The 288,358-nt window shown below is 45.4% G+C and overlaps 1 protein-coding gene across 1 annotated transcript; it reads right to left on the reverse strand.

Annotated features, from left to right (window-relative positions):
- Positions 1-94,805: 94,805 nt before the first annotated feature.
- CAPN1 (calpain 1) lies at positions 94,806-223,866 on the reverse strand. Its single transcript, XM_077458751.1, has 22 exons — positions 223,712-223,866; positions 218,379-218,663; positions 172,897-172,966; positions 155,260-155,378; positions 150,109-150,242; positions 149,835-150,003; positions 149,318-149,401; positions 146,640-146,725; positions 146,451-146,522; positions 142,923-143,083; positions 138,352-138,524; positions 136,118-136,129; positions 132,949-133,160; positions 131,598-131,637; positions 129,481-129,546; positions 125,770-125,827; positions 120,078-120,142; positions 106,231-106,299; positions 104,947-105,025; positions 104,742-104,858; positions 100,740-100,798; positions 94,806-95,341 (listed from the first exon to the last, which is right to left on the reverse strand). Exons 2-22 carry the CDS (start codon positions 218,643-218,645, stop codon positions 95,315-95,317), a joined length of 2,139 nt encoding a protein of 712 aa, XP_077314877.1. The 5' UTR covers positions 218,646-218,663; positions 223,712-223,866; the 3' UTR covers positions 94,806-95,314.
- Between the last annotated feature and the right edge of the window lie 64,492 nt (positions 223,867-288,358).

Consider the following 288,358-nt stretch of genomic DNA (forward strand, 5'->3'; position numbering starts at 1 on the left):
GCCCTGCCAATACAAATTGTTTACTGGCTGCCCTGACTTACTACTACATACTGCTCACCACCCTACCACTACAAAGTGCCCTGTTACTACATAGTGCTGAATGACTGCCCTGCCACTGCATACTGCTCACTGTCTGCCCTGTCATTGCATGCTGACCTGTCCTGCCACTACATACTGTTTACTGCCATGCCAATACATACCATTCACTGCCCCGCCCTGCCACTATATACTGCTCACTGCCTTTTTGCATGGCCCTGGGCATTGACCTTTGTATGTACTGCTCTGCACTGACATTACATACTGTATCCACCAGAAGTCAGACCAAGTGGGGGAAGATGAGAGGGGTCCTGTCAGGTAGGCAGAGGGGCTCATGATTTCTAAACTCAGTCCTGGTTAACTACTTCAGCCCCGGAAGATTTGCCTGCTTAATAATCAGGCCATTTTTTGTGTTATGACACTGCATCGTTTTAACTGACAATTGCGTGGTCATGCAATGCTGTACCCAAACAAAACCGACATCCTATTATTCCCACAAATAGAGCTTATTTTTGGTGGTATTTGATCACCTCTGCGGTTTTTATTTTTTGCACTATAAACAAAAAAACACAATATTTTGTACTTTTTGCTATAAACAAACTATTCTATTGGCAAGAAACTTTCTGTTACTACAGACAAACCTTGTGTCACAACTAAAACAAGCATCTCCAGTTACAGTGCCTTGTGAAAGTATTCGGCCCCCTTGAACTTTTCAACCTTTTACCACATTTCAGGCTTCAAACATAAAGATATAAAAATTTTATTTTTTGTGAAGAATCACCAACAAGTGGGACACAATTGTGAAGTGGAACGAAATCTATTGGATTTTTGAAACTTTTTTAACTAATAAAAAAATGAAAAGTGGGGCGTGCAAAATTATTCAGCCCCCTTGCGTTAATACTTTGTAGAGCCACCTTTTGCTGCGATTACAGCTGCAAGTCGCTTGGGGCATGTCTCTATCAGTTTTGCACATCAAGAGACTGAAATTCTTGCCCATTCTTCCTTGCAAAACAGCTCGAGCTCAGTGAGGTTGGATGGAGAGTGTTTGTGAACAGCAGTTTTCAGCTCTTTCCACAGATTCTCGATTGGATTCAGGTCTGGACTTTGACTTGGCCATTCTAACACCTGGATACGTTTATTTGTGAACCATTCCTTTGTAGATTTTGCTGTATGTTTGGGATCATTGTCTTGTTGGAAGATAAATCTCCGTCCCAGTTTCAGGTCTTTTGCAGACTCCAACAGGTTTTCATCCAGAATGGTCCTGTATTTGGCTGCATCCATCTTCCCCTCAATTTTAACCATCTTCCCTGTCCCTGCTAAAGAAAAGCAGGCCCAAACCATGATGCTGCCACCACCATGTTTGACAGTGGGGATGGTGTGTTGAGGGGGATGAGCTGTATTGCTTTTATGCCAAACATATCGTTTTGCATTGTGGACAAAAAGTTCGATTTTGGTTTCATCTGACCAGAGCACCTTCTTCCACATGTTTGGTGTGTCTCCCAGGTGGCTTGTGGCAAACTTTAGACGAGACTTTTTATGGATATCTTTTTGAGAAATGGCTTTCTTCTTGCCACTCTTCCATAAAGGCCAGATTTGTGCAGTGTACGACTGATTGTTGTCCTATGGACAGACTCTCTCACCTCAGCTGTAGTTCTCTGCAGTTCATCCAGAGTGATTATGGGCCTCTTGGCTGCATCTCTGATCAGTCTTCTCCTTGTCTGAGCTGAAAGTTTAGAGGGACGGCCAGGTCTTGGTAGATTTGCAGTGGTCTGATACTCCTTCCATTTCAAAATGTTCGCTTGCACAGTGCTCCTTGGGATGTTTAAAGCTTGGGAAATCTTTTTGTATCCAAATCCGGCTTTAAACTTCTCCACAACAGTATTTCGGACCTGCCTGGTGTGTTCCTTGGTCTTCATGATGCTCTCTGCGCTTTCAACAGAACCCTGAGACTATCACTATCACATTTATACAGAGACTTGATTACACACAGGTGGATTCTATTTATCACCATCAGTCATTTAGGACAACATTGGATCATTCAGAGATCCTCGCTGAACTTCTGGAGTGAGTTTGCTGCACTGAAAGTAAAGGGGCCGAATAATTTTGCACGCACCACTTTTCAGTTTTTTATTTGCTAAAAAAGTTTAAAATATCCAATAGATTTCGTTCCACTTCACAATTGTGTCCCACTTGTTGGTGATTCTTCACAAAAATTTAAATTTTATATCTTTATGTTTGAAGCCTGAAATGTGGCAAAAGGTTGAAAAGTTCAAGGGGGCTGAATACTTTCGCAAGGCACTGTACCTCTGCTCCCACCAGGGATACCCTTCAGGCAAGGGATGGTCTTCTTTGGAAGGGGGACAGAGTTTTTGTTCCGGAAGGAATTCAGAAGCCGTTGTTGGGTTTCTGCCATGATCATCCTTTAGCAGGGCACTTCGGGATTCACAAGACAACAGAACTGGTGCAACGCACATTCTGGTGGCCTAATCTGCAAAAAGACTGTAAAAACTACGTAAGTGCATGCACCACCTGTATCCAATATAAAAGCACCCGAAACAAGGCCTGGGGCTTGCTCAGACCTCAGCCTGTGCCTGACAAGCCTTGGCCCATGATTTCTACATCCTGGAGGTCAGGGGCGGACTGAACATTTGGCCACTCGGGCATTGCCCGAGGGCCCCGGGCAACTAGGGGGCCCCATCAGGGTTGCCAGCCTCAGTAAAACCAGGGACAGTATGTAAAAATCTGTGTTTTTTTTACATCTGTCTCTGAAATTTCCCTTTCCGACATCCTTTTGGTATAACAATCCCAAGATTTTAGCTGCCCCACCTCTCCAGTATTTTCTCAACCAATAGAAACATGTCTGTGTATACTGTGTGATTGTATACTGTGTGTGTGTGTGTTTGTGTATACTGTGTGCCCCCATAATCTCTGATTGCCTGGGGGCCCCATAATCTCCTATTGCCCGGGGGCCCCATGAGTTGTCAGTCCTCCCCTGCTGGAGGTAGATGCTTCTGAGAGTGCTGTCAGAGGGGTTCTGTCCCAACACCAAGGTCTCAAGAATCTGATTCACCCGGTAGCCTTTTTCTCTCAGAAGCTCACCCCTGCTGAGAGAAACTACAATGTCGGGGACCGTGAGCTTCTTGCCACCCTTGAGGAATGGAGGTATTTGCTAGAGGGAGCAGCACATCCAATATTGATATACACAGATCATAAGAACCTCGAGTATTTAAGGATGCTAAACGGCTGAAACCTCGCCAGGCCCGTTGGGCAGTTTTCTTCTTGAGGTTGCTATTCCATATAACAACAATGTCTGGGGAATGCCCACAAAAAAAACAAAGCCTACTTACCACCAGCGCGCAGACAACCAAATTAACCTAACAGTATGCGTTAAAAATAGGGGTTTAGTACGCACGCATTTGCAAATGAATGCGTGAGCCACAGAGCCATGTCAAGGCACCCTGGTATCTGTTGTCCTAACACTAAAATATAGTCCCTGCAGTGAAGGCACATACATTCTGATGGATAGATGAGAGCAGGTGGACTGAAGGGGAGCCACCCCTCCTTAAAGGTACAGGAGCACACCAAACACCCAGCGAGAGCACAATGGCAGCAAAGGTGTTGGTGCGCTGCTGGACCAATACAAACACACACGTGATAACAAAAACTTGCCACCACCCTCATCTATAGCTGGCTATCCCATATAACCTACAGACCTGGGTCTAAGAATGACTTAATAACAATAACAAAGTAGAGCAGTGGGTGGCATGATGGGCTCCGACAGACAGTGACCTGACAGTAAGATGACTGGTTCTTGATGCTGCCAGAGCTCCAATCAATCAACAGATTATGGGCCTGAAGCCATGGTAGGCCCAGGATGATAGGAAACAGCGGTGAGGAAATTGCGTCTAGACGTAAAGGTTCCTTGTGATTGGTAAGGGTCGTAGTCAGCAATGGAGGGGTCTCCTTCGTCACCAGTCCAGACTTAACACAGGAGCCGTTGGCCAGAAATCCAGTAAGCCCTTGCTTCTTGGGTAGGAGAAGAATGTGTTGTTGATTTGCGAATGCCAAATTGATGAAGCAACTGCATGCCCCAGAGTCCACAATTGCTGTTGTAGACACGCTTCTTCCTGGAAGCTGGAAAGTGATAGGGAGCGCCAGATGAGCAGAAGTTGCAGCCAGGACCGCCTGGGTAACTGAGGAGGCGGTGAGACATCTTTTAGCTGGGAAAATGAGAGTGACGGGCGGATCAAGCCAAGTCGTGTGGATGTCTCTGTTACCAGTTCAGAGGAAGACAACTTAACAGGTCTTGGCTGGGCACGAACTTGAACTTTAGGCATCATCCACACAGGCTGAGATGGACCCGTTGACTTTTATCTCCTGCGTTCTCAAAGACAAAGGTTGATCTAGATGGATAAGGAAATTAAGTCCTCCAGTGAACTCGGCACCCCTACACGAGCCAACTCATCCTTCAGGACCTCCGCTAACTCTAGGTGGAACTGATGTTGCAATGCTGCGTTGTTTCAACCTGTGTCTGCACTCCAGCATCTGAAGTCCGTAACATAGTCCTCGACCACTCGGCAGCCTTGCTGGAGTGCATTGAGAGAGGACACAGCAGTAGCAGTCCGTTGGGGGTCCTCATACAATCGAGCCTGGAAGAAGGAGGACATGGTATCAAGTTGTGCGTCCTTTACTTCCAACAGAAGATGAGACCAGGTTTGGGGTTCACCCTGGAGCAAGGATATGATGAACCCCATCTTGGTAGTCTCGGCAGAGAAAGTCTGTGGTTGAAGTGAAAAATAGAGCTGACAGGTGTTGCGGAATGCTCTAAATCTGGAGCAGCCTCCAGAGAACCTTACGGGACAAGGCACTCGTGGCTCAGGAGATGTCATCACTGTGGGGCCAGTACTGGACACTGTCTGGGTTGACACAATTGCAGAAGATGCAGCTGCAGGAGTGGCAGGAGGAGGCAGAACCTGCACACGTTCCTCGAGTTGAATAAACTTCTCCTGCTGGGTCTTGTTTACTTGTGTCAGGCCTGCGATGCTCTGGCAGACTCCAGGTATGAGAGAGGTTCCTCCTGCAGGCTCAGTCATGGCTGCTTGGTACTGTCACATACCTGCTTGGTGAGCCTGACGTGTCGAGGAAGGCCTCTCGTACAGCTCCGGCTCGTGAGCCACTGATGAGACAGCAGGCTCTGGAGCACAGTGGGGTAAGAGTGCCTATGATCAGTCCAGAAGTCTGTACCAGTAGAAGCCAGGAACTCACAACAGGAAGCCGGATCACAGCAGATAGCAGGCAAGTGAGAAGGCAGATGGTTGGCAGACTTGGCAGCAAATAGGCAGAGGCACACCACAGGAAGCAGGATCTTGTAGCAGGCTGGATGGCTAGGAGCAGGGTCAGACGAGCCGGGTAGACAGCAGACAGGCAGATCAAGCAAAGGCAGCAGGCAAAAGTGTAGTCAGGTCACAGGCCGGTTTTGGCAACAGATGCTCAGTAACAGAACTGTAGACAGAGAGATCAGTCCGTGGAAAGCCAGAGGTCAGGGCAGGAAGCAGGCAGGAGTAGTTGGGAGCAAGCCGGATCGGTAACAGAAGTCAAACACACAGGAATCAGGATTCAGGTAAACGCTGTAGACCAAGCAGCAACCAGTTCAGTGGTGAAGCTCCATTTAAATAGCCCGACTGGCGCCCATTCTGGTGACAGGTGCACACATGCTTTTCTACAGAGATGTCTGTGGTTGTTCTGGTCATTCTTGGTTGGCACCTGCACACAGGTATGCGCGCGGAAACAGCAGCTGTGCTCCACAGACGTCTTTCCTGACAGTGGGACTCATCCACTGTGAAAATACACTAATCAGCGGGTGTAACCGCTGATTGATAAAAAGATTTTGATCATTATATTAACTTCTGTTGAGTGGTAAGGGCCATACATGGTTTGGAATTTGGCCAGTCCCTGCTGAACCAGATGAATTTTCAATCCACCTATGGCCAGTGTAAATATATTAAAATAGTGGCAGTGATGACTCAAGCAAAGTGGCCTGTTACCATAGTGATGAGCGAAAGCATGACCTTTTCTGCAGGTCCTGGAACTGTTAGTAGGGGACAGGGCCGAACTGGCCTACCAGGATAGCGGGAAATTTCCCAGTAGGCTGGGAAATTGAGCTGGCAGGTGTTGCGGACAGGTGGGGCTGCTGTCAGCTAGGAGCTGTGAACAGGAGACAGGGCTGGCTGAGGAAATTAATTCTAGCAGAGGAGGGCTGGAGGAGCACGTGGCTATCGTGCGGTAGGCAGGTCTGTGGTGTGCAGAAGGATAATGCAGGTGGGTGGGAGCATGGACACTTACTGTGTGTTCTGTGGGCAGTGGACTAATCATTTCTTGAACCCACAGCCAATAGCGCTGCTTAGGGGAGTACAAGGGAGGACTTTCTCCTGCTCCCGTCCATCCACAGCCAATCAGCAGGCAGTGTAGCCCTCCCCACACACATTTGATGGTAAATGCTGGAGTGGGGCAGAATGGGGACACCAGGAGGGAGATACAAGGAGGTATGACTACAACAATGCAAGCTCTGCAGGACCCACAACTCTGGCTGAATGGAAAAAACAGTATCGGCTGGAGCACAGTAACATGTTGCTGGCCAGCTGCAGTATCCTCCAGATATCTACAGTATGTGATCAGGCAGTGTGTAGGTTACCTATCAGCCTCCCCTCCCTCTTTTCTCCCTGGATACTTTTTTATCTGCCTAACCTGACCTGCAAATTGTCTGATCACACTGATAAGATCTCTGGAAGAGCTGCAACAGCATTCTATGAGACCAGGGACACATGGCTGTTAACCATTTCAGCTTATAATCAGCTATTTAGCCTGTACTGCACAGATTGTTTGATGGGGTTTTTTGTTTTTTTTTGGAAGATTTACTGCTGGATCAGGCTAAAAGCTTCACATACTCATTAAATGGTAACTGTCCTCCACTAAGCTTGAGCAGTTCAGTGTTTGCAAGAAAATTTGTATTTTGAAAATTGGATGTGATGCTCTCTTCTGTCCCTTGGTTGTACTTTCAAAGGAAAATTACTGACTTGATCTTGCAGAAATGGTTTAAATAGAGTGGAGCAACCCTGCAAAACTATATACCTGTACAATGAGTTCAGCTTTAAATGCAGTCTCTGACCATCTCCTGGATCAATCATGTCTGCAATCCCTAACCATCCCCTGTACTATGTCTGCAGTCTCTGACCATCTCCTATGCTATATCTGCAGTCTCTGACCATCTCCTGTACTATATCTGCAGTCACTGAGCATCCCTTGTAATATGGCTGCAGTCTCTGACCATCTCCTGTACTATGTCTGCAGTCTCTGACCATCTCCTCTTGTATATCTGCAGTCTCTGACCATCTCCTGTACCATGTCTGCAGTCTCTGACAATCTCCTTTAGTATGTCTGCAGTCTCTAAATATCTCCTTTAGTATGTCTGCAGTCTCTGATCATCTCCTCTAGTATGTCTGCAGTCTCTGGCCATCTCCTCTAGTATATCTGCAGTCTCTGATCATCTCCTTTAGTATGTCTGCAGTCTCTGACCATTTTATGTACTATATTTGCAGTCTCTGACCATATCATGTATTATATTTGCAGTCTCTGACCATCTCCTGTACTATATCTGCAGTCTCTGACCATCTCCTGTAATATGGCTGCAGTCTCTGACCTTCTCCTGTAATATATCTGCAGCCTCCGACCATCTTCTGTAATATGGCTGCACTCTCTGACCATCTCCTGTAATGTGTCTGAAATCCCAGCAGGAGAGGACACATACATGATACACACACACACACTGTACACACTTCCCCATCTGCCACAGCAGAAGTATATTACAGCCCCTGGACCAGTACAGAGGGAGGATTCTTTATGGTGGGCCAAGGCACATTTCACATTGGAATCCACTCTCACCCAAAAGAAAATCATTAATTGGGTGCAATATACATATAGGTGTAAATACATACATTGTATGTGTGTGTATAGATATAGAGGTGGGAGAGAGAAAAAAAACAAAGAGGAGGAGAAGGAATAAAGAGAGGGGGAGAAACAAAGAAAGCGGGTGAGAAAGAACATGACAGATGGATAGAGAGTGATATATGGGGAAAAAAGGAAGACATTAGGATAGAGAGAGATAAAATGGAAAGAAAGGAGAACAAAGAGAAAGAGTGGTACATCCTAAGGCCGCGTACACACGCGCGGACTGTTTGCCCAACCTTGTTCGTCAAACAGTTTCGGCAAACAGTCCGCTCAAAATTTGCATGAGCGGACTTGCCCACACACGAGCGGACTGTTTGACGAACAAGGTTGGGCAAACAGTTCGCTCAACTTTTGAAATGAACGGACTCGCCCACGTAAGGAGGAGGCAAATCCGCCCATTTCGAGCGCGTGTACAGGTAGGCGGGGCCCGCGAAGGAGACGTCGCGGGCTCCGCCGCCTGGAATGGGCTTAAAGGGGAACCCCAACGCCGAAAAAAAATCGGCGTGGGGGTTCCCCCAAAGTCCACACCAGACCCTTGTCCGAGCACGCTACCCGGCCAGCCAGGAAAGGGGGGCGAGCGAGCGCGCCCCCCCTCCTGAGCCGTACCAGGCCGCGTGCCCTCAACATGGGGGGTGCCTTGGGGAAGGGGGGGCCGCGCGGCCCCCCCACCCCAAAGCACCTTGTCCCCATGTTGATGAGGACAAGGGCCTCTTCCCGACAACCCTGGCCGTTGGTTGTCGGGGTCTGCGGGCGGGGGGCTTATCGGAATCCGGGAGCCCCCTTTAAGAAGGGGGCCCCCGGATACCGGCCCCCCACCCTATGTGAATGAGTATGGGGTACAATGTACCCCTACCCATTCACCTGTGAAATAAAGTACAAAAAAAAACACAACACAGGGAAAAAATATTTTATTGCACAGCTCCGGGGGTCTTCCGTCTTCGGGGGTCTTCTCGCCGGACTCCTCCGCTATCTGTGTGTAGCTCTTTTACTAGCGGAGGAGTCCGGCTTTCTTCCTCCCCGCCGCCGGCCTCTTCTCCCGACTTCGGGGGTCTTGTCCCCCTCTTCGGTTCTTCTGCCGGGCCACCGCGCCTTCTTGTAGCTCTTTTGCAGGCGGTGGCCCGGTCTTCTGTCGCCGCTGCCTTCCGTTCTTCTGTCGCCGCCTTCGGTTCTTCTGCCGGGCCACCGCGCCTTCTTGTAGCTCTTTTACAGGCGGTGGCCCGGTCTTCTGTCGCCGCTGTCGTCGCCGCCGCCGCCGCCGCCTTCCGTTCTTGTTCTTCTTCTTGTTCTTCTTCTTGTTCTTCTTCTTCTTCTCCTGGAGATGTTGACTCGACGATCTCTCCGGCCGGAATGCCAGAGCCGCGCTGTGCGGTCACTTATATAGTGACAATGGGGCGGTGTCACATGGTATATGTCACATGGGTTGGTCACATGGTGACCCCGCCCCCTTACGATGTCATAGTCCCCATGTGACATCAACCCATGTGACCAACCCATGTGACATATACCATGTGACACCGCCCCATTGTCACTATATAAGTGACCGCAGAGCGCGGCTCTGGCATTCCGGCCGGAGAGATCGTCGAGTCAACATCTCCAGGAGAAGAAGAAGAAGAACAAGAAGAAGAACAAGAAGAAGAACAAGAACGGAAGGCGGCGGCGGCGGCGGCGACGACAGCGGCGACAGAAGACCGGGCCACCGCCTGTAAAAGAGCTACAAGAAGGCGCGGTGGCCCGGCAGAAGAACCGAAGGCGGCGACAGAAGAACGGAAGGCAGCGGCGACAGAAGACCGGGCCACCGCCTGCAAAAGAGCTACAAGAAGGCGCGGTGGCCCGGCAGAAGAACCGAAGAGGGGGACAAGACCCCCGAAGTCGGGAGAAGAGGCCGGCGGCGGGGAGGAAGAAAGCCGGACTCCTCCGCTAGTAAAAGAGCTACACACAGATAGCGGAGGAGTCCGGCGAGAAGGCCCCCGAAGACGGAAGACCCCCGGAGCTGTGCAATAAAATATTTTTTCCCTGTGTTGTGTTTTTTTTTGTACTTTATTTCACAGGTGAATGGGTAGGGGTACATTGTACCCCATACTCATTCACATAGGGTGGGGGGCCGGTATCCGGGGGCCCCCTTCTTAAAGGGGGCTCCCGGATTCCGATAAGCCCCCCGCCCGCAGACCCCGACAACCAACGGCCAGGGTTGTCGGGAAGAGGCCCTTGTCCTCATCGACATGGGGACAAGGTGCTTTGGGGTGGGGGGGCCGCGCGGCCCCCCCTTCCCCAAGGCACCCCCCATGTTGAGGGCATGCGGCCTGGTACGGCTCAGGAGGGGGGGCGCGCTCGCTCGCCCCCCTTTCCTGGCCGGCCGGGTAGCGTGCTCGGACAAGGGTCTGGTGTGGACTTTGGGGGAACCCCCACGCCGATTTTTTTCGCCGTTGGGGTTCCCCTTTAAGCCCATTCCAAGCGGCGGAGCCCGCGACGTCTCCTTCGCGGGCCCCGCCTACCTGTACACGCGCTCGAAATGGGCGGACTTTCCGAGCGGGAACAGTCCGCTTATTTCGAAAGTACAGCGGACAGGCCCACACACGGGCGGACTGTTCGCTCAAACACAGTTTCAGCGGACAGTTTTTCGGAATTTCCGAAAGACTTTGTCCGTCCAACTGTCCGCTGAAACTGTCCGCTGAAAGCCCACACACGAGCGGACTGTCCGCCCAAACACTGTTCAGCGGACAAGGTTGGGCGAACAGTCCGCCCGTGTGTACGCGGCCTTAGAGGTACCATAAGGGTACCTTATGCTAAATATACTGTACGAGTGGAAGGGACTCAGAGTCTAAATGTCCGCGGGTTAGTGGCGCAAATGACTTGCCTTGGGTGCTCACAACCCACGCTACACCACTGGGGATGCTATGAAATTATTTCCAGGGCTGGTTTTTATGCCCAGTCTGGCCCTGGTAAGGGAGTCAGAATTCTGAATCACAGTTGTGATGTAATCATGTGCTTCCAATAGGAATGGGAATAGTTAACAACACATCAAGCTTTCGTACTTTGTAATCTGCTCAAATCAATCTTCAGGGAAACCATTTGTTTAGAAGAGGCTGCAGAAACAGATATTATTATAAGACCCTTGTAGGCTTTTTTGTATATTGAGGACCTTATACTAACAGTATCATTCTCTGTGTGGTGGGTAAAAAAATCTTATTTTTGTATGGGTCATTCTTGAGAACTGACACTGACAACGGCATTATGTTTCTCTCTAGTCATCATTAGCAAGTATCACATACTGTATCTACAAACATCAGCTCTGGTATTATTTTTTGTTATCATAACCGATTCTACAATGCAATAAACATAGTATTTTCACCCAAAATTACATAAAGTGCCACATGCTGTTGAGGCATACCTGCAATAGACTATGCAAAAAGTTTCTTACTATGTTATATTAAAGAGGAAGTAAACCCTGGTGGGTTTACTTCCTCTTTGATTCCCTGCAAAGGTAAAGCATAATGGACCAAAGACATGCAGGTAGGTTAATTGACTTCTGGCTTCTGTCCAAAATTGGCCCTAGTATATGAATGGGGACCTTGGATTGTGGGCTCTTTGAGAGTAGGGACCGATGTGAGTGTGTAATGTACAGGGGCAATTGTAGACACTCACTCAGGTTGAACTGGATGGACTGGTGTCTTTATTCAACCTAACAAACTATGAAACTATGAAACTATGAGACTACTATGCATTGCATAGTAGTCCATTATGTGTCACTTACCTGACACAAGAGCCAGCGAAGTCACCGCTGTCCCCTTGTGTACGGAGCCTCCATCTTCTCGGTGGGTCTCGCTGCTCCGGCGCTGTCATTCGGCGAAGCCGCAATGACGTCACTCCCGCGCATGCACACGGGAGCCGCCACTCGCGGCATATTGCCGTTGACAGCGGCGCGCTCAGTGCGCCTGTGCGCCGCTGTCTACGGCACATGCGCCGTAGATAGCGGTGCCTGTGTTTTGCCAAATATCTCCTAAACCGTGTAGGTTTAGGAGATATTTCTTGGACCTACAGGTAAGCCTTAATCTAGGCTTACCTGTAGGTCAAAGTGGTTTGTAAGGGTTTACAACCACTTTAATCAATGTATATTGAATAAACACTTTATGCATAGCCTCACAGCAACCAGTTTTGTATCTGCAATTAAAAATTAACACAGATGAATGACATTCTAGTTCTGACTAGAGTTGCTTATTGGTAACAATAAACAGTGGGTATAGAAAATAATCACCCCCTTTAAAATAATTACATTTTGTTTCTTTTCAGTTGTACAAAAAGAGCTTGTCACTGTCAGTCACCGATGTCTGCTCCCCTCCCCCCACGTGCTCACTGGAGCGCTGGGCTGGGGAGGGGGCGGGAGCGGCTGGCCCAGGCTCTCAGCAGCTTGCTGAGGATGAGCCACGTATTGCTGGTCCAGGGTTCTGGGCAGATCCCAACCATATGGTCATCAGCTGACAGCGGGCTTCAGCTGAAAACGGGTCACAGGAACGCAGAAGAACTGCCCTCCTGTGATCCACAGGAGAAGTACAGTCAAACAAGCTTTGGCTGTACTTCTCCTTTAGGCTCCTTTAGGATCAGACAATATACTGTACATCCCCACCAATACTCAGGCCAGACAATACACATTCCCTCTATACTTTCATGCGCAACACAGTGAAGACAGGGGGAGCTTAGAGAACCGAATGCATGGCTAAAGACCTGGTGTAAGGGAGAAGGATTTGGCTTTCTAGAGCACTGGGCTGACCTTTCATTGGAGTGTAACCTACATGCTCAAAAATGGTTTGCACCTAAATGGAAGGAGATCTGGGAGAGGTTTATGGGAAGGCTGGAAGAGCATTTAAACTAGGATTAAGGGGGAGGGTAAATTAGAGTATAATGGGGCAGACAGGTCAGACAGGCATCAGTCCCTTAGGCCCTGTTCACACCTATGCGAATTAGATGAGGCTTACACCGCATCCAATTTGCAGGTCATTTTAAACTAAGTTCATTTGAATGAGGCTGGTTCACATATGTGTGTTGCATTTGCACTGCGCATTGCCCAAAAATGTGTGCATTTTCTGGTCATTGCGGTGCGAATTTCAAGCACATTATCTTCTGTGGGCATGCATCTGATTTGCATATGTGTTGCAGTGTGATCAGAAATTATCTCCCCTCCTCCTACACCTCCCCCCCAGTTCCTTCCCTGGGAGGAGGGAGAAAAGTGGCATCAAAGGTCAAGGAATCCGTGGATTGTGAGGAGCTGATCAGACTTTTTCAGGGACAAACCTATGATTTACGACACCCGGCATCCTAAATATAAGGACAATGTGCTGAAAAAACATGCTTGGCTTGAAATTTCCAGAATCATCTTGCCAGAGTGGAGCATGTGCTCATCCCAAGTTCAGGCTGACAAATGTAAGTTGTTTATTCTCTTTCACTACCTGTAGATGCTGTCCTATTGTTTCTTCATGTTGTCCATTTTTATTATTTCAAAGATTTAAAAAAACAACAGTGTGCAGTTGCCCACAAATCCATCCAGGCCACCAGACGCAGAGCTTTACAACATGAGGGCAGACAGTACACTTACAATACAAATCAATACAGGAGGGACTAGAGGGCCCTGCTCATTAGAGGCAAACCAATACACCCTTTTTATAATTATATAGAATCCATCTGCCAAGGCACATCCCCAGATGATGACATAAGGAAGTTTTGGAATCCACCCTGAATATGTGTACCACTAGTGGTGCCCCTAGTAACTTTCCACTCTGCCACCTCCATGTAATGGCTCAGGGAATCCTCAAATACACATCCGTCACATTCACGCACATAGTTGTGCAGTGCACAGGCTGCTTTAACAGCACTGATAGGATGGTTAATACTTAGATTTATTGAAGTATGCAGGAATCTCCACTTATTGCAGAGTATACCAAATGCACATTCCACTACTTTGGCTTCTTCATCACCAAATTCTTCAGCTGTTCCCATATGACTTAGGCACATTTCATGAATAATGCCACTAATAGTTGATTTCCCAACTTTAAATTCAAAGTGCAGACTTCCAAAAGAATTTCCTGTAGCTAGGTACCTAAAAACAAACATAAATAACATTAATTACATTTTTTTTTGTTTTTCAATACGCTACTTACAGACAAGGGGGCGAAGCATGCGTGATGCTTACCAAAAATATATACACCACCTCAAAGTGAGGAGTAGCTCGGAGGCAGTGCCTAGGGTATGTCAAGTCTGCCAGGAAATTCCACCGCCTCTCCAGTTTCCTGACCGGTAGTCTTGTTATCCCTGTATCAGGTGGAGAGACGGTTGAGATCCTGCAGCCAGAATAAAGGGACCGCAATAGATGGTGCAAACAGCCTAACAGGGAACCACCAATAAATAACTCATGGTTATTAGAGGCCGAAGACAGGAACCCGGTCAGTGAAAGGACAATCCAAGACAGCCGACCAAGGCAGAAGTACACAAGGGTCTACCAGAAGGCAGTGTCAGAAACAGGCAGGGTCGGCAACGAGATCAGTGTAAATCCAAGGGGTAATCCAATAATCAGAGTCAGGAACAAGCAGCAACCAGAAACAAATAGCATCCACCAAATTAGCACTAACAGGCACCTATACTAGGGCAAGGACAGGAAGGGGAAGTGAGGATTTATAGGGTCACTGATCAGGTCACTACCAACAGCTGGTCCCATGGTGGAGCCAACATCCAAACTCATGCAGTAGAATAAAACTGATATTCTACCAAAAAGCATGTTCCTTGTGGTCCAGGTAATAGGAAACCAGGTCCCAGGATCAAATCCTGGACACGGTGTGACAGGGTACCCTATATGTTTGCCGGGGACTTAGAATTTCTACAATCTATTGTGGAGATGAGGGAGTAAGCTCTCATCTATATCATCTATGTATCTGCAAACCTTTTAACTTTTATTATGCCTAGTTAAGTTACACTCTTTTTTTTGGAAACAGGACAGAAGCTAGTTGGGAGGAACAAGATGTTCTGGATGACCAACCAGAGGCCCAAGCCCAGATTGGTTTTCAGGAAGGCACAGAGGATTTAGCACAAATCCAAATCTCCTCTAATCTGTGGGAAACAAACCCAGAAGAGCAATCTGCAGTGGCAGAGGCTATCCCTGGGCCCTCCTCCGCTCCTGCAGACATTGTTCAGCCAGCCAAAGTGCCACAGAGGCGAGTACATGTATAGCAACCTGACATAAGTGAGCACCTACTTAAAATGTTGAAAACTATGTCTGAAAAAGTGTATGCTTTTTTTATGTCCGGATACTATACTGGCGCTCAGTTTTGTCCCTCTTATCAAAAATGTAAAACCTGAGCGCTATTTTGAAATGCGAAGCACTATCGAACAACTGCTGCACTCCTTCTCACAGCCGCGTGAGGAAGCTTCATTTCAAGTGCCATATGTGCCACCATCAAGACCTACCCCAGGTACCTCCACTACCCTGAACAACAACACAAACCTTACCCCTATATTCCCCCATCCTATCCTTCTAGCTGGTTCAAGTGCTTTTTCTAATGGGTTCCAAGCAAATGCTACTACACCTCTCTCTGAGTCAAAGTTTGGATGGAAAGATTTTATCCTTGACATCCTGAATGGACGTATCGCTGAACGCTGCCTGATGTTCCATCATTCTGACTGGAGGAGCGGTATTGCTGAACATTGTTTGATGTTACATCACTCTGACTGGAGGAGCGGTCGCTGTTGATTATATTCACGCTTGATTGACTTACCACTACGGTGTGTGAGTCCACATCTTGTGGTAAGAGTACCCATAATCTTTTTTTGAGGTCATTGTGTATATCTCCAATTTCTCTTCTGCTGTAGGTTAGATGAGAAGTTATATGCGACTTTAGTCATTTCCACACACTTGAATCTCCCTGTAGGAATTTTTGCGATCTTCTTGTGGAGGAATTTATTTATTGTCTAATGAACGCTGTTGAGCTATACAGTTTACTATCCATGTCACCTTAATATGGACTTTTCGATTTTTCACTTTACTGGTGATTGTTATGTTACATTCATTATTTATTTTATTTGCTTGACTTTATAGTGCATTCCTGATATTTGCACATATTTTCTGTGATCTTACTTTGTTTCAAAGCTTGGTCAGGTCACATGTTAAGTCTATATCACCTACATATTTTGTTTTTACTCACTTGCACAGTAGATACATTTATTATATATATCCTGTTTTGGAAATCTATTCCCATTAGCATATTCATTTTTTACTAGCGCTGCATTTTTTAGTTTTTATCCTTCTAGCTACCTATATAAGTTATGGATGGCCTCACAATATAATATTAGGTTACAATTGGAACGTTACAACAAGCACCTTCATCCCAAATAAGTATGAGATAAGTTGTTGAAAAGATCTGGTCCCCAACCAGAAATATCAACCAGAGAGAAAGAGCGAGGGGACTATTACGGTGCGTATCACAAGGTATAAAACATTAACTTATATAGAATTAATAGGTGGATAACACACCTGGTACTTAGTGTGGATATCGATTCACGAACAGTGATGAAGCTTTGGCCTGCCCTCTTCGTGTCTCGATCTCCACACACCATTAAGTCCTGAGCACGCCCTGTCTTCCCTATTCTGGCATAAATAGGGAAGGGCCTCCCCTCCCCTCTCCCTCTCATTGTATTTATTCCTTTTTATGGTAATACCTGTGACACTATTGTGTCTTGATACTTTCTTACAGCTTGTATCTGTTGTATGCCATTTTCTATCTAGTTTATTTATGCCTTTATACTATGTACTATTGTACTGTTACAGGTTCTTCCTCCTTCACCTGGCCCCCTATAGACCTGGGTCGTGGGTCCTTCCCCCGGCGATTGGTGGGGTTCTTGGGGGTGGGATGGGTGGGGCACCATGGTTTGTGGTGCTCCGGCCCCCCCCGTTTCCCCTTGCGTGTGTCCTGGCTAACTTAGATTGGCTGTGTGGACGCAAGCACAGACGTGCGCGCGACTTTTCCGCGCGTGCGCACCTTGGACCGGGTGCTGCACAGGCCTGCATGAGACAATGTTGCTCATGGCGGGTGCTGGGCGCATAGAGTGTGGCGGGCGCGTGCGCGCTGATTGTTGCCGCGCGCGCTGTAGAACCCCTGACCCCGTGAGGCTGTGCGCCGGCGACGCGGTGCCGGGGTCAATTAGCGGGGTTGAGAGGTATTTATGGCGGTGTTCCACCGGTACCCTGACACGCCAAGCTGACCCGGAGAACCTCCAGGGGTCACACTGCGGGTGGTGAGTGAGCACGTTCCAGACAGGGAATCACACTTACATATTGAAATACTTATACATTAATGCATTACCATGCTTTTGTTTTACGTAGATACTATTTATACCCTAAGTGCCCTAATAATTTCTGGACGTTCCTCCATCTTGCATACTGACCCCATTAATGAGGATGAGTTCTTCGTCCATCCGAGGATGGACAGCCTCATGTCCTTCTGCGGGTCTTAAAGACATGAAACTACCTAACTCACTGGTAACTCAATTAAATTATATTGACTTTTTGTTCCTGACACCCCGGCTTCACCAACTTTCCACTCATCACTAATGTGCTTTTACTATCATTCTTGGGTATTTCTTTTGATTTTCTAAACTCCACTTTGCGCACTGTCACATTACAGCGAGTAACACACTCTTTGCACAATTTAATTAAACTAACACCATATATCTCTTGACATACATAATTTATACTTGTTATTGGGTCTCACTTTTTCATTCGTTTTCATTTCCCACCATTAGCATTGAACCCGCACAATTTTCACCTGTGGGATATTGAATTCACTTGTTTTTGTCCTCACCACCCTCATAACTTCACATTCGTTTCGTATTTCCCTCTTCCATTGTTCATCTTTTTTCTTTTCTTTCCCCCTCCTGGGGGGTTTATTCTAGTCCCTCCCTACAGCACATTTTTTTTTTTTTTTTTTTTACAATTTTTACTATTTTTACAATTTTTTCTAATTACACTGTTTCACCCCTGGTGATGGAGATAAATCTCACGGATGGATGTCACCCAAGAAAAGTCTTATGACAAGTATAAAGCATGATTCAATATAAATATCTCTATATATAGATCTCGGCTTGTGTCGGGTACAATACCTCTCCCAGTCGCCGGGAAAGACTCTCCCTGGTTGCCTGGGCTGTTTCGGGGGCACGGGTGTTTGGGTAAGTCCCTGTGCAATGTTCCTTCCATATTGTAACTTTGTACTTTTCCCCATTGTATCTTTTGATAACATATTACCGTTAACCGTATACCTAACTGTGATTTCCACATATATTTTTAGACATATGTATTTCCTGAGGAAGCTGAAAAGCGAAACTAGTCGAAATACGTCATTCCTTACACCATTTGTGGACCATCTGTATTGTCAAATGTTTTTTTTACTTAAATAAATTGTTATACATTTTTACGTCTGCTTCCTTAATGTTTTATACCTTGTGATACGCACCGTAATAGTCCCCTCGCTCTTTCTCTCTGGTTGATATTTCTGGTTGGGGATCAGATCTTTTCAACAACTTATGTCATTCTAGCTACCTAGGCAACCTCCAGATATGAAGTGCCACACAGTAACATTTCCTATCCTATCCCCAATTCCTTCAATCAGCCCCCCCCCCAAAAAAAAAATCCTGGTATGCATGTGCCAAGTCAACATGCAAGGCTAACCCTGCTCCCAGCACTGCCAGTGATGAACCAACTTCTGCCAGTCACTACTCCAATGAGGCCCCTTTCCAAAGAACATATCACAATCTGTGATGTATGAGGTCTGTCCAATGTTGAGGACCACAAGGACACCTTTTTTGTTAAGTATGTTCAAGAGGCCTACATGAGAAACATGTTTATTTTTTAGTTTGGTTCAATATTAATTTATGTTTGCTACATGAGCAAATGTTTTATTTTTTTCACAATCTGATGATACTTGAAAAAAATCATTATTATGCCTACTTTTGTGGGGTTATATATTTACAATTACACATGTCTGAACAGTTCAAAAACGATTATATTGCATGCTCCAAATTTTACCTGACAAAGGACATGGTGTTCCCTGGGTTACATACAAGATGGAGACTGTAGATTGGTTCTTAAATTGAATCTGTTTGTAAGCCAGAACAGGTACATTTTGTAAGTGTAGCTCCAGCCCAAAAAAATTATTTTTAAGCTTTTTGGATAGCATAAGGAGGGATTAACACCCCTGTAACATTTGTTTTGCTGTCTGTGACCCTGTTCTGAAGATTTCACCTCACTTTCTGTCCCAATGACAACTGGATTTTGAAAATTGTGGGTTGTGGTGGAAGCAAGCCTTGGTGACAAAGCATCAGTGGAGATACCTTTTTCCCATGATAACTCTTATGCCCCGTACACACGATCAGTCTATTCGGCGGACAATTCAACTGTGTGTGGGCTCCAGCGGACTTTTTCTTCCCAAAAGTCCGGCGGACTTTGAAAGAAGACTTGACTCGTATTTCGAACAGACAATCCACTCGTATGTTTGCTAGTCCGTGGGACTTTTCAAATGAACGGACTTGCCCACACACAGACTAAAGTCTGTTCATTTTGCTTTCAATATGTTTTTATTTATAATGCAAGGTGAGACAGTAAGAAAATATCACAAGTAATACGGTCAATGAACAAGTAAAATCTGAAAAATATGACCCTTACCCTACACATTAGCCGGGTCAATCAACAGTAAAACATGAGAGTGTAGTTCCTTAAAACCATAAGTCAAATAGACTAAACGTAATCAGTATAATGATAGACTACACATTACAGAGTAGCCCAAAAGAGTATGGTGCTTCACCAATCAAATTCACAAGCATGCCCCACACTCTGTTAGACCCATTTGGATCTTGTCCAGAGAACCCTTTTATGTCTATATTGTCAGGAATAATAACAGAGCAGAAAACAGAGCAGGGCAGAGGGGGGAAAAAAAAAAAGAAAAAGAAAAACAGGGAGGGGGGGAGAACTCCCCTACACCCAAGTCCGTTCATTTTGAACGCGACTTCAGGTACGACGGGACTAGAGAAGGAAGTCAATCTCGCCACCTCCATCAGCGAGATTGACACCTTGCTAGCCCCATCGCCTGGTATGGATTTTAAGGGGAAGCCCCCTACGCCGAAAAAATGGCGTGGGGATCCCCCCGAAATTGATAACAGATCCTTATCCGAGCACGCAGCCCGGCCAGTCAGGAAAGGGGGTGGGGATGAGCGAGCCCCCCCCCTGAGCCATACCAGGCCGCATGCCCTCAACATGGGGGGTGGGTTCTTTGGGGAAGGGGGCCCCAAAGCACCTTGTCCTCATGTTGATGAGGACAAGGGCTTCTTCCCAACAACCCTGGCCGTTGGTTGTCAGGGTCTGCGGGCGGGGGGTTTATCAGAATCCGGGAGCCCCCTTTATTAAGGGGGCCCCCAGATCCTGGCCCCCCACCCTATGTGAATAAGTATGGGGTACATCGTATCCCTACCCATTCACCTGGGGAAAAGTGTCAACAAGAAAAACACACTACGCAGGTTTTGAAAATAGTTTATTAGGCAGCTCTGGGGTTCTTCTTCTGACTTCGGGGGTCTTCTTGCCAGGCTCCTCCGCTATCTTCTGCTCTTTTGCTGCTCTTTTGCTACCGGAGGAGCCCGGCTTTCTCCTTCGTCCCCATCATCGCGGACCGGGGTCTTCTTCCGGCTTCAGGGGTCTTCTTCTGACTTCTCCACACTTGCCAGTTCTTCTCGCCTGGCTCCTCCGATATCTTCTGCTCTTTTGCCGCTCTTTTACTAGCTCTTCTTCTTCCTTCTTCTGTTCTTCCGATGTTGACACAACGATCTCTCCCACTGTAATGCCATGGACATGATACGCGGCGACTTATATAAGCATAAGGGGCAGGATCACTGAGTGATGTCACAGGATGACCCCGCCCCTTATGACATCATAGTCTCCGAATCCCCCAGGAAAGCACCTACCCCTCCATGTTGAGGGCATGCAGCCTGGTACGGCTCAGGAGGGGGGGGGGGGCGTTCGCTCGTTCCCACTCCCTTTCCTGACCGGCCGGGCTGCATGCTCGGATAAGAGTCTGGTATCGATTTTGAGGGGACCCCCATGCCGTTTTTTTGGCGTAGGGGCTTCCCCTTCAAATCCATACCAGGCGACAGGGCTAGCAAGGTGTCAATCTCACCGATGGAGGCGGCGAGATTGACTTCCTTCTCTAGTCCCGTCCTACCTGAAGTCACGTTCAAAATAAACGGACTTTAGTCCGTGTGTGGGCAAGTCCGTTCATTTGGAAAGTCTGGCAGACCTCCACAAAAAGTCCGGCGGATCGTGTGTACGGGGCATTACAAGAGTGAATTTCCCTTCCTAGGGGGAGATTTCCTCTCACTTCCTGTTGTCTCCCTCCGTTTGTAAGTAGGAGTTGTTTGTAAGTTGGATGTTTATAACTAGGGGACCACCTGTAATCTTTCAGCATGCTGGATACTTGGTCTGTAGCATGTGTTATGACGCTGCAAGCGAGGGGAGTTTAGTCCAAGCAATTCGTCAAAACTAATTCAAAAAATAATCTTTTATTAGATGCAAGTCTGAAACACATTTTGACATACAGTCTGAAAAATAGTAAGGTAAGTGCTTAAGAACATTATTATTTATAAGAAGGCCTTCATCCTTAAGCAAAATAAAAATGTCTGTTAACCACTTCAGCCCCGGAAGAATTTTCCCCCCCTTCCTGACCAGAGAACTTTTTGCGATTTGGCACTGTGTTGCTTTAACTGACAATTGTGTGGTCGTGTGGCATGGCTCCTAAACAAAATTGACGCCCTTCTTTCCCACAAATAGAGCATTCTTTTGGTGGTATTTGATCACCCCTGCGGTTTTTATTTTTTGCACTATAAACTAAAAAAGAGCACCAATTTTGAAAAAAACGCATTCATTTTTACAAAAAAACATTTAGGCCGATACGTATTTTTCTACATATTTTTGGTAAAAAAATCGCAATAAGCGTTTATTGATTGGTTTGTGCAAAAGTTATAGCATTTACAAAATAGGGGATAGTTTTATGGCATTTTTATTAATATTTTTTTTTTTAGTAGTAATGGCAGCGATCAGCAATTTTTATCATGACTGCGACATTATCGGACATTTTTGACACATTTTTGGGGCCATTGTCATTTATACAGCAATCAGTACTGTACAAATGCTCTGATTCCTGTGTAAATGACACTGGCAGTGAAGGGGTTAATCACTAGGGGGCAGTTAAGTGTGTCCTGGGGAGTGTTTCTAACTGTGGTGGGTGTGGCTACGTGTGACACATCACTAATCTCTGCTCCTGATCACAGGGAGCAGAGATCAGTGACACACTAGGCAGAACGGGGAGATGCTTGTTTACATTAGCATCTCCCCATTCTTCCTCTCCGTGAGACGATCGTGGGTATCCCTGCGGCTATCAAGTCCTCGAGATCCGCGACCCGATTCTTGGAGCTTGCCGCGCACGCGCCCGCAGGCCGCCTCTTAACCACTTGCCGACCGCCGCACGACGATATACGTCGGCAGAATGGCACGGGCAGGCATATGGGCGTATATATAAGTCCCTGCCTGCCCGCGGGTGGGGGGCCCGATCGGGCCCCCCCCCCGGTGCCTGCAGCGGTCGGCATTCCTTCGAGAGCGATCCAGGATGAGGGTGCGGCCATTCATTCATGGCCACCCCCTCGCGATCGCTCTCGACGAATGGAAATCCCCGGTGACATCACTTCCTCTCCTGTAATGTAAACACAGGAGAGGAAGTGATGTATTCTCTCCTCCGTGTCGGTATTTTTCGTTCCGACACGGAGGAGAGCGGATCGGTGAGTTGCACCAACACTCTACACACACAGTAGAACATGCCAGGCACACTCACCTCCCCAATTACCCCTGCCCCCCAGTCACAGTGACACCAATGTCATTTTTTTTTTTTTTTTTTTTTTTTTGCATTGGTGTCATTTGTGACTGTAATAACTGTTAGGGCAGTTAGAGTTAGCCCCCTTTAGTTCTAATGTGCCCCCCTAACCCCCCCCAATAAAGGTTTAACCCCGTGATCACCCCCCGTCGCCAGTGTCACTAAGGCTGGGTTCACATTGCAGCGGTTTATGAGAACGAATGTGATTCGCACCGCACTGCAGTGCAAATCACATCCGATCTCTGTGCGATTCGAGTTCAGCCATTCGCCGCACCCGCCGCACCCGCCGCAAATTCGCACGGGACCCTTTTTTTGGCCCGCAGCAGAATCGGATCGCATGGGTGTTCACACCATGCGATCCGAGTTTGCAGATCGCACTGCGATATGCGAACTGATCTGGGGGTGTCAGTAACATTTCACTGACACTCCCAGCAGTTCGCATAGGGCAGTGTGAACTGCCGCCGGGAGGCATGCGATGCGGGAACCCGCCGCGGATTCGCGGCGTTTCCGCATCGCTCCAGTGTGAACCCAGCCTAATAAGCGATCATTTTTCTGATCGCCGTATTAGTGTCACAGGTGACGCTAGTTAGGCAGGTAGGTATTTAGGTTCGCCGCAGCTTTTTATAGCGCCAGGGACCCCCATATACTACCGCATAAAGCCCCCTGATTGCCCCCTAGTTAACCCTTTCACCTGTGATCACCATATAACTGTTACAGGTGACGCTGGTTGGTTAGTTATTTTTTTATAGTTTCAGGGCACCCGCCATTTATTACCTAATAAAGGTTTAACCCCCTGATCACCCGGCGGGTGTCATTTGTGACTAATAACTGTTAGGGCAGTTAGGGTTAGCCCCCTTTAGTTCTAAGGTACCCCCCTAACCCCCCCAATAAAGGTTTAACCCCGTGATCACCCCCCGTCGCCAGTGTCACTAAGGCTGGGTTCACATTGCAGCGGTTTGAGAACGGATGTGATTCGCACCGCACTGCAGTGCAAATCACATCCGATCTCTGTGCGATTCGAGTTCAGCCATTCGCCGCACCCGCCACACCCGCCGCACCCGCCGCAAATTCGCACGGGACCCTTTTTTTGGCCCGCAGCAGAATCGGATCGCATGGGTGTTCACACCATGCGATCCGAGTTTGCAGATCGCACTGCGATATGCGAACTGATCTGGGGGTGTCAGTAACATTTCACTGACACTCCCAGCAGTTCGCATAGGGCAGTGTGAACTGCCGCCGGGAGGCATGCGATGCGGGAACCCGCCGCGCATTCGTGGCGTTCCCGCATCGCTCCAGTGTGAACCCAGCCTAATAAGCGATCGTTTTTCTGATCGCTGTATTAGTGTCACAGGTGACGCTAGTTAGGCAGGTAGGTATTTAGGTTCGCCGCAGCTTTTTATAGCGCCAGGGACCCCCATATACTACCGCATAAAGCCCCCTGATTGCCCCCTAGTTAACCCTTTCACCAGTGATCACCATATAACTGTTATGCCCCGTACACACGAGCGGACTTTTCGACATCCAAACTCCGACGGACTGAGTCCGGCGGACTATCCGATCGTGTGTGGGCTGCAACGGACTTTAGCGAAGCTAAAGTCTGACGGACTTTAGAAATGAAGCATGCTTTAAATTTTCCCGACGGAACTCCGCCGGACCCGGTCCCCTTTGAAAAATCCGCTCGTGTGTGTGCTACTCCGACGGACTAAAACCGACGCTAGGGCAGCTATTGGCTACTGTCTAGGAACTTCCTACGTCGAATCCAGTCGTACGTCATCACGTTCGACTCCGTCGGAGTTTGGTGTGATGGTGTGTGGTCAAGTCCGTTCGGTCGAAAAGTCCGCCAGAACTCCGTCGAAACTCCGGCGGAACTCCTTTGGAGGTCTGTCAGACTTAATCCCTCTCGTGTGTACGGGGCATTACAGGTGACGCTGGTTGGTTAGTTATTTTTTTATAGTTTCAGGGCACCCGCCATTTATTACCTAGTCTCACTAGTGTACCCCTAAATTTAGGGGTGTCTACTTTCCAAAATGGGGTCATTTGGGGGGGGTTTGTGCCATCTTGGCATTTTATGGCCTTCAAAACTGTAACGCCCTTAGAAAGCCTGAAGGCGGTGCTTGGTTTTCGGGGCCCCGTACGCGGCTAGGCTCCCAAAAAGTCCCACATATGTGGTATCCCCGTACTCAGGAGAAGCAGCAGAATTTATTTTGGGGTGTCATTTCACATATGCCCATGGCATGCGTGAGCAATATATCATTTAGTGACAACTTTGTGGAAAAAAAAAAAAAAGTTTGTAATTTTCCCGCAACTTGTGGCAAAATATAAAATATTCCATGGACTCAATATGCCTCTCAGCAAATAGCTTGGGGTGTCTACTTTCTAAAATGGGGTCATTTGTGGGGGTTTTGTGCCATCTTGGCATTTTATGGCCTTCAAAACTGTAATAGGTAGTGAGAAGTGAACTCAAAAATTTACGCCCTTAGAAAGCCTGAAGGCGGTGCTTGGTTTTCGGGGCCCCGTACGTGGCTAGGCTCCCAAAAAGTCCCACATATGTGGTATCCCCGTACTCAGGAGAAGCAGCAGAATTTATTTTGGGGTGTCATTTCACATATGCCCATGGCATGTGTGAGCAATATATCATTTAGTGACAACTTTGTGAAAAAAAAAAAAAAAAAAAAAAAGTTTGTAATTTTCCCGCAACTTGCGGCAAAATATAAAATATTCCATGAACTCAACATGCCTCTCAGCAAATAGCTTGGGGTGTCTACTTTCTAAAATGGGGTCATTTGTGGGGGTTTTGTGCCATCTTGGCATTTTATGGCCTTCAAAACTGTAATAGGTAGTGAGAAGTGAACTCAAAAATTTACGCCCTTAGAAAGCCTGAAGGCGGTGCTTGGTTTTCGGGGCCCCGTACGCGGCTAGGCTCCCAAAAAGTCCCACATATGTGGTATCCCCGTACTCAGGAGAAGCAGCAGAATTTATTTTGGGGTGTCATTTCACATACGCCCATAGCATGTGTGAGCAATATATCATTTAGTGACAACTTTGTGTAAAAAAAAAAAAAAAATTTTTTTTTTGTCATTATTCAATCGCTTGAGGCAAAAAAATAAAATATTCAATGGGCTCAACATGCCTCTTATCAATTTCCTTAGGGGGTCTACTTTCCAAAATGGGGTCATTTGGGGGGGTTTTGTACTGCCCTGCCATTTTAGCACCTCAAGAAATGAGATAGGCAGTCGTAAACTAAAAGCTGCGTAAATTCCAGAAAACGTACCTTAGTTTGTAGATGTGACAACTTTTGCGCAAACCAATAAATATACAATTATTGACTTTTTTTTTACCAAAGACATGTGGCTGAATACATTTTGGCCTAAATGTATGACTAAAATTGAGTTTATTGGATTTTTCTAATAACAAAAAGTAGAAAATATCATTTTTTTTCAAAATTTGCGGTCTTTTTACGTTTATATCGCAAAAAATAAAAATCGCAGAGGCAATCAAATACCATCAAAAGAAAGCTCTATTTGTGGGAAGAAAAGGACGCAAATTTTGTTTGGGTACAACATTGCATGACCGCGCAATTACCAGTTAAAGCAGCGCAGTGCCAAAGTGTAAAAAGACCTCTGGTCATTTACCAGCAAAATGGTCCGGTCTGAAAGTGGTTAAAGGGCAATATACAGGTATGTTAGTTTGCCTGTACGAGCCCTTCTGCCGACGTATATCGCCATGAGGCAGTCGGCAAGCGGTTAAAGAAGTGCCATCAAAAAGAAGATGTAACGTCATTTGCAGTTGTGTCATCATTTGGACATAGATTTAGCCACTGGCAGCTGAATTTAACAATAACAATTGTCTGGTCCCAAACTGGTCAACCAAACGGCGTGGGATCCCCCCCCACAAAGCACCTTGTCCCAATCAAGGTGTTTTGGAGGGGGGGGGGACACAAAACACACTACCCATGTTAAGGGCATATGACCTGGTTTGGTCCAGGAGGGGGGTGCTTGCCCCCCCTTTCATGGCCTTTTAGGCTGCATACTCATATAATGTTCTGGTATGGATTTTAGGGGGGGGGGGGGGGGAACACCACGCTGTTTATACTGACATACAGTCAGGTCCATAAATATTGGGACATCGACACAATTCTAATCTTTTTGGCACCACACACCACTACAATGAATTTGAAATGAAATGGACAAGATGTGCTTTAACTGCAGACTTTCAGCTTTAATTTGAGGGTATTTACATCCAAATCAGGTGGATGGTGTAGGAATTTTCAACAGTTTGTATATGTGCCTCCCACTTTTTAAGGGACCAAAAGTAATGGGACAATTGGCTGCTCAGCTGTTCCATGGCCAGGTGTGTGTTATTCCTTCATTATCCCATTTAAAAGGCGCAGATAAAAGGTCCAGAGTTCATTTCAAGTGTGTTATTTGCATTTGGAATCTGTTGCTGTCAACTGTCAATATGAGATCCAAATAGCTGTCACTATCAGGGAAGCAAGCCATAATTAGGCTGAAAAAACAAAACAAACCCATCAGAGAAATAGCAAAACCATTAGGTGTGGCCAAATTAACTGTTTGGAGGATCCTTAAAAAGAAAGAACACACCGGTGAGCTCAGCAACACCAAAAGAGCCGGAAGACCACGGAAAACAACTGTGGTGGATGACCGAAGAATTATTTCCCTGATGAAGAAAACACCCTTCACAACAGTTGGCCAGATCAAGAACACTCTTCAGGAGGTAGGTGTATGTGTGTCAGAGTCAAAAATCAAGAGAAGACTTCATCAGAGTGAATACAGAGGGTTCACCACAAGATGTAAACCATTGGTGAGCCTCAAAAACAGCAAGGCCAGATTAGAGTTTGCCAAACAACATCTAAAAAATCCTTTACAGTTCTGGAACATCATCCTATGGACAGATGAGACCAAGATCAACTTGTACCAGAGTGATGGGAAGATAAGAGTATGTAGAAGGAAAGGAACTGCTCATGATCCAAAGCATACCACCTCATCAGTGAAGCATGGTGGTGGTAGTGTCATGGCGTGGGCATGTATGGCTGCCAATGCAACTGGTTCTCTTGTATTTATTGATGATGTGGCTGCTGACAAAAGCAGCAGGGTGAATTCTGAAATGTTTCAGCCAATATTATCTGCTCATATTCAACAAAATGCTTCAGAACTCATTGGACGGCGCATCACAGTGCAGATGGACAATGACCCGAAGCATACTGAGAAAGCAACCAAAGCGTTTTTTAAGGGAAAGAATTGTAATGTTATGCAATGGCCAATTCAATTGCCTGACCTGAATCCGATTGAGCATGTATTTCACTTGCTGATGACAAAACCGTAGGGAAAATGCCCCAAGAACAAGCAGGAACTGAAGACAGCTGCAGTAGAGGCCTGGCAGAGCATTACCAGGGATGAAACCCAGCGTCTGCTGATTTCAATGCGTTCCAGACTTCAGGCTGTAATTGACTGCAAAGGATTTGCAACCAAGTATTAAAAAGTGAAAAATTGATGGGTGATTGTTAATCTGTCCCATTACTTTTGGTCCCTTAAAAAGTGGGAGTCACATATACAAACTGTTGTACTTCCTACACCGTTCACCTGATTTGGATGTAAATACCCTCAAATTAAAGCTGAAAGTCTGCAGTTAAAGCACATATTGTTTGTTTCATTTCAAATCCATTGTGGTAGTGTATAGAGCCAAAAAGATTAGAATTGTGTTTATGTCCCAGTATTTATGAACCTGACTGTATAATCACACACATAAGTTAGACTTAATGGACTTGTGTCTTTTTAAAACCTCCCCTACTACGGAAATATGGATAAAAAAATGGATTGCTTGGCAGATAAATGACTCACCTGTTTATTGACATGCACTTGTAGTTAAAAAACGTATCATCATGCCCACGGAGGTCTTCATACGGGATCATTAACTGGCCTCTTCCCTCCCTATTTGCAATTATGGGATGGATGAACCCAGTAGCTTCTTCTTCTCCTCCTCCATCCCAATGATACCCAGAAAAGATAATACACATCCCACTGATAACCAGAAGAGATAGAACACATCCCACTGATACCCAGAAGAGATAATACACATCCCACTGATACCCAGAATAGATAATACCCATCCCACTGATAACCAGAAGAGATAATACACATCCCACCGATAACCAGAAGAGATAATACACATCCCACCGATACCCAGAAGAGATAATACACATCTCACCGATGCCCAGAAGAGATAATACACATCCCACTGATGCCCAGAAGAGATAATACACATCCCACTGATAACCATAAGAGATAATACACATCCCACTGATAACCAGAAGAATTAATACACATCCCACTGATAACCAGAAGAGATAATACACATTCTACCAATACCCAGAACAGACAATACACATCTCACCGATACCAGGGACAGACTATTTACATCCCCTTAGTACCCAGGATAGATAATTCACATCCTACCTATACCAGTACAGACAATTCACATCCCTCCAATAACCAGAAAAGACAATACACAGAACAGACAATATGCAGATGTGTCATACACACCTCCTCTTCGATATCTTACAATAGGGTATGATTTTACTGTGGAAATTTAAAGATATAGAGCCCCCAATATCAACCCTTTGGTTACATATTGACATTTTTGCACTAATTCTAAATGAGTTTTAAACAAAATCTCCCATTGGACCAATACGTTTACAATACAGATGTTTCATACATACCCCCTCTATGATATCTTAGAATACGGTATAAATTTAATGTGGAAATGTAAAGATACAGAGCCCCAAAGACCAACCGTTGGTTACACAGTGACATCTTTGCACTAAATGGGTTTTAAACAAAATCTCCCATTGGACCAATACGTTTACGATACAGATGATGTCTTACAATATGGTATGATTTCATTGTTGAAATTAAAAGATACAGAGCCCCAAATATCAACCCATTGGTTACATAGTGACATTTTTGCACTATTAAATGGGTTAAAAACAAAATCTCCCACTGGACCTATATGTTTACAATGCACATGTGCCATACACACCCCCCTCTATGAGATCGTACAATATGGTATGATTTTACTGTGGACATTTAAAGTGGATGCAAACCCTTTACAACCACTTTAAACTACAGGCAAGCCTATAATTAGGCTTTCCTGTAGCTGCACTGGATATCTCCTAAATCTGCATGGTTTAGGAGCTATCCCTGTATTTGCATGTGTCGATGTCATGCGGCACATGCGCACTTTTTTTTTTTTGCCATCTCACAAAGTTCCATTGTACCAACGGACTCAAATCAGCTTGACGCTCAGAATCCCTCTTATCAAACTTCACATCATTATGGCAATAGATCTTTTTCCTTTTTCTTTTTTCTTTTGTTTTTTCTTTCATTAATTAGTCCAAGTTTTATTACATATCAAAAGCAAAAATAAAAATAACATCTCCTTCAATGCAATTACATTTATATATACGATACCTTATCTTATTTACTTTACTATTTTCGTTTTTTATCCCTTCCCCCATCCCTCTTCTCAATAATCTGTTGGCCCTCCCTGAATCCATTTCACTTTATTCTGCTAGTGCTTGTATATAGTATTTCGTCTTTTTAAATATTCTCCACTTTTCCCAAATTACCCAATATCTTTTCATTTTGCTTTCTTCAATTTTAGTTAAATATTCCATATTGTTGATATATTCCACTCTTTTTTTGGGAGTTTTTTTTTACCTGTAACCAATTTTTAGGTATTAAGGCTTTTGCTGTATTGAGCAAAATGGGTACTAGCGTATTTTTTTTTTTTTTTTATTGGTTACTAGTTTTTTCTTCTGCCCCTAGAAACAGACACTCCCCAGGACCAAAAGGTATTCTTTCACCTGTTATTATTTCTATATAGGCAATTATATTGCGCCAGTATTGTTTTATCTCTGGGCATTCCCGCCAAAAATGAAATGTTGTTCCGGGTAATTTACATTCTCTCCAACATTGTATAGGTTTGGAGGGATCTATTCTGTGTAATTTATCTGGTGTTAAATGTCATCTTATCAGGCATTTATAATTGGCCTCAATTGATCTTGTATCCGATACATAGCTGTGCACTGCATTGATCATCAAAGTCTCATCTACTTTGATACCCAAATCTTGTTCCCATTTGACTATAGATGGTATGGTCCCTTGGCCCTCTATTTCTGAAAGGATATCATATACCTGTGAAACACTGTGTTTTACTGCTATTTTCACCATACACAGTTTTTCCATTGGTGTTAACATATTTTCGTCTCTTATTGGTTTTGGGATAGAGTTAATGAAATGTTGAATCTGTAAGTATTCCCAGTCCCTTAAAGTTTGCCAACTATGCTTCTTTATTAAATCTTGTTTTGACATTAGCTTCCCGTCCCTCGTGATATCTTTTATTTGTAAATCCTTCATTTGTTTTCCTAGTTGTGTGCCATTTCCTGGAATAAAAAAAGTTGTACCCTCTAAAGGTATTAGTGGTGAGTTATATACCCATTTGTTCCTCAGGTGGAGCAAAATGCAGGGGGAGTGGAGAGTACAGGGGTGGGGAGTGGAGAGTGCTGGGGGGAGCCAAAAAGAACAGGGGTGGAGAGCACGGAGGGTAGAGAGCACTGTGGGGGCTCGAGAGCACCGGGGGGGGCAGAAAGAACAGGGGTGGGGAGAATGGGGGGCTGGAGAGCACTGGGGTGGGGGCTGGAGAGTAATGGGGAGAGCTGAAGAGCACTGGGGGGGAGAAAGAACAGGGGGGAGAGCACTGGGGGTGTGGAGAGCACAGGGGGGAAAGAACCGGGGGAGAGCACTGGGGGGAGAGGAGAGCACTGGGGGGGAGCACTGGGGGGAGAAAGAACAGTGGGGGAGAGCACTGGGGGAGAGCACTGGGGGGAGTGGAGGGTACTGGGGGGGAGAACAGGGGGGAGAGCACTGGAGGGAGTGGAGAGCACTGGGGGGGGAAAGAACATGGGGGAGAGCACTGGGGGGAGAACAGGGGGGAGAGCACTGGTGAGGAGAACGGGGGGAGAGCACGGAGGGGGGAGGACTGGGGGGAGTGGAGATCACTGTGGTGGGGAGAACAGGGGGGGAGCACTGGGCAGAGTGGAGAGCACTGGGGGGGAACAGGGGGGGAGAGCACTGGGGGGCGAACAGGGGGGAGAGCACTGGGATGGTGGCTAGAGAAGGATGGGGAGAGCTGGAGAGCAGGGGGGGCAGCAAGAATAGGGGAGGAGAAAACTGTGGGGGTAGGGGGGCAGGAGAGTGTGGTGGAGGAGAGCACTGGGTGGGAACAAGGGGAGAGCACTTGGGGGGAGTGGAGAGCACCGTGGGGGGAGAACAAGGGGAGAGCACTGGGGGAAGAACGGGGGAGTGGAGAGCACTGGGATCATGCTAACTGATGTTACCTGTTGTTTCTTGCTGTTCTTGTTGCCTAGGCAAGCACAGCACAGCAGGTAGCAGAATATACAGTAACTGGACTGGGCGGCTCACAGACTGCCAGTGTCAGGCCAGCATATCACTCGGCTCATCAGCAGCTTGAGTGGGCGGATCCACAACAACACGATGTGAGTGAGAGTGACACACCTACACTACACAGGCAGCCAATCAATGAAGAGGAGGAGTGGAAAGGCTTACCTGCGGAGCAGTGTACACTGCACAGTGAAAACAGCAGAGAGCAGCCAGCAGAGAAACAGTTACAGATGTAGGTAAAAAGTCTGTGGCGGCCGCGATTGCAGAGCGCCCGCGGCGGACATTAAACACAACACACAGCCAGGTGACACAGCCAAGTAGCCAACAACACCTAATGATTCCAGGGGGGGCAACTGCCCCACCTTACCCTTATTTGCGGACGCCCATGATCACATCCTTCAGCACCCCCGTGTCCTTGAATGCTAGGTCTGTGTGCTGGGAAACCTGCAAGAATGCAGCATCTACCCTTGGTTTCTTATGCCATACCTCTGACTACTTATCTTTGAAGAGAAGCTTCCTCCTAAGGGTCTTGAAAAAGGAGGGCCCTCTTTCAAGGTCCTTCCATTTCTTTACCATGTCCAAGAGGATTCTATGGACTGGGAACACTCTATGTTTAGTGTCATCTAGTCCTTGGTAAATTTTATTGTGAACCAAAAATTGCACATTTTCCTCCTGGATCTCAAGGGTAGTGTAGATCGCTTTCAGAAGGTCGTCCACTTCCTCCAAAGATAGTTTGTACCTAGAGGCTCGGCTATTATCTTCCTCTTCCTCCTTATCTGAATCCCTGAGGGTGGGGAGAGTACTTGCCCCTCATCCCCTGAGTCCATGACCTCTACTGCTCTAGAGGTGGATGCTTTCGGACTGGATGGTGGATGCTGGGTCTCAACCTGGCCTGCAGGGCTCTGTACCAGCATGGACATGACCGGACTCGGGCGAGTTCGTAAATTCCCGTAATGAAGAGAACAAGTCCTTGTATTACTGGTATGTTTCCTCATCAACCAATTGCTTAATACAGGACCTGCACATTGCCTTCTGCCATGAATATCTAAGGGTTTTTTTGCAGGAAGGACATTATCTCTTACTTGGTGTGTTTGAATGCTTGGATTTTCCTAAAGCTTTTTCCTGCAATTAGATAAAATTAAACTCATCTAAGGGCCCCTGACACAACTTACCAACCCTTAGTGCACAACTAAACCACCACCAGACAGAAGGAAACAGTGCCCGAGCAGTGCAATCCCCCCAGCAACTACTCAGTCCAAACTGTAGGGTCGGAGTGGAGTAACCTCTGACTGTGCAGCCACAGGCTCCCTGCAGGGAGGATCCCAAAAACAACCACAAACATAGGCCCACACAGAGAAGAATAAAGGCACCACTGTACCCCTCTTACCTGGGCCTGACCAGTGCCTGGGGCACCTGCTTCTGCCATAGCTGTTGGTCTCTCCTCCATCCTAACAGAGAGCAGAAAGGGATACTGAGAAAACCCATCTGGTTTTTAAATCACGAGGTCCCAGCGACATTAATAAGGGCCGGAACTGGAAGCGCTGGTTGATGGACCTGCCCCCTAGTCTCTGCGTTCCAGGTGCTTGGAACCACTTGCGCCACACCCCCACAGGAAGCCGTATCACTGCACATAACGTCACCCCCGCCGGCCGGTACCATCATGCGGGGCATGCCGCTGACCTGCAGTGGCACCAGCCAGGCCACCAGGGCCATGCCAGCAGAGCCCGGGGCGCACAATGGTGACTGCAGGCCCTTGCATCCCTTGAACTGGAGAGACCGGGACTCCGGAACACCCCCCGCTCATACTGGGGGGGTGCGGGTAGGGTCACTGCACAAACAAAGGTAAACCTTATTCATCCACCTTGGAGAGAGCGCAGCTCCCTGGTTCCAGCATGCGCTTCCACCATGGTGGAGAAAACACAATAACTGAAGCCATTATGGAAGAGGAGGGATTTAAAGGCTGCATGTGTTTCCTGGAAAATGGGCAGAGCTGCGCTCTCTCCAAGGTTGTCCTGAAAGGTGATTTGAGAAATTAGAGCATTTCATTTCAGACACAATACCTACATATATTGTGCAGTGACTGGATAGTATGCAAACACCTTGATTAGGCAGGAATGTTTGAGGGTGGGATGAAGCAGGTTTTTATTCTTAATTGTAAAAACAATTGTAAGGCTATCTAATACTCTAATAAAGGTAAGTATCCATGAGTGGTGGTGGGGGTTGCACATACAAGAGAATCTTTCACTGTCGCGGATGGGGAATTGACAGTTGCTCTTTAAATATGACATTTCTTCTGCACTTTTGTTTTCAGCCAAAAGAATCTACCAGCCATTACAGCTGATTAAAGAATTAATTTATCACATAGAATACAGCACCAGAGTGGATTCCTTACCAATACTGATGTCATTAACTTTTAAACAAAGTCCTCTTTTCTGTTAAGCCGTGTACACACGGGCGGACTGTCTGGCCAACTTAGTCCGTCAGACAATCCGACGGACAGTCCGTCATACTTTCGAATGAACAGACTTGACCACACACACCACTTTTTGAGCGGACTAATACGGCGTACTAAGTCCGCCATACTATCCGCCCTACTTTTGAAATGAACGGACTCGCCCACACACGCGGAGGAAAGTCCGCTCATTTTGAGCGCGTCTCCAGGTAGGCGGGGCCCGCGAAGGAGACGTTGCTGACCCCGCCGCCTGGTATGGGCTTAAAGGGGAACCCCAACGCCGAAAAAAAATCGGCGTGGGGTCCCCCCAAGTCCACAACAGACCCTTGTCCGAGCACGCTACCTGGCCGGCCAGGAAAGGGGGGCGAGCGAGCGCCCCCCCTCCTGAGCCGTACCAGGCCGCGTGCCCTCAACATGGGGGGGTGCCTTGGGGAAGGGGGGGCGCGCGGCCCCCCCACCCCAAAGCACCTTGTCCCCATGTTGATGAGGACAAGGGCCTCTTCCCGACAACCCTGGCCGTTGGTTGTCGGGGTCTGCGGGCGGGGGGCTTATCGGAATCCGGGAGCCCCCTTTAATAAGGGGGCCCCCGGATACCGGCCCCCCACCCTATGTGAATGAGTATGGGGTACAATGTACCCCTACCCATTCATCTGTAAAATAAAAGTACCAAAAAAAACACAACACACGAGATAAAATACTTTATTGCACAGCTCCGGGAGTCTTCCGTCTTCAGGGGTCTTCTCGCCGGACTCCTCCGCTATCTTCTTATAGCTCTTTTGCTAGCGGAGGAGTCCGGCTTTCTTCCTCGCCGCCGGCCTCTTCTCCCGACTTCGGGGGTCTTGTTCCCCTCTTCGGTTCTTCTGCCGGGCCACCGCGCCTTCTTATAGCTCTTTTACAGGCGGTGGCCCGGTCTTCTGTCGCCGCCGCCTTCCGTTCTTCTTCTTCTTCTTCTTCTTCTTCTTCTTCTTCTCCAGGAGATGTTGCCTCGACGATCTCTCCGGCCGGAATGCCAGGGACGCACTGCGCGGCCACTTATATAGGGACAAGGGGCGGTGTCACATGGCTTTATGTCACATGGGTTGGTGTCACATGGTGACCCCGCCCCCTTACGATGTCATAGTCCCCATGTGACATCAACCCATGTGACCAACCCATGTGACATAAAGCCATGTGACACCGCCCCTTGTCCCTATATAAGTGGCCGCGCAGCGCGGCCCTGGCATTCTGGCCGGAGAGATCGTCGAGGCAACATCTCCTGGAGAAGAAGAAGAAAAAGAAGAAAGGAAGGCGGCGGCGGCGGCGGCGACAGAAGACCGGGCCACCGCCTGTAAAAGAGCTATAAGAAGGCGCGGTGGCCCGGCAGAAGAACCGAAGAGGGGGACAAGCCCCCCCGAAGTCGAGAGAAGAGGCCGGCGGCGAGGAAGAAAGCCGGACTCCTCTGCTAGCAAATGAGCTACAAGAAGATAGCGGAGGAGTCCGGCGAGAAGACCCCCGAAGACGGAAGACCCCCGGAGCTGTGCAATAAAGTATTTTATCTCGTGTGTTGTGTTTTTTTTGGTACTTTTATTTTACAGGTGAATGGGTAGGGGTACATTGTACCCCATACTCATTCACATAGGGTGGGGGGCCGGTATCCGGGGGCCCCCTTATTAAAGGGGGCTCCCGGATTCCGATAAGCCCTCGCCCGCAGACCCCGACAACCAACGGCCAGGGTTGTCGGGAAGAGGCCCTTGTCCTCATCAACATGGGGACAAGGTGCTTTGGGGTGGGGGGGCCGCGCGGCCCCCCCCTTCCCCAAGGCACCCCCCCATGTTGAGGGCACGCGGCCTGGTACGGCTCAGGAGGGGGGGGCGCTCGCTCGCCCCCCTTTCCTGGCCGGCCGGGTAGCGTGCTCGGACAAGGGTTTGTTGTGGACTTGGGGGGACCCCCACGCCGATTTTTTTCGGCGTTGGGGTTCCCCTTTAAGTCCATACCAGGCGGCGGGGCCAGCGACGTCTCCTTCGTGGGCCCCGCCTACCTGGATACCCGCTCGAAATGAGCGGACTTTTCTCCGGGCGGGAAAAGTCCGCTCATTTCAAAAGTACGGCGGACTGGCATACACACGGGCGGATTGTCCGCCGAAATGCGAGTCCGACGGACAGTATTACGGAAATTCCGAAATACTTAGTCCGCCAGACTGCACGCTGAAAAAGTCAGCTGAAGCCCACACACGAGCGGACTGTCCGCTGAAATGTGTTTCGGCGGACTAAGTTGGCCAGACAGTCCGCCCGTGTGTACGCGGCTTTAGAGTGTAAGCTGGAACAATGCAGGGCTCACGTATCTTACATTGTGTCATTTGTTTTTACATACTCTAGAAAAAAAAAGTTCTCTCCAGAAAAATTGCATTTTTAGTAGGCAGTATATGGAAGACAACATGTGCAGGAGAGAAAAATGAAGGTGAAGATGATAGGGAATATGTGCAGGAAGAAGCTGCAGACAGTATGACAGAGGTCAGTCTGTGCTGAAAAGAAGTGTGGAGGTATGATGGCGGCCATTATGTGTAGGAAAAGAGTGTGGCAGCTGGCCTTTATTCTTCTCCGTATGGGCCTATGTTTGTGGTTGTTTTTGGGATCCTCCCTGCAGGGAGCCTGTGGCTGCACGGTCAGAGGTTACTCCACTCTGATCCTACAGTGTGGACTTCCTGGGGGGATTGCACTGCTCGGGCACTGTTTCCTTCTGTCTGGTGGTGATCTAGTTGTGCACTAAGGGTTGGTAAGTTGTGTCAGGGGCCCTTAGGTGAGTTTCACTGAACTAATCCCATTAGCCATATTATCGGTAAAAGGGCAAATGCTAGGACAAATAATGTTTACAGTATAGTGGGCTTAATAGTGCACATGCAAAAGGCTTGGGAAAGGGCTGGGGGAGGGTATAGGAGATTTCTTGAGGCCCAGCCTATAGCATTGTCCATCTAGCTATGTTAATTATAGTGAGAGGAGGGAACTACCTAGGTACAAGTGCCCATTATAATCTAGCCATGGGCTCCAAATCTTCAGATATTGTGCATGGGGGTCAGAACAATTCCCTCGGGCGGGGGAGTGGTCTGAGCATGGCTGAGTGAGGGCGTGCAGAGTTTGTGCTCCCAGCTGAACCGCCAGTCATAGGTGATGTGCACCTGAGGATCCCGGAATGAGCGCTCCTAGACAGAGAGAAACGAAAACCTCGCGCAGAGCTGCAGGGTGCAGTGCCCCACAACCCGCTATACAACAGTATTTCTCCCCGAGGCGGATGTCAGCTGCCGGGCATATCGCGGAGACTACGGACGTAGCTAAACCCCGCGAGGTGGCGAGCGCTCGGACAAACAGGGGGGAGACGAAAAGCTCAACCGAGGTCGGGAGCGGCAGAGAGGAAAACGAAGGAGCTACCCCTCGCACTAAACGATCGGAAGCGGAGGTGAGCGGGCGAGTGAATAAGGGGGAGACGAAAAGCTCAACCGAGGCAGTGAACGGCCGAGAGGAAAACGAAGGAGCTACCCTTCGTGTTAAGCGATCGGAAGCGGAGGCGAGGGGGTGGATGAATAGGGGAGAGATGGAAAGCCTAACCGGGGCCGGGAACGGCAAAGAGGAAAGCGGAGGAGTCACCCCTCGTAGTATACGATCGGAAGCGGAGGATCTGAAGAGCTTAATCCAGGCTCTACCAACGAAAGCCGATATAGAGGCTCTCATTAAGAGAGTGGAGGAGACACACCGTGCTGAGATTCAGCAAGTACACACTGAGATCCAGGTCATTTCCGACCGCTTGATAGCGGGGGAGGTAAGAGTATCCTCATTTGAAGGAAAAATGGAGAGAGTGGAAAGGGAGAGCAAAGAGCAAGGTGAGATGTTGGAGGAGATGCAGCTCCAGATCGAAGAACTTGAGGATCGCAGTCGCCGCTGCAACTTGAGGCTCCGAGGCGTCCCAGAAGTCGCTGAGCAGGAGGACTTACAGGAGAAGGTAATGAGCATTTTTCACATGATTTTAGAGGGGAATGTCCCGCCCAACATGGACTTGGACAGAGTACACAGGGCGCTAGGGCCTAAACCAGCAGACCCGCAAAGGCCCAGGGATATAATTTGCCGCCTCCATAGATATGCGCACAAGGAGACTCTGCTGAGGAAGGCATGGGTGGCTGGTAATATTGAGATAGAGGGCTCAGTAGTGAAGCTCCTACCTGACTTATCCCGGGCCACATTACAGCGCAGAGCACAGTTGCGCACTGTCTTGGACTGTGTACGGCGGGAGGGACATACATATAGATGGAAATACCCTCTTGCTGCGGTAATAAGAAAAGGAACATCTACATGCACACTGAGACTATACAGCGATCTTCCAAAATTATTTGCCTTTATAGGTGTGGAGCCGTTTATGGTGCCGAACTGGAGACTTCCACTCTCTCAGCTGCAGAGAAAAAACCCAGAAAGTACAGGAGGGAAAGAGAGGGAGTGAGAAAGATGAGAAAGACATATTACAGTATAATGAGACTTGTGTCAGAATCTGTGCTAAATTAACTCATATCCCTGAATCTGAATTTTTTTTTTTTTTTTTAGCCTCACCCCATAGGTTTTCAACTTGTTTAAATACTCTTGAGTCCTCTTTTTTTTGGGATGAATGGAGATAATGGGGGGTGAGGTGGGGGTGGCGGGTGGGGGGGGGGGGAGGGGGGGGAGAGTCTAAGATAAAATATACAAATAAGATTAGATAATTATTATAAAGGGGGGAGGGTTCGGGTCCCTTGGGGTCCTTGGGGGGGATTTACATGACCTAGGTTCCTAGGACCTAGGTTCCTAGAAGAGGTGGTCACTTAAGAGAGTATTATAATTCACTAGGGATAAAGAGAGATAAAGAAAGAGGGAATGGGATGATAGAGGTTGCAGTGGTCTTTCCTTTTTTTTTTTTTTTTTTTTTCACTAGATGTGCAGGGAGGAGGAGGGGATTTAATATAATACATAAATGTTTGTTTAATACATGTTTGTTTTTCTCGGGGGGGGAGGGGCAATGGACGTGGAGGGTCAGTAAATGTAAATGTGAATGATGGTGCACAGGGGATGGTTTAGACTTATGAGGGATGAGAGGGCGGGATAAGGAGGGACAATGAGTAGGGGGTGAGAGAACATAGAACTAGCACACTAGTACACAAGAAACTGGGTTTTTTTTTTTTTTTTTTTTTATTTAATACGGTGAATCACTAAACACTAATATTAGTAACCTTTAATATTATCACTAATAAAATAAAGCACAGAGCTAGGGACCCGGGGGAAACAGAGGGCTTATGGATTGGGACCAGACCCCCCTACCTGAACCTAAGGATGAATAAAATAACTTTTTAGGATTTGACCTCCGGCTCCATCCCCCCCCCCCCCCCCCCTTTTCCTTTATTTTTTTTTCTTTTGGGATGAGGAATGTAAGGCATTATATTGTATTGTTGTTTTATTGTATTAATGTATCTTTTTGGAACAATGTCAATACACAACATGGCTCTTTGGGGAAAGGGGAGAGAAACGGAGAGGAGATATGGAAAATGGGAAGGGAGGAGACCGATATAAATTATATATAAATTATATATGCAGGGGAGGCTTAAACTTTGGATAAATATAGAGGGGGGAACATGTTTGAATTTGCAAACACAGGCGCAGCTGTGGATGTGTGTGCCCATATACGTATATGCAAGGGTATAGGAGTATACATGTAAAAGTATGTACGTAGATGGGAATGGACAGACATAATTAACTTTGCCTGTGTTATGGCTTTTGTCTCCTTCCCTTTCCGTTTTTTTTTTTTTTTTTTTACCCCCCCTCTCTCAAAGAGCCATGTTGGAGTAGACACAATCTGTGTAGAGAAGTAACAGGTGATAGTAGAAAACATGATATTATAAAAGACTGGTGGGGGAGGGCACGGGGGAAGCTCACCCAGGAGCAGCCAAGCACAACCACAAAACCCCATTAGGTAAACACCCATAATCCGGAGGGTCTGGAAATTGAGTGGATAAAAGCAGTAGAGCTTTGGAATTCGTGGGGAGACCGTTGGTAAACGGTCGACCCAGGGATTGGTAGTGGGGGAGGGAGGGAGGGAGTAGTAGACTAGACGGGAGGGAGGGGGGTGGGAGGGAGGGGGGTGGGAGGGGGTGGGGCTAGAGGGGGCCCTTTTTTTTTATTATTATTTTTTTTTTTTTGCACCTTTATTGGTCTCTGCCTATTTCCCCCGAGGAGATATGGAGACTTTAAAAATAATGTCCCTGAATGTAAAGGGACTGAACGTCCCGGAAAAAAGACGAAGGTTATTCCACGATTTAAAGAGACTGAAAATAGATGTAGCGTTTATCCAAGAAACACATTTCAGAGAAAATAATCTTTCTCTGTTGAGGTCTACGGGATATCCAACGATTTACCATGCACTTAACCCGATTTCCAAAACTAAGGGAGTTACCATCATGATATCAAAAACAGTAGCATGGAATCATAAGGATTCCATGATAGATGCAAAGGGAAGGTATCTCTTTGTAAAGGGGACGATGGGAGGGGTAGGAGTTACATTAGCAACATATTATGCCCCCAATATACAACAAGACCTCTTTGTTAAAGAGATACTTGATAAATTTATGGATTTTGAAGAAGGACAGTTGATTATGGGGGGAGACCTTAATATCCCATTAATCCCCAGTGAAGACACCTCATCAGGGACATCGTCAGTGACACCAAAAATAAGAAAGAGGATAGCTCAGGCATTAACAGAAACAAAACTAGCAGATATATGGCGAATATTACACCCCAAGGAAAGAGATTACTCTTTTTTTCTCCAATCCGCATAGAGTGTACTCACGAATAGATATGTTTTTTATTCCGCATAAACAATTACCCTCAGTTAAGGACGCCACTATTGGCCTAATTACTTGGTCAGATCATGCTCCAATTTTCTTAAAATATAACTTAACGGGGAAAAAACATCTAATCTCTAGGATGTGGAAACTTAACGAGAGCCTCCTTCAGGATTCTTTAGTCCTGGAGGATATTAGAAAGGAGATAAAATTCTTCTTTCAGGAGAACGAAGGCCCAGAAAGTTCCTCGGGTACAATCTGGGAAACGCACAAGGCAGTAATCAGAGGAGTATTAATTAAGCATGGAGCAAGGATTAAGAAGGAAAGAGAAACAAAGTTAACAGAATTATTAGTAAAAATGCAACATCTAGAAGCACAACATAAACATGCCCAGAACTTAGAAGTTGAACAAGAATTAATAAGTATACGTAGGCAAGTTACAGATTTATTACAGTACAGAGCTAAAATGGCAATTCAGATAGGACGTAAGTGTAGCTATGAATCCGGCAATAAATGCGGAAAACAATTAGCGAGAGCATTACGGGAAATACAAACCAAGACACATATACCTATAATTAGAAAAAAAGATGGGGAGGAAGAACGGATGCCAGAACAGATCGCTGGTGTGTTTGGCGATTTCTACTCCTCACTGTATAACCTGAACTTGAGGGCGGCAGATCAAGCTAAGATAAATGAATACATAAGTTCAAGTGAAATGCCGACTCTGACGGGTGATGCACGGGAGGAGATGGAATCCCCAATCACACTAGTAGAAGTACAAAACACGATAAAACAGATAAAAAGTGGGAAAGCACCTGGTCCAGATGGACTAACAGCCCAATATTATAAGACGTTTATGCCGGAATTAGGTCCACATATGGTTAAATTGTTCAATGAAATAGGAGACATATCGACTTTCCATTCAGATACACTTAAAGCTACAATCACAGTGATACAGAAGGAAGGTAAAGACCCGAAACAATGTGGAAGCTATAGGCCAATATCCTTACTGAACGCAGATTTGAAAATATTTAGCAAACTACTAGCCTTGAGGATACAACAGTATTTGCCCTCTCTGATTCATCAAGACCAAGTGGGATTTGTCCCAACAAGAGAATCAAGGGACAATACTATTAAGGCCCTAAACCTAATACATACAGTTAACTCTACCGAGACTCCCTTTCTGGGAACAGATGCAGAAAAAGCTTTTGATCGGGTGGGGTGGGGGTTTATGTTCTCGGTACTTCGACATATAAAGCTAGGAGGGAAAATGTTGGGCTGGATAATAAGCTTGTACGGAAAACCGACAGCTCAAGTAAGAGTAAATGGAGTGGTATCTACACCTTTCCCAATAACAAATGGGACCAGACAGGGATGTCCATTGTCCCCTTTGTTATTTGCGTTGACCCTCGAACCACTTTTATGCAGAGTAAGGCTCAACAGGGATATCCAAGGAATAATTATAGGAGACATCCATAATAAAGTTGCAGCATATGCAGATGATATGCTTTTCACAGTGACGAACCCGATAATCTCGCTCCCAAATCTATGTAAGGAAATCGAGACATACAGTATACTATCCTACTTTAAAATAAACCGCTCCAAGTCAGAAGCCTTAATGATAGCAGTCCCAGAGAAAATGATGAGACTAATAAAATTAGATTATAAATTTAATTGGACGGACTATGGTTTGAAATACTTGGGAATAACGATCGCAACAGACCTCAATAAGATATATGAATTAAATTTTGCACCAGCATTGAAGATGGTACGAGGATGCCTGGAGAGATGGCACAGGGGAATATATTCCTGGTTTGGAAGAAATAATATAATTAAGATGAATATTTTGCCAAAACTCCTGTACCTCCTCCAGGCAATCCCAATGTTAATACCAAGAAAATTCTTCAGAACTATACAAACATTATTTATGAAATTTATCTGGGCAGATAAACAACCAAGGATACGGAGGACATTATTAACATTACCAAAGCAATACGGGGGATTAGCAACACCAGACATATATAAATACTATCAGGCAATACATCTAGGTAGACTACTAGACTGGTGTCGACATGGAGATCAGAAAATATGGGTAAAATTAGAGCAAGCACAATGTAGGGAGCTACTACATAGAGCACCTTGGTGCTACAGAAATTTGACCTTAGATACGAAGCTTCACCCTACAATAGGACCTACACTACAGATATGCTACCATCTCCTAGCTAAGAATAAGATATCGACACAGAACTCCCCTCTAGTTCCTATATTGGGCAATCCCCGATTTATACCAGGCATACAGAAAGGACCTTTTGATAAGCTGATTAAAAAAGGAATATATCAAGCCTCGCATTTCGTGAAAAAAGGTAAATGGCCAACAAGGCAGGAGATGACAGATAGAAAAGGCCCCTTTCAATTAGATTTCTGGCAGGTGGCACAATTAGGACACTTTTTAAGAACAGAGATAGAGCCAGAGTTACTAGACCGAGACTATATGCCATTTGAGAAACTTTGTACGGAAAAGGAACCAATTACGCATGTAATCTCGAAAATGTATGCGTTACTGATTAAACCCGTAGAAAATTTTCAGTTACCCTTCTTTCGGAAGTGGGAAATAGACCTAGGAAGGATTTTCTCTGAGGAGCAGAAGAAAAAGATGATACAATCAATTTTTAAAACAGCAACATGCACAAAAGTGCAGGAAACTAATTATAAAATTATTGCACAGTGGTACAGAACACCAGAAAAACTTCAAAAATATTTCCCTCATATATCAAATAAGTGTTGGAGGTGCCAGAAAGAAGTGGGACATTTTTTACACATATTTTGGTCATGTCCAAAAATTAAGAAATATTGGAAAGATGTACGAGAGATCGTTCAAAAATTCAGCGAAGTAGAGATACAGGAGGATCCAGCAGTATTCCTCTTGAATTTGTCAGAGACCTCAGGGAACATAGGAGGGAACTCCATCATGTGTCACTTGGTAAATACAGCCAAGTCATGTATAACACTTATAGGGGGGAAAATAGTAAGAGGGGTAGATGAGTAAAAAGGAGATAACAATACAACTCTAATCTAATTGGGAACAGTACCAATCTAGGATCAGACATGGTGTATGTGGGACTGAGAGAGAAGTTTCCATGTTACTGTCCCGATATGTTATATATATTACCATTAACCTTGCGTGTTTTCTTTGTGGTTTTATATATTATACTATAAGGGGAGTAAGAAGCGAACGGAATGGAATGAACTGTTATGCTATTTCTGTTGATTATGCATGAACATGGAAACTAGATGTATGACTCTTAGATTGTTTATGTAAAACTCTGTTTTTGCTTACTTATGGAAAGGGGAAAAAATAAATAAATAAAGAAATTGGACAGATATTGTGCATGAGTATCAGTGAGTATGGAGGTTAGCTTTTCATGTATCATGGCGCCCATAAGTCTTTGCCTAACCTTAGCAAAGTTTATTGACTGGCTTCTCCAAGCTGTGGCTAGAGTTTACTGGGCTGCCAGAAACACAAACCCATCATCTTTGTCCGATGTTCGTGTGACAACAGGTATTATATGTGCAAGAGAGAACAGTATGACAGGCAGTATGTGCATGAGGGAATGGCAGTGAGCAGTATGTGTAGGAGAGAAGTGCAAGAGATTTTGATTGCTGTCAGGCCATGCCAGAATTTAAGATGCAAAGTAGTATGTAAAGGAGAGGAAAGAGAAGCCCAGAGCAAAAAAAATGGTGCAGGGCTTGCATAACAGTGTAAATAGGGGACAGAGTGGAAGGAATAAGAGTTCACCGGATTTGGGCAGCTGGAGGAGGAGGAGGGGTCATAGGCAGTGAAATAAGAGATGGTCCCTTCCCAGCCTTTAGGGCCTCCTGCTAAGCTCCCGGCTATGCCTGTGGCAGGCGATCCTGGGAGGAATCCCCCTCAAAGATGGAGCTCAGCTTGGCGGGCGAGGCCCCTGGTGATGAGTCAATGGGGGCGGGCTTTGGCACGGGAATTGCACAGCAACAGCCGCTGGGTCTTCCCATGCAGCAGCTGGCAGCTATCCGGTATCCAGATGCCAACAGCTGAGGTCGTAAGTAGGGGGTGATACTGGACAGCAGAGAGGGAGTGCAGAACAGGCCAGGGGAAGGTGACCAGGAAATCTGTGGATGGATCTAGAGCAAGGAGGCGGGGCCAGCAACAGAGCAATCCTCAGCATCCAGGGACGGATCCCCTGGAGGGCTGTCTGTAAGGGAGGAAGAAGTGGCAGTCGAACGTTCGGTGGGTGAGCGGTCCTTGTCAGAAGAGGAGGAGCCTCGGGGACGACCTGCAGCGAGGGAGACGGGAACTTCGGCTGGTGGAACCCTTCCTAGGCAGCCTGGTAAGTCCAATCTTAATTCTTTTTGTGCCATTAGAGCTGAGGGGGATGAGGGGGTGAACCTTGGTCCAGTAGGAAATTGCCATATATTCAGGCAGATTTGTATCCCCATGCCACATCTGTCCGCGACCACGCCTTGGTGGATATGGGGTTGCAGGTGTTCCTGGCGGGGTTTAAAGGAACTAGTCCAGAGGTTTAAACCTGGGACGAGCAGGCAAGCCACCTGCGGGGAGGTGGCTGGGTCGGGGGTTCCTGGGTCCGGGGTTGCATCCACACCCCCCTACTGCGGCGGTGGCTTCCACATTGGTGGACACTGCGGTGGTGGGTCAGGCTACAGCTAGTAAGGAGGCAGTGGGGGACAAGGTGGAGATGGCGGGGGAGGCCGCTAAAAAACAGGATGCTGTTAGGCTGGCTGACCCTGCAAAATGTGAAGTCTATGTGTGCTTTGAGGGGCCCCTGGGAGCGCACCTTAAACCAGAGGTTCGGGAAAAAGTTTGGAAAGGTGAGTATGTGGAGATATTCTTGCTGCTACCATTGGAGAAATTCAATCTGGATAGTGTCAAGCCAGAGGAGCACAAGAAGGAGAATGGCGAAAAGAGAACCCCACTATTCACAGAAAGCACAAGTGTTTTCAGTCACCACATCCCAAATATATTATATATAAGAAGAAAAGGACACTCGCCCTAAGGAGCGGGACTTTAAAAGTGACTGAGAGCACAAATTTATCAAAAAGTTTTATAGAATTTATTCAGTATTGCAAAAATTATATCAAATATATCACACATAACATACAAAACAGGTATAATATAGCATATAAAATAGATGGCTTATAAGTCCAAATCAATGATTGTTTCAGGCTTTCTGCAGGGGATTTCTAGACATATAACAAGCCCAATTTCTAATAAAAAAGCACATATTACGTTAGTATTTAATTCATTATTATATACATTTTCAAAAATGGTTCTGTATGTGGCCCCACACGACCACAGATGATTATGGTATTAGTATACAGTCTCCCCAAGCCACGGACATCAATGAAGCCCAAACAGGGGTCACATGCTCAATCCAAAACAACGATTTTTAAAGTCGATAGTTCTATCAAAAATGAAAAATGTATAGAAAAGTGGATCAAGGTCAAAATTTGCAACCAAAAACACAACATGAAATTGATTTGGACAATCTTTTGGAATTATGTGAGGATCAGGATGGTCTGGACCTGATAGACAGAGTAGATTTGGAAGCTTTATTGACAGAAAACACTTCTATTGCCAAGGACATAACACCAACCACTCAATCAGCCCTTAAGAAAAAATCGGATAAATTCCTGGCTAGGGATGAGCCGAACACCCCCCGGTTCGGTTCGCATCAGAACTTTCGAACGGCTGAAAAATTCGGCCTTAGGCACTGGTGCTGGTGCCACGACATTGAAACCTCTCCCATATACTCTAGTTGTGGTGCAGGAATGAGCCCTGCTGCAAAGCATTGCATCAAAAATTGTAATTAAACGCCCCTGTTAAACAGGGGCTTAAAAATTGGGCTGGTGGCATCACCCAGAACCATAAATGTTCTTCCAACATATCAGCGGAGGAGGATGAGGACAGACAATCAACATAACAGGACAGTCACTCAGCATCAGCATAGGCAGTCTTGAAGGGATGTGATATTTAAAAAAAAAAATTATTCGGTTACATCAGCTTCAGGTGCTTGGTAGCTGGTGGTGATCCAAGACTGATTCATCTTTATGAAGGCCAGTAGCTCAATTGCATACTGTGCAAGCTCTGGCCAGTGATCCATCCTCAAGACCCAGTAAGCCAGAGGATTTTCGGTGGGAAAGGTGTCTAAGTCTAACCTTGCCCCTTGGTATTCCTGCACCATGTAAATCAGACCCTGGCGATGGTTGCTGGAACCGATCATACCGCGCGGCTGCGGACTAAAAAATTGTCTGAACGCATCGGTCAGACGGCCACCTTCTCCACCGCTCCTTCTGACCGATGCCTCAGCAACACGTTGTCCAGGACCAGGAGTTTGTAACCTCCCAGTCTCTGGGAACGCGTTGCACAGACCTTTCTGCAAGGCCTCCTGGAGATGTCTTATCCTCTGCTCCCTCTGCAATGGCAAGATAATATCAGGGAAGTAATTTGAATCAAACTCACCACCTACCTGCGCATAGACGCACACAAATTTGCCATGGATCGGCGCTCCGGCGCACGCACATTCGCAGCCCTACTGAGAGGCGTGCGCGAGTGCGCTCAAGCACACGCATAACGTGAACTCCCTGACCAGCCTATAAAAGGATCCTTAGCACACAGACAAGTTGCTGGTTTGTCTCAGCTCACCTGTGTTTCCCTGCTTCCTGTTCCTGTTTGCCGCTTCCTGTTCCTGTTTGACACTTCCTGCTTTGACCCGGATTGCCTGAAGACTTTGCTGATTCTCTCCTGACCTGACCCCTGGCTTGTTTAAACGGACTTCCTACTCTTAACCTTGCTGCGCACTGGACGGATACTTGTGTTTGACCCTCGGCCTGCCTCTGGATTATTCTCTGTCTGCTGCACTTAGCCTTGCTGGCTCCAGGACTGATCACCTGTGTTTGACCCTCGGCCTGCCTCCGGATTATCCTCTGCACTCAGCCTTGCTGGCTCCAGGACTGATTACTGGTGTTTGACCCTCGGCCTGTTCCTGCACTTTCTTTACTTGTTTTACAGACCTGCTGGCTGCTTACCTTCTGGTCCGGTCCATCCTGCACAAGCCTTCCTCCAGACCTTCACTCAAGTCAGGTATCCCGCTGGAGGCTTGTGCCTCTTGGTGCAACCCATTCCCTGTATCACCTCCAGGGGTGGTGTGCGCTGAGTCGCAACAGCCACCGCTCTCTGCATCTTGGCCTCGGTGAGTACCTCATTGCTGATAGTACAAACCAGCCATGACAGAGGCCAACAGAGCGGGTTCACCTTTGGAGATGTTGTGCCAGCAAGTTACAGCCCTTGCAGACGCTGTGCAGAAATTGCAAGATGGGTACACCCAAATCGACAGCCGTCTTCAGCAATTAGCAGGGACACCTTCACCAGTTAACGCAGCACCAGCGCCCCCTGGCGGGGCCTCCCTACCACAGGCCCATTCACCGCCTGCCCTGGTGATGGCGACTCCTGAACCAAGGGTACCTATGCCTGAGCGATTTTCGGGCGACCGAAAAAAATTCAGGGCATTTAAAAATGCCTGCTCCTTATATCTGGCCCTGCAACCAAGGACTTTTGAATTCTGAAATAGTGAAAGTTGGATTTATCATCTCCTTACTATCTGAAGAACCCCAGGCATGGGCACATAGCCTTATGGAACAAAGAAGTCCTCTCCTGAACTCAGTGGAAACCTTCTTTAACTCTATGGGTCAGTTATATGATGACCCACAACGTACTGCTACGGCTGAAGCCACTCTGCACACCTTAACACAAGGAAAGAGACCAGTGGAGGACTATACCGTCGAGTTCCGTAAGTGGTCAGCTGACACCGGCTGGAATGAGGCCGCCCTCAGGTACCAATACCGACAAGGCCTTTCCGAAACTTTGAAGGACGAATTAGCTAGAGTGGAGACCCCCGCCTCTTTGGAGGACCTGATTCAATTAGCCACCAAGTTGGACAGGCGCATGCGGGAGCGTCGCTCTGAGCGCCTTCAGACCCCTCGGCCCAGCTGGATGCTCCCTAAGTCGACCACTCCTTACCCTCCAATTCCAGTCCCTGCTGGCCCCATGGCCACGGAAGGGGAACCCATGCAGCTAGGACTTGTTCGCCCTCGTCTCACCCCAGATGAAAGGCAACGAAGACGACAGGCCAACCTATGTCTGTACTGCGGAGGGGTTGGCCATTACCTTCGCAACTGCCCAGTGAGACCTTGTAAGCCACCTCCGCAATTTGTTATGAACTATCAAGCCACAAACCTCACCCAGTCTTATGTTACTCTTTCTGTTTCTCTGCAGCTGGCGGAAGAGAGGATTCAACTACCGGCCGTAATTGACTCCGGAGCGTGCAGTTGTTTCCTGGACATCTCTGTGGCTCAAAAACTTCACCTTCCTCTCCAAGACAAAAAACAAAATCTTCTTGTCCACTTGGCTGATGGGTCTTTACCTCGCTCCGGACCAGTTACACAAGAGACCCAGCCGATTCTCACCATCACGGACTCAGGCCACAAGGAGCTCCTACGCTTTGATTTGATTTCTTCTCCCATGTTCCCTATTATTTTAGGACTCCCTTGGTTGCAGGCCCACGACCCCCACGTTAACTGGAGCAAAAAGAAGGTCTCTTTTACATCCTCTTACTGTTCTCAACACTGTTTTCCTCCAGTTCCAGCTACCTGTATGGCAGTCGTTCCTGCATCCGACAGTCTTCAGCATGTCCCTCCAGTATACCTCGAGTTTAAGGATGTTTTTGATAAGAAGAAGGCCGATTGTCTACCACCTCATCGGTCTTATGACTGCCCCATCGAATTGTTACCTGGATCTGAAATTCCGTTCGGGCGCATATTCCCTCTATCCGAGACTGAGCTAAAGGCTCTCAAAGCCTACATCGATGAGAACTTGGAAAAAGGCTTCATTCGGCCCTCTTCATCTCCAGCCGGGGCGGGTATTTTCTTCGTTGAGAAAAAAGATGGCTCCCTCAGACCCTGTATTGATTATAGGGAACTCAATAAAATAACTGTTAAAAACCGATACCCACTCCCGCTCATCCCAGAACTATTTCAGCGCTTTCGGGCTGCCAAGATCTTCTCCAAACTTGACCTACGAGGCGCTTATAACCTTGTTCGGATTCGTACCAATGACGAATGGAAAACAGCCTTCAGGTCCAGGTTTGGGCATTTTGAGTATTTAGTGATGCCCTTCGGCCTGTGCAACGCCCCGGCCACCTTTCAACACCTGGTGAATGACATTTTCAGAGAATACCTTGACGACTTTGTAGTCGTATATTTAGACGACATTCTCATTTTTTCTGCCACCATTGAACTACACCGAGACCATGTAAGAAAGGTCCTTACCATTCTGAGGAAACATAAACTATACCTTAAGGCAGAAAAATGCGAATTCGAGAAGACCGTTGTCCAATTTCTTGGATTCATCATTTCCACTCAGGGGATCGCCATGGACCCCCAAAAGGTCAAGGCGATTCTTGATTGGCCCGCTCCAGGGGACAAAAAAGCTGTGCAAAGATTCATAGGCTTTGCTAACTTCTATCGAAGATTCATTGCCGGCTTCTCATCCATTGTTTCTCCGATTACGCAGCTGACCCGTCAACATGGTCGCTTCCAGTGGTCCCAGGAAGCTCAGGAAGCCTTCATTAAACTGAAATCTTTGTTCACTTCAGCACCCATTCTACAGCATCCAGACCCACTTTTGCCATTTGTGTTGGAAGTTGACGCTTCTGAAACCGCCACTGGAGCCATTCTTTCACAAAGACGGGGCCCCAAGGCCCTTTTGCATCCAGTAGCTTTTGCCTCCCGAAAGCTAAATCCTCCGGAAAAGAATTATGATGTCGGTGACCGAGAGCTATTGGCCATTAAGTTTGCCTTAGAAGAATGGAGGTATCTCTTAGAGGGTGCAACTCATCCTATTACAATTTTTACGGACCATAAGAACCTGGAATATCTCAGAACAGCCAAGCGCTTAAGACCACGACAAGCCCGTTGGGCACTTTTTTTTTCTAGGTTCAACTTCCACATTTCCTACCGTCCCGGGTCCAAAAATGGCAAAGCGGATGCACTCTCCCGGATGTTCCCTGAATCCCCCCAGTTTACTGAACCCAGCACCATTCTGTCACCGCAAAATTTTCTCCTGCTTACACAATCCGACCTGGTAACCGCCATTAAAACAGCCTCAAGCCACTGTACTGATCCCGTAGTGTCTTCCTTGAAGAAACGCAATGATCTACTTTGGGCACATGATAAGATCTTTGTCCCTCAGGAAGTAAGGCCAGCAATCTTAAAGACTTTTCATGACCACAAGTTGGCCGGCCACTTCGGAATACGGAAGACGTCAGAATTGATTTCCCGTTCCTTCTGGTGGCCTGGTTGGAGGCGGGACTGTCAGAAATTTGTCTCCTCATGCATTCCGTGCCAACGTAACAAAGGATTTAAAGCCAAACCCTGGGGATTACTGAGACCCCTACCTATCCCTGAACGACCATGGGCAGACATTTCTATGGACTTTATTGTGGATCTGCCACCCTCAGAAGGGTTTACCACCATCTTGGTCGTGGTTGACCGTCTTTCAAAAATGGCCCACTTCTTGCCCATGATTGGTGCTCCCTCTGCCTTGGACACTGCCAATACTTTTATTAAGGAAATAGTCAGACTCCATGGAGTACCTAACAGCATCGTCTCAGATAGGGGCGCTCAGTTTACTTCTAAATTCTGGAAAGAACTCTGTAAGGCCTTGGAAATCAAGGTCTGTCTCTCGTCCGCTTACCATCCTCAGAGCAACGGTCAGACAGAAAGGACAAACCAATCTCTAGAACAATATCTCCGCTGTTTCTGTTCCGGCTCCCAGGATGACTGGTCTTCCCTTCTGTCTTATGCAGAATTTGCATACAACAATTCTGTACACACGGCTACTAACCAAACACCGTTTTGGTCGAATTTTGGATTCCATCCCTCCTTCCTCCCCAACTCCATCCCTGAAACGTCAGTCCCTGCTGTTCAGGATCGGATAGTCTCTATCCAATCAAATTTTCAAAAGATTCGAGCAACCATGCAAAGAGCTCAAGACGACTACAGGAAGGGAGAAAGGAGAATCCAGCTTTTGGAATTGGCGAGAAGGTCTGGCTAGCCTCTACTCATCTCAAACTACCCTGCCCTTCACGTAAGTTAGGTCCTAGGTTCATAGGCCCATTCACAATCAAGAGAATGGTGAATCCTGTGGCCTTTGAGTTAGACTTACCCAGATCATACAGAATACATCCAGTTTTTCATGTATCTCTCTTAAAGCCAGTAGTTCCTAGTCCATTTCCCGGAAGAGAGGAGCCTCCCCCGCCTCCAGTTGTAATAGATGGGGAGGACGAATTTGAAGTGGAAGCCATACTTAGCTGCAGAAAGTCGGGCAGACAACTTCAGTACCTAGTAAAATGGAAAGGGTACCCATCAGAAGACAACTCCTGGGAACCTTCTGGTAATCTTCATGCTCCAAGATTGATTAGAGCTTTTCATCAGGAACATCCGGAGTTGATGGCCAGCTTGGGCGTCCGGAGGCCGCCCCTTGGGGGGGGCACTATCAGGGAAGTAATTTGAATCAAACTCACCACCTACCTGCGCATAGACGCACACAAATTTGCCATGGATCGGCGCTCCGGCGCACGCACATTCGCAGCCCTACTGAGAGGCGTGCGCGAGTGCGCTCAAGCACACGCATAACGTGAACTCCCTGACCAGCCTATAAAAGGATCCTTAGCACACAGACAAGTTGCTGGTTTGTCTCAGCTCACCTGTGTTTCCCTGCTTCCTGTTCCTGTTTGCCGCTTCCTGTTCCTGTTTGCCGCTTCCTGTTCCTGTTTGACACTTCCTGCTTTGACCCGGATTGCCTGAAGACTTTGCTGATTCTCTCCTGACCTGACCCCTGGCTTGTTTAAACGGACTTCCTACTCTTAACCTTGCTGCGCACTGGACGGATACTTGTGTTTGACCCTCGGCCTGCCTCTGGATTATTCTCTGTCTGCTGCACTTAGCCTTGCTGGCTCCAGGACTGATCACCTGTGTTTGACCCTCGGCCTGCCTCCGGATTATCCTCTGCACTCAGCCTTGCTGGCTCCAGGACTGATTACTGGTGTTTGACCCTCGGCCTGTTCCTGCACTTTCTTTACTTGTTTTACAGACCTGCTGGCTGCTTACCTTCTGGTCCGGTCCATCCTGCACAAGCCTTCCTCCAGACCTTCACTCAAGTCAGGTATCCCGCTGGAGGCTTGTGCCTCTTGGTGCAACCCATTCCCTGTATCACCTCCAGGGGTGGTGTGCGCTGAGTCGCAACAGCCACCGCTCTCTGCATCTTGGCCTCGGTGAGTACCTCATTGCTGATAGATAAGGTCAGCAACCTTACCTTTGTACCATGGATCAAGGAGAGTGGCCAGCCAGTAATGGTCCCTCTCCTTGATCCGAAGAATACAAGGATCCTTCCGCAGGCTTTGCAGGATCAGGGAGGCCATGCAGCGTAGGTTAGCTGAGGCATTCGGTCCGGAGTCCTCTGGGTCACTCAGGATAACATGATCCGCAGCTACCTCCTCCCAGCCACGTACAAGTCCACAGGGTTCTTGGGACTGTAACTCATCCCTACAAGACTGCTGCTGCTGATGCTGAGTGCCAGCCTCCACCTCCATGCTGACACAATCATCCTCCTCCTCCTCCTCCTCTTTCTGTGTGATGGGTGGGACAGCAGGAACACTGTCTGGATAAAGGGGGCCTTGAGAGGCAAGGAAGCCCTCCTCTTCCTGCCTCTGTTCTGCCTCAAGTGCCCTGTCCAATATTCCACGCAGCGTATGCTCCAACAGGTGGACAAGAGGTACAGTGTCACTGATGCATGCCCTGTCACTGTTCACCATCCTTGTGGCCTCCTCAAACGGTGACAGGACAGTGCATGCATCCCTGATCATGCCCCACTGGCGTGGTGAGAAAAAACGGAGCCCCCCTGACCCTGTCCTGGTGCCGTAGTCACACAGGTACTCATTGATGGCCCTCTGCTGCTTGTGCAGCCACTGCAGCATGGCCAATGTTGAGTTCCACCTGGTGGGCATGTCACATATAAGGCGGTTCTTGGGCAGGTTCAACTCCTTTTGGAGCTCAGCCAGCCGAGCACAGGCCTTAAATGATCGGCGGAAATGCACACAGACTTTCCTGGCCTGCTTCAGGACATCCTGTAAGCCCTGGTACCTGCCCAAGAACCGCTTCACCACCAGGTTAAGGACGTGAGCCACACAGTGCACATGGGTCAGTTGTCCCTGATGGAGGGCGGAGAGGAGGTTGGTGCCATTGTCGCAAACCACTATTCCTGGCTTAAGCTGGCGTGGCGTCAGCGCAAGCACGGCGTGGCATTGTTTTGCCTATGTACTTGCGTAGCCCCTTGAACGCCTACGGAGCACCGCTGGTTCTGAGGACAGAGCACTGGAAGAGGCCATGGAGGAAGAAGAAGAGGAGGGGGTGGAGGAGAGAGGTGTGTCACAACTAGGGATGAGCTTCATGTTCGAGTCGAACGTACGTTCGACTCGAACATTGGCTGTTCGTCCGTTCGGCGAAATCCGAACACTTGGTCCGTTCGCCTCAAAATTCGCGTGGCGCTCACGGCCCACAATGCACTGCGATGGCGCAGTGCATTGCTGGCTCATGATTGGCCAAGCATGCACTGTGACCCTGCATGCTTGGCCAATCGCAGCGCCAGCAGCGAGGAGAGCCATGATTGGCCACAGGCAGGATGCCTGTGGCCAATCATAGCTCAGGCTGTGTAGTGCACGCCCCACACTATATAAGGCCGCCATTGAGGCGGCCTCGTGTAGTATGTTGGCATCTGAAGCAGTGGGTGTTCTGTGTACCTTCATCACAGTACACACCGATCGTTTTTGGCTGATTTCCTATCTTGCTGTTGTGTAGTGGTTATTGTCTGTGCCCTGACCGCAGTATACACCACTATATTCACGTCACCTATATAGCTAGTGATCTATCTTTAATAATAGAGCTTGCAGTCAGTAGTGTTAGGAGATAGTGCGTGCTGTCTGCGTGCTCTGTACCCAGTACATACCGCTATAATCCACCTACATAGCTGTTCTCTATTTGAGCCCAATTGCCATCTGCAGGAGTTATTGGAAGTTGTGTGTGCCTCCAGCACAGCACAGTATACATCTGTATATACCCCTTTATCTCTGCTGTTTTCTGGTTATTGTCTGCGTGCCCTGACCGCAGTATACACCGCGATATTCACCTCACCTATATAGCTAGTGATCTATCTTTAATAATAGAGCTTGCAGTCAGTAGTGTTAGGAGATAGTGCGTGCTGTCTGCGTGCTCTGTACCCAGTACATACCGCTATAATCCACCTACATAGCTGTTCTCTATTTGAGCCCAATTGCCATCTGCAGGAATTATTGGAAGTTGTGTGTGCCTCCAGCACAGCACAGTATACATCTGTATATACCCCTTTATCTCTGCTGTTTTCTGGTTATTGTCTGCGTGCCCTGACCGCAGTATACACCGCGATGTTCACCTCACCTATATAGCTAGTGATCTATCTTTAATAATAGAGCTTGCAGTCAGTAGTGTTAGGAGATAGTGCGTGCTGTCTGCGTGCTCTGTACCCAGTACATACCGCTATAATCCACCTACATAGCTGTTCTCTATTTGAGCCCAATTGGGGTTATTTCCTGCAAATTCCTGCAATAAAACAGAGCTAATTCCTGCAATAAAACTAGAGTATATGGCAGAGGTTGCAGTGTGGTGGCACCAGCACCAGTGCCTAAGGCCCAATTTTTCTGCCCCTGTTTAACAGGGGCGTTTAAGTACAATTTTTGATGTAATGCTTTGCAGCAGGGCTAATTCCAGCAAAAAAACTAGAGTATATGGAAGAGGTTGCAGTGTGGTGGCACCAGCAGCAGTGCCTAAGGCCAAATTTTTCTGCCCCTGTTTAACAGGGACATGTAATTACAATTCTTGATATAATATTTCACAGGAGGGCCCCTTCCTGTGCCCACCCAGAGTAACGGTGAGGACTTACAGTGGTGTGAAAAAGTGTTTGCCCCCTTCCTCATTTCCTGTTCCTTTGCATGTTTGTCACACTTAAGTGTTTCGGAACATCAAACCAATTTAAACAATAGTCAAGGACAACACAAGTAAACACAAAATGCAATTTGTAAATGAAGGTGTTTATTATTAAAGGTGAAAAAAAATCCAAACCATCATGGCCCTGTGTGAAAAAGTGATTGCCCCCCTTGTTAAAACATACTATAACTGTGGTTGTCCACACCTGAGTTCAATTTCTATAGCCACACCCAGGCCTGATTATTGCCACACCTGTTCACAATCAAGGCATCACTTAAATAGGAGCTGCTTGACACAGTAAGGTCCACCAGAAGATCCTTAAAAGCTACACATCATGCCGAGACCCAAAGAAATTCAGGAACAATTGAGAAAGAAAGTAATTGAGATCTATCAGTCTGGAAAGGGTTATAAAGCCATTTCCAAAGCTTTGGGAATCCAGCGAACCACAGTGAGAGCCATTATCCACAAATGGCGAAGACATGGAACAGTGGTGAACCTTCCCAGGAGTGGCCGGCCGCCCAAAATTACCCCAAGAGCGCAGCGACGACTCATCCAAGAGGTCACAAAAGACCCCACAACAACGTCCAAGGAACTGCAGGCCTCACTTGCCTCAGTTAAGGTCAGCGTTCATGCCTCCACCATCAGGAAAAGACTGGGCAAAAATGGCCTGCATGGCAGAGTTCCAAGGAGAAAACCACTGCTGAGCAAAAAGAACATCAAAGCTCGTCTCAATTTCTCCACAACACATCTTGATGATCCCCAAGACTTTTGGGACAACATTCTGTGGACCGATGAGACAAAAGTGGAACTCTTTGGAAGGTGTGTGTCCAAGTATATCTGGCGTAGAAGGAACACTGCATTTCATAAAAAGAACATTATACCAACAGTAAAATATGGTGGTGGTAGTGTGATGATCTGGGGCTGTTTTGCTGCTTCAGGACCTGGAAGACTTGCCGTGATAAAAGGAACTATGAACTCTGCTGTTTACCAAGAGATCCTGAAGGAGAATGTCCGACCATCTGTTCGTGTACTCAAGCTAAAACGAACTTGGGTTCTGCAGCAGGACAATGATCCTAAACACACCAGCAAGTCCACCACCGAATGGCTGAAGAAAAACAAAATGAAGACTTTGGAGTGGCCTAGCCAAAGTCCTGACCTGAATCCTATTGAGATGTTGTGGTATGACCTTAAAAAGGCCGTTCATGCTCGAAAACCCTCTAATGTAACTGAATTAGGACAATTCTGCAAAGATGAGTGGGCCAAAATTCCTCCAGGACGCTGTAAAAGCCTCATTGCACGTTATCGCAAACGCTTGGTTGCAGTTGTTGCTGCTAAGGGTGGCCCAACCAGTTATTAGGTTTAGGGGCAATCACTTTTTCACACAGGGCCATGATGGTTTGGATTTTTTTTCACCTTTAATAATAAACACCTTCATTTACAAATTGCATTTTGTGTTTACTTGTGTTGCCCTTGACTATTGTTTAAATTGGTTTGATGTTCCGAAACACTTAAGTGTGACAAACATGCAAAGGAACAGGAAATGAGGAAGGGGGCAAACACTTTTTCACACCACTGTATAGTGTTGTGGCACCAGCACCACAACCACCAAAGGTCAATTTTTCCACCACTGTTCAACAATGGCATGTAATTACAATTCTTGATATAATCGTTCACAGCCGGGCGCTCCAGCGCCCACCAAGAGTCACTTTGAAGGCTTACAATGTTGTGGCAAAACCAACACCTTGTTCCGCCATTTCTGCAGAGCATATAGGGCAGGCCCCTACTTTCAAACATCCAACTTACAAACATCTCCTACTTGCAAACGGAAGGAGACAACAGCAAGTGAGATGAAGATGGATGACAAAACAAATTATACAGGGGTGATAACCCTTCCCTATGTTTTCCAAAAAGCTTAAAAATTGTTTTTTTGACTGGAACTACACTTTAAAAATGTACCAGTTGAAAATTACAAACAGATTCAACTTAACACAACAAACCTACACAGTCCCTGTCTTGTTTTCACCGCCTGTATACTGCTGTTCTGAGTATATAGGGCCTGGGGGCCACACGCATTTTCTTTTTTAAATATGGGTACAGGGTTCCCCTTAATATGCGTACAAGACCCAAATAGGCTGGTAATGGGCAGGGAGGGCTACCTATGCCATTTTTCTCAATGATTTTCAACCATATTGCAGGAACCAGATATAACATTAAAACCGCAAGCAGTTTTAAATGGTGTTATTTCCGTTTAATGTCATTTTGTGCAGGGACTGTTCTAAACACGGGAAACACGTGGCACTTCACAGGCATACTACAGACACCCCCCAGGCACCATATTTAAAGGAATATTTCACTTTTTTTTTCACTTTAATCGTCATTAAAATCAGTGCTCCCGCCAAAACGGCCATTTTTAAAAACATTTTAGGCATTGACCCATGTCCCCTGGGGCAGGAGCCAGGTCCCCAAACCCTTTTTAGGACAGTATCTTACATATTAGCCGTTAAAATTAGCACTTTTAATTTCGAACGTTCGAGTCCCATAGACTTCAATGGGGTTCTAACGTTCGTAACGAACGTGGGGTCCGTTCGAAAGTTCTGGTGCGAACCGAACCGGGGGGTGTTCGGCTCATCCCTAGTCACAACCTGTAGTAGCATTTTGGAGGCGTGGTGGCGGAACAACCTCCAACACTACTGCACCTTGTCCTGCATCCTTCCCAGCTGCCAGAAGAGTGACCCAATGGGCCGTGAAAGACAGGTAACGTCCCTGTGCATGCCTGCTGGACCATGAGTCAGCGGTAATATGCACCTTACCGCTGACTGCCCTGTCCTGCGAGGCAAGGACATTGCCTTCCACATGCCGGTAGAGAGCCGGAATCGCCTTCCGTGAGAAAAAGTGGCGTTTGGGGACCTGCCACTGAGGAACCGCACATTGTACAAACTCACGGAAGGGGGCCGAGTCTACCAACTGAAAAGGCAGCAGTTGAAGTGCTAGCAATTTAGCCAAGCTAGCATTCAACCGCTGGGCATGTGAATGGCTGGGAGTGAACTTCTTTCGACGGTCCAGCAGCTGGGGCAGGGAAATTTGCCTGCTATAATCAGACGTGGGTGTACTGCTAGCAGAGTGCCCGGAAGCACTTGGCTGTGACACACCTAATTCTACACCTTCATTCCTCTCAGAGCAGGTTTCAGAGAGGACTGAAGGTCTAGTGGGGTTGGAGATCCCAGCTGATGAGGAGCAAAGAGAGGTCCGCTTTGTTCTTTGGTGTGGGTCTTTGAGGTACGCTTGCCAACGAGCTGCTTGGCAGGTCAACATATGTCTGGTCAAGCATGTGGTGCCCAAGCGGCTGATGTTTTGGCCACGCGAGATACGCTTGAGACATATGTTGCAAATAGCAGTGGTGCGATCTGATGCACTCATCTCAAAAAAGGCCCACACCAAAGAACTTTTAGAATAACGCGCAGAGGCAGCGCCCTGCACAGGCGGAGCTCTGCGGGGGGTGATTCAGTCTGTGTGCTGCCCCTAAGCTGGCCCCCGGAGGGCATCCTGCCTCGTTGGACATGTGCCTCCTCCACCTCCTCCTCTCTCCTACCAGGCACCCACGTGGAGTCAGTGCCCTCATCATCCCCTCCCTCTTCATCGCTGGAGCAAACCTGGCAGTATGCTGCAGCTTGTGGAACATGACTGCCAGATTGCTGTCCTTCTTGAGCATCCCCTCTCTCTGTACTCACGCTACTGCCTTCCTCTAGCTGAGTATCATCATCAGAGCCTACAAAACACTGGGCATCCTCCTGGAGCATGTACCCAACACTGTGCTCAAAGAGTTCAGGGGACTCCTCAGGAGGACGTGATGGGTCTAGGGAAGGAGTCACTGATGATGACATTGAGACGAGGGAAGACGATGCATTGGCAGCTGCTTTGCTAGTACCCTGAGCCTGGGTGAGATAGGATGAGGAGGATGAAGAGGGCTTGGTAATCCACTCTACCAAGTCTTCGGCATGATGCGGCTCAACGCGTCCAGCTGCCGAAAAGAAGGACAAGCGTGTCCCATGGCCACGTGCTGATGATGACGATGCACCGCGTCCACGACCAGCACTGTTGTCTCTAGACACAGAGCCTGCTTGCCCTCTTTTATCGGCTCGCGCCTGTCTGCCTCTCCTTGTTGGCCTTCCAGACATGGTAATGGCCTGAAGGGAGATGGGAAAACCAGCAATTGGGTAGTGTATATTGTGCTGGAGGCACACAACACCCACTAACTCCTGCAGATGGCAGATGGCTCAATTAGAGAAGAGCTATATAGGTGGATATAATGGTGTATAGTGCGCTCAGGGCACGCAGACAACATGCACAATCTCCTACAACTGACTGCAAGCTCTATTACTGAAGAGCAATATAGCTAGCTATATAGGTGGATATAATGGTGTATAGTGCGGTCAGGGCACGCAGACAACACGCAGAATCTCCTACAACTGACTGCAAGCTCTATTACAGAAGAGCAATATAGCTAGCTATATAGGTGGATATAATGGTGTATAGTGCGGTCAGGGCACGCAGAAAACACGCACAATCTCCTACAACTGACTGCAAGTTCTGTTACAGAAGAGCAATATAGATAGCTATATAGGTGGATATAATGGTGTATAGTGCGCTCAGGGCATGCAGACAACACGCACAATCTCCTACAACTGACTGCAAGCTCTATTACAGAAGACCAACATAGCTAGCTATATAGGTGGATATAATGGTGTATAGTGCGCTCAGCGCATGCAGACTACACGCACAATCTCCTACAACTGACTGCAAGCTCTATTACAGAAGACCAATATAGCTAGCTATATAGGTGGATATAATGGTGTATAGTGCGCTCAGGGCACGCAGACAACACGCACAATCTCCTACAACTGACTACAAGCTCTGTTACAGTAGAGCAATATAGCTCGCTATATAGGTGGATATAATGGTGTATAGTGCGATCAGGGCACGCAGACAACACGCACAATCTCCTACAACTGACTGCAAGCTCTATTACAGAAGAGCAATATAGCTAGCTATATAGGTGGATATAATGGTGTATACTGCGGTCAGGGCACGCAGACAACACTCACAATCTCCTACAACTGACTGCAAGCTCTATTACAGAAGAGAAATATAGCTAGCTATATAGGTGGATATAATGGTGTATACTGCTGTCAGGGCACACAGACAACACCCACAAACTCCTGCAGATTGCTAACAGCTCAATTACAGAAGAGCAAGAATGCAAAATCGGCCAATAACGAACGGTGTATACTGTGTTGAAGGTACACAGAGAACACCCACTAACTCCTACAGACGCCAACACACTACACAAGGCCGCCGCGCTGTACTACACAGCCTGAGCTATGATTGGCCACAGGCATCATGGCTCTCCTCGCTGCCAGTGCTGTGATTGGCCAAGCATGCGGGGTCACAGTGCATGATTGGCCAATCATGAGCCAGCAATGCACTGCGATGGTGCAGTGCCACACGAATTTGGTGTGAACGGCCCATAACGTTCGGTATTCGCCGAACGTGTGAACAGCTGATGTTCGAGTCGAACGTATGTTCGACTCGAACACGAAGCTCATCCCTATTCCCGGCTATTAGCTCCAATATCAACTTGGCAGCATTTTTGAATATGACCGATTCAGCAAATCTGTCAAGGGAAGAGAAGAATGCTTTGGATAACTTATAAACACAAACACAACTATCAAATCTGCAGACAAGGGAGTCCACATTGTTGTGATGAGTAATTCCCAATGTAATTCCCAATATAAGGATATGTGCCTCTGTATTCAAAATACCGAGCTTGGTATAGATTGATTCCTAGGTCCCTGATCGAAAAATTCAATAAGGAGTTTTACCTATTGGTTGACAATGCAATTTCTAAGGCCGCGTACACACGGGCGGATTGTATGGCCTACTTAGTCCGTCATACAATCCGACGGACAGTCCGTCATACTTTCGAATGAACGGACTTGACCACACACGGATGCACAAACAGTCAGTCGAAAGCTTGCGCGATGACGTGTACAGCACGTACAACGGGACTAGAAATAGGAAGTCCAATACACAGCAATGCACCCTTCGGCCGTGTAAATCCTTTCTGCGCATGCGCCATTCTTAGTCCGTCGAACTAGCCTACTCACGAGCGGATTGTCCGCTGAAACCAAAGTATGACGGACAGAATTACGGAAATTCCGAAATACTTAGTACGCCAGACTGCACGTTGAAAAAGTCAGTTGAAGCCCACACACGAGCGGACTGTCCGCTGAAATGTGTTTCGGCGGACTAAGTAGGCCATACAGTCCGCCCGTGTGTACGCGGCCTAAGAGAATCATCACTCAACAGACTTGGAGGTTTATCAAGACATCACACCCTAAAATACCAACATTTTACAGCCTCCCAAAAGTACATAAAAATCAAACCCCTCTACCTGGACGTCCTATAGTATCCGGGTGTGGTTCCCTTACAGAAAGTTTGAGTAAACTCATTGACGAACAAATCCGTCCCCTGGTCAATAACTTACCGTCCTTTATTAAGGAAACCATTCATTTAATACAATTGCTACAAGAGATGAACGTGCCTCTTGATGCCCTGCTGGTGGCAGTAGATGTTGAGGCTCTATATAGCTCCATCCCCCACCAGCAGGGCATCAAGGCAATAAGTCGCGTCATCCCTCAGGCATATGGAAAAATTCGTCCACTTGATGAGTTTCTTCTATCTGCACTTGAATACATACTTACACGAAATGTGTTTTCATTTGATGGTTCCCACTACCTCCAGGTACAGGGCATAGCGATGGGGACATGTTGTGCCCATCCTACGCCAATCTGTACCTGGAGGAGTGGGAACAACTTTTCCTGTCTGACATAGATTTACAACCCCTGACAAAGGCAATTTTGAGCTGCAATCGTTATATCGACGATATTCTAATTGTGTGGGCCGGTTCTTCTGATTTGCCCTGTAAGTCTCTGAATGCGATTAATAATAACTGATACAATTTGAAATTTACTATAATCTATGATTGCTCTTCCATCAATTTTCTTGATATAACTATATCAAAGGAAAAAGATGGTAGATTAACCAGTGCTTTATTTCGCAAAGACACGGCATGTAATAGCAATTTACACGCCGAAAGCGCTCATCCAGCCCCACTAATCAGGTCGATCCCATTCAGCCAATACTTACGCCTACGCTGGAATTGTACGCATGATTTGACTTTTAAAAAAGAAGCTGATGCTCTAAGAGAGAGGTTATTATTGAGGAGATACGCTCATAATTCCCTTACGAAGGTCTACAAAAAAGCCTTACTCAGACCAAGACAAGATCTTTTAAAAAAACAACATTCTGTGGCCAGAGAGGTTGAGCATGATTATCTCAAAGTATTGCCATCTTTCGCAAATAGATATGATATTGAATCCCTTTGTGCCTAAAAAAAGTCTAGTACCTATCGTAGAACGAAATCCATTAAAGATACTCTAATACAGAGTGAATTTACAGGGGAATTTCGAACCGACCCCTGTAAACGTCTAGGTACGTTCCGCTGTGGCGGATGTACACTTTTTCAGTACATGCATATCAGTGAGAATGTACTCTTACCAAATGGGAAGGTTTTCAAACCTGTCCATTTCGCAAATTGCAAGACCATAGGAGTGGTGTATATGTTGATGTGCCAATGTGGCACATTCTACATAGGAAAAACAAAACAACCATTTCATAAGAGAGCGTTAAGACACATTAACAGTATGAAGAAATCCTCTCCAGATCTCCCCTTGGGCCGCCACGTTAGGGATGTGTATACTGGTCTGATCCCTAAAATTAGTTTTCTTATACTAGATAGAATACATCCCAATAATCGGGGAGGGGATTGGAACAGAATTTTGCTCCAGCGAGAAACTTGATAGATAGCAAATTTAAATGCAACATCAGCCCCAGGCCTTAATGATGTAATTAGTTTCCGCCCCTTCCTTGACGGTTTCATTTCAGGTGGATGGGAATCATTCTTCCCATCCACCTGAAATTAAACCGTCAAGGAAGGGGAGGAAACTAATCACATCATTCTCTCTATAGTTCTCTGGTCTAATTTTTACAATTTTTTTGTGCTTGTTTTTGTCTCCATTTTTGCTCTGTATTGGTTATGGTTGGTCCTACACAACGTTACAATAGAATACAGTACAACATAGTATACTATGTATATGTGTACAGTCTCTTACTCTCCTGGTTATTGATGACTTCCACCCGGCGTACCCAGGGGCCGCATGCCCATACACATGGGTTTTATAGGCTTTGACGGCCCCTCTATATGTTCATGGCATGTCCAAGCACTGAGTCGGCGCGCACTTAGCGCGGAGCACTGCTCCCTTTTCCCCTTTTTGTTTTTTTTAGAGGGCTGCGCTGCAGCGCTTCTCTGTGCGGGGGGTCCCCTTTTCTCTGCTCTGCCTCCATCTGACATCTTTAGCCACTTATAATTCTTATTTGTTTTACGTTCTGTGATTGCTAGCAAGCCATGTTGTTACAGACTCTGCTATATGTTATTGTTTCATTTTGCAGCGTGGTTGTTGTACTGTTGCCCTGGTAACGCTATGCCGCCACGGGTCTCCGAATGTTAGGGAGTAAATGCGCTCGTTTCCATATATTGTGATGACATCATTACGTTTTGGGATAGAATGCGCATGCACGAATGCATGTATGTATGTCAATACAGATCAGCTGTTATCGGCGTGCTACGCTGCAGACATTTCCTCTATCCACCTGGCATATCTGCATGGACACAGCCAGAGGTATACCGCCTTTGCTGCGAATACCATGATTTGCACTATTGTTTTTTTTCTGTTGCAATTTTTATAGGACTTCACTAGCTCTAACCAGCTGTACTTTATCTTATGGTTATAGCTGTTTAAGCGATCAAATACTATCTAGCCAGTAGCGGTGTGTCTTGTCAGAATATACTATCTCCTACTTCTCTGCATATGTGGAAAGATACACCTTTGCAGGTACATACAAAAATGTTCCTGTCCTTCGCGATAGAAGTGTTTTCTGTCAATAAAGCTTCCAAATCTACTCTGTCTATCAGGTCCAGACCATCCTGGTCCTCACATAATTCCAAAAGATTGTCCAAATCAATTTCATGTTGTGTTTTTGGTTGCAAATTTTGACCTTGATCGCCTTTTCTATACATTTTTCATTTTTGATAGAACAACTGTTGGCTTTAAAAATTGTTGTTTTGGATTGAGCATGTGACCCCTGTTTGTACTTCATTGATGTCTGTGGCTTCGGGAGACTGTATACTAATACCATAATCATCTGTGGTCGTGTGGGGCCCCATACAGAACCATTTTTATTGTTAATGTAAGTTCTTCTGTCTTGGCATCCCTGGCTTATATTCCTTTCTATGAATTATTCTGCTAATACTTTAAAAATGTATATAATAATGAATTAAATAGTAATGTAATATGTGCTTTTTTATTAGAAATTGGGCTTTTTATATGGCCAAAAAACCCCCTGAAGAAGGGCAGAAAGCCTGAAACGATCCTTGGGTTGGACTTATAAGCCATCTTTTTTATATGCCATATTATACCTGTTTTGTATGTTATGTGTGATATATTTGATATAATTTTTTCTATACTCAATAAAATCTATAAAACTTTTTGATAAATGTGTGCTCTCAGTCACTTTTAAAGTCCTGCTCCTTAGGGGGAGTGTCCTTTTCTTCTTATGCAAGAAGGAGAATGAGGAGAAGCGAATATACAGACTCATCCCGTGGACTTTCCCTAACTAGCAGCGGGCTTTCATTATGGCTAGTGTGATTGGTTAGAAGAACCCTGAACACTGTTTGGTGCTCTTATGCTATCTGGATGCTGCTGGGGAGGCATACAAAGTCTAGGGGAACTGCATGGTTAAGATATAATGAATAGTTCAGTGGGACCACAAGGATATTAGCCTGTGGATGCGACTGATGACATCGGCGAGAGCCCTGAGCCAGTTTTTTCAAAGGGGGCCGGTGGCTCATCCACCCCCAGGCAATCGGCCGCAAAGAAGAAGGGGGTCTGTTGGCAGTATACCGAGGGTTAATGCAAGTTTGGGGAGTCTTGCCAGCACAAGCACGAATGCTCTGGTTGTGGAGGTGCCCATCCCTTGTCCCATTGCTTTAAGTAGGGAAAAGGTTGTGCCAGTGAGTCTGTTAGCAAAAGAGATGACACCAGTGAAGGTGGAAAGGATGCAGCCTTTCCTCGATGGGTACCTGGACAGGGAGGAGGCGTGGTTGGTAGGCCTGGGTTTCTCCGAGGGATTTCATATACTACACTGGCAAAAATGCTACCGGTGTCTCGGAACTTGTGCTCAGTCTCCTTCATTGCCTTTAGCGGATTTGGTTATCACGCCTTTGGGGGTCATGCTGAAGAATACATTTAGGCTAACTTACCACCTTTACTTCCCAAAGGGAGGGTCAGTCAATGACGCGATTGACTCAGAGATGTGCACTGTATCGTATACTTACTTTGATGCAGCTGTTTTCTGGGTACGACGTTACGGGCAAGGGGCTATGATGGCCTGATCTGATATTGAGTCTGCATTCAGATTTCTTCCTGTTCATCTGGATAGTTTCTGTATGCTAGGTTGTCACTGGCAGGAGGAATTCTACGTGGATCGCTGCCTGCCCATGGGCTGTTCTATTTCATGTGCACTGGTTGAGAAGTTCAGTTCCTTCGTGGAGTGGGTAGTTTGAGGCGAACTCCATCATCCATTACTTGGATGATTTTCTTTGTGTGGACCCATCCTCCTCTGGGATCTGTCCAGTGCTTCTGGCTATGTTGGAATGCATTGCTGCTCGTTTTGGCATCAGAGGAGCCGACTACAGTGATTTGTTTCCTGGGCATTCTCTTGGACTCGGACACCATGGTGTGTCGCAAGATAAGCTAGTGGCACTTAAGAAAGAGATTTGGGGGCTCTTGGGATTACGCAAGGTGCAATTTTGAAAACTACAGTCACTGTTGGGTAAGTTGAAGTTTGCGTGTCGCATCCTACCAATGGGGAGGGTATTTTGCCAGAGCTGTCGGCAAGTACGACGGGGGTCAAGTCTTCCACTCATTTTGTGTGCCTGGTACGGGAGCACAGGTAGGATTTGCAAGTGTGGCACTCATTCCTGGACTCTTTTAACAGGAGGGCATTGTGGATGTCAGGGCCGGTTAGTAACTTTGACCTGGAGCTTTACAAGGATGTGGCCGGATTGACTGGTTTTGGGGCCTTTTTTCAAGGAAAGTGTAGTGTAGGGCCTTGACCGAATTTGTGAAAAGAAGCAGGTTTTCTCCGTAACATGGTATTGCTGGAATTGTTTTTGGTGGTGCTGGCTGTGGAGCTGTGGGGAGAGTCTATCAATTATGATAAGACACATTATAAACTATAAATTATATATGAAGTTTTAAAGAGATCAGCGTACTATGATATGAAGTAAAGAGACTAGTGCACAGAAATTAACTGAACCTGAATGCAGATGCAGTAGATGTTTGAGATTAGGTGATGATTAATTAATTGTTTGATTAATTTGTGTTTGTTTACACATTAGGTATAATCAGCTATTGAGCTAGCAGTTTTATGCACACAAGGCACTTTATATATTTACTGTTTTAGAGGGTATAACTCTAGGGATCTGAATCCTCTTTTGCATTTATTACATTTAGATAATTTTATGAATTATTTTAGTTTACACATACCACTTCTAATTATTTATTATTATTAATTAATTTATACGCACAGGGATTTATTAATATACTGTGAATACTCATATATGTACTGGGTATTTATATTGGGTATTTTTACATTATCATGTGATTTGATTTGAGTACTTAGGATTGATTTTAGCGCACTAATATATTTTATATAATTGTTCTATTGCACAAGTGAGGGATCACTGTTTTTTTGGTGCAGCTTTTTTCAGCAAGTATTTTTGGTATATATAATTTGTTTGGGAATTTTTTTCTGCATCAGCGCTTGAGTAATTTGTATATATGTTTTTATTTATGCTGTGCACCTCCCGGGAGTTGAGAATGTTATTGCTGATGCTTTGTCTTCCTTTCAGTGGGACAGGTTCCCTGAATTGCCGGGGACGGCAGAGCGATGCGGGGTTCCTTGTCCCAAATGGATGTGGAAGATTGCCTTGGGATCATCTCCAGATGCATCAGATGGTCTGTAAGTGCCGCAACGTGGGCTGCATATAGCAGGGTATGGTGTGAATGGTTGTCTTTTTTGCAACAGGTTGAGAGTGAGAAGGAGGGACAGGAATTGTGGTTCTTTCATTACTATGTCGGGGTTGGAGAAAAAAAATAGGATTTTTGTAGTCCCCGTAAAATCCTTTTCTCTGAAGTTCATTGACGGACATAGCATCTTTAATCTTGACCTTAGGGTTATATCACCACCTTCAGGAGAGGACTAGGCAGAACATATAAAAACAGCAAAACTGCAAAGTACCACCCAGGGGGTGGTCCTACTGGCTATAACCCCTCACTCCAGCAGCTCAGTTCGTCAAAAAGCAGTACAAACATACCGTAAACAGGAGGGGTGGGTGCTGTGTCCGTCAATGAACTTCAGAGAATAGGATTTTACGGTGAGTACAAAAATCCTATTTTCTCTTTCGTTCATTGACGGACACAACACCTTTAATTTTGACCTAAGGGAAGTCCCCAAGCATTGTCAAAAAATGAGTGGTTGGAACAGCAAGAAAATAAACTCCACCCATAACAACCAGAACTCCTCTACAGAGGAGTTGCAACTTTAAACAGCCGCTTGCAAAACCTTGCGGCCAAAGCAAGCATCCGAAGATGCGCTCACATCAACCTTGTAAAATTTTGTGAAAGTGTGAACGGAAGCCCAGGTTGCCCCCTTAGACACCTGGGAAACAGACGCTTGATGTCGAAAGCCCAGGAGGCAGCGATTGCCCTGGTCGAATGTGCCGTGACATAAAAGGGGGAGCCTGCCCCCTTATGGCATAAGCCTGAACCACCATCTGTCTGATCCACGAGACTTGGTGGCCGACGAGACCGCCAGGCCCTTCTTCGGACCAGTCACCGATACAAAGAGCGAGTCCAACCTCCAGAAAGGAGCTGTAGCAGACAGATACATTCGCAGAGCCTGGACTACCTCCCAATAATGCAAAGCTACCTCTTTGGGGTATGACCGCCGAGGATATAAGGACAGAAGCACAATGTCCTCATTTAGCTGAAAGGCCGAAAATAACCTTTGGAAGAAATAAAGGCTGCGGACGCAGCACCGCCTTATCCTTGTAGAGGATAAAGTAGGGAGACTTGCATGACAAGGCTGTCAACTCAGAAACCCTCCTGGCAGATGTAATAGCCACTAAAAAGATTACTTTCTGAGAGAGTGTCAATAAGGGGATCTCCCTAATGTTTTCAAATGGCGGTTTCTGAAGCACCGTGAGCACCAGATTCAAATCACACGGAGGCAATGGTGGTCGAACCGGAGGGGCCACATGTCAAACCCCCTGAACAAACGTACTCACCAATGAATGAGTCACCAAAGGTTGCTGAAAAAAGACAGCCAAAGCTGATACCTGCCCCTTAATGGTGCGTAATGCAAGTTTCTGATCCACTCCTCGCTGCAAAAACAGCAGGATCCTGGAAACTGAATATGTACGCGGACGCCACCCCATCTCCTCACACATGGAGATGTAGATGACTTCTGTGCCCTCAGGATAGTGGAGATTACCGAGTCTGAAAGATCTTGGTCCCTTAGCACCTGGCTTTCAACAGCCATGTTATTAAAACCAGCGACAGTAAAGCAGGATGAAGTATTGGACCTTGCGACAGAAGGTCCTCTTGCATCGGCAGCCACCAAGGAACATCCGCCACAATTTGTACTATGTCGGCATACCAAGGACGTTGAGGCCAATCTGGTGCAATCAGAATCACCAGAATCCCCTCGGCCTCCACTCTGCGTAGCAGACGTGGTAGAAGTCTGAGTGGGGGGAAGGCATAAATCAGCTGATAATGTCGCCATGGAGCCACCAATGTGTCTGCCGCGTCCGCCCAGGGATCTTTTTACCTGGCCCCAAATCTCTGTACTTTCCGATTGAGTCGAGAGGCCAAGAGATCCACATCTGGTGTGCCCCACCTTAGGCAAAGGAGCTGAAATTGATCCGGATGCAGTGACCATTCCCCCTGGTTCCCCCTGGTTCAGCAGCTGGCGACTTAGGTAGTCCACCTGCCAGTTTTCTACGCCCGGAATGTACATGGCCGACAGAGCCAGCATGTGCCACTCTGCCCACTGCAGGATGTGAGTGACCTCCAGTGCTGCAGCCAAGCTCCTTGTTCCTCCTTGATGGTTGACATACGCCATATGACCCGATGCCCTTGCAGCCTCTGTGACCATGTGGAGAGGCACTGCCTGATCGCAAGAAGCTCCAGCACATTGATCGGCAGGCGGGATTCTTCTTGCGTCCAGCGACCCTGGGCCAACTGTATGCCCCAAACTCCCCCCTAGCCGGTCAGGCTGGCATCCGTTGTGATTACCGTCCAATGAAGAGCAAGGAATGACTTCCCGGAGCGAAGGACCGGAGACCTCAGACGCCAGAGAAGGGAATCCCTGAGTAGCTGGCTCACCCGAATTTGACAATATACGGATGTCGGAGATTTGTCCCATATGGACATGATCTCATTCTGCAAGACTCGAATGTGGAATTGAGCATATGGTACCGCCTCTGAGGAGTCCAGAATCACGCCCAGGTACTCCAGGTGTTGAGTGGGCACCAACACCAACTTCTGGATGTTCAACACCCAACTAAACTCCCGAAGAGTCTGTATGGTGATCACCACATCATTAATTCTGACCCTTGGTGCCTTCGCTAGGCCAAAAGGAAGGGCTACCAATTGATAGTGCTCGTTCCACAAATCTTAGAAACCTCTGATGCCTGGCGCATATGGGGACATGCAATACGAGTCCTCGATGTCCAAGGACAGCAAGGAATCCCCCTGATGGAGTGCAGTGACCATGGAGAGAACTGATTCCATCCTGAACCTTTGTAATTTCAAGAAGCCATTGAGGCCCTTGAGATCTAGGACCGGACGAACCCCTTGCTTGTTTGGGACTACAAACATATTGGAGTAGAGTCCCTGATCCGGCATCGGCACAGGTACTATCACCCCACACAGCAGCAGGTCCTGTACTGCCCCGAACAGGGCCTCTGACAAGCCGGAAGAAGATAAAGGTTGGAGGGAAAAAATCTGTTTGACGGACAAGAAAGAAACTCTATCTTGTAACCTGATGAAACCAGTTTGCAATACCCACTGGTCGGAAAGGAGGGAGGTCCACTGGGCTGCAAACTCCCGAAGGTGAACCTGCGCTGACCCAGACACTGAGTCATCCTCACTGTCTGAAAGGCCCTGGTCTGCATCCTCTGAAACGTCAGAGCAGGGGCCGCTTGCCACAGCGGGACCCAAGTCTGAATTAGAGCTTTCGCCAGAAAATGGTGGGGAAGGGGGCGTTTTTTTACCCCCCTTGCACTCACACGCCACTTCCATCCTGGCAACAAAGGACTCCAGGACTGCCGACAGAGCATCCATAGGCACTGCAGGTGCAGGGGAACCAGTTGCAATAGAAGGGATGTCTGGGGAAGAAGTGCCAGCTTCTGACATCATGCTTACCCACTCTCACCGGTCACCACTAGGGCCCTAAGGCAAGCCACACAAAATGCCCACCCTCCTAGCTGCCACAGACTGAGGGGCCCCCCACAGGACTCACCACCCTGACCTAGGTACTGCGCTGTGCTGCCACCGTTCGCTCTCCCCTGTGCCAGCCACTCTGTGTCAGTTTCGCGCTGTTCCAGAATGAACCAGCCACCAAGTGCTAGGGTAAAACAAAACTGAGGCTACTAAAAAATGGCCACCAGCCGCCTCAGCAAAAAATGTCTGAGAGCGAGGTTTGACAGTGAAAATGGCACCGGACTTCAAGAAAATGGCCGCAGTTAAGAAACTGGCCATGGCTACAAGAAAATGGCCGCAGCTACAAGAAAATGGCCACGGCCACTGGAAAATGGCCACAGTTTCTGCAGCAGCCAGTCCCCCACATGGCACAACACAGATACCACAAAAAATGACCTAAAACCAGGCAAAAAGATGAGCAGACTACAAACCGCCCAGTGCAGCCCCCTGCCAGGACCCAGAGCCCCCCGGCCAGGTACGTGCACCGCACCCCCTGTGTCTAGTCACACAGCGGCCCATCTGCATGGGGAGGAGTGAAAGGGACAGGGAGAGAAGAAAGGGACAGGGAGAGACCCTGTCATAAACTAGATGTGACCAGTACTGTGTGACTGCGACAGAGTGAACCAGACATAAATAGGTGAAAGTAAGTTTATTAAAGTCAATGCATATAAATGTGAACACACCACCAATACAAACTGAGTGAACAAACCAAACAACCAAACAGTGATGATAAACAAACTAACCAGCATATGTAGCAAAAGGGAGTACCAGAATTGTAGTCAAGCCAGGCCAGGGTCATAAACAGGAGGTCAGCAGATGGGGGGACAAGGAGAAAGGAATCAGGTTGCAGAACAAGGTTCCAGGGATTCAGGAATAGACAGGATCAGGTACAACAGGTTCAGGAGGCAGGATGCAGTATCCCCCCTCGAAGGAGCGACCTCCGGTTGCTGGGGAAAGTCCATGACGTCAAGCCGGGCCGTGGGCACAGTCACATCAGGTTGGGCAATAAGTACATCAAGCTGGATAGCAGGCACAGGAACCTCAAGCTAAGTAGCAGGCACATTGAGCTGGTCGGCAGGCACATCGAACTGGGAAACAGGCACATTAAGCTGGGCAGCCGGCATGTGCACATCAAGCTGGGCAGCAGGCACGGGCGCTTTAAGCTGGGCAGCAGGCACATCAAGCGGGGCAGCATGCATGGGCACATCAAGCTGGGCAGCAGGCACATCAAGCTGGGTAGCAGGTACAGGCACTTCAAGCTGGGCAGCAGGCACATCAAGCGGGCCAGCAGGCATGGGCACTTCAAGCTGGGCAGCAGGCACATCAAGCAGAGCAGCAGGCACGGGCACATCAAGCAGAGCAGCAGGCACATCAAGCTGGGCAGCATGCATGGGCACTTCAAGCTGGGCAGCAGGCACGGGCACATCAAGCAGAGCAGCAGGCACATCAAGCAGGGCAACAGGCATAGGCAGATCAGGCAGGGCAGCAGGCACATCAAGCTGGGCAGCAGGCATGGACACATCAGGCTGGGCAGCAGGCACGGGCACATCAAGCTGGGCAGCAGGCACATCATGCTGGGCAGCAGGCACATCATGCTGGGCAGCAGGCACGGGCACTTCAAGTGGAGCAACAGGCACATCAAGCGGTGCAGCGAGCACGGGCACATCAAGCTGGGCAGCAGGCACATCAAACTGGGCAGCAGGCTTGGGCACTTCAGGCCAGGAAATGGGCAACGCACCTTCAGACCAGGAAACTAGCTCTGGTTCTTTGGGCTGGAATGCTGGCTCTTCAGACTAGAACGCTCTGGCTCTCCAGACTGGAATGCTCGCTCTGGCTCTCCAGGCTGGAACACTGGCTCTGGCTCTCCGGGCTGGAACACTGGCTCTGCTCTTTCCGGGCTGGAACACTGGCTCTGGCTCTTTCCAGGCTGGAACACTGGCTCTGTCTCTCCGGGCTGGAACACTTGCTCTGGCTCTCTGGGCTCTAGGTCTCCGGGCTGGAATACTGGCTCTGGCTCTCCAGGCTGGAACGCTGGCTCTGGTTCTCCAGGCTCCGGCTCTCCAAGCTGGAATGCTGGCTCTGGCTCTCCAGGCTGGAACGCTGGCTCTGGTTCTCCAGGCTCTGGCTCTCGGGGCTGGAACGCTGGCTCTGGCTCTCCAGGCTGGGATGCTGGCTCTGGCTCTCCAGGCTGGGATGCTGGCTCTGGTTCTCCAGGCTCTGGCTCTTCGGGGCTGGAACGCTGGCTCTGGCTCTCCAAGCTAGAACGCTGGCACTGGTTCTCCAGGCTCTGGCTCTCCAGGGCTGGAACTCTGGCTCTCCGGGCTGGAATTCTGGCACCTCGGCTGGAACTCTGGCACCAGAACTTCAAGCTGGGACAGATTGGTGGGTGTGGAGGCAGGTTGGGTTAATGGCAGGATCATTTTGGTTGGGAAAAACTTTTGTTTTTTCTTTGGCTTAGCCACTGAAGCTCTGTAGGTGACTGCAGGACTGTATGTAAGGGGTGCAGCAGACTGGAAAGGAGGACTGGGATATGACAGAGAAGAGGTAACAGTAGCTGGGGAAAGATCTTGTGGGTTTGTAGGCAGCAGAGAAGAGGCAGGTGGGTTGAATGCAGGATAAGTACAGGGAGCAGAGACCGGATATGAGTATTTGGTTGGGAGCAGGGTGTACTGGGCTGCAACTGAGGTTGACATGGCTGATGGGGAAACATACATTTGGGTAGGCTGGTGTCTGATGGCAGAGGTGGTTTGCTTGGCTGGGGCTGATTGCACCATGTCAGACCATGCTGAAAGTATAGGTTGTACAAACTGTAGTTTTAAAGCGGAGGTCCACCCTAAAGTGGACCTTCCGCTCAACGGAACCCTCCCCCCCTCCGGTGCCACAATCGGCACCTTTCAGGGGGGAGGGGGGTGCAGTTACCTGGATAATCCAGGTAACTGCACCCACTTCCGGGATAGCTCTCTGCGGAAAGGGGCGTAACTTACGCCCCTTTCCGCAAGTGCCCGCCCCTTCCCGCAAGTGCCCCGCTGCCTGCTGGGAAACACACAGATCCCAGAGGCAGCGGGGAGCGTCCTTATTGCGCAGCGCGATTCGCGCATGCGCAGTAGGGAACCGGGAAATGAAGCCGAAAGGCTCCATTTCCTGATTCCCATACCCAAGATGGCGACGGCAGGACCCGACAGGCGACGTAGAGATCGGATTCGGGTGCCGACATCGCGGGCGCGCTGGACAGGTAAGTGTCACTATTTTAAAAGTCAGCAGCTGCAGTATTTGTAGCTGCTGGCTTTTAAAAAAAAAAAAAAACGCGGAGTCCCGGTGGACTCCCGCTTTAAGTCTCCCTGTCTAACAAAAGACTGAGCAGACACAATGCACTCAGCAATCATCTGTGGGGAACAGGCTGAGTAGTGTTCACAAAAATCAGTAGGATCATCTTCAAAAAGCCATACTAAGGATACAACCTGATTCATATTAAAAGGAGGAGTGAAATCATCATGGCCCTCTGGAATACCGGGCAAGAAAGCCCGGAGCAAAGAAATAAAATGAAATCAGCGCAGGGTGTGCATGACAGGGTTAACAGGGTGCTGTGTAATGGGAGAAGAAGGTGAGAGAAGGGTGTTGATTGGTGGGGAGAAGCAGAGTTCACTGAGCAGGGGGAGTGGTTCTTCCCTAGCTCAGTCTGTGTGGAGGAAGAAAGCTTCCCACCCTTCCTCCCTTATTTTAGGGGGGTTTTCTGTGTGTATTAATCTCATGTGATTATTGTTTCAGAACATTGGATGTCGTGGCAGCGGCATTATGTTGGTCTTTGCTGGTGAAGGATTAACCCCAGGTTTTGGAAAAGTTCGGGACCCATCGGTGATATGGTACCTGAGGGTGTTATGCCAGCTAATGTGGTTTAGCTGGCAGTTTGGTTATCGGGTGCTCTGCGGGCAGTATTTGTTGTTTCTGACCTAGAATGTCAGCTTGAGGCCTATTCTAGTTTTAAAGTACCGCAGTGCCGGAGTGGATCTGGTGTTAAGATTGGGTTTTTTTTCCTGCAAAGACCAACGGGTGGAATTTAATGGAGGAGGTGGTTTAATACAGGTTTACATGGTTATGCTAATTTATGTTAATGTTTATTTGAATATTTCATAAAAAAGATAATTGGCTGCTATGGCCACGTTTTCTCCAGATTGGTGGGGTCTTATTTTCTGGGGTTTGAGGGTTGGGGTACGTAGCAGTCGTAAGTGTGGGTGATGGTAATTGGTGTTAACATGACACCTCTGTTATACAATAGTCAGGGCAAGCTTAGTACAGATCTTCATCAAAGGCTGCACCTCCCCAAACAATATATAACCTTGACCGATCAGGGAGATAGCTGCAAACAACTGGTCACTAGACCATCCTTTCAATGCCTGGCGGCAATAATCACTACTACTCTGCCAGCAGAGAAAAATAAATAACCTCATCAGCATTCATGTTTGCAACCAAACTGAAGCAAATGGTTCCCCTGTGCAGCCACTTCTGGTCATGGATGGCCCTGGTATTCTGTCATAAACTAGATGTGACCAGAACTGTGTGACTGCGACAGAGTGAACCAGACATAAATAGGTGAAAGTAACACAGATACCCCAAAAAATGGCCTAAAACCAGGCAAAAAGATGAGCAGACCACAAACCACCCAGTGCAGCCCTCTGCCAGGACCCAGAGCCCCCCGGCCAGGTACGTGCACCTCACCCCCTGTGTTTAGTCACACAGCAGCCCATCTGCATGGGGAGGAGTGAAAGGGACAGGGAGAGAAGAAAGGGAGAGACCCTGTCATAAACTAGATGTGACCAGTACTGTGTGACTGTGACAGAGTGAACCAGGCATAAATAGGTGAAAGTAAGTTTATTAAAGTCAATGCATATAAATGTGAACACACCACCAATACAAACTGAGTGATCAAACGAAACAACCAAACAGTGATGATAAACAAACTAACCAGCATATGTAGCAAAAGGGAGTACCAGAATTGTAGTCAAGCCAGGCCAGGGTCATAAACAGGAGGTCAGCAGATGGGGGGACAAGGAGAAAGGAATCAGGTTGCAGAACAAGGTTCCAGGGATTCAGGAATAGACAGGATCAGGTACAACAGGTTCAGGAGGCAGGATGCAGTATCCCCCCTCGAAGGAGCGACCTCCGGTTGCTGGGGAAAGTCCATGACGTCAAGCCGGGCCGTGGGCACAGTCACATCAGGTTGGGCAATAAGTACATCAAGCTGGATAGCAGGCACAGGAACCTCAAGCTAAGTAGCAGGCACATTGAGCTGGTCGGCAGGCACATCGAACTGGGAAACAGGCACATTAAGCTGGGCAGCCGGCATGTGCACATCAAGCTGGGCAGCAGGCACGGGCGCTTTAAGCTGGGCAGCAGGCACATCAAGCGGGGCAGCATGCATGGGCACATCAAGCTGGGCAGCAGGCACATCAAGCTGGGTAGCAGGTACAGGCACTTCAAGCTGGGCAGCAGGCACATCAAGCGGGCCAGCAGGCATGGGCACTTCAAGCTGGGCAGCAGGCACATCAAGCAGAGCAGCAGGCACGGGCACATCAAGCAGAGCAGCAGGCACATCAAGCTGGGCAGCATGCATGGGCACTTCAAGCTGGGCAGCAGGCACGGGCACATCAAGCAGAGCAGCAGGCACATCAAGCAGGGCAACAGGCATAGGCAGATCAGGCAGGGCAGCAGGCACATCAAGCTGGGCAGCAGGCATGGACACATCAGGCTGGGCAGCAGGCACGGGCACATCAAGCTGGGCAGCAGGCACATCATGCTGGGCAGCAGGCACATCATGCTGGGCAGCAGGCACGGGCACTTCAAGTGGAGCAACAGGCACATCAAGCGGTGCAGCGAGCACGGGCACATCAAGCTGGGCAGCAGGCACATCAAACTGGGCAGCAGGCTTGGGCACTTCAGGCCAGGAAATGGGCAACGCACCTTCAGACCAGGAAACTAGCTCTGGTTCTTTGGGCTGGAATGCTGGCTCTTCAGACTAGAACGCTCTGGCTCTCCAGACTGGAATGCTCGCTCTGGCTCTCCAGGCTGGAACACTGGCTCTGGCTCTCCGGGCTGGAACACTGGCTCTGCTCTTTCCGGGCTGGAACACTGGCTCTGGCTCTTTCCAGGCTGGAACACTGGCTCTGTCTCTCCGGGCTGGAACACTTGCTCTGGCTCTCTGGGCTCTAGGTCTCCGGGCTGGAATACTGGCTCTGGCTCTCCAGGCTGGAACGCTGGCTCTGGTTCTCCAGGCTCCGGCTCTCCAAGCTGGAATGCTGGCTCTGGCTCTCCAGGCTGGAACGCTGGCTCTGGTTCTCCAGGCTCTGGCTCTCGGGGCTGGAACGCTGGCTCTGGCTCTCCAGGCTGGGATGCTGGCTCTGGCTCTCCAGGCTGGGATGCTGGCTCTGGTTCTCCAGGCTCTGGCTCTTCGGGGCTGGAACGCTGGCTCTGGCTCTCCAAGCTAGAACGCTGGCACTGGTTCTCCAGGCTCTGGCTCTCCAGGGCTGGAACTCTGGCTCTCCGGGCTGGAATTCTGGCACCTCGGCTGGAACTCTGGCACCAGAACTTCAAGCTGGGACAGATTGGTGGGTGTGGAGGCAGGTTGGGTTAATGGCAGGATCATTTTGGTTGGGAAAAACTTTTGTTTTTTCTTTGGCTTAGCCACTGAAGCTCTGTAGGTGACTGCAGGACTGTATGTAAGGGGTGCAGCAGACTGGAAAGGAGGACTGGGATATGACAGAGAAGAGGTAACAGTAGCTGGGGAAAGATCTTGTGGGTTTGTAGGCAGCAGAGAAGAGGCAGGTGGGTTGAATGCAGGATAAGTACAGGGAGCAGAGACCGGATATGAGTATTTGGTTGGGAGCAGGGTGTACTGGGCTGCAACTGAGGTTGACATGGCTGATGGGGAAACATACATTTGGGTAGGCTGGTGTCTGATGGCAGAGGTGGTTTGCTTGGCTGGGGCTGATTGCACCATGTCAGACCATGCTGAAAGTATAGGTTGTACAAACTGTAGTTTTAAAGCGGAGGTCCACCCTAAAGTGGACCTTCCGCTCAACGGAACCCTCCCCCCCTCCGGTGCCACAATCGGCACCTTTCAGGGGGGAGGGGGGTGCAGTTACCTGGATAATCCAGGTAACTGCACCCACTTCCGGGATAGCTCTCTGCGGAAAGGCGACGTAGAGATCGGATTCGGGTGCCGACATCGCGGGCGCGCTGGACAGGTAAGTGTCACTATTTTAAAAGTCAGCAGCTGCAGTATTTGTAGCTGCTGGCTTTTAAAAAAAAAAAAAAACGCGGAGTCCCGGTGGACTCCCGCTTTAAGTCTCCCTGTCTAACAAAAGACTGAGCAGACACAATGCACTCAGCAATCAACTGTGGGGAACAGGCTGAGTAGTGTTCACAAAAATCAGTAGGATCATCTTCAAAAAGCCATACTAAGGATACAACCTGATTCATATTAAAAGGAGGAGTGAAATCATCATGGCCCTCTGGAATACCGGGCAAGAAAGCCCGGAGCAAAGAAATAAAATGAAATCAGCGCAGGGTGTGCATGACAGGGTTAACAGGGTGCTGTGTAATGGGAGAAGAAGGTGAGAGAAGGGTGTTGATTGGTGGGGAGAAGCAGAGTTCACTGAGCAGGGGGAGTGGTTCTTCCCTAGCTCAGTCTGTGTGGAGGAAGAAAGCTTCCCACCCTTCCTCCCTTATTTTAGGGGGGTTTTCTGTGTGTATTAATCTCATGTGATTATTGTTTCAGAACATTGGATGTCGTGGCAGCGGCATTATGTTGGTCTTTGCTGGTGAAGGATTAACCCCAGGTTTTGGAAAAGTTCGGGACCCATCGGTGATATGGTACCTGAGGGTGTTATGCCAGCTAATGTGGTTTAGCTGGCAGTTTGGTTATCGGGTGCTCTGCGGGCAGTATTTGTTGTTTCTGACCTAGAATGTCAGCTTGAGGCCTATTCTAGTTTTAAAGTACCGCAGTGCCGGAGTGGATCTGGTGTTAAGATTGGGTTTTTTTTCCTGCAAAGACCAACGGGTGGAATTTAATGGAGGAGGTGGTTTAATACAGGTTTACATGGTTATGCTAATTTATGTTAATGTTTATTTGAATATTTCATAAAAAAGATAATTGGCTGCTATGGCCACGTTTTCTCCAGATTGGTGGGGTCTTATTTTCTGGGGTTTGAGGGTTGGGGTACGTAGCAGTCGTAAGTGTGGGTGATGGTAATTGGTGTTAACATGACACCTCTGTTATACAATAGTCAGGGCAAGCTTAGTACAGATCTTCATCAAAGGCTGCACCTCCCCAAACAATATATAACCTTGACCGATCAGGGAGATAGCTGCAAACAACTGGTCACTAGACCATCCTTTCAATGCCTGGCGGCAATAATCACTACTACTCTGCCAGCAGAGAAAAATAAATAACCTCATCAGCATTCATGTTTGCAACCAAACTGAAGCAAATGGTTCCCCTGTGCAGCCACTTCTGGTCATGGATGGCCCTGGTATTCTGTCATAAACTAGATGTGACCAGAACTGTGTGACTGCGACAGAGTGAACCAGACATAAATAGGTGAAAGTAACACAGATACCCCAAAAAATGGCCTAAAACCAGGCAAAAAGATGAGCAGACCACAAACCACCCAGTGCAGCCCTCTGCCAGGACCCAGAGCCCCCCGGCCAGGTACGTGCACCTCACCCCCTGTGTTTAGTCACACAGCAGCCCATCTGCATGGGGAGGAGTGAAAGGGACAGGGAGAGAAGAAAGGGAGAGACCCTGTCATAAACTAGATGTGACCAGTACTGTGTGACTGTGACAGAGTGAACCAGGCATAAATAGGTGAAAGTAAGTTTATTAAAGTCAATGCATATAAATGTGAACACACCACCAATACAAACTGAGTGATCAAACGAAACAACCAAACAGTGATGATAAACAAACTAACCAGCATATGTAACAAAAGGAGTACCAGAATCGTAGTCAAGCCAGGCCAGATTCATAAACAGGAGGTCAGCAGATGGGGGGACAATGAGAAAGGGATCAGGTTGCAGGACAAGGTTCCAGGGATGCAGGAATAGACAGGATGAGGTACAACGGGTTCAGAAGGCAGAGTGCAGGAATCAAGGTTTCAGGATCAGGAAACAGATAAACAGGCTGCAGGTCAGGGCACAAGGACAATACCAGGGCCAGGTGTGTGTGTGCACTTGCCGGGTATTTATACTAAGGCTGCTATCAGTCAGGTGACGCCTGATTGCAGAAGGTAATACCTGCTCCCCACTGCCAGGATCCCTCTGCTGGTGGATGCCAGTACTGCGGGCCAAAGATGACATAATTCCAGCAGGGAAAAACTCTTCTGACAGCTCCAAACTGCCAGGAGACACCTGCTGGTGGATCTCAGTACTGCACTTTCCTGACAGATCCCCTATTCGACCTTCCAGGGAATGCCCCTCCTGCAGGGACTGTTGGACACATTCCACAGACAGAGCAGTATGGTGTGGCTGTCGGCCACTGTGAAACGGCCAGCAGTAACCCGGTCATATGTGTGCCCCAGAGCATATAGCTCGCCGGCCGCCCCTGGATCAAACGGGGCATGTCATGGCCGACCCAGCGTGTAGCTAAGGTCTGCACACACTCGATGGCCAGGCTGGGGAGACTACCAGGATCTATATTATCCAGCCTGTCAGCCAGCCCGGCTGTTGATTGTAGATCACAGGAATCAAAAATCATAAAAAAGAAAACATTCCCAGGACCAATGGTCCCCACAGGGAACCAGGCCCTTCTCCTACACCAAGCAGAAAAAAACTGAGCTACTGGAAGCAGAGTGAGGGGTTATAGCCAGTAGGACCGCCCCCTGGGCGGTACTGTGCAGTTTTGCTGTTTTTACATGTTCTTTCTAGTCCTCTCCTGAAGGTGGCGATATAACCCTAAGGTCAAGATTAAAAGTGCGGTGTCCGTCAAAGAACGAAAGAGAAATTGGCGGGGTTGGCATTTTTGTTCAAGTTGCAGGGTTGGCAGGACTTTACGAAAGATTTTTGGGTACGACAAGTGATGAAGGGGTGTCAGCACTCGCAGAAGCGCAGGGACTCGTTTGAGCTTTTGGGTAGGGTTTTAGCCCAGTTGGTTTTTATTTGTTCTTTGGCCTATGAGTTCTCTGTTTATAACGGCATTCTCCATGGCGTTCTTTGGGGCTTTTCGGATCGGCAAGCTAGTCGGCCCTTCTATGAAGGTAGAGGGGGGGTATGTGGGCTACGAAGGTCATCTGTGGGGAGGATAGGTTGTCCCTGGTGTTGCGCAAATCTAAAACGGATCAGGTTGGCAGGGGCAGGAAAGTTTAGGTATTTTCGGTACCGGGTTTGCCCTTATGTCCGGTGGAGGCAGTAAAGGGATTCTTCGCAGTACGCCCAGATTTGGCTGGGTCCTTTTCGGTGCATGCTACTGGTACCCTGTTGTCAAGATTCCAATTAATTTCTGTTCTCCAGGAATTAATTTCTGTTCTCCAGGAATAATCTCATGTGATTTCTGTTTCAGAACATTGGATGTCATGGCAGCGGCATGATGTTGGTCTTTGCTGGTGAGGGATTAACCCAAGGTTTTGGAAAAGTTCGAGACCCATCTGTGAATTTTCCTTGCATTCTTTTCTAATTGGGGCGGCTACAGAGGCTGCCAAATGGGGGTTAGATGAGGAGGTGGTTAAGCGCATTAGTAGGTGGGAATCATGTCGGTTCAAGTTATATGTTCGTCCTCACCTGTTGTCAGAGTAACAGGGTAGGGGAGCTCATTCGACAGGTTGGTATGGGTATGCATGTTTATGGGTGCATATTGGTTGTTATGTTGGTTGTTTTTCTTCTCTTTCAGTTGGCGTGCAGGGACTGGTCTGGATATTGGGCCACTCCTATGTTTTTTGGGGGGCAAAAAGAGCAGATGTGAGGCCTGATGGGAGGCAATTGGGCATTTCTAGATGGGAAGCCTTTGTCCGGTGGTTGGGCGTACCAGGTATGCTCTGGAGCAGGACAGTTCCAGAAATGCATCGCTTTGCACGTCTGGATAGGCCGCCGGACGTTTTGGTATTACATGTAGGTGGTAATGATTTGGCTTAAGGTCCATGTTGGACATCACGCCGGATATCAAATTTGATTTCCCGCGGCTCTGCATGGCCTTTCTGGAAATGCTGATTGTATGGTCCGACATCATTGCTCGGACTTCTTGATGATTGGCTAGATCATTGGAGTGGATTAATAAGGCTTGGAAAAAGGTTAACAGGGATGGTAGCAGATTGCTGGTTATCAGACATTTAGAGCTGGAAGTGGATACCTGGCGATACCTTTGGGGTAATGGGGTACACCTCAATGCGGAAGGGATATAACATGTGGGCTATAGGGTTACAGGACGGTATGCAGAGAGCATTGAGGGTGTGGAGGGGCACACAAGGGTAAGGTTTTCACTTTTGGTGCAGTGGCGGGTGTTGGTCTTTGGGGGTGAAGGAAGAAACCTTGGATAAGGAAGAGTTCGGGACCCATCGGTGGTATGGGTCCTGCTGGTAGTATTCCAGCTAACAGTAGTTTATCTGGAATTAGGTTAAAAGGTGCACTGTGGTCAGTGGTTTTATCTCCGAGCTAGTATGTCAGCTGGAGGCCTATATAGGATAAAAGGTACAACAGTGCATTATTAAAAGCATATGGTAGTTTGGGGTTTCCTGCAAAGACTAACGCAAGCATGGACTGATGTTTTTTTTGGTTTAACAGATGTTTTTTATGCAGTTATGTTAATTTAAGTTGAGTTGGTTAATAAAGAGGCTGCTACGGCCAATATTTACTTCAACTTGGTGTGGTCTCCATTAATTAGGTTAATGGTAAAGGGGAGATTGGAGTAGGGATTGGTTGGGCAGGTATGGGGAAGTATGGATCATCTGTTATACAATGGTCACGTGTAGGGACAGAGGGTAGTTTGTGTAGGAGAAACATCCTGCATGGGCAGGATGCTGGTTAATGTGTGCAGAAATGTGAAGGCTGTAACAACAGCCCATATGAGGAGAGGAATATGCTTGATATATTTACCAAGCTGGCCCAAAATGCAGTAAGACCAACGTCGGGACACTGGCTGCGAGGACCTTTTTCTGTCCACATTCACCCTGTTATTTGGTATTGCTATATTAATCTTTTTTTGTTACATTTTTGAGAGACTGTTTTCTTGGACTTGCCCAAAGACTAATCTTGGTTGTTAATTCAACAATTAACAATACATGATCCTTGAAAGAGCTGATCACATTGACCTGCGGAGAAGGACTGTCTGGTCACCTAGGCTGCCTTAAGTGCTGTGTTAATTAACATCTTAATTATATAATTTAATGTTATTGCTGGGAGGGTATCCATGAGCCAGCCCTACCTGATTATCTAAACCTTTGTGTTAAATGTGTATAAAAAGGCTGTATTCTGTCCAATAAATCATTCAAGATTCTACAAGCTATTTTCGGCTAGACTTGTATTCAATGCAGCTATAATAATATATCTTTCTGATGGTCAGACTGGAGGAAGCAGTATTACTGACAGAAGCACTCAGTGGAGTGTGCTATAAGATCCGTCACAATTGGTGGCAAGCTGTGGGATGCTTCCTCTTGCCTAGTCACACCCAAACCACCACCGGGACCCCCTGCTCCTAACAGCAGATGGAACATCACTATGCCAAACTCAAGTGCAGCACCTTGAAGGATCTTTTGGAAGCCCGTGGAAATTTCTCCAGCAACAAATCCAAAGCGTCTCTTATCACCAAACTAATGGAGATCAACCAGGCCAGCAACCCACCAGCAGATAGCTCAGAGGCGACAGAGTTCCAGCGTGACATCCGGTGACGACTGGCCTTGTATGGTATTAGTCCCCCGCAGGAGGTTATCAGTCAAGTGTTACGAAAGGTGTCCCAGCTGCGAATGGCTGAACTCCAGCGGGACCAAGGAGTGTCAGTTATGTTCAACGGGGAAGCTCCAGCGGCCCGCAAAAAGCTACCCTATTCCGCCTTCTGAATGTTTCAAGACAGGGAAGATGAGATGGATGATAACCTGCAAATGTTTGAGCGGCAATGCGGTCTCCAAGATGTCAATGAAGCAGATTGGGTCATGCTCCTGGTCAGCCGTCTCACAGGAAGAGCTGCAGAGGCATACAATAATGCCCCAGACGAGATCAGCCAGGACTATGACCGGGTAAAAGAAAGACTATTGGCTTGCTTCGGCATTACTCCAGAGGCACACCATTTGAGTTTTTGCAACCTCCTCTGAAAGGAGAGAGCCTTACACAGAATGGGCTCATAAAATGACCCGAGCAGTGGAGAGTTGGATGACCGGGCGCCAAGCTGTTACCATGGCAGATGCGCTCCAGCTAATCCTACTAGAACAATTCTATGATCATACCCCACTTGAAGTTAGAGACTGGGTAAAGGATTGGCGGCCAGTCACAGTAGATGAAGCTGCCACCCTAGCTGACCAATACGTGCATTCAACGCAGACTGTACAACCAGAGCCTAAGACCCCAGCCGGCCTGTCCCCAACATTCCATGGAGCGTTACCCCCCCACACCAGCCGTCGATCTCCGGTCCCACTCAGCTACCATCTTCACTAGGGAAAGGGTCCTCTGCTACAGATGCAACTGAGCAGGGCACATTAGGAGGTATTGTCCGCAGAATGTTTCCCAGGATGCGCAGAACAGGCCCCTTGGACCTGCCCGGGCTGCTGCACACTGTCTGGAGTGAGATGATGTGACTTACCCAAGTGAGGAGAATATTGGAATTCTACATGAGGCAGACCCTGTGCAAGCTGTCGCTATGGATAATCATTTGCACCATCGATAAGCCTTGTGGATTAATGGTCGGGCTGCCCAGGGACTGCGGGACACGGGAGCTACTATTACCCTGATACAGTCCTGGATGATAAACCCGGCAGAGCAGACAGGACGGTCTGTGGTTGTGCGGGTGGCCGGGGGAAATGTTATGCGGGTCCCCACTGCCAGGGTTCACCTTGATTGGGTTTTGAGGGCCAAAGAAGTGGAAGTTGGAATGATGCAGAACTTACCTGTAGAGGTTTTTTTTTTGGGCAATGATTTGGGATGTTTAAATTCAGCCTTCTTCCTGGATGTATCCCCGGAAGCCTGCCCTGTTACCACCTGCCAGCAAGCCCAGATGGAGATGCGCTCCCTGGAGGTAAGACCTGTCACCTAGACTGTACTACCCCAGCTATTCCTACCCCTACTTGGGATTCTCCCCAAGACTTTGCTCAGGATTGGACCCTGGGGGGTTGGAGGGGGAGCGGGTAGAGTGGGTCCAGGGATTACTCTATTGGGCTACTAAGGGAAAGACAGCCTCCCATTCACCCAAGCGGAATCTGGTTGTGCCGCAGAAATATCGGCATGACCTGCTGCACATTGGGCATAACATACCGTTAGCTGGACACCTGGGGATGTCCCAGACCCTCCACTGTCTGACTTACAGGGGTTGTCCAACAGTATTGATGGACCTGTGACACATGCCAGCAGGTGGGTAAGCATGGGGGCCCACTGAAAGCTACCCTACATCCTCTACCGATCATGGATGAATCCCTGCCGTAGACCTGGTTGGACCAGTGCCCAAACCTAGTCCTTCTGGGAACAGATATATCCTTACTGTGGTGGATTATGCCACCTGGGACCCAGAGGCCATTCCCTTGGCAAATATCCATGCAGAAACTGTGGCTGATGCCTTGCTCCGGATCTTTGCCAGGGTGGGTTTCCCTCGGGAAATCATCTCCGACCAGGGGACCCAGTTCACTGCTGAGCTCACTTGTCAGTTATGGAGGCTCTCCTTATCACCCCCAGACCAAAAAGTTCAATGGAACACTGAAACAGCTGATTAGGACATTTGCAACCTCACAGGGTGTCAAGGTACTACTTACAGTGAGCCCACTGGAGTCTAAGGGTGGCGACATCAATAGCTGCAGAGTGCACAGAGCTGAACACCAGCTAGAGGAACAACAGGTGCCAGTCGACCTACAGCAGTAAAGGGGAAACACAGATCAGCTCCACAGCTGATCTGTGACAGTAACTCCCCTTACGAAGTCCCCCTAACCATCTGGGGGCTGGCTTGGAGGGAAATTTCTGAAATTTTTTGATGGAATCTGGTCACTAAATGTGGCGCTGAGACATCGGTGGCAGAAACCCAAGACCTCTCCTCCAGACCATAGCCCTTCCAATCAATGAGATAGAATAGCCTCTCCCAGGAGTACTTGGAGTCCAATATTTCTTTAATCTCATACTGATCCAAGGTATCAGCCACAGGTGCGGGGTGAGAAGAAGGGGGCGAGAGAAGTGATTGAGGACCAGTGGCCTGAGCAGGGAGACATGGAAGGCATTGCATAGCCTGAGATGAGAGGGCAGATGGAGCTTGAAAGCAACTGGATTGATCTGACGGAGAATAGGAAATGGACCAATGAATCGAGGGGCAAATTTCATTGAGGGCACCTGGAGTCGGATGTGCTTGGTAGAGAGCCAAACTCTATCGCCACGCAGGAACTTAGGAGCCGGACGGCGATGACGATCTGTGGCCGTTTTATGACTGGAAGCAGCTAGATGAAGATTCTCCGATTCCAGTTTGAGTTGAAGGACCTTTGGGTCTCAGCTGCTGCTGGTACAAGAGGAGAAATGGGAACAGGAAAGAGAACAGAGGGATGCTGCTCGTAAACAGTGAAGAAAGGAGATTTTCCAGAACTGGCATTGGAGTAATGGTTTAAGGCAAACTCTGCCCAGGGCAAAACATCCACCCAGTCATCTTGGGCTGAGATGAAGGCAGGGAGAAAACGTTCTACATTTTGATTGACACGTTCCGTTTGCCCATTGGACTGGGGATGAAAGACAGATGAAAAATCCAATTTAATCCCAAAGGAGCTGGCCAAGGCTCTCCAAAACTGAGCAGTAAATTGAACTCCTCTGCCAGAGACGATATGTGAAGGCATCCCATGAAGACTAAAGATCTCCTTAATGAAAGTTGTGGCAAGACTGGGAGCAGAAAGTAGGCCCGGGAGAGGAAATAAGCGACACATTTTGGAGAACCGATCCACCACTACCCAGATGACTGTAGAACCTGTTGTGGGAGGTAGATCTGAGATAAAATCCATGGAAATACAACACCAAGGTATATCGGGCACTGGTAAGGGCAAAAGCAACCCAGCAGGGGCAGACGTGGAAGATTTGGATAGTACACAAACCGTACAAGCTTGACATATTCCTTGACATCCTTACGAAGAGAAGACCACCAATAATGACACTGAAGAAGATCACAAGTACGAGGTATGCCAGGATGTCCAGAGAACTTGGAGTCATGTACCCAAGTAAGGAGTTTGGGACAAAATGCAGGAACTACAAAAGTTTTACATGGAGGAGGCTGCGTAGACTGGAGCTGAGTAGTGGCTAGAATACGATGCAGAGGGATGATGGGACCAGGATCTAGGTGATTCTCAGAATCATTGACATCAAACGACCTGGGCAAGGCATCAGCTCGAAGGTTTTTGGCACCTGGAGAAAAAAGTAATGTTAAAATTGAAGTGGGCCAAAAAGAGGGCCCAGCGAGCTTGACTTGGGTTCAAGCGTTTTGTGGATTGTAAATACTGCAGATTTTTATGATCAGTATAGATGGTAATACAATGGGGAGAACCCTGGAGAAGATGCGCCATTCTTGAAGAGCTAGTTTAATAGCAAGTAGCTCACGGTCCCCAATGGTATACGTCTCCGCATCAGAAAACTTCTTGGAAAAGAATCCGCAAGGCTGAGACTTGCCCTGCTGAGCTTGGAGTAGGACGGCACCGACTCCTACTGAAGAGGCATCTACCTCCAAAGAAAAGGGTATAGTAATGTCCGGAAGTAGAAGAATTGGGGCGGAGAGGAAGGCTGCCTTGAGTTTGAGGAAAGCATCAATGGCTTCAGGGGACCAGTGCCGAGCATTGACACCTTTACAGGTGAGATATGTGATAGGAGCCACCGAGGTGGAGTAGTTACGAATGAATTGGCAAAAGTAATTGGTGAAGCCCAAAAAGCTTTGGGTGGCTTTAAGACCAGAGGGCTGGGGCCACTCGGAGATGGCCCGAAGTTTGGCTGGGTCCATGAGGAGGCCTTGTGACGAGATTATGTAGCCCAAAAATGGAACTTGTGTTTGTTCAAATAGACATTTCTCCAATTTTACATATAGACAATTGTCCCGTAGACGCTGTAGCACAGCTTTCACATGAAGACGATGGGTAAGTAAGTCTGGTGAGAAAATAAGAATGTCATCTAGATATACAATAACACAGACATACAAAAGGTCGCAAAGGATCTCATTAACAAAATTTTAGAAGACCGCTGGGGCATTGCATAAGCCAAAGGGCATCACAAGATACTCATAATGTAGGTCCCTGGTGTTAAAGGCGGTCATCCATTTGTCTGCTTCCCGGATTCTTATTAAATTGTAAGCCCCTCTAAGATCCAGTTTAGTAAAAACATGAGAACCTCGCAGTCTGTCAAAGAGTTCTGAAATTAAAGGAAGAGGGTATCGGTTCTTCACGGTGATGGCATTAAGACCCCTCTAGTTGATGCATGGCCGGAGTGAAACATCTTTTTTCGCTACAAAGAAGGACCCGGCTCTGGCAGGTGAGTTCGATTTCCTGATGAAACCCTTTTGCAGGTTTTCCCGAATATATTTAGACATGGCTTGTGTCTCGGGGATACATAGAGGGTAGATTCGGCCTTGGAGAGGAGAGGTCCCAGGAAAAAGATCAATGGAGCAGTCAAAGTCTCTGTGAGGAGGAAGGCGATCAGCAGACTTTTTGCAGAAAACATCTCAGAAGGACTGATATTGGGCAGACAACATGGGAGTTGTGGAGGTCTCAGCAAGAGGAATGGAAGGAAGAGGTAGCACCTTGGAAATATATTGTTGCTGACATGGAGGACCCGAAGCCAATACTTGTCCATAATTCCAGTCAAGATGCGGGGAGTGTTTCTGCAACCATGGCAGGCCCAGGATGATGGGACTGGAGGATTTAGGCAAAATTAGGAAAGATCTCCTCACCATGCAAAACCCCAATGCGTAATTCAATAGGAGGGGTTTTAAACCGGATGGGACTCATAGGCAAGGAGGAGCCATCTACTGCAGTCACAGAGAGGGGTATAGCCAAGGCAACAAAGGCGATACCCAACTCGGAAGCTAAAGATTGTTCAATGAAATTCCCGGCAGCACCAGAGTCCACATATGCAGAGAGTTGAGAGCCATTTTGAGCCCAGTGGAAGCGGACAAAATTAACGGATCAGTCTAGATCACCTCCCTCCGAGTGACCTAGACTCTAGAGTTTCCCGGAAGGACTGAACAGGAGTTCAAAAGATGTCCTTTATCACCACAGTAAAGGCACAAGCCCAATCCCATGCATAGGGCACGTTCCTCGGGAGTGAGGCAGGTTCGCTCAAGCTGCATAGGTTCTTCCAACGCGTGAGAGGTTGAAGACGGAGAGGATTGCACAGGTCTTTTTTACTACCTGTGCTGGACGGTCAGCAGGGGTATGACTGGATCTGGATTTCTCCATGGCCCGCTCCTGGAAGCGAATGTCTATTTGAATGCTCAGTGCGATTAAGTCATCCAATGTGGTAGGAATGGTGCGTCCAGCGAGTTCATCCTTGACACGGTCAGATAGGCCTTGCCAGAAGGTAGCAGTAAGGGCCTCATTATTCCATTTGAGTTCAGCGACCAGCGTACGGAATTGAACTGCGTATTGGCTGAGTGTCATTCCTTGCTGACAAAGACGAAGGAGGGCCCAGCAGCAGAAGACACTCTGCTGGGCTCATCAAAAGTTTTACGGAATGCATCCAAAAAGAGCTGGAGGTCGGAGGTGATAGAATCGTGTGATTCCCAGAGTGGAGAGGCCCAAGCTAGAGCATCATCATGATATATGCGACTTTGGTGCAATCAGTTGGAAAATGGTGGCTGGAAAGTTCAAAGTGGATGGAACACTGATTAATGAAGCTCCGACAAGCCTTAGGGTCACCAGAAAAATTAGGTGGCGACAGCAGATGCAGGCAGGGATAGGCAGGTGTAGCAGGTAAGACGGGAGCAACTGAAGCAGGAGCAGGAACGGGAGGAGCTGAAGTTGCAGGTAGTTGCAGATGATTCAGACGGAGACAAGATCCTGAAGAACCAGCATTATTTGCTCTTGCTTTGCTTGCTGGGAGTTAAGTCTCTGAACTAGATGTTGCATTTTATCTTTGGTCAGTGGCAGATTCTCAGAGGTGCTCATGGCTTGAGCAAACTGTCACGGTACTACTTACAGTGAGCCCACAGGCGAGCAGGTGACACGAGATCCCCCAGGGCGTGGAGTCTAAGGGCCAGCCGGGCTGCATGCTGACCCCAGGTCACGACCCCCGGGTTCACCCTGCTTGCTAGGGAAGTACCAGAAGACACTGTTAGACAAGGATGGATGGATGGATGAAGCAAAGGAGAGCCGGATAGTGAGCCAAGGTCAGGGCGGGCTGCAGACGTAATCTGAACAAGCCGGGTTGGTACACAAGAGATTCAGTTCACGAGAGGTCAGGTAAAACGGGTTACACGAAGGGAGCTCAGAAACAAATGTTGCTCAAGCAACCAGTAGCTGGTTTGAAAGGGATTTAAATAGAGAAGCACATGAGGGGCTGGACAGGAAGTAGCAGGAAGGAATCATATATATGTGCTCCAGCTGTGGAAGATTCTGAAAACCTTCCCCTGCTGGTGCTCTTGGAGCTAAATAGAATTACTGCAGGGATAGAGGCGATAAAGCTTGATGACCAGCTAGGGCTGACGCAGAGAGAACAAGCTAGACAGGTCAGAGAAGGGAAATGTTCTTCATAGTCCCTGGGTACACTATTATGGCAGTGCACCGAGTGGAGACCCTGGGACAACGGCCACTAAGACAGGCGGAAAACCCTGGGTGTCGTGTTGGACCGCATCAAGTCTGCAGGACTAACCCTTAAGCCAGAGAAATGCAGCATAGGGATGCCCGAGGTACAGTACCTTGGACATCGAGTAGGCAATGGACAACAGCAACCCGAGCCTGCTATGATTGAGGCAGTTGCCAAGTGGTCGACTCCCAGAACTAAAACCCAGGTCCTGGCATTCCTTGGCACAGTTGGGTACTATAGGAAGCTTGTCCCACAATATAGTTCCATCACTAAGCCCCTGACGGACCTGACGAAGAAGCACTTTCCCCGACAGCCATTGTGGTTCCCCGAGTGTGAAGCCGCTTTACAATGATTAAAGAATGCACTAACTTCAGCTCCTGTTCTAGCTGCCCCTGAGCCAACCAAACGTTTTCGTGTCCACACAGATGCCTCTACATTCGGGCTGGGGACAGTACTAAGCCAAGTAAGACCTGATGGCAGTGAGCACCCAGTGGACAACAACGACCCGAGCCTGCTAATATTGAGGCAGTTGCCAAGTGGCCGACTCCCCGTACTAAAACCTAGGTCCTGGTGTTCCTCGGCACAGTTGGGTACTATAGGAAGTTTGTTCCGCAATATAGTTCCATCGCTAAGCCCCTGACAGACGCGACTAAGAAACATCTGTGTCCACACAGATGCCTCTACATTCGGGCTGGGGGCAGTACTAAGCTAAGTAGGACCTGATGGAAATGAGCACCCAGTGGCCTACATCAGTCGGGAGATACTACCCAGGGAAGTAAGTTATGCAGCCGTAGAGAAGGAGTGTTTGGCGCTGGTGTGGGCTCTCAAGAAATTACAACCTTATCTCTACAGACAATCTTTTACGGTGCTCACCAACCACAATACATTAATCGGGTCTCCAGGGATAATGGACGTTTGTTACGATGGAGCTTAGCCCTGCAGCCTTACAATTTTACCATCCAGTATTGGCGAGGAAAGCAGAATGGGACGCTGATGGATTTTCCTGGCAAACTGAACTAAAGACTCTCCCGGACAGGGCCAAGCTGACCAGTGGTGGATCTAGTTGGGTCTGCCGGACTATGGGAAGGGGGGGGGGGGGGGGGAAACTGTCATGGTCACTGGCTGCAAGGACCTTTTTCTGTCCACATTCACCATTATTTGATATTGTTATATTAATCTTTTTTGTTACATTTTTGAGAGACTGTCTGGTCACCTAGGCTGCCTTAAGTGCTGTGTTAATTATAGAATTGTCTTTGAAGTTGTTGCTAGAGGGGAGGGGGGGTATCCATGAGCCAGCCCTTCCTCATTATATAACCCCTTTTGTTAAACGTGTATAAAAAGGCTGTATTCTGTTCAATAAATCATTCAAGATTCTTCAAGCTATTTTCGGCTAGACTTGTATTCAATGCAGCTATAATATATCTCTCTGATGGTCAGACTGGAGGAAGCGGTATTACTGACGGAAGCACTCAGCAGAGTGTGGGATAGGATCCGTCACAACCAATAAGCCTTTCACCATCTGAAATGGTTTCATTTGACATTATAGGGAAACTATCAGCGAAAAGTATAAAAGTTGCTTCTGCAAAACTGTATTTGAATGTGCATGTTTATCATCAGTTATCCTCACCCTTCTTTCGCTCGTTAGTAAGGAACTGACCTGAATCAAGCATGCTCATTAAAGATATCAGGGCGCCAGATCTATATGATTGTTTCAAGTAAGTAGGATACGGAAGATAGCCCCAATGCTATATGCCCTTGAAAAGATAACTAAAAAAGCAGTTTCCATATGTCTAACCTGACGAGCTTTTAAAATCAAATAATTCATATAATTTTTTCCCTCACTTGCTAATGTTTGGTGTTGTAAAATCAGTTTGCCCTATTTCAATGAGAACATAAGTTGTGGTTAGGCCACACTATGCCGTCCTTGTCTGGATAAAGCTGGTTTCTCTTATGTGATTATTGTGGCAGCAATGTCTACAATAATAAAAAAAACTGGGCACAGCTTGTACTCTTACTCATCACTGGATTCATACACTTGTATGTTCATTCGTGTCTATTTTACTAAATCTTATTCTAGCTTGGCATGATTCACTGGCACAATGAAAGGCACTATTCATAAAACCCAGAACACAAAATTCCTTAAGTACTATTGTTCAGTACATTGACTTTGTTGTCAATGTAACCCTAATATACACTTATAAAGAGCTCATATACTCATCCATTAATGACAATCTGGCTTTTGTGAATAATCAAGTGGGAACCGGACATGGTAATGATAGCATGATATTCATTAAAGAAAGAGAGGCTTTATTTATTAATAGAAAATTCTGTATTGATAAAGCAATGCAGCACTTAGTAACACTTTATATACAGTTTACAAGTATTGCTCATGTCTAAAGCCATTTTCGTAACAGAATGTTCTTTATTTTGGCATTTAAAATTCAGTACAAAACCAAAAAGAATGACTTATTATTATAATATTTTATAACTGGCTACAGTATCTGAGGGGCAGCTGTATATTGGCATCACTCTGACTGATGGCATGATTTCTTTACTACATGTTTGAGAACTGGAAGGATGTTGAGATTAAGACAAGCAGAAAACAAAAGAAAGTTGATAAACATAGAATGGATGCTATACACAGGGAAGGTCACGCAAGAGCAGATGCAGGAGAGGGTCCTCCAAGAGACAGGTCCTCCTTGTATTGCTTTGGCACAGGGGCAGCGAGTGAGAAGGCACTTGCAGTCGGTTATAGGAGCTTTTAGGGATCCAGCCCATGCAGAGCAAAAGTTTCACTATGCAAACATAGTCATCTGGAGCCACTGTAAATGAAAAAAAGAGACAACAGTTGAGGGTAATTCAAACAGGAGCTTTATGCATATTCGTAGATGGACAGGTCTGAATTATATCAGGTTTTATTTCCGAAACATTATATTTTAATAGGAAGTATAGTATATATTTAATTAGCATATATTTTGATTCATTATTGCAGCATTTGCAGTATATTTTATCAACTTTTCTATTTATGCAGCAATTTGTAGATTAGCCACTAGACAGTGTGTATAATATCTACCTCAATGCCTGCCAGCTGAATAGCCAATGAAATCAGCCACACTGGGAGTTCATTGTTTTCAATGAGTCTGCTAACACATTGAAGTTGATTTACAATAGGGTAGAGGCAGATCATGGTAAAAAAAAGTGAACCCCTGTTTACTGTGACTATCATAAAAACAACAAAAACAGGATTTTTTTTCCACATAACTAGAACAGACCTGTTTCTTACTCTCTTAGGTAAAGATACAGTCTCTGTTCTTTTGGTAAATCAACCTCACATACTTGCATTGTGGGAAGGTATACTGTAGTGTTGATTTACTAAGATTGGAGTGCAAAATCTGGTACATTTGTGCATGCTGCTGTGTATGGTAGACAATCAGCTTCTAACTTCAGCTTGTTCAATAAAGCTCTGACCAAAAAAAAAAACAAAAAAAAAAAAAAAAACTGGAAACCGATTGGTTTCTATGCAGAGCTGTACCAAAGAGTGTGTGAAGCTGACACGTAACTGAAAGAGGAGAGAGAGAGAGAGAGGGAGGATCTGTCAGAATTGAGCTTGATGTCGGGGGTGGGCGGGACCCAGCAGCTATCAAACACCAGCCAATGGGATGGGATCTGGGTGGGCCGCTATGTGTATGTGGCCCTGCCCCTTTTCTTAAGCAGCCCAATCATTGGCTGGTGTGTGATAGCTGCTGGGTGGCCCACCCACTCCTCTTTCCGATCTGTTACTTGTCAGTTTCACACACAGTTACACTCAGTGCCATCTGTCAGTGCCATCCACCAGTGCCAACCAGTACCATCTGCCAGTGACAACCACTGCCACCTGCCACTGCCAATAGTGCCACCTGCCAGTTCCAAACCAGTGCCACCTGCCAATGCCAACCAGTGCCACTGCCAGTTCCAATCAGTGCCATGTGCCAGCACCACCTGCCAGTGCCAACCAGTGCCATCTGTCAGTTCCAAACCGGTGCCACCAACCAGTGCCATTTGTCAGTTCCAAACCAGTGCCAACCAGTGCCACCTGCCAGTGCCGTCTGCCAGTGCCATCTGTCAGTTCCAAACCAGTGCCAGCCAATGTCACCTGCCACCTGCCAGAGCCAACCAGTGCCATCTGTACTGAGGACATCAAGTGTGTGGTAGAGTGACAGGAGCAAGCAGGGAGGAGGGGAGTGGTTGAATTTTTTTTTTTTATCGGCCTAAAATATTGGTCACAAAAATCAGCATCATATATCAGCCATCAGCCACCCTAATTTCTAAATATCAGCATTGGCCAGAGAAAAACCCATATCGCTCAACCTCTAATTCATATCCCTTGAAATTTTGAAAATTGTGTCATGTTACAACCAAAAATGTAAATGTATTTTATTGGGATTTTAAATGTGTGGTGTACATTTTTATTCAGCCCCCCTGAGTCAATACTTTGTAGAACCACCTTTCGCTGCAATTACAGCTGCAAGTCTTTTTGGGTATGTCTCTACTAGCTTTGCACATCTAGAGACTGACATTTTTGCCCATTCTTCTTTGCAAAATAGCTCAATCTCTGTCAGATTGGATGGAGAGCGTCTGTGAATAGCACTTTTCAAGTCTTGCCACAGATTCTCAATTGCATTTAGGTCTGGACTTTGACTGGGCCATTCTAGCACATGAATATGCTTTGATCTATACCATTCCATTGTAGCTCTGGCTGTATGTTTAGGGTTGTTGTCATGTTGGAATTTGAACCTCTGCCCCAGTCTCAAGTTTTTTTTGTAGACTAAAGCCCCGTACACACGAGAGGACTTATGTCCGACAGACTTCCGAAGGAGTTTCGTCGGAGTTCTGCTGGAATTCCGACGGAGTTCTGACAGACTTTTCGGCTGAGCGGACTTGGCCACACACAATCACACTAAACTCCGACGGATTCGAACGTGATGACGTACGACTGGATTCGAATAAGGAAGTTCATAGCCAGTAGCCAATAGCTGCCCTAGCGTCGGTTTTAGTCCGTCGGAATAGCATACACACGAGCGAATTTTTCGAAGGGACCGGGTCCGGCGGAGTTCCTTCGGAAAAATTTGAAGCATGTTCCATATTCTAAAGTCCTTCGGACTTTGGCGAGTCAAAAGTCCGTTGCAGCCCACACACGATCGAATAGTCTGACAGACTCAGTCCGTCGGACTTTGGATGTTGAAAAGTCCGCTCGTGTGTACGGGGCTTAACAGGTTTCTTCTAAGATTGCCCTGTATTTGGCTCCATCCATCTTCCCATCAACTCTGACCAGTTTCCCTGTCCCTGCTGAAGAAAAGCATCCCCACAACATGATGCTGCCACCATGTTTCATGGTGAGGATGGTGTGTTCAGGGTGATGTGCAGTGTTAGTTTTCTGCCACACATAGTGTTTTGCTTTTAGGCCAAAAAGCACCCTTCTTCCACATGTTTGCTGTGTCCCCCACATGGCTTCTTGCAAACTGCAAACTGGATTTTCTATGGCTTTCTTTCAACAATGGCTTTCTTCTTGCCACTCTTACATAAAGGCCAGATTTGTGAAGTGCATGACTAATAGGTGTCCTGTGGACAGATTCTCTCACATGACCTGTGGATCTCTGAAGCCCCTCCAGAGTTACCATGGGCCTCTTGGCAGCGTCTCTGATTAATGCTCTCCTTGCCCGGCCTGTCGGATTAGGTGGATGGCCATGTCTTGGTAGGTTTGCAGTTGTGCCATACTCTTTCCATTTTTGGATGATGGATTGAACTGTACTCTATGAAATGTTTAAAGCTTAAAGGATATTTTTTTTTTAATCTAGCCCTAATTTTAAATTTCTCCACAACTTTATTCCTGACCTGTCTGGTGTGCTTCTTGGCCTTCATGATGCTGTATATTCACTAAGGTTCTCTAACAAACCTCTGAGGGCTTCGCAGAACAGCTGTATTTATACTGAGATTAAATTACAGACAGGTGAACTCTATTTACTAATTAGGCGACTTCTGAAGGCAATTGGTTTCAATAGATTTTAGTTAGGGGTATCAGAGTATCAGGGCTGAATACAAATGCATCCCACACTTTTTAGATATTTATTTGTAAAAAATTTGGAAAACCATTTATCATTTTCCTTCCACGTCACAATTATTTGCCACTTTGTGTTGGTCTATCACATAAAATCCTCAATAAAATACATTTACGTTTTTGGTTGTAACATGATAAAAATTTGGAAAATTTCAAGGGGTATGAATACTTTTTCAAGGCACTGTATATGGAACACAGATTAAATGCAGGGTCTGCATATACTATTAGCAAACATGGCAAGACCATGTACATGCACTGTATATATTTACTGACTAAACATAGGAACAAAGTGTCTTTTAACCGCTTGTCAACTGTATACTGTATATATACGGCGGCAAGGCGGCTCTCCTGCGCAGGATCATGTACCTTGTATGTGATCCTGCACTTCCGGGTCTGGAGCGCGCAACGCCCGTGACCTGCTCTTGCTGTGACAGGACACAGCGGGAGCCAATCAGTGGGTCCGGCCGACTCAATGTCCTCCGGGACCCACCGATCAATCGGGACAGAAGCAGACTGCCGTTCTGTCAGTAGGGAAGGTAGTGATTCTGTGTTTCTGCAAAGCAGGAACACAGATCTCTACCTTCCCTTAATACAAACACCTCCCACACAGTACCCAAGCACATTTTAGGCACATATTTAACCCTTTGATCACCCCTGATGTTAACACCTTCCCAGCCAGTGTCATTAATACAGTGACAGTGCATATTTTTAGCACTGATCACTGTATAAGTGTCACTGGTTCTCAAAAAAGTATCAGTTAGTGTCCGATTTGTCTGCCGCAATATCACAGTCCCACTATAGGTCACTGGTCACCGCCATTAATAGTTAAAAAAAATAAAAATAAATCCATATAACCCATAGTTTGTAGATGCTATAACTTTTACACAAATCAATCAATATACGCTTATTGGGATTTTTTTTTACCAAGAATATGTAGAATACATATTGGTCTAAACTTATGAAGAAATTACATTTTTTTAATTTCTTTTTTGATATGTTTTTAGCAGGAAAATTTTTATTTTTCAAAATTGGAAAATGTTGTTTATAGAACAAAAAATTAAAATTGCAGAGGATTCTGGATACAGCATCGCACAACTGCGCAATTATCAATTAAAATAACAGTACTGTATCGCACAAAATGGTCTGGTCATGAAGGGGTAAGTCTTCTGGAGCTGATGTGGTTAAAAGAATAACATATTGATAAGATTATTTACATTAAGGTGATTCTACTACACAAAAGTAATGGAAAACAAACTTCCTTTAAAGTGGGCTTTGCTAACAAGCAAAATGTGGGCACTTCCCGCTAGTATTAAAACTTGCACTTTTTTTTATTTGCTAGTGAAGTTGCCCATCATAGTGATGAGCCAACAGGCAAATGGGGGGGCCCAATGGCAAACTCCAAAACTACCCAGAGGTGTCAAGAGGTTGCCTGTCAGAGCCTGTCTGATATTTGGCAATAATAGGTTTAAGAGGCTGTTGTATTTGCATAAATAGCTAATACAAAGGTAGCACTTAAATGACTAACATTGTGAATTTATCGATTGCTACAAAATATAAAACTCTGCTACTGCTAGTACAGTCTTAAAGGATAAGTTACATTTTTGGATAAAAATAGCAAATGCATTTTTTTTTTGCAGGTGGCCTGATTATCAGTGCGGCCCCAACAGTGCCCAGCAATGCTGCTTTCAGTGCCCATCAGTGCTGCATATTAGTGCCTCCTCATTGGTGCCCATCAGTGCAGCCTCATCAGTGAAGGAGAAAAATTACTTATTTACAAAATTTTACAACAGAAACTAAGAAAAAATAAATTTTTCCAAATATTCTGTCTTTTTTTAGCAAAAAATTAAAAACCCAGTGGTGATTAAATACCACCACAACAAAGCTCTATCTGTTTTGTTTGGGTACAGTGTTGCATGACTGCGCAATTGTCATTCAAAGTGCAACAGCGCTGAAAATTGGTCTGGGCAGGAAGGGGGGGGGGGGTAAAGTGCCCAGTAGACATGTAGTTAAAATAGCTTTACAATGATCCAATAATAAGAAAGTAAAGAAAAATGATACGAATGAAGAGCATAGAATGGCTTGAAATAAATATGAATGAAAAGGTTTTGTATAATTCAAGAACTTACAGTGAAAAGGGTGAAGTTGATGACACCATCTTTGTCTGTATCCATGTTTTGGAAGAATCCTGAGAAAAGAAAGCATATTGTTGTTCTAATATAAAAGTCATTCAGGAATCTCTAGAGAATGTAGCATTTAGAGTCCAGACACTTTAATTTGCACAAATACCTATAAGGTTTATTCTTTAAAAGGAGAAGTCCATCCTGAGCTTGTTTGGCTGGGCTTCTCATATGGATCACAGGAGTGCAATTAGTTTTGCACTCCTGTGACCTGTTTTCAGCAGAGAGTGGTCTGAAGTCCACTCTCTGCTGTTGTCACATAGATCAGTCCAGGCATAGCATCATCCCAACTCTGGGAGCCTGGATCCGCCAGGTGCCTGGACTGATGGCCGTCTCAGCCTCACAGCAAGCCACTGGGACGGTTGCTCACCTCCCCTCCCCTCCGCAGCTCAGCGGTCCAGTGAGCGAAGAGGAGCAGAGCAGGAGAGCTGCTGATTAACAGGCAGCAGCTCTCCGCTCGGGAGCCGAGAAAACCGAGCCATCAGCGATGTTAGATGGCTCGGTTCTCAGTGCAGAGGCGGCGGGGGACGGATGCAGGATCGGGCCAATGCTGCATCCACCTAGGTAAGTATGATTATGGGGGAAAAAAATTCCCATACTTCTCTTTTAAGGAGTCACATCCGTCAATGATACTTTCTAAAGAATAACAGTCATTTCATTTTTGTACATGTAAAGTGAAAGAATAGAAGCGACAAGCCATAAGGATCCACCAAGTATATATATTATATATATATATATATATAAATTTATTAATTTTTTTCTCAATAAGAGATTCTATCAAGAAGTGAGAGTCAACTTGTTTTGGGGGTTATACATAAGAACATAACTTCTATTTCACTGGGGCTTAAGTATAATAAAAAACAGGGCAGTTGGTAATTCTGTTGGTCACATGTATAAATGAATACATCCCATTAAATTATAAAAATAAATAGAATAAAATAAAAATAGCACAAGCAAAAAAAGGTAATTAATCTGCAGAATTGATATAAGTCCACTGAATAAAAAAAACATAAGCCAATAAGTACATAAAATAATGTATAACTACTGGATTTGTAAAAACGGTCTACAAAACATATATTTTAAGTTAATAGGTATGTAAAATGTATACTATATTAAATAATGGAAAAATAAAAAATACAATCATGACTAAAAATCAACAGTCTCATCATGATGTTTTTAAATTTCTTTATTAACCACTTCCCGACCGGCGCACAACGATGTACGTTGGCAGAATGGCACGGCAGGCAAATTGGCGTACAGGTACATCCATTTGTAATTGCCGCCCTGCCATCGTGCGCACACCGCCGGTGGCACCCACACGTGTCGGTCAGGACCCCTGCAAGTCTGGTCGCGGGTCCCGTGGACTTGATCACTGCGGGGATACCCGGGATCGTCTCACGGGAAGGCTGAACGGGGAGATGCCGATGTAAACAGCATCTCCCCGTTCTGCCTAGCAACAAGTGACACTGATTTCTGCTCCCTGGGATTGGAACAGAGATCAGTGTTCACTAACACACAGCCCAGCCCCCAACAGTTAGTAACACGCCCCTAGAACACACTTAACCCCTACACTGGCACCCCCTGGTTAACCCCTTCACTAACAGTGTCATTTACACAGGAATCAGTGCATTTGTATAGCACTGATTGCTGTATAAATGACAATGGCCCCAAAAATGATACTGATTATGGTTGTAGTCCTATTGCGTTCCATTTGACATAATTTTCAGTGGTTTAAGCTGACAGTCTTTTCATCCGGAAGGTGTTGGACACTTCTTATTTGAAAGTTTCCCGACAGTGGCAGTGCGCAGGCAAGGTTTTGAGTGCAGCGCTGGACGTTGCATTCCATTCACCGCTTCCGTTTGTTTACTCCTCCTCCCGGAAGTGGTTTATTGTATGTATCAGATGCCGCGTTCCACTGACCAATTCCGGTTTCTGTTATCCTCTTTCTCTGGAAGCAACCACTGGTCACTCCCTACCTCATAGGCAGATTAAGTAATATCTAGATTACTATTGGACTGACTTGTTTGTTCTGGGCCACCCCCAAAAGGTCATTGATATTTAGTATAGAAATAATCAGACTGCACATTCCCTGGTGCCCATTTGAACCTACATTGCATACAGATACTGGGTTGTGAGTAAAATACAGCACCTGACATTCATATTGGGTTTATTATATATTAAGCATGCTTGCATCATATAGCCATGCCTCTGATGATATCTCTCTTGGATGAAATATGTAAGGCTGGCTGATGCAAGTCTGCTGATGATCGTGGAATCTTCATTATATCTTTTTTAAACGCTCGTTTGTGACTTCATTACTGAAAGTGCACTACAATAAAATTCTGTGTTTGTCCTTTACTGGCTTCACTATGTTTTTTTTTGCTTTGCATGTTACATATAAACATTGGACTGCTGTAACTTGGAGTTATACTGGTACTTCTTGGATTTTATTGCACTTGATATGGGAGAGTGAGACTTATCATAGTCGGCCATTTCCTGGATATCATTAAAATACCTGGTGAAGAGTGTGAACTACATGTTCCTAGGAATTATTATTGATGCCTATTGCTATCTGATAAGCAGATTTGATACACCTGGGTGTTGTGTGCCCCTTTCTGCATGTTTCTGAAGCGTTGGAAGCCTTCTCTCACTACTATATGAGGTTTACAGTTTTTTCTTCAACTAATGAACTTTAATTCTAATAAGCGCTGTACTTCAGTACTTTATATATGTATGGGCGTACAATTGTGCCTCGTGCACTGCTATAGATTATGTTAAATGGAAAAAAGTTAGAATTAGCACAATCTACTTTTTTTTTTTTTTTTATGAACTTATGCATTTATATATTTATGTGCTTAGGAGGAAAACATTTTTTTTAATATATACACAAACTATATTGTCAAAAGTATAGGGACGCCTGCCTTTACATGCACATGAACTTTAATGGCATCCCAGCCTTCGTCTGTAAGGTTCAATATTGATTTGGCCCACCCTTTGCAGCTATGGAAGATGCACTTATGGAAGAATGGCCAGCCTTCCCAGAAGAGCTGAAGCTGTTATAGCTACAAAGGGTGGGCCAACTCAATATTGAACCCTACGGACTAAGACTGGGATGCCACTAAAGTTCATGTGCATGTAAAGGCAGGCTTCCCAATGCTTTTGACAATATAGTGTGTGTATATATATATATATATATATACATACACAAACACACACACACACACACACATATATATATATACATACACACAGAATAGACTATTGTATTACATTTCAGCCCTGTAATGCTTTGGCTGTCACCTTTTGATAGACTTTCATTGTGACAAATAAAAAAAAAATCCTACAGCTTTATGCTTTCATCCTTTACACAAAATTAATCTCCCAAGGACCCTCCAAGAATCCCACCCAATATTAGAGAGCTGCCACACTTTAGCAATCATTCAATTTATTCAGACACTCTACCAGGCTTGAAGCCCAGCAATTCATAGCTCCAACTCTGGAATAACTCAGTTTTTGTAGAAAACCTAAAATCCCTACGGGAAACTTTATCTAAGAGAAACATTGTCTCATTTCTAGTCTGTCAAAATTCTAATTGCTTGACTTCATGAAGACCTACTGGCTTCAATGCTTCGAGTCATGGACACAGCACAAGCATGCATATTTGCCTTGGGTCAGTGCCTTAGAAAGCGCTGTAGCCAATAGGTCAGCAAAATAGCCAGGAAACTAGCAAAACAGAAAGACATTAGTCAGCAATGGCCTCCTCTTTAATTTAGTGTATACATGACCACATAGAAATCCTCTGCTACAGATTCTTGTGTGTTCAAAAAATTAAGAAAACATGCAACAGAATGAGCGAATACAGCATATAAATCCTAGAATAGGTATCTGGGTACTGGATAAGTAAATAATTGTATAATGTATTACAATGCCTGAAATAAGGATTACACTTACTGAACATGGTCTCCAGTCTGATCAGACAACACACAAAGCTATCGAAATTCACAGACAGATCAGGCTCAGAATATCTGGTGATAATCAGCTGATGCAGGGTGTTGCTCAGTTTGAAACCTGGGGGAAACAGTATATAAAATAAATTTACGTACAGACATTATATATCAAGCATAACAACTAACATACAATATACTGAGCAACCGACCTGCAGACTCCACTGCCAGACGCATTTCATAGGCATTCATGCTTCCTGATTTGTCCATGTCAAACTTTCTGAAAACAGTCTACAAAACAAATAGAAGTATTCAGCGTATTATTAGTTATTAAACTGTTGACCAAAATGAACTCAGTGATGTTCTAGTTTTTATTTAAATAGTTTTGGATAAAGCTGGGAAGATACACAGCCTCTGTTAAATTTTGAATGCTGCTGTCTGGCAATTTCTCATCACTCTCACCTATTGATCAGTATCATTGGGACAAGATGACAAAGACAACAAGCAGACACTGACAGTCATAAAAAAACAAAAAAACAAAGATCATCAGTCCTCTCTATGGAAAGTTATACACAATGGGGATGAAGCAACAATAACCTCATGGGGGTCCTAAGCCTTTTCTGTTCCCCAAACATGTTTTCTCTGGACACACTAAACTAAACACACTAAACAGATTAGTCCATCCAAAAAAAATGCTTATATTTTTGATAGATGCAGAAGAGTCACGTTAAAAGAAATTGTATATATGTCAGGTGCTCTGCCAGAGATGCTTGTTTTGAGTTCCTAGAGCTGCCCAACTGCAAATCTCTGTAGAATGTTTTCTTCATTTTATATTGTAGAACAGTGGTCTCCAAACTTCCTATACAAAGGTCCAGTTTACTACCCTTCAGACTTTAGGGGGCTGGACTGTGGCCATTGGGAGTAAAACATTTCCGGCAGTAAAAAATGCCCCATCATTGGTGTCATTGGGAGGAATTATGCCCCATCATTGGCGTCTTTGATAGGAATTGTGCCCCACCATTGATGTCACTGTGCCCCATTGTTGATATCATTGGTGTTTGTGGGCACCATTGTTGATGTCATTGGGAGGAACTGTGCCCCTTTGTTGGTGTCAGTGAATGGAATAGTGCCCCAAGGGCTAGATCAAAGCAAGCAAAGGGCCAAATCCGGCCCCCGGGCCACAGTTTGGAAACCACTGTTGTAGAAGATAGAATGCAAGTAGAAGTAATCAAAGGTTGACAAAAACTGCCAAAACTCCAAGGTGGGTGGAAACAAAGACTGGAATTATAGCAGGAAGATCTTACCACTGGAGTCTTCAAAAGGTACAGTATGAAGAGAAATTTCATCCCATCAGTTAGCTCCTTATATCTCTAACATACTCCAGCAGCTAGAAAATCCTGCATCTCTGCCAACTCCTTCTGCAGTCTCCAAATAGACAGTATGAAATAACTTCTCAGTAAATACCCAAAAATAAAATATTAGTTTCCCAAACCTACCAGGTAATTTTTAATTTTATTCCACAGGACATTAAACTCCAACATTCCTAGTTTTCCATTCCCATCTTTCTGTGGTACAAGTTAAGGACAACACTCCACACCTGAGACATCTATGTTCACAGAATCCTGCCCAGTGGCAATTTTTCTTTGCCATCTAAAGCGGTTATTAAAAACTTTGACGAACCATGGCAATGCTATCAGTTATTTGATCATAGAGAATGGTGCATGGTTAATAATATTCCTTACAGAGGAACCACAGGGCAGCGCAAAAGAGATGATGAAAATGCAGTAACCGCTAAGCCTTCTCCAGTAAACTAAAATTTGATTGGTTGATGTGGGGGTCCACCCACTGTACATCCTGGATGACATTTGTACTGATTATAAAATAAAGTCTGCAATTGCATTAAATAATCTTGATCTACAGAAGATACTGGAGGGTTATCAATATATAAAAGAGCACAAATGATTACATGCCTCGAAATTATCAATGCCTGAGGCCGCGTACACACGCGGGGACTGTTCGCCCAACTTTGTCCGTCAAACAGTTTCGGCAAACAGTCCGCTCAAAATTAGCATGGACGGACATGGCCACACACGACGGACGAACAGTTTGCTGAAACCGTGCGCGATGACGTGAACGGCACGTACGACGGGACGAAAAATACGACGTCCTATACACTGCATTATAACTTTCGGCGTGAAAATCCTTTCTGAGCATGCGCGAAACTTTGTTTGACGAACAAGCCTACACACGCGGGGACTGTCCGCTGAAACAAGGTTTCAGCGGACAGTTTTTCGGAATTTCCGAAAAACCTTGTTCAGCGGACTGTTCGCTGAAACTGTCCGCTGAAAGCCCACACACGAGCGGACTGTCCGCTGAAACTTGGTTTCAGCGGACAGTTTCAGCGAACAGTCCCCGCGTGTGTACGTGGCCTAAGACCCCTTTCACACTGACAGCAGGCCGCGTTAGCAGAAAAGCACCGCTAGTTTTAGTGGTGGTTTTAACCCCCACTAGAGGCCGAAGAAAGGTTTAAAAGCACCTGAAAAGTGGCGATTCGGCAGCGCTGCCCATTTATTTCAATGGGCAGGGGCGGTGAAGGAGCGGTGTATACTCCTCTACCGCTCCGAAGATGATGATTGCAAGACTTTTTATTAGGTCCTGCAAGCGCACCGCCCTAGTGTGAAAACATTCGGGCTCTCACTGGGGCTGCAGGGGAGGGCAGGGGAGGCATTTTTCAGGCTCTTTACAATTGCTATTTTTAGCCCAAAAATGCCTGAAAAATGCTCCAGTGTGAAAGGGGTCTAATACTTAATAGATCAGAGTAATAATAAATATACGTATGATGACTCAAAGGCTGCTTTCACACTAAGGTGCTTTACAGTTGCTATAGCGCTAAAAATAGCGCCTGTAAAGAGCCTCTCACTCTCAGTAGTGTTTTCAGCTCTTTCCACTTGCATGCTATTCCTCTGTGCTGGATTTCCTCAAGTGATGGTTGTTGCATCTGTATGATGATCCGACATACAAAAGGGGGTTGATTTGCCTGGTTACATGCTCTGATCAATTTGCAAATCTGTAAATGCAATTTATCTTTATTTTATTGATCAGATGGTGTTTTATCTGCGCTATCCAGCATGCTCTGCTTTTTTCTACTTCTAATCTCAGAGGGGTATAAGGCAATACATGTGATCTAGTATGAGGCTTTGTGTAAAGTAAGCAGATATGAGACACCGAGTGTAGGTATAAGGCATTGGGGTCCATTTACTAAAACTGGGGAGTGCAAAATCTGGTGTAGCTTTCATAAAAACCAATCATCTTCCAGTTTTTATTGTCAAAGCTTAATTGAACAAGCTGAAGTTAGAAGTTGATTGGCTACCATGCACAGCTGCACCAGATACTGGGAAGTGAGGTGTGTGCTGGAGTGCAGATCTCACTGGTGTCACAGATACTGGGAAGTGAGGTTTGTGCTGGAGTGGAGATCTCACTGGTGTCACAGATACTGGGAAGTAAAGTGTGTGCTGGAGTGTAGATCTCACTGGTGTCACAGATACTGGGAAGTGAGGTGTGTGCTGGAGTGGAGATCAAACTGGTGTCACAGATACTGGGAAGTGAGGTGTGTGCTGCAGTGGAGATCTCACTGGTGTCACAGATACTGGGAAGTGAGGTGTGTGCTGGAGTGGAGATCTCACCAGTGTCACAGATACTGGGAAGTGAGGTGTGTGCTGGAGTTCAGATCTCACTGGTGTCACAGATAATGGGAAGTGAGGTGTGTGCTGCAGTGGAGATCTCACTGGTGTCACAGATACTGGGAAGTGAGGTGTGTGCTGGAGTTCAGATCTCACTGGTGTCACAGATACTGGGAAGTGAGGTGTGTGATGGAGTTCAGATCTCACTGATGTCACAGATACTGGGAAGTGAGGTGTGTGCTGGAGTGGAGATCTAACTGGTGTCATAAATACTGGGAAGTGAGGTGTGTGCTGGAGTGGAGATCTCACTGGTGTCACAAATACTGGGAAGTGAGGTGTGTGCTGCAGTGGAGATCTCACTGGTGTCACAGATACTGGGAAGTGAGGTGTGTGCTGGAGTGGAGATCTCACCAGTGTCACAGATACTGGGAAGTGAGGTGTGTGCTGGAGTTCAGATCTCACTGGTGTCACAGATAATGGGAAGTGAGGTGTGTGCTGCAGTGGAGATCTCACTGGTGTCACAGATACTGGGAAGTGAGGTGTGTGCTGGAGTTCAGATCTCACTGGTGTCACAGATACTGGGAAGTGAGGTGTGTGATGGAGTTCAGATCTCACTGATGTCACAGATACTGGGAAGTGAGGTGTGTGCTGGAGTGGAGATCTAACTGGTGTCATAAATACTGGGAAGTGAGGTGTGTGCTGGAGTGGAGATCTCACTGGTGTCACAAATACTGGGAAGTGAGGTGTGTGGTGGAGTGTAGATCTCTCTGGTGTCACAGATACTGGGAAGTGAGGTGCGTGCTGGAGTTCAGATCTCACTGGTGTCACAGATAATGGGAAGTGAGGTGTGTGCTGCAGTGGAGATCTCACTAGTGTCACAGATACTGGGAAGTGAGGTGTGTGCTGGAGTTCAGATCTCACTGGTGTCACAGATACTGGGAAGTGAGGTGTGTGCTGGAGTGTAGATCTCACTGGTGTCACAGATACTGGGAAGTGAGGTGTGTGCTGGAGTTCAGATCTCACTGGTGTCACAGATACTGGGAAGTGAGGTGTGTGCTGGAGTGTAGATCTCACTGGTGTCACAGATACTGGGAAGTGAGGTGTGTGCTGGAGTTCAGATCTCACTGGTGTCACAGATACTGTGGAGAGAAGTGTGTTATGGAATGCAGATCTCATTAGAGGCATGGATACTGGGGAGTTATCTGTGTTGGGGGGAAATTCTCCACAAGTAAATGAATACCGGAAAGGCAGTTCTGTTTGATGCGCGATGCCACACACATCTAAGTAGTGGTTTGTGTTTGTGTTTGATAACTGCACGTTATATAGTGTAATCCATTTAAGAATAAATACATTTCAGGGTGACGAATGGAACAACTTAATGTTAGGATATGAAACGGAGTTCGAACAAGGTGATCGAGCAGAAAGGGAAATTTCAACTCTTTTTTACGAAATTTACTAAGGTGCTTGAGAAAAAATCAGCACTCTTCTGGCATATTAAATCTTTTGATAGGTATAGTAAAAACAAAATTAATCCTTTGGGCCTTCGGGTCCAGATCTTTCCCAGCATGGACCTCATTAGCAGTGAATGTAAGGCTGAATGGGAGGATAATTTAAAACTCTCTTTAAAAAGTTCTCAGCAAATGATGGCTATCCTCACTAGGGAGTATGATAGACAAATGGTACTCCTGGATATCGAGATTGATAACTTGGAGATGGCCCTCAAACCTTTTGCGCAACATGCCCGTTATTTGGACCTACGGGCAGAATTATACGATGGCCTGTCGACCCATAATCGGGACATTTTGCACAAAAAGGAATTGAAATTTTGGAGGGATAAAACGACCTTTTCGGAAGGGCGAGCGTATAGATGGAATACCAACACATCCAGCCAGAAAAGTGTTCTATCCAAGCAAAATGTCACTAATAATACAAATGTATTGAAACCTAAAAGTACATCTAGTAGCAACTCAAAGCCCAACATAACAAATAAAAGGCGGGGGAAGTCCAAAAGGAACCGTAATAACAGGGACTCACCTGAACATGACATAAAGAAATTTATCATTTATACCAAAGTAAAAGATAAATCAGACAATCAGCAAACCCCGAAGACAAGTATGAACGAGGCAAAAACTCAGGATGAGTTCTCGAATGTGCATTTGAATAGGTCGGCCACATTGATTGCCAAAAATTCAATGCACATAGAGGATGACCAAAACACTGTAGGACATCCACCAGAGATACGATATAACACTTTAAACGCCACGCGGGGACTTTCCTCCCCCTATTGAACAGGGGAACAGGAAACCTGGACGCCTATATCACACGGATTCTACCGAATCCTTCAGTGTGATTAATCTGTCTTCCTATGTACTGTCCCCGGCAGAGACTAATGTTCTATTACGTGGATTAACTTTTTGTCCCCAGAAAAACTTCAACACCTTTGGGGTGGTTACGGATATTCAACTTTTTGCACGCAGACTCCTTTTAAAGAGTCTGCAGGCGAAAGATAATACAACTACGGATGTTCCAGATTGGCCGAAATGTAGTATGAAAGAGTTTAGGGCCCTACGGGACCTAACACTCTTATTCCAAGAGAACAACACTCTGGATCTGATAGACCAAATAGATCTGGAATCTTTATTGGACAATGCCAACAAATCTACACAAAAACCCCAATCAATTCTGAAAAAACCCTCTGGCCAATTCCCTCCACTAAGTCTTAATCCAAGCATTGAAATATTTGTGAAACAAACGTTGAGGGATATTTCCAAACTCCCCTGTAAAAGATTGCACCCAAACAATCTAAATAATGAAGAATCTAAAGCCATCCAATTGTTATGTAATGACGTCAACATCATAATTAAACCCTCAGACAAGGGAGGTAATGTGGTTCTGATGGACAATGCGAATTATGTGAGTATGTGCCAGGACATATTGGATAATAAAGACTGGTACAAGACCATTCCAAGCAAACTAATACAATCCTATCACCACAAGTTTTATGATCTCATTGATGCAGCCCTGGAAACAGGAGGCATCACAAGAGACCAATATTCTTTTATCAACACCAAATTTCCAAGAGAGGCTACCTTATATTGCCTTCCTAAAATCCACAAATGCCAATCTCGACCACCGGTGACGACCTATCGTCTCAGGGAGAGGGGGGATGTCACGACCACTCTGACGTTTCGGCCAAACACAGGAGTCTTACCCGTCGGAACCCGTCGTGGAGAGTCCGTCGTTCCCCTTGGACGCGCGCTAAAGCGAACGAACGCTTTCGCGTCGACGCGAACGCGCACACACGCGCACGCAGGTCACGAACGGGTGTACGTGCAAGGGCGCGCTGACCCGTCGTACGTCCGTTTGGCGCCCTAAGGCCTTCTTTAGTCACTGGCTCCCTCCTACCCGTGCTGTCCAGTCTACAGCGTGTCCGTGATCTTGCTCCCAGTATCTGTACCCGTTACCTTGGTTCCTGATATCCGGCTTGTTCCTTGACCCTGATCCGTTGCTGCCTGCCTACGACCTCTGCTTGTCTGACCACGTCTCTGCCTCATCCTCTGTACCTTGCTGACCGATTCCTGCTGACCCGGCCTGTACCCGACTCCGCTGTTCCTGTTGCCTGTCTGAGTTCCTGTGTTACCGGACGTCTGTTCTCCAGCCAGTCTCCGCCCTTGTGCCTGCCCGCTACAGCCAAGCACCTCCTGCTCTGCCAACTTGCTGTCGGTGCCCAGCTGATCCTCCGGACCAGTACTACCTGCCAGGCACTTGTGCCCCCTGAGCTATTGAATACCTGTCTCCACCTCCAGGGGTTCTTTAACCAGGGGATACGAGGGGCCGCTCCCTGCATTCCAGGCTCAACTACTAGGTACGTGACAGTACTGGACAGCCATGTCCGAGCCTGCGCAGGGAGCCTCCCCCATGGACGAGCTCTGCCACCATCTGGCCGGCCTTACCCAGGCAGTTAAGAACCTTCAAGAGGGCTACGGTAGACTGGAGGAACAAATCCAGGCGCTATCCACCTCTGCACCAGTGGCTCCTGGGGTCCATGCCCCACCGTCAGTCGTGATGCTCCCACCTGAGCCCAGGGTCCCAACTCCGGAGCGATTCGCAGGAGACCGGAGCAAGTTCAGGGCGTTCCGCAACTCTTGCGAACTCTATTTCGCCCTACAACCCAGAACATTCTCTCTTGAAGCGACGAAAGTGGGATTTGTCATCTCCCTGCTAAGCAACGAACCCCAGGCCTGGGCACACCGTCTGTTGGAACGGAAGGACTCATCTTTAGACTCCATGGACATCTTCTTCCAGGCAATGTCCAGGCTCTATGAGGACCCCCAGTTAGCCGCAACTGCAGAAGCAGCCCTACATGCCCTGCAACAAGGTCGCAGACCTGTGGAGGACTACGTCTCAGAGTTCAGACGATGGAGTGCAGACACAGATTGGAACAACGCGGCCTTGCGGTACCAGTTCCGCACGGGTCTCTCCGAGGCTCTGAAGGACGAGCTGGCACGTGTGGGTGTTCCCGAGACACTGGAGGCCCTGATAGACGCTTCTATCCAGATTGACAGGCGTTTGAGGGAGCGCCGCCAAGAACGATCTTCCGCAACTTCCCGTCCGATTTGGATGCTACCACGGGTGCCTAGTCACCCAACCCCGCCTGCTCCAGTCGCATCCACATTGGACACCCCGGAGCCCATGCAGCTGGGGCTACTCCGCCCATCTTTGACTCCAGAAGAACGCCAGCGTCGTCGGGTCAACAATCTCTGCCTATACTGCGGAGAACCAGGGCACTTTGTTCGTTCCTGCCCAGCCAAGACGCGTAAGTGCCTCCTTGTCCCACCTGTTCCCTCACCTGTGTTGCCTGATAACATCTCCCATCTAGCTGTTCCTGTTCTCTTACAGCTTCCAGGAAGGACTGTCTCAACCCACGCGGTTATTGATTCCGGGGCATGCAGTGGCTTTGTAGATTCGTCCTTCGCCCGAAAGAACAGGATCCCTCTTAGACCAAGGGAGAAGGGGCTCTCGGTATACCTGGCCGACGGGTCTACCTTGGAATCAGGACCAGTAACCCAGGAGACCAGTCCTCTACCCGTTGTCATCGCCGGGACTCACCAAGAACTCCTTTGCCTAGATGTCATCCAGTCTCCTCTGTTCCCCATCATCCTAGGCATGCCCTGGTTGAAGGCACACAACCCACGCATTGATTGGGCCACCGGAGTAATTGAATTTTCCTCGGACTACTGCCACCGGCATTGTTGCCCGACCCCCAACGGGGACTCTTCTGTCCTTCTCTGTTTGGATTCTGATGAGGAAACCCGACAAGCCGTGCCTGAGCAATACCACGCTTTTCTGGACGTCTTCAGTAAGAAGGGAGCAGAAACTCTCCCGCCTCATAGGCCTTATGATTGCCCTATTGAACTGCTCCCGGGGGCGGAAATCCCCTTCGGAAGGATCTTCCCCCTATCCGAATCCGAGCTGAATACCCTAAAGACCTATTTGGACGATAATCTCGAAAAGGGGTTCATCCGACCTTCTACCTCCCCAGCCGGCGCTGGGATCTTCTTCGTGGAAAAGAAGGACCATTCTCTGCGCCCATGCGTGGATTATCGGGCGCTAAACAAGATCACCGTTAAAAATCGCTACCCTCTGCCATTAGTACCTGAACTTTTCCAGAGACTGGGTTCCGCTAAGCTGTTCACAAAACTGGATCTTCGGGGTGCCTACAACCTCGTCCGTATCAGAAAGGGCGACGAGTGGAAAACAGCCTTTCGTACCCGCTTCGGACACTACGAATACTTAGTGATGCCATTCGGGCTGTGTAACGCCCCGGCTACGTTCCAGCATTTTGTCAACGACATTTTTAGAGACTTTCTTGATTTGTTTGTGATTATTTACTTGGATGACATACTAATTTTTTCCTCCACTTTAGCCATCCACAGAGAACATGTCAAGAAGGTTCTGACCCGCCTCCGTTTCCACGGCCTGTATGCCAAGCCCGAAAAATGCGTTTTTGAAAAAGAGAGTATTCAGTTCCTCGGCCTGATTATCTCAGTTCGAGGGGTAGAGATGGATCCCCAGAAGATCTCTGCAATCCAGGACTGGCCTGCCCCCTCCGATAGGAAGGGAGTTCAGCGATTCGTGGGCTTCGCGAACTTTTATCGCAAGTTCATAAAAGGATTCTCCTCTATCATCGCCCCCATTACCGGGCTAACCAAGCAGGGCTCTAAGTTCCGCTGGACCCCTGAGGCACAAGAGGCCTTCAAGACCCTGAAGAAATTGTTCGTCTCAGCTTCAATCCTGAAGCACCCTGATCCCACTCTGCCGTATACCCTTGAAGTTGACGCTTCGGAAGTAGCAGTCGGAGCCATACTCTCCCAGAGGCAGGGACCCAAGTCCTTACTTCACCCAGTCGCCTTTTTCTCCCGCAAATTAGCTGAAGCCGAAAGAAATTACGACGTTGGTGATCGCGAGCTTTTAGCAATTAAGTCTGCACTTGAGGAGTGGCGCTATCTGCTAGAGGGGGCTATCCATCCAATTCTGGTCTATACGGACCACAAAAACTTAGAATACCTGAAGACAGCTAAAAGGTTGAAACCTCGTCAAGCCAGGTGGGCACTCTTTTTCTCGAGGTTCGTATTCCATATAACTTACCGTCCCGGATCCAAGAATACGAAGCCTGACGCGTTGTCTCGCATGTTTAGCCAGCCGGAAGATTCGTCTCCCATCGACACCATTCTCCCTGCTGGAAACTTTCTCTTACTCCAAGGAGATGTGATCTCTCAAGTCAAGCAAGCCTCCATGGGCGCCTTACCTCCACCCGGCATTCCGCTGTCTTCCAACGATGACCTTATGTGGCATGGGAACAGGATCTTTATTCCCCAGGCAGTTCGGACCCTGGTTCTGGCCTCCTGTCATGACCATCCCATGGCTGGCCACTTCGGAATATTCAAGACACTAGAATTGCTCAGGCGCAATTTCTGGTGGCCGCGGATGAAGGAAGACTGCAAGAGTTACATACAGGCCTGCACTACCTGCATTCGGAGTAAGGGCGACAAGTCTAGAGCCTGGGGCTTACTAAGACCACTACCTGTTCCTGATAGACCATGGAGGATGATCTCCATGGATTTTATTGTTGAACTTCCCCCTTCAGAGAACCATACAACGATCTTTGTCGTAGTCGATAGGCTCACTAAAATGGCTCATTTCTTGCCCATGAAGGGCACCCCCTCAGCCACGGAGACAGCTAACGCTTTCATAAAGGAAATAGTAAGACTTCATGGCATCCCCGCCAACATCACATCTGATAGGGGGGTGCAGTTTACCTCCAGATTCTGGAAGGCACTCTGTGGAACTCTGAAGATCGACCTCTGCATGTCCTCGGCCTACCACCCGCAGACCAACGGTCAGACCGAGAGGACGAATCAGACCCTAGAACAGTATCTTCGCTGCTTCTCGTCCTTCTCACAAGACGATTGGGTCTCCCTGCTACCCATGGCCGAGTTCGCCTATAATAACACAGCCCATTTAGCTACCAAGCAGTCTCCTTTCTATGCGAACTTCGGGTACCACCCGTTGTTTTTGTCTGGCAATCTTCCCGAATGTTCGGTACCAGCGGTTCAGAAGAGGCTTAATTTCTTTGAAGAGAATAATAAGCTCTTACAGGAAACCTTGGCTAGGTCGCAAGAACATAACAAGGAAGTCTTCGACAGAAGGAGAAGAGGGGAGCTGGACCTTAAGGCCGGGGATCGGGTCTGGTTGTCCACCGTAAACCTCAGACTATCCTGTCCCTCCAAAAAATTGGGCCCAAGATTCCTGGGTCCCTTTCCGGTCAAAAGGAAGCTAAATGACGTGGCTTTTGAGCTAGAACTCCCTGAGTCCTTCCGAATTCATCCGGTCTTCCACGTATCGCTTCTCAAGCCTGCAGTCAAGGACCCCTTCTCTGACAGGATTTCCCGTCCTCCGGAACCTGTGTTGGTCGATGGGGAGATGGAGTTCGAAATTGAGGCCATCCTGGACTGTAGGAAGAGAAGAAACCAGGTCCAATTCTTAGTCAAGTGGAAGGGGTACGGACCCGAAGAGAATTCCTGGGAGCCAGAGGCTAATATCCATGCCAAGAGACTCATCCGTGCCTTCAAGAATTCCCACCCGGACAAGTGGGCTCGGTTGGGCATCCGGGGGCTGCCCCTTGGGGGGGGGCAATGTCACGACCACTCTGACGTTTCGGCCAAACACAGGAGTCTTACCCGTCGGAACCCGTCGTGGAGAGTCCCCTTGGACGCGCGCTAAAGCGAACGAACGCTTTCGCGTCGACGCGAACGCGCACACACGCGCACGCAGGTCACGAACGGGTGCACGTGTACGTGCAAGGGCGCGCTGACCCGTCGTACGTCCGTTTGGCGCCCTAAGGCCTTCTTTAGTCACTGGCTCCCTCCTACCCGTGCTGTCCAGTCTACAGCGTGTCCGTGATCTTGCTCCCAGTATCTGTACCCGTTACCTTGGTTCCTGATATCCGGCTTGTTCCTTGACCCTGATCCGTTGCTGCCTGCCTACGACCTCTGCTTGTCTGACCACGTCTCTGCCTCATCCTCTGTACCTTGCTGACCGATTCCTGCTGACCCGGCCTGTACCCGACTCCGCTGTTCCTGTTGCCTGTCTGAGTTCCTGTGTTACCGAACGTCTGTTCTCCAGCCAGTCTCCGCCCTTGTGCCTGCCCGCTACAGCCAAGCACCTCCTGCTCTGCCAACTTGCTGTCGGTGCCCAGCTGATCCTCCGGACCAGTACTACCTGCCAGGCACTTGTGCCCCCTGAGCTATTGAATACCTGTCTCCACCTCCAGGGGTTCTTTAACCAGGGGATACGAGGGGCCGCTCCCTGCATTCCAGGCTCAACTACTAGGTACGTGACAGGGGATAGCAGAGAACCTTAGTAAACTCATTGATTCCTTTCTACAACCTCTTGTAGTATGCACGCCCTCCTTTTTAAAGGATACCATACATTTGTTGCAGATCATTGAAAATTTGACCTTACCGGCTAATGCCATTCTGGTAGCCATCGATGTGGAAGCACTTTACAGCTCGATCCCTCATACCAAAGGGATCGAGACTGTACGAGCTACACTTCAACGTAGTGGCAGATATGACCAGGCAGTGAGCGATTTTATCGTTCAGGGCCTGGATTATATTTTACACCACAATTACTTTGCATTCAACAACTCCCACTACCTCCAGGTGCAGGGCGTAGCCATGGGCACATACTGTGCCCCGGCCTACGCTAACCTGTACCTGGGGGAATGGGAGAAGTCCCTTCTGTGTGGCGAGGGTCTCGTCGAGTACACACGCCACATTTCTATGTGGCGGCGGTACATCGACGACATCCTCGTCATATGGGAGGGACCTGAGGACCAATTGCTAAAATTCCTATCCTGCATAAACATAAATGATTACAATAAAATTTACTATGACGTACGACCACCATAAAATCACATTTTTGGATGTTCAAATTGGCCGTACCCCTGCTAACCACATTTTCACTACACTTTATCGTAAAAGTACTGCAGGTATTACTGTGCTTCATGCGGACAGTTTCCATCCTAAGAATTTGAAACGCTCCATTCCTTATGGGCAGTATCTGCGGTTGCGCAGAAACTGCTCAGACGATTTCCTCTTCAGAGAGGAGGCTGGTAAATTACAAGCGAGACTTTTAGCACGCAGCTACAGCCATTCATGCTTACGAAGAGCCTATAACAGGACGGCAGTACAGTCTCGCCGGGACCTGTTGCTCCCCAAAAAGGCGAGGGACGGCTCTGGCTCGGAGGTAGCCAGGATCGTCCTTCGCTTTTCTAAACAACATATTGCCATTCGAAATATCATTCAAAAACACTGGTCTATCCTAAGGGATGACCCAAAGATTGGAAGTCTCATTCCAGCACGCCCTTCGATTACTTATAAACGTGCTACTTCACTCCATGACAAGCTGGTCCAAAGCGAGTATAAAAATGAAATAAAGAGAGCCGCTTTTGGCTCTTTTTCTTGTGGTCACTGTTCTTCTTGCAGATATATTAGACGAGACAAAGTTTTTCGTCTACCTAATGGTGTGACGTTTCGACCGGCACATTTTGCTAACTGTCAAACACGTGGGGTTGTGTATTTTATGGAATGCGAATGCGGGGCCTTCTACGTCGGGAAAACCAAATTGGAATTTCACCGACGGATAGCCAAGCACATTTACAGCATGGAGATTGGCAACCACTATTTACCCATTCGGCGACACGTGGTTGCTATACACAACTACAAAATGCTTATTGTATCCTTTGCTGTACTTGAACGCATACACATCCCGGATCGGGGTGGAGACTGGAACAAGGTATTGCTCCAACACGAGCAGAGATGGATATTTAAATTAAATGCCGCCTCCTACCCGGGGCTGAATGAAGCAATTTCTTTTGCCCCCTTCCTAAAGGGATTTATCTCCGGAAGGACACAATAGAGAATACTAGGGAAGTAGTCGCCCTCACTTTTGAGGGACACACAACATATGCTATGTTTGCGCTTCCTTGTTCCCTCCCCAACCCCTTCTCTCCCCCCCTTTTACAGGTAGCTTTTGGTGAGAACATTATAACTATGTCTCCTGGCACAAATTTCAGGCTTTAATTATATGTATACATTATAGCCTAAGGGCCCACTCCCTGAATCATGGAGTGGGCAGCACTGACTGTATGTTTGCATTGAATCTTGCTGCAGGTGCGTCTTTTCCATTTCTTGGCTGCTGACGCCTGCACTCCCTCTCGTGGATCACACTGGCGGCGAGTAAATAGTGTGATCTGTCGCAAGCTGCACCATTGGACTCAGCCCCTTACTTTTTTGCCTGGTATACGGCGACAGTTTGTAACGTTATGACCCCTGGCACACGCATGTAGGGAGAGAGACAAGTGGTTCTCACTACTTTTATCCTTTATCCTTTAAGGAGGATTCTCACTGTGAAATTTGTTCCCTACATTAATTGGTAATTATATTATGTTGGGATTCTAAATACTTATATTTATATTTATTTAATTATATACAGTATACTGAAATAATTTCCTGTATATACATTCATAATGTTTTCTTTCCATGATAGACAACTCCTCTGAAGAAGACCCCGAATGTGGGTCGAAACGCGTCAGGGTCACATTTCCACTGTTTATACAATTGCACAGTGTTCATGTGATAAAACTTCTTTGTCTATATATGTACATCTAATTTCTATACCATACCTTTCAATTGTCCAGTGGAGTTCATTTTTTGACTATTGTGTCATTTATATTTTTATGTATTAATAAACATTTATCAATTTCCCTTTTTACTCAGTAGTTTTCTACCTTCATTACAGACATTGCTTTGTTGCCAGAAAACCCCATTGTAGGGGATATTTTTCTTTTTCTTTTTTAATCATCTAAGTAGTCTTTCCTCCTGCACTTTGCTTCTTTTGTGCATTCCAACAAACCACTGTTTTCATCACAGCTTTTTGATATGTAGTGCCAGTATACAGTAGGCACGCATTAAAATTTGACTGGATGACTTTTGGAGCCAAACAAATTGTTCTAAAGTGTATATAACACTGACATATAGTATATGATGGAGATGATAGATGATAAAGACATTTCATTCAACCTGTACATGAAAGGATACATCCATTAGATTCACCATACTGCGACAAGACTCCAAACTAAATCCTTTAGTGCGAAGGTCTTTATCTGCATTGAATAAAAAATCTGATTACAATCAATACTGCTCGGTTACTGAGCCAAAATTAAATTACACGGCCAACCTTAATTAACATTTCCAGCAAGCACAGTACTTTGCAGTCCCATTTACTGCAGTGTATCCTCCTTTCTCCAGTATCATAAAACATTCTTTAATCAACTTTCTACCTGGAAAATTGTTTCATTTTGCAGACATGTTAAATCAGCATTTTTTTGGTAAAAAATTACTTTAAACCGCTAAACAATTATATATGTTATAAAAGCAGGTGTCGCAAAAGCACATAAAAATAAAATTTTATTGCAAACAAACACAACAGTTAAAATATTAAATATTAAATATCCACCCCCCCCCAAAAAAAAATATTATTACTGTTCTTAAAAAAAAAAAAAAACATTTGGAGAATTTTTTTTTACTCACCTCTAAATGTCTATTGCTAGGGGGTCCCTCGTAGTCTGCCTCCTTCAGCGCCTGGGCTCCTGACGTCACTTCCCTTGGTGCAGGAAGGGAGATCGCCTCTCTCCCCTCCCTCTTGTCAATCATCTGACACATGTGACAGGTCCCAGATGATTGTGTGGACAGTCACAGCTCGCGCATGGTGCCCAGCTGTGAAGCCACAGCCGGGTGCCCACAGTTAAAAGGCTGGTGCCGCTGAGCGGAGGGGGGATGAGCATCGCTGGACCCTGGTATAGGTAAGTGTCCGATTATTATAAAAGTCAGCAGCTGCAGTATTTATAGCTGATGACTTTTATTATTAATAGCGAAACACCACTTTGAAGATGTGGTTGAGTTGAGTAAATAGATACCAATAAGGACTGACACGGGCACCTGTGAAATTGCGAACGGCTATAGTGGCCAAAATTGTCCTTAGGTGACACTTTAAAAGGGACCCAAAAGAACAAAATTTAGGTGCCGCTCAGGTAGAGAGGTCAAGTCTAACTAGATGGCTGTGAGTGCACAGGGAGGGACAGGGAGCTTGTCCTAGCTCCAAGCTGCAGCAATGTCAATGGAAAAGATCCAAAAGCCGCAGATCATGAAGCAGACCCATGTGCATCAAGTGAGATGATTGGCAAGCTCAGCCCGGACTACAACTGGGATAAGCCCCCATGTTTCACTCCATTCTTTGGAGCTTTCCCATGATTAAGGGGGGTGGAATGAAACACGTTGGGGGCATGGCCTGGCTGCAGTTCAGGCTGAGCTTGCCATTCATCTCACTTCATGCACATGGGTCTGCTTCATGATGTGTAGCTTATGGATCTTTTCCTTTGACATTGCTGACATTTTAAAAGACCTTACAGGCTATCAGTTTAGATTTAACCATGAATTATGGCCCTAGAATTATTGCTCTCACTTTAGTATTTGCAATGACACCTCACATGCTTGGCACAATATATGTTTATGTATACCTGTGCAGCCTATGCACGCCTTTGCACTCAAGTGTGTATGGGGCAGTGGGGTTGCATCTATTTTTTTAGATTATTTTTACTGTATTACAACACATGTAATACACGGTCATGCAATTTGGTGTACTGCATTATAAAAATAGTGTTAGGAAGCCCATTCAAGTGAATAGGGTGTATTAGCTCATCGCACCTTAAAGTGATAAAGCTTAATTGTTTTTTTTTATTAAAATTACAAATATCTTATTCTTAAAGTGTTACTAAACCCACAACAGTAAAATCAATCTGTATATGCAGTATAGCATGCTTGTTATACTCACTGTGGAACTTGAGGTGTTATTCCACTGCATTGTGTAAAAAAGCGGTTTTATCCTGTATGCACAGAATCCCCCCCTCCCCCAATGTACTGTATATCTGGGGAAGGCCAGTTAACACAGGCAGAGTAGCCAACCTGCACATTCTAAGTTGTGCCTTATGCTGGAGAGAACAGTTTCTTGTGCTCAGCGATAGCCAGGTCACATGATATTGACATTACACATGTAGGCGTGTATTCAGCCTGCAGTGAAAATCTCCACCTTCCTGAACTCTCAGCACTGTAGAAACTGTGTAGTTTATTATGTAACCGTGGTATACAGATCATCCAAAATATGTGGCCGTATTTTAATATAAAAAGAAGATTTATAAGTTGTGGGCACTGTGGGGAGATGAAATATTTTCATATTACTGGGTTTAGTAACACTAACTGCTCTGTGCATAAGAGCAACCCCAATCCTCCTCTTCTCAGCTCCTCCGCCATGCTAAAGGTCACCATAGAAAGCTGATTTCTATGGGCACTGATGTGGCCTCACTCCTGAATAGAATGGATTATGGTGAAAAAAAAAAAAATGTAAGGCTTTAGAAACCGCTAACAACATAATGTGGAATAACGTGTGTGTCAGGAATTCTGGCAGGGAGGTTTCACTGTTGAAATATCTAAGACATAAGAGCCAGGGGCAGACACAGCCCACCAGGCACTTTTCGTATAACTAAAATATCCAAAGAACCTTTGCTTTTGTTGTGTCTGAGCCCTTGTACACACGGTCGGAGAATCCGTCGGAATGTGTCCTATCGGACTGTGTTGTTGGATAATCCGACTGTGTGTGGTATGCATCGGACTGATTCCGTCGGAATATCCGTCGGACCCAATTTTCCAACTTGTTGGAAATATTTCCCGACCAACTGGTTCGATCGGACATACTCCGATCATGTGTAGAGACTTTTGATCGGACCAAGTGCCACGCATTCTCATATCAAATTCCTACATCAAAGCTATTGGCTACTAGCCTGAACGTAGTCCCATCGTAACGAAATTACGTCATCACGTTCTGAATAATCAGATTTTTCGACAACTTAGTCCGACTGTGTATATGCAACAGTTTCGGACACAATCCGAATCCGACAGATTTGGTTGTCGAAATCTCCGACCGTGTGTACAGGGGCTGACACTAAACAGATATACAGGAAGTGTGATTTTTCTTCACTTCCTTTACGGTCTTTCACCCACTAAACAAAAAGTGAACACAGACAGCAATAAAAAGTTGACAAAAAATTCCAACCCTTTCCTATATTCAAAAATATTTAATAAAAATAAAAAAATAAAAGAAGGATCTGTGTTGTATTTGGCAGTATAGTCCAAAACCATGGTATGCATCTGTGGCCATCTATTTTAAAGCACACAGGTAAACTCACTAAGCACACATTACTAGGAGTCGTGGTCACACAAAAGGTGCTGAGAGGCTATTACATTAACTCACATCTAGCTGACAAAGCAATGTTGTAAAGGCACGCTATGTCATAAAAATGTGCTTTTCTCTTCTTTTTACTATCAATCTGCCACAATGCAGTCCCAGTTTCTCTGCCACTTGATAGTAAAAGGCAGGATTTTTGTAAAAATGTAATTCAGAAAATAAATTAATTTTTCAAGGTAATATACCGATCATATTATGGAAGTTACCTTCATGTACTTAAAGCATCCTGAAATTTAAGTGGTTAATATAAGCTAATGGCTGCAACTGCAGCCATAAGTTTGGTAGAATTTTTTACAACTGGGCGATCGGCTGTTCAGAAAAAGTGATTAGGTTTGCTCTACAGTTGCCCAATTACTTTCACGGTAGTGAGAAGAGACATCCGCCCGCCATGGTTCCCAGGCTCTCTCATTCATGCGAGGAGCCTGGGACAATGATAAATGGCTGGAATTGTTAAATAAAGAGGAGAACATTCATCCCTTGATCTCCTTTGCAACTAATAAATCCAGAAGAGATCATTTTGTCACGTCTGGATTTAGAGCAGTCATCCCTAGGCTACTGTAGCTAAGGATACAGCTAATCAAGCGCAATCTACAGTATGCTTGATCAGCTAAAATGGAGAGCAGGGGAGACATTGGCCATCTAATAGACCCCCGTGACCCCATAAAGAGTACTTTGTCTATTCTATCACATAGGGGGCTTATTAGCATCCTTATGGTACATTACATTTAAATGAAAAAAAAAATTGAGTAAAAAAAAAAAAATACTGTAAATAAAAATTTAAACCACCCCTCTCTACCGTTTACATTTGTGAATGCAAATGCACATGTACGTCTTCCATGTGTATGTAAACAGAAATTGCATCACACATGAGGATGTCAGAGTGAGAGCAATAATTCTATTGGCAATAATTGACGGGTAACTTTAAACTGAAGCATCACCTATGCAAAATTTTAGGTATAATAGTTTATCACCATTTCACACACTTTATTTTAAGTCTTGACATGTTTGGTACCCATTTACTCAACACAACTCCATCTTTTATACTTTTACCAAAAATTACATTTATAGCACTCACTCCCAAAAGCAGGAGTCGTCCGGTGCGTCCCCATTCACCTTTTCAGGGCCGATTTTAGCCCAAATTTTTGTCTGAATTCGGACCTGAAATGCACCAAAAGACGCACAGGACTCCTGTGCAATTCACACCAGAGCTGTTGCGGAGATGTGTGAACTGGCTCCATAGAGAGCCGGTCACAATCTCCTGCTATGTGAATTATTGGATATGGAGAAACCTGCATCCAATTCGCAACAGTGTGAACTCAGCCTTAAGCTGTAGATTTCTCCTCCTGGACAAGGCACCACTGCTCCAGACACTATTTATGTGCTCTTCAACCACCTACTAGACACGTTTCCCCAGGGACTTGCTGAGGCTCCATAAATATACAGGCTGCTCATTTTAAAACTTGAGAGTGCACAATCTGGTGCAGCTCTACATAGAAATCTTCTATTTTTTTTTTTTTGTCAAAACTTAATTAAACAAGCTGAAGGTAGAGGCTGGTTGGCTACCATGCATGCACCAGATTTTGCTCACTCCAGTTTTAGTAAACCAACCCCATTGTGTCTGTGTGCACTAAAAGTTTTTTAGTGTATTCTTGCGTTTGATAAACTGCACAAATATCATGCAAGATAAAAAAATTGCAATGGCCAACATTTTATTCTCCAAGCGCTCTACTTTCAGAAAATATATCCTGTATATATTTAGTTTAATATGTGTTTGAAAAATTTAAAATTGCCCCTGACAGCAAGTGGTTAAAAACATCAGTCAGGGCCCCCGCTCTCACCCCATCTTGCGGGCAGCAGTTCAGGCTGTGGGCCACTGCTATCTCGGTTCCCCCACATCTCCTCCATCCCCCTCCTCCGGGGTGGCAAATCCAATTGGATCTCCTTTTGGCCAATGGGTTACGGGTATCATGACCCGCTTCCTGATTGGCCGGGAGGAGAAACAGTGTTATAATAGCGAATATTTAATCTCTATTGTCACACAACTGGGTGGGCTTCGGTGCAGTTCTCTACGCCCTGAGCTTACCCTTTTTTGAAGCCTATTTGAGCCTCCAACTCTAATCACGATAAAAAAAAAACAATTGCAATCCATGCGTCCGGTGCCCTGCATTAGATTAGGGGACAGGACGCATGGATGGGGGGGGGGGGGCGGCATACATTCGCCCCTAATGAATGAGCCGCCACTGCTCCATACCCTTTACACTGGTGGCTATGATAGTGCTTCATGGTTACCAAAATTAAAACTCACTCCAAATACTGTACTGCATAGTCTGGTGATTCTTTAGGATTTACAGGGTGTTTTTTTTCAAAGGTATCACTGATCTATTGATTTGCCAAATGCTAAGATTTGTGTGGAAATTCTATGTGGATACTTACGCTTGGATATAATTTTGTTTAATATTGTCTGTAGCTCCAAAACGCTAACCTCCATATCCTGTGTGATAAGAACAAAGATGTCAATAGAAGGCAACAACTACATGCATATAGCAGACTATACAGACTAAGGTGTAACTACAAGGGGTGCAGATGTCAGAGCTCTTAACCATTAGGTGATCATGTGTTAAAATGCTAAATATTTCTGACAATGAGAGGTTAAGTATGGATTAGAACGGGTTTGTTCATTGATTGCGGGCAAATGACAGGTAGATAGTGTCCCCACTATACCGACCCCTCATTTGAAGTTCTCTTTCCCAATATGCGAAGCAGCCCAGGGAATTTCCACCAGCCCTTCCTCGCGACTCCATTCTAAGAGCTTGTATGTGACATCATATACGAATGCCTAGGATGGATGAGAGAGGAGGGCTAATGGGGATAAGCGTGCCAGAACAAGTAACTATGCCTGCCCCACCTCTGTTTCCCTGTGCTTCTGTGTATATGGGGGGGAGGGAAATCACACTCTTCTCTACAAACTACTGACCACTGTACTCTGTCCTACGTTTTCCTGACCTTGTACTTTACCCTACAAACTACTGAACCCCGTAGTCTGCCCTACAAACTACTGACCCCCTGTACTCTGCCCTACAAACTACTGACCCCAGTACTCTGCCCTACAAACTGCTGACCCCGGTACTCTGCCCTACAAACTGCTGACCCCGGTACTCTGCCCTACAAACTGCTGACCCCGGTACTCTGCCCTACAAACTGCTGACCCCGGTACTCTGCCCTACAAACTGCTGACCCCCGTACTCTGCCCTACAAACTTCTGACCCCCGTACTCTGCCCTACAAACTGCTGACCCCCGTACTCTGCCCTACAAACTGCTGACCCCCGTACTCTGCCCTACAAACTGCTGACCCCCGTACTCTGCCCTACAAACTGCTGACCCCCCGTACTCTGCCCTACAAACTGCTGACCCCCCGTACTCTGCCCTACAAACTGCTGACCCCCCGTACTCTGCCCTACAAACTGCTGACCCCCGTACTCTGCCCTACAAACTACTGACCCCCATACTCTGCCCTACAAACTACTGACCCCCATACTCTGCCCTACAAACTACTGACCCCCATACTCTGCCCTACAAACTACTGACCCCCATACTCTGCCCTACAAACTACTGACCCCCGTACTCTGCCCTACAAACTACTGACCCCTGTAAAATTCAGAAAAAATACCCCATAATGACAACCTAAAAAAAGTTTGAAATCTTTGCAAATTTATTCAAAATAAAAAATTGAAAAAAAAATAAATAAATCACATGTACATAAGTATTCACAGCGCATGCGCACACACGCCGTTAGGCAGCCTGGGCATCGGCGCGTGTGTGCTCGCCGCTGTGCACCCCAGGCGTGCGCGGCGTTCGCGCGCTAATGTGATTGGCACCAGTGGGCCTATTTAAAGGTACAGCTGCAGATGCTCTGTGCTGTTCGTCTGCAGCTAGTACCTGAAGAACCCTGTTATCTGTCTGCTGATTCCTGTTATTTGACCCGGCTTCCATCTGACTCTGCTGCTCTCTCCTGCCCCGACCCCGGCTTGCCTGACCTTGTTACGGACTGCTTTCTGTTGCTGAACCTCTGCCTGTTTGTGACGTTGCTCTGTCTGCCACCTGTCTGCTTGTCCCAGCCTGCCTGACCTGTCTTGTCTGTACCTACGTTCCGAGATCTTCCAGGATCCGCTGCTGCCTTCTAGGTTCACCGGTCCGCCTGCCCTGCCTCAGCTGCCAACTCTGCCAAGCCGTCTCCTGCTTCCACCAGCTCCTGCGGTTCCAGCATCTGGGAGGTTCACCTGCTCCGCCTGCATCAGCTGCTGCATCCAGCCAGACGCTCCTACCCCGCTGCGCTCACGTACCACTGTTCTCACTCCAGTGGGACTTGAACCAGAGCCGTAAGAGAGGTCTTCTTCCGTCATATCAGGCTCACCACTCAAGTACCTAACACTTTGCCATGACACTCAAAATTAAGCTTAGGTGCATCCTGTTTCCACTGATCATTCTTGAGATATTTCTATACCTTAACTGGAGTCCACCTGTGGTAAATTCAGTTAATTGGACATGATTTGGAAAGGCACACACCTGTCTATATAAGATCCCACAAACCAAGTCATGAAGTCCAAGGAATTGTCTGTAGACAGGATTGTATCGAGGCACTGATGTGGGGAAGGGTACAGAAAAATTTCTGCGGCATTGAAGCTCCCAATGAGCACAGTGGCCTCCTTCATCCGTAAATGGAAGACATTTGGAACCACCAGGATGCTTTATAGAGTGGGTCATCTGGCTAAACTGAGTGATCAGGGGAGAAGGACCTTAGTCAGGAAGGTGGCCAAGAGCTTGATGGTCACTCTAAGAGAGCTCCAACATTTCTCTGTGGAGAGAGGAGAAACTTCCAGAAGAACAACCATCTCTGCAGCACTTCACCAATCAGGCCTGTATTGTAGAGTTGCCAGGCAGAAGCCAATCTTTAGTAAAAAGCACATGACAGCCCACCTGGAGTTTGCCAAAAGTCACCTGAAAGACTCTCAGATCATGAGAAACAAAATTATCTGGTCTAATGAAACAAGGATTCAACTCTTTGGTGTGAATAGCAAGCATCATGTCTGGAGGAAACCAGTCACCGCTCATAACCTGGCCAATACCATCCCTACATGTCTCCAGCAAACCACATACCCTGATGCATTTTGCTCCACCCATTAGGGCTATGACTAATTATTATTTACCTGGGCTGGTTGGGAGTAGAAGCTATCCTTTCTTTTCCTGCATTTACTAGCTCTCTGGATTGGTATTAGAACAAGCCTGTACCTCATGCTCTGAGACATACTGTAGGGAGATGCTTTCACCTCTACAGCGGCTCCGCAAGAAATATAACGTGCATCTTGTTCCTGAAGTTGATGTTATGAAAGCAGAAGAAATGGGTTTCAAACTGCATGGCGGAAGACCGCTCAGGATGACCATGCTGACCCGTGTCCTCAGCCAAAAGCACCTAAAATGGGCACGTTAGTATCAGAGCTGGACCACAGAGCAATGAAAAAAAGGTGGCCTGCGCCGATGAATCACATTTCCTTTTACATCATGTGGAACGCCAGGTGCGTGCATTGGTTAACTGGCAAAGAGATGGTACCAGGATGTACTATGGGAAGAAAACAAGCCAATGGAGGCGGTGTTGTTTTTGTTGTTGCAATGTTCACCTAGGAAACATTGGGTCCTGCCATTCATGTGGATGTTACTTTGACGCGTACCACCTACCTAAATATTGTCGCTAACCAAATACACCCCTTAATGGAAATGGTATCATGGGAGTGGCCTCTTGCAGCAGGATAAGGCGCCCTGCCACACTGCAAAAATGGTTCAAGAATGGTTTGAGGAACACAACAAGTTTGAGGTATTGACTTGGCCTCCAAATTCCTCAGATCTCAATCCATCAAGCATCTGTTAAATGTGTGTAAAAACAGGTTTGATCCATGGAGGTCCCACCTCACAACTTACAGTTTAAAAAAATGTGCTACTGCCGGCTGGTTGCAAGATACCACAGCATACCTTCAGAGGTCTAGTGGGACCTACTCAATATAAGGTAGGTCATCATGATGTTATGGCTGATTGGTGTATACTCCCAACAAAAACATACTGCTTAGCAATATAAATTCTTAGAATACACATACTGCACCAGCAAGTTGACTGAAAAGTTTTTTAAATCCTTCATCAAGGTCTGCTTCAGTTACAGCTTCCTGGAAATACATAGAAATGCCAAAGTATTAAAAAGACATAAAGCTTCCATATGTCATTGAACACATTAAATGAACTTGGCACAGGATCAAGAACAAAATGGTGGCACATCTAGAGACATTTAGGATGAATTTCCCATCAGTGTTTAATTCTACTATGCCATTCACTGGGCAGTCCAGCATTTGTATAAATGTTACAAAATCTATGGTGTAGAATGTCTACCATCTGCTGGTAAAGGGTTGAAATAGCAGAATAGAAATAACTGGCAGAATGAGAGTTTGATAACAACTCTGTACAGTCCACTTTTTCAACTATAGGTGTGTTACATATTTAAAGTGACAAAACATGTCATACTTACCTCCACTGTGCAGTTCGTTTTGCAGTGTGGCCTTGATCATCCACTTCTGGGGTCCCCTGGCGGCGCTTGCAGCTCCTCCCCACATCGGTAAACCCCCTGGGAGAAGTACTCTCCCGGTGAGTTACCTTGCGGGCGCGCTCCTAAGACCAGTATTTGTGCCTCTAGACACAGAATGCCGGACAAGGCCCCCCCCCCCCGTCATTGGATTTGATTAACAGCAGTGGGAGACAATGGCTGCGCTGCTATCAATCTATCCAATCAAGAGCCGAGAACTCCGGGCAGAGAGTACAGTGCGTCTCCGCTGAGGGAACGAAGGTCTCAGGTGAGTAAAACGGGGGGCTGGGGGCCAGTTACTGTCAGAATTGTATTCCCTTAATGCATATGATGCATTAAGGTGAAAAAACACAAGGGTTTAGAACCCCTTTAATAAAAGCAGTCCTTTACTCCTATTGTTACATGGCAGGATGAAAAAGACATAGAGTTTACCCAATAGAGAAATGAATAAACAAATAAATCAACATCTTGCACCCACAGAACCCGATCCCCACAACTGATTGAGAAGAAGATGAAAACCATTATGAAGCATTATTCAATTTGCTCCAAGAGAGAAAAATATCCAATGATCCTATGGGATGCTTCCTGATCCCATAAGGCAATTGGGTATCCCTGAATCAACAATATGCTGTGTTATTACAAATATTAATAGCCAGTTCTATTCTGTGCATTTAGAAACATATCCAGATATTTATTTTAAACAGTCTACATCAGCTGGCTAGAACTAGCACACAAAAGCCTAAACATGCCCCATTTTTAGGCATTCAGGCATTTTCTTTTACGCATCATAATGTAGCCCATTGTTTTTAATAGGCCTGTGTTTAAAAGGCTATAGATCAGTATCAGTTGCTGGTTAGTATTTTTATGTGAGTGTGTATGCATACACATGAATACGTGAAAGTGCTATACAGTCTATCCTTGCGTTCTTTTTTTGGCAGGAATATCTGATGTTCAGACATTCGTACCATGTGCAAGTGCCCTTACTGTGAAGAAGTTTCTCTGTATGTAGTATAAAAAACCCTTTTCCTCCAGATGCAAGGAGTGCCCCCTTGTCATCTGCAATTACTTTAGGACCAGTGCACATCAGAAGGCAGTGCAGGAAACCCACGTTCCGTACGTGTTTCTTGCACTGCATTCAAAATGCGCTACATTTGCGATCTGCGGATGTCAGTGTCACCTTTATGACACCCCAAATGCAGGATACAAATGCAGTGCGTTACCTGAACCTGATCACATGGTACAATGGTACCATCCTATCTGGTTGCTGTGCATTTACTCTTGGTGCATTCTGGCAGGATTTCAGCCTATTCAAATGAATTGGCTGAAATCATACTGCTCCCAGATACTATGAGAATCGCACAGGAACGTACAACGCGTTCCTGTGCATTTCATGGTGCAAATTGGCTCTTAAAGTGAATAATTTTGCACCAAGTTTACTATAATATGATCACTTTGAGTAGCAGCTTATTAGAACTGGAGATCTACACATAGATTCTTCTAAACTACATTTTCCGATAACACTCAAGTGATGAGGACACATAATAAAAGGACACTACAGTGTTACTAAGTAAAAGTATATCAATAAAAGCAAAAAGCAAATGGACCATACAGTAATGTGCCAAATTCTGTTTGGCTACTCACCTCAGCAGGTAGTTGGGCAGATATTGGATCATCCATTTCACTGAAATAAAAAAAAAAAATCTTTATGCTTCATGGTAACTATATATTTTCTAAATCACTTTTTCAACTTGTCATATAAGCAAAATATGATCTCAAAGCAATATTGTTATATACAATGTAAAGCATACGTTTTCTTATACTTACAAAAAAGCTGTTTTATTTTTACACCCGCGGGACAGATAATCTTTTAGTGTGATTTAATAAATGCTCAGCATCCTGTTCTAAATGTTTACTTTTCTGAAGTATGAGGAGGGCAAATAGCAGGGTGACAACACAGAAGCACAATGGGACTTTTAATCACATTATCATGTTAGAGCTTACAATTTACTGAAAGAGTTAAGTAATTGGGTTAAGATCTACTTTAAAGCGGAGTTCCACCCAAAAGTGGAACTTCCACTTTAAGGACTCCAGACTGCCTGACATGCCACATTTGGCATGTCATTTTTATGGGGGGGGGGGGGGGTATGTAGTTTTGACAGGTACCCAGCTCCCACTTCCTAGACGGCCCCTCTCTCCCTGCAATCTTCTGGGACACGCCACAGGTCCCAGAAGATTGCCCGGCCATTCAGGACACACAGCGTGACTCGTGCATGCGCAATGCACACCTGGCTGTGAAGACGCAAGCTGTCACAGCCGGGTGCCCACAGTTGTGATGCCGACACTGCGGAGAGGAGGGGGAGAGAACCGAGGCTTCGGGTGGCCGCATCGCTGGACCGTGCGACAGGTAAATGTGTGTTTATTAAAGGTCAGGACTTAATAAACACAGAAATGGGTGGAATTCCGCTTTAATTGGTATCTCGTTCCCCCCACTATCCCAAAACGCTACCAGAAAGCCAACATAAACCCAGTACTTCTGGAACAACCCACTGCCCCCTTCCCTACACATCTCAATCATAAAAATAATGCATTGAATTATTTACAATAATTTTTAGTGCTTTTAAAAAGCAATAATCAAGGATTAAAATATGAATATGAACTTTGGATATGTTAAAAGGTATTTTAGTTTCCTGGTATAAAACTAATTTTAGTTACTACAATGTTAAAGGCCCACTCCGGGAGGAGCACAGCTCTGATATAACAATCCCCCGCACTGGAAGTGGCAACAGTAAGGGACACATATTTAGGTGAGTACTGCTGGCTTCACCAATTAAAAGGGGAAAATGACCGAACGTTGGGGCGGGGGGTACAACGTTTTTTTTATTCCAGAGTGGGGTTTTAATGAAAACCTGGCACCTTTTCCTCATTATGACTAAATCACACTGGTTCAATTACATTTCTCATGGTCTTTTCTTTAGTTGCCATTGTCACTTACACAGTCCCATGTCGATTTTCTGAAAAGACTCTGAGGACAAAGTCTCCCTCAACATTGGGTTCAAAGGTGGAAGGCACCACTATGTATTCCCCAGGGGGAAGCTTGTGTCGGGTGCTGACTTCTCGCAGGTTAATGAATTGCTCGGAACGTGCACGGGATGCGTTGCTTAGGAAGAAGTCACGCTTGAGATGCACAGCTGACTGTCCTATGAACTAATCGGAAATATTATGTTACTTTGAGGATGGCTAAGGACAGTTAGAAAAAAATATATAGTTCAGTAAAAATTTTAGTTGGATGACAAATGGATATATTTCACATAGTAAACAATACAGACATGACAATAAAAGAAGAAAGAATAAGGCTAGCCATACATTAAACTGCTTGATTACCCCATCAACACAGTCCGTTTTGATGGGGAAATCCCTCCCTCTGCGCTAATGTAGTCTTCTGGTGGGGAGCACAGGGAGCTTTCCCCACTGGCAAAATACAATGATCACACAGAAAAAAGACAGACGGGCTGGTTTTACTGATAAATAAATCAACTTCAGTACAACCAACCCGCCCATAGATGGATCGAAATTCAGCCGGTTCCTGCTGAATTGGCCAAATTTCAATCCATCTATGGCTGGTTTAAATGTTTAAACATAACAAAACTGGTTGGCAATAGCTATAATTGACAAAAAGCATGAAAACCGCAAAAGGGACTTTTAAGACACAAGCATTTTAGGTGATACTGCAGCTCAAAATATTTAGTTTTGAATAGTAGGGATGGATCTTTGGTGCTGGCTGTGTCCTAATTTAAATTTTTTTCTCATTCTAATTTCTTGTCCTGAGGACCACTGACCCCGATAGAGAAACCGATAGACCCCGATAGAGAAACTAATAGACAATCTCCCAAACAGGGACCTTATTCCACTCTGTGTCCCTACTAGAGATGACTACTTGCTTCTGATCACAGGGACAACTATCACTGGGACAGGAAGTGGGGGGAAATCTTTCCTAATGTGGCTAAAACTTATAATTGTTTCTGTTTTGCTTACCTGAACAAAATAATTTTAAAATAACCTTCAACAGTGAATCCGTGTGAAATTTAACATATATAACAAAAATTTTAATCTGCAGCGCTACAATAAAATATCCTATACAATAATAGAATAAAAAAAAAAAACAATCAAAATAATGTTTAAAGCGCACAAATAGATTTTTTGGGGGAAAAAAAACGTTTCATGAATTTAAAAATAACAAAACAAAAATTTTGCCAAATTTACGCAGAGTAAATAGATACCCAACATAACACGCTTTAAAATTGCACACACTTGTGGAATGGCGCCAAACTTTGGTACCTAAAAATCTCCATAGGCGACGCTTTAAAAAAATTTTTTTTACAGGTTACAGGTTTAGAGTTACCAAGGAGGTCTTGTGCTAGAATGGTTGCTCTTGTTCTAACACACACGGCGATGCCTCACGTGTGGTTTGAACAGCGTTTACATATGTGGGCGGGCCTTACGTGTGCGTGAGCATACGGGGACGGGGGTGCTTTAAAAAAAAAAAATTATTGTTTATTTTATTGTGATTTTTTTTTTTTAAACTTTCTTTTTACATTTTTTTTAATCACTTTTTTATTCCTATTGCAAGGAAACAATCCTTGTAAGAGGAATGGTGTGTGACAGGTCCTCTTTATGGAGATATATAGGGTCTATAAGACCCCACATCCCTTCTCCAGGCTGGAAAGAATCAGATCGAAAAAAAAAAAATGACAGATCTGATGCTTTCCAGCCGAGATCGCCGCTTTGTTGACATCCACAGCCTGGACGTGACAAAGTCAAGGATGTCATATGACATCCTTGGGGTGAAAGTGGTTAAGGAGGTATTCTATATAAAATTACAATATATAAAAACGAAATTATTGAAAAATAATTTTCCACTTTAATCTCCAGCAAGCTAAGAGTTTAAAGTGGTTGTAAACCCTTACAAACCACTTTGACCTACAGGTAAGCCTAGATTAAGGCTTACCTGTAGGTCCAAGCAATATCTCCTAAACCTATATGGTTTAGGAGATATTTGCCCGAAAACGGGCACCGCTGTCTACGGCGCATGTGCCGTAGACAGCGGCGCGCAGGCGCACTGAACGCGGCAGTTCCAAAAATGGAGCTGCCGCATTTGTCAACTCCCGTGCGCATGCGCGGGAGTGACGTCATCGCGGCTTCGCCGAATGACAGCGGCGGAGCTGCGAGACGCCACCAGCAAGATGGATGCGGCGGACTACAGGGGACAGCGCGACTTCGCTGGCTCCTGTGTCAGGTAAGTGACACATAATGGGCTACTATGCGATGCATAGTAGTCCATTATGCTTTACCTTTGAAGGGAAAAAAAGAGGAAGTAAACTCATCAGGGTTTACTTCCTCTTTAAATCCTGCCGAAACATTACAATTTTACAAAGGAACAGGACACCGCAGAAAACTCATTCATTGCACATATGATTGCCTCTATAAAAGTTATATCAAAAGCCTACACAGTGCTTGAGGTAGAATATTTCTACCTCAAGCACTTTGACAGTAGTATGCCCACTACTGTCCCTAGCTTTACTGCATCTTTTTTGGGGCTATACTGGCCATATGACTACAAGGGGAGATGAGGATGCACTGCTTCTCTCTTTACCACAATTGGACTAATCATGTAATAAAGCAGATAGACACTCTCACTTTTTACTCAGTTTGAGAAAGTTACTGCAAAACCCGACTTATTATCTTTAAAAAAGAAGCAGTTAAGAATCTGCAACGAAGCTCACTAAACTCCTTGCAATTTATAAAAAAAATAAAATAAAAAATAAATGAAGATTTGTTTCTCTCAACTAAAGTGTAATTTCATTTAAAGATTTTTTTCAACAGAAGCCTAATTTCCTGTGTCTTTGATAGCCTATGACAAGAAATCAGAAGATTAGTCATCGCTGACAACTTTCTATGCTTTCCTCACTCCAGTCCAAAAGTAAAAAACTGAAAAAGGTATAGTAAACATGAAAAGTAAGGAGAGTATGTTTAGCCAGAAAAGTGGTAGACCAGAAATATAAGGAGAACACAGGACACAACGAGTGAATTACTGGATGCTCAGTTGACCCGATATAAATACAACTTATCTTTTGCATCAGTTGCAAGGAAATAAGATTGCATACCTCTCTGGGAACCTGTGGAAAGAAAACAGATATGCAAATTATGAATAAGATTCATTATCTGTTATGTATTTTATTTTAAAGCTACAACAGTTTTAAATGGGCCTATTCAGAGATAATACTCTACAGGCGAAATATTGAGAAAAACAACAAATGAATTTAGCACAACCCTGTCATTTCTAATTAGTTTTTAAAAAGAGAGACTTGAAAGAAATATAAAAGATGCCATTACTGATCTCCTTCTGAGAATGCTAGTTAGTGGCTGCCTGTGGCCTAATAATTTTTAGATTGCATGTTGTCACAAGCCGGGCCTTCATAAACCTCTTGAATTGTATTATAACTTTACAGTCCCTTTTTTAGTAAAGTTCTGTTCAAACTGTTATCACAAAATAAATTTGGTATAATATTAAAAAAATACAATTTAAGGCATAGACCAGAACAAGCATGCTTTACCTGAAGTCGGAACTCTTGATCTGCATATTTATTCCTGGTGACTGCCTCAAAGTTTTGAAGGCATTCGATACAGTTTCCATTAGATTTACCTTAAACTATTTAGTGCAAGGGTCCTGCTTGAACTGCATTTAAATTGAAAGTGTTAAGGTTTGATCTCATATTCTATGGTTTAGGTAAATTACAGGAAGATTTTACTAGAAAATTGTAAAATGTATGGCCAGTCTAATAATTTTCAGGAGGCCAGAAATGGCAGCTAATATAAGTCTTTCAGTACAGGTTTCTATAAGGAAAGAATGTTTTGCTAATTGTATCCCTTTTGTTTGCAACAATTGTTCTGAACATATGGTCTAAACAATTGCACATTTATAGCATTTTAAAAAGTTCAGAACAATATTAGGGGTCAGTAACTCTCGGCATGCCAGTCGTGGTTCACCAGGGAAGTCTGAGGCACCCACCTCCCACATATCAGCAAAGCCGGCTGGCGGCTGCAGCTGGCTACACAGAAGAGGGCATGGCTAGTTCACTTATTTTCCTGCCTGCCTCCGTTCCTGCCCACCTCACTTGGCTTGTCTGCAGCCAACTTGGAATCTGTGTTGAGGATGGCCGAATCTAGGGGGTGGTGAGCTGCCCTCCCCCACCATAGATGCTGTGCCTGGGTCGGTAAGCTCCTCCTCTTATGCACAAATTGCACTCAGCCCGACATAGGATAGGCAGCAGAGTTGTTACTACCAACACCGCACAAAACTTAGATTGGATTCTTTTACAGACACAACCTTGATCTGCACAGTGTGTAGAAGGCTGTTGCAGTTCTCACCTGTGAAACCCTCAGATTGGAAATGCAGCACAGCGGCAACAGTCTACTGCGCAATGTGCAGATCAAGGTCGTGTCTGTAAAATAATCCAATCTCTGCTATTTGTAGTGTGGGGAGGAGCAAATCTGCTGAGTTCCCTGCCAGCAGTGACTGATTTTCTGCCCTGCTGACCCCAGACTCTGCCCCACTGACCCCTCTTCTATGCCATGCTACCCTATCCTCTGACCCCATCATATACTCTGCTGACCCATGTCCCCTGCCCTGCGGATCCCATCCAATGCCCTGCTGACCCCATTCTCTTTCCTGCTTACCCCTGTCCCTCTGTCCTGTTGATCCCACCCTATGTCCAGCTGACCTCGTCCTCTGCCCCCCTTGACATCTTTTACTGCCCACCCCCCCCCCCCCCTACACACACACACACACACACACACACACACACACACACACACACACACTCACATCCACACACCAGACAGGCTAGAACTGGTCCCGTTGTCGAGTTAGATGCCCCAAGCTGCCTGCTCTCCTTTTAAACAATTAACCAGCTATTGGGAACTATTAATTTAGAGGTGCAGGAATAGGGACAGATCTTAGGTGTGAAGGTGCAGGAATTGGGACTTATCTGAAGCATGAAGGTGCAGGAAGTGGGACTGATCTGAGGCGGTAGGTTGCAGGAATTGGAGTGACTCAATATTCATTTCTTACTATTATTCAAGTTGTTTACAGCATTTACTTTAGAAAAACTCCTGGTTACTGAGTGTGTGAAGTTGGCCTTTTTTTTAATGTAGCTGCACTTTCAATTTATTTTAAAACCTTTTTTTGGCACACTATACTCAAAACATTGCCTACACCTGATCTATATGTTCTTCTGCGTGTCTTTTATGGGTGAATTCATCCTATTTTTGTATATAAATATGTCACACCAAGTATGCTATATATTTCCCTAAAACTGAGCACTGTCAGCTACCATACCTCATAGACGGCAAAGCCAATGGTCTCCATGTCCTTCCCAAATCTTTTCTCTTTTCTTCGGTTTTTCTGCATAAGCGCAAGGAGGAAGGTGCAGCCTTTTTCATTGCCATAGTCATCATCTTCATCCTCAAGGTCCAGCTTTATTTTGAACTGCGGGTTAATCCAGAACGTAGCTATGAAGGAAAAGAATCATGATAAAAAGGAGGGGAGTAATTTAGCTAGAGAGTCACATATAAGTCAGCTGCTAATCAGTAAAAATTCAGCTCAACTGCTACTGACTTGTCAACAGCTTGGCAGCAATTTCCTAGACATTGTAACCACTGTACCATAACGTGATCTGATGTTTTTTTTAAAGGGGAAGGAGGTATCAATGTTTCAAGTGTCATAAAAAAGTCCATAGTAGTTTTGATTTTTTGAGGTGTGGAAAAGGTAACAAACACTGGAGAAGGACTAATCTGACGAGGCAATTAGCAAAGCAGGAGACCAGTGGATATCTATGACACAGTCTTTGCTGCCAGAGGATTAAATGATTGAGTTGTACATGGTTGTTTATATAATAATGCTTAGAGGAGGTTATTAGGGTAAATATATATGCTGTTTATATCTAAAGATTCCTTGGGGTATTATTTATGTATAGATTATTATTTAAATATTTTGGTTATTTAATATTGTCTCATCATTAGTGTTTATTATTGTTCATTTCTATTATCTATTGCCTCACTATTTTTTCCTTTGTTTCTTGATGTATTAGCAGGCTTGGTAATATACTATGTAGCAGAGATCTGGTTTCCTTTACAAAGAATACTGTGAACATTGTAAATATTTATATGCTGCTATGATTACCTAGCTTTAAGTCCCTGATGAAGCCCAGAGTGATGTAGTGTGTAAAGTGGACCACATCCAGTTTGTGAAGTTTAGCAAGATTGAGAGGATAACAAATCCTTATAATAGCCCAAATACTGTGTGCAACAGTCCTATAGTGAATAAACTTTGCTAGCTGCAGGTTTATCTTATGGTAATAAAGTTTACAAAAACAGTCTTACACTATAGATTACATTTTTATTACATCTGTTGCTGATGGAGGAAATGTGGATGGAAAGGAACTAATATACTCCTTGTGCACTTTTTGACCGTTTGTCAAATTAGGGTACAACATTAACCACTTCCCACCCGGCCATAAATTTGCTATAGGCCGGGCAGTAAGTGGTTAATATTGTAGTTCCGTTATCCTGACTGGGTGACATATGACGTCTTTCAGGATAACAGCCAGCGTGCGCTGTGTCAGTCTGACACGCCGCAACACCGATCTTGGTAAAGAGCCCAGTTGATCAGCCATGTCCAATCACAGCTGATTACAGGGTAAACAGGAAAAGCCGCGTATCGGCTTTTCCTCACTCGTGTCTGACAGACGCAAGTAGAGGAGAGCCGATCGGTGGCTCTCCTAGCGGGGGGGGGGGGGGTCTGCACTGATTGATTATCAGCGCAGCCCAACCCCCCCCCCCCCACAGATGCCCACACTGGACCACCAGGGATGCCCACAATGGATGGCCACCAGGGATGACAGTCAGTGCCCATCAGCAATGCCTGCCAGTGCCATCAGTACTATCCATCAGTGCCGCCCATAAGTACAGCCTTTCAGTGCCCATCAGTGCCACCTATGAGTGCCCATCAGTGCTGCATATTAGTGCTGCTTATCAGTGCCCATCAGTGCAGCCTCATCAGTGCAGCCTCATCAGGGCCTGTCAGTGAAGGAGAAAACATACTTGTTTACAAAATTTTATAACAGAAACAAAGAAACTTTTTTTTTCAAAATGTTTGATCTTTTTTTTGTTTTGCAAAAAAAACTACAGAAAAGCAGAGGTGATCAAATATCACCAAAATAAAGCTCTGTTTGTGGGAAGAAAAATTATAAAAATTTTGCTTGGGAACAGTGTAGCATGACCGCGCGATTGTCTTTTGAAAAGTGACAGTGCTGAAAGCTGAAAATTGGCTTGGGCGGGGACATTGGGGGGTTTGGGACAAAGTGCCTGGTATTAAAATGGTTGAAGTGATTGTAAAGATTTTTGTTTTTGTTTTTATATATAAAAATAACAAGCATGTTATACTTGCCTCCTCTGTGCACTGGTTTTGCACAGAGCAGCCTAGATCCTCCTCTTTTCAGGACCCTCTTCTGTGCTCCTGGCCCCTCCCTACTGTTGAGTGCCCCCCACAGCAAGCAGCTTGCTATGGAGGCGCTCGAGCCGAGCCACATCTCTGTGTATCCACGTAGACACAGAGCAGTGGTTTGGCCCCACCCCCTATCTCTCTTCATTGGCTACCTGACTTTGATTGACTGCTGTATCTCAGCTAATCAAAACAGAGAGTCCTGGATGGTTGAGACACTCCTGCAACATTGCTGGATCAGATGGAGCTAAGGTAAGTATTAGGGGGGCTGAGGAGGGCTGTATGCATTAAGATAAAAAGCCTTGTGCCTTTACAACCCCTTTAAGGGGTAGTTTAAACCATACGCGCATGAAAACTAATGGGAACTGATGGGAAAACTGCACAGATTTCATTTGCAGACACATCAGTTTACCTTGGTTTTCATGCATGTGGACATCAGTTTTTATGCGTGTCAATTATGTGCCCTAATCACACCAATGTTCATGCCATGTCAGTATTTTTCCTGTGCAGAAAACTGCATACAAGTTGCAGATTCATGCGCAGAAAAAATTTGCACACTGTGGTGTGAACATGGCACTTTTCTCTCTCCTCTGCAGCTCTCTGTGGGCTTTGACAGCCTCCCCTGTGTCCTCTGACTTGCCCCCCCCCCCCCCCTTTCCCATCGCTCTGCAGCAATCAATGCCTGTGTCAGATTCTCCTCCAGTCGCTGCGAGGGGAGATCCAGTTGTCAGAATTGGGGTGTGAGTGCCAGCGAGCTTATGTTCAGTTATCCGCTGGAAGAATACAGGTATACTCTCTACACAGAACTATGTTCATTCAGAAGGAGAGAAATGGTAACATCAGCCCCGTGTTTACGGTGTCTGTTTTGTGAATGAACACAGTCCTATCTGTATACCTGTGTTTGATACATTGCAGGTCTGCAGGTGAGAGGGAAACGGACATTCCTTCAAATAAAAAGTAAAATATCAGGGGTCTGTTTAGACCTCAGATATTTCCCCAAAAGTCTCCTGTACTGTAAAAAAGTGGTGAGTGAGGCAGAGGTTAGAGGTCAGTGGTGAGTGATGAGTGAAGCAGAGGTCAGTAGTGAGTAAGGCAGAGGTCAGTAGTGAGTACAGTACCTATAGGTAAGCTTTATTATAGGCCTACGTATAGGTAGAAAACAAACCAGGGGAGTTTACTTGTTCTTTAGGACAGAACTAAACCCTCCTGTACTTTACAGCCAAGGAAGCTGCCATTTTGGCCTGTATGATCTGCAGTTGCAATGGTGCACGTGACCCGCTAAGATACCAGTCTTTTATTGGCTTGACAATCCACTTGAGAGCTGGCATAAACACACCAGCAAATGTAACACTTATCATTCACAGCATGGCTTGAATGTAACTGTTAAATTAATGGGTTTAGTACCACATTAACATCAGTCAGGGTCTCTGGCAGTAGATAGCTCTAATGGCCACTACATGGTTCAAATTACACATGACCAAGTGTGTTCTCTTCCTTTTACAAGCAAACCAACTGTTTAGCTCTCTTCTGCATACAAACTCTCCCTTTCTGGGTAACTAGATTGGAGCACTTTAATTGTTTTTTTTCAGGCAAAGCAAAAAACACAGTTGGTTGTAATCTTCCCTAACTCTCAAGCTGTCAAATGGCTGGTGTCATAACTGATCAGGTAAACAACACCATGGTACCTGCAGATCAGAGGATAAAATGCATATTTCTTGTTTAGTTCTGCTTTAAAGTGGAACTCTGGGCAAGATTCAGGGCTCGTTCATGCCATATGTGCACGAAAAATGATGGGAAAACAAATGCAGATTTTACTTGCAGAGACATCAGTTTCACATCAGTTTTCATGCACGTTGACATCAGTTTTCATGTGCATCAGTTATGCACCCTGTTCATACCAATGTTGATGTCATGTCAGTTTTTTTCCCTGTGCAGAAAATTGCATACATGTTGCAGATTCCTGCACAGAAAAATTCTGCATGTGATACCTGTGTTGTAGTGTGAACAGGGCACATAGAGAACAATTGTTTTTTTTTTCTTTGTGCCCTTGCAGAATGCATGCAGAAAAACTGGCATCACCGTGCCGTGGTGTGAATGAGACCTAAATGTGACATATCTGATGTCAGCAGCATTAACATACTGTGGATCCCACCACCTACTGATCCAGCAATCTTCAGTATGGACCTGCTCAAAGGATTACTCCTTAAGGCAGTATACAGTTTCAAAAGTCACTATATAGTAGTTTTCCCATAGAATTACGAGACAGCAGTGTTTATGTACAGTACGTACTCTTTTGGCGATCACACAATGAAGATAGCTGAATTTTGCATTTTACTACACAGAGGGCTTCAAATAAAATAGAAAATTTTCAAAGTTCTAAGAATCAGAAATGAATGCAATATAATTACCTGGAAAGTTTCTGCAGCCACCGGCTGTGCTCCCTTTTCTCCAGTTTCCATGATAAAATGTTGTGTTCCATTTGCGAATTTTGCGGGCTTTCAAGGCATCTGGTGTGAGATTGCAAATTTCTAGACGGGAAAATTCCCGGAGAAACTCTTGAAATGACATCCTAAAAGAAATAAATCACACAAAGAATATACCAGTGAAAAGGTTTGCAGAAAATTAGGTTTTGATTTGTAATTTCTATACTCTGTACTGAAATCATAACTAAGCACTTAAACATTTCATGAGGGGAATACAAAGGCTGCCACCTCGGATTGCCTTTTCAAAATGATAGCTGTCTGGTTTGCCTGTTGACCCTTTGCCTTTTACGCTTTCTAAGTCACAGATTTGGAAGAAGTATGCAGATAAGTTCTGACTTCACTTTGCCTTGAGGCTCCATGCATGCACACTGGCATAAAAAAACATAGCTTCTACAGGAGTTTTGTGTTCTGACTGTAGAAGCAACTCAATGCTATCCTATGTGTCCATGCACATTTGGACAATTACATGCATATTTTGAGAACAGTATTTAGAGGCAGGAAGAAAAAAACACCTTCTCATTTGCATTTCTGATTGGAGCTCACTGGCAGAAAAAAAACTTAAAACTCCTCGAAACTCATCTAAACTTTGTACAAAAAATATTCTATATGGATGTTTTTTACTCCAGGGAGAACGGATGTTTTTTTAAACCCAGTGTGCATGGAGCCTTACTTTCTGCATGCATGATTCAGGATCAGTGGCTCAGAAAGTATTAAAGTTAGAGAAAACCAAGTAACTAGTTTCTTGTGCAAGGTAAACAACCATAACTCCCACATTTCACAGTGGTGGGTTTCCTTTAATATGGCAGAAGAAATGCTCTCATGACAATTGTGACACACATTGATTACAGTGTATCTGAAGCCAAAAGCTTTTTTTGAATAGAGTGAGGAAGGGTTAGAACCTCTGTCTAATATTTATTGTTGTGTTCCCACAGTAATTTCCTGTACACAGAAACAGTATTTGAGACAAAATCTTCCCAAGAAAGCAAGGTTCTGATTCTTCTCCACTCTACCAAAAAAAGTTTTGGGTTTTTATGTCCTGTCTACATGGTCAGAAATTCAGACGGAAAAAAGTCAGATCGGATTATATTGTCGGAGAATCCGATTGTGTGTGGGCTCTATCGGACTTTTTCCATCGGAATTTCCGCTGGAAAAAATTTGAGAGCAGGTTCTCAAATTTTTCCGACAAAAAAATCCGATCTGACTTTTTCCGATTGTTTGTAGAGAATTCCAATCAGACAAAGTGCCACGCATGCTCAGATCGAATTACGAGACCAAAGCTATTGGCTACTAGCCTCAAAGTAGTTCCGTCGTAATGAACGAACGTCATCTCGTTCCAAACGATCGGATTTTCCGTCAACTTTGACCGACCGTGCGTATGCAACACCAGTTTAAGACAAAATCCGTCAGAAAAAAATCAGACGGATTTTGTTGTCGGAAAGTCCAACCGTGTGTACAAGGCATTACACTTCACCCTGCTACAGTAATTTTTCTGCTTAGTCTGCACCAGTGGTGGCCTGCCAATCATTTTATCTTCAGATGGAACCTAGTACTGCTATCCACAGAGCAGCATATTTTGTATAACCCCCATTCTTTGAATGAGTGACAGCGGAAAAAGAGTAAGCGTTCCATCGCATCTGCCCTCTCTTTTTTAACATTCTAGTTTTTTTGTGTTTTTTGTTTTTTTTGCTTGCGTGTAAACCTATGTTTATGCCAAGCTTGTTTAGATTTACTTACTGTTGATGACTCACTAATTCTACCGCAAGTTCCAAGCCTCACTTATACTTTTGGTATATTAATACTTTTTAAGGTTAGTTACTTTGGATGACAACAATCACAAGTCAGAGGTGAACATTTAAATTCTTACCATAGCTACTTTACAAATGTATACACATTCGTCATCTATGGCAGAACTATTTCAGCTTTGTCTTAACAGTGATTTGTTGAGGGAGAATTGAAAATTGATAAGTCAAAAGCATCATCTGCAATTCTCAATGTACTGTGAATCAGAAATAACTGTAAATGCCACTGTTTAATCCAACATCATTTCACAAAAAAACTAAACTATAGGAACACTCACCAAGCACTGCTGTGTGGCATGCCACATAGTCGCACCCACTCCCCCCTTCAGGTTTTGTTTCGGGGGAAGGGGCCCGATGGGAGGGCGCGGAGACGTGCCCCTTTGCTGCTTCAGCATAGACGGATATGGGCAATTGCGCAAAAGATGTTGGGGGCAGATTGGGTGCATTCCCATACTCCCCTATGGCTTAATTCTCAGCTGGAGGAGCTTAGGGGATTGCCGGGGGCGGGTCTGTGGGCCTCCAGAGGGGTGGTGTACCTGTATCAGGTCGTCACCCCGTTGGGGGTACGTAGCTTCCAGGCGCTGCGGGGTGAGTTTGGGATCCCTCAGTGCATGGCCTTTCATTATGCTCAGCTGTCCCATGCCCTCCGGGCCCAATTTGTGGGGGGATTCCCGGATCCCCAAGAACTATCAGTAGTGGGTGTGATAATTGGGGAGGAGCCCACGAAGTTAATTTCTACTCTATATGACTATCTTAGGAGACGGACGGTAGCCAGACTTGCGGAGGTGGCGAGATATCGGTGGGAGGAAGATGTGGGTCCGCTTGAGAGTGAGGCATGGGAGGAGATCTTAGATGGGGTCAAGTTAGTCTCCCCCAGAATAACGGACAGACTGACTCAACTGTACATCATACACAAATCATATCTTACCCCGGCCAGAATTCGCAAATACAAACCTTCCCTGGAACCAGGGTGTCCGCACTGTGGATGTCTCCCGTGCACTTTCTATCATTTGGTGTGGTCGTGCCCAGACGTTCAGGCCTTTTGGCTCCAGGTGGTTCAATTTCTCCACGATCACATGGGCTCCCCCCTTCAGGTGGACCCCAAGGCTTGTCTCTTAGGCCTTGAGCTGGGCGTCCCGGCGGGCCCATCGAATGCTGCTTTTGTTCAAGAAACCTTATTTTGTGCCCGAAAATTGCTTGCCAGGCTATGGATGCGACCGGAGACTCCGTCGTTTAGAGAGTGGGTAGCGGAAGTTAATCTAACTTTGCCATTGAAGAAAGTTATCTATACACATAGGGGCTGCCCAACTAAATTCAATAAGATCTGGGATCGTTGGCTCAATGACCCGGACACTTGTGTAGGCTAGCCATACTGTATTATTTTGTCTTTTCCCGGATGACCTGTACTAATGTATAATAGTGCTTTTTTCTTCCTCCCCTTTTTGTAATACAATTTTCGTGATTTCTCGCTGTGTTTAATGATATGATACTCATAGACTTGACCTGTGTGTTTTTCTCCTTTTGGCTATGGAGCTACTTCTGTCTGTTACTGCTCTTAGTTACCGCATGTACTTTAAAATGCAACTTGTTACTGTACCATGTACCAATAAACTTGTTTTGTTAAAATTAAAAAAAAAACTATAGGAACACTCACCAAAATTCACCATCTTCCATTTTTAGTCTGAGATCTCTCTCTGATTGATCCACATAATTCCATTCATTTGAACTAGAAATATACAAATTTGCATATAAGCTAATTAGTTTATACCTTTGAGGCAAACTCAATATATCAATGCAAAAGTAGTCATAAAGAGCATGACAGATGCTAAGTTTTGACACGTACCCATCACTCCAGGCACCGGTCCACTCAACCTCACCCCAGGGGTTCCTCATGCGAACTAATTTAGTACTTTGGCCTCTGTAATTAACCTTAAATATAAATAAAATAAAAAAATAAAAAACACAAAATTGTAATCAGGCTTTGAGACTTATTTACCAAGGATGAAATGTTGTAATACGTTTCCATAAGTCAAACAATGGTAACACAATATCAGCATAGCACAGCCAGGAAATCCTACTTCATTTGGAAAGTGAGTGATTCATTAAAGATGAAAAATAAGAGGACTGGCTAGATTGCAATCAGTGTGTGGCCTCAACTGCTCTACAGAAGTCAATTTTTTACTCAACTTCTTTAGAAGGGACATATTGGAAAATGTAAGATGATTAGCGGTTGCAGTTAATCACCTACAGCCACTGATCAGTGTAATCTGACTTTATCAGCCTCATTCTGAGCATAGGAATTCTGATTTATGTTACGCAACACCTAAACTCTATGTTTTTGTTCCTCTGCTCTTGCTTGCCCATCTGTTTGTGATATTTGATTTGCTGTTCCTCTACCTCACTACTAGACTATTAGTCTGTTTATGACCAAGCTTTTTATGTTTCAATATCTTGTACTTTTTTTGGACTCCTACTGCTAATCCTGGTTCATTTCAGGTTAACTCAGTCTCATCAGATCCCTGCTGCCACGCACTCCACGGCTATTATTGAACTCTTGATGTATAAATAAGCCCGAAAAGCCACCTATGGATGTGAATTCCAACATCTGGGCTTACCGCTGCTGCTCTTAGCAGTCCTACTAATTTCAGATAGTTTTAACTCACCAGTCATGCAAATTTAGGGCTGCCCATTAATGGGCAGATATCTCATCTGGTTCAATGGGTGGTGAGACACCTGTCAACCTTTGAAAGTGTCACCACAGTGTGTTCTCCCTGTCTTGATGGTGGTTAAAGTTGCACATGTAATAAGAAGCCTGTTCTCCAAAAATAATGGAAGGATCAATGTTGCAGGGATTTTGTGCAATCTGTGTTCAATAATGACTTCAATAATAACTTATAGCCAGAAATACTTTATTTCCCCCTTGGCAAGTCCTTCCCCATCTGATCAGCGTAGCATAGTTTGTGTCATTCACGATCATTCTAAGGCCTCATACACACTAGATATTTTTAACGTGGCTGTTAGGTGCATCTGGTTATTCTTTTCTGCCTCTAAACGCCCCTGCATGTTATCCTATGTGTCTATGCCCTTAGGGGAGTTTAGAGACAGAAAAAAAACCCACTGCCAGCCCGTCCAGGAGCAGTGGTGTGTTGGCAGAAAAACACTTTCTGCATGTAAACACTTCTAATCGCACGTTAACTCTAGGCACTTTAAGCACTTGAGCGGTAATTCATTTCAGTGGCCAAAATACATTTTTGCCTGGCCAATGAATTGAATTATGACGCAAGTGCTTGACGCACCCAAAGGTGTTACAGGCGTTTACAAACGTCAAGTTTGTTATTAACAAAACATAAAGCATTCTATAAAACAAAGGGCCATAACATACAGAATAAAAAAAATTGAAAATCTATACTAGGTGTCATCATTCCCTTTGATGCTGTGACATACGGCGCCATGTCATGGTGCCAGAAGAGTTGGATATCACCCAGGGTTCTCAGTTATGGAAACTAATTTGGGTTTTGCAGTTTTCTCCAGGATTGGTAACTTCTGGATTATTATGTTTTGGAGTCCAGGGGTTTTGTAGAGACTTGGGAGGGATGAAGCCTATAACCCTGCACCCACATTTTACTGGTTGTTCAGGTGTGCACAGCCTTTTTAGTCAAGGGGTTGTCTATTGTTTAGGATGCTTTTCCCTGGAGACCAGCTGCGTGAAAAGATTCTGAAACAGTGTCCCATCTGGCCTCACAAAGAGGCCATTTGATCTGGCCAGGCCATTGCCTGAGAGAAGTATTAGGAGACTGCATGTTCTTAGGCAAGAGCCTGTGCAGTTCAAGCTGGGCTGTTTGTCTTGTCACAAGATTGAATGACTTGACATGGTTAGTCTGTACAGAGACATGCTAAGGGACTACTCTGTTTGGATAAGCAGGAGGCTGGAAATTTTGCATTTGTTGTTATGAAGACCCCTGTGAAGGCAACCTTCTCTGTGAGTTTTTGAACTATGCTTTTGAATAAAACTGGGCAAAAGCCCCAAAACGTCAGCTGGACTGAAATTCATTAAACCCCCCCCCATGCAGTGCAAGCAAGGACACTTGTACTTAAGGGTGTGGCTGGTTCTCAGCCCTGCTAGTGTAATGTACTGCAGTAAGAAGGCTACCATTTTTACATCTCCTTTTAAAAATGCTAGTTGCCTGGTGTCATGCAGATGCTTTACTTTCAATGCTTGCAGAGTCACTATCCCAGAAAATAAGGAACTTTTGTGCATGTTTGTGTGGGGTCTTTGACATCTTGAAGCCAAAGTGCCAGACAACTCATAAAAAGGCCACCAAAGCAGCCTACATATTGCTTTTACCTAACAGATGGTCTTCAACCTATACATTTGTTTACCCAGAGCCTTAGGTCCAAACTAAAATAGGGAGTATTTTGAATGCACAAAAATGAAAAAATGGAGGACTTGAGTTGTTTCTAGTAACAATAAGTACATTAAACGAAATCACAGATTTTGTGCTATATATTTGCTGGATATACCTCTTTGGCTCCAGTGAGTGAGTATGCATGACCTTTGACCAGCTTTTTGAAGGTTACAGCTTCCATATCGGCTACACCCGAGATCTAAGAAAGAAAACCCAGATAGTTAAGAGGGTAGAACAAAACTGTTAAATAAAATTATAAATTAATTGAGCAAACGTAGTAAAAGAAGGTGGCGACTAAAAAATTCAAGGCGCTGAGCAGTGACTGCATCCAAACAGTCCTTGTCCAGGTATTCTAGCAGCTGTGTTTGCTTTGGCTGCTTGAATACAATAGCCGTCAATGTCGATTCCACGTGGGTACAAAAGGAAAACAAAGGAACCATCCAGATTTAATCTCAGATATGTTTTGAACTATCAGAAAAATAAAGGATGGTTGCTATAGCTTACTGCAGAATAGTCTTATAAACTGTTGATTAAACAGGAAAGCAAAGTATATAATGAGAAAGCCGCTATAGAAACCATGGCTTTGTGATGACACTTGAAATCTATGAGAAAGATCCTAATGATTCACTCACATCAATGGAGCAGCCCATGAGGGATCCTCTCTCCAAAGCCTTTGTGATGATCGTAAACAGGTCAGCTGGTGGTTTTTTCAGCTCATACCACTCAGTTACTCCTCCAGTAAAGTCTTCAAAGCCCTCAGAGGTGCTCCCTCCTGAGAGAGCCTCATAACTTCCATTAGCTCTACAGAGGTGAACAGGAAAAGTTAAGTCAGCAAAAGACATCTCTTTAAAATGAACATTTTTGTAGGGGTGAAAATCTAGTATGAAAAATAAAGGTGGCTCATACTTGGCATAGGCTTTCTCCAGTAGCGCACTCCAGAATTCATCCCCAGAGGCTGAATGTACAAAGACCAGTTTCCCATCTTTAACTGGAAGGTAATCGTCAATTACGACATCGACCCACTCGCCATACTGCCAGAGCTTTAAAAACAGATTGCATTGTGAATATAATGAAGCAAGCTTTATATCCTACCTTCCCTAAGGGCATTTCATATGCAGATGTAATAATGAGAAAGACCATGTGGTGTCACTGTCAGCCTTAACAATGATTTTATAAACAGGGCCTAGATATTTTTAAAAAAAAGTTTATTTAATTTTGTTTGTAAAGAAAGCAAATCAGAAACATGGCTGATATACCTTTATGCTTAAAGTGGTTGTAAACCCTTTCAACCAACTTTGACCTACATGTAAGCCTAGATTAGGGCTTACCTGTAGGTCCAAAAAATATCTCCTAAACCTACACGGTTTAGGAGATATTTGCTGAAAGACAGGCACCGCTGTCAACAGCACATGGGCCATAGACAGCGGCGCGAAGGCAAACTGAGCACGCCGCTGTCAACGGCAATATGCCGTGAGTGGCGGCTCCCATGCGCATGTGCGGGAGTGACGTCATTGCGGCTTCGCCGAATGACAGCGGCGGAGCAGCAAGACCCACGAGAAGATGGATGCTCCGGACTACAGGGGACAGCAGTGACTTTGCTGGCCCCTGTGTCAGGTAAGTGACACATAATGGACTACTATGCGATGCATAGTAGTCCATTAGGCTTTACCTTTGCAGGGAATCAAAGAGGAAGTAAACCCATCAGGGTTTACTTCCTCTTTAAATTCCACGGTTATTGAAAAAAAAAAGTATAAAGAAGAGAAAGGTTGCAGTTTTGTTGTACAGTATCTACAGGCTCCCCCAACGAGGTTAAGTTTAAAGAGCAAAGTTGTAATACATTGAAAATTTAGATGTCCTTGTAATAACTGCTTGTGATTAATATGAGGTTAAGTAAAGGGGGAAAAGGCGAAAAACGATAGATCTACAGTCACATAGATGGCTGATCTGTGTAGGTTAGGTAGACAGGGGAAGAGTAGGATGATTAGGCAGTAAGGGTATAGATAGAGAGTTATGGGGGAGGGGGGCTCCTGCTATGGCTCTAGAGACTGGATTAAGAGTCAGGTCACATGAGAGATATTTCAGATGTTGTACTGATTGTGTAAATGCTATCTATCCTGTGTATAGAGGAACAGTTCTGTGCGGTCATTGTCTTCCATCATTAAAGCTGGCCATACATGGATGGTTTTTTTTTTCAATCAACCAGTAGGTTGAAAATAAAATAAAAAACAAACAAATATGCCCATCCACACAAGCAAGGTGGACGAAGGGATCCTCTCTGCTATGTTAGAGTACTCTGACAGCAGGGACTCCTCTGTCTGCTTTATGGACTTTGCTTTATGCACTGATGCGTAGTCATGTTGGAACAGGAAGGGGCCTTAATCAAACTGTTCTGACAAAGTTGGGAGCATGAAATTATCCAAAATGTCTTGATATGCTAACGCCTTAAGAGTTCCCTTTACTGGAACTAAGCGGCCAAGGCCAAGCCCAACCCCTGAAAAACAACCTCACACCACAATCCCTCCTCCACCAAATGATTTGGACTAGTGCACAAAGCAAGGTCAATAAAGACATGGATGAGTGAGTTTGGGGTGCAGGAACTTGACTGGCCTGCACAGAGTCCTGACTTCAATCCGATAGACCACCTTTGGGATGACTTAGAGTGGAGACTGTGAGCCAGGCCTTCTCACCCACATAAGTGCCTGACCTCACAAATGCACTTCTGGAAGAATGGTCAAACATTCCCATAGACACACTCCTAAACCTTGTGGACAGCCTTCCCAGAAGAGTTGAAGCTGGAAAGGGTGGGCCAACTTAATATTGAACCCTACGGACTAAAACTGGGATGCCTTTAAAGTTCATGTGCGTGTAAAGGCCGGTGTCCCGATACTTTTGACAATATAGTGTATAATATATATATTTATATTATACACACACACACAACATACAGTATTGCACAAAAGTGAGTGTAAAAATGAGTACACCCCTAAGTGAAAATGTCCAAATTGGACCCAATTAGCCATGGCCGGTGTGTTAAATTTGGTGTTATCGCTCTCACTCTCTCATACTGGTCACTGGAAGTTCAACATGGCACCTCATGGCAAAGAACTCTCTAAAGGATCTGAAAAAAAAGAATTGCTGCTCTATATAAATATGGCTTAGGCTATAAGAAGATTGGCAAGACCCTGAAACTGAGCTACAGCATGGTGGTCAAGACCATACAGCGGTTTAACAGGACAGATTCCACTCAGAACAGACCTCGCCATGGTCGACCAAAGCAGTTGCGTGCACGTGCTCAGTGTTATATCCAGAGACTGTCTTTGGAAAATGACATGAGTATGGCAGGATTGCTGCAGAGGATGAAGGAGTGGGGGATCAGCCTGTCAATCATGGCTGTCATCCCAGAAGGAAGCCTTTTCTAAAGAAGATGCACAAGAAAGCCTGCAGTTTGCTGAATACAAGCAGACTAAGGACATGGATTACTGGAACCATGTCATGTGGTCTGATGAGACCAAGATGAACTTATTTGGTTCAGATGGTGTCAAGCGTGTGTGAGGCAACCAGGTGAGGAGTACAAAGACAAGTCTGTGTCTTGCCTACAGTCAAGCATGGTGGTGGGAGTGTCACGGTCTGGGGCTGCATGAGTGCTGCCGGCACTGGGGAGCTACAGTTCCTCAAGGGAACCATGAATTCTAACATGTACTGTGACATACTGAAGCCGAGCATGATCCCCTCCCTTCGGAGACTGGGCTGCAGGGTAGTATTCCAACATAATAATGACCCCAATCACACCTCCGAGATGACCACTGCCTCGCTAAAGAAGCTGAAGGTAAAGGTGATGGACTGACCAAGCATGTCTCCAGACCTAAAAGCTATTGAGCATCTGTGGGGCATCCTCACACTAAAGGTGGAGGAGTGCAAGGTCTCTAACATCCACCAGCTCTGTGATGTTGTCATGGAGGAGTGGAAGAGGGCTCAAGTGGCAACCTGTGAAGCTCTGGTGAACTCCATACCCAAAAGCTTTAAGGCAGTGCTGGAAAATAATGGTGGCCACACAAAATGTTGACACTCTGGGCCCAATTTGGACATTTTCACTTAGGGGTGTACTCACTTTTGTTGCCAAAGGTTTATACATTAAATGGCTGTGTGTTGAGTTACTTTGAATGGACAGCAAATTTACACTGTTATACAAGCTGTACACTTGTAGCAAAATGCCATTCCTTCTGTGTTGTCACATTAAAAGATATAATAAAATATTTACAAAAATGTGAGGGGTGTACTCACTTTTTATGAGATACTGTGCATTTATATATATACACACACACACATACACACACACACACACTGTATCTATATCTATAAAAAAAAAAAAAAAGACCATTTGGATCAGATGTAGAGAAAATTGAGTTGTAGAGGATTTGGTGAGGTTTTTTTTACCCTCTGGCAGTTCTCACTTTAAGCCAAGCAGTTCAAACCCAAAAGACTGATTCATCGCTGCTTTCATTCCATCATGTGACTCTCCATAAGAGAGCAGGGAATCTGTATAAATAGTTCATGTGCTGAAATCTCTGACAAATACCCATCCCATCCACAGCACTTAGTACTTCTGCCTGTGGGTTCCCACATACCTTCCATTGTGCATTAACAATGACTGGGCGGAGTAATCATAAACTGACATTACTACCAGGCCCAATTTCCCAGCGTAGTTAAACATAGGTAGATAAAGGTTGGGTCCTGAATGCAAATACGTGACATCTTCACCTAGATAATTCTGTTGCCAAAACATAATCCCAACAGTAAAGCTATACTGACCTCTAATGCACTGCTCACCTACAGCTGCAGGTCAGGAGGAAAAATAAATATCAGAATTGTATACTTTTAAGTATAAAATTTGCTCTGTAAATTTACTTACAGTGCCTCCCTCTGCCCCACCTCCTCAAGAAAACCACCTGTTTTTTTTTTTTAATGGGGCCATTTCTTATATTTTCTCATGGTTTCTTATGTTTTCTACCCCCCACCACCATTCTGGCCCATGAGTTAGGTTTCTCTTTATTATGTATACTTTATGTTTTTCCCATGAAGTAATAAGCGTGCTTATGTATCTTCTTTGGTGGTATGGTCACAGTGCAGACTGCCCTGCAAAGTATCCCCGCCAATACATACACTCTAAACAGTGTAAATGTACAACAAATAGCAACTCCGCTAAAGAGAATTGATAATATAATGGCCAACTTGAACATATAGCTGTCTAAACCACATTGGTTGTGGCATTCTGGAAGCCAAAAACATACAAATGATGTTCCAAAAAACAATTATATTGGTCCATGTAACTGGCCACCCATTCTGTGGTGCCAGACGTCATTTACATGTTGTGCATTTTTGCTGAATTTTCACAACTGGAAATAAAACACAAATAGTCAACTATGACTAGAGATCAAACACCCAAGCAGGAAAGGCATGAGACATGCTGGTGTATTGCTGTTTTTTTTTTACCAGAATACAATGTGAATGGCCTCAGGATACATGAACATTTTCATTCTATAGAAATATTTTTTTTTATTATGTACCCAGGGTAATCTAAATGCTTTATCAACCGGTTTATTATGATTATTTTTACTCAACTTTACTGACACACACAACAACAGCAGAGCAGTGATCACAGACCAATGAAAAAAAAACTAACATTACATAACTTTTAACCTAAAAACACATTGGGGTTGATTTACTAAAGGCAAATATACTGTCACGCAAGTGTATTGCTCCAAAGCTTAGTAAACGAGAAAGGTTCACTTTGCAAAGAATACTCAATCACATGTAAGGAAAATAAAAAACAGCATTTTTTGCTTGCACATGATTGGATGATAGAAATCACCAGAGCTTCCTCTCATTTGAGAGCTTCCCCTCAGTACCTGGAGTAACTGCACTTGCAGTGCACAGTATATTTAACATTAGTAAATCAACCTCCCCGTGAAGTGTAGGGCGCCTTATGCTGAAACCAGCAAGAAAACTTCCAGTGAAACAAAACAATTAATAATAAATTGGAAGGCCATCACCCAGTACCTGGAAATGGAACACTCCTGCATAGTTCTGCTGGAAGCTCTGACCATGAGGAACCACTCGATGGAGAAGAGTATCATTCAATGTAAGAGAGGCTATAGCAGCAAGGAGCCAACAGTCACCTAGGCAGAAGAACAACAAGGAAAATATAAAACAATCCACAATAATACGATTAATATTGTAACCCTATAGTCACAGAGCGAGTAGAGCATATTCCTGGTGTTACTGCACCATTTTGTTTTCAGTTGTTGTATAGGCGTTTTTACACTTGTCAAGCTTCAGCATGTTGCTTCCTAGACTGGGCAAGGGGAGGAGAACAGTTTCTTTTGGAGGGGAGAAGTTCTTTATGCTTAAAAATGTGTATGAAAATGCATTTATTGCACATTAACAGGCCTTCACATTGATGTCTATGGTGCCAAAATTGCCTGAATATGGTAAAAAAAATGCATGTGTGTAGTAGGTTTAACCTATTCAGTGGATGTGTGATGTTTGTGGTTTGAAGCGCTACTTTGAACTGTGTAATGATGCCGTGGGGAGACTATCCTCATATGGTGGTTTTTCTTTTCATTTGTCCAAATGCTTCTTAAAATAATTATGCAGTTCTGAGTAATGTTATGCACACTTCCTCATGGTCTACCTTTAATACCACCTTTAATGAACCATTTTTTTTTTTTTAGTTTTTTTGTTTACATTCTGCAGCAGGCACGACTCGTCATTGTTAGGAAGCAAGCTCCTAACAGCAAATGCAAAATCAGACCGTTTGTTTACATCCACTTCCTGAACGGACATCCGATTGTCCATTTTTCACCCGTCATGCCCATGTGAAAGGATCCTTAGAACCCTCTAGCGGTACTTTTTCTAGTATTGCATGTCTTGTAAATCATATTTACAACTTAGGAACAGTTACAAGACTACCATAGACACCTTACCAATTTCTTACACATCATTCAGGAAGATTTGTCAATAAATATATATTTCTATTTTAATTCAAATTATTTGGCAAATTACATTATTTTACAAACAAAACGTACTAAGAATGGTGTGCTTCTGGGCTCTACACAAAGTACTTGGTCTGCTAATAGTGTACTTGTTGTGGTATATATTCTCATTTACAAAAAAGTCTATATGATGTATTTTTGCCATGTCATGTTGGATTATTTTGTATACAGCTTTTTAAATATTGCCTCTAGCAGTCAACTGCACTGCAGTAAATCTTCCTTAGCATTCTCTGGTGAATGACTTCTGAAATATGCTCACTTAGCCTAAAGGCTTCTTAAGATATGAAAGGTGTGAAACTGGCCTATTAGGAGGTAATGACAGTGACTGGAGCAGGTTTCATAGCCTGTCTTACTGCTCATTCCACCAGAGGGGAACTGTAGATATGAGAAAAGATTAGGGAAATCTATATTTTTTTTAAATAACTAACATGGTATACTTTCCTGCTCCATGCAATGATTTTAAACAGAGCAGCCCAGATCCTCCTCTTCTCTTGTTCCCAGCCAGCGCTCCTTGCCCGTCCCTCCTGCCAAGTTCCTCCATAACAAGCCACTTGCTATGGGGGCACTCATGCAGGCTTGCTGCAGAGCCATGGCTCAGGAGACAATAGACACACACACAGTGCGAATTGGCCCCACCCCCCACTCTCTTCTCATTGGCTGTGATTGACAAAAGCAGGAGTCAATGGCTCCTGCCCTCAGGCACAGTGCTTGATCGACATCAGACTCAGGTAAGTATAGTGGGCTGGTGGGGGAGCTGCACACAGAAGGATTTTTTTACCTTAACGGAGAAGTCCAGCCAAAGCTCATTTGGTTGTACTTCTCCTATGGAGTGTAGTTCGTTTTGCACTCCTGTGACCCGTTTTCAGCAGAGAGAGGGCTAAAGTCCACTCTCTGCTAACGTCACAGAAGTCAGTCCAGGCACCCCGTCATCGTGACAATAAAATCTGGATCCACCAGGTGCCTAGACTGACACCCGTCTCATGCTCTCAGCTAGCCGCTGAGAGCCTGAGCCGGCCGTCCCCTCCACAGCCCAGCGCTCCAATGAGTGAGGAGTGAGCAGAGCAGAGAGCTGTTACTGACAGTCTACAGTTCTCTGTTCAGGGAGCTCTGAATACCAAGCAGTCGGCAGTGTTAGATCGCTCGGTTCTCAGTGCAGAGGCTTCAGGGGACAGATGCTGTTAAGTATGATTCCTAAGAAAAAACAACCGTTACTTCTCTTTTAAAGCATAAAATGCATTATAGTAAAAAACATTCTGCCTTTAGAACCACTTCAATAGGGAAAGTGTGTTAATCAAGCCGCACACATGCAAAGCTACCGTAATTTAAATAATACTACTTTGAATAATCATCATAATGCATAATAGTTTTCTTGTGACTGTCACTGACACTTCCTCTTGGTATGAAAAACTCACAATATGGTAGTTACAATGCAGAATGCTTAGTAAATGCACAGCATTCAGTCCTTTTGCATCACCCCTATCGCTATGGGTGTACTCATTGGTTCTTTAACAGAGTTTGAGGTGGGTATATACACTAACTCTTTAATATAGTTTGAGGTGGGGAAATATGCTCTGTGCTGGATGTGTGGACATACAAATATCCCTCCTAGAAAAGGGAGGGTGGAAGGTTACATTCAATGAGGACAGAAATAACACACAGCTGAAAGAAACTCAAGGCCATTTCTGCTTGGGTAGCACTGTCTTGCTACTAGCAACCTCACCTTTAGAACTAGGGACTGGTGTAAAGCTCTACAGAGACCTCAAAAGATTGATTGTCCCCAGATGACTTTCCATCTTTTATTGGACTTTATTGGCCACCTATTGACCCCTAGATATTACTGATCCTCAGCCATTTATGAACTCTTTGATAGTCCAATCTTTGGGGGTTGATTGGACAACACTAATGCCCCATACACACGATCGGATTTTCCCACAACAAATGTTGGATGTGAGCTTGTTGGCGGAAAGTCTGACCATGTGCTCCATCGAACATTTGTTGTCGGACTTTCTGCCAACTAGCAGTTGGCTAGCAGGTTCTCAAATTTTCTGCCGAAAATCCTGTCTGTGCACCAATTTATATTTGTTACATAGAGTTCAACTTTACAAAGGTAATTGCATTTTGCAAAGGAATCTGCCCCAAAACTTGGTGAATGAGGCAAAACTCTGCTGTCTTCCATCACCCTGTCATGTGCAAATAAAAATACACTTGACTGTGTTTGCAAAATGAAACTTCACTGCATTCACTAAGCTCTGGGGCAACTTCCTCCTTAACTCGGAACTGGTTTACGTCCATGACGACTTTTGAAATTAGGTGCCGAATTTGCTCGATGACCCAAGGCCTAATATCTCTATTATATTCCTCTTTTTTGGATGCCTCTAATGCCTAGGCGCTCTCTTATTGCACACAATGGGAACAAGACCTCAGCACCTCACAATCTTCTGATGAATGGAACAGAATGTGGGAAGCTTTATTTCCACAAATAACGTGGTGGCACTAGAAAATTTGTTCAAGGTAACATATTGATCATATTATACCCCGGTGAGAATTGCAAAATACCTCCCCACTTATCCCGTTCTGTGTTTTCAGGGGTGCTCAGACATGGGTGAAATGAAACACATATGGTGGACGTACCCTAAAGTTAAAGTTCACCTTTCTGAACATGTTATACCCTAAATATGGGTGTAACATGTAACATGTTCAACATCTGCCTGCTCTTCCCTCAATCCCCCCCTCCTTGTGACAGCAGACCTGTGATCTTTTCCATGTACCCGCTGACACAATAAAAAAAAAAAGAAACAGATCCCTGTGAATCAATGAACTACAACTCCCGGGAATAGCAAAACAGGAACGTGTACTTGTGACTCATATCTTTATGACCATCTATTTTGATAGGTATACACAAGATACGCTAGTAAATGAAGAGTTCAAGCGATACTCACCAATAAACATGATAAATTCACACTACAGTATCTCACAAAAGTGAGTACACCCCTCACATTTTTGTAAATATTTTATTATATATTTTCCTGTGATAACACTGAAAAAATTACACTTCGCTACAATGTAACGTAGTGAGTGTACAGCTTGTATAACAGTGTAAATTTGCTGTCGCCTCAAAATAACTCCACACAGCCATGAATGTCTAAACTGCTGGCAACAAAAGTGAGTACACCCCTAGGGGAAAATGTCCAAAATTGGGCCCAAAGTGTCAATATTTTGTGTGGCCACCATTATTTTCCAGCACTGCCTTAACTCTCTTGGGCATGGAGTTCACCAGAGCTTCACAGGTTGCCACTGGGGTCCTCTTCCACTCCTCCATGATGACATCACAGAGCTGGTGGATGTTAGAGACCTTGCGCTTCTCCACCTTCTGTTTGAGGATGCCCCACAGATGCTCAATAGCTTTTAGGTCTGGAGACATGCTTGGTCAGTCCATCACCTTTACCTTCAGCTTCTTTAGCGAGGCAGTGGTCATCTCCGAGGTGTGATTGGGGTCATTATGTTGGAATACTGCCCTGCAGCCCAGTCTTTGAAGGGAGGGGATCATGTTCTGCCTTAGTATGTCACACATACATGTTGGCATTCATGGTTCCCTCAATGAACTGTAGCTCCCCAGTGCTGGCAGACTAATGCAGCCCTACACCATGACACTCTTGCCACCATGCTTGACTGTAGGCAAGACACATTTTTCTTTGTACTCCTCACCTGGTTGCCACCACACAAGCTTGACACCATCTGAACCAAATACGTTTATCTTCGTCTCATCAGACCACAGGACATGGTTCCGGTAATCCATGTCCTCAGTCGGCTTGTTTTCAGCAAACTGTTTGCAGGCTTTCATGTGCATCATCTTTAGCAGAGGCTTCCTTCTGGGATGACAGCCATGCAGACCAATTTCATGCAGTGTGCGGTATATGGACTGACAGGCTGAACCCCCACCCCTTCAACCTCTGTAGCAATGCCGGAATCACTCATACATCTATTTCCCAAAGACAACCTCTGGATATGAAACGGAGCATGTGCAACTTCTTTGGTCGACCATGGCGAGGCCTGTTCTGAGTGGAACCTGTCCTGTTAAACCGCTGTATGGTCTTGGCCACTGTGCTGCAGCTCGAGGTTTCAGTGTCTTAGCAATCTTCTTATAGCCTAGGCCATCTTTATGTAGAGCAACAATAATTTTTTTTCAGATCCTCATTGAGTTTTTTGCGATGAGGTGCCATGTTGAACTTCTAGTGACCAATATGAGAGAGGGAGAGCGATAACAAATTTAACACACCTGCTCCCCATTCACACCTGAGACCTTGTAACACTAACGAGACACACTGGGCTGGAAAAATTGCTAATTGGGCCCAATTTGGACATTTTCACTTAGGGGGTGTACTCATTTTTGTTACCAGTGGTTTAACCACTTCCCGCCTGCCATATGCAGAATAACGTCCATGAAGTGGTTCCATTATCCTGACTGGGCCTCATATGATGTCCAGCAGGATAACATGCCGGTGCGTGCCCGTGGGGACATGCATCGCGGCGATGGCGAGTGCGGCGTGTCAGTCTGACACCCCGCATCTCTGATCATGATAAGAAGCCTCTGTCAGAGGCTTCTTACCATGTGACCAGCTGTAACCAATCACATCTGATCATCGCATGAACCAGGAAGTGTCGGTAAATGGCATTCCTCGGTTCGCGCTAACAGGGAAAGCCGAGCGGCGGCTCTCCCTGTCAGAAGGGAGGGTCTGTGCTGATAATCAGCACATTGATTATCAGCACAGACCCTTTAAATGTAACAATCACCTGGCAATCAGTGCCCAGAAGTGCCCCAACAATAAAGTGTGCCAGTGCCCACCACAGTGCCAATCACTGCCCAGCAGTAACACCTGTCAGTACATATCATTACCTAATCATCAGTGCCACCTGTCAGTACCAATCAGTACTGACTATCAGTGCCGCCTGTCAGTGCCCAACACAGCCTCCTGTCAGTGCCCAACACAGCCGCCTGTCAGTGCCCAACACAGCCGCCTGTCAGTGCCCAACACAGCCGCCTGTCAGTGCCCAACACAGCCGCCTGTCAGTGCCCATCAGTGCCGCCTGTCAGTGCCCATCAGTGCCGCCTGTCAGTGCCACCTATTGGTGCCCATCAGTGCTGCATATCATTGCCGCCTATCAGTGTCCATCAATTCTACATATAAGTGCCTCCCCATCAGTGCGACTTTATCAGTGCCACCTCATCAGTGCCCATCAGTGAAGGGGAAAACAAAATTTTATGAAAGAAACTTAAAAAAAAAAATCTTTTTCAAAAATGTTGATATTTTTAGTTTGTTTAGCAAAAAATAAAAACTGCCGAGGTGATCAAATACCACCAAAAGAAATTTGTGGTAAGAAAATGATAAAAATTTAGTTTGGTTGCAGTGTTGCATGACCGCGCAATTGTCATTCAAAATGTGACAGCGCTGAAAGCTGAAAATTGTCCTGGGCAGGAAAGGGCGTAAGTGCCTGGTATTGAAGTGATTAAACATTAATGGCTGTGTGTTGAGTTATTTTGAGGGGACAGCAAATTTACACTGTTATACAAGCTGTACACTCACTACTTTACATTGTAGCAAAGTGCCGTTTCTTCAGTGTTGTCACATGAAAAGATAGAATAAAATATTTACAAAAATATGAGATACTGTACTGTTTTTTGAGATACTGTATGCCCTAAATCTTGTGTTAGTGCTCTATTGTGTAATTGTGTTTTTTTATGAAGCAGTGAAACAATTTCACTGCTTCATTCTCTGGTATTCTCAGAGGAGATTGTTCTCCTCTGTGTGCCAGTTTATGAAGCTTTGTAGATTGCTTCTCCTTTGGAGGAGTGAAGAGATCTAAACACTTTAAACAGTGGATAATGGCCCCTGACACTGGAATCTTGTAAGACATATGAGATTACAGTACCAGAAATTCAGAGAAACCCAGAGATGTCCGTTTATTAAGTAGTGATAAATTATCACTGCTCAATACAAGGACAGACAGAGTGGTTAATCCTAATAAAATAAAGAGTCCCCCTACATAATATATATACACACACACACACACACACACACACACATATACATATATACATACACATACACATACATACAGGGTTTTTTTTTCAGCGGGAACTCGGGGGAACGCAGTTTCCGGCACCTCCAGCACTGAATGTACTGTGTGTAATGGCAAGGGATACTGGGGTGGGCTGAAGGGTCTATTAATGCTGGCTGCTGGGCGATCTATTGTTGCTGGAGCGGATCTATTTGTGAGTGGCGGTCTATTGTTGCTGGGAGGTCTATTGTTGCTTGTGGGTGGTCTATTGTTGCTGGGGGTCAATTAATGTTGGAAGAGATCTACTATTGACAAAGGGGGTTCTATTGTTGCTGGCTGCTGGAGAGCCTATTGATGCTGGCGGCATCTGTTGTTGCTGCTGGGGTGGTATTTTGTTGTGGGGGTCCGTTGTTGCTGGGGGGGGTCTATTGTTTTTGATCAAATCTATTGTTGCTGGGGGGGGGGGGTCTATTGCTGCTGGTTGTGCGGGATCTATTTTACTACTTTTCTTGCTATCATTAACAAATTCCATACAAATTACTTAGCACCACAAAATTATACTTGGCTCTGTATTCTCTAAAAGGGGCAGTACTGGGAGATGGGTGGGGGCTGTAACCAAGGAACGTTGCTCAGGGGTAGGTAGGGGGTGGAGACTCAGAAGGGGGGGGGGGGAGTGGACCTATTCTCTGAGAAAAAAGCCCTGTATATATATATATATATATATATATATATATATATATATATATATATATATATATATATATATATATATATATATAGATATATCTATCACACATTATATGTTATACATACACACATAAATATGACTGGGGGGGCATGATTACTGTCTTGGGGGTCTGGACAAGGTATAAGGAAGTTAATAATGTTCCTTCTTCCCACTCAGATACCCCAGTATTCTCTCTTCACTTCCTGATTCTCCACCTTTGAGCAGGTGAATCGGGGAGTGTGAATTCTGACTAAGATCGCCAGTGAAGCGCTGAGATTGCAGCTTCATAAGTTGTCCGTTTCTGTGTCAGTAGTCAATGAGAATTCTCGTTGTATGGAGATCATTGGCGGGAGAACATGTTCAAATACGTTCTCCCCAATTATCTCCATTTCATAAACCGTTTATGGCAGGCATGTCCAAAGTCCAGCCCACGGTCCGGTTTTGAACGGCATGCCTGGCTATCTAACCAGCCTGCCGCAGGATCAGGGCTGTCAGATGAGCCCGATCCCCGGCTTTGTCAGCTTCAAAAGTGAAAGTAAAGTGCAGGGAAGTCTGTTGTGCTCTCGACTTCCCCCTACAGTGCAGTACCCAGCTGAATGAGGAAGCAGGAAAGGTAGAGTACTGTGCTAGAAGCTAGATTTGATTTAAAAGGGCTCTATTCATGTGTCTGTGCATGTGTGACTATATGTGTGTGTGTCTGTGTGCATGTGTCTGTGTGTGAGTGTATGTGTGTGCATGTGTCTGTGTGTGCATGTGTCTGTATGTATGTCTGTATGTATGTATGTGTGTGCATGTGTGTGCATGTGTCTGTATGTATGTGTGTGCATGTGTCTGTATGTATGTGTGTGCATGTGTCTGTATGTATGTGTGTGCATGTGTCTGTATGTATGTGCATATGTATGTCTGTATTTATGCGTGTGCATGTGTCTGTATGTATGTATGTGTGTGCATGTGTCTGTATGTATGTCTGTATTTATGCGTGTGCATGTGTCTGTATGTGTGTGCATGTGTCTGTATGTATGTCTGTATTTATGCGTGTGCATGTGTCTGTATGTGTGTGCATGTGTCTGTATGTATGTCTGTCCATATGTGTGTGCATGTGTCTGTATGTATGTGTATGCATGTGTCTGCATGTGTATACATGTGTCTGTATATATGTATGTGTCTGTATATATCTGTATGTGTATGCATGTGCCTGTATGTGTGTGCATGTGTCTGTATGTATGTCTGTGCATGTGTCTGTATGTATGTGTGTGTATGTATGTGTGTGCCTGTGTCTATGTATGTGTATGCATGTGTCTGTATATATGTCTGTATGTGTCCGTGTGTGCATGTGTCTGTATGTCTGTATTATGTATGTGTGTGCATGTGTCTGTGTGTCTGTATGTATGTGTCTGCATGTGTGTGTATGTATGTCTGTATGTGTGTGCGTATTTGTGTGTGCATGTGTCTTATTGCTTAAATGAATTTTAATGGTTCTAAGAATGTCAGGCAAAATGGTCAGCCCTCACGCATGTTTGCTTCATCAAATCTGGCCCTCTTTGAAAAAAGTTTGGACACCCCTGGTTTATGGACTGTGATCAGTGGTGATCCTCAGGATCGCTGCTGTTCACTGCTTCATAAACGGACACCTATGTTTGTCCTCAATTAACATGAATGGGACTGCTTGTACAGGGATGCACGGGGATATAGGGATGCATGATATAGTGATGCATTGAAAACTTGTGCATCCCCGCGTGGGTAAACGCATCCCTCATATGGGTGTACCCTGTAGTACGCCTGTGTGAACAAGCCCTTATAATACACAAATTAGATAACTGAGGTTATGGTTCACTGCATGGTCCCTACGATATAGGAGAAATCCTTGCGTGTACATACCTGGAACATAGTGCAGGGAAAGATAAAGAGTAGTGGTAAGTAATAGGGATCCCGATTCAGAGCAGTAATGTTTATAATACACCTATATACCATAAAACAATAAAAATATAACATTAAGCATTGCCTGCGGCATTCCACAAATAGATTTTGTGGTAATTAAGTATTGTACCAGGTTAGCCATCAACTAATGCAGAAAGTATGGAATTTGAGGTGGGGTGTCTGCAAGAATTGTGAAGAGGCAGACAGCTCCCTGATGGCATAAGAAAAGTAGATGGTAGTGTGTGACCAGGAGTGCGGTGGCGGAGCAATGGATTAAACCAGACAACTCTGAATTTGCTAGAATACAAATAATCACCTTCCCACCAATGCTCCAATATCTGAATTTTCCCATCTTCTGCCCAGCTTCTTTCAGGTGCCAGGTCTTCAACAGTTATGATTGGCTGGCACAGGATAACATAATACACGCGCAGGAGATCATTTATCCTGGCACACAAGCACCAAGTCAAGAATGTAACATGAGCTGCACATTCTAAACAAGAAAGTTAACAAGTTTGTTGCAATTTTATGTTTTGGACCTTTAGCTCTAATTTAAGTTAGCCAATAAAGGGCATCACCTATTATCCCACATTTCTGCACACATTAAGCTTAGTGTACATGCATGCACCCCACATACACCTTTAAGCTGCTCATACTGCAAGAAACACGGACACGCCTCAGCTCCAAAGCAGTGACTCAGAAAAGAGAAATGTGAGACAGGAGGAGGGAGTGACGCCTGAGGGAATCCCTGTGTCACACACCCAAAATAAATCCTCACAGAGCATGCCTCCAACACCCGCACACACTACGCCCAGCAAAGCCCCTACAGTCTAAACTATTGTTCATGCAGAACACCAAACCTGAATGGTAACTTTGACTATGTGTCAGTAATCTATGTGTAAACAGAAGCAGGTCACCTACAGAATCATGCTACCGTACACAAGTACCTCTCCATAGGTCCCTATATTCTCAGACCTCCACCTACAACTACAGAACTTTGTACGCATGCAATTGTTTTGCAACTCCTATAAAATCAGTACATTATTCATGGTTTTCCACTGCAGCAAGAAAAAAAAAAAGAGAGGAAGAGAGGGGGGGGGGGGGGGAGAATGATATAAAAGCAGAAACAGCCCATTGCTCCTAGGCTTAGCACACATGATTTTTCACAAATTTATACCCTGGGGACTCGCAGAACATCAGTTGACATAAACAGGCACACAGTGACAGGGGTAAGTAATATTAGCATGCTATTAGAAGACAAGTATGACAATGCTTCCCCTCTGGCAGGTGTGCACTTCCTTCCGCACTTATGTGACACTCAGTCAGTCCAGCCTCTGGAAAGATCCTGACTTTTCAGTTGGGATCCGCCCAGTTGCCTGGACTGGCAGCTGGCTCAGCCTCTCAATGATCCGCTGAGAGCCTGAGCCAGCAGCTCCCAACCCCTCCACAGCCCAGGGCAGTAAGCGCTGGAGGGGCAGAGCAGAGAGTCAGTGACTGACAGTGACCGTTCCCTGCTCAGAGCTGAGGGGGAAAACTGAGTAATCAGCAGTATTTGAGATTGCTCAGTTCTCGGGGTAGAGCCAGTGGGGGGACAGTTGCAGTTGGGATCAGTGCTGCAGCCATCTAGGGGAGTACGATTCATTTATTTATTTTTAAATTTATTTTAAATTATTTTCCGGTCTTGAATTTATACCCAATAAAGCAGGCAGTGGAAGTCCTGGCACTGATCCTGGTGTGAATTCTTAACTGAATTGTTTGGACATTTGATCTCAGGCCATAATATAACAGGTTATGTTCTACTGCTCTGCTTCAAAACCCATTTCTGCTGCAATATACCAAATTCAGACAGACAATCAGTAAACTAGCAATAAAAAAATCGAAGTTATCTCATACTGAGCATTTAGTATGTTCAGCTTGCTTTGTAACCCCATAGTTTGGGGTTTTACTTTAAGAACAGTGAAACTTGATTTTTGGTCTCTCTGCCATGCAAGTGCTCATTTTTTATCAGTTTACTTTATATATTTCAACACACAGAAAATGACTGTGTGTAAAATGGCATAAACCCCACACACACTGGTGCGGCTCTAAAATCATGCTACTTGCGATTTGGGACTTTCAAATTTCACAAGAAATTGCACCAATGTGAACGGGGGGGCCTAGTCATACTTCTTAAAGTGAACCTAGATACAAGCAAAGTAGAATTGCAGGATATTTCTAACTAATCTTGAAACTGCTCACTCCTCCTTCCTAAAAGCCTAACTAACCTGTGAAAGAAAGATCTGTATACTTACATATTTTCAGTCTATTCTGGGCATTTGATCTCCCGTGTAAGCCAGCGCTTATTTCAAAAGTTGTTAATAACAGTTCCCGCAAAGCCACTGAGAGGTCCCACTAGTGGTTAATCTCTAAATATCATAAAAAACAAACTTATTCTATAAAAAGTAAAAGCCAGGCACTTTGGCGTTTGCTTCTAGATCCTTATTTATGGGGTTCTTAGCCTCCAGTACTAAAAATAAAGCAAGGGTAGCTATTTTGATTAAAAAGGACTCTCCATTCACACCCACATCCTCCTATTCTGATCCCCAGGGTAGGTTTATGATCCTTAGTGACAAATTGTAACAATCTGACATAACTTTTTATAACAGTTATGCCCCGAATGTGAATCAGATGTCCTTTGTAACCAAGGTGTACAACTGCTTATTTAGAACTACGCACTCCCCCTTAGTCGTGGGAGGGGAATTCAACCTCCCATTTTCCCTGACACCGTATAGGACATCTCTCACAAAAAAAAGCCCCTCCACGCCTTTCCAGAGAATCTCAACAGTTTGGTCACTCGCAAGTTCACTCTGTTTGATGCATATAGTTCACCTGACAGAGTGTCAATATTCCCATCCATTTCTTACACATGCACGATTAGACTATTTTTTTATAAACGCCCCCTCCCTGCGGGCACAAAGTAGACATCCTCCCTATGTCATGGTTGAACCATGCCCCGATAGTTTTGAAGCTCAAACTAGACACCTCTAGGGTTAAACGTTGCCACTAGTGGCTTAATGATTTTCTTCTGAAAGCCATTGCAACTAGGACGGAGTAAAGGCCCGTACACACGATTGGACTTTTTTGACAACAAACATGCAAATTAGCTGTTTTAAGGCAACATCCGACCGTGTGTAAGCTCCATCGGACAAACTTTTTCAGTTTTCATCAGACAAAAGTTCGCTCTGCAAACAGACAAACTTTTCGGCAACAAAAGTCAGACGCATGCTCAGAACCAATGCAAAAGATCAGACAACAATACAGAAGTTGGCCAAAGGGTGGTGGTAAAGAGCAGAAAAAAACACGTGATTTGGTTGAAAGTTGGCTGAAAAAGTCCTGCGGTGTGTATGCAATACAAGTTCACGTCCAACGCCTTTTGGACAGAAATCCACGGGAAAGTTTGTTTGAAGTCCGATCGTGTGTACGAGGCTTTAGAAACTGCTTTGAAACTATACTTTGTAGAGAATAATTCCCCAGATACCTCCACAGGAACTCTCTGGGTGGCACACAAGATGGTAATACGTGGGCACTGTATAGCAGTCTCGACTGCATAGAAGAGGAACACCAGGCAAGTTAGACAGCAGACAGCACAGAGACTTTGAGACTTAGAATCTAGACTTACATCTTCATCCTCCATCCGTCTCCTAAGAGAAATGATATGCCTACGAGCGGTTCTCAAGAGCATAGACAAAAATTCTGCCAGCTTTATTATGATAAGGGCAACAAAGTCCATACCCTTCTGGGACGTAAACTCCGAGAGCAAACTCATGCTTCAGCCCCTCAGGCCCTACTGGGACCCTTCATTCCCACCCTGACTGTACTGCCCTATTATTCCGCAACCACAACCCCACCATACTGCACTTACCATCTCAAGAAAATTTCACAGATCATGTGCGAGCTTACCTGACGAGCAGTGGAGTGACCACCCTGCCAGCGGAGGCTCTACAGTCTCTCAACTCTCCAATAATTGAAGAGGAAATTTCCGAGATGCTGAGACTCCTGCCAAATAGCAACGCCCCAGGACCTGATGGTCTTCCATACGGATACTACAATACTTTTTTGCCCAGGCTACTTCCACATAGGACTCGCCGGTTTAATGGATTTTTGTGTAGGGATGACATTCCGAGGGACATGCAGAGCTCTCATTTGATGCTAATACCCATGCTTGATAAAGACCACAGATGTGTGCCAATTATGGCCCTATAGCTCTGTTGAATTGTGATTTGAAATTTTTTACGAAACTGCTTTCCCTCTGTTTAAATTTATACTTTCCCTCCTTGATCCATAAAGATCATGTGGGCTTTGTCCCAGGACGTCAGGTGAGAGATAACACCGGGAGAGTCATGAATTTAATAGATATCATTAATAGACAAAATACCAAAGTGCTGCTGCTCAGTCTAGATGCTGAGAAGACCTTTGATAACTCTTGAATATCTGGGCTTCCGGGGGCCGGTCCGGAGGGCGCGATTAGACATTTATATGCTAGTACTACATGTGCTTCAAAACACCTTTGGCAGCATTTCCTTCCTTTCCCATCTAGAATGGGACTAGGCAAGAATGTCTCTCCGTTGCTTTTTGCCCTGTGTATCAAACCCCTGATCAGACAACATTAGTGGAATTATGTTTAGGGGATATGAGTTTAAAGTTTCATTATTTGCAGATGACATACCCCTGACCCTAACGTGACCACGCGTGACCCTTCCCAATCCCCACAAGCTCTTGGAGGAATTTGGGTACCTATCAGGATAGAACGTAATCTCTGCTAAATCGGAAGCCCTGCCAATCAATATTCCTCCCTTGGAAGTCCATCATCTCTCTGAAAATTTTCCCTACACTTGGAAAACCCAGGCCATTAAGTATTTAGGAGTGCATCTTACTTCCCGATACAAATCTTTATATGATGCAAATTTTAGACAATTCGCATGAAATCGATCTCTCTTGTCTAATTGGAGACACTAGCCAATATCCTGGTTTGGACACATTGCCTTTGTCAAAATGACCATATTACCCAAAATATTGTATTGCTTTATGACCCTCCCAGTGCCCATCCCATCGGTACAGCTTAGAAAACTTCAGACAGATCTTTTAAATTTCACGTGAAACTATAAACACTGCATAGTCTGCTCAATACTTTATGCCTCTCAAAAGGAGGGGTGTTTGGCTTTTCCAAATCTCCTTCGTTACTATTATGTTGCCCAACTAAGCGCTATAGCATCCTGGGTTACCCTTCTGGCCTATAACCGCTGGATCCAAATAGACAAACTGTGGCTAGCCCCCATCCACCCGAATAATTTATTATGGAACACTAATGCTGATGTTCCTTCCACTTCCCTATGACATACCATGAATTTGCTCAGTACTATTTGGAAACAATTAAATCGTGTTACCCCACTTCAATCTGAGGCCTCCTTAGTCACAGCCTCTCTTTACAACCCTAAGCCACCTGATAGCCCAACTTACCAGATGATCTCAACGTGGCTGTAGAAGAACCTTTTTCACTATGGACACCTAGTGAACACAGTGACCAGGGTATTACTATCTTTTGACAAAATACCTCCCTCGTATTGCTTTCTTTGGTTACCTCCAAATTAGGCATTACCCCCTTACTTTCGCCCCTAGCCTTCCATTCTCCACACCCTCCTCATTTGAAGGATTAGTCTTATCTGGTCCCTCACAGAAAGGATTTACCTCAGATATGTATAAACTTCTAAATTCTTCTGTTTCTTCTGAAAGAGTTTCATTAGGGAAACATAGTTACATGTGTAAATCGGAGGAACACCTTGGGGAGGAACTGTCCACTGAACAGTGGAGAGCTATATGGTCCTGGGCAGCTAAGAGTTCTATATGTACACTTTATAAAGAGAACACTTATAAGGTGCTCTTATTTTGGTATATGACACCATCTCACCTACATGCTATATAACCATCAACTTTGGTTCGCTGCTGGAGATGTCTTCAAGACTGGGGAACGTTACTCCACATCTATTGGAATTGCTCATCACTTCAGCCTTATTTGCGCTCGGTCCAGGGACTTCTCCATCAGCTGTTTAAAGTGGATATTCCCTTTCCCCCTAGACTTTTTCTATTGGGTCTCTTCCCTAATAAATTTGGCCACACATATGCTGACAGCGGCTAGGTGTTTAGTGGCCCTTCACTGGAAAAAGCGACATCCCAACACTATCAGATCTTTATGCTAGAATTGTGGATGTGGAAGTTATGGAGTCCATAATGGTCGTTTGGGTGATCAGGTGGCTCGACATACGGCAATATGGGAATGCTGTTATCTACAGATAGATTCCCCCTTGATTTCATTGAGTTTTTCCCTGCCTTGTGATGCACACTTGTCTAGAGCCCAGGAGGGGATTCTTCTATCCCTAGATATGCAGGCCATGCAATTAAACATTTCTTAATATGCTGATAAGGTAGTATGTTTGACTGAGGTTCTCTTATTTTTATTACTTCAGCATTATGTTTTCACCTTTTGCAGAGGGATATCACAGCCTCTTTTGCCAATAGGCTATTCCTCATATTTGATATTTGCTGGTTGGCTTTGTGCTACCCAGAGAAGTTTTTGTTTTTATTATTTTCCTTTCTTCTTTTTACTCTCGTTATTTGTGTCCTATATTTTTGTATTGAAATTATCAAAACTTAATAAAAATTGTCAATTAAAAAAAAAAAAGTAAAAGCCATATAAAAAAATACTTTTAGGCCAACACTCCAAAGTGGTATTAAACTCTTTTGAAAAAACCTGTTTAATCAGACCCCCTGCAGGTTTATGACTAAACGTGGTTGTATGCACAGCATATTAGCACATTATGACAGATACAGACTTGTCTGTTAAAGGAATCCCTCCAGCACTGCACTGTCATCGATCTTGCTGGTCCCGGGCACTTCCATCTTTGCGTGAGCTCTGCATACGCTGCTTGGTTTGCATGACAGCTGACAGGCAGGGGAAAGCTCTTTTGGCCTTACTTCTCCTGTAGGTCACCCTTAGTTCAGCACTCTTGTGACCCAGATTTAGCCAACGGCAGGCTAAAGTCATCTGTTGGCTGACATCACTTAGCCGGTCCAAGCACTGGAGAGATCCCAACTTTAATGTTGGAATACACCCAGATGGCTGGACCAGCAGCAGGCTCAGCCTCTCAGCACAGATGAGTATGTAGGTTTGGGTTTTTAAAACCCCATACTTCTCTTTTAAGACAGAAGGGACCGATAGGCAGAGTTTTAATGGCAGAAGAGACCCTATCAGCCCCTTTTTAAAATGTGGGTTCATTACCACCTTAATAAACTCAAAATATGTGTTTAAATAAATTCCCTATACTTTCCTCTAAATTTATTCCATGAATTGTGAAGCTATTGAGCTTTTGCTTTTGGGTCTTACTTATGCTGTGTGTGTGGTATACATTTTTTTACAATAAATCATTTGTAATCAGTAATCTGCACTTTACACACCTGTAGTAAACTTAATCCTGTCACTCAGTGTCATTCATAGAAATGCAAATCTTTATTGGCTGCATATAAAACACAACTGTATCAGGCATATCAACGCATTTCGGTTGTAGCAGCCCTCATCTTATGCCATGTACACATGATCGGAATTCTTGTCGGAAAAAGCTCTGATGGTTTTCCCGTCAGAATTCCGATGGAATTTTGCTCAAACTGTCTTGCCTACACACGGTCATACCAAATTCCGACGGTCAATAACACCGCGACATACAACACATTCGACGGCACTATAAAAAGGGAAGTTTAATGCTTCCGAGCATGCGTCAAATTGTTTCCAAGCATGAGTCGGAAATTTTGCGTTCCGGCCGTGTGTACGTGGCATTAGCTATACACACAGTAGATCAGATTCCTAAATGTTGATATTTCCGACCTTAAAAAAAAATAGTTGGGTTTGTGCCTTACCAAGAGCCCCTTGGCAGATGTCTGTCCTTGTAGCACCATCCACTATAAACTGCGGATTAGACATAAGTTGCTGTAAAAAAAAAAAAAAAATGTATTAGCACAATAAGAATAAAATGAAGATACTGGTAACTTAAAATATGACTGCATGCATGTTCATATTCCAGCTGAGATACCAGGCAATGTAAATTAGACGGTAAAGCAGATACTATGCATGAAATCACCTGCTATGCCATATATTCAACATTCATATCATGTATTGAACTTTGACTGCATTAAGGGCTCAACCACATGGGTGCAGAGAGCCATGCATCATTAAAAACAAGAGTATTTCTGCACTGGCAGTCATGGTCTGCATACAGCGGTCTGTACAAATCAATGACAGGCTGTGACTATATACTGGTAACTGCACATTCCAAGTGTTTATTTGCATACAGGGACAGATGAATGGCTCTGTACGCAAGCGTCTGTGTCCAGGGGCATTGATTTGTCCAGACGGCTGAATGCAAACATCTGAATGTCGGGCAAAGAAATAGGCCTGCTTTTCCACAATGTATGGCTCTCAATGCGCCTTTACATGTAAAGCTATCTTTGGAAACATATGGTAATTGGTCATTTTGAACACAATGTATTTTTTTTTTTCAACCTTTGCAACTACAGTACTTAACTTTCATGTTAACAAATCTCTTTTTTGCCTAATTTCTTTTCTGTTATAGAAGTCAATGAATATATGAAATATACTATGAACACAATGGACTTTTTTTCAAGCTATGTAAAGTTTATGTTAACAATTCTCTTTTTTGTTTATCTTTTTCCTGTTATACAGGTAGTCAACTAAATTAAATATATAAATAGGTCATTTACATGATCTACGGATTCAGCATGGATCACTATAACCTTTTTATTAACAAAGATAAGTATGTGCAAATATGAAGGACATTTGGCAGACTTTGTGTCCACAATTCACACTATAAAGATTGTAATAAATAAATAAATAAAAATGTATCTCAACAATGATACAGATTGAAGAAAGGGCTCATGGTAGTTTGTGTGCCCTGGCGATGTCCGTGTGAAAGATGGGTGCAGAGTGCGGATGTGAGAATGGGTGGAGAGTGAGGGAGGAAGGGGGTCCTGTATGATGGCCAATATTAGAGGTTAAAAGGGTCAAGGGAAAGTAGGAAATAAGAGTGGGGGTGAGAGGATTGGAGATGCAGGGAGGCAAAGGGGGTATTGGGAGTGTGGGAGAGACAAAGAAAAGTGTGTGTGTGTGTGTGTGTGTGTGTGTGTGTGTGTTTGTGGGGGGGGGGGGGGTAAGGTAGATTTTCAGAATGAGCATTTCTTGTTGAATTTGCCTTCTCCATAGGCACAGTTTATCCACCAGAGTGCCTGAATTGAGTGGTTTGTTGCAGAGAGTGAGAGGGTGTGATTGGTCAGGAGGAAGGAGAGAAACAATCTGTTTTTTAGTCTAGAGAGTTTTTATTTTGATCGAGCATGCCCATGTGTGCTAAAATATTCATGATTATTTAACTACTTTCATCTATTAGGCAACTGACTCACAAATCACTTCCCTAACTGTGCAGTGTCTTCCTTCTGGGAAATGAATCCTCTCATACATTATAAACACACTTATGCAATAGTAGTTAGAATGCTGCTTTACATAGAATGACAGTTCTAGTTAATTTACAGCTCTCTGATGGGAAAACAGAGTTGGCAGTTCCAACGCCTCTTGCTCTGTATTCTCTGCTCAGACAGCTGTGTGTAAATGTATAAATATAGCAGGAAAGTCTTCTCTTCCATGGACTATATTTACATAAGGAACCTAGTGTGGTGGCCGTTTTATATGACAGCAAAGGGAACATATTTATATTTATTTGATTTGATTCCTGTTTTGTTCCAGTTTTTGTATACCAAACCTTGTGCTTTCAAATTAAAAGAAAAAAAGTTGTCTTCAGAACTGGTAAAATTAGTTTGTGTTAAAACACTGATACTACATGCAGAAAACGGTTGAGATACCACCCAAAACCACAATGTGGCTTACGCACATCATTGGAGCTGCAGGCTATAACTAGATCTTGTGTATAACATGCTTGGACTTATCACAACACAGACAAATATTGTTACTTTTTTTTTTACCTATCTTTGTCGATTAATAGGACAGAGGCCTAGAATTAGTAGAAGTACAGGCGACAGCGGAGCAGTAGATTCACTAAACATGCGAGTATGTGTTTTGAGGATAATCCAGCAATCAAAGTAATAGGGGATTTAAGTGTGAAATTCTGCTCCAGGACTTGTGTAAATGGGCATTTGTTCAGGTTAGAGCTGCTTTTTTTTTTTTTTGCATACCTTGCCAGAACTTCAGAGCTTTGTGCCGGAAACCATGGGTTCATGCGTTGGAGTGACGTCATTGCGTCTCCAGTCAATCACATAGCTGGAGAGCGCAAATCCAGAAGAAAGACTGGGGAAGATGTCAGCCCTCTCCGTGGCAACAGTACATCGGTGGAAGGATAGGTTCCAAGGTGAGCATTTCATAATGTGCTAGTTTGCAATACATACTAGCACATTATGCCATTGCCTTGCAGGTGTGTTATTTTTTTTTTTTTTTACAACAGCCGCGATTTACAACCGCTTTAAAGTAGAATACTTTCCATGAAATGTAACTTTTTTTGCACTGCAGATTAAAAAAAATGGAAAAATGGAAAACGTGTGATATCTAAGTTGTCAAATTCTCAGTTCACCCAAAAATAAAATTTACCCAACAGTAAGTGAATTTAAACATACTTGGGATAAACACTGGATTGTAATCAGCCAAAAAGATAAATCCCAAAACAACAAGTGTAAGGCTGTTTTTTGTAGGAGGAGTCAGGCTGTATAAAGCTTACCCTCCTTTCCCTCCTCCCCTTGTGGTTGTGGGCTCTCGTGTGACGTCATTTCGGGCACGTCTCTTGGGTCACTTCCAGGATGTAGGTGGAACAAGGAAGATGAACGGACACTTTGTTCCTCCCTGCCTCGTTTCTTGCCCGGCTTACCAGGGGCTACAGGGGTCTTCTTGGAGGGAAGTTTGTCTTCCCGACGTTCTCACCAGACTCCTGCGGTTTTAGTGGCTATCAGTGCTTGCCAGTACGCTGTTGGAACGCATTATGGTACACAGTACTGATGGGGGTGGGGGGTGTCTGATGCTGATTGTAGCTGGTTTGAGATGTTGGCGGCAGGGGGTGGCTCGGGGGTTCAGGCAGCCCTTTACAGGTATGTAGAACACCTGCAGTAGGACAGTCAGGTTATGCTGCTGTTACTCTGTTTCATGTCTTTCCCCAGAAGATAGGCAGGGAATTGTGGAGCCATAGTGGTGAATTCCGGCCTCTCGTTTTAATCAGCAGTCACTTCCCCAGCACAGAGGCTGCCAATGCGTGTGTCACTGATACATGTATACGGTTCCCCAGGAGCCGTTAGTCACTTACAACTATGCTATGCTAACAGGCTGGCTCTATTACCTGCAGGGCTGGGGTCTCCAGTGTCAAGAGTCAGGGGTCTGAGCAGGCTGGACTGGGGATTCTCATAGCTGCATATTATAATCAAGTGATTAGGGCTGCCAGTCACCACTGACTAGTCATATACCTGTGGGGAAATTTGAGGATGCCTTATGTTACAGCCATAGGTATGTGTGGGCAGACACACTGTCCACACTGAGCAGACGGCTTCACCGCCCATCTCCCAGTGCGGCCTTTTGGTCTGTGGGTACCTTAGCCCTGAGTGTTCGTTTTTAATTACCTGTCTTGGCGCTGCAGGTAGCTCGGGCTCGCTTACTGCATACACTGGTGTTTTTAGGTTCACGTTCATGCGCTATTGGTTTTGTCATTTCTGCACCCACTTCCTCATACTTGTCAAGTACCAAGGGGTGTTATTTCATGGGCTGGTTGTCGGTTTATGTTCTCTGGTCATTTTCACACATGCAGGGCTGTCTAAGTTCTTCCACTGCAGGCTACCCATCATGTCTATGGGTTTAACAGATTGAGGTGATCGTTTTTAATTGGCTTGTTTCAGTGGCAAGTCTCCTCATCTGTTTTTACGCAGCTTACGTATCTCGTACAACTCACGTTCTCTCGTGCAATTTACGTTCCTCATGCCAACTTACGTTTCCCATGTTACTCGCGTTTTCCCATGTTACTCGCGTTTTCCCATGTTACTCATGGTTTCCCATTGTTTCTCACGTTTCCCATGTTACTTACGTTTTTCCTGTGTTTCTTGCGTTGTTCACACAATTTTACGTTCTCGTGCAACCTGCGTTTCTCATGCTGCTCACGTTTCATCAGCTCATGCTACTCACGTTTCTCCTTCAGTTATGTTCCTTCACGCAGCTTATATTCCTGTCGCAGGTTACTTTTCTCAGTCTGCTCACGTTTCTCTCGCAGTTTATGTTCCTCACCCAGTTATGTGTCATTTTCACTCAGTTTGTGGTTGCCATTTTCATCATTTTGCTGGGTACCGTTCATATGTTTTCGCCATTTTGAGTTCACATCTTCACAGTTATTTCATGGTTTCTCCTCTGCAGTTACCGGTCTAGTTTCCAGGTTCGCACAGATGGAGTTGGTCATTTTTAATTGGCTTGTGCAGGGGTAAGCCTCTTAATCCGTGTTACATACATCACATCTCGGTTTCTGTTTCGTAAATTACATGTTACCATCTACTTCAGTACCCTGACACGTTTTTCAGGTTTCAAGGCCTAAGTTTACATTTGAATTTGCCCGTTACGCCTCGGGTAACTCGGCCTGGTAATTGCACTAGACTGGCATGCGTCCGTCCCGTTCTTACGTGTTTTTTGGGGGGGGGGGGGGCGGTTGATGGCAGGTAAGTCTTGGGGGCGGTTGTTACATTCGTGGTTATGTCAAGTTTATTTTTTATTTTTCGGTTTATGCAGGTCATGTCTCAAGCAGCGGATATTGGGGACTTCTCTTCTATCCCTCCTTCTCCGGCTAGGGAGTCAGAGCACGTTCACATATAGCTAGCCTCAACGCTTTAATCTGATGGCAGGATTACAACACAGGGGGGATTGCTTTCCCGGCTTCAGCTCGGGAGCCCAACTATTTAGGTTGCTGTTCCCTTGGGCGTCGGACGCAAGTGCGGAGCAAGTTTCCCTGCAGACGGTGGTTTCTTCCCTGTCCCAAGTCCACACTACCCTTAATTCCCTAGCTATGTCCTGCCAGGAGTTGCGCAATAGAGTGGAGCTGTTGGAAAGTCAGCCTAATGCAGCTCCAGCTGCTTCTTCTGGCTCAGGGGCTTTTAGTGGATTCTGTAACTCCCTCTGTCTAGGCTGGTCCCGGTAAGCCCAGGTCTCGGCTACAGATGCCTGGGTCACGCCTTCTCCTCAGTTCCAGTAATTAGTGCATTAGGTTCCCATTGGGCTGATGCAGCATCCTTGATTGTTAAATGTTTATTTTCAAATACCAGGAAGGCTTATGACACTGCTTGGAATGTTTTCAAGTCTTTCTGGTCGAGGTTTCCTAGTCTTGACGGTTACAACATCCAGTGCCTATTCGGTTTTTCTGCTTTTTTCCACTCCAAACTCGAAATTGGCCCACAGCACCATCAGGACGTATCTGGCTGGGACCCAGAATGTCATGTTTTTGGAAGACCCCGTTAGGCCTTTATTTTCTGTGCACCCTATTAAAGCTATCCTCAAAGGGATCAGGAAGAGTAGCCCTCCTGCTGTGCTCAGCAGACTTCCCATCACGGTCATATTTTTTCCGTGATATGTCTGATATGCTCTCAAGGTCTCCTTTTTGGATTGTTACCCAGCTTGGTGCTCAAGGCAATGATATATCTATATATTTTTGAGGCCAGGGGAGTTCACACTTTCTGACCAGGGTCTCGCATACTTTTGGCCAATCAACTGGTTAGGCACCCCGGCCTCTTCTGTTTACATTGGCATGCTTGCTAGATGCAGCAATCAGGAGGTGGCACAGACATCAGATTCTTTGAGACTGGCAAGGCGTGGTGCCCAGTGTTGGTTTTAGGCCAGCTCATCAGTGCCACGTCTTGTATACCCAGGGATGGTACTCTGTTGCCTTAGGGAGCACTTCCTAGCGCTCTCCTCTCCGTAGTTTAATTCTTACTTCATTGCCGTACCCTTTTTTGGCCAATCTGGATCCTAAGGCATACGTTGGAAATTTATTCAGTTTAGGAGCAGCTTTGCGCCATGGGGTCCCGGCCCATATTATTAAGGAATTGGTTAGGTTGAGGTCGTCATTTCTCTGGGTATATCCCAGAGCCATTTTCTGAGATGTCACAAGCATTTGACAATTTGTCAGATTGAATGTTAATTTAGCTTGTAGTAAATCTTTTGTTAAGCTGTCATCCTACTACCCTGTTTCCCCTTAAATAAGACCTAGTGTGATTGTCGGTGATAGCTGCAATAAAAGCCCTACCCCCCAAATAAGCCCTAGTTAAAGTCCTTGTAGGTCTTCTTTTCAGGGTAGGGCTTATTTTTGAGGAAACAGAGTAGTGCTTATTTGGGGGGTAGGGCTTACATTGCAGCAAAACCCTGACAATCACGCTAGGTCTTATTAAACAGGGTATGTTTATTCTTGCCCCCTTTTAGGCATACTGACCCCAGCACACCTCAGGTCAATGTTCTCTCTTTATTGTTTTCTTTCCTATACTATCCACAGATTGACTCCGAGTACAAGTGTAAGGCTGACCATAGGTCAGCCTGTTTTTGTAGGAGGAGTCAGGCTGCATAAAGCTTGCCCTCCTTTGCCTCCTCCCCTTGTGGTAGTAGGCTCTGTGTCCCACCCACCCATTCCCCCTTTTCTTTTTTTTTTTACTTTTCATTTCATACTTTGGTATGCCCCCTTTTAGGTATACTGACCACGTGACCCTAGCACACCTCAGGTCAATGTTCTCTGTTTCTTGTTTTCTTTCCTATAATATTCACTGACTCCGAGTACAAACACACAACAGGGAAAGCGGGCTCCCTATTTGAGTGCAAACATTCGGTGGTTTAACTTTCCAACATTAAAAAAAAAAAATATGTTGTTTTCTCCCAGTGTATGAAACATAAGAATACATGCAATAGAAAAAAAGACTTGGGTGGGGCACTTAGAGAAATGTGCAAACAAAAGTAATCATCAGCAAGGTGCTTATTTTCTTATTACCAACTTTTGCATTCACAAATCTGAGCTAAAAGTGCATGTGTAACCTTTTTTTATTTTTAAATAGAGTGAGGGAGGATTAAACCCCCTTTTGTTGCCTGCGTACGCTTGAAGAAATTTTCCTTTACTTCCTATCCCAGAAGTTAAAAGAAGTTGCCCACTGTGAGGCAAGTTCCCCTCCTAGGGGGAAGGGGGATACGCTTAAAAGTAAACCTGTCATGCAACAGCAGACCTCCATCTGAAAGGTCTGGCTTTAGTGTTTTTGGCGTATTTGAGCCAGTACCAGTATGAGGAAAGTCAGAACAAAGTCCTTATCTGCATGGCAGCCAGATTTACATCCTCTGCATTTTAGGAGTTTATAGGGATCACCTTCTGGCCATAGGCAGATGGGACCTATTGGTTTCTATGGGGCTCTACTGCGCAGATGCAGTCAGGACACAGAGGACTTACAACATAGGATGTAAACAATCCCCGGAGAACACAGTTGTTGAATAGAAGCAAGTATACATGTCTGGATAGGGTATGGGATCTGATGTGTCAACTTAAAGGGAGCTTACGTACTTTAGATGGTTGTACTGTGCCCTTGAAAATATAGCAGAGCTGAATAAAGATCAATGACCAATACAAGCAACAGCAATATTACAGTGACTATCTTGGATTTTTGTCACTGTATGGTCATTGGTGCCCAAGCTATGGCCCTTTTATACTTGCTGTGCAGATCCCCTCAGTCATCTGTGGGAATAGGAACACTGATTTGTAAAGGTGCTGCAATGACAATGATTTCTAGTAACCTTTCACTTACCGGTATTTGCCACACATGCAGCATGTCCACAGTCTCTAAGCAACTCCTATAGTAATAGGCAGTCTGACAGTCTTCTGTAGTATTACATATACTGAATATTATGCCCCATCCTCCTCATCAGTTAACAACCGCTACTCTACATCAGGCAGCAATAAAAGGGGTAGAACAACAAACTGCCCCCCAGGGAAAAAGTTATGTTGTCCTCAGAGAGGAACATAAAGGTTGCTCTGGATGGAATGTCATAAAGTATTAATGGCACGGGAGGGTAAGACATGTTAAACCGGTCACAACAGGCCCAACAATTGTGTAAATTCACCCCCTGAAGGCTCTTAACTCAGCACACTGCTTTATACAAGACGGGCCATAAGCATGCAACACCTGACCCTGAAGTTATACTGTATGTGGCTGTTTTTCCACAATAGTCTGTTGGGTCATTTTATATTGGATACAAAGTATTACAATTAGACTGTTTTAATTTTAGGCTGGGTTCACATTGCAGCGGTTACGAGAACCGGATGTGATTCGCACCGCACTGCAGTGCAAATCACATCTGATCTCTGTGCGATGCGAGTTCAGCCATACAGATAGTATGGCTGAATTCGCATCACACCCACCCCAAACTCGCACAGGACCCTTTTTTTGGGTGTTCACACCATGAGATCCGATTCCTGTCCGAGTTTGCAGATTGCACTGCGATATGCGAACTGCTCTGGGGGTGTCATTAACGTTTCACTGACATAGGCATAGGGCAGTGTGAACTGCCGCCGAGAGGTATGCGATGGGGGAACCCGCAGCGGATTCGCGGTGTTCCCGCATCGCTACAATGTGAACCCAGCCTTAAGGGTTTAGGCTGCATTCACAACTGAGTGTTTTCAGCTCATAAAATGCTCATAAAATGCCCCAAAAATGCCCAACAAGCAAAATCCAATTTAATTTAATGGCACCTGTTCACATCTGAGCATTTTGTCACCTGAAGCAAAACGCCTGAAAAAATGCCTTAAGCTCAAAAAAGAACATGAGCTTCTTTGGGGTAGATTACAGGCATTTTTCTGCTTTTTACATTGGTAACCTGTACAAAATTGCGGTAAAAATCATGGCAAAAATCGCAGTAAAAACTTTTGACTTTGAAACGCACAGGTGTGAATGCAGCCTTATGCAATGTTAAATCATAAATATATTCTATATTTTAGAATTCAGTAGAATAGTGATTTTCCAAACTTGCATTATGTTTGAATTCCTATTTTTGACATTTTAGATTGACATTATATATTTTTTCTATTTCTCATTGGACATTTGACATTATAGATAAATGTTGACCTGAAAAATGTGTTAATATAGGTTTCTCCATTCTACAAGTATTCAGAAAAGAAAAAAGAGACACAAATTTGTTATAAAGAATGGAAGGAAAAAGGTGAATGGCATATGGCCGAATTTGTGAAAACACCATAAGGCCGCGTACACACGCGGGGACTGTTCGCCCAACTTTGTCCGTCAAACAGTTTCGGCAAACAGTCCGCTCAAAATTAGCATGGACGGACATGGCCACACACGACGGACGAACAGTTTGCTGAAACCGTGCGCGATGACGTGAACGGCACGTACGACGGGACGAAAAATACGACGTCCTATACACTGCATTATAACTTTCGGCGTGTAAATCCTTTCTGAGCATGCGCGGAACTTAGTTTGACGAACAAGCCTACACACGAGGGGACTGTTCGCTGAAACAAGGTTTCAGCGGACAGTTTTTCGGAATTTCCGAAAAACCTTGTTCAGCGGACTGTTCGCTGAAACTGTCCGCTGAAAGCCCACACACGAGCGGACTGTTTGCCGAAACACTGTTCAGCGGACAAAGTTGGGCGAACAGTCCCCGCGTGTGTACGCGGCCTAAGGCCTGTTTCACACGGGCTTCAGCTTGTATACAGTGCCTTGAAAAAATATTCATACCCCTTGACATTTTCCACATTTTGTCACCCTACAACCAAAAATAATAAATGTATTTGATTCAGATTTTGTGTGATAGACCAACACAAAGTGCTACATAATTGTGAAGTGGAAGGAAAATGATAAATGATTTTCAAAATTTTGTACAAATAAATAACTGAAAAGGGTGGCATGCATTTGTATTCAGCCCCCTTTACTCGAATACCCCTAACTAAAATCTAGTGGAATCCATTGCCTTCAGAAGTCACCTAATTAGTAAATAGTGTCCACCTGTGTGTAATTTCATCTCAGTATAAATACAGCTGTTCTGTGAAGCCCTCAGAGGTTTGTTAGGGAACCTTAGTGAACAAACAGCATAATGAAGGCCAAGGAACACACCAGACAGGTCAGGGATACAGTTGTGGAGAAGTTTAAAGCAGGGTTAGGTTATAAAAAAATATCGCAAGCTTTGAACATCTCATGGAGCACTGTTCAATCCATCATCCAAAAATGGAGAGAGTATGGCACAACTGCAAACCTACCCAGACATGGCCGTCTGCCTAAACTGACCAGCTGGGCAAGGAGAGCATTAATCAGAGAAGCAGCCAAGAGGCCCATGGTAACTCTGAAGGGGCTTCAGAGATCCACAGGTCAGTTGAGAGAATCTGTCCACAGGACACCTATTAGTCGTGCACTCCACAAATGTGGCCTTTATGGAAGAGTAGCAAGAAGAAAGCTGTAAAAAGTCCTGTATGCAGTCTGCTAGAAGCCATGTTGGGGACACAGCAAGCATGTGGAAGAAGGGGCTTCTGGTCAGATGAGACCAAAATGTAACTGTCTGGCCTAAAAGCAAAACACTATGTCTAGTGAAAAACTAACACTGCACATATACCTGAACATACCATCCCCACCATGAAATATGGTGGTGGCAGCATCATGTTGTGAGGATGCCTTTCTTCAGCAGTGCCAGGGAAACTGATCAGATGGATGGAGCCAAATACAGGGCAATCTTAGAATAAAACATGTTAGAGTCAGCAAAAGACTTTTGAGACTGGGGCAGAGGTTCGCCTTTCAGCAAGACAATGACCCTAAAACATAGAGCCAGAGCTACAATGGAATAGTTTAGATCAAATCATATTCATGTTTTAGAATGGCCCAGTCAAAATCCAGACCTACCGTATATACTCGAGTATAAGCCGAGATTTTCAGCCTCTTTTTTGAGGCTGAAAGTGCCCCCCTCGGCTTATACTCGAGTCACCGCTGTCTGACTGCCCGAACAGCGTGTCGAGCAGACAGACAGCGGCCATTCTACCTTTCAAAAGCCGCGCCTCCGCCTCCGCCTCCGCCTGTGATAGGCGGAACACTCAATTTCCCAGCAGTCAGTGTTCCGCCTATCACGGACATCGGCTCATCCTCGGATGAGCCGATGTCCGTGATAGGCGGAACACTGACTGCTGGGAAATTGAGTGTTCCGCCTATCACAGGCGGAGGCGGAGGCGCGGCTTTTGAACAGGGGAATGGCCGCCAGGGCGCCGACGAAGAGCGGCGATCCTGGCATGGGACGACACGGAGGCTCGGGACGGGACGACACGGAGGCTCGGGACGGGACGACACGGAGGCTCGGGACGGGACGACACGGAGGCTCGGGACGGGACCGGACGGAGGCTCGGGACACAGGTAGGCTGGACACACAAGGCTGCACGGACACACACACACACACACACACACACACACACACACGGATGGATGGATGGATGGACACACACACACACACACAGGGATGGATGGATGGATGGACACACACACACACACAGGGATGGATGGATGGATGGACACACACACACACACACACAGGGATGGATGGATGGACACACACACAGGGATGGATGGATGGACACACACACAGGGATGGATGGATGGACACACACACAGGGATGGACGGACACACAGGGATGGACGGACACAGAGGGATGGACGGACACACACAGGGATGGACAGGCATATCTCACCCTCGGCTTATACACGAGTCAATAGGTTTCCCAGTTTTTTGGGGGTAAATTGGGGGCCTCGGCTTATACTCGGGTCGGCCTATACTCGAGTATATACGGTAAATCTAATTGAGAATCTGTGGCAAGATTTGAAAATTGCTGTTTACAGATGCTCTCCATCCAATCTGACAGAGCTTGAGCTATTTTGCAAAGGAGAATGAGCAAAAAAATTTCACGCTAGATGTTCAAAGCTGGTATAGATATCCCCAAAAAGACTTGCAGCTGTAATTGCAGCAAAAGGTGGTCCTACAAAATATTGGCTCAGGGGGGCTGAATACAAATGCACACCACACTTTTCACAAATGTTTTTGTAAAAATCTTGAAAACCATTTATCATTTTATCATTTTCCTTCCACTTCACAATTATGTGCCACTTTGTGTTGGTTTATCACATAAAATCCCACTCTAATACATTTACGTTTTTGGTTGTAACATGACAAAACGTGGAAAATTTCAAAAGTTATGAATACTTTTTCAAGGCATTGTAATGAGAGCAGTGAGAACAGCAAGCTTTGTTGAAGCTTTTAAAGTACCAGCACTGCTCCTATACAAGCTAAAATCTGTCTGAAACAGGCCTATAGGCCCAATGTTGGGGTGGCAAATTTGAAGGAGATTTTTTTTTTTCTTAGATACACGTAAAAGATCAACTAAATATAAGCTGCAATAGAATACATTTTTAGTTTTTTGGGATTAATACTGTAATATAATAATGTTTTAAAAACCATGTGCCTGTGTATCATTTGTAATTGTATATGGGGGAGCCATATTTGCTTACTACATACATCAGTTCTGCTCCTTGATTTGCAGTGCTACTTAATGCATTTATTGCGACTACTCACAATATATAAGCACTTATTGAAAACAATGACTAAATATATGTTATGTTATCACTACGGGTGTTAAAGAAAGGATTTCCATTGCAACTTCTTTGTTATCTTTTTCAAATGCACGCCTTTATTTAAAACATGCAACAAGAGCAGGCTATATAACACTGTTATTTGCAAAATTGTAGTTTATTTCAAAAGGCAGTAACTAAGTACTTTTCTTAATCTCGATAGCTAACTCCATGTTATCTCCATTACGAACTGTGATTGTCACAATAAAATAATGTGTCTTTGACCTGTGGGTCACGATTGGTAGCCTGGCTTCACCTTCTCTATGCTGTACATTAGGTAACGTGCTGTTCAATAACTACATCTGGTAATAGATTTGGACAAAGTTTCTGCTTTTTGTACTGGTAAGTTGTTAAAAAGCTCAACAGTTTATATTTGGTGGCAGTTTCTGTAAAATAGGAGGAGAGAATAAACAATAAGGCAGTAGTTGAAGAACGTCACACAGGGGCAACACGACTTTGAGCGTGACTTTGGGAGGCAACTTGGACACGACTTGAGTATTAAAAACTTGAGGCAACTTACAAGGCAACTTGAAGTTGCTTCCAGGAGAGGAGACTTTACCAGTAGCCAATCACATAATAATCAGCTCTGTGGGAGGGAGGGGTTTGCCTATAAAACTATTTTTACTTCCTGGAAAGTTGCTTCAGTTAAGACAGGGGATCAGACTTGGAGGCAACTTCCATTGAAATCAATGGGTACAAGTTGCCTAGAAGTCGGACTGAAGTAGTACAGGAACCTTTTCTGAAGTCGGAGCGACTTCAGTAGTGTACGGCTCTCATTCACTTACATTGATTTTATCATGTTGCGCGACTTGAGGCAACTTAGGACGACTTCAAGTCGGATCCAAAGTTGCTCCTGTGTGAATGGACTCTTAATGCAGCTTTTCCATTGTAAAAAAATGAAAAAAACAACACAGCTCATATAAGCTGTACATTGCCATAACATGGCAAGCCAGGTAAGGACCAGTAAAACCTGAAACTGTTTTGAGTAAAGAAGGCAAGCTTAGCTGCTTTGGGTGCCAAGTTAATAGACTTCAGAGATGTATATCACAGAAGAGGGAAAGAAGGTAGGGTACTGAAAAGAAAAAGGGATATGATGAGATTGGCAGCATGGATTTTAAACCAAGAATCCAAATCCATCATAACTACGAAGGTGATTAAGCTGTATTATTGAAGTTTCTAGTTTACTGGCACTGAACCTGGTTTGAAAAACCCTAGAAAGCCACAACCTTGTTATACCAGAACAACACCTTTTGTGACTACTATAGTTGTCAACAGCTTAAAGTAGAACTATAGGCAAAACTTTTTTTTCACATTTTGAATAAAGTAAGGGAGGGTTAAATCCGTCAGATATTTTTTTTTTCCCCCATCTGTGTCCCATTGTGGAGATTTGTCTTAAATTCCAGTCCCATAGGCAAACAAGTAGTAAGAGGAAATCCCTGTAAATTAACCACTTGCTACAAAATCGCGTACCTGTATGTCATGGCATGTACGCCGGCTGGCCGGAGAACCAAACAAAGCTAGAATCGGTTTTGATAGGGTCTCCGATGTAGTAACCCGGAAGCGACGTCACTTCCAGTTTACTCGGCAGCCAATGGCACCAGTTTTAAAAAATCCTCAGTATTCAAAAATGGCAATCTTGGCGTTTTGAATACTTTTAATACTTTTAAGTGCAGAGGAAAGGTTTGGGGGCTTTCTCTCTCTCTCCATAAAGAGTACCTGTCACAACCTATTACTGTCACAAGGGATGTTTATATTCCTTGTGAAAGCAATAAAAGTGATCTTTTTTTTTTTTTTAAAGGGACAGTGTAAAAAAAAAAAAAAAAAAAGGAAAAAGAAATAAGAAAAAAAAAAAACATTTTTAAAGCACCCCATCCCTCTGTTCTCGCGCGCCAAAGTAGACGCATACGTAAGGCCAGTGTTCAACCACACATATTAGGTACTGCCGCGATCATTAGAGCAAGAGCAATAATTCTAGTGCAAGACCTCCTCTAACTCTAAAGAGGTGACCATTAAATATTTTTAAAGCATCACCTATGGAGATTTTCAAGTACTGTAGCTTGTTGCCATAGCCCTAGCATCAAGTTCACCATTTAGATGGTGTAAGGGGGAGTTGAAGTATCTAGGGATAAAATTGACCCCACAGAGACAAGGTCTCTATGAGGCAAATTACATCCCGCTCCTAAATAAAATTAAAAAAATTATGAATAACATGAGGTATAAAGCAGTATCCTGGATGGGTAGAGTAAATGTAATAAAAATGATTATCCTCCCTATTATAAATTATACATTTCAAATGATTCCTGTTCCGATCCCAATGTGTTTCTTTAGGAAATTAAAAACGTTAATGATGACTTTTGTATGGCCCCTGAAACGAGCGCGTATATCATATAAAGTCTTAGTAAAGGGAAAAGGCAAGGGGGGAGTAGCATTACCAGATGCTAAGAAATATTACGAGGCAATAATAGTAGCTAGAGTTGTAGATTGGATATATAACCAGAAGGAAAAGGGTTGGGTAAACTTGGAAATGAGACTGAGTGGAGTCCCGCTAGAAAAAATGGTATGGATACCATCTGATCAGTGGAATTTAGGAGAAAACACGAGTAATTTAACGAGACACACATTAAGAGTATGGGATAGTATTAATAGGGCGCATAAATGGACTCACAATTCACCGTTAATGTCACTTTTGGACACAGATTATTTTTTACCAGGGAAAGAGGAACGTTTATATTTTAGTAGATGGGCAAGTAAAGAGGAAATAAAATTAGGAGAAATTATTAAAGGAAATAGGTTGTACACGTATATGGAACTCATACAAGAGTGGGGACAAAAACCATTGGATAAATGGAGGTACACTCAAATCACACATTTTGCACAGAGTTTACCAGGCCCACTGCGGGGATTAGAGTCTTTGAGACCTTTGGAGAATTTACTGAAGGACAATAAGTGTTTGGTTCGAAAAGTATAAAAAATTTATAAAATATTAAGACAAGAAAATGACTTAGAATTTCCGAGATTTATAGGGAAATGGGAAGAAGATTTATGGGCACTAAGGAATGATGAACATAGGATAAAAATATGTAAGCTCACCCACACATTAACAAGAGAAGTCCGTATGATAGAGATGTCGTATAAATTACTATCAAGATGGTATATGACTCCTAAAAGCATGCAGAGGTTTACAGGGGCACGGCAGGCATTGTGTTGGAGGGAGTGTTCGGAAGAGGGCTCCCTCTCACATATATGGTGGAGTTGCCCCAAAATATCCCCGTTCTGGGACAAAATTGTAGAAATTATAAACCTGGTGGCACAAAAGAAATTAAAGAAAAACCCCTGGACATGTCTCTTTCACGACACCGAACTAGGAGTAATACAATATAGGAATACGATAGTCCCACACCTCCTCAATGCCGCCAAGATATTGATTCCTCGTTATTGGAAATCTAAACAAATCCCAAGAATTACGAAATGGGTTCAGAGGGTAGAACAAACGAGGAAAATGGAGGAATCATTACATAAACTACAAAACACAGAGGAAAAAGATCATGGGGAGTGGCAATACTGGCTGGCATTGTTGGAGAGGGAGGACTGTCGCGAAATGTTTGAGGGTTAAGGGGACAGAGAGGGAGAGGACAGGGGTTTTTTTTTTTTTTTGGGGGGGGGGGGAGGGGGGGTAAAAGAAATTTAGGGAGTGTAAGTAATTGTCAGTAGTGTACTTATATGTGAATAAATGTATAATTGTTTATTAAATGAGAAAGATAAAGGAAAGGTAAAAGAAAAACTTTGCCACAATGATGTCAAAAGGATTTAGCGGAGACATGAACAGTGAGTTGATTATACTCCGCAAGGATAAAGTATTGGACTGAGATTGCAAGGATAAAAAAAAAAAAAAGGATAAAAAAAAAAAAAAATGTTTATATTCCTTGTGAAAGCAATAAAAGTGATCATTTTTTTTTTTTTTTTAAAGGGACAGTGTAAAAGTAAAAAAAAAAAAAAAAAAGGAAAAAGAAATAAGAAAAAAAAAACATTTTTAAAGCACCCCATCCCTCTGTTCTCGCGCGCCAAAGTAGACGCATACGTAAGGCCAGTGTTCAACCACACATATGAGGTACTGCCGCGATCATTAGAGCAAGAGCAATAATTCTAGTGCAAGACCTCCTCTAACTCTAAAGAGGTGACCATTAAATATTTTTAAAGCATCACCTATGGAGATTTTCAAGTACTGTAGCTTGTTGCCATTCCACGAGTGTGGGCAATTTTAACATCATCTTTCACAGTATACAAAAAATTTGGGGTAACTTGGGGTGACACTTCATTGAAGTGTATTTTTCCCCAAAAATTGTGTTTGAAAGACCACTACGCAAATACACTGTGACATAAAATATTGCGACAACCGTCATTTTATTCTCTAGGGTCTCTGCTAACAAAAACTATATATATAATATGTTTGGGGGTTCTAAGTAATTTTCTAGCAAAAAATACTGATTTTAATGTGTAAGCAACAAGTGTCAGAAATAGGCTTGGTCTTCAAGTGTTTAGGGGAATCCCTTGGGGGTTCTCCAGGTGATCAGAACTAGTGTCCCCATTTGAAGATTTCCTCCCTGTTACTTTTCTGAGCACAACCCAATATTTGGGATTTTCTTTCACTTTCAATGATAATGGTAAACAGGACAAATAGAGAGGACGAGTCTCCTTAATGGGGGTACAGACAGCAATAAAACCTGTCAGGCGTTCTAATCCCTCTCCACTCTATCCAAATCTGAAAAAAAAACTTTGCCTTTAGTTATACTTTAAGAGCCTGAGGAGGGTGGTACTCTATTTTGTATCCTTAAAGGGGTTGTAAACCCTCATGTGAAAAAACTTCTGACACTGTCCAGCCCCCCATTTTACTCACCTGATCAAGTTCGTTCCCTCGGCGGAGACGCGATCTTCCTCTCTGCTTGTTGTCTCAACTCTTGATTGGATAGATTGATAGCAGCGCAGCCATTGGCTTCTGCTGCAGTCAATCAAATACAATGACAAGGGCGCTGGGGAGCGGGGCCAAGACCCATTCCGTGTGAATACACACAGAAACAGGACTCAGGAGCGTGCCTGCATGGGTGTCCACCAAGGAGAGCACTTCTCCAACGTGGACGCCTGTTGTGGGGAGGAGCTACCAGCGCCACCGGGGGACCCCAGAAGAGGGCGATCAGGGCCGCTCTGTGCAAAACTAACTGCACGGTGGAGGTAAGACATGTTTGTTATTTTATTTTTATTTTTTAAAGGAGGGTTTATAAACCCTTTAACTCTGAGTAGTAAGTGCTTGAGGTGCAAAGTACCCTGAGAAAAAGCAAGCAATATGTAAAATCCAAAATCTAATACATACATTTAGGCTGGGTTCACACAGACATCATTACATTACAGACATTGCATGTGATGTGCACAGGAATGTGGTGCGCAATCGCATTCCTTTGCACATCACATGGGATGTCTGTGCGATGTGAATTCAGTCATGTCATTTGTATGGCTGAAATTGCATCGCATTCGCACCAAAATGGTGCAGGAACCTTTTTTTGGTCCATATTGGAATAAGATCGCACTGCATTCTGCAAACCAATTTGGGGGTGTCATTAACTTTATATTGACACCTGTAGTGGTTCACAGAGAGCAGTGTGACCTGCCTGCGATTTAGATGCGATGTGGGAACCCACACAGGAATCACTGTGGTTCCCGCATTGCACCAGTCTGGTCCCCCACCGGAGAAACCAAAGAGAAGATTTAGCGGATTTTTTGTTATGTATATTTTTTAGACATCTGTATTTCCAGAAGAAGCTATTAAGCGAAACTAGTCGAAATACATCACTCCTCGTACCCGTTTTGCTTGCTTGTATCAACTTTGTAATTTTATACTTAAATAAATTGTTATATGTTTTTATCAATTTGTCCCTTAATTGTATCTATATACTGTTACCTGAACCGTAATAGTCCGCTAGCTCTTCTCTTTGGTTTCTCCGGTGGGGGACCAGAGTTTCCAATTTTTGTTCCATATAAATCTGGATGATGGTGCTTACTATATATTTCTGATTGTTTTTTTTCCTTGTTGTGAGGCCATTTTGTATACAATTAAAAACAAGTTGCAATCACCAATTTATAAAACATCCCAAGGGGGGGCAGTCTCAAACAATTGATATACCTTCAATTCATATTTTTCTATTTTCATAAGAACGCCTTACCGCTAGTACAAATCAACAGCAATGTAATATGTGTTCTAGTTGAAGCTGAACTGACAATAAGAATTTTGAAATAAATTTTCTGCATTTCACAATCTAATCTACGATATTAGAGAAAGGTTTATATACTTGCATGGTTAATTTGCAGACAGACAATGGGGATGATTTACTAAAGGCAAATAGACTTTGTGCTTTGCAAGTGAAGTTGCACTCCATAGATGGAGTGATGTTCTTTCCTGCAACTATGGGTCACAGGACCTCCCTGCAGAGTGTTCTCCCAGCAGGGGGAGTCATTCTGGACCGGAAGAACACACAGTGATTATTTCTAGCAGCTATAGCCACTGGCAATAATTGTATAAAACATCTGACAGGCTGGTTGTACACATACATTAGATTGATTGATCAACTTGGGTACAAGCCACCTGCCCATACACGCTGAACCAGCCAAAATTCGAACCGTCTATGGCCAGCTTTAGTAAATGAGGGGAAATTCTTCTAACTTCCATTATCCAGTCATGTGCAAGCATTTATTTATTTTTTCCTTGCATGTTATTGGGTATTCTCTGCAAAGTGAAGCTTCACCTCATGTACTAAGTTCACTGTCTATTTGTCTTTAGGAAATCAACTCCAATGCCACAACCTTGATCAAACTATAATAGGTGAAACAAATCTGATCTATAATAAAACAAACAGCAGCACTATTGTAATATTTACAAAGATGTGCCATCAATATAATAGTTGTTGTAACAAGATCTGTTCATAGATACAGACACGGCTCAAGAAGTTCACTATTAAAAAAGCAGAATGTGACTGATCCCGTTTTTCTTCTGCTTGCTCAGTCTTGCTCGAATAGACCATCTCAGCTCATTGTGTATTACTGTCAAACATTTCGTGAATAAAGCTTCAGCACTTGTGCTGTCATTTTGGTATGTACTAAAGCAGGGGTAGGCAACCCTTGGCACACAAAGCCTCTTTTGCTGGCTCTCGTCTCCCTCCCCATCAGCAGAGCATTACAGGGAAGTGTCAGTGAGACACTAATGTATTCCAATCTCAGAATTCCCCACACCGCACCTGCACTGAGGGGGAGGCATTGAGTGCACCCCCACACATTGTAAAAGATGGGAAACATTGTTTGGTTCTCTAACCTTGTTGTAGCTGCGATCGTCAGCTTTTGTGATGGGGAAGAGATTGGTGCAGTACTGTTGGGGGGGGGGGGGGGTGGTCCCTATTTCCAGGAGGAGGAGGACTGCCATTGGCCACTGCTAAAGCCAACCACAGTCCTACTTGCCCTGTCCACCATCTGGAGGAAGATGACCCGCTTGGTTGCCGCTACCAAATCTCAGAAAGAAGGTATTTCACAGTGATTGAGAACCACAATCCGGTGACAGTTTGTGCAATTACTGTTGAGCTTCTGGGAACTTTGTTGAAATTATTCCTGAACCTTTGTGTCACTTACAACTGAACCCCGGCACTCTGTGTCCCTTTAAGCCACAGCCAGTATTCAGTGCAATGAAAATCACACCCAATGTTTCCTGTGGCGCAGAGTGCTGCACTTTTTCTCTGCTGCAGGAACCCAACTTATGATCCTGCACACAGGCCCGCTGCTTTCACAAAATGCCCCAGACCTGAGCTCATCGTTGCGCATCCATTACAGATGCTTGTATGTGACATCACATACATCCCATACAAGCACGTGGGCTGGATGCGAGAGTTGGGATCAGCAGGATAAGTGTGCCAGGGCAGGTAGATGTGTCTCATCTCTGCTTCCTTTCACGGTTCACCACTCTGCATATCACGCATATCACAGATGAGAAGAGGGTACAGCAGTGGAGCAGATGAGCAGGAGGGTACAGCTGTGAGGAAAATGAGCAGGAGGGGTTTGGAGGTGGGACAGATGAGCAGGGGGGTTCAGTTTTGGGCCAGATGAGCAGGGGGGTTCAGTGTTGGGCCAGATGAGCAGGGGGGTTCAGTGTTGGCCAGATGAGCAGGGGGGTTCAGTGTTGGCCAGAAGAGCAGGGGGGTTCAGTGTTGGCCAGAAGAGCAGGGGGGTTCAGTGTTGGCCAGATGAGCAGGGGGGTTCAGTGTTGGGCCAGATGAGCGGGGGGGTTCAGTGTTGGGCCAGATGAGCGGGGGGGTTCAGTGTTGGGCCAGATGAGCGGGGGGGTTCAGTGTTGGGCCAGATGAGCGGGGGGGTTCAGTGTTGGGCCAGATGAGCAGGGGGGTTCAGTGTTGGGCCAGATGAGCAGGGGGGTTCAGTGTTGGGCCAGATGAGCAGGGGGTTCAGTGTTGGGCCAGATGAGCGGGGGGGTTCAGTGTTGGGCCAGATGAGCGGGGGGGTTCAGTGTTGGGCCAGATGAGCAGGGGGGGTTCAGTGTTGGGCCAGATGAGAAAGGGGATTCAGTGTTGGGCCAGATGAGAAAGGGGGTTCAGTGGTGGGGCAGATGGGTTCAGTGTTAGGATAGATGAGAAGGTGATTCAGTAGTGAGACAGAAGAGCATGGGGATACAGCGGTGGAGCAGATGTGCAGGGAGGTACAGTGGTGGGGCAGATGAAAAAAGGGGTACATTGATGGGGCAGGTGAGCAGGGGGGTTACAGTGGTGGGGCAGATGTGCAGGAGGTACGGTGGTGGGAGGAATGAGAAGGGGCTTCAGCGGTGGGACAGAAAAGCAGGGGGGTACAGCCATGGGGCAGATGAGCAGGAGGTTAGAGTGGTGGGACAGATGCGGTGGGGGGGGGGATTCAGTGTTGGGCCAGATGAGAAGGGGATTACAGTAGTTGTAAAGATGAGCAGGGGGTTCAGTGTTTGGGCATAGGTAAAAGGAGGTACCTTGGTGGGACAGATGAGCAGGGGGTTACAGCGGTGGGGCAGAGATGCAGGGCAGATGTGCAAAGGAGAAAGGAGGTACATCGGTGGAATACATGAGCAGGGGGTTACAGTGTTGGGGCAGAAGAACAGGGGGTACAGATGTACATGAGGTACAGTGGTGAGGCAGGTGAGAGAGGGGGTTACAGTGAGGAGGCAGATGAGCAAATAAATTCAGTGTTAGGACAGATGAGAAGATGGTTCAGCGGTGAGACAGAAGAACATGGTGGTATGGCGGTGGAGCAGATGTGCAGGGAGGTACAGCAGTGGGGCAGAGGAGCAGGGGGTTACAGTGGTGGGACAAAAGAGCAGGGTGGAACAGAAGAGCAGGGGGTTACAGTGGTGGGGCAGATGTGCAGGAGGTTACAATGGTAGGGCAGATGTGCAGGGGGTTGCAGTGGTGGGGCAGATGTGCAGGGGGTTAAAGTGGTGGGACAGAAGAGCAGAGTGGTACAGTGGTGGGACAGATGAGCAGGGTGGTATAGAAGAGCTGGGTGGTGGGGCAGATGAGAGGGGGGGCACAGTGGTGGGGCAGATGTGCATGGGGGTACAGTGGTGGGGCAGATGTGCATGGGGGTACACAGTGGTGGGGCAGATGTGCAGGGGGTATAGTGGTGAAACACATTTGCAGGAGGGACAGTGATCTGAGGTGTGGAGTTGCAGGAATTGGGGCTGATCTGAGGCGTGAGTGCAGGATGTTCATTTCTCACTACTAAAGTAGTTTACAGCATTTACTTTAAAAAAAAATTATTTTGTGATTGACAGTGTGAAGTTGACATTTTTTTTGTTATAAAATCGGCACACTTTGAAAACATCTTTCGGCAAACCGTGCTCGAGAGGTTGCCTAACCCTGTTCTAAAGAGTTCAAAGGTGAAATTTTTTAGGTACAGGCAGTCCCCTAGTTACAAACATCCGACTTACAAACAACTCCTACTTACAAATGAAGGGAGACAACCCACAATGTTCACAATCCAATTGTCATTGGAACAGAAAGTGAGGTGAAATCAGGGGTCAAGTCCTGGGGAAAAAAGTGTGGGAACTCCCACCAAAGATCCACTCCCCCACCAAAAAAAAATAAAGAATTATACGCTCACATGCACAACACTTGGCAGGGTATTGAAGAGTATTGGCAGAGTATTGAAGAGTATTGGCAGAGTATTGAAGAGTATTGAAGAGTATTGGCAGAGTATTGAAGAGTATTGAAGAGTATTGAAGAGTATTGAAGAGTATTGGCAGAGTATTGAAGAGTATTGGCAGAGTATTGAAGAGTATTGGCAGAGTATTGAAGAGTATTGAAGAGTATTGGCAGGGTATTGCAGAGTATTGACAGGGTATTGCAGAGTATTGGCAGGGTATTTATTGGCAGAGTATTGGCAGGGTATTGCAGAGTATTGGCAGGGTATTGCAGAGTATTGGCAGAGTATTGCAGAGTATTGGCACAGTATTGCAGAGTATTGATAGGGTATTGCAGAGTATTGGCAGGGTGTTGCAGAGTATTGGCAGGGTATGTATTGCAGAGTATTGCAGAGTATTGGCAGGATATTGAAGAGTATTGGCAGGATATTGAAGAGTATTGATAGGGTATTGCAGGGTGTGTATTGGCAGAGTATTGGCAGGGTATTGCAGAGTATTGGCACAGTATTGCAGAGTATTGATGGGGTATTGCAGAGTATTGGCAGGGTATTGAAGAGTATTGGCAGAGTATTGAAGAGTATTGGCAGAGTATTGAAGAGTATTGAAGAGTATTGGCAGAGTATTGAAGAGTATTGGCAGAGTATTGGCAGAGTATTGAAGAGTATTGGCAGAGTATTGAAGAGTATTGGCAGGGTATTGCAGAGTATTGGCAGGGTATGTATTGCAGAGTATTGGCAGAGTATTGGCAGAGTATTGGCAGAGTATTGACAGGGTATTGCAGAGTATTGGCAGGGTATTTATTGGCAGAGTATTGGGAGGGTGTTGCAGAGTATTGGCAGGGTATGTATTGCAGAGTATTGCAGAGTATTGGCAGGATATTGAAGAGTATTGGCAGAATATTGAAGAGTATTGATAGGGTATTGCAGGGTGTGTATTGGCAGAGTATTGGCAGGGTATTGCAGAGTATTGGCAGAGTATTGGCAGAGTATTGACAGGGTATTGCAGAGTATTGGCAGGGTGTGTATTGGCAGAGTATTGGCAGGGTATTGCAGAGTATTGGCACAGTATTGCAGAGTATTGATGGGGTATTGCAGAGTATTGGCAGGGTATTGCAGAGTATTGGCAGGGTATTGGCAGAGTATTGGCAGAGTATTGAAGAGTATTGGCAGGGTATTGCAGAGTATTGGCAGGGTATGTATTGCAGAGTATTGGCAGAGTATTGGCAGAGTATTGCAGAGTATTGGCAGGGTATTGCAGAGTATTGCAGAGTATTGGCACAGTATTGCAGAGTATTGATAGGGTATTGCAGAGTATTGGCAGGGTGTTGCAGAGTATTGGCAGGGTATGTATTGCAGAGTATTGGCAGGATATTGATGAGTATTGGCAGAGTATTGAAGAGTATTGGCAGGGTATTGCAGAGTATTGGCAGGGTATGTATTGGCAGGGTATTGCAGAGTATTGACAGAGTATTGCAGAGTATTGATAGGGTACTGCAGAGTATTGGCAGGGTATTGCAGAGTATTGGCAGGGTATGTATTGCAGAGTATTGGCGGGGTATTGCAGAGTATTGGCGGGGTATTGCAGAGTATTGGCGGGGTATTGCAGAGTATTGATAGGGTAGTGCAGAGTATTGATAGGGTATTGCAGAGTATTGGCAGGGTATTGCAGAGTATTGATACTGATAGGGTATTGCAGAGTATTGATGAGTATTGGCAGGGTATTGCAGAGTATTGATGAGTATTGGCAGGGTATTGCAGAATGCAACTTACTTACACACTAGTGACTGACCTCCTGGTATTCTCTTCCCTTCTGTTCTAAAGAAGTAAACTCGAAAAGTGCAGCGGCTGTGGCCCCAGGAGGCACTGGGTAGAGGGGAGCGGGAGGACAGTCCGGAACTCCGGAACCAAGCAGGCGCGCAGCGTGTGTCACACTGACTGACGGTCTCGTGCCAGTGCGTGCCCACGTGCACGGCAGAAGTCATGTGACCGGTTGCTAGATGCGGAGCGGCCCCTGCCTAGCAACCAGTCACTCGGCGGCTGAGGAGCGGCGCGGACTACGCGCTGCATTGCCTCAGCCCGGCTCAGACAGCTAATGGGAACGGCGTTCCCGCTGTGGAAATAGTACGGGAACGCCGTTCCCATGCGTTCCCGCAGCACTCGAGCCCTGGGTGAAATCTTCTGAACAGGGGTGCAGACAGCAAAACAAACGTTGCAGGGCTGTTAACCCTTCCCTATGCTATCCAAAAAGCTTAAAAATCGTTTTTTGACATTAAAAAATGTACCCTTTCCGCCTTACAAACAGATTCAACTTAAGAACAAACCTACATACCCGATCTTGTTTGTAACCCGGGGACCACTTTTACTTGTTTTTCTAATAAAACCCTTTCAATAAAATGAGCTAGAGGGGGAAATAGGTGAATTGAAGGGGTCCAGTGCCAGCCCACTCAATTATCTTTTCTCCTAAAATATATTTGTAATCATCACATGCTGTATCTTAAAATGTATTGTATTTAGTCTGTCGTGTTTATGTGGCTGAAATACAGTTGAAGCTATATTAGATAAGTTAGTCATAGGAAACTAGATAAAAACAGCCATGCTCTCCATTATGAACACCGATTGCAATATCAGTCCTGCTCTGGACCCGAAAAGGGTGAAAACAAGTGCCTTATACAGTCAGTCAAACGTGTTACAAAATGGGGGTCAATTCACTAAGAGTTAAATAACGGAAAATAAAACGTGGTAAAATAACGCATGTAGTGAATCAGTTGTGAAAGTTCAATTCACTAAGAATTTTGTGTTAAATACCGTATGCGGTACTTGTTTGATTTAGTGGTAAATACTGCATTATTTAATGTGGTAATTTACCGCATTGAGCTGGTTGCTAAAGAGCTAGCCTGGGAGCAGGTCGCCACGTCCTTAAAAGCGGGGGGGGGGTCCACTCAAAAAAAAAAATATATTAAAAGCCAGCAGCTACAAATACTGCAGCTGTTGACTTTTAATAAATGGACACTCACCTGTCCAGGGTGCCTGTGATGTCGGCAGCCGAAGCTGAGCAATCGCTCGTCTCTTGGCTGCCTCCGCCACCATCCTCGTGAGGGAATCAGGAAGTGAAGCATTGCTGCTTCACTTCCCAATTCCCTGCTGTGCATGCGCAAGTCGTGTTCTGCGTCCTCACTGGTCCCCACGGTGTTCTGTGACCTGTGTGCTTCCCATAATACAGCGCGGGGGGGGGGGGGTGTGACACGAAGGAGCGTGAGTCTAGTGCGAGTCTATTCCCGGACGTGCTCAGATACCCTCCCCCCTCGAATGTGACACCGGAGGGGGGAGAGGGTTCCAAAAAGCGGAAGTTCACTTTTTGTGTGAACCTCCACTTTAACAACGGATGATTCAGCTGTCAGCTGGTTTAAAAAAAAAAAAATTAAATGCAGACAATTAAAAATAATAAAAAAAAACACGCCATGTTGAGGGCATGTGGCCTGGTATGGTTCAGGAGGGAGGGGGCCTACTCGCTCACCCCCCCCCCCCCTTTCCTGACCTGCATGCTTGGATAAGGGTCTGTGGTGTGGGTTGCCCATTAAAATCCGTACCAGACCCAAAGGGCTTGTTATGCATTGGGGGGAACCCGCACTGTTTTTTTTTCATAATTTTTGATTGTCTGCATATATTTTTTTTTTTACATTCAGCTGTCAGCAGGAAACCCGCTGACAGCTGACGAGTCATCCGTTGTTAAGGACATGGCAGAAGGCTTCCCATCCCACTCCTTAGCTACCAGCTATTTATCAAAAGACTTGACAAATAACGCCTGTGATACTGCCTGCAAACCCTGGTGGTAAATATCACATGCTTTTTTACTCTCTGGTCCATTTGTTCGTTTATGAATTGGATTAAAGAGCCTTTTAAACGATATTTACAGGCACATTTTTCATTTTGTGGTAAATACCATAATCATCTTTTTTTTTTTTTATGAATTGGACTTAATTTACTGCATGCAATTATTTATGCAAATGAGTCACGTGACTACATTATCACATGCAGTAACGTTAATGATTTTACCCCATGGTTGTTTTAATTTCTCACTGCAAGTTGGTTCCAATTCTTTATTCTTCTATATTATATTATTCTATATAAGGGAAAGATCAATCATGTAACAACTGGCTGCTGTCTCCATCAGGGAAGGACTGCAGCAGATTTGTGCGATTATATATACACCATACAAAGGTTGTAGGATATTGCCCCGCTCAATGCTTTTGGGAAGATTTCTGACCATCTACAGCAAGCCTCAGAGCCCATTCACACAGGGGCAACACGACTTGTAGGCGACTTGAGTCAGGCAACTTGGACACGACTTGAGTTAAGATCACAGCGCGACTTGGGACGACTTCAAAACGACTTGTGATGACTTCAAGCGCGACTTGGGACGACTTACAAGTCGCCCCAGGCCAGGCGACTTTTGCCGAGGCCAAGCAGAGAATGAGCTCAAGGGGGAACTCCACGGCAAATTTCTGAAAAAAATTTGGCGTGGGTTCCCCCTCCGAGAGCATACCAGGCCCTTAGGCCTGGCATGGATTCCAAGGGGAACCCCCTACGCCGAAAAAACGGCGTGGGGGTCCCCCCCAGATCCACACCAGACCCTTATCCGAGCACGCTACCCGGCCGGCCAGGAAAGGGGGTGGGGACGAGCGGGCGGCCCCCCCCCTCCTGAGCCGTACCAGGCCGCGTGCCCTCAACATGGGGGGGTGCCTTGGGGGAGGGGGGGCGTGCGGCCCCCCCACCCCAAAGCACCTTGTCCCCATGTCGATGAGGACAAGGGCCTCTTCCCGACAGCCCTGGCCGTTGGTTGTCGGGGTCTGCGGGCGGGGGGCTTATCGGAATCCGGGAGCCCCCTTTAATAAGGGGGCCCCCGGATACCGGCCCCCCACCCTATGTGAATGAGTATGGGGTACAATGTACCCCTACCCATTCACCTGTGGAAAAAAAGTACAAAAAAAAAAACACAACACAGGGAAAAAATATTTTATTGCACAGCTCCGGGGGTCTTCCGTCTTCGGGGGTCTTCTCGCCGGACTCCTCCGCTATCTTCTTGTAGCTCTTTTGCTATCGGAGGAGTCCGGCTTTCTTCCTCCCCGCCGCCGGCCTCTTCTCCCGACTTCGGGGGTCTTGTCCCCCTCTTCGGTTCTTCTGCCGGGCCACCGCGCCTTCTTATAGCTCTTTTGCAGGCGGTGGCCCGGTCTTCTGTCGCCGCCGCCGCCGCCGCCTTCCGTTCTTCTTCTTCTTCTTCTTCTTCTCCAGGAGATGTTGACACGACGCTCTCTCCGGCCACAATGCCAGGGACGCGCTCCGCTGCCACTTATATAGGGACAATGGGGCGGTGTCACATGGGTTGATGTCACATGGTAAGGGGGCGGGGTCACCATGTGACATCAACCCATGTGACCAACCCATGTGACATCAACCCATGTGACACCGCCCCATTGTCCCTATATAAGTGGCAGCGGAGCGCGTCCCTGGCATTGTGGCCGGAGAGAGCGTCGTGTCAACATCTCCTGGAGAAGAAGAAGAAGAAGAAGAAGAAGAAGAAGAACGGAAGGCGGCGGCGGCGACAGAAGACCGGGCCAGGGTTGTCGGGAAGAGGCCCTTGTCCTCATCGACATGGGGACAAGGTGCTTTGGGGTGGGGGGGCCGCACGCCTGGTACGGCTCAGGAGGGGGGGGCCGCCCGCTCGTCCCCACCCCCTTTCCTGGCCGGCCGGGTAGCGTGCTCGGATAAGGGTCTGGTGTGGATCTGGGGGGGACCCCCACGCCGTTTTATCGGCGTAGGGGGTTCCCCTTGGAATCCATACCAGACCTAAGGGCCTGGTATGCTCTCGGAGGGGGAACCCACGCCAAATTTTTTTCAGAAATTTGCCGTGGAGTTCCCTCTTGAGAGCTGATAATTCTGTCAAAGTCGCCTCCGTATAGACGGAGATCCGACTTGGAGGCGATCTCCATTGAAATCAATGGGTACCGGTCGCCTACAAGTCGGATAGAAGTAGTACAGGAACCTTTTCTGAAGTCGGAGCGACTTCAGTAGTGTGCATTAAGACGGCTCTCATTCACTTACATTGCTTTTTAAATGTTGTCCGACCTGAGGCGACCTGAGGCGACTAGGGGCGACCTGAAGTCGGATCAGGAGTTGCCCCTGTGTGAATGGGCTCTTAAAGTGTAATAAGGGGCCTCTTTTATAAATGCTGACCTTGTTGGTCAGGAATCAGACTGGATAAGCAAAGCACAATACAGGCACCAGCTTCTGCATTCTGCTTTGAACAACAACCCCACAGCTGTCTGCAATATAGAACCATGGTTCAACTTTTCTCATCAGCCTTGAGTTTAGTATGACAAGCCTTCGACAACATGGTGGTTAGTAGTTTTCACAAATCCCAATTCATTCAAACTAAGCACACAATTAATGGGGGAGGGGGGCTCAGGGGTTGTCTAATTTTGATCTATTTTGTAAACAAAATATCCTAATAAAGAAACAAAGTAAAAAAAAAAAAGTACACACTTAAATAGGTAAAGTAGAGTTTAATCTGACAGGTGGCATCAGTGACTAGTAGGGGGGTTCTGCAAGTGTCTCGGCAGAGGGGAAATTGATATTTGACTATAACTTCAGCCACCTATATCTCCCAATTATATGTACATGCAATTCTAATTGAATTTAACCTCTGATATCCATTTTTTAATCACACATTTAATCTGAAATTGGGTAGGATTACCTTTAGGAGTATATGCACTACCTATGTTGGTGAAGGGATTTTGAGGATAGCTAAACATATCAGGTTGGATATAAAACGGCAAGCATGCTTAATATCAATGATTAAAGTGGTTCTAAATGCATTCTATGCATTAAGATAAAAAACCTTCAGTGTGCAGCAGCCTCCCCAGCACCCCTAATACTTACCTGAGCCCCATCTTGATCCAGCGATGTTGCACAAGAGCCTCGGCTGCCCAGGACTTTCCCCCCTAAATGGCTGAAACACAGCAGCGGGCACCATTGGCTCCCACTGCTGTCAAAATCAGTGAGCCAATGAGGATAGAGAATAGAGACAGAACAGAGAGAATAGACACAGTGCAGTGGCTCAGGTGCCTCAATAGAAAGCTGCTTGTTGTGGGGACACTTGGCAGGAAGGAGGGGCCAGGAGTGCCAGCGAGGGACCCGAGAAGAGGAGGATCTGGCCTGCTCTCTGCAAAACCACTACACAGACATGTTTATTTTTAAACAAAAAAAAAAAGAGAGAGACTTTAAAGCGGGAGTCCACCGGGACTCCGCGTTTTTTTTTTTTTTAAAAGCCAGCAGCTACAAATACTGCAGCTGCTGACTTTTAAAATAGTGACACTTACCCGCCCAGCGCGCCCGCGATGTCGGCACCCGAAGCCGATCTCTAGGTCGCCTGTCGGGTCCTGCCGCCGCCATCTTGGGTATGGGAATCAGGAAATGGAGCCTTTCGGCTTAATTTCCCGGTTCCCTACTGCGCATGCGCGAATCGCGCTGCGCAATAAGGACGCTCCCCGCTGCCTCTGGGATCTGTGTGTTTCCCAGCAGGCAGCGGGGCACTTGCGGGAAGGGGCGGGCACTTGCGGAAAGGGGCGTACGTTACGCCCCTTTCCGCAGAGAGCTATCCCGGAAGTGGGTGCAGTTACCTGGATTATCCAGGTAACTGCACCCCCCTCCCCCCTGAAAGGTGCCGATTGTGGCACCGGAGGGGGGGAGGGTTCCGATGAGCGGAAGGTCCACTTTAGGGTGGACCTCCGCTTTAATATCACTTTAAGGACACCATTTCTCCATGTATATTGCCATAAAATGGACATTTATTTGACCACAAAAAGGCACGCATTAAGTTCAACCTCCAATCACAAAGTCTTTCAGGCTGACTATATGTGTAAATCAATTAACAAGTAAAAAAAAAAAACCAAGCATCACTGCTGCAAATTATAGTTGATTTGCCAATGTAATGTGCCACGATTGTATAAAAATTAGGTAGAGTCCTCAGACTGTCATATTGTTGGCCAAGTGACATATGTATTTTAACACAATGTTCTGTAATGAGGATATTAATAATGTCTGTCTGTGTCACTTTGTCTTTTGAAAGGTAAAAGAACATTCTCTCAGCTTTGTTTTTGTGACACTTTGGGGGAGATGTACTAAACCTGGTGCACACAGAATCTGGTGCAGTTGTGCATAGTACCCAATCAGCTTCTAACTTCTACTTGTTCACTAAGGCTGGGTTCACACACACGTGTGGTGCGAATTAAAGCTCAGTTTTCAAAGCTTACCGACAAAGTAGTTTTTCAGCGTTTCAGTTCAGTTTTTGATCGGGATCAGGTCAGGTTTGCATCAGTATCAGATCAAGATTTTATGCTTTTCACAACGGAATGACGTGCAATTCAGAAGCATAACCATAGAATTCAATGGGCCTGAATTTGCACCTGACCCAGAGGCACTGCTCAGAAAACTGACGGGACTCTCTTTCTATTCACATGAAATCCACACTCTGGCTGCATCGGACAAATGTGAACAGGCATCCGCATATGTGTGAAAACGCATCCAATTCACATGTGTGTGAACCTAGCCTTAAGCTTTGCCAATAAAACCTAGAAGCTGATTGGTTTCTATGCACAGCTGCAACAGATTCTGTGTGTACCAATTTTAGTAAATGCCTCCTATATTATGCAGAGTATATCTTATTTAAGAGTCACTTGGCTCCTTCTTCACAAAAAAGTAGTCTAGTCTATACTCCAAATAGTTTGAGTCAATTTGTAGAAGTAATAAATTATTCACTTGTTTTTGCAAAAAGATTAGAAAAGATTTGTCCTTCTAGAGGATATACAGTATTAGTAGGGGAAGGCAGGGAAGGGCTAAAAGCAAAGAAATGATCCCTACAGGTTCTGTTTGGACAAGTGAAACCAGTGGCAGGGTGATGAGACCTACATACAGTATAATACAGCAATGCATGCTCACTGTGCAAGTCATCTCTATAGTTTATTAGCTGACACTGTTAGTCTGTATACCGTAAATAGTAATTTCACAGTTTTCAGGGTACAAAATATTCCGTCATGACTAACATAAATGGGGTATTACGGTTGTGGTTCAACTCACATCTGCCAGCGTTATATAATCACCCCAATACATTCTGTTGAGTCTTGAAGGAGAATAAATATATTTCACATTTGTTTTTTTGGCTTTATTACTGAGACAATGCAAATTAGCCCTCTTAAGAGCCTATTTCAGCTGACAATATTTGCGGGACTATGCTTTGTATCTATCTTCTCAGGTCATACAGGCTCATCCCAGTAACGATCAGCTATTCTACACCTTTGGCTTTCTTGGCAGGCACCAATCCCTGTTCCCCCTACCCCACCCCCTCCCTTTTTTTTACCCTCCTCCCTCTTGCCTTTTTTATTGCCCATTTCTCTGGGTATCATCCCTAATTCCCAGATTACAAAATGCCCTTTTGGCTGAAGCCTGCATTGGTCGGACCCCCGCTTACATACTAGTGCTATGTGGTTAGGAATAATGTGTTCCAGGGACCTTGCTATGCACTGATGGTTTCCATGTGACTGGATCTCTAATGTTCTAATAGAGGTATAAGAGGACACTGTTCATGATGTGCATTGAATTTTTCATTATTCTTATTGTTGTGGACCATAGGACTGATTGTTCATTCTGATTCGCAGACTACTTTCTGTTGTATTGTACCATGTGCTTTGCTGAAGAGTGAAATAAAAACTATAAATGTCAAAAAGCCTACTTTAGGGCTCAATGCAGCCTTAACCATTTACCAACGTCTTATGTTCTTGTTATATATGCAGTGTCTCAACTTTTTAAAATCTTTGGGAGAAATGTTCAAAATGTATCCCCTCACTAGCAAACATGTCTAATGCAGGTGGAGCAAGTTTGGTTCCATGATTTTATTAGTATAGGTGACAAACGACAAACTAATGCAAATTAAGTTTATTCATCTATACTATACATTGGATTGTTTGTGCAAAATGGGCTTACCGTGCCAAGTGGCCAAGATATACTGTAGCAGTGATGCCGATAACCAGTTTACTTTATTTAGCTCTGGTCTTCAGATATGTATTTATTGTTTGAGAGTATACACCTTCCTAACCAAGAACCTGGGATTTACGGTTCCTTAAGCCGTCAACGTTCTGCTGCTGGAAATTGCTGAGGACTTACAGTACATTTCACGATCAACCTGTGATATACGGTAAGTTTTGTCTGATTTTTTTTTTTTTTTAATGAAGGAAAGCTATATTCTTAAACTGGAGATATCCATGGGCACCAGCTTGCTCTACAGTTACAGTATGCAGCTGATAATGAAGGCTTTATCCAAATACAGAATGGGAAATAGAAAATAATATGGAACCCTTGGTTGGAGCAGCCAAATTCTGTTTCTATAATTAGAATATAAAACATCAAATTATGTCATACCCATTTCTGCTTTCACTTGGTAAGTAAGGGAGGAATGGTGTTAAGAAAAGGAATAGTGTAAACAGAGTATATAGGGTGTGTGTTTGTAATACAATGTCACTTTATTGTTATGATTATTGGGCAGTGGACGCTGAACCAACACTAGTACTTTAGGCGCCCTAAAGTAGAAGTTTAGACTATATCATAACCCACCTTTTAAATCAGGGATATTCAATTAGCGGACCTCCAGCTGTTGCAGAACTACAAGTCCCATGAGGCATAGCAAGACTCTGACAGCCACAAGCATGACTCCCAGAGGCAGAGGCATGATGGGACATATAGTTTTGCTACAGCTGGAGGTCCGCTAATTGCATAGCCCTGTTTTAAATGCTGCCTCCTCAATGCGCTTCATATATTCATGGTATAAATCTAATTTCAAATATCTTTTTAAATAGTTTTTCTGTGTGGTCACCACAGGCTTTGTCCCCTCTGTGTAATGTGTGACTGGTGGGAGGGAACTCTCACCTCCTCCAGCAACGCGTATAGTAGTGAACATCGGTGGGTGACTTTACTGTTCTATGGAATTTAGTACTGCACAGAACACAGGACTACATAGGAATACAAAGAAAAAAAGTTATTAACGATTGTGATGTATGAAAGGCGAGGTAGCTTTTAAAAAAGTAAAGTATGTTATAGCCTAAATCTCTACTTTAAAATGTGAAGTACAGCCAAAGCTTGTTTAGCTGTACTTTTCCCGTGGATCACAGGAGTGCAGAATGAAATGTGACCCATTTTTAGCAGACAGTGGACTGAAGCCTGCTAATGGCTGACATCACAGAGCTGGTCCACACTGGGGCAAGATCGTGACAATAAAGTCAGGATCTTTCACAACCCTGGACTAGCACCTGGCTCAGCCTCTTAGTGAGCCTCTGAGAACCTGAGCCATCCGCTCCCACCCTCTCCCCAGCCCAGTGAGCGAGGGGGGGGGCAGAGAGCCAGTGACTGACTCTGCTCATGGAGCTCTGAGAACCGAGAGATCAGCTGTCTCTCATTCTTAGATCTGGCAGAAGACCAATGCTGCATCAACCTAGGCAAGTATCATTTTGAAAAAACAGAAAAACAAAACCTGAAATTCTCCTTTAAATCTCCTAAAAATCAACACCTTTAAAAAAACGAATGGAGAATATGCAGTATCTCACAAAAGTGAGTACACCCCTCACATTTCTATAAATATTTTATTATATTTTTTCATGTGACAACACTGAAGAAATGACACTTTGCTACAATGTAAACTTCATTCTTGTAGCATTGTAAAGAAAAAGAGAATGCGCTGCATGAAAGAATTTTTAACATTGCAGCGTGACGAATGTGCTATATCGAGCGCTTCCGTCTCAGAATTTTATTGTGAGCATGCGTGGCACCTTGTCCAATCGGACTAGGTTACACACGATCGGAACTGACGTGATCGGATCATGTTGTCGGAAAATTTTATAGCCCAGCTCTCAAACTTGGTCTGTCGGATATTCCGACGGAAACAGTCCGATGGAGCCCACACACAGTCGGATTATCCGACAACACAGTCCTATTGGACATTGTCCATCGGAATGTCTGACCGTGTGTACAGGGGCTTAGACTCTTCACCACACACAGCCACAAAGGCAAGAGAATTCTTGTTGACCAGTGTATTAGTTAATTTGCATTTCATTTTAATGGTTCAAAGATTGTCAGGCAAAATGGTTGGCCCTCATACACGTTCACTACATAAAATTTGGTCCTCTTTGAAAAAAAGTTTGGACACCCCTGCAGTAGACCATATCTTGTAATGGCATTTAACCAATTCATTGAAGATTTAGACATCCTTGGAGGCTATTTAGTAGGCACTTGACATTCAGGGGAAAGTGTCTAATTTTGCATATTGGCGTTCATAAGTTTGGGATGATTGTTCAAGGCAACTGTAGCCTCACAAAACCTTTTTTTTTTTTTTTAAGCAGCTTCTACCTGTGTGTGGTTGCCTCATGTGCTGGCCTGGTCTGCTTTCCTGTTCTCAGTACAATCTTCAGGCTGTTAATGCAACCCAGAGCCTGCAGAATTTTCCCCTCCACTTGTTTTAGTTTACCAGCTTGATTTTACAAAATTTCTCAGCTCTCGATAAGGGCCTTTTTACTTTGTATACTGTCATTTGCGATTGGGTTCTATAGACTGCTTGTGTATATACAATATACACAAGAGAGTAAACCCCTCACATTTTTGTAAATATTTTATATCTTTTCATGTGACAACACTGAAAAATTACACTTTGCTACAATGTAAAGTAGTGAGTGTACAGCTTGTATAAGGCTGCTTTCACACTGGGGCGGGAGCAGCGTCGGCGGTAAAGCGCCGCTATTTTTAGCGGCGCTTTACCGTCGTTTTAGCGGCGGTGTGCGGGCGCTAGCGGGGTGGTTTTAACCCCCGCTAGCGGCCGAAAAGGGGTTAAACCCGCCCGCAAAGCGCCGCTGCAGCGGCGCTTTGCCGGCGGTATTGCCGCGGTGTCCCATTGATTTCAATGGGTAGCAGCGGTATAGGAGCGGTGAATACACCGCTCCTTCACCGCTGCAAAGATGCGGCTGGCAGGACTTTTTTCACCGTCCTGCCAGCGCATCGCTCCAGTGTGAAAGCCCTCCGGCTTTCACACTGGAGTTAAAGGGGCCGGATTTTTTCAGGCGTTACACAGGCGCTATTTATAGCGCTGTAACGCCTGAATACCGCCCCAGTGTGAAAGCAGCCTAACAGTGTAAATTTGCTGTCCCCTCAAAATAACTCAACACATAGCCATTAATATCGAAACCGCTGGCAACAAAGGTGATTACACCCCTAAGTGAAAATGTCCAAACGGGGCCCAAAGTGTCAATATTTTGTGTGGCCGCCATTATTTTCCAGCACTGCCCTCTAGAGCATGGAGTTTACTAGAGCTTTACAGGTTGCCATACGTCTCAGCACTGACAGGCTGACACCCCCCCCCCCCCCCCCCCAACCTCTGAAGCAATGCTGGCAGCACTCATATGTCTATTTCCCAAAGACAATTTCTGTATATGACGCTGAGTATGTGCACTCAACTTCTTTGGTCAGCCGTGGTGAGGCCTGTCCTGTTAAACCGCTGTATGGTCTTAGCCACCAGCTCAGTTTCAGGGTTCTGGAAATCTTCTTATAGCCTAGGTGATGTTTATGTAGAGCAACAATTCTTTTTTCAGATCCTCAGAGAGTTCTTTGCCATGAGGTGCCATGTTTAACTTCCAGTGACCAGTATGAGACAGTGAGAGCAATAACACCAAATTTAACAAACACTAACAAGTCACATGACAACGGGGAGGGAAAATGGCTAATTGGGCCCAATTTGAACATTTTGACTTGTCACTTTGACAGGGGTGTACTCACTTTTGTTGCCAGCAGTTTAGACATTAATGGCTGTGTGTTGAGTTATTTTGAGAGGACAGCACTGTTATACAATCTGTACACTCACTACTTTACATTGTAGGGAAGTATCATTTCTTCAGTGCTCTCACATGAAAAGATATAATAAAATATTTACAAAAATGTGAGGGGTGTACTCACTTTTGTGAGATACTGTAGCTGCTGAACCAATATGGATTCTCTCTGCATTGTTTGCCCTAATTTCCGATCAGTGTACGTATTATACTCTATTAGCAAACAGCATGAATTGCCTGCTGAGCCAAAATAGTCTTATCTCCTCTGGGTATAAATGATTACTACATAAATTTGACTTGGGCACAGGTCTTAAGCAAAAGCTTTTCGATTTTTATGGACTAATGTAAAGAAGAAACAAAGTTTGAAGGATACATAGTGTTGGACCCTATGCCCTTATTCTGCAATAGATTCATATCTTAAATGCATTCTTTAAAGTTGTTGTAAACCTTAGACATGCAATATAAACAAAGCATTTCCTTCTATACTGTGTACTTGTCGCTATAAACACGGAGTGTGATTTTGCTTTGCTGCCTTGTTTATCTGGTATCTGAAAAAGTCCCTTCTAAAAGCTTTTGATGACAAAAGATAATAGGGTGAAAAGCTCCAGCACACAGCCTATGACTGACAGCCACAGCTGTGTATGTTCCCATATACAGTGAGGGGTGGGTATGTCCCTTTCTTCAAATCAGGGCTCTGCAGTGTGAAACTTCAGATCCCCCATCCCCTGCTTTTTAGAGCTGATTGCTGCACACGTTTTTTATAGCATCTGATAAACAGGTACAATTTAGGAATATTTCTTTCATATCGGTGTATCACCTGAAGCTAATTACTTCACTGGATATTTGTAAGGATTTACATTTACAACCACTTTATGTTTTTTCACTAAAGATGGTGGTAATGATGAAAAATGTAATTCCTGTGATATAACTCTTAAAGAGGAAGTCAACTCTCCCATTCTGATGCTTCTTTTCATTTAGTCCTTTATAATAAGTCATTATCAGACTATAGCCACTGTAATCCAGCCCAAATCGCATATTACTTACTGTTTAAAGAAACTTTAAAAAACTTGTTTCCAGGGGTTAGGCAGCACCATCTTAAGTATTGTTTTCTGAGTCCACAGTGGAGTGTATTTCCGCCCTTACATTGAGCACGTCCTGTACTGTTAACCAAGCCTCCTTCTCAATCCAAAGTTTCTATGGCAACCCTGCTTCCCTGTTCATAGCTTACTTGTTTATTTCATAGTATTTACTCCTGCCAATGTCTAATGTTTCCCTTTGTCAGACTTATCAGCTTCAGCTGATAAGACTGCAGTAATGGCCAATATTTAGACTATGTGAGGACACATGGTCACATAGTGTGTAGGAGGAAGCTCTGAGAGATTAGCAGAGTCCAGAGCTGTGCTATAGGAAGTCCTGATAACAGATAGATAAGAAATAGAGAGTGCGCCTTAAATCAGTGGAGATCTGGGCATGCTCAGTGACTTCATTCTACAGAACAACAAGGATTACAACAATACTAAGCAAGTAAGGAGATATCTACAAGCATTAGGGTTTTTATGCTGATTTACATGGGACAAAGTTGTGGGGGAGGGTTTACAACCACTTTAAATAGCACTAAAAGATCACAGTGAAGGATGTTAAATGAGAAGATCACTTGGTGCTTGAGCAGCCGTTCATGTGGGAAAGCATTCAAAATGTTCTGTATGTTTAGGCTTGTTTGGCAAGTCAAAACATAATCTATTGGGCAGTTTAGTAGTAGATTTGAAAGGCAGGACAGCAGGCAAAATGTAAGTAAATACTCCTTAGGGTCCTTATTATAGTAAAATGAATCCGTTACTCTGTCTGCTTGAAACAAACAAAAAAACAGACTGCAAAACAAATCTCATATTGTAAATATATACATGAACTTTGAATCTGTTGCACCTTGAAGTCACAGGTTGCTTAGGCAGCTCACTGGCTTTCAAAATGCATCTTGTGCGAGATCGGCCCATGTTATCTCCCAATAACATGCCCAGTTCCCCTTAGCTTTACAGGAAACAATGTTTTATGAAACTCTGCAGCCCCTAATCCCTCCAGTCCAGTTTTGTTCCTGAAATGTATGGATTAGCCAGTTGAGGTGTTAGGATATTTTCATCAGTACTTATAAGAAAGGCAGGAAGCATGGTGCTTCTTTGCTCAGTTGCCTCTGCTGGACTCTGAATTAAAAATGCTTAAGTAGTTATTGTTCCTGCGTTTTACTCATATTAAAATTTTACACAACCTGAAAAAATGATCTTTGAAATCGGGGAACCGACTAAAAGAGGTAATTGAGCAGAAATTCCAAAGTAATATTGCCTGATGGTATCTACTGCCTTTCAGCAGAATTACTCAACAGGAAGTACTATGGTATGTACAAAAAAACCCTTTCCCTGTAATGACAATCTGATGATCTGAGGTATATGTAGCTTGAACATAAAGCATAAGTACAACCTTTTTTTTTTAAATTTTGGATACAGTGGCAAAGTTAGATTTTATGTCAAGTTTTTATTGCTGTCTGTGTCCTCGTTAGGAAGACTCACTCCTCAATTTTTACTTGTTACTTTTGTCACAGACAACAAATGTGAGGGGGAAAAAAAAAATCAACATTTTAAAGTTGGCCCCAGAACGAAAAACACAAAGGGAAAATCTTCTAATGTGGATACCTGTTCTGGGCACAAGTGTCCAAGAAGGAAAGTCCCTGTCACATTGGAAGATTTCTTCCTGATGCATTCATGAGATAGAAAATGAAAGAAAATTTCCAGAAAAAGTCTAAAATTGCCAAAAAAGTTCTCTCTATAGATACACTTTCATTGCTTGTGGACCGCTTCACGCACAAATACTGCAGCAGGGAGGCCGCTCTATGCCAGATCCCGTACCTAGTATGTGATCTGACACTTTCGGGTCTGGGTCACGCACGCTGCCAGCGACTCACTCCTGCTGTGATTGGATACAGCGGGAGCCAATCAGCACGGTGAACGTGATGTCCGCCAGGAACCGCCACAAGTTAGCGCAAAAAATAAAAACCACAGAGGTGATCAAATACCACCAAAACAAACCGCTATTTTTGGGTTAAAAAAAAAAAAAAAAAAAAAAAAAAAAAAGGACAAACATTTTATTTGGGTACAGCGTTGCATGATCAATTGTCAGTTAAAGTAAAGCAGTGCCGTATCGCAAAAAATTGCCTGGTCATGAAGGGGTGTAAACCTTCCGGAGCTGAAGTGGTTAAACATACCCTAAAAGGCTATCAATAACTTTTATAGATGTTAACTTAAAAAATAAAAAATTCTGGTGTCATTTAACAGCTTGTAGTGGCAAAATACAACTACAGTATCTCATGCCACTTGTTCCTTACTACTTATCATGGTTTTTTCTCTGCCTCATTATTAGGCCTATAGATTTGTCTAAGCCCTTGTGCACACGGTCGGACAAAGTTGTCGGAAAATCCAATCGTTCAGAACGTGGTGAAGTCATTTCGTTACGACGGGACTACGTTCAGGCTAGTAGCCGATAGCTTTGGTGTAGGAATTTGATCTGAGCATGCGTGGCACTTGGTCCGATCGGAATTCTCTACACATGATCGGACAAGGTCCGATCGGGTCATGTTGTCGGAAAATTTTATAGCCAAGCTGGAAAACTTGGTCCATCGGATATTCCAACGGAAACAGTCCAATGGAGCCCACACATGGTCGGATTATCCGACAACACGGTCCGATCGGACATTTTCCGTCGGAATGTCCGACCATGTGTACAAGGGCTAAAACAGTGTAGGGTCCTGCAAAAGGCTTGGGTTTAGGAGTAACAAAAGATCAGCAATGCATTCTCCTGCAAAGAAGACACATCAAATTACCTTCCCAGATTAGAAAATTATTGATCTAAACAAAAACAAAAAAGAAAAAAATCCATGCTACAAAATTATTTCGTAATTTGCTTAATAGCAGAGCTGGCAAGGCTACAAAAATGCAGCAACTTATAGATAAGGAAGCCCAGGCAGCATTTTAATTTGCTTTCCTATAGAAACCACTACAGCACTCGATATTCACCATTCAACTAAGTGGTTTGGACTGGAAACTATATTATCCTTATAAATGAGTTTGTGGAACAGATAAGTGGCATCTGTAGGACCAGGTATCTGGGGAACGTGTCTCAATGCAGGGGGCCTTGGGTCTACAGAGTCGCATATTATATAAAATTGCTGTCAGGGCCGTCTTTAATATTGATTGGACCCTGCACAGATACCACAGAAGATGCTCAGAGACTGCGCGCACACTACAGAAGATGTTCAGAGGCTACGTACATACTACAGGAGACAGTCAGGGACTGCGCACATACAACAAGACAGCCAGAGACTGCGCACATACTACAGGAAACGGTCAGAGACTGCGCACATACTACAGGAGACGGTCAGAGACTGCGCACATACTACAGGAGACGGTCAGAGACTGCGCACATACTACAGGAGACAGTCAGAGACTGCGCACATACTACAGGAGACAGTCAGAGACTGCGCACATACTACAGGAGACAGTCAGAGACTGCGCACATACTACAGGAGACAGTCAGAGACTGCGCACATACTACAGGAGACAGTCAGAGACTGCGCACATACTACAGGAGACAGTCAGAGACTGCGCACATACTACAGGAGACAGTCAGAGACTGCGCACATACTACAGGAGACAGTCAGAGACTGCGCACATACTACAGGAGACAGTCAGAGACTGCGCACATACTACAGGAGACAGTCAGAGACTGCGCACATACTACAGGAGACAGTCAGAGACTGCGCACATACTACAGGAGACAGTCAGAGACTGCGCACATACTACAGGAGACAGTCAGAGACTGCGCACATACTACAGGAGACAGTCAGAGACTGCGCACATACTACAGGAGACAGTCAGAGACTGCGCACATACTACAGGAGACAGTCAGAGACTGCGCACATACTACAGGAGACAGTCAGAGACTGCGCACATACTACAGGAGACAGTCAGAGACTGCGCACATACTACAGGAGACAGTCAGAGACTGCGCACATACTACAGGAGACAGTCAGAGACTGCGCACATACTACAGGAGACAGTCAGAGACTGCGCACATACTACAGGAGACAGTCAGAGACTGCGCACATACTACAGGAGACAGTCAGAGACTGCGCACATACTACAGGAGACAGTCAGAGACTGCGCACATACTACAGGAGACAGTCAGAGACTGCGCACATACTACAGGAGACAGTCAGAGACTGCGCACATACTACAGGAGACAGTCAGAGACTGCGCACATACTACAGGAGACAGTCAGAGACTGCGCACATACTACAGGAGACAGTCAGAGACTGCGCACATACTACAGGAGACAGTCAGAGACTGCGCACATACTACAGGAGACAGTCAGAGACTGTGCACATACTACAGAAGACAGTCAGAGACTGCGCACATACTACAGGAGACAGTCAGAGACTGCGCACATACTACAGGAGACAGTCAGAGACTGCGCACATACTACAGGAGACAGTCAGAGACTGCGCACATACTACAGGAGATAACAGAGACCTTTCAGCAATTCACAGCTTTCCAGCTGAACAACAGCTCAGGGTTTAGGATAGCATTCAGGCAGTCTGGGGGGGGGGGGGGCATACCTGGCCAGCCGGGTTCACCATGCACTTTCAGAAGTCTGGGGGTGGGGCTTCCACTCCAAGCTCTGCTCCTACTACAGCCGTTCCCTCCCGAGCATGGAGGCTGCATGGGGCAGGATCAGAGCAGCAGTGGAGCTCCCAGCCCCACCCATTCTCTGATGGCTTGGAATTACAGCGCTGCCTCTCGTGTCCCCAGTGAACTCTGAAGTGCCATCATCGTGGCCCCAATTTGTGGGTAGTGCGTGCTCAAGTGGCAGCTGCCTTGGGCCCCACAGCAAAGACAGGGCCCAGGGCAGCTGCCCCATATGCTCTGCTTTAAAGTCGGCCCCTCTTACATGCTACATATAATGGAGAGATGTGGTACTGTAGTCTTCAGAGATAGTTGAGAACAATGTAATTGATAATAGGGCAGCAGGAGCAGAAAGTACAAGGAGTTTCAGCTCACAAGATTTCTGGCAACATCATCAGGTGCCTCCGTTCCATGCAGTGAACTGGCTTCTCTCTTGTACAAGTAGACAATTTACAATTCGCTTGTACACTGAAGCCGGTTAGCTGCATGGATTGGAGGCCCCTCCCCTCTCCACTGAACACACAGGAAAAGAGACCTGCTAGCCGGAAGGTGATATCACGGCCATGTTTTCATAGCCAGAAGCTGTGGTGGCTGGTGCCAAGCTTAGCCTAGATGACAGAGAACTGGTCTTCTGTAATGGCAGTGGACATCAAATCATGCAGGAGGGACTCTGCTGGGGGGCACCTATCATGTAAGGAGGGACTCGGGGGGGGGGGGGGACACCTGATGTAAGGAGGGACTCTGCTGGGGGGGCACCTGATGTAAGGGGGGACTCTGCTGGGGGGGCACCTGATGTAAGGAGGCACAAACACCAGTTGTTTGGCATATCTTTATCTGCTGATTGTTAAACTTTCTGGAATACACAAACTGCTATTGTGGTGTAGAATCTGGGCCTGCTGTCCCTCCATCCCTCTTTCTTTCCTTCTCTCCCTATTTCTTTCTCTTTTTCTCTCTGTCCCCCTCTATCGCGCGTTCATCTCAGACTCAAACCACACCCCCTTTGAGCCACACCCAACACGTTGTTTAAGCCACGCCCCATTTTCATCACGGCATGCTTCGCCGCATTTTTTTCCCCCGCTACGTAATGCCTATAAACAAATACCCCATCCTCTAATTATAGGAAGGCTCCACCTAGAGACAAAAAAAGTGTCCCTATACATTGTTTGACAGTGTTGGCAACTATCACATGTTGGGGCTGCAGTTTGTAGCCTCATGGCTGATCGATACCCCTATATCCATGTATTAATTCACTTAGCTTCTCCCGATGTGTTAAAGGGACAGGGAACTTCTTGTTCCGAGTCACGCATCTAATCAATGCCTCATCATTTCCTCTGTGTTGCATCACGAATGTGGGAATGTTATTATGATGAAAACATTTTTCTGATATTTACAAAGAAAAAACTAAAAAAGGGATAACTCTCTTTCACAAGCAGATGGGATGTTTAAATTGAGATGCAGTGTCTGTAAGTAGGTCAGCACCAACATCAACACTCACAATTGGATAAAAAATATACTTTTATTGATAATATCTAAAAAACACAAATCTAAAGTGCATATGAAAAGCCACAGATGAATACTTGAAAGTCAAATATTTCAAAATGCAGGGTTAGCCAACATTTTTCACAAAAGATGCTTCATCAGGGCTTGCATTTCAACATTAGTATTCATCGGGTTGTCTAAAGTATGTAACGCTCTGCTGCCCCCTCAAACCCATGATCACCCACAGCCAGGCACCCAATGGACTAGTTCTCGCTGGAAGCCAGATCCAATGGAGGATAGCCAGTGGGGAAGTTGGATAGTGTCACCAAAAAAAAAAGTCCCAGCCAAGGATAATCGAATCAGGCGTACAAAAGTATTGAGAATCCCTCATTGCCGACAACAGGCGGCAATGTGTGGTAGATCGCACAGTGGACAAACAGATGCGTCTGTTTGCCAACAGTCCTGATTACGCAATTAATACTAATGTTGAAATACAAGCCCTGATGAAGCATCTTTTGTGAAAGATGTTGACTAACCTTGCATTTGGAAGTTTTCGACTTTCAAGAATTCATCTGTGGCCTTTCATATGCACTTTCGATGTGTGTTTTTTAGATATTATCAATAAAAGTATATTTTTTATCAAATTGTGAGTGTTGGTGCTGACCTACTTAGGCCCCTTTCACACATGCGGACGATATGTCCGTATTTCATCCATCCGCTTGCGGATGAAATACGGACATACATTCATCCCTATGGGATAGCGGGTGTCTGCGGATGAGCATCCGCAGACACCCGATTTCGTCCGCCTCCGCAACAGTCCGATTCTGCAGACGGAGGAAAATCCTATTTTTCTATCCGTCTGCAGAGCGGATGGGACGAACACGGACAGACGGTCCGTGCTCGTCCGATCCCCATAGAGGAGAGCGGAGAACTGACAGGGCGGTCCCCGCACAGTGTGCAGAGACCGCCCTGTCCGCAGCCGGCTCAGCGGGGACAACGGTGCAATCCCCGCTGAGCGAGCGGATCTTCACGGGGCGGATCATTACTGATCCGCCCCGTGTGAAAGAGGCTACAGACACTGCATCTCAATTTAAACATCCCATCTGTTTGTGAAAGAGTTATCCCTTTCTTTAGTTTTTTCCTTGTAAATAACATAGGGATTGTGAGATTGTGTCTGTGGCTGGAAATTTTCTAATCAATTTATTTTATATGCTTCAGCATGGTGATATCTCTGTGAATGCTCTGCCTGTTTGTAGTCATGTCAGATGTATTTACTGCACCAGCCATAGACTGCATGACCCTAAACCAGAATGAGAGGCAAATAAAACAAATAATGAAGATCTCTTACCGGGGGCCGGACCCATTTAACTCCGTAGGTCTTGGAGGAATTTGGGCCAAGCTCTTTAAAGCCCAATGAAAAAGCACTTGGAGGAAAAGTATCATCTTTAAACAGAGTTCCATTTGCTAAGCACTCTTGCTGAATCCGCTCAAAATCTTGCCCCAGAAACTTCACAGCATTTTCGTGTTTTCCTATACCCAGCTCTTGGTCCCGTTGTTTCTGTAGTTGAGCAGAGATCCCAGTGGCGTATACGGGAACAATCACTTCCTCAGTCATCTTGGCTTCCCCAAAGACCTGAATTCATTTCCGGAAAACATGTGTCAGAACTTAGAAACACAAAATTCAAATAGGCTGTTTAAAGGACACAATCAGGTTTTAGGCCTAGTTCACACCTATGCATTTTTTGTGCATTTTCAGTTTTGCCGAAACACACTATAGTCCATTTAACATGGTTTCCTATGGATGCAGTTCACATCTGTGCATTTTATGGAAAGGCCAGGGGTTTTTTTTCCTGGTTTTTGGTTCCGTAGACTTCAATGGTTTAAAGATGTGTATTGAAAAATGCAAAATGCACCCGCAATATGCAAAGTGCAACCTGCACAGGTGTGAATCAGGCCTTATAAAGTCCCCAGCACCCCACTCTTATTTATTCGAAGTTAGAACCCCTGAACCTAGTGACTGTTAACCTTTTCCAGACAGCGGCAGCCTCCCGCAGTGTTTACATCCTCCATTCAGATATCATATTTGTGCTGTCCATACGTGCAAAATAATCTCCCATAGTTCCAACAAACTTAAATGGGGGCTTTACTCCAACGGTACAAGTATGAACCATTCAAGTCTATGGAAATTTACTACACAGGTATGGACCATGAAGTATGTATACACCTTCTGGGCAATGCCAAGGTGTTTTGAGGAGGTGTCTGTAGAAGGCTGTGGCTGTTGAAAAGAGTCAAGTGGGCACAGGGGTGGGATGGGGGTGGAGGGCTTAGCTTACAGTCGGTTAGGGAGGTAGGGAATGTCAACTGAGGGCTTTTTAACTAGATCTGAACTTGTCAATTAGAGTAGAAAAAAAGAAAGAAGATCAAATCAATTGACATCCTTACTGAACACTTTATCATCATATGATTAGCCCTACACTGAACACAAGAACGACAGCCTGAGCATGGGGGTGCAGAAGATCGTAAGTAAAAGTGCTTTTCCATTCCCTAAATCCAAACAAGCAGTTAACCCTTGCAGTGTGGGTGCAGCACCACTGCAAAGGGAAGAGTTTTTTGTTAGGCTTTAAAGACATCTGGTAGCTTATCCAAGCCATTTCCTCAGGTCTAATGAGCAGTGGCAGCTGGTGCAATATTTTTTGGGGGAGGCGGCAACCCCCCCCCACGCATTTGATCCCCCATTTTGGTGACTTTTCCAGCTTCTCCTCCCCGCCAATCCGGTCTTAAGACCCGCTTCCTGACTGGCCGGTAGGAGAAGCCAGAAGACAATAGCGAATGTTGATTCGCTAATGTCACAAGTGGGTGAGCTCGGGGCGCAATGCTCTGGGCCCTGAGCCCAACCTTTTTGAATCCAATTAGAACCTCAGGCTTTAATCATGTGCTTCTAAAAAAAAAAAAAAAAAATCATAGCAACCCATGCATCCGGCGCCCTGCACAGAGATTAGGGGGGGGGGGTGCCCCTTATGAAGCGGTCGCCTCTGAAGTAATAACAAGTGCCAGGAAGATACCCCAACATTAAAATCCACACCTTAATCCAATTACCATGAATTTTGTAGATGTTGATTGCCACAGGAAACAGAATGGCAGGTGTGAAAGTTGTGGAGCCACCCTGTTCTAGTTACATAATCCCATAGCTGGTGTCAAGACGACTGCATAGGTGTAAATTCCTAGGTTTACGTGGCTAAAGGTGTGAACTGTTGTCAAATCATGGGGCAGAGATTTTAAAATGGGATCACGTGTAGAAAACAGATGGTGATTAATTTACTAAAACTAGAGAGTGCATGGCCAATCAGCTTTTAACTTCAGCTTGCTCAATTAACCAATTGCTTACTGGGCACCTAAACCCCCCTCCTGCCTAGACCAATTTTCTGCTTTTAGCGCCGTCACACTTTAAATGACAATTGCACAGTCATGCTACACTGTACCTGTAGCTTTCTTTTGGTGGTATTTGATCACCTCTGGGGTTATTTTATGTAAAAAAAAAAAAAACATCAAATTTTAATAAAAATACAAAACAGTTTTATATTTTGTTATAAAATTTTGCAAACAGGTACTTTTTCTCATTCATTGATCTATGTGGATGAGGCTGCATTGATGGATACTGATAAGGCGGTACTGATAGGCACTAATGAGGCATCAATGGTGGGCACTAATTAGGTGGCACTGGTGGGCACTGAGAGGTGGCACTGAGAGGTGGCACTGGTGGGCACTGAGAGGTAGCACTGATAGGTGGCAGTGATAGGCAGTTATGGGCACTGGTAGGGGACACTGATGGGCAGCACTGCTAGGTGGCACTGAAGAGGCATTGATTGGCACCACTGGTGGGCACTGATAGTTGGCACTGATTGGTGGCATTAATATACACTGGTGGGCACTGATATGCACTGTGTGAGCACTGGCAGGTGGCACTGACAGAAGGCAATGGCGGGCACAGATGAGGTGGCTGTGCCTCTTCCTCATCCTTGCCGCATCCTTACACAGAAGCCGATGATCAGATTTTTTTCTCTTCACGCTGTCAACGTGAGGAGAAAGAAAAATGATTACCGATCTGTTTACATCATGTGATCAACTGTCATTGGCTGACAGCTGATCACGTGGTAAGGGGCCGGGATCAGCCCCTTACTCCGATCTGTGATCACTCGAGTCTCATTGACTGTCTTGATCTGTGATCACAGCAAGGACATCACGTGGAGCGTGCAAAGAGGAGGGCGTCTATCGATGGCCTCCCAGCAATGTCATCGCTGTATCCGTCATTCGGCTAAAGCACGGTCGGGAACAGGTTAAGCTTTGACAATAAAATCTGGAAGTGGATTATTTTCTATGCTGATTTGCACCCGATTTTGCACTCTTCAGTTCTAGTAAATAACCCCCATGGTGTCAAATTCACTCACCCTTTTCAGGGATGAAGGCTGAGGTATCTTCATGACATTCATTTGAACTGAATAAGTGGCTTGGATGAGCTACAAAGCATCTTAAACATTGCAGAACACATCAGGTTGAATGGGGCTAACTACTGCTAGCTAGACCAGGCTCTAGATAAATGAGAACCTTTACAGACACACATTGAAGTTACACATAATACAACATAACATGAAACTTAAATTCTGCCTATGGCTACGTATGATTATATGTGAGCACAGGGTAATCTCTGAAATAGGGGTCCTCTTTATTTAGAGCAGAAATCTCATTTCACAACCATACTTTTTGGAAAAGAAAAAAGCAAAGCTGGTCACTGTGTTATAAGCCAGGCTCAAAGTATATGTGAATCCAAAACATTTTAGTTTTGGATAGAGTAAGGACTGGTTAAGACTGGTGTGTGCGAAGATCGCAGGTAATACTGGTTTTGTGAACAGTCAAAAATAGCCGAGGGCCACCATTAGCCTGTCATTGCATTGTATGGGCTGAACTGATACATACCTGTCCGTTCAGATTGAGAAACAACTTTTTGGAATTCCAATTACTTTTATAATGGAGAGGGGGGGGGGGCGGGCTGCACCCAGAAGGTTTTTTACGTTAATGCATAGAATGCATTAAAGTGGTTGTAAAGGCAAAAGTTTTTTGTTATCTTAATGCATTAGGATAAAAAGCCTTCTGTGCACAGCAGCCCCCCTCAGCCCCCTTAATACTTACCTGAGCCCCTTCTCTATCCAGTGATGTTGTACGAGAGATTTGGCTGTCCGGGACTCTCCCTCCTGATTGGCTGAGACAGAAGGCGAAGCACCGTTGGATACCACCACTGTCAATAAAAACCAGTGAGCCAATGAGGAGAGAGGGGGCGGGGCCGGGGCACAGCTCAGTGTCTGAATGGACACACGGAGCTGTGACTCGGCTCGGGTGCCCCCATAGCAAGTTGCTTGCTATGGGGGCACTCAACAGGAGGGAGTGGCCAGTAGCACCGAAAAAGTGGATCTGGGCTGTTCTGTGCAAAACCACTGCACAGAGCAGGTAAGTATGACATGTTTTTTGGTTTTCAAAAAAACAAACAAGACTTTAATATCACTTTAGGCCCCATTCACACTGGCTGTCCGATAAGGTCTGCCTGTTAGTTTTTTTTTAGGCAGGCCTGATAGGACCATCTATTCACCCCTATGGAGTGGCAGATGTCAGGAGACATGTCCGCTGCTATCTGATCCGATGCTGTCCGGGAAATCCAGATGGATGGTGGTCCTATTTTCCATCCGTCCGGATGAAAATGGACAGGCGGTGCGTTTTCATCGGATCGCTCCATAGAGGAGAGTGAGACTCGGACAGGGTTTACTTCCTCTCCAAGCTTTGACAATTAGCCCAGGTTACCACTGAATGTGGATTAGAAATCGTGCGAGTTCAGCTAAACTCGCATGATTTCACACCGGCAATGCAGTCCAACTTTGGGGTCGATTTAACAGACTAATCACTCCCGAAGTTGCCAAAAGTAGTACAGGAACTACTTTTCGGAATCAGTGCTGTACTGCCCCGATTCGAACGTTGCTACTGCCAGCAATAGCCACCGATTTGGCATGCGATTTGTCAAATCACACGCCATATCCGTCCATTGTGAACAGGCGCTAAAACCTGAATGCTGATCAGTTATGTCCCGGATTCTGTGTGCACTTGTTTTAGTAAATGCCCTCCAATGTTTATAAACAAAGGTGTTTTTTTCCATGATGTTTACAAATAATTTAAATCAAGGTAAAAAAAAAATAAAAGGCTGTGGTGGGCTTGTCTCTACATATTGGACTCTTTGTGGCAAGTAGTGTTTCCTTTTTGTCTGTCTAGCTTGTGATGTACTTACTGCAATACTTACCTTCTATAAGAAGTGCTCACAGATCTTTATGTAATGCAGAATACTCACTCCTGGGTACCAGTGATAGATATAAGAGAAGTAGAGAAGGAAAAGCAAGGGAAGAGGAGAAAGATACTATATGGAGTACAAAATGGTCATTCCTAGGTCCCGGGTAAGTAATAAGTATTCTCATTCCCTGTGCTGTGATCGTACGATCGCTCCATACACACACATTGATATTGAGAACCTCGGACGCTCCCAGTCATATGAACAGAAGTTTTCCCGGCTCTGCTCCGTCCTATCACTGTCCATCTACTTCCCCCAACCTCCCCCATATCACCGTGGACGGGGTACATAGCGCCTACCTGTGATAGCTGTGCTCTGTCTCTCTCTCTCTCTCTCGGTCTCCTTCCTTCTTCCCCTGTAGTTGTCTGCAGTCTCCTCCCTGCTCTCCCTCTGTGCCGGTCACTCCCTGCCTGGGGTTGTCTCTGTAGCAGACACTCCCTGGCTGGGCGCCCCCTCCCCGGCTGTGTGTGGGAGCGGTTCACCCCCAGCCATCGTCTTCATATCTTTTCTATGTCCTCCATCTCCTCCCCGGCTGTGTGTGGGAGCGGTTCACCCCCAGCCATCGTCTTCATATCTCTTCTATGTCCTCCATCTTCTCCCCAGCCCTCTATGTATGTCCGCATACAGTACATTATGTCTATCACACGGGGGCTGCCATTCCTCACAGAGAGTTGTGTCAGTCATGCTGCGTAAGGTTGTGTAGGGTGACGCCTCGTCCCGCACAGAGACTCCGAGCCAAAATCCGGCCTGAGGAGAGATCACATTGTGTACATGGGGCCCTCTGACAGGAGTGCATGGGGATATGTGGGTCTCCCCTGACAGGAATACATGGGGAATCCGTGGGGCCCCATATATTCCCATATACTCCTGTCAGAGGACCCCATGTACACGATGTGATCTCTCCCTGGGGCCCCCCTGACAGGGGTACATGGGTATATATGGGCCCCCCCTGGCAGGAGCACATGGGGAATCCATGGGGCCCCCCTGACAGGAGTACATGGGGAATCCGTGGGGCCCCATATATTCCCATGTACTCCTGTCAGAGGGCCCCATGTACACAATGTGATCTCTCCTGGGGCCCCCCTGACAGGAGTACATGGGGATATATGGGGTCCCCCTGACAGAAGTACATGGGGATATATGGGGCCCCCCTGACAGGAGTACATGGGGAATCCACCCCCCCCCCCCAACAGGGGGACATGGGGATATATGGGGCTTTCTGACAGGGGTACATGAAGTAATATGAGAGCCCTCTCAGAGGAGTATAAGGAGTTAGGGCTCTCTCATAACAGTACACAGAGTAATAAGAGGGCCCTCCCTCACAGAAGTACATAAACTAAAATGAAGGCCCCTTAGAGAAGTAAATGGGGTATTATTAAGGCCCTCTCAGGAGAGTATATGAGGGCCCCTTCAGTGGAGTACACAGAGTAATAAGAGGGCCCCCTCAGTGGAGCACAGAAGGTAATATGAAGGCCCCCTCAGAGAAGTACTTAAGGTATTATGTAGGCCCTCTCAGAAGAGTATATGAGAGCCCCCTCAGTGGAGTACACAGGGTAATAGACAGGGTAATAGGAGGGCCCCCTCAGTGGAGTATATGGAGTAACATTAGGGCTCTCAGAACAGTACACACAGTACAAACAGTAATACAAGGGCCCCCTAAGAGAAGTACATGGGGCATTATGAAGGGACTTTCAGAGGTGTACATGAAGTAATTCCTTGGCCCTCTCAGAGGCGTACGGAGAGTATGATGAGGGCCTTCTCCCCCTCCCCATTCAGGAGAACAGCTGAAACACACACAGACATTTCTATTACTGCTCATGTCCCTCATGCTGCCAATACATAACAGGAACCAGACATTCTTCTCATATAAACATGCCTTGCCATGGTAATAGCCCTTTTATAAGTGAATGGTTCTAAGACCATCATTAGAAGTCACCAATATATCTAGACCCCATTGTTTTTAGATTTGGAGTGGTGAGGAGATAGGACCCCCTGTCCAGTTTTTATGGTTATTATATGGTATCACCATTAGCCATGCACTTTTTTAACAAAAGGCAAAACTTTCTTTAGACCCCTTTCACACTGAGGCAGTTTTCAGGCGTTTTAGCACTAGAAAACTGCCTCCCATTCACTACAGTTTGTGCTTTCACACTGTGGCGGTGCGCTTACAGGATATTAGAAAAAGTCCTACAAGCAGCATCTTTGGGGTTGGTTGGGAGTACTATTAATAACAATCCCAAAACGCCCCTGAGAATTTAAATGAATGGGCAGCGCTTCAAAAGTGCCACAAAACTAGTCTTTTTTGGGACCTAAAAATCGAGCCCGTTAGCGCCTGAAAAACGACGCAAAAGGGTAGCTAAAACACTGTTAAAGCACAGCAAAAATGTCTGGTGCTGTTTTAGCAGCGGCTAGGTGTGAAAGGCGCTTGATTTCCTCCACATCACAAACAGAGGCTGAATGTGGGAGGAGCTGCAGGGGTAGAGGATAGGATGAAACATCCCTTCCTCTCCCTGATGTCAGCTGTCAATGAAACGTACCCACTGGTTACATGGTATAGATGAAGTGCCCGCTGGTTACATAGTATAGATGAAGTGTACGCTGGTTACATAACATAGATGAAGTGCCCACTGGTTACATATTATAGATGAAGTGCTCACTGGTTACATAGTAGTGAAGTGCCCGCTGGTTGCATAGCATATATGAAGTGCCTGATGGTTACATAGTAGTCAGCGGAAGCAAGCTGCAGTTGTAGGACTCAAGCCATCACTCAGAACTCTGATCCGATTGGTGAGCGGGTTGGGGCCCACTGTTTAATCTATTATACATACTTATGCCGCGTACACACGGTCAAACTGTTTGACGTACTTAGTCCGTTGAAACACATTTCAGCGGACAATCTGCTCATGTGTGGGCTTCAGCAGACTTTTTCAGCGTGCAGTCCGGAGTACTAAGAATTTCGGTTTTTCCAAAAATCTGTCCGTCGTACTTTGGTTTCAGCGGACAATACGGTCGACAGTATGCTAGTCCGACGGACTAAGAATGGCGCATGCCCAGAAAGGATTTACAGGGCTTTGCTGTGTCTTGGACTTCCTATTTCTAGTCCCGTCGTACGTGCTGTACGTCATCGCGCAAGCTTTCGTCGGACTGTTTGTGTATCCGTGTGTGGTCAAGTCCGTTCAGTGGAAAGTACGCCGGATTGTCCGTCGGATTGTATGACGGACTAAGTACGTCAAACAGTTCGACCGTGTGTACGCGGCATTAGACTTACTAATAGGCCTTGCTGGAATCTGTTGTTCCACGGAAGCGTAATTGAGCAACTGACACTTAATAGGCTCGAGGCCCGTTTCACTTTAGTACCCAGGCCCGGATTGGGCATAGGGCAAACCGGGCACTTGCCCGGTGGGCCACAGCCGCCGGGGCCGCCAGGCTGCAAGTCCTTGTGGGGCTCAAAGCTTGAGTTTGCGCCGCTCATCCAACCTCTCCTCAGCCTCCTGGCTGCTAGTTAAACTCAGCCATCGGTGCCGGGGGGGGGGAGGAGCTAGATCAGACGCCTTAGGCGGCCTCTGCACGGCCGCCCGTATAGGTCAGCCGCCAGTGCCAGGAGGAGGAGCCAGAGCCACCTTCTGTCGAGAACGGACTGAATATGCCAGATCACTGGAAAAGAAAACCTGAGTTCAGCCCCCCCCCTCCCTGTAAACTGCATAGGAGGAGGGGTGGGGGCAGCTGCATATAGAAGAATAATTCTCTCCATCTTCCTCCTGCAGTAGCGGAATGCCTGCGAGAGGGAGAGGAGAAGCTTTTAGAGACTGCAGGAGGAAGATGGAGAGAATTATTCTTCTATATGCAGCCGCCCCCACCCCTCCTCCTATCCTGCTTCTCTCTGCTGCTCCCCCCAGGCTCTCCACCGCACCCATGCTCTCTGCCACCCCCATACTCTCCACCTCCCCCACATGCGCTCTGCCACCCCCCATACTCTCCACCTCCCCCAATGCTCTCCTCCTCCCCCCATGCGCTCTGCCACCCCCCATGCTCTCCGCCACCCCCCCATACTCTCCACCTCCCCCCATGCTCTCTGCCACCCCCCATGCTCTCTGCCACCCCCCATACTCTCCACCTCCCCCCATACTCTCGACCTCCCCCCATACTCTCCACCTCCCCCATGCGCTCTGCCACCCCCATACTCTCCACCTTCCCCCATGCGCTCTGCCACCCCCCCATACTCTCCACCTCCCCCCATGCTCTCCACCTCCCCCCATGCTATCCGCCTCTCCCCATACTCTCCACCTCCCCCCCATACTCTCCACCTCCCCCCATGCTCTCTGCCACCCCCCATGCTCTCTGCCATCCCCCCATGCTCTCCACCTCCCCCCATGCGCTCTGCCTCCCCCATGCTGTCTGCCATCCCCCCATACACTCCACCTCCCCCCATGCTCTCTGCCTCCCCCCATACTCTCCACCTCCCCCCATGCTCTCTGCCATCCCCCCATACTCTCCACCTCCACCCCATGCTCTCTGCCATCCCCCCATACTCTCCACCTCCCCCATGCTCTCTGTCATCCCCCATACTTTCCACCTCCCCCATGCTCTCTGCCACCTCCCCATACTCTCCACCCCCCCCCCATGCTCTCTGACACCCCCCATGCTCTCTGCCATCCCCCCATGCTCTCCACCCCCCCAGCTCTCTGCCATCCCCCCATGCTCTCCACCTCCCCCCCATGCTCTCTGCCATCCCCCCATACTCTCTGCCATCCCCCATGCTCTCCATATCCCCCCCATGCTCTCCGCTGCCCTCCCAGTGCTCTCCACCACCCCCGTGCTCTCCGCAACCCCCCCATACTCTCCGCCAGCCCGCCTGTGCTCTCCGCCGCCCTCCCTGTGCTCTCTGCCGCCCTCCCTGTGCTCTCCACCTCCCCACATGCTCTCCACTGCCCCCCTGTGCTCCACACTTCCCCCCAGTGCTCTCTTCTTCCTCCCTGTGTTCTCTGCCTCTCCCCTGTGCTCTCGCCCCACCCCATGTTCTGAAGGTTCTTCCCTGTGCTCTCCAACCCCCCATGCTCTTTCCTGGTCCCACCTCACCCCTCCCCTACACCTCTGGTGGGTTCCCCCTCCCCCTCTCAGGGGATCTGTCAGGGAGGAGAGTGGGGAAGGGGCCGGTTAACATGTCACGGGCTGCTCAATGCAACATTTTTTGTCCCAGTCCGGGCCTGTTAGTACCTAAGTGTGATTACAAGTTTCTGGAGTTATACCTGGAGTGTTCTCAGTTAACTTTCTCTACTTACCCCTTTGGATTACAATTATTTGAGGAACTATTTAAACTAGCGAAGAAAGAAGATAAAGGAAGAAATACATTAAGTGAGGCCTCGCATAGACTTTAAATAAGGGGAGCTCCCAGGTCTAGATAGTAGCATACTTGCATGTTATTTATTGTATTTGCCTGTTGACTTACGTTGTGCTGACGTTCTATGTTGGAACGACAGTGCAAACTCTGTAACCACCTATTTGCTATATTTTCAGTAAAAGTATTCCTGTTTAAGAGTACAAGTGTGTAGTTTATTGTCTTTCTCCACCAGGTGGAGCCAGAGGATCTTGAGGGATAGACATAGGTACATCATATTGTTTACACTGTACTGTATTATTATTGCACCACAACTGTGCCAAGGGGACAGAGTCATTCAGAAGGAGGGTTTGTCAGTAGAGTGCAGACCCAATTCAAATCAGCAGCTCCTTTGGGGGTCAGTGCTACACGTGGAGGCATCGTCCGGGATCCTGTTACTCTGCAAGCCCCCTTGGTGCCAGTATGGACCCCACCACAGTGGTCCAGTGGTGCGAAGCGGAAGCTGCACGCTCAGAAGCGAGCGTGGCAATTGAGCTACCTGACGAGGCCTGGGATGAAGAGGAGGTCAGTAGAGTTGTAAAGTTACTGTCCCCAGACAGAAAAGCATGGGTGATTGCCATCAAGCAAGATACTGAGACTTCTTGCACCCATGCATTGTTAGAGTGGAAGAAGTGAGTACCTGAAAGCTTCAGAGGCAAAAGTGTACAACTAGGAAATAAATCCAAGATTTACACAGTACACCCAAGAGTCCTACAAGAGGGACCCTTCAGTGTTGATCAGGTACAGCCAACCACAGAAACCGCCACCTCCTCATCACCTCTGACCATGATAGGGCCAGAGCTCCTTACAGATCTGGGGGACTTCGTATCAAAGTGCCAGAAAAGCAACACAGTATGTGTGGAGACTGGGTACAGTAAGTTGAGGATCTTCTCAGGAAAGCAGCCTGTGTCGGCTGGGGAGGAAGAATTTGATGTCTGGATAGAGCAGCCATGCAGGCCCTGGAAGAATGGGAACTGATAGAGGCCCAAAAGAAACAGCGTATAAGTGAGAGCCTACGAGGAGCTGCCGCAGAAGCTGTCAGGAACTTGAGGTTCAGCAGCACCACCTGCACAGCCTATGATTACCTAGTCATGCTGCAAAAAGAGTTTGGGCTGTTAGAAAAGGCGGGTGATTTAATCTACCAGTTTGAACACACCCTTCAGAATCAAGGAGAGCGTCTTTCCGAATACATGAGGCGTCTGAATAAAATGTTATATCAGATCGTGCTAAAGAAAGTAATGACGCCCTCTGCCATAGACCAAGCCAGGATACAGCAGATCTTAAAAGGGGCTCTGCGCTCTGACCCAGTCTGGCTTCATTTGAAAACCTCTGTGGGTGTCATGTCATTAAGATACCCTGACCTTATCCGAGTGGTGAGAGATGAAGAGGCGCTGCTAGATGACCAGCAGGCAACTGCTCAAACAGCCCCCACCTCCTTAGTTGGAGTCAGACCCACAAGGACAGTGGAGCAGGACTCAGAAATAGCCACTTTAAAGTCCCAAATGGTACAAGTGATAGAAATGCTGACTTCACTGCTGGCAAAGGTCTCTCAAACAGTTGAAGAGGGACAAACGGCGACAGAAGTAATGCAGGTCACACCCACTCCGTCAACTCGGAGGTTGATGGGTGACCAAGTTTGTTTCAATTGTGGAGGAATTGGACATCTTCGGCGTGTGTGCCCAAGTCCAGCGAAGTCTGAGATAAAACTCCAAAAGCCGGCTGAAAACTACAGAGGGCCCCGGTGAAGGAGTCAACTGGGTGCCCTGTAGTGTCAGCTAACTCCAAAAAACATAACGACATGAAGAAAGCCCCAAAGGAGGGATCGAAACCCATAGAGAAACATTTGATACTCTAGCAGTGGTTTGCCCTCGCCCTACAGGTGCTGGCACGAACTCTATCATTATTGGAACCAATACTGACCTAGTTCTGAGGTTACTTATGCCACTTGTACAGGAGAAGAGCACCTTTTCCCTGAAAATGCACCCCATGCTAATGCAGGTGTACCAGAATCTTGTACAGGAGCAGAAGGCCCCATCAGAAGGAGTGGAAAAGATCTGGCGTCTGGACAGAATTGAAAAGCTGGTACAACCGGGTGAGGTGGTCTGCCTAAAGGCCTTTGTCAAGCTGAGTTGGAAACAGCCTGGTCCCTTCGTTGTCCTTGAGACGGACAGGAAAGAGGAAGATAAAGGCCTGTAGGTTATTCCCGAGGTGTTGTCAATGAAGGCACTGAAGAGAAGTAAGGGAAGAATCTCAGTCAGTGTTCACAACACGACAGCCTTGCCTATGGGGATGCCTGCCAGAGTGCTGTTGGGACAGGTCAGTGATGCAACTCCAGTCTCACCGGGTGATATCATGGGAAAACAAGACGAGGAGATTCCCCTGAAGGAATTTTACCCAAAGAACACACCTCTTACACCTGCTTGGATGGAGAGAGCAAAGGCTCAGCTCCTGAGATGGAAGGCCGCTTTCTCTAAAAATTAGTTTGACATAGGACTGGCGAAGAGTGCAACCCGCAGAATTCGGCTTGAGGAAGACGAGCCCTTTCGGGAGAGAGTCAGATGAATCATACTGGGGGACCTTGAAGATTTGAGGGAACAGCTGGCTGAACTCAAAAGAACGGGCATTATCAGAGAGTCCCAGAGCCCTTATGCCTCTCCAAATGTGGGGGTAAGGAAGAAGAACGGGTCCTTACGGCTGTGCATTGACTATAGGACCGTGAACCGGAGGACCATTCCTGACCAGTACACCACACCTCGGATAGAGGATGCCTTACAGAGCCTGTTGGGGGTGGAGTGGTTCAGTGTGCTGGACCTGAAAAGCGGGTACTATCATACATGATTCCCATGTGTCCCGAAGATAGGGAAAAGAGTGCCTTCATCACCCCAGTGGGGTTCTTCGAGTTTAACCAGCTGCCTCAAGGGTTGTCTGGGGCCCCAGCAACTTTCCAAAGGCTTATGGAGAAGACAGTGGGTGACATCAATTTGATAGAAGTGCTAGTTTACCTGGATGACATAATAGTCTAGCTTTCCATGGAGAAGTGTCAATTCTACCAACCCTCAGTGACTCACTTGGGACATGTCGTATCCAAAGAGGGCATAGCAACTGACTTGAAGAAGCTAGATGCTGTCACTTCTTGGCCCAGGCCCTTCAACATTATTGAACTCAGGTCATTCCTGTGATTCTGCTCATACTACAGAAGGTTCGTGGAAGGGTTTGCAAAAATAGCCCGTCTCCTCACTGAGCTCTTGAAGAACCAGGAAGAGTCTAGTGAAGACTCACAACGGCCTGGGAAGCCGAAAGAGGAACCCAGGAACAAGAAAGAGTCCATCCAGAGTCAATGGACCTCAGAGTGTGAAGAGGCCTTCAGACAGCTGAAGTGGAGCCTCACCACTGCTCCAGCATTGGCGTATGCAGACCCAACCAAGCCCTACGAGTTCCATGTGGATGTCAGTCGAGACGGACTGGGGGGAATACTCTACCAAGAACACGAAGGGTCTTTTCGACCTGTCACCTATGTGAGTCGAAGCCTGATTCCTGCAGAAAAGAACTATCTGACTCGTAAGCTGGAGTTTCTGGCCCTGAAGTGGGCAGTGGTAGACAAGCTTAAAGACTACCTGTACGGGGCTGAGTTTGAGTGAAGACGGACAACAACCCCCTCACCTACTTGCTCACTACTTCCAAGCTGGATGCCACTGGCCACAGGTGGATCGCAGCCCTTTCGGCTTTTACCTTTAGCCTGAAATACAGACCAGGAGTAGGCAACCGTGATGCGGATGCTCTATCCAGAAGACCTCACGACCCCCTGAGTTCCCCAGAAGACTGGACTCAACTCACTCCCGAAGGAGTCAGAGCCTTATGTGAGGGGAGAAGTCACTATGGGAAAGGTGGGGCCAGAGCCGAGGATGTAGGAGTGTCTGCAGCAGGAGTCCCTAGCGGCAGCGCGCTCCTGACCCGGTCCTGAGCTCCATGGCCACGGGACCAGCGGACCCGATCGCCGCTGGTGTTTCCCGCGATCGGGTCACAGAGCTGAAGAACGAGGAGACAAACCTCTCCCTGTGCTTTCTACTGTGGCTGTCACCGACCATCTCTTCCCTTTTATAGGGAAAGACAATCAGTGACGTCACATGCCAGGCCACCCCCCCCCCTACAATAGAAAAACGCATAACGTCATACATAACACCTACACTGCCCCCTAGTGGTTAACTCCTTCACCGCCAGTGTAATTTACACAGGAATCAGTGCATTTAAATAGCACTGATTGCTGTATAAATGACAATGGTCCCAAAAATGTGTCAAAAATGTCCGATGTGTCCGCCATAATGTTGCAGTCACAATAAAAATCGCTGATCGCCGCCATTACTAGTAAAAATTTTTTTATAAAAATGCTATAAAACTATCCCCTATTTTGTAAACGCTATAACTTTTGCGCAAACCAATCAATAATCGCTAATTGCGATTTTTTTTTACCAAAAATATGTAGAAGAATACGTATCGGCCTAAACTGAGGAAAAAAAATGTTTTTTTATATATTTTTGGGGAAATTTATTATAGCAAAAAAGTAAAAAAATATAGAATTCTTTTCAAAATTGTCGCTATATTTTTGTTTATAGCGAAAAAATAAAAACCGTAGATGTGAACAAATACCACCAAAATTAATCTCTATTTGTGGGGAAAAAAAGGACGGCAATTTTGTTTGGGAGCTACGTCGCACGACTGCGCAATTGTCAGTTAAAGCGACGCAGTGCCGAATCGCAAAAAGGGGCTTGGTCCTTTGGCTGCAAATTGTTCCGGGGCTTAAGTGGTTAAACTAGCGAAGAAAGAAGATAAAGGAAGAAATACATTAAGTGAGGCCTCACATAGACTTTAAATAAGGGGAGCTCCCAGGTCTAGATAGTAACATACTTGCATGTTATTTATTGTATTTGCCTTTTGACTTATGTTGTGCTGACGTTCTATGTTGGAATGACAGTGCAAACTCTGTAACCACCTATTTGCTATATTTTCAGTAAAAGTATTCCTGTTTAAGGGTCAGTGCTACATAAGTTTTAAAGAAGACATACATTAGAGAAAGGACTCGGCACAACACTGAGCCAGTCATACGGCCAACATTTACAGGTACAACAAAGATTCAAACTAGCTAACAGTATCAGTAACTAAAACATTCAGGTAACAACCTTCCTCCCACCAACAACCCAATACTCAGTTCTCTCACTCTTCACTTCTACACATGTATCTCCAGATAAAGTGCACCTGCCACTCATTGTAATACCTCAAGGATTTTTGGTGTAGTGCCCATTTATCTCCAGTAGGTGATTCAATTTCAATAAGGGCCGAAAACTCCTTGAGACATATTCAACCCCAGTATTCTCTTAACCACAATTATCTCCTAACTCTTACCCAGATGTTGGCGTGACGCATTTGTCATAGCTGTCAATCATCCCTATACGTTTCTAACCCACTGTTAGATCAGAGTTATACCATGCCTGCCACACCTTCTCGAATTTCTTCCCACATCCTCTAAACAATTATGTCGCTTTATAATATGGCATCATTGAGGTAACTAGCCCTTTCCAGAATTGCACGTTAGGGGCCTCTGGCTTCCTCTAGTATAGCGAAATGGCCTTCCTCCCATAAAACAAAAGGATATTAAGTAGGCTTCTATGAGCCCGAGATGGGACTACCTCCTCCACCAAGCCCAGGAGACACACTCTGATCGTCAAAGGGATGGGGACCATTAGAACCTCTGATATGCAGGAGGTAACCGCAGTCCAAAATTGCTGGATCTGAGGACAACTTCAGAACATCTGAACATCTCCAGCAAATTACCGGAACAGACTGATATATATTTGCCAGCTGAGCAGGTGTGTAATTAATTTTATGTAAAAATTTTAAGTGGATTAATCTATCCCTTGCTGCAACAAGGTGTTGAAAAGGATGATCCCACATGTCATCCCAGTCTTCCCCCCAAAGATTTCGGCCTCCCACCGTTCCCTACATTTGAGCACTGCCTTTGGCTTTTCTTTAAACATTTCTTTGTAAGTGACAGATAAGGTTTCTGGAAGTTCCTTAGTCATAAGCAGGTTTTCTAAGTCAGAAGGAAAGGATTCAATGCTCTTGTCCCTAAACTGGACCTGGAATGTGTGTCCCAATTAAATATATCTAAAATATTGAGAGTTGGGAAGGTAATGTCTGTGTTTGAGCTGGTCAAAAGTTATAATTCCCCATCTCTTGTGATGTCTTTGAGCAATTTGATTCCCCTAGTCACCCATCCCATGAGATAAAGTAATAAAAGTATGGTAATTTGGGATTCATCCACAAGGGGTTGAGGGTGAAAAGCCCTGATAACTGTGGCATGCCAGCCTAACCGCCTCCTCCCAAGCTTTGATGGTGGCTTTCATAGACATTGTAAGGGGAAGATCCAGCTTAGTACCTCTATGAATGGCCAGTATTCGGGATTTGTATGATGCCAAGTGAGCCGCCTTTAGAACCGTGGCCGAGTCTCCATTGTCTGAAATCAGCCAGTGGTGAGCAAATACCAATTGGCTAGCTATCTAGTACTTTCTCTTTCGTTCATTGACGGACACCGCATCTTCATCTTGACCTTAGGGTTATATCGCCCCTTTAGGAGAGGACTAGGCAGAAAGTGTTAAAAACAGCAACACTTGCACAGTGCCGCTCAGGGGGCAGTCCTACTGGCTATAACCCCTTACACTGCATCTAGCAGCTCAGCTCAGTTTTTTTCTGCCTAGTGTAGAAGGACCTGGCTCCCAGTGGGACCATTGGTCCTGGGAATCTTTTTTTATTTTTTCTGCATTTTTGATTCCTTTGATCTACAATCAATAGCCGGGCTGGGTGACAGGCTGGATAATATAGATCCTGGTAGTCTTCCCAGCCAATGCATTATTACTAAGATTCAATAATATATCCACTCACATATAGTTGATAGAAGTAGCACTTTCAGGGAAAAAAGAATGGTCAGATACCACCGTTTGCTCATGCAGCATGAAAGCTGCCAGCTACTATAATGTGCTGTCACAGGCTCCTGCTTTGATGCTGCATGAGCAAGCGGTGGTATCTGACCATTCTTTTTTCCCTGAAAGCCCTACTTCTATCAACTATATGTGAGTGGATACATTATTGAATCTTAGTGATAATGCATTGGAGCATTGTGCAAGGATTTATTTCTTCTTGTTTTCCTACAAATAAATAAATATTCATCCATGAGCGGAGCAGCAGGGTAACCCTCTTTTTAAGCATTCCACCTGAATATCTGATAGAGGTGAAGCCTGTTTACTTGGGATACCTTCTAAATCATGCAGAAAATCGAAAGCGCTCAGGAGACTATTTCCTCATTTGTTGACTATACTGAAACAAGTACTTTTATTCCATATGGTTGGTTTACTTAAGATGACATATTGAGACCACAATACCATGAGATCTTTGGTGTCCTAGTATTACTCCATATATTGTTACATACAACTCATTGTATAATTTGCACAATTTTATTTATTGATTGATTTATTTATTTATTTCCCTACATTAATTATTTTGTGTATTTAAACACTCGATTGTTACATTGTTTTGGGCATTTTTACTGTTTATTGATTGTATAAACTCATTGTTTGATTAGATATTTAGGGCTATGTGATATTGTTTTCTCCCACGGTGATTATACATTTATTCTTTCACGGACATATTTATTTTTATTTTTAATATATATATATTTCTCATGTTTATTACTTTTATGGATTGCATTGAGCACTTTTAGTACCACCTATTTCTTTCACGGTACTATACAGGTACCACTATTGTGTATATCTAGATATCTATTTAGCCATATTTGTTGTAATCACGTACCTTTAAAGTGACAAGGAATTTTTGGGGGATTGTTCCCAAGTCCCTTATTGTTTGCACTCCTTGCACTTAGCACTTTAGTCCCTTTAGGTGGAATATTGATTTTAGCGCAACACTAATATTATTTTTTTAGCATATAATTATCCTGCTGACTGACCATGTTAAGTGTTTGCAGCTGTTTTCATTAAGGCACATTCCACTTAATGTCCATTTTTGCACTTGAGTATTCTTTGTTATAATTTTGTGTGACTTGCCTTAGGTGCCTAAGTGGTGACAGGTGAGTATGGGCCAGCATGGAGTCGGAAGCTGGCGCTTCTTCCCCAGACATCTCTGTTATTGCAGCTGGTTCCCCTGTACCTGCGGTGCCTATGGACACTCTGTCGGCAGTCCTGGAGGCCTTTGTTGTCAAGGTGGAAGCGGCATGCTGGCGCAAGGGGGGTAAAAAACGTCCCTCCCCACCATCTTCTGGGGAAAGCTCTGATTTAGACTTGGGCCCCACTATGACAGGCGGCCCCTGTTCTGACATGACTCTGTGTCTGGGTCAGATCAGAAAAAGGTTACCCTAAGGATGGAGGATAGCCACTGCCCTGGTGTCCCAGACGCTAAATTGTTGCACAGTGAGTTGGAGAAGCAACAGGCTTCCCCGGTCTGTGTGGAGCTGGCTGACCAGTTGATGTAGGGCCTTAAGTATGTCTGTGATGTGGCCTTAAATACGGCCCCATTGCTCTCTAGAGCCTTTGTATCAGCAGTAGTGCTACGTCGCCTAATTTGGCTTAAATGCTGGTCTGTGGACCAGGCATCTAAGAAAGCACTGGCGGACTTCCCCTTCCAGGGAGAGAGGCTATTTGGAGCCACGCTGGATGACATTATTAAGAATGTTACTGGGGCTAAGAGTACATTGCTCCCATAGTCCATAAAACGTAAAGAGCCACGCCGTAGGCAAGGGCCCTCCTTTTCTGCCAACTGGTTTCATCAGGATACAGAATAGAGTTTCTTTCTTGTCCGCCAAACAGATTTTTTCCCTCCAACCTTAATCTTCTTCTGGCTTGTTGGGAAGCCCTGTTCGGGGCAGTACAGGGGGATTTTCTGACATCCCTGGACATCAAGGACGCATACTTGCATGTCCCCATATGCATCAAGCATCAGAGGATTCTGCGATTTGCGGTCGGGTCGAGCACTACCAATTTGTAGCTCTCCCTTTTGTCCTAGTGTCGGCACCGAGGGTCTTCACCAAGGTGCTAGCCCCAATTTTGGCTTTGCAAAGGACGCAAAGGGATTGCAATCATGGGTTACCTTGATGAACTCCTTCTGAGAGCAGCTTCCGCCTCAGAATTAAGGGAGGATGTGGCAATCACTATGCAAACTCTTCAGGAGTTTGGTTGGGTACTGAACCTACAGAAGTCGGTGTTGGTGCTGACTCAACGCCTGGAGTACCTGGGCCTGCTTCTGGAGAGTATTTCTCCCTTCGGACAAGCTACAGACTCTTCAAGCTGCGGTGAAGTTGTTGGTGTCCCGCAGGTGGTCGTCGCTGAGTTTTTGCATGCGAGTCCTGGGTCCCATGGTAGCTACTTTCGAGACGGTACCATATGCTCAATTCCACACTCGAGTCTTGCAAAAGGAGATCCTGTCCAAATGGGACAAATCTCCGTTGTCCCTGCATTGTCAAATTCGGGTGAGCAAGCTAGTCAGGGGTTCCCTGCTCTGGTGGCTGAGGTCACCGGCCCTTCGGTTCGGGAAGTCATTCCTTCCTCTTCATTGGACGGTGACCACAATGGATGCCAGCCTGACCAGTTGGGGGGGAGTTTGTCAGGATCCAGTCAGACAATGCCACGGCAGTGGCGTATGTCAACCATCAAGGAGGAACAAGGAGCTCGGCTGCAGCACTGGAGGTCTCTGTCAGGTCACCTTGAGGCGAGGTGACAGATGCACACCGTAGGGATCAGGAGTGCACCGCAAGGTTGTGGACCCTATGGCTGACTGCTGCAGACGGGGGACAGATCCCACTGGGGTTAGAGCGTAAGATTCCCTGGGGCGCGGAGTCTAAGAGCCAGCAGGTGTTCACCAGCGCCTCAAGTGGTGAGGATGGACTTGGCTGCAACTGGCTCCAGGTCGCGACCCCCAGAGTCCCCCAGCTCACACCCACAGTAGGCAACAGGAGGATAGGGATAGTGTGGGACAAAGCCAAGGTCGGGGCCACAAGCAGACAGGAATAGTCAGGGACACGCCAAAAGGTCAGGATCACAGGCAAACAGGGATAGTCAAGGACACGCCAAAGTCGGTAACGGAACAACAGAAGAGCACACGGCAGGTAACAGGAAGCTAACACACAAAGGAATACACAATGGTTGATCAGCCCTGTTGGCTTGCAGTGCACAGGTTAATATAAGGTTCCCTGATAGGGCCTGGGGTGGAGCTATGCTTAGAGGAGAGGTTATAAAAATCACCAGGTGGATGTGGCTGTTGAAAGCCAGGTGCTAAGGGACCGAGGTCTGTCGGATTCGGTAATATCCACTATGCTGAGGGCACAGAAGTCTCGGAAGATTTATCATCGTACGCGGAAGGCCTACATCTTCATGTGTGAGGAGATGGGGTGGTGTCTGCGCACATACTCAATTTCCAGGATCCTGCTGTTTTTGCAGCGAGGAGTGGATCAGAAACTTGCCTTAAGCACCATCAAGGGGCATATATCAGTTTTGGCTGTCTTTTTTCAGTGAACCTTGGTGACTCATTGGTGAGTACATTTATTCAGGGGGTTTGACATATGACTCCTCCAGTTCGACCATCACTACCTCCGTGGGATTTGAATTTGGTACTCTTGGTGCTTCAGAAACTGCCATTTGAAAAAATTAGGGAGATTCCCTTATTGACACTCTCTCAGAAAGTAGTCTTTCTAGTGGCTATTACATCTGCCAGGAGGGTTTCTGAGTTGGTGACCTTGTCTTGCAAGTCTTCCTATTTGATCCTCCACAAGGATAAAGCGGTGCTGCATCCGCAGCCTTCATTTCTGCCAAAGGTTGCTTCGGCCTTTCATCTAAATGAAAACATTGTGCTTCCGTCCTTGTGTCCTAGGCTGTCACACCCCAAAGAGGTGACTTTGCATTCCTTAGACGTGGTCCAGGCTCTGCGGGTGTATCTGTCTGCTACGGCTCCTTTTCGGAGGTCGGACCCGCTGTCTGTATCGGTGGCTGGTCCGAAGAAGGGACTGGCGGTCTCATCGGCCACCATTTCTCGGTGGATCAGACAGAATGTGGTTCAGTCTTATGCCAGCGCCTCCCTTTCCTGCAACGGCACATTGTACCAGGGCAATTGGTGCCTCTTGGGCTTTCTGACATCAAGCACCTGTTTCCCAGGTGTGTAAGGCGGCAACCTGGTCGTCCGTTCACACTTTCACAAAATTTTACAGGGTTGATGTGAGCGCATCTTCGGATGCTTGCTTCGGCCGCAAGGTTTTGCAGGCGGCTGTTTAAGGTTGCAAATCCTCTGTTGAGGAGCTCTGATTGTTATGGGTGGAATTGTTTTCTTGCTGTTCCCACCCCTCATTTCTTTGACACTGCTTGGGGACGTCCCTAAGGTCGAGATGAAGATGCTGTGTCCATCAACGAATGAAAGAGAATATAGAATTTTTGTACTCACCAGTAAAATCCTTTTCTCTGAAGTTCATTGATGGACACAGCACCCACCCCTCCTGTTTATGTTTGTACTGCTTATGATGAACTGAGCTGCTGGATGCAGTGTGAGGGGTTATAGCCAGTAGGACCGCCCCCTGGGCGGTACTGTGCAAGTGTTGCTGTTTTTAACACTTTCTGCCTAGTCCTCCCCTAAAAGGGTGATATAACCCTAAGGTCAAGATGAAGATGCTGTGTCCGTCAATGAACTTCAGACTTTTTACAGTGAGTACAAAAATCCTATTTTTTCCAGTCAGGATACCCCAGTAAGTGATCTGGGAGACCTACCACAGTGGTAAGTCTGGGTCTGCAATCTCCTTGGCACATGCGTCAAGAGGCAAGATGGATGACTTGTTCCATTTAACTCTCAACCCCGAAAATGTAGCGAATTTATTCATAATTAACGACTCTTGGGTCTCAGTGGAATAACAAGTCATCTGCATATAGTGCCCGATCTTCGTCAATGGTTCCCACTCTAATTGCTTTAACCTCTCCTGATGCTCTCAAAGCAACTGCCATTGGTTCCATCATGAGATCAAACAGGAATGATAAGGGGCGACCCTGCCTGGTGCCCCTACATGCTGAAAAGAAGGGGGAAGTATTGATGCTTATGCGAATCGCCATCCTAGGATTACTGTAAAGGAGTGAGATCCATTTACTAAAGTTCAGACCAAAACCCATTTTCTCTAGGACTTTGATCATGTAGTGCCAGTCTATTGAAACAAAAGCCTCTTCAATATCAATAGACACCATGATTCTTGTAGGGGAATCAAAATTAGGAAGTTGTAGATGTGTAAATAGTTGTCGCAGGTTAGAGTCCATAGACTTGTCAGGCATAAAACCCATCTTGTCGATATCCACGAGAGAAGAAATAACTCCTGCAAGTCTCATCGGCAATACTTTTTTTAGGATTTTCAAGTCCATATTCAACAAGGCAATCGGCCAAATGGGAAGAGCATTCAAGGAGGTCCTTCCCTGGTTTTAATAGGAGAATCATATATGCATCAAGCATTGATTCAGGTAGTCTTTGCTGTTGCAAGTAGTAATCTAACGCAGTAAGTCTGGGTCCCAGTTGGTCTACGTAAGCTTTATAAAAGTCAGCAGGAAACCCATCAGATCTGGGGGCCTTATGGGGCGGGAATGCAAAAATAGCTGAAACTACCTTTGGTTGTAATCTTGGCCTCCAAAGCCACCCGATCTGAGTCAGACACGCTCGAGAGGACAAGATCCCCCAATAATGCATCCAGGGCTGACTGATCATATGTTGGGATGGGTGCGTAGAGAGTTGAAAAAAAATCCTGAAATTCAGCCATAATAGCAGAAGGGTCACTAGCCAGCTCCCCATTTCTACATTTGATGGCAGGGATATTCACAATTTGGTTACAGTCAGCTACCAGCATGGCTAACAATTTACCGTTTTTGTCTCGCTCTAAAAAAAGAGAATTAGCTCTATGGCTAGCCTCCGTGTGCGCCAAGTTATTAAAGCGGGAGTCCGCCGGGAGACCGCCGTTACAAATACTGCAGCTGCTGACTTTTAAAATAATGACACTTACCCGCCCAGCGCGCCCCCGCGATGTCGGCACCCGAAGCCGATCTCTCGATCGTCTCTTGGGTGCTGCCGCCGCCATCTTGGGTATGGGAATCAGGAAGTGGAGCCTTTCGGCTTCATTTCCCGGTTCCCTACTGCGCATGCGCGAGTCGCGCTGCGCAATAAGGATGGTCCCCGCTGTCTCTGGGATCCATGTGTTTCCCAGCAGGCAGCGGGGGACCTTCGGAAAGGGGCGTAGATTCTGCGGAAAGGGGCGTACCTTCTGCAGAATCTACGCCGGAAGTGGGTGCAGATGCCTGTACTGCACAGGTACCTGCACCCCCCTCCCCCCTGAAAGGTGCCAATTGTGGCGCCGGAGGGGGGGAGGGTTCCAATGAGCGGAAGGTCCACTTTAGGGTGGACCTCCGCTTTAAAATGTAGGGAGAGCAGACGCCTGGCCGCTAATCGCACGGTGTAGGAGGAATCAGAGGGAGTCCTGGCATTGTCCTCCGCACATTCTCTTTCCCTGTCTTGTAGCGAACTAATCTCAGCATTCTGCTCCACCCGTACCATCTTTATAGCAGAACTAACACACTCCCCCCTAGCTACTGCCTTGAAAGCATCCCATACAATCAGAGGATCTGCCGACTCAAGATTAGCTGTCCAGTACGTGGTAATCAAATCTAGAAGGTGAGAGGACACCTGATCATTTTGCAGCTAACCAGGGGAAAGTTTCCAGCCCCCTGACCCACTCTCTAAGGGGAGTACAAGGAACAGCTTTGCTAATGAGAATAGATACTCCCCTAGCAAATGTGGAGAAAGTGGCATGAAATGCCCTTTGCATCCAAGGCCTAAGCAGCATGAGTATTCTGTTGCTATCCAGGTGTGTCTCCTGTAGAAGGACGACATATGACCTAGCTTGCTTAAGATACTGGAACATCGGGCCCATTTGAATTTGCTATTTAAACCCCGCACCTTCCAAGATACTATTTTAATTGGGTTAGCCATGACCACATATCTTAAACATTACATAGCCCAAATGTCCAAGCAAAGATAGAGCTATATGGTGCGCTGAAGCAAATGGGCGCCACCGCTCATAGACGGTGCCATCATAACTTTGAGAGCTGGGAAGTGAGTATGGAACAGCACAAAAACAAAAACAGTACCAGAACTAAAAAATAAAAGAAAAAAGAGAACAAAAAAAAAAAAAAACAGTGTCCAGTATGTAGCTTTAGTCCCAAACATGAACAAAAAAGAAAACATTTGGAAGTTCAACCAAAGGTTCAAGTGTCCGACAGATCAATTGAATGTTCCTGTGACTTCCAGAAAGTTCCACTTAACCAGTTCCCGACCGGGCGCACGATGATGTACGTCGGCAGAATGGCACGGGCAGGAAAACTGGCGTACAGGTACGTCCAATTGAATTTGTCGCCCTGCCATCGCGTGCGCGCCATCGCGTGCGCGCCACCGGTGGCGCGTGTGCGCATGCCAGATGGGACCCCCGTCAGTCCGGTCGCGGGTCCCGCGGACTCGATTGCCGCAGGGATACCCGCGATCGTCTCACAGGGAAGGAGAACGGGGAGATGCCATTGTAAACAGCATCTCCCCGTTCTGCCTAGCAACAAGTGACACTGATCTCTGCTTCCTGTGATTGGAGCAGAGATCAGTGTTCACTAGCACACAGCCCAGCCTCCCACAGTTAGTAACACGCCCCTAAGACACACTTAATTCCTACATTGCCACCCCCTAGTTAACCCTTTCACTCCGAGTGTCATTTACACAGGAATTAGTGCATTTGTATAGCACTGATTGCTGTATAAATGACAGTGGTCCCAAAAATGTGTCTAAAAAAATATCCGATGTCGCAGTCACAATAAAAATTGCTGATCGCTGCCATTACTAGTAAAAAAAAAAATTATTAATAAAAATGCTATAAAACTATCCCCTATTTTTTGAATGCTATAAATTTTGCGCAAACCAATCAATAATCGCTTATTGTGATTTTTTTTTACCAACAATATGTAGAAGAATACGTATCGGCCTAAAAAGGGAAAAAAATGTTTTTTTAATATATTTTTGGGGGATATTTATTATAGCAAAAAGTAAAAAATAATGTGTTTTTTTCAAAATTGTTGCTCTTTTTTTTTTATAGCGCAAAAAATAAAAAACGCAGGGGTGATCAAATACCACCAAAAGAAAGCTCTATGTGTGGGAAAAAAAGGACCTCAACAGTTGATTGGTAAAGAAAAAGATGAGTGACTAGATAAATAACTGGTGCCATCTAGTGACTTTGATACACATTACATGTCAGGCTCAGTAATGGGGAAATGAAACCTGAGAGATTAGGAATGCATCCTCTTCAGGGGAAAAAAATATATAGAAAATATAGGACCATGTCAAGGCACAATAAGTGCAATAAAATGAAAGGGCATATACTTATCCGGTCCTTAACACTTCAAAAGTGGTATTTTTCATCCAATTTTCGTATTGTGTATATGAAGCTTAAGTGTTAGTACATAAAAAAAAAATCCTCAAACATAAATACAGTAATTCTCTGAATAATCAGCATTCATTCAATTGTGCTTCCATGCAAATATGATCATGTTCTGATCTTTATTGTGGAATTTTATTTTGTATATAGAGTGTTTATGTGGTGAGTTTAAACTTTTCATTGAACAGAGTTTGGATTACACAGGGTTAAACGGAAAGGTCATAAATTAACTGCACATTATCTGGACAGAATGCTTAGAGAGATAGTGATATATTCCTGTTTAGGAGATGTATGTTAGCATGGGGGGCTGCAAACTATGCAGGGCTCCAACACACATTCGCTGCTATTCCAACCCTTCACATATTTCCACATAAACTTCCCTCCTGGCATTAAACTTTGCCAGGTATTGTGCTCAGCTTACCACCCCAAACTGATATTCCTCCCTCAGCTCACCTCTCTTCCTGCATGTCCTCTGAGCAGAATAGCTGTGCTCCTCCTCTGGGTTCTCTCATCATATGGCACTGAAGATAGAGGAGGGAGGGATTCAGCGGGACACCCAGAGCAAGTATGCAGGAGCCTGGGGGGGGGGGGGGGGGGGTGAGGAGACAGAAAATTAGGAGGGGCCGGCGGGGAGGAGCGCATCAGGAGAGGTCTGACTAAATACAATCTCTTAGCAGCAGGCACCTGATCTACCCATCAGCTAGCTGTGATTGACAGGTAGATCGAAGAGGAAGCTGTCATGGGGCCCCCTACTGGCAATGCCTGAATGGTCAGTCCACCCCTGGTGTGCGGCACTTGCTATTGTGAGTTGTGTCAGCGGTTGCTGGTGTAGCACCTTCCACACAGCTCACATACTTCAAAGTCTTGCAGGACGTGGCTACCAACGGGAACTGAGTTCCTGTTGTGGAAAAGGTACAGAAACTCAGTTCTCATGCTTTCCTGCAGGACTTAAGCCCCCGCCACCTTGCTGGCATAAATCGCTTTCAAGATGGGACTGGTGATGGCCTCTTGAGCATTTTCTTGCTCAGGAGAGGCAGACAGGGAACTTCCAGAGCCAGAATCTTGTGCTGTAGCCTCGTTTGCCATCTTCCTAGCGCTCTTAGTTGAGTGATGAGATGACAAGATAGCGGATGCGGAGCCTGCCTTTGGGCCTCGTGTGCCACTGGCTCCTCGGCGTTTGATGCCCAGATGTGGATGCTCCCTTTTTCATGTCCAGGAGTGCTGCAATAAGGTCCGGTACTGCAGATACCAAAAAGAGGGAAGGAAAGCTCCCAAAAACTGATGATTGTGCAGGAGAGATGTGGAGCTCCTGGGAAACATGTCCTGCCTTGCTCACATCTGTTCATGCCCCTTGGAAGTGCCATTATAACTGGTCATATAATGGGGGGGGGGTGTATTGTTTTCATTTGTTTGTGCTTACCAAGTATGGTTTCTCTGTAATCATTGTTTGCGTTTGCTTTATGGTGAGTAGGTTTTATTGGAAAGACACTGAAAGTGTGTGGTCCTTGTTGCTTTGTGAAAAAAATTTGCAATTTTCTTTTATGTTTGTTTTTTTTCTCTTTTCCTGTTTTCGTTTTTATGCTTTATTTTTAAGACACAAAAACTTGACCTGCTTGTTTTCTTTTGTTTGGATTCAACAGGTTTTTGGTTATAATTTAAATTGTGTGTCCACCAAAGGAATAGTATTTGTTTAGGACATTGAAACGGAACTAGGTTTTAATTGTCTTTTTTTTTGGTGGTTGTTTTTTTGTTTTTTGTGGGAATTTCCAAGCAGTAATATTCTCATTGTTGTCAGTTAAAGTACCAAACTGTGGAAGTCTGGTTACTGAAGCAAATATCTGAGAACAATTAATTATAGAGTGTAAAATAAGGTGCATTTAGCATAATTTATTATACCTTGAAATTGATTTTATTTTGTATTTTTTTGTTAGGCGAAATCCTACCAATAATTTGATAAGCTCAATTTGTTGTATAGTTTTTTTGTATGTTTTTTTTTTTACACAGTATCTCAACACTATTGTTTCTATTGTCTACCTAGAAGGTTACCCTATTGATTCTTGTGTGCTTAACTCAGCACTATTGTTTGTAGTGTGTATACTTTACATACGGTATCTCCATCTCTGTTATTCAGCACGTCTCCCCTAAGTTTTGTTTCTTGGTTATAGACTTTACTCTGTGAAGATACTAGTGTAATTTTTTTTTTAAATATCTTTATTGAATCCAAGTACTAAAACATCTCCAATTGGTAGAACATTAACATATATCAATGTTTATTCCCTTTTTACCTCTACATAGTATAAATTTTAATGTTTAGAAATGCCTCGTTTTTTTTCTACTCATATTTATATGGAAATTACACAAGAAATAAAATAAATAAATAAATAAATACAAAAAACCCCCCAAAAACACAGACCCCCCCCCCCAAACATTAAATCCCGTCTCTCTTCAATGAAAGAGGGTGTGAAAAGGAGAAAGAAAGCAACAAAAGGAGGAGGAGAAAAAAAAACCCTTGTGTTTTAGTTAGGGATTAGTTAGGGATGATCCCTGTTCATCTACAATTTCTCATATGTGCATAAAAAATAAATAAATAAACCCTTTTGTTATAATTAGTGATGAACCCTGTTCATCTACAATTCCTCATATGTGCAAGAAAAAAGACATGTTATAATTAGTGATGAACCCTGTTCATCTACAATTCCTCAAATGTGCAGTGAAAATTCACTATAATCTATTCATACCAAACATAATATAAGCCTTCAAAAACATTTACAATTAGACATGTGCAGAGTAAAATATTTTGTTTCAAAGTTTTCGTGTGAAAAATTAATTTATTTAGTTACTCCCAAAATTCGTTTTTATTTATTTAGTTTTTCGTTCAAAAATTGCATTCGTCTGAAAATCCACATGAATTACAGTCGAATCTGTCTTTGAAGACTTATGGTGTCTGTCGATTGTATAAAGAAGATTCGACGGAGCTAGTATATAGCATACTTCGTGTGAACTTTAGAACCCTATTAAAGTCTATGGGACTCCAACGTTCAAAATCTAAAGTGCTAATTTTAAAGGCTAATATGCAAGTTACTGTCCTAAAAAGTGTTTGGGGACCCGGGTCCTGCCCCAGGAGTCATCTATCAATGCAAAAAAAAGTTTTAAAAACTGAAGTTTTTTCGGGAGCAGTGATTTTAATAATGATTAAAGTGAAACAATAAAAGTGTAATATTCCTTTAAATTTCGTAGCTGGGGGGTGTGTATATAGTATGCCTGTGAAGGGGAGCATATTTCTGGTGCTTAGAACTGTCCCTGCACAAAGTGTCATTTATGCAGGAAAAAAAGTCCTTTAAAATCACTCGCAGCTGTTATGAATTGTCGGCTCCATAATACAGAGAACACTCATTGAAAGTCATTGATAAATAAATAAATAAATAAAGCGTGGGGGTCCTCCAAATTCAATTACCAGGCCCTTCAGGTCTGGTATGGATATTAAGGGGAACCCTGTGTCAAATTAAAAAAAAAAATTGACGTGGGGTTCCCCCTAAATATCCATACCAGACCCTTCAGGTCTGGTATAGATATTAAGGGGAACCCCGCGTCAAATTAAAAAAAAAATTGACGTGGGGTTCCCCCTAAAAATCCATACCAGACCCTTTATCCGAGCACGCAACCTGGCAGGCCGCAGGAAAAGAGGGGTGGACGAGAGAGTGGCCCCCCTCCCTCCTGAACCTTACCAGGCCACATGCCCTCAACATTGGGAGGATGCTTTGGGGATCTGTGACCCCTCAAAGCACCTTGTCCCCATGTTGATGTGGAGAAGGGCCTCATCCCCACAACCCTGGCCGGTGGTTGTGGGGGTCTGCAGGCAGGGGGCTTTTCGGAATCTGGAAGCCCCCTTTAACAAGGGGACCCCCAGATCCCGCCCCCCCTGTTTGAAATGGTAAGGGGGTACAAAAGTACCCCTACCATTTTGACAAAGAAAGTGTAAAAAAATTTTTAAATAAGACAAACACACTTTTGAAAAATTCCTTTATTAAAAATAAAAAAAAGATTCCAGCGATGGTAATCCACTCTTGCTATCCAGCGATGGATGATATCTCTCCAGCGATGGTTGATCTGATCCAGCGCAGCAAATCCATCCATCTTCTGTCTCTACGGAGGGGACACTGCGGGGATCCCGGTGGCCTGACGTTTGTTATATGGGGAGGGCGGGCCACCCGTCACCTGACCCCACCCGTCACCTGACCCCACCCCCTCTGACGCAAGGGGAAACCCGGGGTTCCCCGTGACGTATGGGTGACCCCGCCACCCTCTGATGTAACACAGGCAGGTTTCCGTATCGCGGGGTCACCCATACGTCATGGGGAAGCCCAGGTTTCCCCTTGCATCAGAGGGGGGCGGGGTCAGGTGATGGGTGGCCCCGCCCTTCACATATAACAAACGTCAGTCCACTGGGATCCCCGCAGTGTCTCCTCCGTGGAGACAGAAGATGGATGGATTCGCTGCGCTGGATCAGATCAACCATCGCTGGAGAGATATCATCCGTCGCTGGATAGCAAGAGTGGATTACCACCGCTGGAATATTTTTTTTTTTTTTTTTTTTTTTTTTTAATAAAGGAATTTTTCAAAAGTGTGTTTGTCTTATTTAACTATTTTTTACACTTTCTTTGTGAAATGGTAAGGGTACTTTTGTACCCCCTTACCATTTCAAACAGGGGGGGTGGGATCTGGGGGTCCCCTTGTTAAAGGGGGCTTCCAGATTCTGATAAGCCCCCCGCCCGCAGACCCCCACAACCACCGGCCAGGTTTGTGGGGATGAGGCCCTTCTCCACATCAACATGGGGACAAGGTGCTTTGAGGGGTCACAGACCCCCAAAGCATCCTCCCAATGTTGAGGGCATGTGGCCTGGAACAGTTCAGGAGGGAGGGGGGCCGCTCTCTCGTCCACCCCTCTTTTCCTGCGGCCTGCCAGGTTGCGTGCTCGGATAAAGGGTCTGGTATGGATTTTTAGGGGGACCCCCACGTCAATTTTTTTTTTAATTTGACGCGGGGTTCCCCTTAATATCTATACCAGACCTGAAGGGTCTGGTATGGATATTTAGGGGGAACCCCATGTCAATTTTTTTTTAATTTGATGCAGGGTTCCCCTTAATATCCATACCAGACCTGAAGGACCTGGTAATTGAATTTGGGGGACCCCCACGCTTTTTTTTTTATTTATTTATTTTATCAATAACTGTCAATGAGTGTTCTCTGTATTACGGAGCCGACAATTCATAATAGCTGCGAGTGATTTTAAAGGACTTTTTTTCCTGCATAAATGACACTTTGTGCAGGGACAGTTCTAAGCACCAAAAACATGCGCCCCTTCACAGGCATACTATAGACACCCCCCAGCTACGAAATTTAAAAGAATATTACACTTTTATTGTTTCACTTTAATCATTATTAAAATCACTGCTTCCGAAAAAACGGACGTTTTTAAAACTTTTTTTTGAATTGATAAATGTCCCCTGGGGCAGGACCCGGGTCCCCAAACACTTTTTAGAACAGTAACTTGCAGAATCTTTTCTCTCTGTCAAATAATTTTTCTCTGTCGAATATTTTCTCTATATAATCTTGGACTAATAAAGGTAAGGTTAGGCACATTCGACCACAGGTTCTATAGACACAGATTGTTATTGTCAGAGTCACGTCGATTCTCCTATTCTATATCGAACTGTTGTAACAAGGAAAACGAAAATAAAGCATTTATTTATGTCGGATCTTTCGTTTTTCAGATTCTGTGCTTTCGTTATCGTTTGTCAAAGCGAAAATACCTGAAATTCGGACGAAAATGCATTCGGACGAAAACGAATGCACATGTCTATTTACAATATAAATTAAAAGTTATACTCTCAAGTCATCTATATTTAGTGCATATTCCTTAACTTTGACAGCCACAAATAAAAACAAAAAAAAAACATTCAACATATAATGCGTAATCCTTTTTTTTATAGAACTTTTTAGAACATGGCATCCCATGAAACAGAAAATGTAAAGGAGTAACTTCTATGGGTCTAATTGTCAGTTGTTTAATCCATTGTGCAATTGATTCCCAAAATGGTTTAATCTTGGGGCGTGTCCACCATATATGGATATACATTCCCCATTGTCCACAACCTCTCCAGCATCGATCATCTCTTGTCGGGTATATCTGTGCTAGGCGTACAGGAGTCCAATACTATCTGGTTAAGAATTTATATGACATCTCCTGTATTTGGGAACTTATAGGGGAGGAGAGGGTCCCTTTATTCCAGAGGTGCCAAACCTTTTGAGGATCAAGGGCCACTTTATCGACTTGGTAACCGTTCGCAGGCCACAATAAGTGTAAACAGGGCATGGCAGGTCTGTGTCCACTCTGCATATGTAGAGCAGACACGGATGCAACCCGCTCTACCCTAAGGGCCCTCCGTTCCACCCAGACAGAAGGGGACAGATCCCCTTCTGTTTTTTTTTCAAGGAGATCGGATTGCAGATAGGTGGGTGTAAACGGACACGAGTCCGTCTACATCTGCCACTCTATAGAGGTGAATGGAGAGTCCGTTTGAGTTCACCTGAAAAACAGACAGGTGGACCCGATCACACCGATCATGTGAAAGTGGCCCAAGTGGCTGCTTTTACACTGATGCACAGCGGTTTACCTGCTCCTCAACTAACCTCAATCTTCACTTCTTCATCAGGATTCCTGCAGCTGATACTGCTGGCTGGTACTGCTGGCGGGTACTGTTGGCTGGTACTGGTACTGCTGGCTGGTACTGCTGACTGGTACTACTTGTGGTTACTGGTACTGCTGGCTGATGCTGCTAATCGGTACTGCTGACTGGTACTGCTGGCTAGTACTGCTGGTGAGTACTGGTACTGCTGGCTGGTACTGGTACTGATGACTGGTACTGCTGGCGGGTACTAGTACTGCTGGCTGGTACTGGTACTGCTGGTTTATACTGCTGGCTGGTACTGATGACTGGTATGGATGGATGGTGGGTACTTTTATTGCTGCTACTGCTGGCGGGAACTTCTGGCTGGTACTGGTACTGCTGGTTTATACTGCTGGCTGGAACTGATGACTGGTACTTCTGGTGGGTACTGGTACTGCTGGCGGGTACTTCTGGTGGATACTGGTACTGATGACTGGTACTACTGGCTGGTACTGGTACTGCTGGTTGGTACTGGTACTGCCAGGTGGAACTGGTACTGATACTGGTGGCTGATACTGATACTGGTGGCTGCTGTCCCAGATCGTGGGTTCCTGTGTCCTGACCCTCCATCCCCAAGTTCCTAACTGCCATTGTTTTCTCCGAAGAGACACATATTTTATTTGTTGTGTCATGACACCAATTTAGGATACGCACTAGGGACATGGCCTTATAGTATAGAGCGATATCAGGAACCCCGGCCCCTCCCTCCACTTAGATCTGCGCAGTACATCATAAGCCAGTCTGGGATGTTTGTCATTCCATACAAAAATCTGAAAGGCTCTGTGCATGCGTTTAAAAAAGCTTTCTGGGATTGCAATTGGTATTGTATATAGGGTATATATTAACCTAGGTAGTATTATCATTTTAAGAGCATTCACCCTCTCAAACCATGTAATTTTATATCCCTTCCATCCCTGCAATTCCTTCATTATTCCTGTCAGCAAAAGACTATAGTTAAGGTCTTATAAAAGTCTTATATCCGGGGTAATATGAACTCATACAATAAATAGTCTAGACACCAAATAAAGGGAAAGGAACATTGCAGGGATGTTGCCACACGCGGCGGCAAGAGCACAGATTTCTCAGAATTTATCTTGAAGTCAGACATAAGCCCGTATCTATCAACCTCGAACATCAAAGCGGCTAAAGACACCCAAGGGTCGGAGAAATAAAAAAATTTCATGTTATTTCCGTTGGCTATGTACAGTTCATATTTTCTTATACTGTGACATGGACTTTATTCAGTGTTTATTTTAATGTTGTCTTTATGTTTAATAAATAGCTTTTTATATTATTATACCTATGTGGTTATGCCTAAAAAGTCCAAGCCCACTTCCTCTATATTTTTCTGTCTAAATCATGGGACGTGGCACCTGATATTTTTAGCAGTATCCACAGTACCACTCTGTGGTGATACGTAATAGTTTATTAAATAAATTGTTTGCGTAAGCTGACACCTTATGGTCCACTGCCCCAATACAAATCCCATAGATCTCCTCCCTCCCCCCGACCATACAAGGAGAGGGCTCCAGGACCAAGGCAAGCAGCAATAGGGACAGGGGACACCCCTGTCTAGTCACATTGCATTTGCCAACAAAAAAAAATAGTCCGAAAGTGTACCGTTCACATTTACTCTTGCTCTAGGGCCAGTATATAGTACTGAAACCCAACCCATCATCCTGTCCCCTAGGCCCATCCCCTTTAACACCTCTCCCATAAAGGCCCAATTTACCTTATCAAATGATTTCTCAGCATCCATTGATATTACCGCTCGTGGAGTTTGTCCGGGTCCATTTTGAGCCCAGTGAAGAATATGAAGAGCTCGGATTGTGTTATCTCTAGCTTCTTGATTCTTCATAAAGCCAGTCTGGTCCAGATTAATTAATTTCACCACATGCTCCTATAATCTAAGGGCCAATATTTTGGAAAAGATTTTAGTACCTGAATAAAGATGGGCCTATAGTTGGCACAAAGTTGTGGATCCTTCCCAGATTTCGGAAGGACCACAACATGGGCCTGTACCGCTTCCAAGGGCAGCAGGTTTGAACGTTGAAAGGATTTTCTTTAATATACATTTGTGAAGCCATCCAACCCAGGGCTCTTACCTAATAGTAATGTAGCTATTACTTTACCCAACTCCTCTGTAGTAAATGGACGTTCCATTTATTCCTCAGCCACAGATGGCAACGCCGGCATTGCAGCCTCCTTAAGATAGGCCCCTATCGCCTCTACCTGTTCTCCGCCCACAGCATTCAGAGAAGGAGAGGAAACTATATAAAAATGTATAGATAAAAATTCAGCCGCTATTAACCCCTTGCCAACCAGTCACCATAATTTTACTGCGGCAGGTCGGCACGATGCCGTGAGCCTATATGTCGGCTTGCGGGATCGGGATAGCAGGTATGCGCACGTGCCCGCTGCACAGCGGAGGTGCTGATGCTCGTGGCTAACAGTCGCGATGACGGCTGGCCACAAGCGATCGTGGGCACGAGAGACAGAACAGGGAAGTGTGTGTGTGTATTGACCCCTTGATCACCCCTAGTGTTAACCCCTTCCCTGCCAATGACATTTTTACAGTAATCAGTGCATTTTTATAGCACTGATTGCTGTATAAGCGCCAACGGTCCCAGAAATGTGGCAAAAGTGTCTGATGTGTGTGCCATAATGTCGCAGCCCTGATAAAAATCGCAGAGCGCCGCCGTTACTAGTAAAAAAATAAATAATAACATTTTTATAAATCTATCCCCTATTTTGTAGACGCTATAACTTTTGCGCAAACCAATCAATATACGCTTGCAATTTTTTTTACCAAAAATATGTAAAGAATACATATTGGCCTAAACTGAGAAAAATTTGTCGCTCCATTTTTGTTCAAAAATAAAAACCATAGTGGAGATCAAAAGAAATCTCTATTTGTGGGAAAAAAAGGATGTCAATTTTGCTTGGATACAACGTTGCACGAACGGGCAATTGTCAGTTAAAGCGATGCAGTGCCGAATTGCCAAAAATGGTCAGGTTATTCAGCAGCCAAATCTTTCGGGGCTGAAGTGGTTAATTGTGAATCTACTATTTGTTTTTTATTTACCAACAGAGAATGAATGTGGCAAGATTCTTGTTGTTTTTTTATTTGTCTTGCCAACAACCGACCACACTTAAAGTGGGGTTCCACCCTAAATTGGAACTTCCGCTGATTGGAACCCTCCCCCCCTCCGCTGTCACAATTGGCACCTTTCAGGGGGGAGGGGGGTGCAGATACCTGTCAAAGACAGGTATTTACACCCACTTCCGAGCATAGACTCCCGTGAGAGATAAATATATGTGTATACATATGTGTGCGTGTGCGTGTGTTTCCCCTTCCCCCTCCCGAGCCCCCCCCCCTTCCCCCCCCCTTTTTTTTTCCTCCCTACCTATCACTAATTGAGTTATGTATTTTATTCCTTTTATCAGAGCTATTCGCACCAATCCCCCATGTCCGCCGTGAGGGGAATATAGGGGTCCACCTACCTGCAATTTCTTTTAATTTTATCTTTCTTTGAACTTTTAGGTGAGCTAATCTCCTTATATTTCCCTTGCCACTATGCTGTATAACTATTGGTTAAACAATGTTTCGATTTTTTTTATACATGAACTGGCTGATTGTTAATGATTTGTATATTGTTCATTACAATTTATATAGATATCCTCCTGAAGAAGCGGATGATCCACGAAACTAGTAGAGGAGACCTTTGTACGCCACCAGAACTGAACTCTTCTATGAGTATCTGTATATGCTAAATGCTCTGGGGTGTATTATAATTTTATTCATGATGCTTTGTATTTAGTTTTTTTTTCTTTGTATTTATTAAACAGTTGTTAATTTTTTATTATTATCTCTTTTTTTCTACATATAACAGTACCGGTATAGTCATTATCTACTGGTCTGGGTTGGTCTTAGGAAGTTAGCGTGAACGGCTACTCCAATACCCCCACACCAAACCCCTTGATCTCTAAAAACTCCTGGATGATGGTACTTGACATATATTTTTATTCCTATCAGAGGCGTTACTCGTAATTCCCTTAAGCTTAATTCGTGCATGCATCAGTGACACTGTCCCTCTTGTCCACCTGTTGGAGCACACGCTGCATGAAATAATGGACAGGGCACTTGATGCAGAACAGAGGCAGGAAGAGGAGGGCTTCCTTACCTCTCAAGGCCCCCTTTATCCAGACAGTCTTCCTGCTGGCCCGCCGATCACACAGGAAGAGGAGGAGGAGGAGGATTGTGTCAGCATGGAAGTGGAGCCTGGCACTCAGCATCAGCAGCAGTCTTTTAGGGATCATTTACAGTCCCAAGAAACCCGTGGACTTGTACGTGGTTGGAAGGAGGTGGCTGCGGATCATGTCGTCCTTAGTGACCCAGAGGACTCTGGACCAAATGCCTCAGCTAACCTACACTGCATGGCCTCCCTGTTCCTGCAAAACCTGCGGGAAGGATCCTCATATTCGTCAGATCATGGAGAGGGATCATTACTGGCTGGCAACCCTCCTTGATGCATGTTACAAGGGTAAGGTTGCAGACCTTATCTTGCCATTGCAGAGGGAGCAGAGGATGAAACATCTTCGGAAGGCCTTGCAGAAAGGTCTGTGCAACGCGTTCCCAGAGACTGGGAGGTTACAAACTTCTGGTCCTGGACAACGTGTTGCTGAGGCTTCGGTCAGTCACAGAAGGAGCGGTGGAGAAGGTGGCTGTATGACCAATGCGTTCAGACAATTTTTTAGTCCGCAGCCCCAAGGTATGTTCGGTTCCAGCAACCATCGCCAGCGTCTGATTTACATGGTGCAGGAATGCCTAGGGGCAAGATCAGACTTGGACACCTTTCCCACCGAAAATCCTCTGGGTTACTGGGTCTTGAGGATGGATCACTGGTCAGAGCTTGCACAGTATGCAATTGAGCTACTGGCCTGTCCTGCATCCAGCTGTGGCAGCACGCAGGTAAAGTCACCTGGTTGTATCCAGGATGGGAAATATGTGTGCCCTAGATTCAGGCTTTATGCAGACTTGTATAATTAGAGGGGAAGAGTTAATGAGCCCAGCTGAAGTAAGTGGGCTCATTAAGACCTCTACAAAAAACCCCAGCATGCTTAGGGAGATGCTCCATCCTGGAACCAGTTTTGTGTTTGTATAATTGGGGAGTGTGATACCTGTTCTGTGCGGTGAGTTAACGCCTGTGTGGCAAACCTCTACAACAGAGACAGGGACTGGTGCAGCACAAGGCTGCACTCAGTTGGTAGACAGGGAATCTAAGTGTGTAATTAGAGGTCAAGCTGACCAGGATTTATTTTCATGTTTTATTTTTGTTTGGCTGTTATATGTTTCACTGCATGTAGCATAAATAAACCGCATCTTTGAATGAATGAATGAATGAAATACTTATATAGCGCACAATGCGAACTGAATCGCCTCTAGGCGCTGTGGCGAGCTTTGATCATCTGCTAAAAGAGGAAGGTCTTGAGTTTTTTCCTAAAAGCCAGGTGATTTTCTTCCAGGCGGATGTTGATTGGTAGAGCATTCCATAGCCGAGGCCCTTGGACAGCGAATCTCCGATCACCCTTGGATTTATACCGGGCTTTGGGCACGAGGAGGAGGTTTTTGTTGGCTGATCGAAGACTGCGGTTTGGTGTGTAATGATTTATTTTCTCCATTAGGTATTGCGGAGCTTCTCTATGCACGCATTTGTGGGTGAGGCAAAGGGTCTTGAACGTGATCCGATTTTTTACGGTTAGCCAATGTAAGCTCCTCAGTGAAGGAGAAATGGATTCCCAGGGTTTTTTTCCTGTTATCAGCCTTGCCGCCATGTTTTGGATCAGTTGTAATCGCGCAAGTTGATATTGTGGTAATCCTATGTAAAGCGAGTTTGCGTAGTCCAGTCGTGAATTAATGATTGTTCCAACTACCACTGCTTTGTCATTCTTTGGGATAAAAGGGATGAGTCTGCGAAGCATGCGCAGCAGATGGTGAGATCGACTGACTACAGATCCTATTTGCGCATCCATTGACATTTAACCCCGAGACTCTTCGCTTTGGTCTTTGGGGAGATAGTCTGCCCAAAGACGGTTGGTGGAGACCAGGAGGTTTTGGTTGCGGGCTTATGATTTGGGTGTAAGATAAGAAGCTCTGTCTTTGATTGGTTCAGCTGGAGGGAGTTGGTGGTCATCCAGTCCTCTATTGATTTGAGGCAGTTTTCAAGTTGTTGTTGGTGATCTTTTTTTCCATTGATCCGGAAATAAAGTTGCGTGTCGTCAGCGTAAGAGTGGAAGCAGAGATCTGAGCATCTGATGATTTGAAGGAGTGGGCGAATGTAAATGTTGAAGAGAACGGGTGACAACGGAGAGCCTTGAGGGACTCCGCAGGTGACTGCCCGAGTTTCGGAGAGGAATTTTCCTAGTTTCACTGTCTGTGACCGATTTCCTAGGAAGGACGCGAACCAATGGAGATCTATGTCTTGGACTCCGGCTACTTCTGTGAGGCGGACGAGTAGAGTATTGTGATCTACTGTATCAAACGCTGCACTTAGGTCTAGCAGTACGAGGAGACACGGCTCTCCGTCATCTGCTGCTTCGAGGGCGTCATCCCAAATCTTGAGGAGAGCTGTTTCTGTTCCATGACCCGGGCGGAAGCCTGATTGCAGCGGGTCCAGGAGTTTGTGAGTATCCAGGTGAAGTTGTAGCTGATGTACTACAGCTTTCTCCATGATCTTAGAAATGGTGTTGAGGCTTGTAATCGGCCTACGGTTGTTTGGATCCTGAGGGTCCAGGTTTGGTTTCTTGAGTAGAGGTTTGACGATGCCTTGTTTGAGGATGCTGGGAACAATCCCTTCGTGGAATGATCGGTTTATGAGGTGGGTTATGGTTGGAGCCACGATGTCGGAGCATTCTTTCAGTAGTTTTGTGGGGATGATGTCAATAAGTGAGGTACTGTCATGCAGTTTATTAATGATGTTTTTTGCGGTGTCTACGGTAATTGGGGATAGTGAAAATTTTGGCGGTTGCGGTATGTTGGTGCGGACATCCTCTTTATGTATTTGCTGGCTGAGGTTGGATGTTTTCTTCTGACAAATTGTTTCCCTGATGGTTTTTTGTTTTTTTGCACCTACAACGCTGTCTGCTGTGCCTAATTTTGTGTTGTGAACCCATCCAGGGGGTCACACACACCCGCTGCCGAGCTAACCCCTCACAGTTGGTGGAGAATTTTGGCAGTTTTTTTTTATTTATTTTTTAAGGCCAGCATGGAGGAGATACTGAGACAGCTGGCTCTAGCAAATGCAAACCAGCAGCAAGCAAATGCAAATCAGCAGCAAACAAATGCAGGTTTACAAAAGAGCCTTGCAGCTCAACAACAGAGCCTTGCAGCCCAGCAGCAGACAAATGCAACTTTGCAGCAGAGTCTGGAAGCTCAGCAGAAAGCTCACCAGCAGAGTCTGGAAGCTCAGCAGAAAGCTCACCTGCAGAGTCTGGAAGCTCAGCAACAAGCCCAGCAGCAATCTGAAGCCCGCTTCATAGACCTGTTGCAGAAGCAAGAGCAGTGTTTTCAACAGCAAATAGAGACATTAATACAGCAACGTCCGCAGACCAATGAGGCAAGTGGTTACAATAATACCTCATCCTTTGGTGTGAGCCGTTTACTGACAAAAATGACTGGAGAGGATGATCCGGAGGTGTTTTTGACCACATTTGAAAGGACTGCTGAAAGGGAAAAGTGGCCTAAGGAGCAATGGGCTGGACTGGTGGCCCCTCTGTTAACTGGGGAATCGCAGAAAGCTTATTATGACCTAGATCCTGACCAAGCAAAAGACTATGTGGTGCTAAAAACAGAAATATTGGCACGGCTGGGTGTTACCCTGGCCGTCCGGGCTCAGCGTGTGCATAATTGGACTTTTCAGGTTGGAAAACCCCCCAGGTCTCAAATGTATGATCTCATTCACCTGAGCAGGAAGTGGCTGCAGCCAGAGACTTTGACCGCACCAAACATTGTGGAACGTGTTGTTATGGATCGTTTCCTGAGAGCTCTTCCTACTGCCATCCAAAAATGGGTAAGCCATGGAGACCCAGAAAATGCAGATAAACTTGTGGATCTGGTTGAGAGGTACTTGGCTACAGAGAGCCTGACCACCTCTTCCAGGGACTCACGGACTTTCCACCCTAAGACCAGATCATCCCCAGTGGCGGGTAAGATGACTCCAAGGGGTGAGGGTGGAGAGAGTGAGAGGGTGGGAGTTCTACCTAAGGTCTGGCGGGAGCAGCCCGGGAAGCCCAGGCTGCAAGAGGCAGCGAAAAAGATTATTTGCTACCGCTGCCGGCAAGAGGGACATATTGCAGCCAATTGCCCAGTTGTGGATGAGCCTATGCAATGTGACTTTATAAGGGAGAGACGTCAGTCGCTGTTTGCGACAGTTGCATGCACTGCCATTCGGGGACCTGAGAAACATTTATGTAAAATGCGTATTAATGGTAGAAATGTTGATGTGTTGCTGGATTCAGGTAGCCTGGTAACATTGATAAAAGCTGAATTAGTTACTACAAAGGTCTCTGGGAAGAACAAGGTGGCTGTTATTTGTGTGCATGGGGACACCCGAGAGTATCCTGTAACTTCAGTGTTTTTTGAGACCCCCAAAGGTAACCTCTCTCATCAGGTGGGGTTAGTGTCTCACTTACCACATGATGCTATTGTGGGAAGGGATTTTCCAAAATTCTGGGAACTCTGGGATTGTCCTGAGCCCCCCACTGGTGCCCCTATAGACCAGGAAGATGACCAGAATTCCTCTGGGAGTGGTGAGGACTCTCCTGAATTTCCCTTGTCGGTATTGGCGGGGGAAGCTCGAGAAACTGGGGAGGAGCCAACATCCTCAGATGAAAACATGCCGTCTGTGGAGTTTTTGGATCTTGAGGTTCACAGGGAAAATTTTGCCACAGAACAGTTAAAAGACCCCACCCTAATAAAGGCACGGGAAAATGTGGTGAAAATAGATGGCGAGTTAGTGAACCCAGATAAGATTTGCACTTACCCGTACTTCACTATGGAAAGGGACCTGCTGTATCGAGTGGCTCAAAGGGCAGAAGAAACCATTGAGCAACTTGTGGTGCCCAAACCTTACAGGAAGTTGGTGTTAGAATTGGCCCATGGGCACATTCTGGGAGGTCATCTGGGGACCGAGAAAACCAGAGAGAGGGTATTGCAGAGATTCTATTGGCCTGGGGTCATGAAGAAAACAGAAAATTATTGTTCCTCCTGCCCTGTGTGTCAGAAGTCGGCACCTATGCCACATTTCCGTAACCCGCTGGTACCTCTTCCTATCATTGAGGTCCCCTTTGAGAGGATCGCAATGGATTTGGTAGGTCCGATAATGAAGTCTGCTAGGGGGCATCAGTACATTTTGGTTATATTGGACTATGCCACCAGTTATCCGGAAGCAATTCCTCTTCGAAATACCTCGGCCAAAACCATAGCCAAAGAGCTATCTCTTGTTTTTAGCCACGTGGGTATTTGTAAGGAACTGCTTACGGACCAAGGTACACCCTTTATGTCCCGGGTTATGAAAGAACTATGCAAGTTGTACAAAGTAACACAAATGCGTACATCTGTGTATCACCCCCAAACAGATGGGTTGGTTGAAAGATTCAACAAAACCCTAAAACAAATGTTAAAGAAGGTGGTGGATAGAGATGGAAAGAATTGGGACTGTCTAATACCCTACCTGATGTTTGCCATTAGGGAGGTACCCCAATCCTCTACGGGTTTCTCACCCTTCGAGTTGCTCTATGGGAGACACCCAAGAGGGCTGCTGGATATCGCCAAGGAAACTTGGAAAAATGAGAGTTCTCCTCACAGGAGTGTGATTGAGCATGTCGCCCTGATGCAAGATAGGATTGCACAGGTAATGCCAATTGTAAAGGAACATTTAACCCAAGCGCAGTTAGCACAGCAGAGGGTGTACAACCGTGGGGCCAAGACCCGTACTTTTTCCCCGGGGGATAGGGTCTTGGTGCTAGTCCCTACGGTTGAAAGCAAATTTCTGGCCAAATGGCAAGGTCCATATGAAGTAATTGAAAAAATTAGTGAGGTGAACTACAGGGTTAGACAGCCAGGAAGGCGAAAGCCGGAGCAGATCTATCACGTCAATCTGCTGAAAGCCTGGAGGGATAGGGAATCCCTAGTCGCAGAGACTTTGTCACAAGCACAGCCTGATTGCTTAGTTCCTGAGGTTGGAATAGCAGACACCTTATCGAAACCCCAACAACAGGAGGTTAAAGAGTTTGTACTTTGTAACAAAGAGATTTTCTCTGAGCTGCCGGGACAAACATCTGGCGTAGAGCATGACATTATCACCCCGCCAGGAGAAAGGGTAAAACTAAAACCTTATAGAATACCAGAGGCACGACGGGAGGCAATACGTGGGGAGGTTCAAAGGATGCTGGAATTGGGTGTGATAGAGGAGTCCCAGAGTGACTGGTCCAGTCCCATCGTACTAGTGCCCAAACCTGATGGGAGCTGGCGGTTTTGTAACGATTTTCGACAATTGAATAAAGTTACAAAATTTGACACCTACCCCATGCCCCGTATAGATGAGTTGATTGACCGGCTGGGAACAGCCCGATATATGACAACTCTTGATCTCACCAAAGGGTATTGGCAAATTCCTCTGGCCGAGTCGGCCAAGGAGAAAACTGCGTTTGTAACCCCAGATGGGGCATTCCAATATAAGAGAATGCCGTTTGGGTTACAGAATGCACCGGCAACATTCCAGCGGAAAATGGACAAGATTCTGAGGCCCCATCAGAAATATGCTGCAGCTTACTTGGATGATGTGATTATCCATAGCACAGACTGGGTCTCACATTTGCCAAAAGTACAAGCAGTCCTAGACTCTATCCGGGAAGCTGGGTTTACGGCCAATCCAAAGAAGTGTACCATTGGACAGGAGGAGGCCAAATATCTTGGGTACACTATTGGGAGGGGGGTGATAAAACCCCAAGTCAATAAAGTCGAGGCCATACAGAGTTGGCCACGTCCCAACAGCAAGAAACAGGTACGAGCCTTTCTGGGAATCGCTGGCTATTATCGACGATTCATTCCCCATTTTGCTTCTCAGGCTGTGCCCCTCACCAACCTGACAAAAGGGAAAGAGTCTGTCATGGTTAAATGGTCCCCAGAGGCTGAAGAAGCATTTCAGTCCTTAAAAACAGCCTTATGTAGCCAGCCAGTGTTGTACTCACCAGACTTCTCTAAGGACTTCGTTGTACAAACTGATGCATCAGACGTTGGGTTAGGAGCAGTGTTATCCCAGGTCTGGAACGGGGAAGAGCACCCAGTCATTTACCTCAGCAGGAAGTTGAAGTCCCATGAGGTAAATTACGCCACGATTGAGAAGGAATGTTTAGCAGTGAAGTGGGCTCTAGATTCCCTTCGGTACTATCTGCTAGGTAGGCACTTTGACCTGGTGACTGATCACGCTCCTTTAAAGTGGATGGCTCAGAACAAGGAGACCAATAGAAGGGTAAATAGGTGGTTCCTGGCCCTACAAGAATTTAACTTTACAGTTAAGCATCGCCCTGGTGTTAAAATGGGGAATGTGGATGCTTTGTCTCGGATACATGCATGTCTGACTGCTTGTGTTACAACCCCAAGGTTGAAACAAGAGGGGGGGGTATGTGGCAGCACGCAGGTAAAGTCACCTGGTTGTATCCAGGATGGGAAATATGTGTGCCCTAGATTCAGGCTTTATGCAGACTTGTATAATTAGAGGGGAAGAGTTAATGAGCCCAGCTGAAGTAAGTGGGCTCATTAAGACATCTACAAAAAACCCCAGCATGCTTAGGGAGATGCTCCATCCTGGAACCAGTTTTGTGTTTGTATAACTGGGGAGTGTGATACCTGTTCTGTGCGGTGAGTTAACGCCTGTGTGGCAAACCTCTACAACAGAGACAGGGACTGGTGCAGCACAAGGCTGCACTCAGTTGGTAGACAGGGAATCTAAGTGTGTAATTAGAGGTCAAGCTGACCAGGATTTATTTTCATGTTTTATTTTTGTTTGGCTGTTATATGTTTCACTGCATGTAGCATAAATAAACCGCATCTTTTGTTTTTTTGCACCTACAACGCTGTCTGCTGTGCCTAATTTTGTGTTGTGAACCCATCCAGGGGGTCACACACACCCGCTGCCGAGCTAACCCCTCACACAGCGCTCTTTTGGAACGCACATTCAGTACTGCTGGAGGTTTTGTAACCGATCACAGGGTGCGCCTGTCCACCGACTTGGTTGATCCACTGACCTTCATAAAAATGAATCAGTCTCGGATCACCACCAGCTACCAAGCACCTGATGCTGATGTAATTTATATATTTTTTTGAAATGTCAGATCCCTTCAAGACTGCCTATGCTGATGCTGAGTGACTATCATGTTATGCTGAGTTACTATCCTCTTCCTCCTCAATGATCATGCTGATAGCTTGCAAGAACATTTTTGGTTCTGGGCACCGCCACCAGTGGCTAAGGCCCAATTTTTCAGCCCCTGTTTAACCACTTCAATACAGGGCATTTATACACCCTTCTTTCCCAGACCAAGTTTTAGCTTTCAGCGCTCTCACACTTTGAATGCCAATTACTCAGTCATGCAACACTGTACCCAAACAAAATTTTTATCATTTTTTTTCATATAAATAGAGATTTCTTTTGGTGGTATTTAATCACCACTGGGTTTTTTATTTTTTGCGACATAAGTGAAAAAAGAGCGAAAATAAAAAATAAATAAAAAAAATAAGTCATTTTTGTTCATAAATTTGGGCCAAAATCTATACTGCTACATCTCTTTGGTAAAAATAACCCAAATTTGTGGATATTATTTAGTCTCTTTGAAAGTTATAGAGTCTACAAGCTATGGTGCAAATCATTGAAAATTGATCACATCTGATCACACCTGATACACTGATGGCCTATCTAATTTCTTGAGGCTCTGAAATGTCAGGAAAGTACAAATACCCCCCAAATGACCCCTTTTTGAAAAGTAGACAATCCAATGTATTATTTCTCATACACAGAATATGCATACTTCCAATTACACCCCAAAATACATTCTGCAACTCTTCCCGAGTATGGCGATACCACATGGGACTTTTACACAGGCTGGCCACACAGAGAGGTCCAACATGCAGGGATCACCGTCAAGGGTTCTAGAAGCATAAATGACACCTCTAATTTCCTAACGACCTATTACATTTGTGAAGGCCCTGGAGCACTAGGACAGTAGACTTGCCCACAAAATGACCCCATTTTGGAAAGAAAACACCCCAAGGTCTTTTGAACAGTTCCTTTTTTCCACAAGTCTTCGGAAAACGTGGAAAGAAAATGAAAACATATTTTTTTTTACACAAAGTGGTCAGTTTATAAGATAATTCTAACTCAAAGCATGTACATAGCAAAATGACACCCCAAAATACATTCTGCTACTCATCCTGAGTATGGCGATGCCACGTGTGTGACTTTTACACAGCCTGGCCACATACAAAGGCCCAACATGCAGGGAGCGCCGTCAGGTGTTCTAGGAGCATATATGACACCTCTAATTTCCTAACGACCTATTACATTTGTGAAGACCGCGGAGCACCAGGACAATGGAATTACCCACGAAATGACCCCATTTCGGAAAACAAACACCCCAAAGTATATTCTATAAAGCATTATGAGTCTTTTGAACAGTTCATTTTTTTACACAAGTCTTCAGAAAACGTGGAAAGAAAATAAAAATCTTTCTTTCTTTTTTTTTTTACACAAAGTTGTCCATTTATAAGCTATTTCTAACACATAGCATGTATACAGCAAAAATGACACCCCAAAACACATTCTGCTACTCCTCCTGAGTATTGCGATACCACATGTGTGAGACTTTTACACAGCCTGGCCATATACAGAGGTCCAACATGGAAGTAGTACCTTCAGGCGTTCTAGGAGCATAAATTACACATCTCATTTCGTTCCTACTTATCACAATTTTGAAGGTCCTGGAGCACCAGGACAATGGAATTACCCCCAAAATGACCCCATTTTGGAAAGCAAACACCTCAACGTGTATTCTATGAGGCATGGTCTGCAAATAGGTACTCGGGTACTCTGACGGGCTGGTGTCAGGGCTGGCTTAGCCCTTCCTTCTCTGGGCTGGCCGCTCAGCTGTCGGCTAATTGCCAGCTCTCTTCTCTCTCCACAGTTACCAGCTGTTCCTGATGATGCTCGTCTGACCGGCCTACTTAAAGCCTTCCAGCTCACTTCACCTCTGCCTTAGCCTTGGTCACATCGCTAGAAACCATCTCCTGTGGTTTTTTTAAAGACTGGCTTGCTGACATCCCTTCTGGCTCCTTATCCTGCTTGCTGTTGCTCTTTTTGGATCCCTGACTTCTGGCTTGGCTGACTACCCGATCTGGTTACTGGACTCTGGCTATGCTTGACTACGCTTTTTCTATTTACCTTTTTATTTTTATTAATAAACAAGTGTGATTTAATTGTACTTCTGTCTCAGTCTGATTCATGGTTTCTGACAGTAGGCGAAGGCCATGAATTTAGAAGATACAGTCAATCCACTTGTTGGTAATATTTTTTCCAGATTGGATGAGCAAGATCACTGCATGAATCAGTTTGCCATAGCATTACAAACGCTCCTGAATCGCATAGCTTACCTGGAATCCCCCACGGTGGCTACTCCGTTACAACCTGGGTCGCAGGCCGTCCCTGCTGATGCGCCAGTCTCTGTGCAGGCACCCGTCTCCAGTATTACCTCGATAAGAGGTATGTCTGGTTCTGCTCCGCTTCCCCAGCGATTTGGGGGCGATCCAGTTCAATGCAGAGGGTTTCTCAGTCAGGTTGAGATATACTTCGAGATGCTGCCCCAGGCGTTTTCCACGGACAGAAGCAAAGTAATGTTTTGTGATATCTTTGCTTTCTGTTTGCGCCTTGGCCTGGGCTAACCCTCTATGGGAGATGCAAAAACCTGTTGTCTTGAGTTTTTGGCCTCCTTTAAAAGGGTATTTAACATTCCCGCACTCTCCGCTTCTGCTGCCAAGTGCCTTATGTCCATCAAACAGAGTACGAGACCTGTTGCCGACTACGCCATTGAATTCTGTACTCTGGCAGCAGAGGTTGCTTGGAACAATGAGGCCCTTGTGGCTGCTTTTTCTCATGGTCTCTCGGATTCCATCAAGGATGAGATAGCAGCCCGAGATATACCCACTGAGTTGGAGAGCTTGATCTCATTTGCCATCCTCATTGACTCCAGACCCAGAGAAAGACTTTCTCTTAAGGAGCGCTTGCGGAAGCCTCCTGTACGTTTGCCTCCGAGCTTTGTAGTCCCACACATGCCTCCCTCACCTTCCATGCCTCCTGGTACCGAGTTGGTCGGTAAAGATGAACCCATGCACATGGGCTTCATGCATCTCTCTGCGGGTGAGAGAGCCTTTAGGAGGAGGGAGAGATTGTGCCTTTATTGTGGCCAGGCAGGTCACTTTTTGAAGTCTTGTCCTACCCGTCCAGGGAATGACCGAACCTTGAGGTCCTGTCATGGACAGACCTTAGGTGGCGTTGTTTTGTCCCCAGTTATCCAGAAGGATAAGCCCCTGGTTTTGGTCACCCTTTCTTGGGCTGAGTCATCCATCGAGATACAGGCTCTAATCGACTCTGGGGCTGCAGGCCTGTTCATTGATGCTGCATTTGTTTCGCAGCACTCGATTCCGCTGCAGCTGCGTGACACTCCACTTGCCATTGAGGCTCTTGATGGGAAACCTTTACAGCCTGCCTATGTGACTCATGAGACGGTTCCGTTGTCCATGGACATAGGGGCTTTTCACCATGAGATAATCCAATTCCAAGTTATTTCCTCACCCAGGTTTCCGCTGGTTTTTGGTTATCCCCCCTCTTTTGATTGGCTCTGTGCTGAGGTTCTCTCCTGGTCACCACAATGCAGTGAGACATGCTTCCTGAAGGTATCCAAGGTCCTGTGCACCTCTTCACTCCCCTCCCTGCCGGAGGAGTACCGTGATTTTAGCGATGTCTTTGATAAAGGTCAAGCCGGTAGTTTGCCTCCACACCAGTCTTATGATTGTGCAATTGACCTTCAACCTGGTGCCATACCTCCTTGTGGCCGGGGTTTACCCTTTGTCGATCTTGGAGGATAAGGCCATGGAGGAGTATGTTGCTGACGCACTTTCTCGAGGTTTCATCCGCAAATCCTCGTCTCCTGCTGGTGCTGGTTTCTTCTTTGTGAAAAAGAAGAGTGGTGAACTGAGACCTTGTATAGATTATAGGGGTCTCAATCGTGTCACGATTAAGAATGCCTACCCGATTCCATTGATTACAGAGTTATTTGACCGCCTCAAGGGAGCAACGGTTTTCACGAAGCTTCACTTGAGAGAGGTATACAATCTTCTGCGCATTAATGAGGATGACGAGTGGAAAACTGCGTTTAATACCAGAACAGGCCATTAGGAATATCTGGTAATGCCTTTTGGCCTTTGTAATGCCCCGGCAGTTTTCCAGGAATTTATTAACGATGTCCTCCGCGATTTGTTGCAGTTGTGTGTGATGGTTTATCTCAATGATATCCTCATATTTTCCAAGTCCCTGGAGAGCCACCACACAGATGTCTGTCGTGTGCTTCAGAAACTAAGAGAGAATAATCTCTATTGTAAACTGGAGAAGTGCGAGTTCCATCGTGAACAGGTTTCATTCCTGGGCATGTCATTTCCACTGCTGGTTTTTTCGATGGACCCAGAGAAACTTTCGGCAGTCCTACAGTGGCCTCGACCCTTGGGTTTACATCCTCTGCAGCGTTTCCTGGGCTTTGCCAACTACTATCGGAAGTTTATTCGTAACTTCTCGTCTCTGGTCAAGCCCCTGACTGATATGACCAGAAAGGATGGTAACCCACAGAGTTGGTCTCCGGAGTCCATTAAGGCCTTTGAGACTCTCAAGGCTGCCTTTGTTTCTGCTCCTGTGTTGGCACATCCTGATCCTACGTTACCTTTAATCCCAGAAGTTGATGCTTCTGAGACTGGAGTTGGCGCCCTTCTGTCTCAACATCCTAACTCTGAGAGCGCTATGCATTCGTGTGGCTACTTTTCCAAGAAATTGTCACCTGCTGAGTGCAATTATGAGATTGGTGATAGAGAGCTGTTGGCAATCATTTTAGCCTGAAAGAATGGAGACATCTCCTTGAAAGTACCACTGTGCCTGTTCTTATTCTTACTGACCATATGAACTCTCTCCCAGAAGGGCGCAATGGGCTCTTTTCTTGTCGAGCTTTAATTACATTGTCTCATTCTTACCCGGTACTAAGAATGTAAGGGCTGATGCCTTATCATGACAATTTTCCTCCACTTCCAAGTCAGAGTCGGTTCCGATTCTTATGATTCCTCCTGATCGTATCTTGGCTACGGTTCGCACCAGTCTTACTTCTCCTTTGGGTGACAAAATTCTTGCTGCTCAGGTCCATGCTCCTCCTGATAAACCTTGTGGGCGCTGCTTTGTCCAAGAGAGTCTCCATACTGCTGTGCTCAAGACTTACCATTCTCCCAAGGCAGCTGGCCATCCTGGGAAGAATCAACTCATTTGGGCCATCTCCCAACAATTCTGGTGGCCTAGTCTACGGGCTGATGTTACTGCCTTTGTAGCTGCCTGTCCCATGTGTACTCAGAGTAAGACTCCACAACACCTTCCAGTGGGCCTCCTACAACCCATACCCAATGGAGAGAGGCCCTGGACTCACCTGTCTATGGATTTCATGGTGGAGTTGCCCAACTTCCAAGGCAACACTGTTATCCTTATGGTGGTTCACCGGTTCTCAAAGATGTGTCATTGTATTCCACTTAAAGCGGGGTTCCACCCTAAAGTGGAACCTCCGCTGATCGGAACCCTCCCCCCCTCCGGTGTCACAATTGGCACCTTTCAGGGGGGAGGGGGTGGAGATACCTGTCAAAGACAGGTATTTACACCCACTTCCGGGCATAGACTCCCGTGGGAGTCTACGCCATTTCCTGTCCTGCCGCGCTGTCTGATGGGACACACACGGGTCTCAGAGACAGCGCGGACAATTCCTATTGCGCTGCGTGAGTCGCGCATGCGCAGTAGGGAACCGGGAAGTGAAACCGATTCGCTTCACTTCCTGATTCCCTCACCTAGAATGGTGGCGGCAGCAGCTGAGGGCCGAGCGATCGATTGGCCTCGGCTGCCGGCATCGCTGGAACCCGGGACAGGTGAGTGTCAATTTATTAAAAGTCAGCAGCTGTAGTATTTATAGCTGCTGGCTTTTAATATTTTTTTTGTAGGTGGAATCCCTCTTTAAGAAGTTGCCCACCTCTAAGGACCTGGCTTCCATTTTTGCTCGGGAGATCTTTCGCTTACATGGGCTGCCCAAGGTGATTGTCTCAGACAGGGTATCACGTACCTTCTAGTAGCGAGCCCGGATTGTGGAGAGAGGCCTCCCTTACGACTCCCACTACCGGTTTCCTGGCAATGTAACAGGGAACACAGGAGTAAGGAGGGGTACAGGTGCCTGGCAGGATCAACAGATGGGTAGGATGGGTAGGTGAAGTTCAGTGGAGCAGGTAATCACAGTGAATGGATCAGCAGGTAGATTATAGAAGATAACACAGTTCAATGGAGCAGGTAACTTGATGATAAGCAGTGCAGGGAAGTAGGCAACTTGTAGCAGATGAACAGTGCAATATACACAAGTACTTGCAGCAGATAAACAGTTCAATATGAGCAGGCACTTGCAGCAGGTGAACAGTTCAATAAGACAGGTGACTTGAAGCAGATGAACAGCGCAATATGACAAGTGGCTTGAAGCAGACAAACAGCGCAATATAAGCAGGTACTTGCAGCAGATAAGCAGTTCAATATGAGCAGGCACTTACAGCAGGTGAACAGTTCAATACAAGCAGGTTACTTGCAGCAGATGACACAGTTCAGTATAAGCAGGTTCACCTTTAGCAGACGGATGGTCAAAGCAAGCCGGATCGGATATCAGACAGGAACGAAGTACAAGGGAACAGGCAGGAGAATCGTCACAACAAGCCGGGGTCGGGTGCAGGCGGAATGGCAGATGGGTCACAGGCAGGCCGGGTCAAACAGGAACAAACAATACGGATCAGGTCTCACAGGTATAACGCTGTAGAGCAGACAGCAAAGACTATTGGCAAGAGGCTAGTTTAAATAGGCCGTTTGGCGCCAACACGGACGCACGCACGCGACCACGCACGTGCCCGCGCATGCGCACCTGTGTACGAACGTAAGGGCATTCGTACGATCGTGCGTACCCGCGACGATCGTAAATTAGAAGACCTGGAGGACAATCTCTTTATGCGATTTTCATGACACAGGGGCAGTCAGTTTTTCTCCCGGTTCTGGCGAGCCTTTTGCGCACAGTTGGGAATCCAGCTTGCGTTCTCTTCTGCCTATCACCCGCAGTCTAATGGGGGCCCCATTAGAACGAGCCAACCAGTCCTTGGAGCAATTACTACGTTGCTATATTTCTGACCATCATAACAACTGGTCTGACCTATTACCTTGGGCAGAGTTTGCTCACAACAGTGCCTTGAACTCTGCCTCCCGATTGTCTCCATTTATGGCGAATTATGGTTTCCAACTTCCATGTTGCCTGACTCGTTTGTTCCGCAGAGCATTCCTGTGTTAGAGGAGCATCTCCGTGGTCTTCGTTCCACTTGGGTACAAATCCAGGAGGCTTTGCATCATGCTAATGATAGGTACAGACTCCATGCTGACCGCAGACGTCTGCCTGCGCCCTCCTACCAGCTTGGGGACAGGGTCTGGCTGTCATCTCACAACCTCCGGCTTCATGTTCCCTCACTAAAGTTTGCACCTCGGTTTATTGGGCCTTTCCGTATCCTTCGCAGGATTAACCCAGTGGCTTACGCGTTGGATCTTCCTCCTAGTATGCGTATCTCAAATGTATCTCTTAATTGAAACCGTTGGTCTGTAACCAATTTACCACCTCGGTGCCACGTCCTCACCCTATTCAGCTTGAGAACCATGAGGAGTATGAGGTACAATACTTTGTTGACTCCCGTAGGTTCCGTGGGCGCATACAGTACCTGGTGCATTGGAAGGGGTACGGTCCGGAGGAATGCTCCTGGGTTTCATCCTCTGACGTACATGCCCCTGTCCTCCTCCGCGAGTTCCATAGACGGTTTCCCCTCAAGTCCGGTGGCCCTCCGAGGGAGAGGGGTCATTGAGGAGGGGGTACTGTCAGAGCTGGCTTAGCCCTTCCTTCTCTGGGCTGGCCGCTCAGCTGTCGGCTAATTGGCAGCTCTCTTCTCTCTCCACAGTTGCCAGCTGTTCCTGATGATGCTCGTCTGACCGGCCTACTTAAAGCCTTCCAGCTCACTTCACCTCTGCCTTCGCCTTGGTCACATCACTAGAAACCATCTCCTGCGGTTTGTTTAAAGACTGGCTTGCTGACATCCCTTCTGGCTCCTTATCCTGCTTGCTGTTGCTCTTCTTGGATCCCTGACTTCTGGCCTGGCTGACTACCCGATCTGGTTACTGGACTCTGGCTATGCTTGACTATGCTTTTTCTATTTACCTTTTTATTTTATTTATTGTACTTCTGTCTCAGTCTGATTCATGGTTTCTGACAGCTGGTGACAGGTACTCTGTTACTCTGACGGGCTGTTGACAGGTACTCCGTTACTCCGACGGGCTGGTGACAGGTACTCGGGTACTCCGATGGACTGTGACGGGTATTCGGATACTCAGATGAACTGTGACAGGTACTCAGACTGTGACAGGTACTCAGGTAGTCGGGTACTCAGATGGGTTGTGACAGATACTCAGGTACTCGGGTACTCAGATGGGCTGTGACAAGTACTCAGGTACTCGGGTACTCAGATGGGCTTTGACAGGTACTCAGGTACTCGGGTACTCAGATGGGCTGGGACAGGTACCTGGGTACTCTGATGGGCTGGGACAGGTACTTGGGTACTCAGATGGGCTGGGAAAGGTACTCGGGTACTCAGATGAGCTGGGACAGGTTCTCAGGTACTCAGGTGGGCTGACGGGTGCTCAGGTACTCGGATACTCAGATGGACTGTGATAGGTACTCTGGTACTCAGATAGGCTGTGACAGGTACTCAGGTACTCGGGTACTCAGATGGACTGACAGGTACTCAGGTACTCGGGTACTCAGATGGGCTGACAGGTACTCGGATACTCAGATGGATTGTGACAGGTACTCGGATACTCAGATGGACTGTGACAGGTACTCTGGTACTCAGATGGGCTGTGACAGGTACTCAGGTACTCAGATGGGCTGACAGGTACTCAGGTACTCAGATGGGTTGACAGGTACCCAGGTACTCGGATACTCCGATGGACTGTGACAGGTACTCGGGTACTCAGATAGGCTGACAGGTACTCTGGTACTCAGATGGGCTGACAGGTACTTGGGTGCTCAGATTGGCTGGGACAGGTACTCGGGTACTCAGATGGGCTGGGACAGGTACTCGGGTACTCAGATGGGCAGGGACAGGTACTCGGGTACTCAGATGGGCTGGGACAGGTACTCGGGTACTCAGATGGGCTGGGACAGGTACTTGGGTACTCTAATGGGCTGGGACAGGTACTCGGGTACTCAGATGGGCTGGGACAGGTACTTGGGTACTCAGATGGGCTGGGACAGGTACTCGGGTACTCAGATGGGCTGGGACAGGTACTCGGGTACTCAGATGGGCTGTGATGGGTGATGACAGGTACTTTGATGGGTGATGACAGGTACTTTGATGGCTGGTGACAGGTCCTCTTTATTGGGGGGGGGGGGGGTAATCAGTGTGTGTTGGTGTACACTAGGCGGTAACGAGATGTTACTGCAATCTCCTCCTCACACATGATCAGTGTGTGAGGAGGAGAACCCAGTAACATCTCGTTACCGCGTTTACATTCTGTGACCGGCTGTGATTGGACACAGCCAGTCACGTGGTAAAGAGCCAATTTCATTGAATCTTTACTGCAATCGAGGTTGGGCTGTGTCAGGGTGACAAGCCGCATCCCTGATCGCCGCTCTGCACGTGCCTTAGGCATCTGTTGGCGTCATTTGACTATGGCCCGGTATTGAAGTGGTTAACAGGGGCATGTAATTACAATTTTTGATGCAATATTTTGCAGCAGGGCTCATCCTTGCGCTCCACCTAGTGTATCTGTGAGGGGTTGCAGTGTTGTGGCACCAGCACCAGTGCCTAAGGGCCAATTTTTCAGCCCCTGTTTAACAGGGGCGTGTAATTACAAATTTGATGCAATATTTTGCAGGAGGGTTCGTTGCTGCGCTCAACTACAATATTTGTGAGTGGTTGCAGTGTTGTGGCACCAGTGACTAAGGCCCAATTTTTCAGCCCCTGTTTAACGGGGGCGTGCAATTACAATTTTTGATGCAATAATTTGCAGGAGGGTTTCTGTGAGGTGTTGCAGGGTTGTGGTACCAGTGCCTAAGGCCCAATTTTGTGCTCCTGTTCAACAAGTGCATGTAATTACAATTCTTGATATAATATTTCACAGCAGGGGCCATTCCAGCACCCACCAAGAGAAACTGTGAGGACTTACAGTGTCATGGCACCAGCACCGCTACCACCACCATCAAAGGCCCAATTTTTCTACCACTGTTCAACAATGGCATGTAATTACAATTCTTGATATAATAGTTCACAGCAGGTTATTCCAGCGCCCACCAAGAGTCAATTTGAGGGCTTACAGTGTTGTGGGAACACCAACACCTTAGGCCCAAATTTCTGCAGAGCATATAGGGCAGGCCCCTACTTTCAAACATCCAACTCACAAACGTCTCCTACTTGCAAACAGGAGACAAGAGGAAGTCAGATGAAATCTACCCGTAGGAAGGGAAATTCTCTCCTGTAAGAGTTGATATGGAAAAAACATGTCTCCTCTCCACTGATGCTTTATCCCAATCCTTATTTTACATTTGTCATTGGGACAGAAAGTGAGGTGAAATCTTCTGAAGAGGTGCACAGGCAGCAAAAAAAAATGTTACAGGGGTGATAACCCTTCCCTATGTTTTCCAAAAAGCTTAAAAATATATTTTTTGACTGGAGCTAAATGGGTCGATACCAATTCCAATTGTTGAGGATAGCCAAACACATAGATTGGTATTGATTGTGTGTCATGAGAATAATGTTGCCACCTTTGTCTAACTTTTTGATGACATCAGAACGCTTTTGTAAGGATTTAAGTGCTCTGGTTTGTCTAGGCTCAAGGTTAGGAACAATGTCATGCCAATGTTGTTTCAAATTCCTAATAGTGGCCTGTAGAAACGCCCAGATCGTAGGACCCGTCATTAGATCTGGGAATCTACGCGATCGTAGTCGAAAAGCTTTCACTAATGGACAATTATCTCCAGAGGAAGTGTAGTAAGGTGCAGTGCAAGGAACAGTTTGGGAAGAATGAATTGGCAGGAATAGCTCAATAGTGACCCCTGCCTATGGAACCAGGGACAGAGACAAATCAGTTAATGATTAGTTATGTAAAGGACAGTTATCAATAGTTATGTCATTGAAGGTTGACGATAAACTTTATTTAAAATGTCCTGTAATTAATAAGAAGGTCATGTGACTTTAAGAACTTATATAAAGAAGAAAATATTTAACGGTCGTCAGTTCAACAACAGCGCAGCAAGAAGATACTGGACTTGCCTCCTCACCGCTGTCTCCATGGAAAACCTGCTGCTTCAGATGATTGAATGGGCCTCTGCTCCTGACGGGGATTCCTGGATGCGTTCCTGCTTCTCTTCGTTCCCTCCTCCAGTTAAAGCCTCTTCTTTTTCCTCCCCTTCTACCCCTCTCTCTTTTCTGCAGCCTTCTCCATCACTAGATCCCCTTCCAGGTCCCTGTGGTGTATCTTTTCCTCCCAGGGCTCCTCTTCCGGTACATCACTTGTCGGTGTCTAAGGCCCCTTCGGTGATGGACAGATCTCCGACCCCGCCTCTGATGACGCCGGCCGTACGATCTACTTTGGCTCTTGGATCTGAATTACTGTTGGAAGAAGGCTCATGCGCAGTTGTATCTGGCATGGAGCATCAGAATAAAAGAGCGGTCCGCCGGATCAAACCCTGGGGACCTCCACCGGCTAAAAAGGGTAAATGTAAAAGAAAAAGTAGTGGTAGGAAAATTTATAAAAATGCACATATATTGCCTGTGAATTCTGAACTAAAGATAGATATGCGTGGATCAGATTCTGCTCCTATATGTGAAGATGAAGCTCAATCTACTCCATTACCGTATTTATCAGCATATAACATGCGGCGGCGTATAACACACACCCCAAGTTTAGGAGGGAATTTTAAGGAAAAAAACTTTTAGGATGGAAATTTAAGGAAAAAAACCTTATATTTAAATGCCCATCAATGCAGCCTTATCAGTGTCCATCTGAAGCCTTGTCAATGTCATTTGCAGCCTTGTCATGCAGCCTGTCCATCATTGCAGCCTTGTCCTGCAGCCTGTCCATCATTGCAGCATTGTCATGCAGCCTTGTCATGCAGCCTGTCCATCATTGCAGCCTTGTCCTGCAGCCTGTCCACCATTGCAGCCTGTCCATCATTGCAGCCTGTCCATCATTGCAGTCTGTCTATCATTGCAGCCTTGTGCATCGTTGTCCCCTTGTCAGTGTTAATTGAAGATTTTATTTTTAAAAATGGCGCCGCCAAGATGTCCTGTATATCTCTGCGGCGCCCGGTAGTTCTCGGCCGCCTTCGGCCATTCTCAGTGGCTTTCGGACGCTCTCGGCCATTGTCGGCGGTTTTCGGCTGCCGAGAAGGGCCAAAGGCGGCCGAAAGCCGACGAGAATGGCCAAAGGCGGCCGAAAGCCGATGAGAATGGCCGAAGGCAGGCGAAAGCCGCGAGAAGGGCCGAAGGTGGCTGAAAGCCGCCCAGAGGCTCAAAAATCACTCAGAAATCGCGGAGGATCGGCGTATAACACGCACCCGTGATTTTCCCCTGATTTTAAAGGGAAAAAAGTACGTGTGAAACGCCGATAAATACTTTATGTACAATCTAATGAGGATTTATTGCATGTGTCATCTTCACCTGTTGTTCGGAATTTGCCTCCTGATGCTATTAGTGCATTTTCTTTTCCTACAGAAACAACTTTTGGTTTATTAAATTCTGCAAGGGCTTTTTCTGATGATAATTCTGAGTCTGCTCAGCCTGTGGTTTCACAATCTGTTCCACGGATGACACCTAGTGGTAAGTCTCGTCAATTACATAGCCTTTTATCATGGATGTCTTCCTTTGCTTCATTTGCTCACAATTAAAAAAAAAAAATTTCTGATTGAAATGTTGGAATTTCGCCTGCTGTAAATGTACGTTCGCATGCGCATGTTGTACAAGTTGCAGATGTTAATGTTTCGCCTTTAACGGACACTTCTCCTGTTGTTCCTGAGTGCCTTTTCAAAGAAGCAATGGCGTGTGAAATTTCGCCTCTTGGTTTTCATTTATCACCATCTGTTAAAAATAAAATATGGAAAGCGGAATATATTGAGATCCTTTCTCTTTTGCCGTCATTTAAAGAGAATTGTTTAGATGTTAAAGATGCAGATAAAATTGATGATGACAAGAAAAGGGCTACTCCGCACACTTTTAACAATTGGCTTCAAGCCTTTTGTATTTTTTCCAGCGTTTTAGGGGAAAAATGTCCTGAGCTTTGCAGCAGTTTGTTCAGACACCTGGAAAGTTTCCTGGATCGGCTTTGTTTTTTTACGACGAGTAATTTTATCAAAAACTTGCTGTGCATAAGAATTTGACATGGGGGTCCAAAGATGTAGGTTTATGGCTGAACCTACTTATACTCCGTAAACCTATGTTATCTAATCCACCCCCCCAGCATTTGCAATATAAGAAAGGTTTTTGCTTTGGTTTTAATGAGGGGCAGTATAAGTGGCCAAACTCATGCTGTTATAAGCATGAATGTGCTTCATGTTCGGGTAATCATCCTGCCTCCCGTTGTTTTAAAAAGTTACATTTGACTACCGGTGCTCCTTCAAACTATAATTTTCGTACTGGGGGGGTCACACCAGTGAAACTGTCCGTCATGTTTCTGTTCCTTCGCATTTGGCCAAACCAACAGAAGGTGGAAACTCTCATTGATGGTTTCTCATTTGGATTTCGGTTGCTGCAATTCTCTGGGCCTGGTTGTCTTTGTTGTGAAAACCTCGCCTCGGCCCGCTGTTTTCCTGCTCTTGTTTCGGATAAAATTTCGAAAGAAGTTTCTGGCGGCAGGGTGGCTGGCTCCTTCTTGGTTCCTCCATTTGATGATTTTCGGTTTTCTCCTTTGGGTTTGATCCCCAAGAAAGAACCAAATAGTTTTCGCCTTATACATCATTTGTCTTTTCCGGTTGGTTTTTCTCTAAATGATGAAATTGATTCGAATTTTTAAAATCCGTTGCTTGGGTGTATCAGCATTTATGGCAAAGGCTGACATTAAGTCTGCTTTTCGCCTATTACCCATACACCCTTCAGCCTTTCATTCATTGGATTTCTGCCATGACAGTTTTTATTATTATGACAAGTGCCTTCCCATGGGCTGTTCATTATCTTGTACTTACTTTGAAACATTTTCATCATTTTTGGAATGGGTGGTTACTTTTTTGACTTATTTGCATTATTTGGAAGATTTTTTGTTTTTTGGACCATCTGATTCTCATGAATGCTTATATTTATTCACAGAATTTCATTTAACTGGCCGACGTTTTGGCATCCCATTGGCACTTGAGAAATCTGTTTGGCCTACCACATGTATAGAATTCCTGGGTATTACTATTGATACTGATAATATGGAATGCCGACTGCCTCAAGCTAAATGAGACCGTTTACGTTTTATGATTTATTTTGTTTTCTCCAAACGTCAAGTGACTGTTCGCACTTTGCAATCTTTATTGGGATTGCTTGCATTTGCAACTAGTATTATTCCTATAGGCCGGATTTTTTCTAAGAGGTGGTACAAAGCCATTGCTGGTTATAAATCTCCAAATCATTTTGTTCGTATATATCTACTCCTTTGGTGGCTGATTTGTTGGTCTGGAATGATTTCTTTACCTCTTTCAATGGCCATTAATTTTGGCAAACGCCTTTCCAGGACGCTTCAGTTGTATCATTATACACTGATGCTGCCGGAAGTTCGGGTTACGGTGCCTTTTACCAGGGTCATTGGTCAGCTGCCCATTGGCCGGATCGTTGGAATGCTATGGGTTTTACGAGAAACATAGTTCTCCTTGAATTGTTCCCGATTTTGTTGTCATTGGAACTTTGGGGTTTTCTCTTACGCAATTCTCGTTTGTTGTTTCATTCTAACAACCAAGGAGTTGCATATGCTGTTAACTGCTTGTCTTTCAAATCTTTGCCGGTTTTGGCTGTCTTGAGTTGCATTGTTTTTAAATGTCTGGAATTGAATTTATGGATTAAAGTTAAATATATCCTGGGTTATACTAACATCATTTCTGATTCTCTTTCGTGTTTCCCGGTGGATTTTTTCCGTGCACTGGCCTCGGATGCGGATCTTCTTGGTCTTCCTTGCCCGGAACACTTATGGTCCATAGTTTACGATCTCTGAATTCTGCGATTATTGACTCTCTGGCCCCTTCCACGTGGGTGAATTACAACGCTGCGTGGTCATTATGGAGTGCCTTCCTGTTTTCTTTGAATATTCCATCTAGTTTTTTCTCTGAGGCTTTAGTTCTTCAATTTCCGGAACATCCGATACACCGCTCTTATTGTTATTCCCACATCATTAAGATTTTATCTGGGGTTTCTTTCTTTTTGAAGACCCGTTGTTTTCCTCCTTGTTCCCCTTTTTTCTTAGTTAAGCATACCCTTAAGGGTTATTGTAAACATTGTTTCCACTGCGATTCTCGTATCCCGGTTACTTTACGCCTGTTGCAACATTTATTGTCCGCAACTTCATTTGTTTGTTATTCTCCATATGAAGAATTGCTATATAAGGCCGCATTCTGTTTGATGTTTTTTGGTGCCTTTGGCATTTTGGAATTGCTTCCTAAGTCTTCTTCATTCACGGGTGGCCTGTTAATTTCTGATTTATACATGGGTTGTAATTTCGTTAAGATATTTTTTAAATTCAGCAAGACTGATCAATTGGGCAAAGGCCGGTGGGTAGTTATTAGACAAGCCCCTGATTCTACGGTTTGTGCATTCAATTGGTTGTCTAAATATTTATTGTCTCGTCCCATTGTCTCGGTCCTACGCAATTGTTACTACATGCTTCTGGTGTTTCGGTTACCTAACACCAATTTTCTGCTGCACTCAAGAAATCTTTATCCCATTTAAATCTGGATCATCTACATGTGACTAGCCACTCTTGTCGCATTGGTGCAGCGACTGAGGCAGAAAAACTAGGTTTCTCTGACTCTGATATTAAATTGTTAGGTGGTTGGAAATCTAATTGTTTTCAATCTTATGTTAGACCTGATTTATGTTTATTCTGATTTTAGGTTCTTCTCTTTCTGTATGGCTAATTGGACATTCATTTGTTTGGGCCAATGTTCGAGCATCCAACAGAATTTATGGAACTAATTTGAACTTGGATAATTCATCTGTTGCTATTACTTGGCATGGTTTCCGTGGCATGTCTTGGTTTGACTTCCTTTCTCTTTTGACTGAATTATTTTCTTTATTAAATAAGCCTGATGTTGTGATTGTTCATTTGAGGGGTAATGATTTGGGTGTACACAAAACCCTAGATTTCGTTTCTCAAATTAAATTGGATTTCCTTAATTTACATTCTATTCTTCCTGATTCTGTCTTAATCTTTTCTGAAATCATACTGAGACTTAAATGGTTGCTTGACCCGGATTTATTGTACATTGAGAAGATCAGGAAAAGGGTGAATAGAATTGTTTCTAAATTTATGCCTTCTATTCAGGGTTGTTCTTTTAGGCATTCCAATTTGGAGGGCGGGTTAGTTGGTTTTTACCGCTCTGACGGAGTCAATTTTTCCAATATTGGACTTGATATCTTTAATTTGGATCTAGAGATGGGTGTGGAATTGGCTGTGGCCCGGGTGGGTGCCAGGCTTTGTAAATCTTAGCCTGGCGTTTGGGGTATTTGGTATATTTATTTGATTATAGTTCGAGCTTTAATCGGTGAACTATTATATGTTAGTATATTTTATATAGTTCGAGCTTTGATGGCTGAACTATTATTGTATATATGTTTGTAATGGTTATAAAGCAAAATTGTTTATTAAAATGGTATTATTATTATGGCAGTAATAAAGGACCACTGCCATTTTTATCCACATTCTCAGTATGTGTGTATTTATTATATTATTTATTATTACATTGAACAGGTGTTTTCAGCTTCTAGTCCCATGAATGGCACGAAGAGCTCAATAGCGACCCCTGCCTATGGGACCAGGGACTGAGACAAATCAGTTAATGATTAGTTATGTAATGGACAGTTATCAATAGTTATGTAATTGAAGATTGACAATAAACTTTATTTAAAATGTCCTGTAATCAATAAGATCATGTGACTTTAAGAACCTATATAAAGAAGAAAATATTTAACGGTCGTCAGTTCAACGACAGCGCAGCAAGAAGACACATCCCTCCCCCCCTCCTCTGTCGTGGTCCTTGTTATGTGGCTGGTGTGATTGATTTTGTCTGGCTGGTTTCATCTGCTGAAACGGGTATTTGGTATATTTATTTGATTGTAGTTTGAACTTTAACCACTTCCCACCCGGCCAATGTATATATACGGCGGGTGGGAGCCGCCTGCTCCTGATAGGACGTTCAGGAACGTCATTCAGGAGCAGCGGGATCGCGCGCGCGCGCGCCCGCGCAGCGGCGCGATCCCGATGTGCTCGTGTCACCCGGACACGGCACATCTCAGATCGGCAGGAGGGCTCTGTGATTGGCCCTCCTGATCACATGACGGCCGTGTCCAATCACGGCCGTCATGTGATGTAAACAAACAGCCGGTTGCTAGGCAATCGGCTCTCCTCTCCTCACACGGAAGTCACCGCTGAGAAGAGGAGAGCAGAACGCTGCAGCCGGCTGATGATCAGTGAGTATGGGCTGCTTTTCACAGCTTTTTACTCACTGATCATCAGTGTAGTGTAAACACACAACACACCACACAGTGAAAACACAGTCCCCACATATGTCCCCAAAACACACATGTCCCCAAAACATACATGTCCCCAAATAATAAAAACACATGTCCCTAATAATAAAAACATGTCCCCCACATATGTCCCACTAAAATCACATGTCCCAATGATTATCTGCACACATATGTACGTGATCACCTGCACACATATGTACATGATCATTTGCGTACATATGTCCGTGATCACACAAACCAATTATTATACACTTAACGGAATTTTTTTTACCAAAAACATGTAGCAGAATACATTTTGGCTTAAATTTATGACAAAATTTGATTTTATTGGATTTCTTTTCAAATAGAAAAAAGAAAATATTGTTTTTTTCCCAAATTTCCGCTTTTTTTGCGCTTATATCGCAAAAAAAAAAAAAACGGAGTCGTGAATAAATAACACCAAAATAAAGCTCTATTTGTGCAAACAAAATGATAACAATTTCATTTGGGTACAGTGTAGCATGACCGCGCAATTGTCACTGAAAGCGCTAGAGCGCTGAAAGCTGAAAATTGGGCTGGGAAGGAAGGGGGTGAAAGTGCCCTGTATTGAAGTGGTTAATGGCTGAGCTATTATATGTTAGTATATTATATATAGTTTGAGCTTTGATGGCTGAACTATTATTGTATATATGTTGGTAATGGTTATAAAGCAAAATTGTATATTAAAATGGTATTATTATTATGCCAGTAATAAAGGACCACGGCCATTTTTATCCACGTTCTCAGTCTGTGTGTATTTATTATATTATTTATTATTACATTGAACAGGTGTTTTCAGCCTCTGGTCCCACAAAGGTCTTCAACAGCTCCTTCATCATATAAAAGCATAAGGTCCTGGAGTGCCCGGAATTCCTCCATGCTAAAATGTTTAGTGCATTCAGGAAGTTCGCGCTCAAGGTTTAAATTGGCGTGGTCTTTGTCAAAAATAAATTTAAAGGTGAGGTTTCGTGCAAACAAATACAAATCTTTAATGGTCTCATTAACTTTGAGAGCATCTAAAGGGCAAAAACCTAAACCTAGTTGAAGTACAGAGGATTCATCCTCAGTCAACTGGTAAGGGGTGAGGTTTATGATATTAAGGTTGATGCCGTGCTGGGAGTGTTGGGTGTGAGTTGTGTGGGTTTTATTACATATGTGTCCAAATTCCCCTGCTGTTTCTTGAGGTCTAAAAAAATCTAATCTTCCTTGACCTTAGTAAACTCATTTGTCATCATTGCTGAATTAAGAACTTTGGGAATAGTGCCATGTAAAGCAGAATGACCCACAGCCCCTTCCAACAAAGTGGTAGTGGTTATTGGTGTTTGTGCAGGGAGTATGAGTACAGATTTGGGGACTTTGGGACGTTTTTTGTCCTTCTTAGGATTGGCTGGTGGACTACCACCGCCGCAGCATCGTCTTTTTCATGAGGAGTTGGTTGCTGGTGTGGCCATCAAATTTACGGGATAGAAAAGCATGTTATCATGTGTCTCATCTAAAGTCCCAAAAGCCCCCTCTATTGCAACAGATTAGGGATGGAGGTGTAGTGAGTAATTTTTTCGTTGGATCATGACCCTCAATGTCATATTAATCATGACAGATATCCTTTATGGGTAGTTTATTTTTCTATCATGTTTTAGTCCTTCTCCCATTCACCATTCCAAGACAAATGCATAAAACTATTTTTTCTAACACTCTGTGGCCTGTGTTTACATTTGCACTGCCGGGTTTTTGGACCGATTTTTTGCCTTGTTACCTCTGGGAGCTGCGATGCTTTCTCGGCGCCCCTTCCCTGTCCAACCTACCCAATTCACTATTGGGTGCGGAGACGTGGGCAGGGCAGGTCCGCCCTGGCATCGGCGCCATGCTGCTGCTTGTGCAGTCGATGCCTTCGCTCCGTCTGCTGACACAAGCAGTTGTTACCATCTTGGCTGACGGTGGGATGGACGTCCGGAGTTCAGTTAGCGGTTTCTGCCCTGACTCTGGTGCCAATCCTAAATGTCATGTCTTGCGTGACGCTGGGTGGGGTCCGCTCGCTACAGGGAGCTTTTAAACAGCCTTTTTCATTTACAGACAGTTTTCATATTGACACACAATTTGTGCAATCTGCACCTGTTACTACTGGTGCTCACTCCCACTGGGCGAGGACCGCTCGTTACACAGGGAGTATTTAAACACACTTCATTCACAGTCAGTCCTCTGACTGATACACATCTTGTGCAGCCTTCACCAGACATTTCTGGCCTTTACTCCTATATGAGCAACACTAGGTAACTACCAATATCATTATCACATTTATTTCATATGTGGTTTTAATCCCAGGATTTTATTAATTTTCTGGGGACTTATGCTGTCTTGATATTAGTTTATACTTATTTTATTTGGGCTCCTTACTTTGATTAGCTTACATTTTTACATTTTCAGTACCATTGGTATTCATATTTTTATTGATTCACAGAATGGAGTTCATTTGTCCTACTTTTCCAGATACTCTGGGTCACACCTACATTTTTGCTCATTGTCTTCCTGTTGGTCCTTGGCGGTGTGTTTGTTTCACACTAAGCAGATATGTCAGTCTTACAGGGATGACTACTTTATCCTTCCTGTATGTATATTCCTTTTTTTCCAATTTCTGTCTGTGAATGGTTGATATTGCTATACTTACCTCTCTTTATAGATGCATCATGCATGCACCCCTGATGATTGGATAGATTCCATGAAACGCATTGGGCTTAACCTAGGTGCAATGCATACATACTTACATGGTCTTTGGACTATTATATTATAGTGATTTTTTATGACTGAGGACAATACTACTATATATATATATATGGAGACTGTCACTTTAAGAAATTATATTATGCTTGATTTGTTTTTTTCCTTCTCAGATGGCTTGTTTCAATTTCTGGGAAATCAAAACTGTTGGATATATGAAGACACAAACTACTGATAAGAACCCAGAAACCTGCTCAAAATAGACTTTTGTTCTAAAATCAGTCTGAACTGACCAGATACTGCTGAATTCTATTTTTTTTTGCCAGTCATATGATGTATACACCCATTTAACTGTTCCCTTGCTACTAAGAAGATATGAATGCTGATTGGATTAAACTATACAGTCACACCTATAAAATGCCTAGTGCTTTTGCATATTCATAACGTATATATTGTTAAACTTGATGTTTTTAAGTCAGAGACACTTCCTGCTTCATTCGGCCTGGTAGAGCTGAATATCAATGTTGTGTCTCTCCACTGCAGTGAATGACTAGCACCTAATTGTATTATTTTACAAAGATCTGGATCTACTATCTCATCTGAATGCCTTGTTTGGAGATTCCCTAACCAGATTTAACAATGGTGAACCAAGCAGTACTAAATTTTCTTGCAGTATGAGCTCAGGGACATTCATCCCTGGGTGATTAGTGCTCTAAACTTTAGTACAGCTCGGTGCACTTTTTAGCCACAGCAGCTTTCTGCCTGTCAAGAGTTTTAACAGGCTGCCGGTAGAGGGGCTGGATGTTGCACTTATCACCAATATTCATATAAAAGAACAGTGACCATAACATGATTTCATTTAATGCTAGCTGTAAGCAACAAACACATACGGGAAAGATAAAAACACTTAAAGCAGAGGTCCACCCACTTTTGAGAGGTGGTCTTAAACGAAAGACCACCTCTCCACCCCTCGTTTTTGGATATTAAAAAAAATGTTTTTTTCTTCTATAGTACCCTTTTATGAAGTACATAGTGTATTTTGGATCCATCCGGTGCATGGTGCAGGACATCATATCCATTTGTGCAACAGAGACCCCCTGCTGTCCTCTGGGACCTGTGTGTGTCCCAGAAGACAGCTGGCCATTTCCCTTACTTAGCATGGCGGCACCTGCACCCGATCCGATGGATGGATCAGCCTCGGGGGGGGGGCGACACCACCGGCTCCCTGGACAGGTAAGTGTCCGTATTAAAAGTCGGCAGCTACAGTGTTTGTAGCTGCTGAAAAAGAGAGCAAATTTTCAAAGGATGAGGGCTGCTCTCCAGGACTTAAACTGGGAGAGAATATTGGCATCAATGGACACAGAACAGAAATGGTAATTCTTCAAAAAGTCCTTATGCAAACTCACTGCAAAGTATATTTCCATGGGCAATAAGTTTAAAAGGCTAAAAATAAAACCTATGTGGCTCACAGCCAAAGTTAAAATGGTTATAAATAATAAGAAAAGTGCTTTTAAAAATATATCAAAATGAAGGAACACTATCATTGTTTAAGTGCTACAAAGAATATAACAGAATATGTAAAAAGAAAATCAAAGATGCAAAAATTCAAAACGAACGACATATTGCAAAAGATAGTAGGACAAACCCCCAAAAAATCTTCAAATATATTAATAGTAAAAAGGTCAGGTCTGAGCATGTAGGTCCTTTACAAAATAATCTAGAGTGGGTGACTAGGGACAAAGAGAAGGCACATTTATTAAATACTTTCTTCAGCTCTATGTATACAAAGGAGCATGGGGGAGTTCATGTACATAATGGGGGTGGTAGTGACACAGCCCCAAATGATCCACAATGGTTCAAAAGTGATATGGTCCAGAAATATTTAGACAGAATAAAGGTGGATAAAGCACCTGGCAAGATGGCATCATCAACCACGGATCTTAAAAGAATTGTGCGCTGTCATTTCAAAGCCATTGTTTCTAATATTTGGGGACTCGTTAATGACTGGAATGGTACCACTGGATTGGCGTAGTTACCAAGTAGCTATAGAACTGTTAGTTTAACTTCTATAATCGGGAAGATACTGGAGAGTTTAATAAAAGACCACATAGACGAGTTCTTGCTGGAAATGAATATTTTATACAACAGACAGCATGGATTCTTGTAAGACAGAAGTTGTCAGTCAAACCTGATTTCTTTTTATGAGGGAAGTAAGTAAAACCTTGGACAGAGGAGTGGCTGTGGACGCGGTAAACTTTAGATTTTGCAAAAGCATTTGACACAGTTCCCTACACAAGGCTAACGTGTAAGGTAAAGGCTACAGGCTTGGAAAGATCAATTTGTAAATTGATAGAAAACTGGCTAAAAGACAGATTTCAGAGAGTAGTGGTTAATGATTCTTACTCTGAATGGTCTAAGGTTATCAGTGGTTGGGACCCTTACTTTTTAATATCTTTATAAATGATATAGGGTCTGGGATTAAAAGTAGCACTTCTGTCTTTGCAGGTGACACTAAGCTATGCAGTCGAACAACGTCCTCACAGCCTTTCTCAACCCCTGATGACCTCAGGCGGCATCCTGGTTGAGAAACACTGGTGTAGACAATCAATACAGTTACCCACTTGTAAAGACAGGTGGCAAGGTCAGTAAAACTGAGGTCCCTGTCACAAGTGGACAAAGAATGAGTTACCCAACTCAGAGGCAGTGAAAAATGCACGCAAGACCTAAGCAGTAAAATATACAACCCAGACATTGTTATTGACCTGTAAGACATCTAATTACTGGAGCACTCTAGACAAGTAGCAGGAGAGTTGATATACAACAGTGGGATGCATAGTAAACACTGGACCTAAATGCCTGGGATAAAAATAAGGACTTGGGGAAGGTCTACAGCTTTGGCACAAGACAGAACTCTACTATAAAGAAAAACATATGGCAAAATCCGTAAGCATAGCCCCACATAACCACTGAGGTACAGTATCACAAAAAAGTAAGTACACCCCTCACATTTTTGTAAATATTTTATTATATCTTTTCATGTGACAACACTGAAGAAATTACACTTTGATATAATGTAAAGTAGTGAGTGTACAGCTTGTAGAACTGTGTAAATTTGATGTCCCCTGAAAAATAACTCAACACACAGACATTAATGTCTAAACCGCTGGCAACAAAAGTGAGTACACCCCTAAGGGAAAATGTCCAAATTGGGCCCAAAGTGTCAATATTTTGTGTGGCCACCATCGTTTTCTAGCACTGCCTTAACCCTCATTGGCACAGAGTTCACCAGAGCTTTACAGGTTGCCACTGGAGTCCTTTTCCACTCAATGGCGACTTCACAGAGCTGGTGGATGTTAGAGACCTTGCTCTCCTCCACCTTCCATTTGAGGATGCCCCACAGATACTCAATAGAGTTTAGGTCTGGAGACATGCTTGGCCAGTCCATCACCTTTACCCTTGGCTTCTTTAGCAAGGTGGTGGTCGTCTTGGAGGTGTGTTTGGGATTGTTATCCTGTTGGAGTACTGCCCTGAGGCCCAGTCTCTGAAGGGAGGGGATCATACTCTGCTTCAGTATGTCACAGTACATGTTGGCATTCATGGTTCCCTCAATGAACTGTAGCTCCCCAATGCCAGCAGCACTCATAAAGCCCCAGACCATGACACTCCCACCACCATGCTTGACAAGGCAAGACACACTTTTCTTTGTACTCCTTACCTGGTTGTCACCACACACGCTTGACACCATCTGAAACAAATAAGTTTATCTTTCTTGATCTCATCAGACCACAGGACATAGTTCCAGTAATTAATGTCTTTAGTCTGCTTGTCTTCAGCAAACTGTGGGATTTCTTGTGCATCATCTTTAGAAGAGGGTTCCTTCTGGGACGACAGCAATGCAGACCAATTTGATGCAGTGTACGGCGTATGGTCTGACCACTGACAGGCTGACCCCCCACTCCTTCAACCTCTGCAGCAATGCTGGCAGCACTCATACGTCTATTTCCCAAAGCCAACCTCTGGATAGGACGCTGAGCACGTGCACTCAGCTTCTTTGGTCGACCATGACGAGGCCTGTTCTGAGTGGAACTGGTCCTGTTAAATGGCTGTATGGTCTTGTCCAACGTGCTTCAGATCAGTTTCAGTGTCTTGCCAATCTTCTTATAGCCTAGGCCATCTTTATGTAGAGCAACAATTCCCTTTTTCAGAGAGTTCTTTGTCATGAGGTGCCAAGTTGAATTTCCAGTGACCAGTATGAGCGAGTGAGAGCGATAACACCAAATGTAACATACCTGCTTCTCATTCACACCTGAGACCTTGTGACACTAATGGCTAATTGGGCCCAATTTGTAAATGTTCACTTAGGGGTGTACTCACTTTTGTTGCCAGCGGTTTAGACATTAATGG

This window comes from Lithobates pipiens, unplaced genomic scaffold (genome assembly GCF_037356315.1).
Source record: "Lithobates pipiens isolate NorthernLeopardFrog02 unplaced genomic scaffold, aLitPip1_a1.2 Scaffold_10, whole genome shotgun sequence".
Classification (NCBI taxonomy): Eukaryota; Metazoa; Chordata; class Amphibia; order Anura; family Ranidae; genus Lithobates; species Lithobates pipiens.

Bases quoted from the DNA above. Each gene is read 5' to 3' on its own strand.
- CAPN1 (XM_077458751.1), bottom strand. From the start codon at position 218,645: ATGACTGAGGAAGTGATTGTTCCCGTATACGCCACTGGGATCTCTGCT. The intron at 155,379-172,896 runs GTAAGGCACAAA...TCTTCTGCCTAG, and splicing joins CATCTGCCAAGGGGCTCTTG to GTGACTGTTGGCTCCTTGCT. The intron at 131,638-132,948 runs GTAAGTGACAAT...TTTTTATTTCAG, and splicing joins GAAAATCGACATGGGACTGT to TGAAATGGATGATCCAATAT.